This window comes from Oncorhynchus gorbuscha, linkage group LG23 (genome assembly GCF_021184085.1).
Source record: "Oncorhynchus gorbuscha isolate QuinsamMale2020 ecotype Even-year linkage group LG23, OgorEven_v1.0, whole genome shotgun sequence".
NCBI classification, from domain to species: Eukaryota; Metazoa; Chordata; class Actinopteri; order Salmoniformes; family Salmonidae; genus Oncorhynchus; species Oncorhynchus gorbuscha.
Window position 1 is genome coordinate 63,870,686 of NC_060195.1, and position 280,000 is coordinate 64,150,685.

Below are 280,000 nucleotides of genomic sequence, written 5' to 3' on the forward strand. Positions count from 1 at the left end.
CATGTGTGTGTGTGTGTGTGTGTGTGTGTGTGTGTGTGTGTGTGTGTGTGTGTGTGTGTGTGTGTGTGTGTGTGTGTGTGTGTGTGTGTGTGTGTGTGTGTGTGTGTGTGTCTGTGTCTGTGTCTGTGTCTGTGTCTGTGTGCGTGTCTGTGTGTGTGTGTGTAGCTGCTAGCAGCAGACGTGCTGAGTTCTGAGGCCATGCTCCTCACCTCTCTGTAATGAAATCATCCAGGTCAGTGAGGCCAGGCGAGCACGCGGCCCAGGCAGGTCACCCAACAGATCGGAACTAAGCTGCTTTGACCCAGCCTGGTACCGCATGCCACACACACACACACACACACACACACACACACACACACACACACACACACACACACACACACACATACTGCTCACAGCACAATGGGACCACTGTACAGGGGAGTGTGCTAGTAATTAAACACACACCGGGCACCAAAAGACGACACACACACTATCAATACACACAAACACACGTGGGCGAGCAAACACACACAGCACTCGGATCAACGAGGCCAATTTGAACGGTATCTATAAAAGGTGTCTTTTAATACCTAAAGTATCTGTCACTTTTCTGTCCCAGATGCTACGATATTTCCTCATAAATTCACATGCTCTTTCCACTTATATACACGGTAAACATATCAAATGATGTGCAGGGAAGGGAACAGCTAACTCAAAGTTAACTCCACTATTTGTATAGTGTTGTGAGTTGTTTAATCACCGCAGAGGCAAACCAATGAGAGTATTATTGTGATTATGAGAGAGAGAGAAAGCTTTAATCATTTGTCTTCTATTAACCAACCGCCTCATGTATTGCCCTGGGACTTCTATTAGAATTCAATCAAATAATGGACATTTTTATATTGACAACGTGTGCATAATTGTTTATCATGCAGGAAAACAATAATTCTATATTATGCCTCTGTGTGAATACATAACTACACGTACTTGTCTATTATGGAAATCACAATGTTATTATTGGGAAAATAGGGTATATTATGATTATTATTGTGTATTATCATTGTGTTGATTGTTAATAGTATTTTTTATCATTGACTGTTAATTCAAATTTAAATAATAATTACTATGTGAATTATCATTAATTTATTAATTGAATATATAATAACGCCACTTATATAATACATTTTTTATAATAATAATATTAAATACACCGTTTCTAGTAATGAAATACAGTGTAACGTGTTCAAATGACAAAATGAGATCTGTTAAAACGGTTCAACATGTATTGTAAGGTTAACGCTTGTAATGAATAGTTGGAACTACAGTGCACACATGATTAACCCCGTCTTGCCTGAGCTCCACTTCCATACGTCTCAAAGAGCCTATAGTATTTATACATTCTCTAACCCTGTATCCCTCTAAAAGGTCAAGAGTCAACAACAGCAACACCGCTGCCTTCTGGAATCGGTTCCTGTTTACCAGAGGCTAATCAATTATCAAGTGGCTCATTTCACGGACATCCCTGTTCCCTGATGTTCCTCCACGTCACATTTCCATTTGAGTCATTTAGCAGACGCTCATATCCAGAGCGACTTACAGTAAGTAGTGAGTGTTTACATTTTCGCACTGGTCCCCCTGTGGGAATCTAACCCATAATCCTAGCATTGCAAGCCTCATGCTCTAACAACTGAGCCAGACGGCCCCACATCACATCACTCCTCGGAGTCCCAGCTCTGTCCTGCGTAGCTGTTAATGGCATACAAGGTCACAAGTACAGAGTTAAGCATCTGATTAGGTGAAGAGCTGGAGCAGCCGTAGGACTGCTCCTTCACTGTCAGACTTTGAGAAGGCATGGCGGGGCAGGGGTGAGAGAGGAGGCCACACATGGACATATTACAAATGCAATTGTCTTTCCGAATGCGGGCGGTTGTTTGGAAATTGACTTTTTGATTATTCAGTTAGTACAATAATTAAATATTCAATGCCCTGGGTTTCTGGAGTCACTGAACCAGGGTGAGGATATTTAACAGGGCCTGACAGATGTTTTAAATAATGTTTATTTATCAATACTAATATCAAAGTGCCCTAAAGTGACACTCCCCTGTGACCCTGGTGGCTCTCCTCTCTAGGTCTACAGTTTCACATCGCTACAAGCGTTTACATTGTAGTCATTTAGTAGACGCTTTTTTTCCAGAGTGACTTACAACTAGTGCATGCATCTTAAGATACCTAGCTGAGACAACCAGATATCACAGCCGTAGCAAGTACATGTTCCCTCGATAAAGTACTAGAGACGTCTACTTTTAATTTAGTTTTATTTTCCTACATTTTTCTGGTGCTGAAAATCGCAAAAGAGAATGTGATCAGAAACGTCAAGAGAGAGAGATGGAGTGGTGATGTCACCTCGTTTGATGAGGAACAAATCCAATTCAAATACCATTCATTACAGGGTTTTCTGACACAGTCTAGACCCCGGATTTTGACAAGCTAGATAATTGTTCCAATTGTGTGGCATCATAGAGTCATCCTTTCACTGAAGTCTTGTTTGTCCAGATAAAATAACCATCCAAAATGTATAAATTAATTAATAAATACATGAGCATGCACAAATAAATACCTAGTCAGATGTATGAATTAATACGTGAATACATGAGCATATTTATTCCCAATCTCCATAGCAACACACTCACTGGCCCCAGACGACGTGAGAGAGAAAATATCATTCTATTTTAATTAGACTGCCGTTTTCCATCGCCCCTTTTAGAAAATATGAAATATTCTATGCATTAACATTTACAAATGTCAATCCCTTTCAATATCACAGAACAATTTGCAAGTCATACAAATGTAGGCAGCACATCAAGCGATGCAATATAAGACAAAAACCAAAAGAGTTTTGTGGTCTTTGGAATCCTTAACCCAGCAAGGGAGTACTGTGTACACGTTGTAGGAGAGCCAAAGTAGGAAAGTAGAGTGGAGAATCATTTCCCAAACTGCAGGACACTTCAGAGGACACAGACTATTGATTTCAACCCAACAGACTTGGCAAAGGCAGGAAGCAACAGGAGAGTTGCACTCTGAGGTTTTCTCCAGCATTCCTGGGTAAGTCTGTCTTCATCTCTCTCTGGGAGTTTGGTTTTAATATGTATCCAGATGATAATCAGTCCATCAGTATTCAACCTTACACACACATCTTCTTAACATATCGTAGGTCCGGTTTGAAGTTTGATCTGACCCTCGCCAGAGGAAGTTGTTCTGGGATAAATATTTGGCTGGCCATTTGAACTAGAAGAAAGACTAGTCTGTTGAAGAATCTGCTCGGGGTCAACAGAACAAAAGACGCATTGGAAATGTTTGACCAGTTCACATATTCAGATTCCAGTCATCATTGTTGTTTCACTAAACAATGTTTCATTTTGCTTCCCTGAAATAAAGAAGTGTGCTTTCCTCTCCAGTCTCAGATGTTTTCATCTTGATAGAAACTGTGAGCTGAAGCCGATCCGTTTGTTATTTTTGACCAAATACTCTAAATATCTTTACAGTGAGCTGGTTTGGGGTACATGGCTACACTGAACAAGCATATTAAAATGAGATCTTTCAACAAAATGCAACAACATAAAAAAAAATGCCTCCACTCAACGAACAAACACCAGCCAATGAGCCTTTAGGACCACAACTCAGAACAATAGTCTCCTTTAGACTTTTGAGTTTGAATCCGTTTACATGGCAACAGGTAGTGCTTTTCAATGGAGGGCCAATGTGTCTGCATGGGAGTTCATCTGCTCCTCTAGATCAGAGAGTTTCAGTGGGGCTCAAGGAGAACATTGGGATAAGAGAGGGAACGCTTTTGTTGATGCTCAGTAATAACTTATAGTGATCCTTCATCTGCCTGTGTGATGGATGTTCGAGGGCCACTTGTGAAAGTGTGTGAGTGTGGGGTGGGGGGGCAGAGTGAAGGGGGGGGGGGTCAACCATGACCGTTGGAGTGTGTTCCAAAGCACTGCATTAGAAAATAAACAAATCAAAAACAATTAAGAGTGATCTTCTGATCGAATATTCAACGGCGAGCGGAGCTGAGCAACCCTTCCGTGACAAGCCATCACGCCGCCTCCCGTCTATTTTACCATGTCCCGAACACGCGGAGATGTGTCTGCCACTTACATCAAATTAGTCATTAGCAAATTGAATCAACAATTAGAGCAAACGAGCTACATGGCATTATCATCAGTTCAGTCATTTTTGTCATCTCGTCACTAAAACAACTCCAAGAGTACTTTTGTTTCCCCCAGTCCTCTCCGAACCGCTCAGCTGAATGTCAAGGCTGCTGCTCAGGGCGTCAACCCAGTCCTACGCCTCGGTCATCTCCGACTACCAGCTGGGGTAAGCGTTGTTTTCGCCAAGCTAAATGTGTTTTGTTTACTCTGATGGCTCTGATGGTTGTCCCCCTCTCTCTCTCGCTCTACTTCATGTGTATTGACGGTTCTCACTCCATGCCTCTCAGTTGGGCATGTCAAAAACCATCGCTGGCGGAAACAGAAGTATCCAAATTATGCAAATGTGGGTTCCACTGATAGGAATGTTCTGTTTTAGAAATGACATCCCCTTGTCAGGAGTCAAATTATATTTGGGTAACGTCAGAGGAATTGTCACCAAGATTTAAATTATGGGTGCCTTTAAATGCCATTTTCGATTTAGTCACTGAGGTAAAAAATAGGCATGTTTATTTCTCTAAAGAGGGAGCATGATTGTGTTGCCATGAATGTTATTTAAGTCAACGGTGTTGCAGAAGCATTTCTTGCGTGAATTGTTTTAAATAATAAAATAATAGAATGTTTAACATCTGAATAAATACATTTCAATTTCATGGTTTTTAATAAATTATGATAAGCAGCAGCAGTTAGTGTATAGTCCTTAAGATTTTCCGCTTGCTAAGATATCAGTCACAAAGAAACATGACAGGTCTTCCTCCAAGGAGATATTAATAATCATGTTCAATTAAGTCACCAAGAAACACAATGCACAATTAACAAGTAAACTTCATAAGAATAATTGCCTTAAGTATGTCTGAAGGAAAAAGATAAGGTTTAGTCTTTTGAGGGACATAATAACCAACAACCCATTGATATATAGGAATAGTCAAATGTTACTTATTTCCTCTTCTAAATCATTTCTGCACTGAGTAAAAAGTACCTTTAAAAAATAAATATAAATGTATATTTTTCTGAGATGTCAAATTGTACTTACTTTTACTGCCAAAATTGTCAAAGAATACAGATGGACCTTCACTATACAACGGACCACATTGTTCTGACTCACAATGATTATGTGGTGTGATCAAATCATGTGTTCATGTGTTCATGTGTTCACCCTCTAAAAGGCCTCCAAACCAAAAGAGTATTATCTCTATCCCACTTTGCTGTCTTCAACAAGGTGGCCCCTTGAAACAATGCAATGCTTACAATGGAAACACCCATAGATCAAAGGGACAAGGAAAACTCCTTTCAATTCTGTCTGGATTGGTTACAAGTGGCTCCATAGCTCCACATCTTCCATCACTGTTACTGGAATAAAACCTGGAATAAAAACGTGGAGTGCCTCAAACCTCTGACAGTAACAAAAAAAAAATGGAGACAACAACCTCCCTGTGAAAAAGAAATAAGAGAAAACGAGATATATATTTTTTTTTTCAGGCTCATTTTAATATTCATGAATTTTTCTACAAGCTCAGTTCAGCAGTTTTGATTAAGCATTAATTAGCAGCCGGGGGGGAAACCAAACAAAAATAAAGGAGCTGAATCGCTAATTAAGGTGGTTGGCGGTTGGGATGTGGGGCAGACTGGGATGCCACTAATGGCTTGGTGTTGAGGAGCAGGAGCCCGGCCAGGCCTGCTGAAGGTGTGGGTGGAGGGATCACCTAGTACCAACTCAAAACCCCCACTGCTTGTAACATACCTCACACCCTCAACACCTCAGTAGTAATCAATCCAATACCACACTGATCATAGCCACATCAAAACCCAGCATAGGAACCTGAGCAATGGAGCAACTGCCCCCCCCCACTTTCAAAATAAGGGGTTTTGCACCCCCACTTTTTTTTGCCAGAAAATGATCATGATCTATTGGGTCATTTGTCATGTTCAATGATTAGTAAAGTGTTGAGCTAGTCTTTCTTCAAATTGATGTCCATTTTTCTATATGATATAATAATGAACAGATTGCATTTTGCACCCCCTCCCCATCACCTCAAGATAAATGGTTTTGACCACTGGAACGTTTTGCGTCCAGGTGCCACTGTTTTGGTTCAGTGCTGTTAGAAAACACTAGTTAAAATAAATAGGCACCTGTTTTATCCATTTTGTTGTGCCGTTGTTACATTTGTATAGTTGTTTCATGTCCGTTGCACTCAGGGTGTCGTTACATATCATTTTAGTGCCGTGCGCCACGAACAAATGCATTGTATCATTTGACTTCGCCTGTAGGAATCCTGATGATCGTGGTAGCCTGGCATGTCTGGTTAAGCTTCGTTGTTTAGCAGCCTCTTGACTCCGAGTAGCCTGCCCTCCCATCAGCCGAGCAAAAGCTGCACCTTAGCACAAAACTGCACGTCCGGTGGCTCAATGCTGTCAATGTGTAGCTCCGCAAGTAGATACTGAGAAATAATTAGTAGATATTACATGTTTAAATATGTGAAATAATTTTACAGGCATTACACACCATTCTGCATTTTGGCCATCTACAGTGTTTTCCCAGCATCAATCGGTTAAATCACATTGCTCAAATGTTTTCACTCAATACAAACGTTACAGTCCTTGCCTGGCCCCACATGCGAGTGCAATGTGGCCGCTTCGTGATTACAATGTAGCCAAGCTGGGTGTGGATGCACCTACGCACAAAATGCACTGGATATTTGAATCTCGATGAACCAGCTCTGCTCGGCAATGTAATTAATATCGAGCAAATAAGCCATTTCTACCCTCGTTGCATCCAATATGTATGCTGCTGAGACAAGTACATTTTAAACATGTTTGATGGTGACATTGATGTGACAGCGCTTCAAACAACGGCGACAAAACAAGTCAATGGAAAGGGAAAGCAGAACGGTCAAGTAATGTGCTTGCTGACTACACTTTTGTTATTCCTCATACTTTTCATGATTATTATGTGTCTTCACGATTTGTTGTGGAATGTGTAGCCTACTCACTGTGGTTGTTGCTCCAAATTACACTTTAAAGCAGAATGACAAATGACAAAGAATTGATTGTAGCCTAGTCCTGCAGACGACATATTTGACATATTTGTTCAAATGTAAAACCCTTTTATTTTCTCTCATCTTAAAAAGGCAAGATTCTCAAAGTAGGCAACTGTCAAATGATTTTGTTGTTCAAAATATGTGGTTTTAAGAACCAAAACGCAAATGACATTACGTTTGCAGTGTTCTTTGTTTCTATTAGTCGAATTAGGCCTACACAATAACAACATATACAGGCTGTGAATGACTATAAAGTAGCTCTTATGAAAGAAAAGGTTGTTAGACCCCTGCTCTAGCCCAAAAGTTCAAATACTACCAAGCTACATTTTATTATTTTCATTTATTTTATTTTTTATCTTTATTTAACCAGGCAAGTCAGTTAAGAACAAATTCTTATTTTCAATGACAGCCTAGGAACAGTGGGTTAACTGCCAGTTCGGGGGTAGAACAACAGATTTGTACCTTGTCAGCTCAGGGGTTTGAACTTGCAACCTCCAGGTTACTAGTCCAACGCTCTAACCACTAGGCTACCCTGCCGCCCCAATTGCAGATTTGGGGCAACAATTTATCTGCACCCCCCCCCCTGCGAGGTCCCCCAGAACCCATGCTGTGCTACAGTATAGTGAGGAGTGTTTCGGTTGAGGACAGAGTGATGTGTGTTGTGGAAATAAACTGGGGGATATAGCTACAGTCCCAGATAGACTCATTGTTTGGTGTAGGGGAACAAATACAGCTGTGGGGATGCAATGATATCTGGGCCATTCTGTCTAATGATGGACACATCTTCTAGTCACTAACTATTGAAGCATTGACACACATTTTAATCCTGGGAGCTTGACTAGACATTTCAGTGTCAGGCGAACATGTGTTTTCACTAGGGCTGTCAAACGATAAAACATTTAATCAAGTTAATCGCAGGATTTGCTGTGATTAATCGCAATTCATGTCAAATTCAGAACCAACCAAAATCAGGTAAATTGATAAAGTTTTTATAATTTTTTTAAATCACAAAAGCTGTGATGGAAACAGGAAGTTTTGGTACAATTTTATAAATGCTGACAGATATTTTGTCCGTTCAACATGGTGGGATCTTTTTGTGTTGGTAAAATGTATTATGCGAGAAATGGCAGTGGAAATGCCTCTATGTGCAAAAATGTATATAATAGCCATCATATCAAAGTCAACTTGAAGTCACGTGATGATAGGGTGTGTGGTCCTCCACTTGGATTCGAGAGACCATGCAGTTTATTAGGCTACAGATTAAATAAATTATGATGAACTTCACAGGGTGGTGAAAGTGCACGGTGATGAGCTTGACGTTTCAGTCCTTTCTAATAAATATCATGGGTCTTATTCTGGTGACAAGATGATAAATGCTTGACTGCCATTTTATAAATAACAAAAATTCTCCCTCTTCTCCAGAATAATGTCATCATGTAGACTAGCCGACCCACACTGACTCAGAGCTGTTAGCTAGAGTGCACGTCAAGACCAGAGTAGGCACATTGTCTACTTAACACAACCGTTTTTGTGACAAAACTATCAGTCGTTTAAAAAGCGATGGAAACATACTGAACTTTAGATTTTTATTCAGTACATGAAATCTAAAGCGGAAAAGTACATATTGTGCACTGCATCATCACACACTGATTTTTATGCGATTAGAGAAAAAAATGTGTACCAATTTTTCATAAGCTAACTTGAGTTAAGTGATTATCTCTGACAACCCTAGTTTTCACCAAAGCAGGTTTTAAAAGAACCCCACTTATGGTCATGGATAGGTTTGCAAAGGGAGGGTATATTACTGGAAACCTTTTACCAGAATTTTGGTAATTTTCAAGCTATTTTAGTAATTTTATCAGATGACATCTAGTGGCATTTTTGGGTACTTCAGGTTCTCACAGGTGTCTGTCATTATCTCTGGCCCTCTGTCTGGCCTTATCACATGTCAAATAAAAAAATAATCAAATATTATTTTTCAAATGTCATGACAAAGCTGTAAAACATCCTAAATATAAACCATCGATTTAGTGAATACCATTAGTGTTAAATATGAGGTTTTCAGTTGAAATATCCTTTATATATTTTTTACAAAATTGAATTTATTTAACTACGTCAATATGTCTTTGTTGTAAATGTGTTGTCGCCAAACTAGTGGTAGTTGTGAAAAAATACAATAGTTGGAAGAGTTGCAGAGTTAATTGAAAATAATGCCATTGTTGATTATGCTTTTCAAATGAATTCGGCTGTTTTCTCTTGAACCATATGGTCTATCCATTATATGAACAAACAAATTAACAATACAAACTATATGTGAATATATATATTTAAGTTATTCAAGTATAAATTACCAAAGTTACCATAGACTGTAATAGATTATGTTAATTACCAAAATGGTAACTTTAGTAAATTACCGGTAGCTTTGCAACCATAGTCATGGGAAAAAGTATTGGTCTGTAATTCAGACAGTGAAATCAGATGTAGAGATTAACAGAGCTGAGATCACTACATATAGTGACCCAATAAATGATTGCTTAAAATACTCCCTTTTTACCCTACTTGAGAGAAAGAGCTACCCAAGATGTACATGTTTGTCAATATAAAAAAGTTTTTATCACTATTGTATTCAACAACAAGTCAGAGACTCAAAATATATTACAGAATTATGTATAATTTATTCAAATAGATGTTGTATTTATAGTGTAGTTCTGTGTTCATAATGGTAATGTCATTTAAAAGACATTTGCCTAAAGGATTACACTAATATAGGTCATCATTAATAGGAAGCAAGAGCACAACATTATATATGTATGACTGTTCTAAAAATGAATATATTTGTCAAATCTAAATCAAATGAATGCTTATGAAAGTAGCAAACCATTTGAATTCATCACTGTCATTCCACAACATCTCAGAAGTAGAAGTTAAACCAGACGTAGGTCCATTATTCATTCACTCATTTCCTAAAACAATGACATGTAGCAAAACAAAACGACAACAAACCAATTCCCAAAAATGACATACATAATAAAAATCTAATTTTTCGCTTCACAAAAATAACTCTACACATTTGTAAAGAAAAGCTAGAACTGGACAGATAAACCCAGCTGGCAAACAGGGAAAACCACGAAGCAGCTTCTATTTGTTTTGTCTGTTTGGTGAAGGCTTTGTGGTCTCCTCTCCCAGTAAGACATGGATAAAGAGTACATGGAGAAAATAAATGATACTGTTACAGAGGCGTTATCCCTAAGCCCCGGTATCATATTTCAATTGTATTGGTGAATTGTAATCAGGTATTTTAACTTAGCAAAGCTGGGGCCCCACTGTTGAATGCCTGCCATCTGTTTGAAGCCGAGTCTGACAGACACTGGGGGCTTCCAGTGGGGTAGGAGGGGGGAGAGCAGCCGCCATTCTCTTTCTAGAAAGCCCCATGACTTGTTTCAGAATCACTAAATCTACACATTGTAATGTAAGTCCACAGACTGTAAAGCCAGAGCAAACAGTGTGTGTCCAGCTATAGGGATCCAGCCTCCCCAACGATAACAGTGTGTGTCCAGCTATAGGGATCCAGCATCCCCAATGATAACAGTGTGTGTCCAGCTATAGGGATCCAGCATCCCCAACGATAACAGTGTGTGTCCAGCTATAGGGATCCAGCCTCCCCAACGATAACAGTGTGTGTCCAGCCATAGGGATCCAGCATCCCCAACGATAACAGTGTGTGTCCAGCTATAGGGACCCAGCCTCCCCAACGATAACAGTGTGTGTCCAGCTATAGGGGTCCAGCCTCCCCAACGATAACAGTGTGTGTCCAGCTATAGGGATCCAGCCTCTCCAATCGATAACAGTGTGTGTCCAGCTATAGGGATCCAGCCTCTCCAACGATAACAGTGTGTGTCCAGCTATAGGGATCCAGCCTCTCCAACGATAACAGTGTGTGTCCAGCTATAGGGATCCAGCCTCTCCAACGATAACAGTATGTGTTCAGCTATAGGGATCCAGCCTCTCCAACGATAACAGTGTGTGTCCAGCTATAGGGATCCAGCATCCCCAACGATAACAGTGTGTGTCCAGCTATAGGGATCCAGCCTCTCCAACGATAACAGTATGTGTTCAGCTATAGGGATCCAGCCTCTCCAACGATAACAGTGTGTGTCCAGCTATAGGAATCCAGTCTCTCCAACGATAACAGTGGATGGATGGACCTGTATTGGGTGAGTCGAGATCCCCCCCCAAAATGTACGGTCATCTATAGTAAATAAGAATTTTAAAAATAATCATTATCCCACTAAGTACTAGCGCCCACTTACAATAAACAATGATATTAATCAATACTCCACAATAATGAACACCACCACTGTTAGTTGGTAACATTTATATTGTTGTTCTGTCCACTCTTTTCTCTCTGTAACAGACATGTATGTGCAGCAAGGGGCCACGGACTCATCAGAACCAGAGCTGACCCCTGACCTGCCCTGTCTGATGACACTCTTGTTTCCAATGACGGCCCTCCACAGCATTGAGTTCTGTCCTCATTCCCATCCCTCTCGGCTGAACTGAAGCACTTCTCTCTGTTGGAGCCGCAGCTCGAGTGCCCTCCACCTACTTCACTGACCGACCAACCGCTTTTCGAGTGACCGACTGCCACCGCTGTACGACCATTGCCTCCACAGAAGACCACAGGCTACAGTGGCCTTTCAGGCCAAACTGTTTGTTGTTTTTCTGTTCTGTTGTCTTCCATGTTCCCAGGAAAGAGCAGGAGGGATGAATCATAGTGTTGTTGTCCTATACTGATCTGAGGGTTTTCACTGGCTCAGAATTCTCTGGAAAAGTTTAGCTGCAAATCGATTATAAGTGTTTACAGAGATTTCACAATGAGCCAGTTCTCTACAATTGGTTGTCGGTTCACCCTGTTTCTTATTACATTTCCCTCTCTTTTGTTCTACGGGGGAATTATACACACAAATCGAGTCTTTGGTCAGTCTGGGTCTTATGGGTCAAACCGGGAGGCACAAAAGTCTACCAACAACAAGGATCTGACAATGGGTGTCGTGACAATTAACAAGGAAGAAGAATCTCTATTTCTTTTCCCCTCATCTACCGATCACAACCCATTAGCACAAGTCGGGGTTAAATCAAACTGCTATTCAGAGATAATTAGGAGCTGGTTGGCGAGGGTCGCGTGGGGGCGGGGGGGGGGGGGGGGGGGGGTCAGGCCAACACCAAGGGTCTGCAGCTGGGGCAAGTGAAGTGTGACACGGGGTACCCGAGCCGCCCGCTACCAAGCCCCCTCACCGCAACCACAACCCCCCCCCCAAACCCTCCTCAACCCCCATATCCCCATCATCACCTGCTGCGAGGGGAGCTGCTCCAAATTAAACAAATTATTTCAACCTTCTCTCTGCTCTATTCTCTCTTTCAGAGGGGCCTGTGCCACAGCAAACCTCTGCTCAATGATTCCACCTAAGGCTGAGGACTAACAAGGCTAGGAGGGAAGGAGGGAAGGAGGGAGGGAGGAGGAAAATGTGCACTAAATTGGCGAAGGTTTGTCTTTCATTAATCAACACGTTCCTGCTAGCTCAAGCTTCCTATCTTCACATTCAGAAAGGAGTGAAATATTTGCCGCGGTGACAGGATTTGCCTCTAAGCATTCATATTTAATTGAGAACAAACTTTTAGTTTCCTGCTATTTATTCTGTACTATTTCCTCAATTTGACTGGCCTTGGCCTTTAACATTGGGTCCCAGGTCTTCAATTTGGACATTTCAGAGGACAATTTTGACCAGAAACGTTTTGAAACGGCTCAAATTTGCTGGAACAATAAAAATATGTTAAGGTATCGATTTGACACTTCAAGCTTTGTAGACCACTTTATGTATAAATTACCTTCATAACTTAATCTGAATTGTTAATTTCATAATTAAAGAAGACAGAAATCAAGTAAAATATGATTTGTGACTAAACAAAATAATAAATATTATAATATCCAACTAGAGTAAATATTAACAGTGTACTTAAGCAATAAGAACAAGATAAAAGGTTCATGTTAAATATAATAATACAAACTAAAAAGGTGTGAATCTTCTTCACTTCATTAACAGATATCATTTCCAGTCACATATGATCCCTACTCGTTTAGTGGTGTTAAACACTGCGCATAACTAGAACTCTGTTGTCATTTCAAAAATATATTCTACGTAGGCTTGTCTCTCTCTCTCTCTCTCTCTCTCTCCCTCTCTTGCTTGCATTTCATTCTGTGATTCTGATGACAAGTTGTTTTGCACCTCTCTGCTGTTGTCTTTGTGGAGACGTATCTCCCTTTGTCCTGTCTCTCTCATTTGATGTTTTATGTATCCTTTATTTAACCAGAGGTCACATTGAGACAACATTTCTTTTTCACGTGAGTATTAACTTAAGGGGGCTTAACTTAATTTTTCAGTTTTTGATTTGTTAAAAACGTTTCAAATATACAATAAATGTCGTTCCACTTCATGATTGTGTCCCACTTGTTGTTGATTCTTCACCAAAAAATACAGTTTTATATCTTTATGTTTGAAGCCTGAAATGTGGCAAAAGGTCGCAAAGTTCAAGGGGGCCGAATACTTTCGCAAGACACTGTAGTTCCACACGGCACAGCATGAAGCAGAACAACGAGTAGAGGTCAAAACAGTGAAAAGTGACTGACTGAACATACAGAGCAGGTTGAGAAACGTGCAATCTGTGGACAGCAGCCCTCCAATCCGGGATTTAAAACAATCACTCAGAATACAATGATCGAGTCTTAAAATCCTTCTGCAAAGTGTTCCGATATGATGGGGCAGCCAAGCTAAAAGCACTCGTACCAAAGTCTGTTCTTGTGTTGGGAACATTCTATAAAATACAGTTGTGTGATCTCAGACAGTAATGTCCATGACTTAAATATGTTGGCATCTGCCTTAAAATGGCCTTCTAGACAAACATGTACCAGTGAGTCTGTCGCCTTCCAGTTAAGGATGTCCATCCTGTGTCCCCTCCTGTCCCCGGTTCTCTCAGGCCTGCCTGAGTCTGGCTCCAGCACAGCTCTACTGGAGGGCAGCTTGTGTGAAACGGTCACTTTGGTCACTCTGCATCAGTGTCCGAGTGGAATGCCGGCCCTGGCCGCACACAGACACCACTCTGGGGGATTGGGGGGTAGCTGGGCAGGTGCGCTGTCTGGAGGGAGGGGGGGGGGGTTCGAGGGCGATGCAGTGCGATGCTGGATGCCCCTCATTGTCACCGAGGGACAGGGACACCAAGGCCCCCTGGGTAGCCCCTCTCAGAGGTCAGTGTGGCAGGCAGATAGGGATCCCACTGTGTAGTGGGGCCCTTTAGTTATTAACTGGATCTATGTCCGCTCTGCCGGTTAGAGCCACAATGCTACAACCCAACCTGTTCTCCACACAAAGGCCCCGGTAAAGAGACACCACTGCTCCCATTGACTGAACCACTCCGCTGTGTGTCTTCCACTGCCTGCAACCAGCAACCAGCCGCTGTGAACAAATATAGCAAAATGATACCTGAGGTGTAGCGTTCCTTCCTTCTCCCCCTCCCACCATCCTCCTCTCTGAGAAAGAAGGCCGTTACACACCAAACAGCCTCTCTGATCAGCAATTATACACTTTAGAGGTATTTAATACAGCTGAAGGGGGCGAGGCGGCCCCTGGAGACCACCGGCAGTCCATGAATACACCACGGCTCTCTGCAAATGGAAGGGGAGACGTGCCATTTGTACACATTATTCATACATTAAACGCCAGCTCAAGTAAAACAGTTACGACTCAGGCATTACAGCGGTATTTCCACACGTCTGTCTTGTCTGCAGTGTTGTTTATGCTTTTGTACAAAGGATGACAACCCTCGTAAGTTATTCAGCCGTGTGTGTGTGTGTGAGTTAAAACTCTCTCTACACATCTTTTCCCCCTGTAACTATATTTACCACTAAAACAGGTCAGAGTTGGCTCATTTCAGAATCATGATCTGGCAAAGGAGATTACCATCAATTAATATTCCATATTACTGGTCCTCGTTCATATTCACAATATGCAGATCTCCATTTGTCTTTTAAAGTAATGTAGTTTGGCAATCCACCGCTCGTTTCTAATGTATGCTAATGTGAGTAAAAACACGTTGGAATGTCTCAGAGGAATAAAAGCCATATCACAATTCAACACAGGCCACACAAGCCAGTTTGGGGTGTCAAGAAAAGTTCAAAAGGCAGCACCTGTCAGAAACACTTTTTCTCTCTCAATAAGTTCTCACAATGAGCTGAACAAAGTGTGTGGGAGGCCAGAGGGTCTGTTAGTTGGACCAGGACTCATCAGAACAGCCCTGTGTTTATTCAGTTCCACTGAGACATTTACTTCATGTTGGTGTTCCTATCTCTTATTATCGATCCTCGTTGCGTTGTCCAGAAGGACCCTGCGGGTAAGCCTTTCTGCAAGTCAGCAGTTTGTTCCACGGTATATACCATGTGTATCCTGTACACACAGACTAATAAAACTTGAAAAGGATGAATGAAACTCGAATTAAAAACTTCAAACTAAAACTAAAGAAAACGACTAATTATACTTCAAACCAAATCAGGCCAAAAGAGCCGTACCTCGGCCCCCATGCCAGGTCAGGACTGTATAGAACGCAGGTCCTGTACTCTACCCCAATCAATAGTCCAGCCAGGTCTGCCTGACCACCCCTCTGACCCAGAGGACCACTTAACTAGGATCAGCTAATGTATATATATGAGCCTACTGGAAAACAGACACATTTCCTGTTTTGGCACAGTTCTATTTAACGAGAATATAGGATGGAGACATACCGCGTAACAATGTGTTCAGGGTGTCATCTATGAAGAAGAAAAATTGGAGAAAATGAACTGACACCGGAGGCCATTTCCTTTCACATATATTATCACTTAAACCATGATATATTTTCAACACTAGAGCGACTTCAAACATTTCACTGCTTTAGGTAGAGTTAGCCGTACTGTGTAGGAAGCCACAGCCAAAACCCCTAGCAGAGTAGAATAGAAAACTTTATTGTTCATACAGGATGGACATTTTTCTTTGGCATCACCTTACATTAAAATACTTTCTCATGTCATACACATGTATACCAGTCAGTCCATCATACAGTAGTGTATCTCTGAATGTCCCTCTCCATGCTGCTTTTGAACCTCATCCAAACCCATGTTAGCAGCATGCGGCCTTTCCATCTCCTAACAGTAAAGGACAACGGCATGTCAAATCCAGAAACACGTTGTACACTTACAGTAGATGGCAATGGGTGCAGCCTGCCTTCCTGCCTCTCCACCACAGACGGCCGGTGATAGGGTCGGGCACATAGTAATGGCTGGAATGGAATGAAATTGGTATTGCCACATCAAACTCCTTGTGTTATATGCACTATTCCATTCACTTAATTCCAGCTATCCTCCCCTCAGCAGCCTCCTGTGCCTGTTCATGCTAGTGCCACTGTATGCCCCTCAGAGAGGCCCTCTCTCTCACCCAGGAGACCTTGAAGGACAGGCCTCATGATTCCCTCCGCATTGGAAGAGGCAGCGAGAGGAGTTCAGTGACAGGAGACAGTGTCCCCGCATTACGTCAGGCAATAGTGTCACACCTGTCACCCATCAATCTGCTGCCACGGCGCGGAACCAAACACCTCGCTCACTCATATCAATAGCTAACTGCCAAACATGCCCTTAGTGGTGTCACCCCAGCCAAGTGCCTCGGTGTTACACCCCACCCGGCTCCTGTCATGGGGAACGAGAGAGAGGCATCGCCGGTGTATTTACATACGGAAAGGTCACAAATAGCCTCCAGGCGCTGTGCTAATTAGACTGTGCTAAAAAAACTCCAAAGATAAATTAAAAATACAAAAATTGAGTAACATCTAAGCATGTTTAGGTGTTGAAGGTGGAGGAAAAGACAGATGAAAGTGAATGAAAGTAGTACGGGACAGAGAGGATGGTGTTTGGCTTGAGACGTGGGCTATCAAATGCAGGATTGCAGACTGGGAGTTTGGATGGAGAGATAAGCCTCAGCTGGCCGAGTGAAGATCCCGTGACTTTCAGAAGGGTCGCTGTCCGTTTGGCTGAGGTTGGCCTAACTTCAGAGGAGCTTCCCCTGTAACTCTGGTTAGCCCAGTTAGCCTAGCTCTTCCCCTGTAACTCTGGTTAGCCCAGTTAGCCTAGCTCTTCCCCTGTAACTCTGGTTAGCCCAGTTAGCCTAGCTCTTCCCCTGTATAACTCTGGTTAGCTCAGTTAGCCTAGCTCTTCCCCTGTAACTCTGGTTAGCCCATTTAGCCTAGCTCTTCCCCTGTAACTCTAGTTAGCCCAGTTGGCCTAGCTCTTCCCCTGTAACTCTGGTTAGCCCAGTTAGCCTAGCTCTTTCACTGGAGACGTTGACCATATGATGATATTCAGATGACCGGGCCTGTGTGATCGCACTTAGCCAGATAAGCGAATCAACCTTTATAATTCAAAGTGACAAGCTGACAGGGAAAATGAGTGTAAAATGATATACTTATATGAATTTGTGTGTCACATCGCCGTCTGTGCACTTGTTTATCTCCGTGGCCATAGCCGAAGGCTCCTTTCTCCACGGTGCGAGAGCACTTTGTTCCCCCGGCCTTCAGACTGATCCCCCTTCGCCCTGGTGAATTTGCTGATTAATTTTGGATGCTCTCCTTAATTAACACCCCCAAAGGAAGAAGTGTAGATTTCCTAGCCGCGCGTAGCAACCACCCAAAACAAATGAGTCTGAGGGAAGGATGGGAGGGCCCTTAGGGAGACAGACGTGCTGATGTCCGAAATGACATTACAGGAGCAATCTAGAGTTCCCCTACCCGATGTGATGTAGGAGACCTGGACGAAGGCGATGCCTCGGGAGCTCCATAGACCTTTTAATCAGCGGCTGCCTGGAAACTAGCTTCCTATTAGTCTCATTAAATTTGCTTTACCGTTGATGAAGAGCCGGCCTCACAAGATGCCACCCGACGCTTGAAAAATGCTGCACCAGTGCCAGGGAGGGCAGGGCTGGTGGTGGGTGGTGCCGCCGCCGGACCCCGGCCATTAATTGGTGCACTCTTACTTCCAGTGAAATTGGCAGATGATGGACGCGGGCGAAATAAAAATGTGATTTGTTTTAGAAAATCTGAGAGGATTTGGCTAATTGGGGTGAATTGCGCCCATCTCGTCCGTTGACAGCCAAGTGGAAATGCATGAGGAGCTGCAGGCATGCAGCTTGTTGTGCTCTCACCCCTCGCATGACAACTTTTAAGACTCTGACAGGAGGGGGCTGAAATAACAAAAGGCCAACAGAAATAGCCAAAAGCACACAGAGACATGGCACAGAAGTCTATGAAGCCACGCGACCTTGAAAGGCCAAACCAGCGCTGCCTCACAGAGTCCAACTGGGTAAAAACTTGATTGGTCAAACATTATGCACCAAGAAAGTACACCAAACTTAGACCCTAAGAGACAGGTCTCAGCCTCGGCCCCAGTATGGTCACACCTCAGAGATGATATGGTCTAGATCACCATATCAGGAACTGAACAAAGTCAAGCCATGTGAAATGGACTAAACCTGATGACAGGACGCAATCTTGAAAAACATTGTGTCAAACACAATCATTTAGCAACTGCAAAGGACAAAGGTTGCCAAACAGTAGCAGTAATGTCAGCATAAACAAGATCCGGGAAGCTAAAGAATCCATGATGCCCAGATCAATAACATTGTACATGACCCACAGCAGCTGTAAAATGTCAGTTTACAGAACAGTGGCCTGATACAGTGTTCAATTGAGACCATTAAAAGCACATACAATCCTCTAACTTCCTGTCAAACAGACATGCCTGCTTGAGCACGTCGTCTGAACTACTCCACTGGACAACTGTGGACTTTGTGCTCTCGGGGTACAGAAAAAATACACAGGGAGAATTCCTGTTACAAAAGGACAAGAAGTGGTAGTGTAATTGGGATATTTGGGAGCGTCTCGTTTCAGGGCCAGGTGAACTAACGCTGGTGAAATTAAGCCGGTAAGGGTAGAGCCTGGTCTCACTGACTGGCTGGCTGGGGAGCTTGGCCTCCCTCTATCCTCTTTCCCCTTAGTCTCCCCCACCTCTCTACCCTCTCTCTCTCGTTCTCCCCTCTGACTGTGACACAGTAGCAGAGCCCGGCCGGGTCTAGGACTCTCTTTGGGACAGCCCAGCAATGATAGCAGCTTGATCGGAGAGGTATAAGTAACAAATTAGATCAATTAAAGTGTCCAAGAGGGGCACCTGCCCCAGAGTCCTGTTACACTAAACAATCCCCTCATCTTTGTTTCCTCCTGCAGGATTCCATTTGCAACCTCATCACTTCCAAAGGCTCCACAATGGTCCTGTTTGTTCGCTAATGGAGACGGCCAAGGAAACGACTGACCCTTTCCCCCTCGTTACTACCACTACCTCCACACTCGGGAACTAGGGGCAGAGGCAAGTTTGCAGAAACCAATCCCAGCCGCTTCCTCAGCCCCCCCCCCCCGTCTCGATTTTAGCAGGATCTCAACAAGCTTGATTTGTAACAAATTTGTAACTCCAACTATCTTTAATTGCCTGAAAGTGGCTCAAACAAGGAGCTGATTGAGATAAATAATGGTAGCGCTGAGGATATCAGAGCTGGGAGTTAGAGAGCCCTCTGGTCTGTCCTCAGCTCTTATTCACTACATAGTACTGCAGTGTGTTTATCACTACCTCCCAAATGACTGGACAGCAGACCAGAGGAGTTCAGAAGGACCAGATCACAGACTGTCAGGATTGTTTCTCAGACCAGAGGAGTTCAGAAGGACCAGATCACAGACTGTCAGGATTGTTTCTCAGACCAGATCACAGACTGTGTCAGGATTGTTTCTCAGACCAGAGGAGTTCAGAAGGACCAGATCACAGACTGTCAGGATTGTTTCTCAGACCAGAGGAGTTCAGAAGGACCAGATCACAGACTGTCAGGATTTTTTCTCAGACCAGAGGAGTTCAGAAGGACTAGATCACAGACTGTCAGGATTGTTTGTGAGCAGAACAGGCTCTAAGGAATCAATTCAATACAACCAGCACTGCAATGTTCATACTGTTGCATTTCATACACCTTTCCCCTGTGGTCAAATACAATTGATGAATGGTAAAAATAGCAGGTAGATCCCGTCCAGTTATCAGAATAAGACAAGTGTCAGTAGGCAGAAGAACAAAGATAGTGAAGCAGAAGCATTAGTAATGTAATGGGCACAGCAAGACCATACAGTGCAGTATAATCCCATGCCACCACGGTAAACCTGTTTGTGCACACCAGTGTCCATGCATTTCCAATACACCATAAGTCTGCACAGAGTGTTATAGGCATCATATGAATGAACCAAGGTGCACCTCAACATCATGATGAATGAGATGCTTCATATTGTTAATTGGTTATTAGGCTAAAATCCTCACAGGTTGTGTCTATAACCTGGCTATTTATTTGTATTAGGCTTACAACACTTCTCAAAATCAGCCTTTTCAAAAACTGCAGGACCATTTATCAGTCACTCTTCCAGCAGCTATTAAAGTACCTTCTCCAGTGATAAAGCAACTCGGCTTGATGGTTAGAAGCATGATAACTAGGTAGAGGGCTGCAAAAATCACACCAGAGTAGAATGGCCAATTATCAGGAGAGTTAGAGAAGCGACGGTGGCCCCAACTACTGCACCCAGCCAGCCAGGCAGCCAGGCGCCAAGCAGCCAGGCAGCCAGGCAGCCAGGCAGCCAGGCAAGCCAGGCAGCCAGGCAGCCAGGCAGACAGGCAGCCAGGCAGACAGGCAGCCAGGCAGACAGGCAGCCAGGCAGACAGGCAGCCAGGCAGACAGGCAGCGAGTCTGTTTGAATCTGCTTGATGAATGTGATGTGTGCTCCTCATTCTCCCCCCCCCCCCCCACTCCAATTCATCGGGAGTGAGCGCTTAGAGCCGATTGTTTACTATAACCTTGTAATCAACCTGGCTGACAGCACACTATTACCCATGATAACAGGCCTAGCTGCAATTTGGGGACTGAAAGAAAAGCCCACCTCCTAGATGGAGCCCTTCTGATGCTGTACTGACAGAGCGCTGCCCTGTTATCTTTCGCCCTAATTTGTTTTCAAGAACTGTGATTTACATTTCAGTTGGATGACACCTTTTAATGTTGCAGCACAGGGATGAGAAGTGGGCCGGAGCGTCGCCGGGGCTGAATATTATTCCACATCTCCGGCTGCAGTGTTTCAAATGACGGCAGCGGCGTTTCCACCGTCCTCAAGTGGAGAGGATTACAATTAAAAATCAAAAGGCGGCGTGTCCATCAAACGATGGCCCATAACCCTTTGTGTACCACTACATATAATGTGGGCTCAGCCAGTGGAGGGGCTGGCAGATGCTAAACGGTTTCCAGCTAATCATAATGTACTAGTGACTGAGGCCCGCTCTCATTTGAATATTACGCAATGAGTGTTATTTCGGAGAAAAGGGCAGATTGCTAAAGAGCATGCAAATGTAAGTCATTTGGCCAGCAGGTAAAAGAAAATCCATGCCCACCACTATGAAAACAATAGAGGGGAGGCTTATTGCTAAGTTCAATTATCCTCTGCGGCGGTCCCTTGAAGTAGGGTGGCAGGTTATAGGAGCATCTCCCTTCCATTTGGTGCACCCCTTCGTGTTGTTACCATAGATTTCAGTTGGTGAACAGGTTTTCTACACAGGTGTGTATTGAAGCATAACGGTCTGTTTTATTCAGAATTCCAGTTTGGAATCACAACAACATTACCGTTGAACCAGCGAGGGAAACTTGCACGGAGAAGAGATATTGTTACACTGCCTACAGTAATAGGCCGTAGTACACAAATAACACACAGTCGCCACAACTACTTCTTTACAGTGAGACATCAAGAGAGAGAGCGCGAGAGAGAGTGGAAGAGTGTGTGTGTGTTCTAAATATGTTGTAAATAAATCATTTATTTAATGTGTTTCTAAGGTATTAGATTCATATCATTGATGTGCAGCACATTTATCTTGAACGGCAAGGTAAGTGGATTTTTGTTGTAACTTCTTGTCATACATCATTGATTTATTTAAATTCAATAGCATTTGAACATACACAATGTAGGCTATATAAAGTAGTGTAACCTTCTACAGTGTTGACATGATAGCCGCCTTCATAGATCCTTAACGTGTCTTAATCATGTGCTCTTTCTTGCTATGCAATTTAGATTGTGGCATTTTACATAATCCATTGTTTATTCATTTTGTTTCAATCGTCAATGAAATTATGTAAAACAACCTCTCAAAGCATGCAGAGTGTAGTAAAATGCAGACTTCATGTTATTCAAATACCTTCAGTTACTCGAAGGCAAAGGATTCTCATTTAAATAAGAATTGCACTTAAATGTCACATGGGTTTATCTAAAATTATGAGATTATGTATTTATTTCATTAGACTGGATTCTAATGCATGTTTGGGGAAAGTAAAATGAGGAAATGTGCTCCTAGCAAAATTCAAAGACTAATGAAAATTTTAATTGTAATCGTTTTTTATTTTATTATTATTCTCCATTAGACAGACATTGCACCTGAAGATTTGGTACTTGAATAGAAACAGCCTATGAGACCGCAAGTTACAATGTACTTTTATTCAAGTGATTATATCAAACTATTAGCCGCAGTCAAAAACCTAAGGGTCCTTCAACGGTCTCCCAGATAATACAATCTCTACAATACCTCTTGATAACAAGTCATCATTATATTCCCTAATGAATTAGCTTGTAAGAAGATAATGCAACAACCGCTATTCGGGACGGAGTCATCGAGATATCACGCCTCGTGTGCCGTGCTGGGAGCAGGAAAGAGGAGAAGAGCCTCTTGTAGGTTGTGTTATTCCGGGGCAAACCGTGGCGACTGCAAGGAGAGGGGAGAACAATTCGTCTACCTCATCAGTCGCCTTTGTGGGAAGACAGCATTCGTGCAAATCAGCATTGCAAGGAGGTGCGAAAAGAAGTTGTTCAAACGCAATCAATGTGATATGTCTACCTGTCGAGACAGTCGAGTGTTTAGTTAGTTCAGCTTCTCACACACACACTGGGCAGCAAAGTGAATATGGCCATTAGCAGTTAACTCACTTGACCATCTTTTAATAACATTGCAAGTGTTTATATTGAACACGATCTGACACAACAGAAGAACTGTCTGTCACTTCCTGTATCAATAACGTTTGTACGTCAATAATGGAAAGGCCAATCACAAAACAGATCATTAGTTCCCAGGTAAATAGTAGTCTACAAAACACCTGTTTCCATACGCTCACAGAGCCCAGTAATGATGCACATACAATAATCTTACTGCAACATAAAGCAGAGCATGTTTATTAAAATGCTTTGTAAAAAGAAAAGCATAAACTGAGTCAAATAAAACCAGCAACAATAGATTCCGTTCTAATTTATATAGTCCTATGTTACAATATAATTAGATTGGTTATCGTCCCAGATGTTAGCCTCCTCCTCCCCAGCAGTTTGGTCCATATGTGTCTGCATTATGGAGATTAACAGAAGCATGTGCGTGTTGATGCTAAACAAGCATATGGGCACTTTACAAAAGGTTACCCCGAATAAATTGGATTGAATGACAATCTGTTTGGGAGATGTGATCTAGGACCTACTGTGGGATCTCACTGTAAGGATGATACAAGAAATAGTTAGGTGTTCCAACGTTATGATCACACAGGCTTGGATCCGTATCACAAGGGGCACCGCCAATCGAGTTGTTGAGTTATTTCCTGCAGTCAGCCACTCACTAAAAGTAATTGTGTGGTTGCACTCTCAAACAACATAAACAAGTAGCAATTCTAATCTGGAGAGAGAGAGAGAGGGAGACTTTGGTATGTGATTTGTCCTCCATCTTTCCTTCGTGATGACCGGGAGAGATGTAAAGCTGATCAGCGACTCATTTCAATGGACTTGATCATTTCGCTGAACTCCAGGGGTTTCTTATCAGTAGAACTAGGATAGATTGATGTATGCTGCTACAGCCCTGCCTCACTCCCCTTCTCTTCATCTCCACAATGTGCTATACCATCAGCCACTGTATATTGTTTATCTAAGCAGATCGTTGTGGATGTTCTTTTTTTATTGGCTAGTCAGATCATTGGCTATAGTTCAGTCTTTCTGGTTGATCCTTTGAAAATCTAACTTTTGTAAAGATTATGTTTACGTTTTATAGAGTGCATGTAGGATTCTCAGCATGTCTCGAAAGGATATTATTACGTGGCTTTTGTATGAGTCTCAGATAGAAGGAATGGGATTCTTAACTACAAGAGAGCAAGTGTTTTGATGAGTAGCTATTTGCTTCGCTTCATAAATATATTATAATGCCAAAAGAATAGATTTGAACACTACAATATTGGTAGACATGATATACCTCTGTTGTATAGATAGGCCTTTGCTCTGTCACTTGCACTCAGATAACGTTGATTATAATTTTTCCCCGTGTCTTATAGTGACATCTAGCGGCCAAATAGTGAACTTCCTTCAAAATGTCCAATCAGACGTTGCACCTCTACTTTGTATATTTTAGCATTAGTAGAAATGATGACAAAGTGAGGAAATGGCCAACATCATTATTATTATTATTATTTATTTCCTCCAGAAGAGGAATATGACACTTTTGACCCGTTCATCACCCTCATATTATCTTCTGGGGTCATGTGGACATATGGATGGACGTACTGCATGGATCTGTACATGGTCCTGGTGTCCCTAACCCTAGCCTCTGCCCCTCTTCATCATCTTTAACCACCATCTCACACACACACACATCTACCTCCAGCACTGATAACACTCCCTCTCTGATCCGCCTGTGTTTGCTCTCAACCAGAAGTTACCTTGATCATGATGCCCAGGGTTTTCAGTTGATTAGAAACAACAGCAGCTGACGATGTTGTAATAATTCACCCAAACAAAGCGGCAGCCTGATTCAAGAGGGTCTGTGATAGGGGGGATAGGACGTGGCTGATGTCGCCGCTGCGTGGAGTTCTGAAGTGGGGCTAATTGAGCCTTTGTGGGCCAGATAGGGAGGAGGGGGAGGTTCAAAGACAACGTTGGAGCAACAACATTGTGTTTCATTAGGAGGACGTGGGGGAGCTTTGATGTGAAGCCACTCGTGCAGCACCTGTAGCTTTGATAGTGGGGGTCACAGAGTAGGGTCGAGAGGGCTCCACGGACCACGGTGCAGTACAGCCTGATGGGATAGCAGGGAGGGATTAGGCCCAAGAACAAGCTACTGGACAGGCCTGAAGGGGGAAAATCCATATTCATCTCTCCCTTCTTCATCTCTAATGAACATTCGTTTTTGATTCCGGTTAATTCTGTGCCAATGTAATTGTTTCATTGGCCGTTGGTCCATCCTAGCAGTTGTACTTGTAATGTCAGATAACTGGCAAATGCGCCCTCCAATTTGGTGGTGGTTCTTGAGGACATGATAACTCTTTCCTCATGGTATTACAGGTGACGTGGTCAGTGATGAACTGAGGTTGAGGGATCCGTAAGGCACTTTTAACTGGAGATGAAGCACTGCTTAGATAAATGTCTTCACCTTAACAAGGTTCTCTTTTCTCTAAGACTGACACTTCTTCTTAGTGTAAATAACCAGTGACATTTACTCAAACCAGCCCTTTGGTTTTGTCTTTACCATCGATGGTCCCTAACTCACCCTGTCTCTGGCCTTTCACTGGTTACGCTTTTGTTCTGCAACATAAAAGGAGAGAAGAAGGGAGAGGAGCTACATGGGGGGAGGAGGGACATTTTGAATGAACCGCTGATCAATGTTATGCCCCATCTAGCAGTGAGATTGTGGGGAAGACGGATGCTTCATGGATCTGCAGAGCAGGTCATTGTGGTGTCAGAAGCAAACAACCCTGAACTACATGGGCAGTTTATGGTCTCTTTCTTTCAATTCAAGTTCTGTCCAGTTTCCCGTCCAACTGTTACAGTCTGAATCTACTGTCTAATGACAACGACCTCATGCAGACTTCTATCTGGCCTGGGGCCGGTTCAACCTCATGCTGTTCTATCTGGCCTGGGGCCGGTTCAACCTCATGCTGTTCTATCTGGCCTGGGGCCGGTTCAACCTCATGCTGTTCTATCTGGCCTGGGGCCGGTTCAACCTCATGCTGTTCTATCTGGCCTGGGGCCGGCTCAACCTCATACTGTTCTATCTGGCCTGGGGCCGGTTCAACCTCATACTGTTCTATCTGGCCTGGGGCCGGTTCAACCTCATGCTGTTCTATCTGGCCTGGGGCCTGTTCAGCCTCATACTGTTCTATTTGGCCTGAGGCCGGTTATACATCATACTGTTCTATCTGGCCTGGGGCCGGTTCAACCTCATACTGTTCTATCTGGCCTGGGGCCGTTTCAACCTCATGCTGTTCTATCTGGGCTGGGACTGGTTCTACCTCATACTGTTCTGTCTGGCCTGGGGCCGTTTCAACCTCATGCTGTTCTATCTGACCTGGGGCCGTTTCAACCTCATGCTGTTCTATCTGGCCTGGGGCCGGTTCAAACTCATACGGTTCTATCTGGCCTGGGGCCGTTTCAACCTCATGCTGTTCTATCTGGCCCGGGGCTGGTTCTACCTCATACTGTTCTGTTAGTCTGGGCTGGGGCTGGTTATACATCATACTGTTCTGTTAGTCTGGGCTGGGGCCGGTTCTACCTCATGCTGTTCTATCTGGGCTGGGTCCTGTTCTACCACATGCTGTTCTATTATTCTGTGTTGGTGCTGGTTCTACCTCATAGGCCTCTGGTAGTCTGGGCTGGGGCTGGCTCTACCTCATACTGTTCTGTTAGTCTGGGCTGGGGCTGGGGCTGGTCCTACCTCATACTGTTCTGTTAGTCTGGGCGGGGGCTGGTTCTACCTCATGCTGTTCTATCTGGGCTAAGGCCGGTTCTACCTCATGCTGTTCTGTTAGTCTGGTCTGGGGCAGGTTCTACCTCATACTGTTCTGTTAGTCTGGGCTGGGGCTGGTTATACATCATACTGTTCTGTTAGTCTGGGCTGGGGCTGGTTCTACCTCATGCTGTTCTTTAGTTTGGGCTGTAGCTTGTTCTACCTCATGCTGTTCTGTTAGTCTGGGTTGGGGCAGGTTCTACCTCATGCTGTTCTGTTAGTCTGTGCTGGGGCTGGTTCTACCTCATACTGTTCTGTTAGTCTGGGCTGGGGCTGGCTCTACCTCATACTGTTCTGTTAGTCTGGGCTGGGGCTGGTTCTACCTCATGGTGTTCTGTTAGTCTGGGCTGGGGCTGGTTCTACCTCATACTGTTCTGTTGTTTCTATCTCATGGTGTTCTGGTCTGGCTGGGGCTTGTTCTACCTCATACTGTTCTGTTAGTCTGTGCTGGGGCTGGTTCTATACTGTTCTGTTAGTCTGTGCTGGGGCTGGTTCTACCTCATGCTGTTCTGTTAGTCTGGGCTGGGGCTGGTTCTACATCATGCTGTTCTGTTATCTGGGCTGGGGCTGGTTCATACCTCATACTGTTCTGTTAGTCTGGCCTGGGGCTGGTTCAACCTCATGCTGTTCTATCTGGCCTGGTTATACATCATACTGTTCTGTTAGTCTGGCCTGGGGCTGGTTCAACCTCATGCTGTTCTGTTAGTCTGGCCTGGGGCTTCAACCTCATACTGTTCTATCTGGCCTGGGGCATCAACCTCATGCTGTTCTATCTGGCCTGGGCCGGTTCAACCTCATACTGTTCTGTTAGTCTGGGCTGGGGCTGGTTCACCTCATACTGTTCTATCTGGCCTGGGGCCGGTTCAACCTCATACTGTTCTATCTGGCCTGGGGCTGGCTGTTCTATCTGGGGCTGGCCTGGGGCTGGTTCTACCTCATTCTGTTCTGTTATCTGGCCTGGGGCTGTTCTGTTGTTCTATCTGGCTGGGTCATACTGTTCTATTTGGGCATCATACTGTTCTGTTGGCTGGGGCTGGTTCAACCTCATACTGTTCTATCTGGGCTGGGGCCGGTTCATCATACTGTTCTGTTAGTCTGGGCTGGGGCTGGTTCAATATGCTGTTCTACTGTTCTGTTAGTTCTGTCTGCTGGGGCTGGGGCCGTTTCAACCTCATGCTGTTCTATCTGGCTGGGGCTGGTTCAAACTCATACGGTTCTATCTGGCCTGGGGCCGTTTCAACCTCATGCTGTTCTGGCCTGGGCTGGTTCTACCTCATACTGTTCTGTTAGTCTGGGCTGGGGCTGGTTATACATTATACTGTTCTGTTAGTCTGTGCTGGGGCTGGTTATACATCATACTGTTCTATTATTCTGTGTTGGTGCTGGTTCTACCTCATAGTCCTCTGGTAGTCTGGGCTGGGGCTGGCTCTACCTCATACTGTTCTGTTAGTCTGGGCTGGGGCTGGTTCTACCTCATACTGTTCTGTTAGTCTGGGCTGGGGCTGGTTCTACCTCATGCTGTTCTATCTGGGCTGGGGCCGGTTCTACCTCATGCTGTTCTGTTAGTCTGGTCTGGGGCAGGTTCTACCTCATACTGTTCTGTTAGTCTGGGCTGGGGCTGGTTATACCTCATGCTGTTCTGTTAGTCTGGGCTGGGGCTGGTTCTACCTCATACTGTTCTGTTAGTCTGGGCTGGGGCTGGTTCTACCTTATACTGTTCTGTCTGGGTTGGTCTGGGTTCTGGGGTTGGTGCTGGTTCTACCTCATAGTCCTCTAGTCTGGGCTGGGGCTGGTTCTACCTCATACTGTTCTGTTATTCTGGGCTGGGCTGGTTATACATCATACTGTTCTGTTAGTCTGGGCTTGGGCTGGTTTTACCTCATGCTGTTTTATCTGGGCTGGGGCTTGTTCTACCTCATGGTGTTCTGTTAGTTTGGGCTGGGGTTGGTATTACCACATACTGTTCTGTTAGTCTGGGCTGGTTCTATCTCATGCTGTCCTATGAGTCTGGGCTGGGGCTTGTTCTACCTATTACTGTTCTGTTAGTCTGTGCTGGGGCTGGTTCTATCTCATGCTGTATTATCTGGGCTGGGGCCAGTTCTACCTCATGCTGTTCTGTAAGTCTGGGCTTGGAATGGTTCTACCTTATACTGTTCTGTTAGTCTGGGCTGGGGCTGGTTCTACGTTATACTGGTTCTACTACCTCATACTGTTCTGTTAGTCTGGGCTGGGGCTGGTTCTACCTCATACTGTTCTGTTAGTCTGGGCTGGGGCTGGTTTTACCTCATACTGTTCTGTTAGTCTGGGCTGGGCTGGTTCTACCTCATACTGTTCTGTTAGTCTGTTAGTCTGGGCTGGTTCTACCTCATGCTGTTCTGTTAGTCTGGGCTGGGGCTGGTTCTACCTCATGCTGTTCTATCTGGGCTTTCAGTTCTACTCATGCTGTTCTGTAACTCTGGGCTTGGAATGGTTCTACCTCATACTGTTCTGTTAGTCTGGGCTGGGGCTGGTTCTACCTCATACTGTTCTGTTAGTCTGGCTGGGGCTGGTTCTACCTACATCTTGGCTGTTCTGTTAGTCTGGGCTGGGCTGGTTCTACCTCATGCTGTTCTGTTAGTCTGGGCTGGGGCTGGTTCTACCTCATACTGTTCTGTTAGTCTGGCTGGGGCTGGTTCTACCTCATACTGTTCTGTTAGTCTGGGCTGTGGCTGGTTCTACCTCATACTTTTCCTTTAGTTTGGGCTGTAGCTGGTTCTACCTCATGCTGTTCTGTTAGTCTGGGCTGGGACTGGTTCTACCTCATACTGTTCTGTTAGTCTGGGCTGGGGCTGGTTCTACCTCATGCTGTTCTGTTAGTCTGGGCTGGGCTGGTTCTACCTCATGCTGTTCTGTTAGTCTGGGCTGGGGCTGGTTCTACATCATACTGTTCTGTTAGTCTGGGCTGGGGCTGGTTCTACCTCATACTGTTCTGTTAGTCTGGGCTGGGGCTGGTTCTACCTCATACTTTTCTTTAGTTTGGGCTGGGGCTGGTTCTACCTCATGCTGTTCTGTTAGTCTGGGCTGGGGCGGGTTCTACATAATGCTGTTCTGTTAGTCTGGGCTGTGGCTGGTTCTACCTCATACTGTTCTGTTAGTCTGGGCTGGGCTGGTTCTACCTCATACTGTTCTGTTAGTCTGGGCTGGGGCTGGTTCTACCTCATACTGTTCTGTTAGTCTGGCTGGGGCTGGTTCTACCTCATACTGTTCTGTTAGTCTGGGCTGGGGCTGGTTCTACCTTATTTTCTGTTAGTTTGGGCTGTAGCTGGTTCTACCTCATACTGTTCTGTTAGTCTGGGCTGGGGCTGGTTCTACCTCATACTGTTCTGTTAATTTGGGCTGTAGCTGGTTCTACCTCTGCTGTTCTGTTAGTCTGGGCTGGGGCTGGTTCTACATAATGGTTCTGTTAGTCTGGGCTGGGGCTGGTTCTACCTCATACTGTTCTGTTAGTCTGGGCTGGGCTGGTTCTACCTCATGCTGTTCTGTTAGTCTGGGCTGGGGCTGGTTCTACATAATGCTGTTCTGATATTCTGGGCTGGGCTGGTTCTACCTCATACTGTTCTGTTAGTCTGGGCTGGGGCTGGTTCTACCTCATGCTGTTCTGTTAGTCTGGGCTGGGGCTGGTTCTACCTCATACTGTTCTGTTAGTCTGGGGGTCTGGTTCTACCTCATACTGTTCTGTTAGTCTGGGCTGTGGCTGGTTCTACCTCATTCTTTTCATTTAGTTTGGGCTGTAGCTGGTTCTACCTCATACTGTTCTGTTAGTCTGGGCTGTGGCTGTTCTACCTCATACTTTTCCTTTAGTTTGGGCTGGTTCTACCTCATGCTGTTCTGTTAGTCTGGTCTGGGGCAGGTTCTACCTCATACTGTTCTGTTAGTCTTGGCTGGGGCTGGTTATACATCATACTGTTCTGTTAGTCTGGGCTGGGGCTGGTTATACATCATACTGTTCTGTTAGTCTGGGCTGGGGCTGGTTCTACCTCATACTGTTCTGTTAGTCTGGGCTGGGGCTGGTTATACATCATACTGTTCTGTTAGTCTGGGCTGGGGCTGGTTCTACCTCATGCTGTTCTGTTTGGGCTGTAGCTCTGCTGTTCTATCTGGGCTGGGTCTGGTTCTACCACATGCTGTTCTATTATTCTGTGTTGGTGCTGGTTCTACCTCATGCTGTTCTGTTAGTCTGTGCTGGGGCTGGTTCTACCTCATGCTGTTCTGTTAGTCTGGGATGGGGCTGGTTCTACCTCATACTGTTCTGTTAGTCTGGGCTGGGGCAGGTTCTACCTCATGCTGTTCTGTTAGTCTGGGATGGGGCCAGTTATACCTCATACTGTTCTGTTAGTCTGGGCTGGGGCTGGTTCTACATTATACTGTTCTGTTAGTCTGGGCTGGGGCTGGTCTGTTCTGTTAGTCTGGGCTGGGGCTGGTTCTGTTAGTCTAGGCTGGGGCTGGTTCTCATACTGTTCTGTTAGTCTGTGCTGGGGCTGGTTATACATCATACTGTTCTGTTAGTCTGGGCTGGGGCTGGTTCTACCTCATGCTGTTCTGTTAGTCTGGGCTGGGGCTGGTTATACATCATACTGTTCTGTTAGTCTGAGCTGGGGCCTGTTCTACCTCATGCTGTTCCTAGTCTGGGCTGTAGCTTGTTCTACCTCTGCTGTTCTATCTGGGCTGGGTCTGGTTCTACCATCATACTGTTCTATTATTCTGTGTTGGTGCTGGTTCTACCTCATAGTGTTCTGGTAGTCTGGGCTGGGGCTGGCTTATCTCATACTGTTCTGTTAGTCTGGGCTGGGGCTGGTTCTACCTCATACTGTTCTGTTAGTCTGGGCTGGGGCTGGTTCTACCTCATGCTGTTCTGTTAGTCTGGGCTGGGGCTGGTTCTACCTCATGCTGTTCTGTTAGTCTGGTCTGGGGCTGGTTCTACCTCATACTGTTCTGTTAGTCTGGGCTGGGGCTGGTTATACATCTCATACTGTTCTGTTAGTCTGGGCTGGGGCTGGTTCTACCTCATGCTGTTCTGTTAGTCTGGGCTGGGGCTGGTTCTACATCATACTGTTCTGTTAGTCTGGGCTGGGGCTGGTTATACCTCATACTGTTCTGTTAGTCTGGGCTGGGGCTGGTTCTACCTCATACTGTTCTGTTAGTCTGGGCTGGGGCTGGTTATACATCATACTGTTCTGTTCTTCTGGGCTGGGGCTGGTTCTACATCATACTGTTCTGTTAGTCTGGGCTGGGGCTGGTTCTACCTCATACTGTTCTGTTAGTCTGGGCTGGGGCTGGTTCTACCTCATACTGTTCTGTTAGTCTGGGCTGGGGCTGGTTATACATCATACTGTTCTGTTAGTCTGGGCTGGGGCTGGTTCTACCTCATGCTGTTCTGTTAGTCTGGGCTGGGGCTGGTTATACATCATACTGTTCTGTTAGTCTGGCTGGGCCTGTTCTACCTCATGCTGTTCTCTAGTCTGGGCTGTAGCTTGTTCTACTCATGCTGTTCTATCTGGGCTGGGTCCGGTTCTACCACATGCTTTCTACCTGGTTCTACTGTTCTGTTAGTCTGGGCTGGGGTTGGTTATCTCATACTGTTCTGTTAGTCTGGGCTGGGGCTGGTTCTACCTCATACTGTTCTGTTAGTCTGGGCTGGGGCTGGTTCTACCTCATGCTGTTCTGTTAGTCTGGGCTGGGGCTGGTTCTACCTCATACTGTTCTGTTAGTCTGGGCTGGGGCTGGTTCTACATCATACTGTTCTGTTAGTCTGGGCTGGGGCTGGTTCTACATCATACTGTTCTGTTAGTCTGGGCTGGGGCTGGTTCTACCATCATACTGTTCTGTTAGTCTTTGGGCTGGGTTAGTCTGGTTCTACCTCATACTGTTCTGTTAGTCTGGGCTGGGGCTGGTTATACATCATACTGTTCTGTTAGTCTGGGCTGGGGCTGGTTCTACCTCACTGTTCTGTTAGTCTGGGCTGGGGCTGGTTCTACCTCATGCTGTTCGTTAGTCTGGGCTGGGGCTGGTTATACATCATAGTCTGGGCTGGGCTGGGGCTGGTTCTACCTCATACTGTTCTGTTAGTCTGGGCTGGGGCTGGTTCTACCTCATACTGTTCTGTTAGTCTGGGCTGGGGCTGGTTCTACCTCATACTGTTCTGTTAGTCTGGGCTGGGGCTGGTTCTACCTCATACTGTTCTGTTAGTCTGGGCTGGGCTGGTTCTCATACTGTTCTGTTAGTCCTCATACTGTTCTGTTAGTCTGGGCTGGGGCTGGTTCTACCTCATATGTTCTGTCTGGGCTGGGGCTTAGTTCTGTTAGTCTGGGCTGGGGCTGGTTCTACCTCATACTGTTCTGTTAGTCTAGGCTGGGGCTGGTTCTACCTCATACTGTTCTGTTAGTCTGGGCTGGGGCTGGTTCTACCTCATACTGTTCTGTTAGTCTGGGCTGGGGCTGGTTCTACCTCATACTGTTCTGTTAGTCTAGGCTGGGGCTGGTTCTACCTCATACTGTTCTGTTAGTCTGGGCTGGGGCTGGTTCTACCTCATACTGTTCTGTTAGTCTGGGCTTGGTTCTGTTAGTCTGGGCTGGGGCTGGTTCTACCTCATACTGTTCTGTTAGTCTGGGCTGGGGCTGGTTCTACCTCATACTGTTTGTTAGTCTGGGCTGGGGCTGGTTCTACCTCATGCTGTTCTGTTAGTCTGGGCTGGGGCTGGTTCTACCTCATACTGTTCTGTTAGTCTGGGCTGGGGCTGGTTCTACCTCATACTGTTCTGTTAGTCTGGGCTGGGCTGGTTCTACCTCATAGTCTGGGCTGTTCTGTTAGTCTGGCTGGGGCTGGTTCTACCTCATACTGTTCTGTTAGTCTGGGCTGTGGCTGGGGGCTGGTGGTTCTACCTCATGCTGTTCTGTTAGTCTGGGCTGGGGCTGGTTCTACCTCATGCTGTTCTGTTAGTCTGGGCTGGGTTCTGTTAGTCTGGGCTGGGCTGGTTAGACTACCTCATGCTGTTCTGTTAGTCTGGGCTGGGGCTGGTTCTACCTCATACTGTTCTGTTAGTCTGGGCTGGGGCTGGTTCTAGTTTGGGCCTCTATATGCTGTTCTGTCTGGGCTGGGGCTGGTTCTACATCATGCTGTTCTGATATTCTGGGCTGGGGATGGTTCTACCTCATACTGTTCTGTTAGTCTGGGCTGGGGCTGGTTCTACCTCATACTGTTCTGTTAGTCTGGGCTGGGGTCTGGGATGGGGCCAGTTCTACCTCATACTGTTCTGTTAGTCTGGGCTGGGGCTGGTTCTACCTCATGCTGTTCTGTTAGTCTGGGCTGGGGCTGGTTCTACCTCATACTGTTCTGTTAGTCTGGGCTGGGGCTGGTTCTACCTCATGCTGTTCTGTTAGTCTGGGCTGGGGCTGGTTCTACCTCATACTGTTCTGTTAGTCTGGGCTGGGGCTGGTTCTACCTCATGCTGTTCTGTTAGTCTGGGCTGGGGCTGGTTCTACCTATACTGTTCTGTTAGTCTGGGCTGGGGCTGGTTCTACCTCATACTGTTCTGTTAGTCTGGGCTGGGCTGGTTCTACCTCATACTGTTCTGTTAGTCTGGGCTGGGCTGGTTCTACCTCATGCTGTTCTGTTAGTCTGGGCTGGGGCTGGTTCTACCTCATACTGTTCTGTTCTGGGCTGGGGCTGGTTCTATATTCTGGGTTCTGTTAGTCTGGGCTGGTTCTACTGTTCTGTTAGTCTGGGCTGGGCTGGTTCTACATACTGTTCTGTTAGTCTGGGCTGGGCTGGTTCTACTGGGCTCATGCTGTTCTGTTAGTCTGGGCTGGGGCTGGTTCTACCTCATACTGTTCTGTTAGTCTGGCTGGGGCTGGTTCTACCTCATACTGTTCTGTTAGTCTGGGCTGGGGCTGGTTCTACCTCATACTTTTCCTTTAGTTTGGGCTGTAGCTGGTTCTACCTCATGCTGTTCTGTTAGTCTGGGCTGGGGCTGGTTCTACATAATGCTGTTCTGATATTCTGGGCTGGGCTGGTTCTACCTCATACTGTTCTGTTAGTCTGGGCTGGGCTGGTTCTACCTCATGCTGTTCTGTTAGTCTGGGCTGGGGCTGGTTCTACCTCATACTGTTCTGTTAGTCTAGGCTGGGGCTGGTTCTACCTCATACTGTTCTGTTAGTCTGGGCTGGGGCTGGTTCTACCTCATACTTTTCCTTTAGTTTGGGCTGTAGCTGGTTCTACTGCTGTTCTGTTAGTCTGGGCTGGGGCTGGTTCTACATAATGCTGTTCTGATATTCTGGGCTGTGGCTGGTTCTACCTCATACTGTTCTGTTAGTCTGGGCTGGGCTGGTTATACATCATACTGTTCTGTTAGTCTGGGCTGGGGCTGGTTCTACCTCATACTGTTCTGTTAGTCTAGGCTGGGGCTGGTTCTACCTCATACTGTTTCTGTTAGTCTGGGCTGGGGCTGGTTCTACATCATGCTGTTCTGTTACTGGGCTGGGCTGGTTCTGTTCTGTTAGTCTGGGCTGGGGCTGGTTCTACCTCATACTGTTCTGTTAGTCTGGGCTGGGGCTGGTTCTACCTCATACTGTTCTGTTAGTCTGGGCTGGGGCTGGTTCTACCTCATACTGTTCTGTTAGTTTGGGCTGGGCTGGTTCTACCTCATGCTGTTCTGTTAGTCTGGGCTGGGGCTGTTCTACCTCATACTGTTCTGTTAGTCTGGGCTGGGGCTGGTTCTACCTCATGCTGTTGGTTCTGTTCTGTTAGTCTGGGCTGTGGCTGGTTCTACCTCATGCTGTTCCTTTAGTTTGGGCTGGGGCTGGTTATACCTCATACTGTTCTGTTAGTCTGGGCTGGGGCTGGTTATACCTGTTCTGTTCTGGGCTGTTCTGTTAGTCTGTTAGTCTGGGCTGGGCTGGTTCTATCTCATGCTGTTCTGTTAGTTATCTGGTTCCTTAGTCTGGGCTGGGGCCAGTTCTACCTCATGCTGTTCTGTAAGTCTGGGCTTGGAATGGTTCTACCTTATCTGTGTTGGTGCTGGTTCTGTTAGTTTTGGCTGGGGCTGGTTCTACGTCATACTGTTCTGTTAGTCTTGGCTGGGGCTGGTTCTACCTCATACTGTTCTGTTAGTCTGGGCTGGGGCTGGTTCTACCTCATACTGTTCTGTTAGTCTGGGCTGGGGCTGGTTCTACCTCATACTGTTCTGTTACTCTGGGCTAGTGCTGGTTTTACCTCATGCTGTTCCGTTAGTCTGGGCTGGGACAGGTTCTACCTCATACTGTTCTGTTAGTCTGGGCTGGGCTGGTTCTACCTCATGCTGTACTGTTAGTCTGTGCTGGGGCTGCTTCTACCTCATACTGTTCTATCTGGGCTGGGTTCAGTTCTACCTCATGCTGTTCTGTAACTCTGGGCTTGGAATGGTTCTACCTTATACTGTTCTGTTAGTCTTGGCTGGGGCTGGTTCTACCTCATACTGTTCTCTTAGTCTTGGCTGGGCTGGTTGTACCTCATGCTGTTCTGTTAGTCTGGGCTGGGCTGGTTCTACCTCATGCTGTTCTGTTAGTCTGGGCTGGGGCTGGTTCTACCTCATACTGTTCTGTTAGTCTAGGCTGGGGCTGGTTCTACCTCATACTGTTCTGTTAGTCTGGGCTGTGGCTGGTTCTACCTCATACTTTTCCTTTAGTTTGGGCTGTAGCTGGTTCTACCTCATGCTGTTCTGTTAGTCTGGGCTGGGACTGGTTCTACCTCATACTGTTCTGTTAGTCTGGGCTGGGCTGGTTCTACCTCATGCTGTTCTTTTAGTCTGGGCTGGGCTGGTTATACCTCATGCTGTTCTGTTAGTCTGGGCTGGGGCTGGTTCTACCTCATACTGTTCTGTTATTCTAGGCTGGGGCTGGTTCTACCTCATACTGTTCTGTTAGTCTGGGCTGGGGCTGGTTCTACCTCATACTTTTCCTTTAGTTTGGGCTGTAGCTGGTTCTACCTCATGCTGTTCTGTTAGTCTGGGCTGGGGCGGGTTCTACATAATGCTGTTCTGATATTCTGGGCTGTGGCTGGTTCTACCTCATACTGTTCTGTTAGTCTGGGCTGGGCTGGTTCTACCTCATGCTGTTCTGTTAGTCTGGGCTGGGGCTGTTTCTACCTCATACTGTTCTGTTAGTCTAGGCTGGGGCTGGTTCTACCTCATACTGTTCTGTTAGTCTGGGCTGTGGCTGGTTCTACCTCATACTTTTCCTTTAGTTTGGGCTGTAGCTGGTTCTACCTCATGCTGTTCTGTTAGTCTGGGCTGGGCTGGTTCTACCTCATGCTGTTCTGTTAGTCTGGGCTGGGGCTGGTTCTACCTCATACTGTTCTGTTAGTCTAGGCTGGGTCTGGTTCTACCTCATACTGTTCTGTTAGTCTGGGCTGTGGCTGGTTCTACCTCATTCTTTTCATTTAGTTTGGGCTGTAGCTGGTTCTACCTCATACTGTTCTGTTAGTCTGGGCTGTGGCTCGTTCTACCTCATACTTTTCCTTTAGTTTGGGCTGTAGCTGGTTCTACCTCATGCTGTTCTTTTAGTCTGGGCTGGGGCGGTTCTACATAATGCTGTTCTGATATTCTTGGCTGGGGCTGGTTATACATCATACTGTTCTGTTAGTCTGGGCTGGGGCTGGTTATACATCGTACTGTTCTGTTAGTCTGGGCTGGGGCTGGTTCTACCTCATGCTGTTCTGTTAGTCTGGGCTGGGGCTGGTTATACATCATACTGTTCTGTTAGTCTGGGCTGGGGCCGGTTCTACCTCATGCTGTTCCTCTAGTTTGGGCTGTAGCTTGTTCTACCTCATGCTGTTCTATCTGGGCTGGGTCCGGTTCTACCACATGCTGTTCTATTATTCTGTGTTGGTGCTGGTTCTACCTCATGCTGTTCTGTTAGTCTGTGCTGGGGCCAGTTCTACCTCATGCTGTTCTGTTAGTCTGGGATGGGGCTGGTTCTACCTCATACTGCCCTGTCAGTCTGGGCTGGGGTTGGTACTACCTCATGCTGTTCTATCTGGGATGGGGCCAGTTCTACCTCATACTGTTCTGTTACTCTGGGCTAGTGCTGGTTTTACCTCATGCTGTTCTGTTAGTCTGGTTTTCTACCTCATACTGTTCTGTTAGTCTGGGCTGGGGCTGGTTATACATCATACTGTTCTGTTAGTCTGGGCGGGGGCCGGTTCTACCTCATGCTGTTCTGTTAGTCTGGGCTGGGGCTGGTTATACATCATACTGTTCTGTTAGTCTGGGCTGGGCCTGTTCTACCTCATGCTGTTCCTCTAGTTTGGGCTGTAGCTTGTTCTACCTCATGCTGTTCTATCTGGGCTGGGTCCGGTTCTACCACATGCTGTTCTGTGTTGGTGCTGGTTCTGTCCTCTGGTAGTTTGGGCTGGGGCTGGCTCTATCTCATACTGTTCTGTTAGTCTGGGCTGGGGCTGGTTCTACCTCATACTGTTCTGTTAGTCTGGGCTGGGGCTGGTTCTACCTCATGCTGTTCTGTTAGTCTGGGCTGGGGCTGGTTCTACCTCATACTGTTCTGTTAGTCTGGGCTGGGGCTGGTTCTACCTCATACTGTTCTGTTCGTCTGGGCTGGGGCTGGTTATACATCATACTGTTCTGTTCTTCTGGGCTGGGGCTGGTTCTACCTCATATTATTACTGTTCTGTTAGTCTTGGCTGGGGCTGGTTCTACATCATACTGTTCTGTTAGTCTGGGCTGGGGCTGGTTATACATCATACTGCTCTGTTCGTCTGGGCTGGGGCTGGTTATACATCATACTGTTCTGTTAGTCTGGGCTGGGGCTGGTTATACATCATACTGCTCTGTTCGTCTGGGCTGGGGCTGGTTCTACCTCATGCTGTTCTGTGGGGCTGGTCTCATACTGTTCTGTTAGTCTGGGCTGAGGCTGGTTCTATGTCATACTGTTCTGTTAGTCTGGGCTGGGGCTGGTTCTACCTCAGTCTGTGCTGGGGCTGGTTATACATCATACTGTTCTGTTAGTCTGGGCTGGGCTGGTTCTACCTCATGCTGTTCTGTTAGTCTGGGCTGGGGCTGGTTCTACCTCATACTGTTCTGTTAGTCTAGGCTGGGGCTGGTTCTATCTCATACTGTTCTGTTAGTCTGTGCTGGGGCTGGTTATACATCATACTGTTCTGTTTGTCTAGGCTGGGGCTGGTTCTACCTCATACTTTTCCTTTAGTTTGGGCTGTAGCTGGTTCTACCTCATGCTGTTCTGTTAGTCTGGGCTGGGGCTGGTTCTACCTCATACTGTTCTGTTAGTCTGGGCTGGGCTGGTTCTACCTCATACTGTTCTGTTAGTCTGGGCTGGGCTGGTTCTACCTCATGCTTTTCTGTTAGTCTGGGCTGGGGCTGGTTCTACCTCATACTGTTCTGTTAGTCTAGGCTGGGGCTGGTTCTACCTCATACTGTTCTGTTAGTCTAGGCTGGGGCTGGTTCTACCTCATACTTTTCCTTTAGTTTGGGCTGGGGCTGGTTATACATCATACTGTTCTGTTCGTCTGGGCTGGGGCTGGTTATACATCATACTGTTCTGTTCTTCTGGGCTGGGGCTGGTTCTACCTCATACTGTTCTGTTAGTCTGGGCTGGGGCTGGTTCTACCTCATACTGTTCTGTTAGTCTAGGCTGGGGCTGGTTCTACCTCATACTGTTCTGTTCTGTTAGTCTGGGCTGTAGCTTGTTCTACCTCATGCTGTTCTGTTATCTGGGCTGGGTCTGGTTCTACCACATGCTGTTCTATTATTCTGTGTTGGTGCTGGTTCTACCTCATCCTTGGGTCTGGGCTGGGGCTGGTTCTATCTCATACTGTTCTGTTAGTCTGGGCTGGGGCTGGTTCTACCTCATACTGTTCTGTTAGTCTGGGCTGGGGCTGGTTCTACCTCATGCTGTTCTGTTAGTCTGGGCTGGGGCTGGTTCTACCTCATACTGTTCTGTTAGTCTGGGCTGGGGCTGGTTATACATCATACTGTTCTGTTCGTCTGGGCTGGGGCTGGTTCTACCTCATACTGTTCTGTTCTTCTGGGCTGGGGCTGGTTCTACCATTATTATTACTGTTCTGTTAGTCTTGGCTGGGGCTGGTTATACATCATACTGTTCTGTTAGTCTGGGCTGGGGCTGGTTATACATCATACTGCTCTGTTCGTCTGGGCTGGGGCTGGTTCTACCTCATGCTGTTTTATCTGGGCTGGGGCTGGTTATACATCATACTGTTCTGTTAGTTTGGGCTGGGGTTGGTATTATCACATACTGTTCTGTTAGTCTGGGCTGAGGCTGGTTCTACCTCATACTGTTCTGTTAGTCTGGGCTGGGGCTTGTTCTACCTCATTACTGTTCTGTTAGTCTGGGCTGGGGCTGGTTCTACCTCATACTGTTCTGTTAGTCTAGGCTGGGGCTGGTTCTACCTCATACTGTTCTGTTAGTCTGTGCTGGGGCTGGTTATACATCATACTGTTCTGTTAGTCTGGGCTGGGGCTGGTTCTACCTCATGCTGTTCTGTTAGTCTGGGCTGGGGCTGGTTCTACCTCATACTGTTCTGTTAGTCTAGGCTGGGGCTGGTTCTATCTCATACTGTTCTGTTAGTCTGTGCTGGGGCTGGTTATACATCATACTGTTCTGTTTGTCTGGGCTGGGGCTGGTTCTACCTCATGCTGTTCTGTTAGTCTAGGCTGGGGCTGGTTCTACCTCATACTTTTCCTTTAGTTTGGGCTGTAGCTGGTTCTACCTCATGCTGTTCTGTTAGTCTGGGCTGGGGCTGGTTCTACCTCATACTGTTCTGTTAGTCTGGGCTGGGCTGGTTCTACCTCATACTGTTCTGTTAGTCTGGGCTGGGCTGGTTCTACCTCATGCTGTTCTGTTAGTCTGGGCTGGGGCTGGTTCTACCTCATACTGTTCTGTTAGTCTGGGCTGGGGCTGGTTCTACCTCATACTGTTCTGTTAGTCTGGGCTGGGGCTGGTTCTACCTCATACTTTTCCTTTAGTTTGGGCTGTAGCTGGTTCTACCTCATGCTGTTCTGTTAGTCTGGGCTGGGCTGGTTCTACATAATGCTGTTCTGATATTCTGGGCTGGGGATGGTTCTACCTCATACTGTTCTGTTAGTCTGGGCTGGGGCTGGTTCTACATCATACTGTTCTGTTAGTCTGGGATGGGGCTGGTTCTACCTCATGCTGTTTATCTGGGCTGGGGCCAGTTCTGCTGTTCTGTAAGGGGCTTGGAATGGTTCTACCTCATACTGTTCTGTTAGTCTTGGCTGGGGCTGGTTCTACCTCATACTGTTCTGTTAGTCTTGGCTGGGGCTGGTTCTACCTCATGCTGTTCTGTTAGTCTGGGCTGGGCTGGTTCTACCTCATGCTGTTCTGTTAGTCTGGGCTGGGGCTGGTTCTACCTCATACTGTTCTGTTAGTCTGACCTCATACTGGTTAGTCTGGGCTGGCTGGTTCTACCTCATACTTTTCTGTTAGTTTGGGCTGTTGGTTCTACCTCATGCTGTTCTGTTAGTCTGGGCTGGGGCTGGTTCTACCTCATACTGTTCTATCTGGGCTGGGTTCAGTTCTACCTCATGCTGTTCTGTAACTCTGGGCTTGGAATGGTTCTACCTCATACTGTTCTGTTAGTTTTGGCTGGGGCTGGTTCTACCTCATACTGTTCTGTTAGTCTTGGCTGGGGCTGGTTCTACCTCATACTGTTCTGTTAGTCTGGGCTGGGCTGGTTCTACCTCATGCTGTTCTGTTAGTCTGGGCTGGGGCTGGTTCTACCTCATACTGTTCTGTTAGTCTAGGCTGGGGCTGGTTCTACCTCATACTGTTCTGTTAGTCTGGGCTGTGGCTGGTTCTACCTCATACTTTTCCTTTAGTTTGGGCTGTAGCTGGTTCTACCTCATGCTGTTCTGTTAGTCTGGGCTGGGACTGGTTCTACCTCATACTGTTCTGTTAGTCTGGGCTGGGCTGGTTCTACCTCATGCTGTTCTTTTAGTCTGGGCTGGGCTGGTTATACCTCATGCTGTTCTGTTAGTCTGGGCTGGGGCTGGTTCTACCTCATACTGTTCTGTTATTCTAGGCTGGGGCTGGTTCTACCTCATACTGTTCTGTTAGTCTGGGCTGGGGCTGGTTCTACCTCATACTTTTCCTTTAGTTTGGGCTGTAGCTGGTTCTACCTCATGCTGTTCTGTTAGTCTGGGCTGGGGCGGGTTCTACATAATGCTGTTCTGATATTCTGGGCTGTGGCTGGTTCTACCTCATACTGTTCTGTTAGTCTGGGCTGGGCTGGTTCTACCTCATGCTGTTCTGTTAGTCTGGGCTGGGGCTGTTTCTACCTCATACTGTTCTGTTAGTCTAGGCTGGGGCTGGTTCTACCTCATACTGTTCTGTTAGTCTGGGCTGTGGCTGGTTCTACCTCATACTTTTCCTTTAGTTTGGGCTGTAGCTGGTTCTACCTCATGCTGTTCTGTTAGTCTGGGCTGGGGCTGGTTCTACATAATGCTGTTCTGATATTCTGGGCTGTGGCTGGTTCTACCTCATACTGTTCTGTTAGTCTGGGCTGGGCTGGTTCTACCTCATGCTGTTCTGTTAGTCTGGGCTGGGGCTGGTTCTACCTCATACTGTTCTGTTAGTCTAGGCTGGGTCTGGTTCTACCTCATACTGTTCTGTTAGTCTGGGCTGTGGCTGGTTCTACCTCATTCTTTTCATTTAGTTTGGGCTGTAGCTGGTTCTACCTCATACTGTTCTGTTAGTCTGGGCTGTGGCTCGTTCTACCTCATACTTTTCCTTTAGTTTGGGCTGTAGCTGGTTCTACCTCATGCTGTTCTTTTAGTCTGGGCTGGGGCGGGTTCTACATAATGCTGTTCTGATATTCTTGGCTGGGGCTGGTTATACATCATACTGTTCTGTTAGTCTGGGCTGGGGCTGGTTATACATCGTACTGTTCTGTTAGTCTGGGCTGGGGCCGGTTCTACCTCATGCTGTTCTGTTAGTCTGGGCTGGGGCTGGTTATACATCATACTGTTCTGTTAGTCTGGGCTGGGGCCGGTTCTACCTCATGCTGTTCCTCTAGTTTGGGCTGTAGCTTGTTCTACCTCATGCTGTTCTATCTGGGCTGGGTCCGGTTCTACCACATGCTGTTCTATTATTCTGTGTTGGTGCTGGTTCTACCTCATGCTGTTCTGTTAGTCTGTGCTGGGGCCAGTTCTACCTCATGCTGTTCTGTTAGTCTGGGATGGGGCTGGTTCTACCTCATACTGCCCTGTCAGTCTGGGCTGGGGTTGGTACTACCTCATGCTGTTCTATCTGGGATGGGGCCAGTTCTACCTCATACTGTTCTGTTAGTCTGGGCTGGGGCTGGTTCTACCTCATACTGTTCTGTTAGTCTGGGCTGGGGCTGGTTCTACCTCATACTGTTCTGTTAGTCTGGGCTGGGGCTGGTTCTACCTCATACTGTTCTGTTAGTCTGTGCTGGGGCTGGTTCTACCTCATACTGTTCTGTTAGTCTGGGCTGGGGCTGGTTATACATCATACTGTTCTGTTAGTCTGGGCTGAGGCCTGTTCTACCTCATGCTGTTCCTCTGGGCTGTAGCTCTACCTCATGCTGTTCTATCTGGGCTGGGTCCGGTTCTACCACATGCTGTTCTATTATTCTGTGTTGGTGCTGGTTCTACCTCATAGTCTGTTCTGGTAGTCTGGGCTGGGGCTGGCTCTATCTCATACTGTTCTGTTAGTCTGGGCTGGGCTGGTTCTACCTCATACTGTTCTGTTAGTCTGGGCTGGGGCTGGTTCTACCTCATGCTGTTCTGTTAGTCTGGGCTGGGGCTGGTTCTACCTCATACTGTTCTGTTAGTCTGGGCTGGGGCTGGTTCTACATCATACTGTTCTGTTCGTCTGGGCTGGGGCTGGTTCTACCTCATACTGTTCTGTTCTTCTGGGCTGGGGCTGGTTCTACCTCATACTGTTCTGTTAGTCTGGGCTGGGGCTGGTTCTACATCATACTGTTCTGTTAGTCTGGGCTGGGGTTATACTGGTTCTACCTCATGCTGTTCTGTTCTGTTAGTCTGGGCTGGGGCTGGTTATACATCATACTGCTCTGTTCGTCTGGGCTGGGGCTGGTTCTACCTCATGCTGTTTTATCTGGCCTGGGGCTGGTTCACATCATACTGTTCTGTTAGTCTGGGCTGGGGCTGGTTCTACCTCATACTGTTCTGTTAGTCTGGGCTGGGGCTGTTCTACCTCATTACTGTTCTGTTAGTCTGGGCTGGGGCTGGTTATACATCATACTGTTCTGTTATCTGGGCTGGGGCTGGTTCTACCTCATGTTCTGTTAGTCTGGGCTGGGGCTGGTTCTACCTCATACTGTTCTGTTAGTCTGGGCTGGGGCTGGTTCTACCTCATACTGTTCTGTTAGTCTGGGCTGGGGCTGGTTCTACCTCATACTGTTCTGTTAGTCTGGGCTGGGGCTGGTTCTACCTCATACTGTTCTGTTAGTCTGGGCTGGGCTGGTTCTACCTCATACTGTTCTGTTAGTCTGGGCTGGGCTGGTTCTACCTCATGCTGTTCTGTTAGTCTGGGCTGGGGCTGGTTCTACCTCATACTGTTCTGTTAGTCTGGGCTGGGGCTGGTTCTACCTCATACTGTTCTGTTAGTCTGGGCTGGGGCTGGTTCTACCTCATACTGTTCCTTTAGTTTGGGCTGGGGCTGGTTCTACCTCATACTGTTCTGTTAGTCTGGGCTGGGCTGGTTCTACCTCATACTGTTCTGTTAGTCTGGGCTGGGGCTGGTTCTACCTCATACTGTTCTGTTAGTCTGGGCTGGGGCTGGTTCTACCTCATACTGTTCTGTTAGTCTGGGCTGGGGCTGGTTCTACCTCATACTGTTCTGTTAGTCTGAGCTGAGGCCTGTTCTACCTCATGCTGTTCCTCTAGTTTGGGCTGTAGCTTGTTCTACCTCATGCTGTTCTATCTGGGCTGGGTCCGGTTCTACCACATGCTGTTCTATTATTCTGTGTTGGTGCTGGTTCTACCTCATAGTCCTGGGTCTGGGCTGGGGCTGGTTCTACCTCATACTGTTCTGTTAGTCTGGGCTGGGGCTGGTTCTACCTCATGCTGTTCTGTTAGTCTGGGCTGGGGCTGGTTCTACCTCATGCTGTTCTGTTAGTCTGGGCTGGGTTCTGTTAGTCTGGGCTGGGGCTGGTTATACATCATACTGTTCTGTTAGTCTGGGCTGGGGCTGGTTCTACATCATACTGTTCTGTTAGTTTGGGCTGGGGCTGGTTCTACCATTATTATTACTGTTCTGTTAGTCTTGGCTGGGGCTGGTTATACATCATACTGTTCTGTTAGTCTGGGCTGGGGCTGGTTATACATCATACTGCTCTGTTCGTCTGGGCTGGGGCTGGTTCTACCTCATGCTGTTTTATCTGGGCTGGGGCTGGTTCTACATCATACTGTTCTGTTAGTTTGGGCTGGGGTTGGTTTATCACATACTGTTCTGTTAGTCTGGGCTGAGGCTGGTTCTATGTCATACTGTTCTGTTAGTCTGGGCTGGGGCTTGTTCTACCTATTACTGTTCTGTTAGTCTGCGCTTGGGCTGGTTCTACCTTATACTGTTCTGTTAGTCTGTGCTGGGGCTGGTTCTACCTCATACTGTTCTGTTAGTCTGGCTGGGGCTGGTTATACATCATACTGTTCTGTTAGTCTGGGCTGGGGCTGGTTCTACCTCATGCTGTTCTGTTAGTCTGGGCTGGGGCTGGTTCTACCTCATACTGTTCTGTTAGTCTGGCTGGGGCTGGTTCTACCTCATACTGTTCTGTTAGTTTGGGCTGGGGCTGGTTCTACATCATACTGTTCTGTTAGTCTGGGCTGGGGCTGGTTCTACCTCATGCTGTTCTGTTAGTCTGGGCTGGGGCTGGTTCTACCTCATACTGTTCTGTTAGTCTGGGCTGGGGCTGGTTCTACCTCATGCTGTTCTGTTAGTCTGGGCTGGGGCTGGTTCTACCTCATACTGTTCTGTTAGTCTGGGCTGGGCTGGTTCTACCTGTTAGTCTCATGCTGTTCTGTTGTTAGTCTGGGCTGGGGCTGGTTCTACCTCATACTGTTCTGTTAGTCTGGGCTGGGGCTGGTTCTACCTCATACTGTTCTGTTAGTCTGGGCTGGGGCTGGTTCTACCTCATACTGTTCTTTAGTCTTGGGCTGGGCTGGTTCTACCTCATGCTGTTCTGTTAGTCTGGGCTGGGGCTGGTTCTACCTAATACTGTTCTATCTGGGCTGGGGTTTTCCTCATGCTGTTCTGTTAGTCTGGGCTGGAATGGTTCTACCTCATACTGTTCTGTTAGTCTTGGCTGGGGCTGGTTCTACCTCATACTGTTCTCTTTAGTCTTGGCTGGGCTGGTTGTACCTCATGCTGTTCTGTTAGTCTGGGCTGGGCTGGTTCTACCTCATGCTGTTCTGTTAGTCTGGGCTGGGGCTGGTTCTACCTCATACTGTTCTGTTAGTCTAGGCTGGGGCTGGTTCTACCTCATACTGTTCTGTTAGTCTGGGCTGTGGCTGGTTCTACCTCATACTTTTCCTTTAGTTTGGGCTGTAGCTGGTTCTACCTCATGCTGTTCTGTTAGTCTGGGCTGGGACTGGTTCTACCTCATACTGTTCTGTTAGTCTGGGCTGGGCTGGTTCTACCTCATGCTGTTCTTTTAGTCTGGGCTGGGCTGGTTATACCTCATGCTGTTCTGTTAGTCTGGGCTGGGGCTGGTTCTACCTCATACTGTTCTGTTATTCTAGGCTGGGGCTGGTTCTACCTCATACTGTTCTGTTAGTCTGGGCTGGGGCTGGTTCTACCTCATACTTTTCCTTTAGTTTGGGCTGTAGCTGGTTCTACCTCATGCTGTTCTGTTAGTCTGGGCTGGGGCGGGTTCTACATAATGCTGTTCTGATATTCTGGGCTGTGACTGGTTCTACCTCATACTGTTCTGTTAGTCTGGGCTGGGCTGGTTCTACCTCATGCTGTTCTGTTAGTCTGGGCTGGGGCTGTTTCTACCTCATACTGTTCTGTTAGTCTAGGCTGGGGCTGGTTCTACCTCATACTGTTCTGTTAGTCTGGGCTGTGGCTGGTTCTACCTCATACTTTTCCTTTAGTTTGGGCTGTAGCTGGTTCTACCTCATACTGTTCTGTTAGTCTGGGCTGTGGCTCGTTCTACCTCATACTTTTCCTTTAATTTGGGCTGTAGCTGGTTCTACCTCATGCTGTTCTGTTAGTCTGGGCTGGGGAGGGTTCTACATAATGCTGTTCTGATATTCTGGGCTGTGGCTGGTTCTACCTCATACTGTTCTGTTAGTCTGGGCTGGGCTGGTTCTACCTCATGCTGTTCTGTTAGTCTGGGCTGGGGCTGGTTCTACATAATGCTGTTCTGATATTCTGGGCTGTGGCTGGTTCTACCTCATACTGTTCTGTTAGTCTGGGCTGGGCTGGTTCTACCTCATGCTGTTCTGTTAGTCTGGGCTGGGGCTGGTTCTACCTCATACTGTTCTGTTAGTCTAGGCTGGGTCTGGTTCTACCTCATACTGTTCTGTTAGTCTGGGCTGTGGCTGGTTCTACCTCATTCTTTTCATTTAGTTTGGGCTGTAGCTGGTTCTACCTCATACTGTTCTGTTAGTCTGGGCTGTGGCTCGTTCTACCTCATACTTTTCCTTTAGTTTGGGCTGTAGCTGGTTCTACCTCATGCTGTTCTTTTAGTCTGGGCTGGGGCGGGTTCTACATAATGCTGTTCTGATATTCTTGGCTGGGGCTGGTTATACACCATACTGTTCTGTTAGTCTGGGCTGGGGCTGGTTATACATCGTACTGTTCTGTTAGTCTGGGCTGGGGCCGGTTCTACCTCATGCTGTTCTGTTAGTCTGGGCTGGGGCTGGTTATACATCATACTGTTCTGTTAGTCTGGGCTGGGGCCGGTTCTACCTCATGCTGTTCCTCTAGTTTGGGCTGTAGCTTGTTCTACCTCATGCTGTTCTATCTGGGCTGGGTCCGGTTCTACCACATGCTGTTCTATTATTCTGTGTTGGTGCTGGTTCTACCTCATGCTGTTCTGTTAGTCTGTGCTGGGGCCAGTTCTACCTCATGCTGTTCTGTTAGTCTGGGATGGGGCTGGTTCTACCTCATACTGCCCTGTCAGTCTGGGCTGGGGTTGGTACTACCTCATGCTGTTCTATCTGGGATGGGGCCAGTTCTACCTCATACTGTTCTGTTAGTCTGGGCTGGGGCTGGTTCTACCTCATACTGTTCTGTTAGTCTGGGCTGGGGACGGTTCTACCTCATGCTGTTCTGTTAGTCTGGGCTGGGGCTGGTTATACATCATACTGTTCTGTTAGTCTGAGCTGAGGCTGTTCTACCTCATGCTGTTCCTCTAGTTTGGGCTGTAGCTTGTTCTACCTCATGCTGTTCTATCTGGGCTGGGTCCGGTTCTACCATCATGCTGTTCTATTATTCTGTGCTGGTTCTACCTCATAGTCCTCTGTTAGTCTGGGCTGGGGCTGGCTCTATCTCATACTGTTCTGTTAGTCTGGGCTGGGGCTGGTTCTACCTCATACTGTTCTGTTAGTCTGGGCTGGGGCTGGTTCTACCTCATGCTGTTCTGTTAGTCTGGGCTGGGGCTGGTTCTACCTCATACTGTTCTGTTAGTCTGGGCTGGGGCTGGTTATACATCATACTGTTCTGTTCGTCTGGCTGGGCCTGGTTCTACCTCATGCTGTTCTGTTAGTCTGGGCTGGGGCTGGTTCTACCACATGCTGTTCTATTATTCTGTGTTGGTGCTGGTTCTACCACATGCTGTTCTGTTAGTCTGCTGTTGGTGCTGTTAGTCTGGGATGGGGCTGGTTCTACCTCATACTGCCCTGTCAGTCTGGGCTGGGGTTGGTACTACCTCATGCTGTTCTATCTGGGATGGGGCCAGTTCTACCTCATACTGTTCTGTTAGTCTGGGCTGGGGCTGGTTCTACCTCATACTGTTCTGTTAGTCTGGGCTGGGGCTGGTTCTACCTCATGCTGTTCTGTTAGTCTGGGCTGGGGCTGGTTATACATCATACTGTTCTGTTAGTCTGAGCTGAGGCCTGTTCTATCATGCTGTTCCTCTAGTTTGGGCTGTAGCTTGTTCTACCTCATGCTGTTCTATCTGGGCTGGGTCCGGTTCTACCATATGCTGTTCTATTATTCTGGTTGGTGCTGGTTCTACCTCATACCTCTGTTAGTCTGGGCTGGGGCTGGCTCTACCTCATACTGTTCTGTTAGTCTGGGCTGGGGCTGGTTCTACCTCATACTGTTCTGTTAGTCTGGGCTGGGGCTGGTTCTACCTCATACTGTTCTGTTAGTCTGGGCTGGGGCTGGTTCTACCTCATACTGTTCTGTTAGTCTGGGCTGGGGCTGGTTATACATCATACTGTTCTGTTAGTCTGGGCTGGGGCTGGTTCTACCTCATACTGTTCTGTTAGTCTGGGCTGGGGCTGGTTATACATCATACTGTTCTGTTCGTCTGGGCTGGGGCTGGTTCTCATACTGTTCTGTTAGTCTGGGCTGGGGCTGGTTCTATTATCATACTGTTCTGTTAGTCTTGGCTGGGGCTGGTTATACATCATACTGTTCTGTTCGTCTGGGCTGGGGCTGGTTCTACCTCATGCTGTTTTATCTGGGCTCATCACTGTTCTGTTAGTTTGGGCTGGGGTTGGTTCTTATCACATACTGTTCTGTTAGTCTGGGCTGGGCTGGTTCTACATCATACTGTTCTGTTAGTCTGGGCTGGGGCTGGTTCTACCTCATACTGTTCTGTTAGTCTGGGCTGGGGCTGGTTCTACCTCATACTGTTCTGTTAGTCTGGGCTGGGGTTGGTACTACCTCATGCTGTTCTATCTGGGATGGGGCCAGTTCTACCTCATACTGTTCTGTTAGTCTGGGCTGGGGCTGGTTCTACCTCATACTGTTCTGTTAGTCTGGGCTGGGGCTGGTTCTACCTCATGCTGTTCTGTTAGTCTGGGCTGGGGCTGGTTATACATCATACTGTTCTGTTAGTCTGAGCTGAGGCCTGTTCTACCTCATGCTGTTCCTCTAGTTTGGGCTGTAGCTTGTTCTACCTCATGCTGTTCTATCTGGGCTGGGTCCGGTTCTACCATATGCTGTTCTATTATTCTGTGTTGGTGCTGGTTCTACCTCATAGTCCTCTGGTAGTCTGGGCTGGGGCTGGCTCTATCTCATACTGTTCTGTTAGTCTGGGCTGGGGCTGGTTCTACCTCATACTGTTCTGTTAGTCTGGGCTGGGGCTGGTTCTACCTCATGCTGTTCTTTTAGTCTGGGCTGGGGCTGGTTCTACCTCATACTGTTCTGTTAGTCTGGGCTGGGGCTGGTTATACATCATACTGTTCTGTTCGTCTGGGCTGGGGCTGGTTCTACCTCATGCTGTTCTGTTAGTCTGGGCTGGGGCTGGTTCTACCACATGCTGTTCTATTATTCTGTGTTGGTGCTGGTTCTACCTCATGCTGTTCTGTTAGTCTGTGCTGGGGCCAGTTCTACCTCATGCTGTTCTGTTAGTCTGGGATGGGGCTGGTTCTACCTCATACTGCCCTGTCAGTCTGGGCTGGGGTTGGTTACCTCATGCTGTTCTCTGGGATGGGGCCAGTTCTGTCATACTGTTCTGTTAGTCTGGGCTGGGGCTGGTTCTACCTCATACTGTTCTGTTAGTCTGGGCTGGGGACGGTTCTACCTCATGCTGTTCTGTTAGTCTGGGCTGGGGCTGGTTATACATCATACTGTTCTGTTAGTCTGAGCTGAGGCCTGTTCTACCTCATGCTGTTCCTCTAGTTTGGGCTGTAGCTTGTTCTACCTCATGCTGTTCTATCTGGGCTGGGTCCGGTTCTACCATATGCTGTTCTATTATTCTGTGTTGGTGCTGGTTCTACCTCATAGTCCTCTGGTAGTCTGGGCTGGGGCTGGCTCTATCTCATACTGTTCTGTTAGTCTGGGCTGGGGCTGGTTCTACCTCATACTGTTCTGTTAGTCTGGGCTGGGGCTGGTTCTACCTCATGCTGTTCTTTTAGTCTGGGCTGGGGCTGGTTCTACCTCATACTGTTCTGTTAGTCTGGGCTGGGGCTGGTTATACATCATACTGTTCTGTTCTGTTAGTCTGGGCTGGGGCTGGTTATACATCATACTGTTCTGTTCGTCTGGGCTGGGGCTGGTTATACATCATACTGTTCTGTTCTTCTGGGCTGGGGCTGGTTCTACCATTATTATTACTGTTCTGTTAGTCTTGGCTGGGGCTGGTTATACATCATACTGCTCTGTTCGTCTGGGCTGGGGCTGGTTCTACCTCATGCTGTTTTATCTGGGCTGGGGCTGGTTATACATCATACTGTTCTGTTAGTTTGGGCTGGGGTTGGTATTATCACATACTGTTCTGTTAGTCTGGGCTGAGGCTGGTTCTATGTCGTACTGTTCTGTTAGTCTGGGCTGGGGCTTGTTCTACCTATTACTGTTCTGTTAGTCTGCGCTTGGGCTGGTTCTACCTCATACTGTTCTGTTAGACTAGGCTGGGGCTGGTTCTACCTCATACTGTTCTGTTAGTCTGTGCTGGGGCTGGTTATACATCATACTGTTCTGTTCGTCTGGGCTGGGGCTGGTTCTACCTCATGCTGTTCTGTTAGTCTGGGCTGGGGCTGGTTCTACCTCATACTGTTCTGTTAGTCTAGGCTGGGGCTGGTTCTATCTCATACTGTTCTGTTAGTCTGTGCTGGGGCTGGTTATACATCATACTGTTCTGTTTGTCTGGGCTGGGGCTGGTTCTACCTCATGCTGTTCTGTTAGTCTAGGCTGGGGCTGGTTCTACCTCATACTTTTCCTTTAGTTTGGGCTGTAGCTGGTTCTACCTCATGCTGTTCTGTTAGTCTGGGCTGGGGCTGGTTCTACCTCATACTGTTCTGTTAGTCTGGGCTGGGCTGGTTCTACCTCATACTGTTCTGTTAGTCTGGGCTGGGCTGGTTCTACCTCATGCTTTTCTGTTAGTCTGGGCTGGGGCTGGTTCTACCTCATACTGTTCTGTTAGTCTAGGCTGGGGCTGGTTCTACCTCATACTGTTCTGTTATTCTGGGCTGTGGCTGGTTCTACCTCATACTTTTCCTTTAGTTTGGGCTGTAGCTAGTTCTACCTCATGCTGTTCTGTTAGTCTGGGCTGGGGCGGGTTCTACATAATGCTATTCTGATATTCTGGGCTGTGGCTGGTTCTACCTCATACTGTTCTGTTAGTCTGGGCTGGGCTGGTTAGACCTCAAGCTGTTCTGTTAGTCTGGGCTGGGGCTGGTTCTACCTCATACTGTTCTGTTAGTCTAGGCTGGGGCTGGTTCTACCTCATACTTTTCCTTTAGTTTGGGCTGTAGCTGGTTCTACCTCATGCTGTTCTGTTAGTCTGGGCAGGGGCGGGTTCTACATAATGCTGTTCTGATATTCTGGGCTGGGGATGGTTCTTCCTCATACTGTTCTGTTAGTCTGGGATGGGGCTGGTTCTACCTCATACTGCCCTGTTAGTCTGGGCTGGGGTTGGTACTACCTCATGCTGTTCTATCTGGGATGGGGCCAGTTCTACCTCATGCTGTTCTGTTAGTCTGGGCTGGGGCTGGTTCTACCTCATACTGTTCTGTTAGTCTGGGCTGGGGACGGTTCTACCTCATGCTGTTCTGTTAGTCTGGGCTGGGGCTGGTTATACATCATACTGTTCTGTTAGTCTGAGCTGAGGCCTGTTCTACCTCATGCTGTTCCTCTAGTTTGGGCTGTAGCTTGTTCTACCTCATGCTGTTCTATCTGGGCTGGGTCCGGTTCTACCATATGCTGTTCTATTATTCTGTGTTGGTGCTGGTTCTACCTCATAGTCCTCTGGTAGTCTGGGCTGGGGCTGGCTCTATCTCATACTGTTCTGTTAGTCTGGGCTGGGGCTGGTTCTACCTCATACTGTTCTGTTAGTCTGGGCTGGGGCTGGTTCTACCTCATGCTGTTCTTTTAGTCTGGGCTGGGGCTGGTTCTACCTCATACTGTTCTGTTAGTCTGGGCTGGGGCTGGTTATACATCATACTGTTCTGTTCGTCTGGGCTGGGGCTGGTTCTACCTCATACTGTTCTGTTAGTCTGGGCTGGGGCTGGTTATACATCATACTGTTCTGTTCGTCTGGGCTGGGGCTGGTTATACATCATACTGTTCTGTTCTTCTGGGCTGGGGCTGGTTCTACCATTATTATTACTGTTCTGTTAGTCTTGGCTGGGGCTGGTTATACATCATACTGCTCTGTTCGTCTGGGCTGGGGCTGGTTCTACCTCATGCTGTTTTATCTGGGCTGGGGCTGGTTATACATCATACTGTTCTGTTAGTTTGGGCTGGGGTTGGTATTATCACATACTGTTCTGTTAGTCTGGGCTGAGGCTGGTTCTATGTCGTACTGTTCTGTTAGTCTGGGCTGGGGCTTGTTCTACCTATTACTGTTCTGTTAGTCTGCGCTTGGGCTGGTTCTACCTCATACTGTTCTGTTAGACTAGGCTGGGGCTGGTTCTACCTCATACTGTTCTGTTAGTCTGTGCTGGGGCTGGTTATACATCATACTGTTCTGTTCGTCTGGGCTGGGGCTGGTTCTACCTCATGCTGTTCTGTTAGTCTGGGCTGGGGCTGGTTCTACCTCATACTGTTCTGTTAGTCTAGGCTGGGGCTGGTTCTATCTCATACTGTTCTGTTAGTCTGTGCTGGGGCTGGTTATACATCATACTGTTCTGTTTGTCTGGGCTGGGGCTGGTTCTACCTCATGCTGTTCTGTTAGTCTAGGCTGGGGCTGGTTCTACCTCATACTTTTCCTTTAGTTTGGGCTGTAGCTGGTTCTACCTCATGCTGTTCTGTTAGTCTGGGCTGGGGCTGGTTCTACCTCATACTGTTCTGTTAGTCTGGGCTGGGCTGGTTCTACCTCATACTGTTCTGTTAGTCTGGGCTGGGCTGGTTCTACCTCATGCTTTTCTGTTAGTCTGGGCTGGGGCTGGTTCTACCTCATACTGTTCTGTTAGTCTAGGCTGGGGCTGGTTCTACCTCATACTGTTCTGTTATTCTGGGCTGTGGCTGGTTCTACCTCATACTTTTCCTTTAGTTTGGGCTGTAGCTAGTTCTACCTCATGCTGTTCTGTTAGTCTGGGCTGGGGCGGGTTCTACATAATGCTATTCTGATATTCTGGGCTGTGGCTGGTTCTACCTCATACTGTTCTGTTAGTCTGGGCTGGGCTGGTTAGACCTCAAGCTGTTCTGTTAGTCTGGGCTGGGGCTGGTTCTACCTCATACTGTTCTGTTAGTCTAGGCTGGGGCTGGTTCTACCTCATACTTTTCCTTTAGTTTGGGCTGTAGCTGGTTCTACCTCATGCTGTTCTGTTAGTCTGGGCAGGGGCGGGTTCTACATAATGCTGTTCTGATATTCTGGGCTGGGGATGGTTCTTCCTCATACTGTTCTGTTAGTCTGGGATGGGGCTGGTTCTACCTCATACTGCCCTGTTAGTCTGGGCTGGGGTTGGTACTACCTCATGCTGTTCTATCTGGGATGGGGCCAGTTCTACCTCATGCTGTTCTGTTAGTCTGGGCTGGGGCTGGTTCTACCTCATACTGTTCTGTTAGTCTGGGCTGGGGACGGTTCTACCTCATGCTGTTCTGTTAGTCTGGGCTGGGGCTGGTTATACATCATACTGTTCTGTTAGTCTGAGCTGAGGCCTGTTCTACCTCATGCTGTTCCTCTAGTTTGGGCTGTAGCTTGTTCTACCTCATGCTGTTCTATCTGGGCTGGGTCCGGTTCTACCATATGCTGTTCTATTATTCTGTTTGGTGCTGGTTCTACCTCATAGTCCTCTGGTAGTCTGGGCTGGGGCTGGTCTATCTCATACTGTTCTGTTAGTCTGGGCTGGGGCTGGTTCTACCTCATACTGTTCTGTTAGTCTCTGGGCTGCTGTTCTTTTAGTCTGGGCTGGTTCTACCTCATACTGTTCTGTTAGTCTGGGCTGGGGCTGGTTATACATCATACTGTTCTGTTAGTCTGGGCTGGGGCTGGTTCTACCTCATACTGTTCTGTTAGTCTGGGCTGGGGCTGGTTATACATCATACTGTTCTGTTAGTCTGGGCTGGGGCTGGTTATACATCATACTGTTCTGTTCTTCTGGGCTGGGGCTGGTTCTACCATTATTATTACTGTTCTGTTAGTCTTGGCTGGGGCTGGTTATACATCATACTGTTCTGTTAGTCTGGGCTGGGGCTGGTTCTACCTCATGCTGTTTTATCTGGGCTGGGGCTGGTTATACATCATACTGTTCTGTTAGTTTGGGCTGGGGTTGGTATTATCACATACTGTTCTGTTAGTCTGGGCTGAGGCTGGTTCTATGTCGGTTCTGTTAGTCTGGGCTGGGGCTTGTTCTACCTATTACTGTTCTGTTAGTCTGCGCTGGGCTGGTTCTACCTCATACTGTTCTGTTAGTCTGGGCTGGGGCTGGTTCTACCTCATACTGTTCTGTTAGTCTGTGCTGGGGCTGGTTATACATCATACTGTTCTGTTCGTCTGGGCTGGGGCTGGTTCTACCTCATGCTGTTCTGTTAGTCTGGGCTGGGGCTGGTTCTACCTCATACTGTTCTGTTAGTCTAGGCTGGGGCTGGTTCTATCTCATACTGTTCTGTTAGTCTGTGCTGGGGCTGGTTATACATCATACTGTTCTGTTTGTCTGGGCTGGGGCTGGTTCTACCTCATGCTGTTCTGTTAGTCTAGGCTGGGGCTGGTTCTACCTCATACTTTTCCTTTAGTTTGGGCTGTAGCTGGTTCTACCTCATGCTGTTCTGTTAGTCTGGGCTGGGGCTGGTTCTACCTCATACTGTTCTGTTAGTCTGGGCTGGGCTGGTTCTACCTCATACTGTTCTGTTAGTCTGGGCTGGGCTGGTTCTACCTCATGCTTTTCTGTTAGTCTGGGCTGGGGCTGGTTCTACCTCATACTGTTCTGTTAGTCTAGGCTGGGGCTGGTTCTACCTCATACTGTTCTGTTATTCTGGGCTGTGGCTGGTTCTACCTCATACTTTTCCTTTAGTTTGGGCTGTAGCTAGTTCTACCTCATGCTGTTCTGTTAGTCTGGGCTGGGGCGGGTTCTACATAATGCTATTCTGATATTCTGGGCTGTGGCTGGTTCTACCTCATACTGTTCTGTTAGTCTGGGCTGGGCTGGTTAGACCTCAAGCTGTTCTGTTAGTCTGGGCTGGGGCTGGTTCTACCTCATACTGTTCTGTTAGTCTAGGCTGGGGCTGGTTCTACCTCATACTTTTCCTTTAGTTTGGGCTGTAGCTGGTTCTACCTCATGCTGTTCTGTTAGTCTGGGCAGGGGCGGGTTCTACATAATGCTGTTCTGATATTCTGGGCTGGGGATGGTTCTTCCTCATACTGTTCTGTTAGTCTGGGATGGGGCTGGTTCTACCTCATACTGCCCTGTTAGTCTGGGCTGGGGTTGGTACTACCTCATGCTGTTCTATCTGGGATGGGGCCAGTTCTACCTCATGCTGTTCTGTTAGTCTGGGCTGGGGCTGGTTCTACCTTATACTGCCCTGTTAATCTGGCCTGGGGCCGTTTCAACCTCATGCTGTTCTATCTGGCCTGGGGCTGGTTCTACCTCATACTGTTCTGTTAGTCTGGGCTGGGGCTGGTTATGCATCATACTGTTCTGTTAGTCTGGGCTGGGGCTGGTTCTACCTCATACTGTTCTGTTAGTCTGGGCTGTGGCTGGTTCTACCTCATACTTTTCCTTTAGTTTGGGCTGTAGCTGTTTCTACCTCATGCTGTTCTGTTAGTCTGGGCTGGGGCGGGTTCTACATAATGCTATTCTGATATTCTGGGCTGTGGCTGGTTCTACCTCATACTGTTCTGTTAGTCTGGGCTGGGCTGGTTCTACCTCAAGCTGTTCTGTTAGTCTGGGCTGGGGCTGGTTCTACCTCATACTGTTCTGTTAGTCTAGGCTGGGGCTGGTTCTACCTCATGCTGTTCTGTTAGTCTGGGCTGGGGCGGGTTCTACCTAATGCTGCTCTGTTAGTCTGGGCTGGGGTTGGTACTACCTCATGCTGTTCTATCTGGCCTGGGGCTGGTTCTACCTCATACTGTTCTGTTAGTCTGGGCTGGGGCTGGTTATACATCATACTGTTTTGTTAGTCTGGGCTGGGGCTGGTTATACATCATACTGTTCTGTTAGTCTGGGCTGGGGCTGGTTATACATCATACTGTTTTGTTAGTCTGGGCTGGGGCTGGTTATACATCATACTGTTCTGTTAGTCTGGGCTGGGGCTGGTTATACATCATACTGTTTTGTTAGTCTGGGCTGGGGCGGGTTCTACATAATGCTGTTCTGATATTCTTGGCTGGGGCTGGTTATACATCATACTGTTCTGTTAGTCTGGGCTGGGGCTGGTTATACATCGTACTGTTCTGTTAGTCTGGGCTGGGGCCGGTTCTACCTCATGCTGTTCTGTTAGTCTGGGCTGGGGCTGGTTATACATCATACTGTTCTGTTATTCTGGGCTGGGGCCGGTTCTACCTGATGCTGTTCCTCTAGTTTGGGCTGTAGCTTGTTCTACCTCATGCTGTTCTATCTGGGCTGGGTCCGGTTCTACCACATGCTGTTCTATTATTCTGTGTTGGTGCTGGTTCTACCTCATAGTCCTCTGGTAGTCTGGGCTGGGGCTGGCTCTACCTCATACTGTTCTGTTAGCCTGGACTGCCACTGGTTCTACCTCATACTGTTCTGTTAGTCTGGGCTGGGGCTGGTTCTACCTCATACTGTTCTGTTAGTCTTGGCTGGGGCTGGTTCTACCTCATACTGTTCTGTTAGTCTGGGCTGGGGCTGGTTCTACCTCATACTGTTCTGTTAGTCTGGGCTGGGGCTGGTTCTACCTCATACTGTTCTGTTAGTCTGGGCTCGGGCTGGTTATACATCATACTGTTCTGTTAGTCTGGGCTGGGGCTGGTTATACATCATACTGTTCTGTTCTTCTGGGCTGGGGCTGGTTCTACCTCATACTGTTCTGTTAGTCTGGGCTGGGGCTGGTTATACATCATACTGCTCTGTTCGTCTGGGCTAGGGCTGGTTCTACCTCATGCTGTTTTATCTGGGCTAGGGCTGGTTATACATCATACTGTTCTGTTAGTTTGGGCTGGGGTTGGTATTACCACATACTGTTTTGTTAGTCTGGGCTGAGGCTGGTTCTATGTCATACTGTTCTGTTAGTCTGGGCTGGGGCTTGTTCTACCTATTATTACTATTCTGTTTGTCTGCGCTTGGGTTGGTTCTACCTCATACTGTTCTGTTAGTCTGGGCTGTGGCTGGTTCTACCTCATATTTTCCTTTAGTTTGGGCTGTAGCTGTTTCTACCTCATGCTGTTCTGTTAGTCTGGGCTGGGGCGGGTTCTACATAATGCTGTTCTGATATTCTGGGCTGGGGCTGGTTCTTCCTCATACTGTTCTGTTAGTCTGGGATGGGGCTGGTTCTACCTCATACTGCCCTGTTAGTCTGTGCTGGGGTTGATACTACCTCATGCTGTTCTATCTGGGATGGGGCCAGTTCTACCTCATGCTGTTCTGTTAGTCTAGGCTGGGGCTGGTTCTACCTCATACTGTTCTGTTAGTCTGTGCTGGGGCTGGTTATACATCATACTGTTCTGTTCGTCTGGGCTGGGGCTGGTTCTACCTCATACTTTTCTGTTTCTCTGGGAGGGGGCTGGTTATACATCATACTTTTCTGTTTCTCTGGGAGGGGGCTGGTTATACATCATACTGTTCTGTTAGTCTGGGCTGGGGCTGGTTATACATCATACTGCTCTGTTCGTCTGGGCTGTGGCTGGTTCTACCTCATGCTGTTTTATCTGGGCTGGGGCCAGTTCTACCTCATGCTGTTCTGTAAGTCTGGGCTTGGAATGGTTCTACCTTATACTGTTCTGTTAGTTTTGGCTGGGGCTGGTTCTACGTCATACTGTTCTGTTAGTCTTGGCTGGGGCTGGTTCTACCTCATACTGTTCTGTTAGTCTGTGCTGGGGCTGGTTTTACCTCATACTGTTCTGTTAGTCTGGGCTGGGGCTGGAGCTGGTTTTACCTCATACTGTTCTGTTAGTCTGGGCTACTGCTGGTTTTACCTCATACTGTTCTGTTAGTCTGGGCTGGGCCTGGTTCTACCTCATACTGTTCTGTTGGTCTATGCTGTGGCTGGTTCTACCTCATACTTTTCTGTTAGTCTGGGCTGGGGCTGGTTCTACCCCATGCTGTTCTGTTAGTCTGGGTTTGGGTTGGTACTACCACATACTGTTCTGTTAGTCTGGGCTGGTTCTACCTCATGCTGTTCTGTTAGTCTGGGCTGGGGCTGGTTCTACCTCGTACTGTTCTGTTAGTCTGGGTTGTGACTGGTTCTACCCCATACTGTTCTGTTAGTCTGGGCTGGGATTGGTTCTACCTCATGCTGTTCTATGTCGGCTGGGGCCGGTTCTACCTCATGCTGTTCTGTTAGTCTTGGTTGCGGTTGGTCCTACCTCATGCTGTTCTGTTATTCTGGGCTGGGGTTGGTTCTACCTCATACTTTTCTGTTAGTCTGGGCTGGAGCTGGTTCTACATCATACTGTTCATTTAGTCTGGGCTGGGGCTGGTTCTACCTCATACTGTTCTGTTAGTCTGGGATGGGGCTGGTTCTACCTCATACTGCCCTGTTAGTCTGGGCTGGAGTTGGTACCAACTCATGCTGTTCTATCTGGGATGGGGCCAGTTCTACCTCATGCTGTTCTGTTAGTCTGGGCTGGGCTGGTTCTACCTTATACTGTCCTGTTAATCTGGGCTGGAGCTGGTTCTACCTCATACTATTCTGTTAATCTGGGCTGGGGCTGGTTCTACCCCACACTGTTCTGTTAGTCTTGGCTGGGATTGGTTCTATCTCACGCTGTTCTGTTTGTCTGGGCTTGGAATGGTTCTACCTCATACTATTCTGTTAGTCTTGGTTGGGGTTGGTAATACCACATACTGTTCTGTTAGTCTTGGCTTGTTCTACCTCATGTTGTTCTGTTAGTCTGGGCTGGTTCTACCTCATACTGTTATGTTAGTCTGGGATGGGGCTGGTTCTACATCATGCTCTTCTGTTATTCTGGGCTGGGGCTGGTTCTACCTCATACTGTTCTTTTAGCCTGGGCTGGGGCTGGTTCTACCTCATACTTTTCTGTTAGTCTGGCCTAGGGCTGGTTCTACCTCATACTGTTCTGTTAGTCTGGGCTTGAGCTGGTTCTATGTCATACTGTTCATTTATTCTGGGCTGGGGCTGGTTCTACCTCATACTGTTCCATTAGTTTGGGCTGTAGCTTGTTCTACCTCATGCTGTTCTATCTGGGCTGGGTCCATTTCTACCACATGCTGTTCTATTAGTCTGGGCTGGGGCTGGTTCTAACTCATATTGTTCTGTTAGTCTGGGCTGGGACTTGTTCTACCTCATGCTGTTCTGTTAGTCTGCGCTGAGGATGGTTCCACCTCATACTGTTCTGTTAGTCTGGGCTGGGGTGGGTTCTACGTCATACTGTTCTGTTAGTCTGGGCCGGGACTGGGTCTACCTCATGCTGTTCTGTTAGTCTGGGTTGGTTCTTCCTCATACTGTTCTTTTAGTCTGGGATGGGGCTGGTTCTACATCATGCTGTTCTGTTATTCTGGACTGGGGCTGTGGCTGGTTCTACCTCATGCTGTTCTATCTGGGCTGGGGCCGGTTCTACCTCATGCTGTTCTGTTTGTCTGGGCTGGTGCTGGTTCTACCTTATACTGTTCTGTTAGTCTGGGCTGGAGCTGGTTCTACGTCATCCGGTTCATTTCGTCTGGGCTGGGCTGGTTCTACCTCATACTGTTCTGTTAGTCTGGGATGGGGCTGGTTCTACCTCATACTGCCCTGTTAGTCTGGGCTGGAGTTGGTACCAACTCATGCTGTTCTATCTGGGATGGGGCCAGTTCTACCTCATGCTGTTCTGTTAGTCTGGGCTGGGCTGGTTCTACCTTATACTGTCCTGTTAATCTGGGCTGGAGCTGGTTCTACCTCATACTATTCTGTTAATCTGGGCTGGGGCTGGTTCTACCCCACACTGTTCTGTTAGTCTTGGCTGGGATTGGTTCTATCTCACGCTGTTCTGTTTGTCTGGGCTTGGAATGGTTCTACCTCATACTATTCTGTTAGTCTTGGTTGGGGTTGGTAATACCACATACTGTTCTGTTAGTCTTGGCTTGTTCTACCTCATGTTGTTCTGTTAGTCTGGGCTGGTTCTACCTCATACTGTTATGTTAGTCTGGGATGGGGCTGGTTCTACATCATGCTCTTCTGTTATTCTGGGCTGGGGCTGGTTCTACCTCATACTGTTCTTTTAGCCTGGGCTGGGGCTGGTTCTACCTCATACTTTTCTGTTAGTCTGGCCTAGGGCTGGTTCTACCTCATACTGTTCTGTTAGTCTGGGCTTGAGCTGGTTCTATGTCATACTGTTCATTTATTCTGGGCTGTAGCTTGTTCTACCTCATGCTGTTCTATCTGGGCTGGGTCCATTTCTACCACATGCTGTTCTATTAGTCTGGGCTGGGGCTGGTTCTAACTCATATTGTTCTGTTAGTCTGGGCTGGGACTTGTTCTACCTCATGCTGTTCTGTTAGTCTGCGCTGAGGATGGTTCCACCTCATACTGTTCTGTTAGTCTGGGCTGGGGTGGGTTCTACGTCATACTGTTCTGTTAGTCTGGGCCGGGACTGGGTCTACCTCATGCTGTTCTGTTAGTCTGGGTTGGTTCTTCCTCATACTGTTCTTTTAGTCTGGGATGGGGCTGGTTCTACATCATGCTGTTCTGTTATTCTGGACTGGGGCTGTGGCTGGTTCTACCTCATGCTGTTCTATCTGGGCTGGGGCCGGTTCTACCTCATGCTGTTCTGTTTGTCTGGGCTGGTGCTGGTTCTACCTTATACTGTTCTGTTAGTCTGGGCTGGAGCTGGTTCTACGTCATCCGGTTCATTTCGTCTGGGCTGGGGCTGGTTCTACCTCATACTGTTCTGTTAGTCTGGGCTGGAGCTGGTTCTACGTCGTACTCATCATTTAGTCTGGGCTGGGGCTGGTTCTACCTCATACTGTTCTTTTAATCTGGGTGGGAGCTGGTTCTAACTCATACTGTTCTGTTAGTCTGGGCTGGGATTGGTTCTACCTCATGCTGTTCTATCTGGGCTGGGGCCGGTTCTACCTCATACTGTTCTGTTAGTCTGGGCTGGTTCTACCTCATGCTGTTCTGTTAGTCTGGGCTTGTTCTACCTCATACTGTTCTGTTAGTCTGGGCTGGGCCTGGTTCTACCTCATGCTGTTCTGTTAGTCTGGGTTGGGGTTGGTACTACTACATACTGTTGTGTTAGTCTGGGCTGGTTCTACCTCATGCTGTTCTGTTAGTCTGGGCTGGTTCTACTTCATACATTTCTTTTAGTCTGGGCTGGGGCTGGTTCTACCTAGTACTGTTCTGTTAGTCTGGGCTGGGACTGGTTCTACCTCATGCTGTTCTGTTAGTCTGGGCTTGTTCTACCTCATGCTGTTCTGTTAGTCTGGGCTGGTTCTACTTCATACTTTTCTTTTAGTCTGGGCTGGGGCTGGTTCTACATCATACTGTTCTGTTCATCTGTGCTGGGGCTGGTTCTACCACATCCTGTTCTGTTAGTCTGGGCTGCGGCTGGTTCTACATTTACATTTACATTTAAGTCATTTAGCAGACGCTCTTATCCAGAGCGACTTACAAATTGGTTCTACCTCATACTGTTCTGTTAGTCTGTGCTGGGGCCGGTTCTACCTCATACTGTTCTGTTAGTCTGTGCTGGGGCTTACTGCTATTGAAATGGCCAAACACAAAGGTCATTGAACCCATGTTAGATCCTTCCATCTTCAGTTAGATTGTTCGTCTTTCCAAACCTGACCGTTAAGGAACAGCTGACATTCTTCCCCGATTCCTCTATTTAAACACTGTCTTGTCTGGAGTGACTGCAGTGAAGGTGTGTGTGGTGTGTGTATGTGTGTGTGTGTGGCAACATTAGCGAAATATCAGTGTTATCACCTGCTCCTTTCACTCCGTGTCTCCTGATGGCAGAGCAGTGTGTTGCCTTCTGCAGAGTCTGTTGTTGGCTAAATCCTCCCAACAGCAGTCTGTGTAATCACACACCCCAATTATCCCAACCCCTGCTCTCCCTTTCTCCTTTTCTTTCCCCTATTTCCTCTCCTCCACCAACACAGCGGCCTCTCCTCTTCTCCTCCTTGCTACACGGCGTAATTAGCTTTCATCAGGCGAAGCGTAGGACAGGAGAATGAAAAAGAGCACCTTAGCGATTGTGCAAGCCACTCTCCTTCCTCCTCTCCCTCTACCTCTCTCATAATCAGACACAATTTCAATCAGATGGATTTTTATCGCTAACACTAAGGAGAATTGGCCTTTATCCCAGGCAACCCCCTCTCAACCCTTCCTCCCTCCTCTGAGTGGTTGCCTGGTGAAGCCGTCACTTAGGGGAACTCCTCTGTGCCTGAAGGACACCTTGTCTTCGGAATGAAATGTATATTTTGTCACAGTGACTCACGGACCAACCAAGGTGTACAGTAAGAAGTCATGAATCTTCTCCGAGCGATAATTAGTCCCTTTTGGAGATAATTGGTGGACACATTTTATTGAACCCCCCTTTTTCTCTCATGGTGGCTCAATGTCATTAGTAGATCCAAATGTATGTGTTTAGAAATCCTGTCCGAGACGGCTCTGTTCTGTGCCTTCGTGCTCTCTGTCATCCCACCATATGGGGCAGAACAGAAGTGGCCTTATTCCTCAGAGATATCTAAGACATGTCATCTGCTTCCCCAGATGTTGGATAAGGGAAGAGCTGTACTGTGCTGTACACATGCACCTCCTCAACTGTATTTCTCAGGTGCTTAGTAAGACAGCAGATGCTACAGCAAATCAACCATGTGTTTAGCAGAGGAGATATTTTCTGATGAACAGTGGAGGCTCCTAGAGGAGGAAGGGAAGGATCATCCTTCTCAGTGAGTTTAATTAAAATAGTGAAACATTGAAAAATGTATCCTTTTTCGAATTGACTATAGTAAATGTATGTCACCAAAACTGATTTGCAATGAAGGTCTACAGTAGCCTCAACAGCACTCTTTAGGGTATCACCATGGTATAGCCGGAGGACAGCTAGCTTCCGTCCTCCTCTGGGTACATTGACTTCAATACATAACCTAGGAGGCTCATGGTTTTCACCCCCTTCCATAGACTTACACAGTAATTACTAAGACTTCCGGAGTACATCTTCCAATCTTTCAGAGCTCTTGCATCATGAACTGACATGTTGTCCATCCAATCAAAGGATCAGAGAATGAATAGTGCTGAAAGCAAAAGGTGCAGCTTCTGTAGCTTCCACTGCAGTGCATAAAATGTGGTAAGTTGTTGACTCAGAGAGAGAAAGATAATAGTTAAACAGTTTTGAACAAATTAATTTCTTCACAAATTAAGGAGAAACAGCAGAGAGAGAGAGCTATATATATTAAAAATTTAACTTTTCACTTACTTATCTACCTAATGCAGCTAGCTAATTTAGCCTACTCAACAACCTGACTCAAAAAGAGAGGAATGCTATTTATGATAGCTAACTAGCTAAGGCTATCCAACACAGGAACTCTTCCAAGTCAAGGTAAGCTTTCGGTTGTATTTATTTATTGCCACCGGGACCCACCAGTGTAACTGCTAAACTGCTTGCTGTACACTGCCCTTTGTGATTGTAGCAAGTTTACTAACGCGTTAGTTCTAGTAGCTATGTTGACTATAACGTTAGCTAATATGGTGACAATGATGTAACTGTTGGCGTTTATGGTATGAAGGTTTGGCTTGGATATTTTTTTCCCGCCTGGTCACAGACAGCTGCTGTGTTGTGGGCTGAAGTCCACAAGCAAAGGGAAAAGGTGAGAGGAGGAGAGGACGTAGATGCGAGGAGGAATTATACAAAGAGCAAAGTGATGATGTTGTTTGTATGTGGCTGCCATGAAAGTGAACTGTGGGTGTATTCCTTCCGATGATTCTATTGCAAAACGTTTCTTAAATGGAAGCAAACAGAACAAAATGGGGCTGGACCTACCAGAATTTGTCCAATAGAGACTATCGCTTGCAAGAGTGTGCAAGGCAGTATTGAATATGTCACTGTGTGTCACCTTGATTACTCCAATTTTCTCTCGACCTATGCTCCTACATTATAAATGTTCATTTGCAGGCTAAGTTGAAGCAACCTCATGATGGGTACAGGGCAAATTTGAGTATCATGTAGTAGCCTAAACCTAGCAATGTTACATTGAACTGGGTGAATTGAATATGAATGACAGTCATCCAATATGCTGTAATAGAAATAAGGCCATCCCCATACAAATAAAATTGTCCTCCTTAATCTTATACGGCACCGACTGCCACTGCTGGTGAGGTACTGTTCAATAGTGTGACTGTTCACACAGGTAATGTTAAATTAGCACCATACTGTATTTTGGCGTTGCACACTGTACAGCTCGTGGAGGATAAGGTAGCAGCTAATCATTGTTCACCCATGCATGTGGACTGATTCTTAATAGTACCACTCTCTGTATTTGGCCATGGTTGACATTTACTTGATAATGCGTGTTTAATCCTATTCTGTTTCTGAGGCGATTTGCAGGTGGAACGAACGGAGACCTTCCGTATATAACCATGGAGGAGAGGAGCGAAGAGAGAGGAGGGAAAAGACAGGAGAAGAGAGAGAAGAGAGAGGAGAGAAGAGAGAGGAGAAGAGAGAGAAGAGAAGAGAGAGGAGAGAAGAGAGAAGAGAGAGAGAAGAGAGAAGATAGAAGAGAAAGGATAGAGGAGAGAAGAGAGAGGAGAGAAGAGAGAGGAGAGAAGAGAGAGGAGAGAGGAGAGAGGAGAGAAGAGAGAAGAGAGAAGAGAGAGGAGAGAAGAGAGAGAGGAGAGAAGATAGAAGATAAAGGATAGAGGAGAGAAGAGAGAGGAGAGAAGAGAGAAGAGAGAAGAGAAAGCATAGAGGAGAGAAGAGAGAAGAGAGAGAGGAGAGAAGAGAGAAGAAAGAAGAGAAAGGATAGAGGAGAGAAGAGAGGAATGAGAGGAGAGAGGAGAGAAGACTGAATCTGGATCTCTCTCTATTCATCTCTCCTCTTCCTCCCTCTAATTATCTTTCTCTCGCTCTCTCGTCTCATTTTCTCTCTCTCCGCTCTTCTCTCCCTCTCAATTCAATTCAAGGGGCTTTGTTGGCATAGGAAACATACTGTATGTTTACATTGCCAAAGCAAGTTAAAATGATAAACAAAAGTGAAATAAACAATAAAAGTGAACAGTAAATATTACACTCACACAAGTTACAAAAGAATAGAGACATTTCAAATGTCATATTATGTCATCCAGCGATCATACACTGTTTACCAGGGGGCAGGGCTACCGACGTTAAGGCTAATCTGAAGATGGTGCTGGCTAAAGCTAAAACTGGCGAGTGTAGAGAGTATAGAGATATTGTTATCCACGTCGGCACCAACGATGTTAGGATGAAACAGTCAGAGATCACCAAGCGCAACATAGCTTCTGCGTGCATATCAGCTAGAAAGATGTGTCGGCATCGAGTAATTGTCTCTGGCCCCCTCCCAGTTAGGAGGAGTGATGAGCTCTACAGCAGAGTCTCACAACTCAATCGCTGGTTGAAAACTGTTTTCTGCCCCTTCCAAAAGATAGAATTTGTAGATAATTGGCCCTCTTTCTGGGACTCACCCACAAACAGGACCAAGCCTGGCCTGCTGAGGAGTGACGGACTCCATCCTAGCTGGAGGGGTGCTCTCATCTTATCAACCAACATAGACAGGGCTCTAACTCCTCTAGCTCCACAATGAAATAGGGTGCAGGCCAGGCAGCAGGCTGTTAGCCAGCCTGCCAGCATAGTGGAGTCTGCCACTAGCACAGTCAGTGTAGTCAGCTCAGCTATCACCATTGAGACCGTGTCTGTGCCTCGACCTAGGTTGGGCAAAACTAAACATGGCGGTGTTCGCCTTAGCAATCTCACTAGGATAAAGACCACCTCCATTCCAGTCATTACTGAAAGAGATCATGATACCTCACATCTCAAAATAGGGCTACTTAATGTTAGATCCCTTACTTCAAAGGCAATTATAGTCAATGAACTAATCACTGATCATAATATTGATGTGATTGGCCTAACTGAAACATGGCTTAAGCCTGATGAATTTACTGTTTTAAATTAGGCCTCACCTCCTGGCTACACTAGTGACCATATCCCCCTGTGCATCCCGCAAAGGCGGAGGTGTTGCTAACATTTACGATAGCAAATTTCAATTCACAAAAAAAAATGATGTTTTCGTCTTTTGAGCTTCTAGTCATGAAATCTATGCAGCCTACTCAATCACTTTTTATAGCTACTGTTTACAGGCCTCCTGGGCCATATACAGCGTTTCTCACTGAGTTCCCTGAATTCCTATCGGACCTTGTAGTCATAGCAGATAATATTCTAATCTTTGGTGACTTTAATATTCACATGGAAAAGTCCACAGACCCACTCCAAAAGGCTTTCGGAGCCATCATCGACTCAGTGTGTTTTGTCCAACATGTCTCTGGACCCACTCACTGTCACAGTCATACACTGGACCTAGTTTTGTCCCATGGAATAAATGTTGAGGTTCTTAATGTTTTTCCTCATAATCCTGGACTATCGGACCACCGTTTGATTACGTTTGCAATTGCAACAAATAATCTGCTCAGACCCCAACCAAGGACCATCAAAAGTCCTGCTATAAATTCACAGACAACACAAACACAAAGATTCCTTGATGCCTACCCAAGGACGCCAGAGGACAAAAATCAGTTAACCACCTAACTGAGGATCTCAATTTAATCTTGCGCAATACCCTAGATGCAGTTGCACCCCTAAAAACTAAAAACATTTCTCATAAGAAACTAGCTCCCTAGTACACAGAAAATACCCGAGCTCTGAAGCAAGCTTCCAGAAAATTGGAACGGAAATGGCGCCACACCAAACTGGAAGTCTTCCAAGCAAAGACGGTACCGTGCAGTACCGAAGAGCCCTTACAGCTGCTCGATCATCCTATTTTTCTAACTTAATTGAGGAAAATAAGAACAATCCAAAATTCCTTTTTGATACTGTCGCAAAGCTAACTAAAAAGCAGCATTCCCCAAGAGAGGATGACTTTCACTTTAGCAGTGATAAATTCATGAACTTCTTTGAGGAAAAGATTATGATTATTAGAAAGCAAATTACGGACTCCTCTTTAAACCTGCGTATTCCTCCAAACCTCAGTTGTCCTGAGTCTGCACAACTCTGCCAGGACCTAGGATCAAGAGAGACGCTCAAGTGTTTTAGTACTATATCTCTTGACACAATGATGAAAATAATCAGGGCCTCTAAACCTTCAAGCTGCATACTGGACCCTATTCCAACTAAACTACTGAAAGAGCTGCTTCCTGTGCTTGGCCCTCCTATGTTGAACATAATAAATGGCTCTCTATCCACTGGATGTGTACCAAACTCACTAAAAGTGGCAGTAATAAAGCCTCTCTTGAAAAAGCCAAACCTTGACCCAGAAAATATAAAAAACTATCGGCCTATATCGAATCTTCCATTCCTCTCAAAAATTTTAGAGAAGGCTGTTGCGCAGCAACTCACTGCTTTCCTGAAGACAAACAATGTATACGAAATGCTTCAGTCTGGTTTTAGACCCCATCATAGCACTGAGACGGCACTTGTGAAGGTGGTAAATGACATTTTAATGGCATCGGACCGAGGCTCTGCATCTGTCCTCGTGCTCCTAGACCTTAGTGCTGCTTTTGATACCATCGAACACCACATTATTTTGGAGAGATTGGAAACCCAAATTGGTCTACACACACATGTTCTGGCCTGGTTTAGATCTTATCTGTCGGAAAGATATCAGTTTGTCTCTGTGAATGGTTTGTCCTCTGACAAATCAACTGTAAATATCGGTGTTCCTCAAGGTTCTGTTTTAGGACCACTATTGTTTTCATTATACATTTTACCTCTTGGGGATGTTATTCTAAAACATAATGTTAACTTTCACTGCTATGCGGATGACACACAGCTGTACATTTCAATGAAACATGGTGAAGCCCCAAAATTGCCCTCGCTAGAAGCATGTGTTTTAAGGAAGTGGATGGCTGCAAACTTTCTACTATTAAACTCGGACAAAACAGAGATGCTTGTTCTAGGTCCCAAGAAACAAAGAGATCTTCTGTTGAATCTGACAATTAATCTTAATGGTTGTACAGTCGTCTCAAATAAAACTGTGAAGGACCTCGGCGTTACTCTGGACCCTGATCTCTCTTTTGAAGAACATATCAAGACCATTTCGAGGACAGCTTTTGTCCATCTATGTAATATAGTTTTAAGTTCCTCGGCATACACATCACAGACAAACTTAATTGGTCCACTCACACTGACAGCGTCGTGAAGAAGGCGCAGCAGCGCCTATTCAACCTCAGGAGGCTGAAGAAATTCGGCTTGTCACCAAAAGCACTCACAAACTTCTACAGATGCACAATCGAGAGCATCCTGGCGGGCTGTATCACCGCCTGGTACGGCAACTGCTCCGCCCTCAACCGTAAGGCTCTCCAGAGGGTAGTGAGGACTGCACAACGCATCACCGGGGGCAAACTACCTGCCCTCCAGGACACCTACACCACCCGTTGTTACAGGAAGGCCATAAAGATCATCAAGGACATCATCCACCCGAACCACTGCCTGTTCACCCCGCTATCATCCAGAAGGCGAGGTCAGTACAGGTGCATCAAAGCTGGGACCGAGAGACTGAAAAACAGCTTCTATCTCAAGGCCATCAGACTGTTAAACAGCCACCACTAACATTGAGTGGCTGCTGCCAACACACTGTCATTGTCACTGACCCAACTCCAGCCATTTTAATAATGGGAATTGATGGGAAATTATGTAAAAATATATCACTAGCCACTTTAAACAATGCTACCTAATATAATGTTTACATACCCTACATTATTCATCTCATATGCATATGTATATACTGTACTCTACATCATCGACTGCATCCTTATGTAATACATGTATCACTAGCCACTTTAACTATGCCACTTTGTTTACTTTGTCTACACACTCATCTCATATGTATATACTGTACTCGATACCATCTACTGTATGCTGCTCTGTACCATCACTCATTCATATATCCTTATGTACATATTCCTTATCCCCTTACACTGTGTATAAGAATTGTTAGTTAGATTACTTGTTGGTTATCACTGCATTGTCGGAACTAGAAGCACAAGCATTTCGCTACACTCGCATTAACATCTGCTAACCATGTGTATGTGACAAATAAAATTTGATTTGATTTGATTTGATTTATTGCAAAAATCAGAAACTTTCTGTCCAAAAATGATGCAGAAAAATTAATCCATGCTTTTGTCACTTCTAGGTTAGACTACTGCAATGCTCTACTTTCCGGCTACCCGGATAAAGCACTAAATAAACTTCAGTTAGTGCTAAATACGGCTGCTAGAATCCTGACTAGAACCAAAAAAATTGATCATATTACTCCAGTGCTAGCCTCTCTACACTGGCTTCCTGTCAAAGCAAGGGCTGATTTTAAGGTTTTACTGCTAACCTACAAAGCATTACATGGGCTTGCTCCTACCTATCTCTCTGATTTGGTCCTGCCGTACATACCTACACGTACGCTACGGTCACAAGACGCAGGCCTCCTAATTGTCCCTAGAATTTCTAAGCAAACAGCTGGAGGGAGGGCTTTCTCTTATAGAGCTCCATTTTTATGGAACGGTCTGCCTACCCATGTCAGAGAAGCAAACTCGGTCTCAACCTTTAAGTCTTTACTGAAGACTCATCTCTTCAGTGGGTCACATGATTAAGTGTAGTCTGGCCCAGGAGTGGGAAGGTGAACGGAAAGGCTCTGGAGCAATGAACCGCCCTTGCTGTCTCTGCCTGGCCGGTTCCCCTCTTTCCACTGGGATTCTCTGCCTCTAACCCTATTACAGGGGCTGAGTCACTGGCTTACTGAGGCTCTCTCATGCCGTCCCTGCAGGGGGTGCGTCACCTGAGTGGGTTGATTCACTGTTGTGGTCATCCTGTCTGGGTTGGCGCCCCCCCCCCCTCTCGGGCTGTGCCGTGGCGGAGATCTTTGTGGGCTATACTCAGCCTTGTCTCAGGATGGTAAGTTGGTGGTTGAAGATACCCCTCTAGTGGTGTGGGGGCTGTGCTTTGGCAAAGTGGGTGGGGTTATATCCTTCCTGTTTGGCCCTGTCCGGGGTGTCCTCGGATGGGGCCACAGTGTCTTCTGTCCCCTCCTGTCTCAACCTCTCAACCTATGTATGCTGCAGTAGTTTGTGTCGGGGGGCTAGGGTCAGTTTGTTATATCTGGAGTACTTCTCCTGTCCTATTCGGTGTCCTGTGTGAATCTAAGTGTGCGTTCTCTAATTCTCTCCTTTCTTTCTCTCTCTCGGAGGACCTGAGCGCTAGGACCATGCCCCAGGACTACCTGACATGATGACTCCTTGCTGTCCCCAGTCCACCTGGCCATGCTGCTGCTCCAGTTTCAACTGACCTGAGCCCTAGGACCATGCCCCAGGACTACCTGACATGATGACTCCTTGCTGTCCCCAGTCCACCTGGCCATGCTGCTGCTCCAGTTTCAACTGTTCTGCCTTACTATTATTCGACCATGCTGGTCATTTATGAACATTTGAACATCTTGGCCATGTTCTGTTATAATCTCCACCCGGCACAGCCAGAAGAGGACGGGCCACCCCACATATGCTCTCTCTAATTCTCTCTTTCTTTCTTTCTTTCTCTCTCTCGGAAGACCTGAGCCCTAGGACCGTGCCCCAGGACTACCTGACATGATGACTCCTTGCTGTCCCTGGTCCACCTGACTGTGCTTCTGCTCCAGTTTCAACTGTTCTGCCTTATTATTATTCGACCATGCTGGTCATTTATGAACATTTGAACATCTTGGCCATGTTCTGTTATAATCTCCACCCGGCACAGCCAGAAGAGGACTGGCCACCCCACATAGCCTGGTTCCTCTCTAAGTTTCTTCCTAGGTTTTGGCCTTTCTAGGGAGTTTTTCCTAGCCACCGTGCTTCTACACCTGCATTGCTTGCTGTTTGGGGTTTTAGGCTGGGTTTCTGTACAGCACTTTGAGATATCAGCTGATGTACGAAGGGCTATATAAATACATTTGATTTGATTTGATTTTGATTTGATGTCTTTAAACAGTATATGTGCAAATAGTTAAAGTACAAAACGTGAAAATAAATAACATAAATATGGGTTGTAATTTACAATGGTGTTTGTTCTTCACTGGTTCCCCTTTTCTCGTGGCAACAGGTCACAAATCTTGCTGCTGTGATGGCACCCTGTGGAATTTCACCCAGTAGATATGGGAGTTTATCAAAATAGGATTTGTTTTCAAATTCTCTGTGGATCTGTGTAATCTGAGGGACATATGTGTCTCTCATATGGTCATACACTTGGCAGTAGGTTAGGAAGTGCAGCTCAGTATCCAGCTCATTTTGTGGGCAGTGAGCACATAGCCTCTCTTCTCTTGAGAGCCATGTCTGCCTACGGTGGCCTTTCTCAATAGCAAGGCTATGCTCACTGAGTCTGTACACAGTCAAAGCTTTCCTTACTTGTGGGTCAGTCACAGTGGTCAGGTATTCTGCCACTGTGTACTCTCTGTTTAGGGCCAAATAGCATTCTATTTAGCTCTGTTTTTTTTTGTTAATTCTTTCCAATGTGTCAAGTAATCTTTTTGTTTTCTCATAATTTGGTTGGGTCTAATTGTGCTGCTGTCCTGGCACTCTTTAGGGTGTGTTTGTGTTTGTGAACAGATCCCCAGAACCAGCTTGCTTAGGGGACTCTTCTCCAGGTTCATCTCTCTGTAGGGTGTGTTTGTGTTTGTGAACAGATCCCCAGGACCAACTTGCTTAGGGGACTCTTCTCCAGGTTCATCTCTCTGTAGGGTGTGTTTGTGTTTGTGAACAGATCCCCAGAACCAGCTTGCTTAGGGGACTCTTCTCCAGGTTCATCTCTCTGTAGGGTGTGTTTGTGTTTGTGAACAGATCCCCAGGACCAACTTGCTTAGGGCACTCTTCTCCAGGTTCATCTCTCTGTAGGTGATGGCTCTGTGGGGTGTGTTTGTGAACAGATCCCCAGAACCAGCTTGCTTAGGGGACTCTTCTCCAGGTTCATCTCTCTGTAGGGTGTGTTTGTGTTTGTGAACAGATCCCCAGAACCAGCTTGCTTAGGGGACACTTCTCCAGGTTCATCTCTCTGTAGGTGATGGCTTTGTTATGGAAAGTCTGGGAATCACATCCTTTTAGGTGGTTGTTGAGTTTAACGGCTCTTTTCTGGATTTTGATAATTAGCGGGTATCGGCCTAATTCTGCTCTGCATGCATTATTTGGTGTTTTACGTTGTACACGGATGATATTTGATTTTTGATTTTTTTGTTGAATTTTACCCCTTTTTCTCCCCAATTTCGTGGTATCCAATTGTTTTTAGTAGCTACTATCTTGTCTCATTGCTACAACTCCTGTACAGGCTCGGGAGAGACGAATGTTGAAAGTCATGCGTCCTCCGATACACAACCCAACCAAGCCGCACTGTTTCTTAACACAGCGTATCCAACCCGGAAGCAAGCCGCAACAATGTGTCGGAGGAAACACCGTGCACCTGGCAACCTTGGTTAACGCGCACTGCGCCTGGTCCCCCACACAGGAGTCGCTGTTGCGCGATGAGACAAGGATATCCCTACCGGCCAAGCCCTCCCCTAACCCGGACAACACTAGGCCAATTGTGCGTCGCCTCGCGGCCGGTTACAAGAGAGCCTGGGCGTGAACCCAGAGTCTCTGGTGGCACAGCTGGCGCTGCAGTAGAGCGCCCTTAACCACTGCGTTACCCGGGAGTCCCCGCGGAGGATATTTTTGCAAAATTCTGCATGCAGACTCTCAATATGGTGTTTGTTTCATTTTGTGAATTCTTGAACAGGGAGGGAAATGACTGATGGAGAGGACAGGGGGGACAGAGAGAAAGGAGGGATGGGGAGGACAGGAGGGAAGATGGAATGGGGAGGACAGAGGGGACAGGGAAGGGGACAGGGGGACAGTGACAAAAAATGAAAATGCAGCTCTTCTATAACCTGCATGTCCCATGTCGACCTTGCAAGCTGAAACCAATAAGGTTGGAGGGCCACAATGCAGCCGTATCTTAGTTCTGTAAGACAAGTCAAAACGGAAAAACTAAATTAATTTTGACTAAAGAAGAATCAAACTTGTCATACAACATTAAGAATAATGTTATTACACTACTATGCAAATGAGCATTGCTTCAGGCTGGTGATCATGGTTGCTTATGCATGAACAAATCTAAGATGCCTCTGTGTGTCTACAGGAGGAAATGATGCAGGATCCATTTGGGCTTGTTTCAGACCATGAATATGTATTTGAAATCAAGGAAAATATTACTGTTTTCATAATGATTCGTTATTTACACAGAATTTCTATGGAATTATTAGCCTATTTTGAATAAGAAAGAGAAACGTCTTTGTCAACAAAAAAAAGTTTGTCAAAGTAAGGCAAAACATGTTTTTATAATAATGATTTCCTGCTGATGGTAATGGTGAAGAACAGACATGAATAGATAGACTGTTCAAATGTTCATGTCTTTGGACGGCATCGCCTTATAGCGGAACAGTGTTGGTAAAGAACCCCATAATGGGTTCAGAAACACATGAATAATGAAAGCTATTTGATGCATTTTAAATGATGATAGAACACATCTTGTGCTATTGGCATCCATCGTCTGTGTGGCGATTCAGAAGTGGGTATCTGGTATCTGTGAAACATCGTCCAGGTTTTCCGGGTCAACTCTTTTAAAGGGGTTACAGAAAGCAGGTATGTTTTATCAGTGGCCCTCCAGTGTACCCACCTCACATTAACCACACACCTGGCCCCTGCTCAGGTCGATGGAGACGAATTAGCCTGGGCCGGAAGCCAATGTCAGGACAGTGTGAGAGCTCTGAGAGAGTGTCGACCCCTTGCATGTGGGAACGGCTTCCGCCCTGCTTCAGAACCCTTTCTGGGCTGTCTACATAGAGCAGCTTATCCTCTTAATAAATAAACCTGGAACAGGGAATCGGAAAACACAGGGATCAGTGGTTGGATCCAGCTGGCATGCATCTAGCGCTCCTCTGTGGAACGAGGGAGGGATTATCCCTTTCACTTAGCGCCGCCGTTAATTTCTTCTGCCAGGTTGAACTCCCAGAATGCACCAGGGGGATTGGCTGTCGACTCGCTCCCTCTCTCCCGACTTTCTTAGAGGCAGCGAGAACAGAGCAGGAGATGTAGAGTTTGCCGCCCTCTTTGATGCTGTTTTATACATTCACCCCACCAAGCCTCGGAGAGAGCGTTCTGAGACAAGGTGTTCTCCAGTCTCAGCCCAACAATGTACTGTAAGTCTCTGTTTTCAGTCATCGTAAAAAAAACATTTAAAAACAACATCAATAGTGTTAGATCCCTGTTTTAACACATAAGGCATCTGTTGTTTTGTTCCCTCGAAGCCGAGATGTTTGTAATCGGTTTTAAACCTGTCGTTAACAGCATAACGACTTGTGTTATGTCTCTAACAACATACTGTAGTGTGGAGAAACTGTTGGAAACAGAGATGGCTTGGATGCCAATATACTCTCAATGGACTAATAAAAGCATCCATCTTGGATCCCATGCTAGAGTTTGTCTTCCAGCCCAGGATTGTATTCAGTCAGGAGAATTGTTCAAAACGTTGCAGGTTGAGAATCAGATGTGTTCTATACCATACAATACAGTTCTGTTTGAACACACTGTAACGTTGCACCATGCTGAACGGGGCCTCTTTTCTCTTCTTGTTTTGTTGACAGAGTGCCATCTTGGGCTCTACAATGGGCACAACCCGGCCTCAGGGCAATTCGTATGATTTAAGATGTACATTCCTGTCCCTCCATTTAGTATGATATGTTACGAACAGAATAGCGGTCACACAATATCATACGAATTGGATGACGTAACATATCATACATCTTGCAGGATGTCTGGTATTATGCGTCTTTCTTTGAGACCAGGCTGCTTGTTGCATCATAACAACAAAGGTTAGGAGAGATTACATTGCAGGTTAGGAGAACTAAGGACAAAGCAGTGGAGGCTCCTCAGAGGAGGAAGGGAAGGACCATCCTACTCAATGAATTTCATACAAATTAAAGTAGTGAAACATTGAAAAGTTATCATTTTTAGATAAAACTATAATAAATATATTCACGTCACCAAATGTAAGTCGCTCTGGATAAGAGCGTCTGCTAAATGACTTAAATGTAAATGTAAATGTAAATAACTGATTAAAATTAAGGTTTAAAGTAACCTCAAAATAAAAACAAATCAAATTGTATTAGTCACACACATTTGTGTTTCTAGCTCCAACAGTGCAGTACTATCTAACAAGCAATATCTAACAATTTCACAACAATACACACAATACACACAAATCTCAAGTAAATTAAAGAATTACGAATACATCAATATTAGGATGAGCAATGTCTGAGCGGCATAGACTAAAATACAGTAGAATAGAATACAGTATATACATATGAGATGAGTAAAACAAAATATGCAAACATTGTTAAAGTGACCAATGTTCCATTATTAAAGCGGCCAGTGATTTCAAGTCTATGTATACAGGGCAGCAGCCTCTAAGGTGCTAGTGTTGGCTATTTAACAGTCTTGGGATAGAATCTGTTTTTCAGTCTCTCGGTCCCAGCTTTGATGCATCTGTACTGACCTCACCTTCTGGATGATAACGGGGTGAACAGGCAGTGGCTCGGGTGGTTGTTGTCCTTGATGATCCTTTTGGCCTTCCTGTGACATCGGGTGATTTAGGTGTCCTGGGGTGCAGGTAGCCTAGGAGGCTCATGGTTCTCACCCCCTTCCATAGACTTACACAGTAATAAGTATGACGACTTCCGGAGGACGTCCTCCAACCTATCGGAGCTTTTACATCATGATCTGACATGTTGTCCATCCAATCAAAGGACCAGAGAATTAATCTAGAACTGAAAGAATAAGCTACAGCTAGCTAGCACTGCAGTGGAAATGAATTTATTCTCAAATTAAGGAGAAGCAGCAGAAGGTGTGAGAGATATTTTGTTGTATTTTTACTTTCTTAACTTTCACTTACGCTAGCCAATTTAGCCTACTCAACAATCTGACTCAAACAGACACGCAAGGGCCATCTTGTTTCTCTGTGAATAGATCAGACTAACTAGGGCAAACCAGGTGAGAGGGGAGAGGGGGAATAGGCTGGAGGATGTATAGACCACTGTGTTTCCCATCAACCCTAGGGCACGACAGGAAATTACATTACTGTTCAGAAAGGCAGAAACGTACTACATATAAAATATATAGCTATATTCTAAGGGCTATATGTATGATGAAAACCAGATTGTTTGTATCTTTTGCCCATGCTCATCCATAATATAGTCATACTACTGTAATAATGTGCAAAAAATCATATGTTGTCAATGATGATACTGTGTTTTCCTGTCTTCGTTTACTCGGCAGACTGTGGTTGTCTCTCAGTTCCCAGGGATTTCTCTCACCTTCCATATGAAGCTAATGAGACTCAGTACTTTGTACCAGGAAATGGATGAGTCAAATAATGAAGGTATCATGTTTATAATCCTATTCAGCAACTTTCAGAGCTATTCACCACTGTCATATGATTTTTGGCGAGTGTAAGTTGGAACCATAGAAAAAGAGTTTGGACATCTCAGTGGGACAGCCTGGTTTGGACATCTCAGTGGGACAGCCTGGTTTGGACATCTCAGTGGGACAGCCTGGTTTGGACATCTCAGTGGGACAGCCTGGTTTGGACATCTCAGTGGGACAGCCTGGTTTGGACATCTCAGTGGGACAGCCTGGTTTGGACATCTCAGTGGGACAGCCTGGTTTGGACATCTCAGTGGGACAGCCTGGTTTGGACATCTCAGTGGGACAGCCTGGTTTGGACATCTCAGTGGGACAGCCTGGTTTGGACATCTCAGTGGGACAGCCTGGTGGTTCTCAGGACATCTCAGTGGGACAGCCTGGTTTGGACATCTCAGTGGGACAGCCTGGTTTGGACATCTCAGTGGGACAGCCTGGTTTGGACATCTCAGTGGGACAGCCTGGTTTGGACATCTCAGTGGGACAGCCTGGTTTGAATAAAGGCTAAATATTTAAAACCAAGTGTCACAAAAATATCCCACTGCCAAGAATGTACAGTGCAAAATGCCTCAATGAATGCAAAAACGTTTTCTTTGATTTCTGGTTCTCTTCGTCTTTTTCCCTCCCGGTCTGACCCTGCATGCTGCCCAGTACTTCTGGAAACCTTTGGAAGTGTCTTCTCCTCTCTGTCAACCTTGGCACCTGAACGCAGCCAGCATCACAAGTGACACGCTCCTTCTGACTCCCGTCTCCCCCCTGCTCGCCACCGCTCCCTCGCTAGCTCGCTGCTGACTGTTTGTTTAGGAATCTGGGCTCGAACATTTTATTCCATCGACCATGCTCGCTATCAACACACAATTATCTGGGTTAATCATGTGGAACAGTGGCAAATTCACCTGGGGCTTAGGAACTAATGACATTCTCGTCTGGCCTGCTTTAGTGAAATGGCCTAGCACCTGCAGCAGAAACAGGGAGATTGCCAAAGAAAATGTGGTCTCATTTCGTCCTCCTTCCCCTCCACTCCTCACCACCAACCTCCCTCTCCCCCGGCCCCCAGCCCCCACCTTTCGATTCTCTTTCTCCTCTCTCTCTCTCTCTTGCTCTATCTTTCTCTATCTCTCTCTCTCTCTCTCTGTCTGTCTCTGTCTGTCTGTCTGTCTGTCTGTCTGTCTGTCTGTCTGTCTGTCTGTCTGTCTGTCTGTCTGTCTGTCTGTCTGTCTGTCTGTCTGTCTGTCTGTCTGTCTGTCTGTCTGTCTGTCTGTCTGTCTGTCTCTCTCTCTCTCTCTCTCTCTCTCTCTCTCTCTCTCTCTCTCTCTCTCTCTCTCTCTCTCTCTCTCTCTCTCTCTCTCTCTCTCTCTCTCTCTCTCTCTCTTTGTACATATTCATCTCTTTCAGGTTTCCCTCTATTGTTTTGTTTCTCTTGTCTCGCTTTTCATTCCACATCTACAGACACTCCACTGTTCATCTTCAAAGTCCAAATTAATAGAGCCAGTCATATCAAATCAAATGTTATTTGTGCTTCGTAAACATCAGGTGTAGACTAACAGCCCTTCCCAGCAATGCAGAGAGAAACATGTAGAAATAATAGAAAAATAATAACACAAGGAATAATTACACAATGAGTAAAAAATAACTTGGCTATATACACAGGGTACCAGTACCGAGTCGATGTGCAGGGGTACGATGTAATTAAGGTACATATGTACATATAGGCAGGGATAAAGTAACTAGGCAACAGGATAGATGATAGACAGTAAGCAGCAGCTTATCTGATGAGTCAAGAGAGAGTGCAAGAAGAGTCCATGCCGATATTAAGAATAGCTATTAGGTTACTATTTAACTAACCTTGTAGTGACTTGTGGCTTGGGGGTAGAAGGTTATCAGGGTCCTGTTGGTTTCAGACTTGGTGCATCGGTACCGCTTGCTGTGCCGTAGCAGACTGAACAGTCTATAACTTGGGTGGCTGGAGTCTTTGACAATTCTAAGGTCCTTCCTCTGACACCGCCTGGTATAGAGGTCCTGGATGGCAGGGAGCTCGGCCCCAGTGATGTACTAGTCCGTATGTACTACCCTCTGTAGTGCCTTGCAGTCTGATGCCAATTGCAGTTGCCATACTAAGCGGTGATGCAGCCAGTCAAGATGCCCTCAATGGTGCAGCTGTAGATCCCTTTGAGGATCTGAGGGCCCATTCCAAATCTTTTCAGCCTCCTGAGGGGGAAGAGGTGTTTTCGTGTTAGTATATGTGGACAATGATAATTCCGTAGTGATGTGGACACCGAGGAACTTGAAGCTCTCGACCTGCTCCACTACAGGCCCGTCGATGTGGATGGGGGTGTGCTCGGCCCTCCATTTCCTGTAGTCCACGATCAGCTCCTTTGTCATTCTGACAGACCGCACCACACTGCCAGGTCACTGACCTCCTTCATATATGCTGTCTCATCATCGTCAGTGATCAGGCCAACCACAATTGTGTCGTCAACAGCTTCAATGATGGTGTTGGAGTCGTGTTCACCCACGCAGTCGTGGGTGAACAGGGAGTAGTGGAGGGATATAGCACTCACCCTTGAGAGGCCCCCGTGTTGAGGGTCAGAGTGGCGGATGTGTTGTTGCCTACCCTCATCACCTGGGGCGGCCCATCAGGAAGTCCATGATCCAGTTGTAGAGGGAGGTGTTCAGTCCCAGGGTCCTGAGCTTAGTGATGAGCTTGGAGGTCACTATGGTGTTGAACGCTGGGCTGTAGTCAATGAACAGCACTCTCTTGTCCGTGTTCCTCTTGTCCATGTGGGAGAGGGCAGTGTGGAGTGTAATAGAGATTGTGTCATCTGTGGATCTGTATGCGAATTGGAGTGGGGCCAGGGTGTCTGGGATGATGGTGTTGATGTGAGCCACAACCAGCCTTTCAAAGCATTTCAAGGCTACAGATGTGACTGCTACAGGTGATACTCATTTAGACAGAACACCCTGGCGTTCTTGGGCACAGGGACTAGGGTGGTCTGCTTGAAACATGTAGGGATTACAGACTGGGTCAGGGAGAGGATGAAAATGTCAGTGAAGACACTTGCCAGCTGGTCGGCGCATGCTCTGAGTATGCATCCTCGTAATCCGTCTGCACCCACGGCCTTGTGAATGTTATGGAAACTGAGATCACACAGTCATCCGGAACAGCTGGTATTCTCATGCATGGTTCAGTCTATGCTAGGTAAAGCTCCGCCTTATCTCAGTTCACTGGTCACGATAACAACACCCACCCGTAGCACACGTTCCAGCAGGTATATCTGATCATCCCCAAAGCCAACATCTCATTTGGCCGACTTTCCTTCCAGTTCTCTGCTGCCAGTGACTGGAATGAATTGCAAAAATTGCTGAAGTTGGAGACTTATTTCCTTCACCAACTTTAAACATCAACTATCTGAGCAGCTAACCGATCGCTGCAGCTGTACATAGTCCATCTGTAAATAGCCCATCCAATCTACCTACCTCATCCACATACTGTTTTTATTTTATTTACTTTTCTTTTGCACACCAGTATCTCTACCTGCACATGTTCATCTGATCACTTATCACTCCAGTGTTAATCTGCTAAATTGTAATTATTCGCTACTATGGCCTATTTATTGTCTTATCTCCTCATGCCTTTTGCACACACTGTATATAAGACTTTCTTTTCTCTACTGTGTCATTGTCTAGTTTGTGTTATTGGCTTGTTTATTGTTTACTCCATGTGTAACTCTGTGTTGTTGTCTGTGTCACACTGCTTTTCTTTATCTTGGCCAGGTCGCAGTTGCAAATGAGGACTTGTTCTCAACTAGCTTACCTGGTTAAATAAAGGTGTTCTCAACTAGCCTACCTGGTTAAATAAAGGTGTTCTCAACTAGCCTACCTGGTTAAATAAAGGTGTTCTCAACTAGCCTACCTGGTTAAATAAAGGTGTTCTCAACTAGCCTACCTGGTTAAATAAAGGTGTTCTCAACTAGCCTACCTGGTTAAATAAAGGTGTTCTCAACTAGCCTACCTGGTTAAATAAAGGTGTTCTCAACTAGCCTACCTGGTTAAATAAAGGTGTTCTCAACTAGCCTACCTGGTTAAATAAAGGTGAAATAAAAAAATACAAATAAAAAAGTGTTGCTTGCCTCGAAGAGAGCATAGAAGGAATTGAGTTTGTCTGGCAGGCTCGCGTCATTGAGCAGTGGCTGGGTTTCTCTTTGTAATCTGTGGTAGTTTGCAGGCGCTTCCACATCTAATGAGCGTCAGAGCCGGCCTAGTAGTCCTGTATTGACATGTTGACTGTTTGATGGCTTGCCAGAGGTCGTTGCGAGATTTCTTATAAGCATCCAAATTAGTGTCCCGCTCCTTGAAAGCGGAAGCTCTAGCCTTTAGCTCAGTGCGGATGTAATCCATTACTCCTGGTTGGAATGCTTCTGGTAGGGCTCCCAAGTGGTGCAGCGGTCTAAGGCACTGCATCTCACTGCTAGAGGGGTCACTACAGACACCCTGGTTCAAATCCAGGCTGTATCACAACCGGCTGTGACGGGGAGTCCAATAGGGTGGCGCACAATTGGCCCAGTGTCGTCTGGGTTTGGCCGGTGTAGGCCATCATCGTAAATAAGAATTGAACTGCCTAGTTAAATAAAATATATATTTTTTAAATATGACGTCGTTGACGCACTTATTAATGAAGCTCGGAAAATATTCCAGTCTGTGCTAATGAAACAGTTCTGTAGCTTAGTATCTGCTTCATCAGACCACTTCCGTATTGAGCACATCACTGGTACTTCCTGTTTTGCTTGTAAGCTGGAATCGGGAGGATAGAGTTATGGTCAGATTAACTAAATGGAGGATGAGGTAGAGCTTTGTTTGCGTTTTTGTGTGTGGTGTAAAAGCTGTTCTATAATTTCTTCACCTCTAGTTGCACAGGTGACAAGCTGGTAAAAATGAGGTAAGATGGATTTTAGTTTCCCTGCATTAAAATGAACGGCCACTAGGAGCACCACCTCGAGATGTGCATTGTGTTGTTTGCTTATGTCCATATACAGCTCGTGGAGTGCGGTCTTATTGCCAGCCTCGGTTTGTGGTGGTAAACAGACAGCCCTGAAAAATATACCAGTCAAAAGTTTGGAGTCAGCTACAGTACTCATTCAGTACTTTATTTCAACTATTTTCTACATTGTAGAATAATAGTGAAGACTTCAAACTCTGAAATAACACATATGAAGTCACGTATAAATCAAAAAAGTGTTAAACAAATATATAGCTCATGGGAGAATGCCAAGAGTGTGCAAAGCTGTCATCAAGGCAGAAGGTGGCTACTTTGAAGAATCTCAAATATAAAATATATTTTGATTTGTTTAACACTTTTTTGGTTACTACCTGATTCCATATGTGTTATTTCATAGTTGTGATGTCTTCACTATTATTCTACAATGTAGAAAATAGTACAAATAAAGAAAAACCCTTGAATGAGTCGGTGTGTCCAAACCTTTGACTGGTACTATGTATATGAAAACTCTTGGTAAATATTATGGTCTGCAGCTGAGGTATTCTAGCTCAGACGAGCAAAATCTTGAGACTTACTGCATTTAACATTAGAGGTCGCGCACCAGCAGTTTTTAACTAAGAGTCACACACCTCCTCCCTTAACCTTACCTGAAGCTGCCGTTTGCCTTGACCATGCATAGAAAAATCTGTGGTTCTGCCCCTGAACAAGGCAGTTAACCCACTGTTCCCCGGTAGGCCTTCATTGTAAATAAGAATTTGTTCTTTACTGACTTGCCTAGTTAAACAAAGGTTAAATAAATGAATCAAATGTAAATGTAAATGCCGACGTAGTCTCGTCAGGGAGCCCGCTCGTCTGCCTCTCTTCTACCGGGGATTAGGGCCTGGTCTGGATTCACCACTACATCCACAGCTTCTGCCTTGTTGAAGTTGAAATCCTCATCCAGAAGTTGTCATTGGAAATGATGGCGGAAATATTATGTACAATAAAAGTTAAGATCAATGTAAAAAAAAAAAATACTAAGAAAAATGCAGAATTGGTAAGTCGGCAGCCGTCCACTGCAGCCTCGTGTTGTAGATTCCTCAACCCAATACCTTACAGTACCTATTATCTTCAGTACCATCACAGAACACATACACCACAGTACTGTCAGTCTGGAGAAACAGACAACAGAAAACGTGGAGGAGAAGAAGCGGAAGAGGAGGATGTGTTTGTGAGGAGAGGAAGATGAAGAAAATGCCTGTGTCTATCACACTCACTCACACACACACACACACACACACACACACACACACACACACACACACACACACACACACACACACACACACACACACACACACACACACACACACACACACACACACACACACACACACACACACACACACACACACACACGTTGCAGACGGACAATGAGTGAGCAGTGTGTTCTGTTCTCACTGCATAATCAGGTGCTGATTGAGTGCAGTCAGCAGATCTTTCTCTCCAACACCATCTTACAGCCTTCTATGATGTCATTTCATATGACTTACAGGAAGTAGAACTCGATGCTCATAATTATATATCAATACCAACATATGTTTCCCATCTCCGCTGCCATCCATGTGTGAAATGGGTGTCTGACTGTTGGGGGGCTCATTATACTGTGGAGGCATCTAGTGTAGCATGGTGGATGGTAGGATAGCTACATTGGTCACACTGACTAACATGGTTATTCTGATAGCTACACCTTAATAATCTCGGGGCGAGGCACTTGAGATGTCGTAGGATTTTGCGTACACCACAGATATTGGCTTTTGGTTGTATTTGAAAATGATTGTATTTGATGTTAGGTGAGAATGGAATCCTTCCTTCCATTTGGACTGTGGTAGGTCAATATGGTTTGATTACCCATTCACTGAAGTGGATGCGTATCTTCTTGTTTTCCTTCTTTTGGGCCTATTTAATGTCTTTGTCGTTAGATAAAGGACAATACTAGGCAACTGCGAAGACTTGAGCCGTCATGGATACTTGGCTTACTTCCTGGTTAATATCCTGCTATGTCCAAATAAGGGCAGAGGTCAATGGGGGTGACAGCCATTTGAGTGTTTAGCTCCGCTGGTGAGAGCCGGTCAATGGAGGGGACAGGGAAGCTTAACCTCACTTAGACAGCACGACACAACACAACACAACACAACACAAGACAACACAGCATACATACATACATACATACATACATACATACATACATACATACATACATACATACATACATACATACATACATACATACATACATACATACATACATACATACATACATACATACATACATACATACATACATACATACATACATACATACATACATACATACATACATACATACATACATACATACATACATACATACATACATACATACATACATACATACATACATACAACAGCATGATGCTCCGTTTAAATTAATGCATCTGCATTTAAGCTTCTGTTCACATACACACACACACACCCCCACACACACACACACACACACACACACACACACCAATACACTGTCAGAGAGAGACATAATAAGTGAATACCAAGTTTATACAGGGCCGTGTCATTCTTCAAGGTAATTGTAACAGGCACCCAAAATAATTGAATTTGGAGCTTAAGGATGTGTTTTAGTCCACATAAGGAGCATCTAGAGAACACTATAGGGAGCCCTGTCTTTTTGCTCCAAAGTCCATGACGTGGCTTAATAGTCTCACAGAATTCATAAGACGCCCCTGAAGGCTCCATAATCTCTGCTTTTTCCTGCTTAATAGGAGATAATACAAAAGTGTTGCGCCCGATGAATCAATATGCACCAGGCTTCAGTTTGATAATTAATACCCACGTTGGAAATAGATTTGTGATTTGGCAGGTCTCATAGTCTGATGCTGGAGCTCCTCTCTCTCTCTCCACCTCATCCTCTCTCTCCTCCTCCCCGTGCCTCTCTCTCTCCACCTCATGCCCTCTCTCCACCTCCCCGTGCCTCTCTCTCTCCACCTCATGCCCTCTCTCCACCTCCCCGTGCCTCTCCGCCCGCCAAGCCCTCGTTCCGCGGTTCCAGACCCGTATCCACATCCCATTGAACTAATCTCATTTTTTCAATAGCGTTAATGCTTTGACTAAAGCCTGTTATCTCATTATGGGGCCCACGATGGGATTTGATGGCATCCTGACATCTGTATTCATTTGCCTCGAAATTAGTCTTGACACACATTTAATGAAAAAACACTTGGAACAGTCGAGATTAGAAGTCAAGCCAAGTAGCTATCACAGGAGGGAAATATAATTTATTATTTTGGTTTTGGTTCCATTTTTGGGATTAATGATATTCTTTGGCATTAATGTTTTTATTTTGTCTTGTATTTTTTGTTTTAGTTCAATCATTTTCCATGTGAAAAAAGAGAAGACCTGCTGAGTGCCGACCTACGCCAGTGATCATGTACCCTGTGCCATTCTGTTTGTATTGTATCACAATTCTCTCTCAGTGTGAGAGAGAATTGATCAGCCTCTCAGCTCCAACATGGACCCTAACCAATACTGCGATGAGAAGTGCATTCCATTTCTGTATTGACAGCCACCTAATATACCACCACCTCTCCCCCCTCACCCCCTCCCTCCTCTCTTCTCCCTCCTCCCCCTCACCCCCTCGCTCCTCTCTTCTCCCTCCTCCCCCCTCACCCCCACTCGATCCTCTCTTCCCCCTAGTAGAGGTTGTATCAGTAGCACCACCTCCTCCTACCCCTCCCTCCTCTCTTCCCCCTAGTAGAGGTTGTATCAGTAGCACCACCTCCTCCCCCCTCCCTCCTCTCTTCCCCCTAGTAGAGGTTGTATCAGTAGCACCACCTCCTCCCCCTCCCTCCTCTCTTCCCCCTAGTAGAGGTTGTATCAGTAGCACCACCTCCTCCCCCTCCCTCCTCTCTTCCCCATGTAGAGATGGATCAGTAGCACCAACTCCTCCCCCTCCCTCCTCTCTTCCCCAAGTAGAGATGGATCAGTAGCACCACCTCCTCCCTCCTCTCTTCCCCTAGTAGAGGTTGTGTCAGTAGCACCACCTCCTCCCCCTCAACTCTTCCCCCTAGTAGAGGTTGTATCAGTAGCACCACCTCCTCACCCCCTCGCTCCTCTCTTCCCCTAGTAGAGGTTGTATCAGTAGCACCACCTCCTCCCCCTCTCCTCTCTCCCCCTAGTAGAGGTTGTATCAGTAGCACCACCTCCTCACCCCCCATCCCCCTCGCTCCTCTCTCCCCCTAGTAGAGGTTGTATCAGTAGCACCACCTCCTCACCCCCCTCACTCCTCTCTTCCCCTAGTAGAGGTTGTATCAGTAGCACCACCCCCTCTCTCCTCTCTCCCCCTAGTAGAGGTTGTATCAGTAGCACCACCTCCTCACCCCTCACCCTCCTCACTCCTCTCTTCCCCTAGTAGAGGTGGTATCAGTAGCACCACCTCCTCCCCCTCTCACCTCTCTTCCCCTAGTAGAGGTTGTATCAGTAGCACCACCTCCTTCCCCTCTCTCCTCTCTTCCCCTAGTAGAGTTGTATCAGTAGCACCACCTCCTCCCCCTCCCTCCTCTCTTCCCCAAGTAAAGGTTGTATCAGTAGCACCACCTCCTTCCCCTCTCTCCTCTCTTCCCCTAGTAGAGGTTGTATCAGTAGCACCACCTCCTTCCCCTCTCTCCTCTCTTCCCCTAGTAGAGGTTGTATCAGTAGCACCACCTCCTCCCCCTCTCTCCTCTCTCCCCCTAGTAGAGGTTGTATCAGTAGCACCACCTCCTCACCCCCATCCCCCTCACTCCTCTCTCCCCTAGTAGAGGTTGTATCAGTAGCACCACCTCCTCCCCTCTCACCTCTCTTCCCCTAGTAGAGGTTGTATCAGTAGCACCACCTCCTCCCCCTCTCTCCTCTCTTCCCCTAGTAGAGGTTGTATCAGCAGCACCACCTCCTTCCCCTCTCTCCTCTCACCCCCTCGTAGAGGTTGTATCAGTAGCACCACCTCCTCCCCCTCTCTCCTCTCTCCCCCTAGTAGAGGTTGTATCAGTAGCACCACCTCCTTCCCCTCTCTCCTCTCACCCCCTCGTAGAGGTTGTATCAGTAGCACCACCTCCTCCCCCTCTCTCCTCTCTCCCCCTAGTAGAGGTTGTATCAGTAGCACCACCTCCTCACCCCCATCCCCCTCACTCCTCTCTCCCCCTAGTAGAGGTTGTATCAGTAGCACCACCTCCTCCCCTCTCACCTCTCTTCCCCTAGTAGAGGTTGTATCAGTAGCACCACCTCCTCCCCCTCTCTCCTCTCTTCCCCTAGTAGAGGTTGTATCAGCAGCACCACCTCCTTCCCCTCTCTCCTCTCACCCCCTCGTAGAGGTTGTATCAGTAGCACCACCTCCTCCCCTCTCTCCTCTCTCCCCCTAGTAGAGGTTGTATCAGTAGCACCACCTCCTTCCCCTCTCTCCTCTCTTCCCCTAGTAGAGGTTGTATCAGTAGCACCACCTCCCCCTCTCTCCTCTCTTCCCCTAGTAGAGGTTGTATCAGTAGCACCACCTCCTCCCCCTCTCTCCTCTCTCCCCCTAGTAGAGGTTGTATCAGTAGCACCACCTCCTCACCCCCATCCCCCTCACTCCGCTCTTCCCCTAGTAGAGGTTGTATCAGTAGCACCACCTCCTCCCCCTCTCTCCTCTCTTCCCCTAGTAGAGGTTGTATCAGCAGCACCACCTCCTTCCCCTCTCTCCTCTCACCCCCTCGTAGAGGTTGTATCAGTAGCACCACCTCCTCCCCCTCTCTCCTCTCCCCCCTAGTAGAGGTTGTATCAGATGCACCACCTCCTTCCCCCTCTCTCCTCTCTTCCCCTAGTAGAGGTTGTATCAGCAGCACCACCTCCTTCCCCTCTCCTCTCACCCCCTCACCCCCCTCTCTCCTCTCTCCCCTAGTAGAGGTTGTATCCACCTCCTCCCCCTCCACCTCCTCCCCCAGTCCACCTCCTCCCCCCATCCCTCCCCCTAGTAGAGGTTGTATCAGATGCACACCACCTCCTTCCCCCTAGTAGAGGTTGTATCAGCAGCTCCTCTCTTCCCCTAGTAAAGGTTGTATCAGAGCACCACCTCCTTCCCCTCTCTCTCTCTTCCCCCTAGTAAAGGTTGTATCAGAGCACACCACTGAGTAATTCCATCAGTTTGAAAAAACCTCCTCACCCCCTCTCTCCTCTCTTCCCCCCCTAGAGATGTATCAGCGCTCCTTCCCCTCTCTCCTCTCTTCCCCTGTAGAGGTTGAAAGACCCCCTCCTTCCCCTCTCTCCTCTCACTTAGAGGTTGTATCAGAGCACCACCTCCTTCCCCTCTCTCCTCTCTTCCCCCTAGTAGATTTCATCACCACCTCCTCCCCCTCTCTCTCTCAGAGCACCACCTCCCCCTCTTCTCTCTCTCTAGTAGAGGTTCAGATGCACCACCTCTTCCCCTCAGAGGCACCACTGATAATTCCATCAGTTTGAAAAAAGAGATGAAAGCGCTCATGGATGAAAGAAACTTGGATTTCATCTCTCTCTCTCTCTCTTCACTCACTCACTCACTCACTCACTCCTCTCACTCACTCACTCACTCACTCACTCACTCACTCACTCACTCACTCACTCACTTGTTCTCTCTTCCAGTACACTATGTTGATAATTTTCTTTGGAAGAGGAGAAGGAGAGGGAGGAAAGAAGAGGAAAAAATAGAAAACGGGAATGAGAGAGAGAGAAAAAGAACAGGCTTATGCCCCTTTTGGTCTCCAAGGAGGAGGTGAGGTGAAGAAGGTGGCTAAATATAATTTGTTTACCTTCCCTGTACCTAATGTACACACTGACCTAATGTACACGCTGACCTGATGTACATGCTGACCTGATGTACATGCTGACCTGATGTACACGCTGACCTGATGTACACGCTGACCTAATGTACACACTGACCTGATGTACACACTGACCTGATGTACACGCTGACCTAATGTACACACTGACCTAATGTACACACTAACCTAATGTACACACTGACCTGATGTACACACTGACCTAATGCAAGGAGGAAGAGATGGAAGGAGGATGAGATTGGGGACGGATGAAGAGAATTCTTCATCTCTCCGCGGGCTCATCCTCCCCTCCTAATGATAAGTGCTCCACAGTCAGGTATTTGTGCTCACAAGTCAGTCTTCTCCTGGTGAGGTGAAAGGGACTGTCAAAGAAGATGATGATAAGGGACCCGTGAACACAGATGAGATAGAGAGGAGGGGGAGAAAGAAAAAAAGAGAAATGATAGCAATAGGATGAGAAGGTTAGAAAGGGAGGTTAGACAGAAGGAATGCAAAAGGAGACGTGGCAAGAGAAAATAGACACGAGAGAGAGAGAGATGATGAGAGAGAGATGGGGAGAGAGAGAGATGATGAGAGAGAGATGGGGAGAGAGAGATGGAGAGAGAGAGATGGGGAGAGATGGAGAGAGAGATGGGGAGAGAGAGATGATGAGAGAGAGATGGGGAGAGAGAGAGATGGTGTGAGAGAGATGGAGAGAGAGAGATGGGGAGAGAGAGAGATGGTGTGAGAGAGATGATGAGAGAGAGATGGGGAGAGAGAGAGATGGTGTGAGAGAGATGGAGAGAGAGAGATGGGGAGAGAGAGAGATGGTGTGAGAGAGATGATGAGAGAGAGATGGGGAGAGAGAGAGATGGTGTGAGAGAGATGGGGAGAGAGAGAGATGGTGTGAGAGAGATGGAGAGAGAGAGAGAGAGAGATGATGAGAGAGAGATGGGGAGAGAGAGAGATGGAGAGAGAGAGATGGGGAGAGAGAGAGATGGTGTGAGAGATGGAGGAGAGAGGGGAGAGAGAGAGATGGTGTGAGAGAGATGGAGAGAGAGAGATGGGGAGAGAGATAGAGATGATGAGAGAGAGATGGGGAGAGAGAGATGGAGAGAGATGGGGAGAGAGAGCCAATAAAGCCCCTTGAATTGAGATGGGGAGAGTGAGATGATGGAGAGATGGAGAGAGATGAGTGTGAGAGAGAGAGATGCCAATAAAGCCCCTTGAATTGAATTGAGAGTGAGAGATGGAGAGAGAGAGATGGTGTGAGAGAGAGAGATGCCAATAAAGCCCCTTGAATTGAATTGAGAGTGAGATGTGGAGAGAGAGAGATGGTGTGAGAGAGAGAGATGCCAATAAAGCCCCTTGAATTGAATTGAGAGTGAGAGATGGAGAGAGAGAGATGGTGTGAGAGAGAGAGATGCCAATAAAGCCCCTTGAATTGAATTGAGAGTGAGATGATGGAGAGAGAGAGATGGTGTGAGAGAGAGATGCCAATAAAGCCCCTTGAATTGAATTGAGAGTGAGAGATGGAGAGAGAGAGGGGGGTAGATGGGTAATAGGATTTACTGTAGATATTCAAATGGCAGGTCAGAGCAGGACAAAAAGGTTCCCATGCCCTTCTCTTTACCCTGCTCCTCTCTTCCCGCCTGGCACAATCCAGCCTGCAGCCCCACATCTCTGCCAGGGCCAGTGTCATTTCTAACAGCTGCTTTTTAATCCACAGGATCTTCATTAACCCCCAGGAAAGAAGCAGAGGACACATGAAGAAAGGAGGAGAGAGGAAGAGAGGAGAGAGCAGGGCAGATCGGGGGAGAGGGCCACAGAGCAATCACAGACCTCATTATGAACACTGAAAGACCTGGCCAGATGAGATAGAGAGGAGAAGAGGGAAGAGAGAGAGAGAGAGGGAGAGACAGAGAGCGAGAGGTGAGGGGAAAGGGGAGAGAGGGGGAGAGAAAGATCTCATGTTAGAAACAGGGAAATAGAGCTAAATAAGAGGATGTGAGCAGGATGAATAGAGAATGGTAATCTAACATACAAAGTGCCATGGAAGAAAAAGGACAGGACATGCTGTAGTCCAACGAGTTATTAACATCAGATCTATTCAGATACACTTATGGACATAAGGCTGAAATCCATGAAAGATTTCTGAAGAGTCTGACTCTCCTCCATTCTTCACATGTATCATCCATCAGTCCAATATACAGTATATCACAAAAGTGAGCACACCCCTCACATTTTTGTAAATATTTGAGTATATCTTTTCATGTGACAACACTGAAGAAATGACACTTTGCTACAATGTAAAGTAGTGAGTGTGCAGCTTGTATAACAGTGTAAATGTGCTGTCCCCTCAAAATAACTCAACACACAGCCATTAATGTCTAAACCACTGGCAACAAACGTGAGGACACCCCTAAGTGAAAATGTCCAAATTGGGCCCAATTAGCCATTTTCCCTCCCCGGTGTCATGTGTCTCGATAGTGTTACAAGATCTCAGGTGTGAATGGGGAGCAGCTGTGTTAAATTTGGAAGTTCAACATGGCACCTCGTGGCAAAGAACTTTCTGAGAATCTGAAAAAAAGAATTGTTGCTCTACAAAGATGGCCTGGGCTATAAGAAGATTGCCAAGACCCTGAAACTGAGCTGCAGCACGGTGGCCAAGACCATACAGCGGTTTAACTGGACAGGTTCCACTCAGAACAGGCCTCTCCATGGTCGACCAAAGAAGTTGAGTGCACGTGCTCAACGTCATATCCGGAGGTTGTCTTTGGGAAATAGACGTATGAGTGCTGCCAGCATTGCTGCAGAGGTTGAAGGGGTGGGGGGGTCAGCCGGTCAGTGCTCAGACCATATACCGTACACTGCATCAAATTGGTCTGCATGACTGTCATCCCAGAAGGAAGCCTCTTCTAAAGATGATGCACAAGAAAGCCTGCAAACAGGTTGCTGAAAACAAGCAGACTAAGTACATGGATTACTGGAACCATGTCCTGATGGTGTCAAGCGTGTGTGGCGGCAACCAGGTGAGGAGTACAAAGACAAGTGTGTCTTGCCTACAGTCAAGCATGGTGGTGGGAGTGTCATGGTCTGGGGCTGCATGAGTGCTGCCGGCACTTGGGAGCTACAGTTCATTGAGGGAACCATGAATGCCAACGTGTACTGTGACATACTGAAGCAGAGCATGATCCCCTCCCTTCGGAGACTGGGCCGCAGGGCAGTATTCCAACATGATAACGACCCCAAACACACCTCCAAGATGACCACTGCCTTGCTAAAGAAGCTGGGGGTAAAGGTGATGGACTGGCCAAGCATGTCTCCAGACCTAAACCCTATTGAGCATCTATGGGGCATCCTCAAACGGAAGGTGGAGGAGTGCAAGGTCTCTAACATCCACCAGCTCCGTGATGTTGTCATGGAGGAGTGGAAGAGGACTACAGTGGCAACCTGTGAAGCTCTGGTGAACTCCAGGCCCAAGAGGGTTAAGGCAGTGCTGGAAAAGTATGGTGGCCACACAAAATATTGACACTTTGGACCCAATTTGGACATTTTCACTTAGGGGTGTACTCACTTTTGTTGCCAGCGGTTTAGACATTAATGGCTGTGTGTTAAGTTATTTTGAGGGGACAGCAAATTTACACTGTTATACAAGCTGCACACTCACTACTTTACATTGTAGCAAAGTGTCATTTCTTCAGTGTGGTCACATGAAAAGATATACTCAAATATTTACAAAAATGTGAGGGGTGTACTCACTTTTGTGATATACTGTATGTGTCTCTTCAGCTCCTAAACACATCTATTTTTCCCTAGCCACCTGAGGGACAGTGAACACACACAGCCTGCAGGCTACAGCTCCACAGACCCACACCAGACAGAGTATGGGCTGTGTGAGTACAGTACAACAGGGTCCATCCACCCAACCTCATATTTATGGAAAACACTGGGTCTGGAGAGTGGAGGCACGGGGGGTCATAATTGTAGCCAAGGCAGGGGGCTTCAGCCTGGGGTTCTGATTCAGGTTAGAAGGTCCTGGATCTGGAGATAGGGTCATTTATTCTAGTTGGCTGAGCTAAGGGATGAATAATTGTGGCCCCTGGGTGGGCCCTGAGGCCCTGGACGGAGTGGACCAAACCAACTGGGAGTACACGGTGTGTTTAGGGAGGATGTGGAGGATAAGAAGGAGGGGAACTATGCCATGATTGTACCCAGTAATATGTGAGGGTGATTTACACTCACACACAAAAGCAAATCATGCAAGTACTGATTTGCTGATTGTACAGTGCCAACCAAAGAGCTAAGGAGTATTTGTAGAAAATAGATTTAACTTTTTGTCATCTGTAATTTTTGTATTCTGTCACGTGACATTTGATCCACCTTTTTTCATTTTGAATGGGAGGGGGAGAGAGAGAGAGAGAGAGAGAGAGAGAGAGAGAGAGAGAGAGAGAGAGAGAGAGAGAGAGCAAGACGAGAGAGAGAGAAAGAGAGAGAGAGAGAGAGAGAGAGAGAGAGAGAGAGAGAGAGAACAAGAGAGAGACCTTATTGCTCTTGTAGTAATTGTTGTGGACAGTCTCATTTCTCAGGGACAGAGACCCAGGTGACGAGGGGGATCAACAACAGTGTGTGAGCAACGCTGGGGTGACAGTGACACATAACACTAAATCTGGAGGATGTTGGATTGGGGAGGGGGGGGGCACATACTGGAAATGAATCTGCCAACAGAATCTCTTTTTCTAAAAAATACAAGATTGAAAGCAAGAGATGACTGAATCAGGCTATCATTAAAATCTCTCCCTTTTAAAACGGTGTAGGTAGGGGGTGGGTTTAACGCAGGCGGGTGGTGATGGGGGGGTGTAGGTAGGGGGTGGGTGCTAGTGCCAGAGATGTTTCAGGCGGTGTGAGGCCACAGAAGTGAATGTGACAAGCTCCTAGTGTAATTACGCTCACCTTGTTCACAGCTCAGACTAGGAAGAGGAGCAAAGACATTAAAAGAAAAGAAAAACACACTGATGAGACACTTCACCTCTTCTCCTCCCCTCCTTTCCTCCCCCAGTCAGCCTCATCTCATCGCTGTCTTACTGACTCAGGCCCTCGCCACTGAGAGAGAACTCATAATGTTTGCCTTTTCCAATTACTAAGGTGTGATGGTGGGCTTTCTGTATCAGTTACTTTAATATGGAGTTAACCTTCTGTACAGAAGACGGAAAAAAACTGAACATATATTATCTTTTGTTTGGTCCAAAAAAAAGGCAATTGAATAAATTATCTCACCATTTCCTCTTTCAACTTTTTAATCTCTCTGCTGTAATGAAATATGAATGATGCAACTTCACGTTGGCTGGGATACGTCTGTTCCCATCGAAACTATAGAAGCTCTCTGAGATGGCTTGAAGTATTTGGGTTAGGAATACTGTAAACGGTGTTGTATTTTTCCTACTTTACTACTGTTAAAGCAGCACTGCTCTCTAGTGGTGGTCGTGGAACCCAGCTGCATTTCCATTCAGATGTGTTGCAGTTGATTAGGAACCCGCTGTCCCGTCCGTCATGATTATCCCAATAGATAATGACAATCTAATTCATTACCCTCCATGACTGGACTGTCTGATAGAGTCCAGAACTGGTTGCAAATTATCAGTGGAATTAAATGTAGTCACAACTCCCAATGAGACTGTAGCCTTTTTATTCAAAGCTAATCACAGTTGATTATTCCAAATGTATTTAATATGGTCCATCTGTATTACTCTGTGAGAGCCAAAGACTTGACCATGGTGTCAGTCACTACTGGCTCTTGTTATAGACTGAACATGGAGGTCTGGGCCTTTATGGCACTGGAGTCACTGTTCATTCCCCACTTCCTCTCTGGCTGTTTCCCCCTCAGTCACTACGTTGGCACTTTGTGATGGCACCTCCGCACTGTTCGTCCAATCAGGATGAAGAGCAGTGCTGCCAGCAGGAAGAAGAAGACGGAGACGGGAGCAAACAGGAAGGAGAGGCCGTATTGGACGCTGAGGTGGTAGACTGTTGGACACTGGGAGGAGTGTTGTTGCTGGGCAGCGTAGTCCTCCAGAGTGTCCAGTACCTGGGTCCAGACTACGTACATCATTATTACACCCAGGAGACATAGACCTGGAGAGAGGAGAGGGAGAGAGGAGAGGGAGAGAGGAGAGGGAGAGGGGGAGGAAGAGGGAGAGGGGGAGGAAGAGGGAAACATTCAATACAAGTTAATAGAACATAAATGTGTCTCCTGGTTAGTGGCAGCCCGTCATTCAGGGCAGGTGGGGTTGCCTGTTTGACGTGTTATTTTTGCATTAATACGTGTCACATATCAGTTTGCAAACAATTTAAAAATATATATATAATAATGTTAATTAAGCTGCATACAAACTTGGTCCATTTTTTTGCTTTCTTGAGTAAGGCAGCTCCAAAATGCAGGTGTTTCAGCCTAACTCAGTGCTTTCTGTGGTGGTGGGGCAACCAGCGGAAAATATGGAGTGTATGGGTTGGTAATGTTCTCTAGTTGTGTTGTGATTGGCTCAGTGTTCTGTCACTCGTGGGGACACTACGTCACCGGCAAATCTAAGGGCAGAGCTAAAAAATTTAAGCCCCTTGGGTGCTGCCGTAGAGTTAAATTAGAAGTGCCCATCCAAGAAGGATCAAGGTCATTGGCCACAGATAAAATGACGTCAAATCACGTTATATCTACAGCAGCTTTGATTGGACTGATCATGTCAACATCATACTTTCAAGATCTTGGCTATCAAGCTAGCAGTCATCATCATGAATCATGTCAGAAATCTACTGGCACATGTTTTTAAATCGTTGTCATATGAAGAGAAATAATGAAGAGAAATGATAGATAAAATGTACCGGTGCTCATCGGCCATTGGACATTACACAACAAGTTGGAAATTGCAAATTCAACAATGAGTGGTTTGGAAGGAATCAGTGGCTAAGTGCAAGCATTGCAAAGCAACCACTAGCCTGCTATTCAGTGGAGTGGCTGTATGGTCCCAAGTCTGGGTTTAAGGGTCTCTTTTCCAAGCTGAAAAGGATATGTATGTTTTAGAGAAATGTTATCATTGAGTTTTAAAAGAGCTTTCATTGTCTGAATGTATGCCCCTTAGATTTATCCTATCATTTTCGACTTGGTGTACAGGGAGAATACTGTAAAAATGACCCATGTTTTGAATTCTGTTGTGCATTTGACTACGTCCGTCCTAGCTCGCGCATTCATGTCTTCGTCGAAATTACGGATTGCCTCATATCCCGTTATGCCATAGTTTGTACATCTCAATTGTCAGTAGAAACCGCTTTTGTTAAAACAAGTCAGCCATATCAGCTATGGTTTTTTGAAAGAAAGTAAATGCGTCTGAATGAACTGTTTCGCTGCCAGACAAGGCTCAGCTGATAGCCAGGTGTAGCAGTGGTAAAGTCTTGGGACTGCTGTTGGGACTCTGCTGTTTGGACAACTTTATGTAGGCACCCTGTGTGGGCAATGTTTGTCACTGTTATAGTGTAATTCATGTAAAAATAGATGGTAAAATCGCCACTGCTCCAAATTGAACTTTGAGCTTCATGTAAAGTTGAATGGACCCAACCATAGCTAGTAACTCATGATGATCGTGTTCCCCTGCTCTGATCAGACAATGCATGCATCAACCAATGGTTGCGCGCTACATCATCGACTATGCCTTCTGCCACCAGATTTCTATAACATATGATGTGGTTAGCTGATATGTAAAAGTACCTATCCAGGCATTGTAAGATTTGGCATGCGTCAGCAATGTCTGAGCAGAGGAACACAACCGATAACTCACCTCCAGTGAGCAAGAGTGCCCCGCCTACTTTGTAGAGCCTGTGGCTGGCCAATGGAGAGGCACAGATGATGACAAACCCACCAATCATAAGAGTGACCACGCCCACTAGAAGGAAGATGCTCCAGAAGGCCCTGTAGACTGCAGTGTCAAGTGCCTGGTAATCCGTGCTTTGCTCAGAAGCATAAAATGGGAAGAGGTAGGTAGGCACACAGACCTTTTGGTGTGGTTGATTGGCTTTGAAAAAAAAATGTATGTTGTATTTTTTTGTTTGTTCATTATATTACAGTTCAGGTCATCCTTGTCATTCATCAATGAATATATTGTCTGCTACAGTGTTTCTATTTCATAAATAGGTGAAAAGAACTCTCCTACTTACTGATCCAGAAGTGCCACATCATGTTCTCCTGTCTCCTCCCACTGAAAGAGCACCTCCAGAAGAAGCCCTGGTGGAAGAATGTCACAGTGTCCTGATCCTCCATCTCCCCCTCCCCAGGTCTGAGGGCCCCAGCCTCCCAGGTCTCTGATGCCTCCCCAGGGCCACAGGACTCCAAGGCCAGCAGCCAGTAGTCTGTCCCAAAGGAGAGCATCAGGGACAGGGCCCCCAAGCCCCCGAAGAACCCAGCTAGGAAGAGGAGCACACTCAGCCTCTCAGCAGGAGACATGACACTAGTGAGGCCTATCTGTCTTCAGTCGGTCAGTCAATTGTGAAGATTTGTCAGTCTATCATTTATCAGTCTAGCGGTGTGTTGGGTGGTTCGGTCTGTCCGTATGTCCGTCTGCCTTTATGCGTCACTGTTTCTCTGTTTGGATGTTTGTCTGTCCTCCAGTATGTCGATTTGTCTATCGGCTTCGTCCCCACCAATAGCAGGACAGGGAAGGAGCCAGATACTATCCTACGTATTGTAGAAGACCTATCCGCCTTGATTTCCATTAGTAAATCCTCAAATACTTTGTCATAGGGGTGTGTCCAGGGAAGAGCAAATATAACCGTCCGATGACCATCCAATAAGAAGTATCGTGTTTGACATGGAGGCTTCTAAGCAGGAGCTGGTTATTTATGCCTCATCTATTCCCAGCAACTCCCACTCACCAATCAGATGTTGTGGAGAGACCTGTGAGTGTGTGTGTGTGTGTGTGTGTGTGTGTGTGTGTGTGTGTGTGTGTGTGTGTGTGTGTGTGTGTGTGTGTGTGTGTGTGTGTGTGTGTGTGTGTGTGTGTGTGTGTGAGAGAGGTATAAAAAGAATCACTGTCGTCATGCGTGGGACACTTCCAGGGATACTGTTGCAATGTTTTTACACACATAAAAATAGAAGTTTGTGTGTTGTAGTGTACCGTCTGGTATTCAGACCTCTGATGGAATCCTCTATCTGAGTGTTTGCAGCCACTGCTTTTGTCCCCAAAATTCAACAAAATGAACAGATGTCTAATAAAGCGTTTATTTTTCAAAACAGGAAAAACAGCCTTCGGGAAGTATTCACACTCCCTTGATTTATTACACATTTTGTTGTGTTACAGCCTGAATTCAAAATTGATTATATAGATATTTTTTTCTCACAAACAAAGTAACATATTTTTAGAAATGATTTTAAATGTATTGAAAATGTATTACAGAAATATCTAATTTCCATAAGTATTCACACTCCTGAGTCAATACATGATAGAATCACCTTTGGCAGGGATTACAGCTTTCTTTCAGGTTAAGAATCTAAGAGCTTTGCAAACCTGGATTGTACAATATTTTGTCTTTTGAAAGTATTCAAGCTCTGTCAAGTTGGTTGTTGATTATTGCTACAGATTCATTAGCAAGTCATGTCATAGATTTTCAAGACGATTTAAGTCAAAACTGTATATAGGCCTCTCAGGAACATTCAATGTCATCTTGGTAAGCAACTCCAGTGTATATTTGGCTTTGTGTTTATATATTATTAAGGTTATTGTCCTGATGAAAGGTGAATTTGTCTCCCAGTGTCTGTTGGAAAGCAGCACACACAGGCTTCCTTCTTTTCACTCTGTCATTTAGTTTAGTATTGTGGAGTAACTACAATGTTGTTGATCCATCCTCAGTTGTATCCTATCACAGCCATTAAACTCTGTAACTGTTTTAAAGTCACCATTGGCCTCTGAGCGGTTTCCTTCGTCTCTGGCAACTGAGGTAGGAAAGACTCCTGGATCTTTGTAATGACAGCCATTAAACTCTGTAACTGTTTTAAAGTCACCATTGGCTTCTGAGCGGTTTCCTTCCTCTCCGGCAATTGAGTTAAGAAGGACTCCTGGATCTTTGTAATGACAGCCATTAAACTCTGTAACTGTTTTAAAGTCACCATTGGCTTCTGAGCGGTTTCCTTCCTCTCCGGCAACTGAGTTAAGAAGGACTCCTGGATCTTTGTAATGACAGCCATTAAACTCTGTAACTGTTTTAAAGTCACCATTGGCTTCTGAGCGGTTTCCTTCCTCTCCGGCAACTGAGTTAAGAAGGACTCCTGTATCTTTGTAATGACTGGTTGTATTGCTATACCATTCAAAGTGTAATTAATAACTTCCCCAGGGACTTGTAAGTAAGCATTTCACGGTAAGTTCTACACCTGTTGTATTCAGTACAAGTGACAAATAAAATTGGATTTGATATTCAATGACTGCTTTTAAAATGTTTTATCTACCAAAAGGTGCCCTTCTTTGCGAGACGTCTGTGTTTGAAATTCACTGCTCAACTGAGTGACCTTACAGATCATTGTATATGTGGGGTACAGAGATGAGGTAGTCATTCATGTTAAACACTATTAGTGAGTACATGCAACCTAATTCCACTTTGACAATATTGGTTATTACAGTGACACAAAATCTCAATATAATCCATTTTAAATTCAGGCAACAAAAACAACTAAATGTGGAAAAAGTCAAGGGGTGTGAATACTTTCTGAAGGCTCTGTATATCTTAAATATCCAATATTTGTTCATATTAACATACCCATTAGACAAAAAAAAACAAATATTAATACAAAGATATTTAGAGATGTTTTAATGTGGTTTTATAAATGAGAGGATGTTAGACTGTCATAGAGGTTCATAGTTTCTGACTCACTACGGTGCCTGATCTGTTCAGAGAGCATGTTCCTCCTGCACTATAACATGATATGTCTACACTGCAACACCCTGCCTGGCCTGCTCTTCCTTCTCCTGGCCCACATTGCCCCAGTCTTCCTCATCCGGTTCTTTGGTTCTCACGGGGTGGGTGGACTGTGAGAGCCCCTGGAAGCCTGCCTTAGGAGGGGGTTCTGTGTCGCTGCCCTTGTGGTGTCCTGATGCTCTGGGACCTAGCCTGGGACGTGGAAGCAGAGGAGGAGTATCCACAACCTCTTAACCAGGCTCCTGGTCCCTGAGACCAGGGTCATCCTTCTCAGTGAGGCAGGGTCTGGAGCTTTACTGGCTCTGGTGAACTGACGACCCTACCCCAGACGCCGACCTCCAGGCCCACCCTGCTCATCGATATAGTCCACCCCAGGGGCGGGGACTGTTCTCTGGAGAGTAGAGAGGACTTGGCCACATTCTGACAGAGAGAGAAATATTTATTTATCAATAAACATCCTCATTCCTTCTATAAATTGTTGATCATAAAGGAAAAAGTGCACTTTGTTTTAGCAAATCTGTATTTTGGAAGCAAATGGCATGTTATAGAAGAGTCCAGACGGGTCACTCTCACTACCTGAAAATGTTAGATTAGGATCTGTTTTATCTATTTCATAATTATTATTATTATGTTTATTGATCAGATGTTATGGATTTGACCATATTTTCCATAACTACCAACTGTCAACGCCCTGACCTTATAAAAATCTCTCTGTCTCTATTTTGGTTTGGTCAGGGTGTGATTTGGGTGGGCATTCTATGTTCCTTTTTTCTATGTTTTGTATTTCTTTGTTTTGGCTGAGTATGGTTCTCAATCAGGGACAGCTGACGATCGCCGTCTCTGATTGGAAACCATACTTAGGTAGCTTTTCCCCACCTATGCTTTGTGGGTAGTTATTTTCTGTTTAGTGTTTTCTGCACCTTACAGGACTGTTTCGGTTTAGTTCATTCTCTTTGTTATTTTGTTATTAGTGTTCAGTTTAAATAAAAAGCATGAATACGTACCACGCTGCGCTTTGGTCCGATTATTCCTCCTCTTCAGACGACGACACCCTTAACAGAACTACCCACCACCAACAGACCAAGCAGCGTGGTATGGAGAAGCAGAGGGTTCAGGACTCCTGGACATGGGAGGAGATATTGGACGGAAAGGGACCCTGGAGACAGACGGGAATATTGCCGCCCGAAAAAGGAGCTGGAGGCAGTTAAAGCTGAGAGGCAGCGATATGAGGCAAGGCAGCGCAGCAGAGAATCATAAGATACTAGAACTAGAACTCAGACAGGCATAAGATACAACAACTGGAACTGAGACATAAGAGACATAAGATACTAGAACTCAGAGAGATAAGATACTATACCTCAGAAAGACATAAGATACTAGTACTAGAAGTCAGAGAGAAATAAGAAACTAGAACTAGACATCAGAGAGACATAAGATACTAGAAATAGAAGTCAGAGAGACATAAGATACTAGAACTGGAATATAGAGAGACATACTGGACCTCAGAGAGACATAAGATACTAGACCTCAGAAAGACATAAGATACTAGAACTAGAACATTTAACATTTACATTTAAGTCATTTAGCAGACGCTCTTATCCAGAGCGACTTACAAATTGGTGCATTCACCTTATGACATCCAGTGGGACAGTCACTTACAATAGTGCATCTAAAACTTAGGGGGGGTGGGGTGAGAGGGATTACTTAACCTATCCTAGGTATTCCTTAAAGAGGTGGGGTTTCAGGTGTCTCCGGAAGGTGGTGATTGACTCCGCTGTCCTGGCGTCGTGAGGGAGTTTGTTCCACCATTGGGGGGCCAGGGCAGCGAACAGTTTTGACTGGGCTGAGCGGGAGCTGTACTTCCTCAGTGGTAGGGAGGCGAGCAGGCCAGAGGTGGATGAACGCAGTGCCCTTGTTTGGGTGTAGGGCCTGATCAGAGCCTGGAGGTACTGAGGTGCCGTTCCCCTCACAGCTCCGTAGGCAAGCACCATGGTCTTGTAGCGGATGCGAGCTTCAACTGGAAGCCAGTGGAGAGAACGGAGGAGCGGGGTGACGTGAGAGAACTTGGGAAGGTTGAACACCAGATGGGCTGCGGCGTTCTGGATGAGTTGAAGGGGTTTAATGGCACAGGCAGGGAGCCCAGCCAACAGCGAGTTGCAGTAATCCAGACGGGAGATGACAAGTGCCTGGATTAGGACCTGCGCCGCTTCCTGTGTGAGGCAGGGTCGTACTCTGCGGATGTTGTAGAGCATGAACCTACAGGAACGGGCCACCGCCTTGATGTTAGTTGAGAACGACAGGGTGTTGTCCAGGATCATGCCAAGGTTCTTGGCGCTCTGGGAGGAGGACACAATGGAGTTGTCAACCGTGATGGCGAGATCATGGAACGGGCAGTCCTTCCCCGGGAGGAAGAGCAGCTCCGTCTTGCCGAGGTTCAGCTTGAGGTGGTGATCCGTCATCCACACTGATATGTCTGCCAGACATGCAGAGATGCGATTCGCCACCTGGTCATCAGAAGGGGGAAAGGAGAAGATTAATTGTGTGTCGTCTGCATAGCAATGATAAGAGAGACCATGTGAGGTTATGACAGAGCCAAGTGACTTGGTGTATAGCGAGAATAGGAGAGGGCCAAGAACAGAGCCCTGGGGGACACCAGTGGTGAGAGCGCGTGGTGAGGAGACAGATTCTCGCCACGCCACCTGGTAGGAGCGACCTGTCAGGTAGGACGCAATCCAAGCGTGGGCCGCGCCGGAGATGCCCAACTCGGAGAGGGTGGAGAGGAGGATCAGAGTCAGAGAATCATAAGATACTAGAACTAGAACTCAGACAGACATAAGATAATGGGTCCTCAGAAAGACACAAGATACAAGAACTGGAATGTATAGAGACTTAAGATACTTAGACCTCAGAGATACATAATATTCTAGACCTCAGAGAGGCATAAGACACTGGAAAAAGAACTCAGAGAGACATAAGAAACTAAAACTAGACCTCAGAGAGACATAAAATACTAGAACTGGAATTTAGAGAGACATACTAGACCTAAGATAGATATAAGGTACAGGAAATACATTTCAGAGAGACATAAGGTACAAGGACTAGAACTCAGACAGACATAAGACACTAGAACTAGAACTCAGAGACACATAAGATACTTGACCTCAGCGGTCCCAGTCTGAATGGGCATGGAAGGGTAGAAGACAACAACGCCTTGGATTAACTATCTAAACAAAATGATTGATGGTTATCCAGCTAGCTAGCACTCTACCTTCCCTGATGTGAACCTTGACATTAATGGTGTTTATGTTGCGATTGGTCATTAGAATGTGCACTAATTCCATCAAGGGCCAGTAGCCGATATCCTGTGTGAAAGGTCAGAAGTCACACAACTGAAATCCTCTTCATATCATATTTGCATCAACTTGTTTTTGTGCACCGCAGTGTTCTGAATGGACTAGCATTATATATGCACGGTCTGCCATGATCAAATTCCATACCTGGACGAAGACAGTTAATATGATGGTGGCGATGGATGCAGTAACAAATCAATTATTTTGCTGGATGCTGTCTGGTAAGTTAAACACTATGGCAAAACAGATGGCCCATCGCAGGCCATGTTGAAGGGAACGGTACGGAAAGGGTTAACGATTTGAGTCAAGACTCGCACACCTGGAATACAGCGAGAACACAGAAGAAGGAGTGGAGCTGTGTGTAGAGTATATGAGCACACACACACACACATTAACAAGTGACATCAACAAGGTCTCATTGCGTTCACCTGGATTGACCTGGTCAGTCTATGTCATGGAAAGAGACAGGTGTTCATAATGTTTTGTACACTCAGTGTATATGTGTGTGTTAACACACTCCCACCATGATGCTGAAGATTTTTTTTTTCACCTTTATTTAACCAGGTAGGCTAGTTGAGAACAGGTTCTCATTTGCAACTGCAACCTGGCCAAGATAAAGAATAGCAGTGTGAACAGACAACACAGAGTTACACATGGAGTAAACAATTAACAGGTCAATAACACAGTAGAGAAAAAAAGGGGAGTCTATATACTATGTGTGCAAAAGGCATGAGGAGGTAGGCGAATAATTACAATATTGCAGATTAACACTGGAGTGATAAATGATCATATGATCATGTACAGGTAGAGATATTGGTGTGCAAAAGAGCAGAAAAGTAAATAAATAAAAACTGTGGGGATGAGGTAGGTGAAAATGGGTGGGCTATTTACCAATAGATTATGTACAGCTGCAGCGATCGGTTAGCTGCTCAGATAGCTGATGTTTGAAGTTGGTGAGGGAGATAAAAGTCTCCAACTTCAGCGATTTTTGCAATTCGTTCCAGTCACAGGCAGCAGAGTACTGGAACGAAAGGCGGCCGAATGAGGTGTTGGCTTTAGGGATGATCAATGAGATACACCTGCTGGGGCGCTTGCTACGGATGGGTGTTGCCATCGTGACCAGTGAGCTGAGATAAGGCGGAGCTTTACCTGGATATGGAGAACAGCTCAGCCACCAGGTAGTGTACATGAAGACAAAGAGCGGTTTGATCTTGAGGACGTTAGCCGTAAAGCGCATAGTGAACGCAGCCACAAAGCAAAACAGGAAGCCGACGGCCAGTCCGCCGATGCCCACCACGAAGACCCTCGTTGAAGCAGGTCAACTAATCATCAAGCCCTCAATGAGTTGAATGAGGTGTGCTGCTCCAGGGCTACAATAAAAATGTGTACTGTTGGGGGTACTTGAGGACCAGTGTTGGGAAACACTGCTCTAGATAGGACATTTCTTTTAAGAGAATAGAGACCACACAAATGTGAAAGCTGCGACTGCAAATTGTGGCCACATGATGGTAGTACAGCTTAATCTAACTGTGAACTGAAGAAGAAGAACGCATACTGGATAAATAAGGCCCGAGGGGGTGTGATATATGTCCAATATACCACAGCTAAGGGCTGTTCTTATGCACGGACACAAAGTGGAGTATACTGGTATATTGGCAATATATCACAAACCCGCGAGGTTCCTTATTGCTATTATAAACTGGTTAACAATGTAATTAGAGAAGTGAAAATAAATGTTTTGTCATACCGTGATATACCAAGGCTTTCAGCCAATCAGCATTCAGGGCTAAAACCACCCAGTTTGTAATGGTAATAACCTGTGATATGCTCAGAAAATGACATATGATAACATTTGAAATTGCTGTAATAATGACTGTCTATGCAGGGCAGGAACATAATGCTGGACCATGCCTTACTGGAGCCAAGATGTCGCAAAGATAGACTTTAAAAAAGGATTTAGCCTTCCTACAGGATTTAGCCAGGATTCATCACAGGCCTGACTGAGCTACTGTACAGCATCCCTCAACCACAAGAGTGAAGCCATTTTTATTTGAAACAGATCACTTTTATAATAATAATGATAATTATAATAATAATATATGCCATTTAACGGTGTATTTGTATCAGTTCAATCAAAGCACAGACTCATATCTTGATTATATTCTGTAGCCTGATTTTTCCAATGTCATTGACTTCTGTTTTGAATCTAAATATAGTTCTTCATCATGCCTTTTATTGGTCATTCCAAAATCGAATTCGATTTTTCCCAGGACACTGTACAAAGATGTAGCCTATCATGATTTACTGAAAATAGATTTTGTCTTCAATAAAGTTGTGTCCTTCTGAATGTGCCTCAGACTCAAGTAAGGGGAGGTTCCTTTGATGAAGTGGCAACGTCACATGATACAATGTAGCGGTGAGGCGAGATCACACTGCGGAGTGCAGACAGGCTGGAAACAAATGTAACAAGCGAGCGTCAACACCAACGGCTGTCTCTTTCCCACCAAATTAATTGTCATCAAACGTCGTAGAAAGGTTTGTGTCTTCATCTTGAAATGCAGTTATCTGGTTAGCTGGAGAGGCAGGAAAAGTCGCCATGAGAAGGTTAGCATAATAGCTAATTAGCTCATTAATGGTTTACACCTCCTTGCGAAAAAAAGCTTCAACTTCAAAGTTGTATTCTTCTCTGTATAGTCAGTTATCACCCGTATGCTTTTTATTTATTGTGGTCTAAGCTAGTTATTGCCTGTGATACGTTTAGGTATGAACACCACCTGCAACTTAGGCTAGTCGTCTTATTTTCACGCAATGTTCTCATATGGGAAGAGAGGAGCGAGCAGGTTCTTTTAATGTCGATGGACATTGTATTCGTTCCTAGGCATCTTATGTATTCGTTCCTAGGCATCCTATGTATTCGTCCCTAGGCATCCTATGTATTCGTCCCTAGGCATCCTATGTATTCGTCCCTAGGCATCCTATGTATTCGTCCCTAGGCATCCTATGTATTCGTCCCTAGGCATCCTATGTATTCGTCCCTAGGCATCCTATGTATTCCTATGTCCCTAGGCATCCTATGTATTCGTCCATCCTATGGGCATCCTATGTATTCCCTAGGCATCCCCCTAGGCATCCTATGTATTCGTCCCTAGGCATCCTATGTATTCGTCCCTAGGCATCCTATGTATTCGTCCCTAGGCATCCTATGTATTCGTCCCTAGGCATCCTATGTCCCTTCCTATGTATTCGTCCCCTAGGCATCCTATGTGTTATGTATTCGTCCCTAGGCATCCTATGTATTCGTCCCTAGGCATCCTATGTATTCGTCCCTAGGCATCCTATCCCTAGGCATCCTATGTATTTGTCCCTAGGCATCCTATGTATTTGGCATCCTATGTATTCTAGGCATCCTATGTATTTGTCCCATCCTAGGCATCCTATGTATCCTATGTGTTCGTCCCTAGGCATCCTATGTGTTCGTCCCTAGGCATCCTATGTGTTCGTCCCTAGGCATCCTATGTATTTGTCCCTAGGCATCCTATGTATTTGTCCCTAGGCATCCTATGTATTCGTCCCTAGGCATCCTATGTATTCGTCCCTAGGCATCCTATGTGTGCATCTGCTGTCAGGCTGTGAAATTATATCCGTAGCCCACTGAGTGCCTGTCTCTTTGTTCATCCACTTAAACACTCTTGGTCCATGATCAACCATATTCTAGTATTTTATTAAATACTCTATTACCATGAAATTCTCTCAGCTAACATTCATTGTCAACATGACGGGTTCTTGGCATTGCCAGGGCAGCATTGTACGTTCAAATCTATGATGACTGTGTTTTGTGTTGGCTGATCTTGAATGGTGGAGTCAAGGGGGTTCTAGTTACTGAAAGTGGAAGTGGTGGGTTATATAAGCCTGTTGGCAGAGTGGTGGTGCGGTTGACAGCCCTTTCCTACGAGCCTCGGTTAGTTCCACATTTCTAAAATGAAAACAAATGGTGCCATGTGTCAGCTATACAGACCAGATGGGTGCATTATTGAACACTCTCTTCTACCACCGCTTTAACTGGAACTCTGTTTTCTTCTAACTCTGTTTTCTGGTAAGATTACTATTGAATTTATTTTATGTGTGTGTGTGTGTGTGTGTGTGTGTGTGTGTGTGTGTGTGTGTGTGTGTGTGTGTGTGAGTTATCAGTATCAACACAGTTATTGTATTCTAAATCATCCCGCTGTGACACAGGCGGAAGTGGACAGTGAGTGTCCTGAAGAGTTCGTTATGAACCGGTGAAACCTCATCAATGTGATTTATCACCATTCATCCTCAGCAGTGTTTTCTCTGACCTGGATCTGAGAGTGTAAATTGTGTATATACATACATGTCTCTCTTGTAAAAGAGACCTCGGTCTCAATGGGACTCCGCAACAGGCCTACCTACACAGGCTCTTATCACACAGCTTGTTGAAATCCCTGAGAATACCAGGAGGCTGGTGGCACCTTAATTGGGGAAGATGGGCTCATAGTAATGGCTGGAACATGATCAATGGAAGGGTATCAAATTCATCACGTGAATGGTTGCCATGTGTTTGATACCACTCCATGTACTCCATTCCAGCCATTATTATGAGCCGTCCTCCTATCAGTAGCCTCCTGTGCTGAGAACCCAGTGTGTCTGTCCCATCACAGCACTCAACTGTTTGTCTACATTCAAATTGGCACCATATACCCTAGTATATTTTGCACAACTCTTGACCAGAGCCCATAGTACACTATATAGGGAATAGGGTGCATTTCGGTTCACTAGGGAATAGGGTGTCGTTTTGGACACAGCCTTTGTACTGCTGGATCAGCTCTGTCTCACATGGACCAAAGTGGAGATAATGTGTTAGTGGCGATATGATAAGAACAACTGATGAACAAGAACATGACCAAGTGAAAAATGACATCAGTTTGAGAGACCTACTTCAGTGCATGGCCAGAGGTGATGGCCCTTAGCTGCCTTTGCTGTGTGCTAGTTTGCGTACATAATCACATTAGCATGATTTACTAATAATTCGTTCAACATTTGTAGCGCTATTTATTCCATACTGATTCTCAAAGAGCTTTAAAGAAAGAAAAAAAAGACACCAGTCATGAGATGGACAATCATTAGAGGGTTGGGAAAGTCCATGGCTTGAGTGGTTATCTGAATTGATGACTACTACAAATCCCTATCTGATTTGTAGTGAAGACTAGAGTGGCGTGAGGTCGTAAAGGCAGACTCAGTCAGTGGTTTCCTGGTAGGAGCCATCAGAGCCAAGGTCAAGGGGAGGGGACATGCTTATTGATTGAGAGGAAGCTTACGAGTTACGACCAGGCATCTGGAAAGACCAGGAACCGTTTGTGAGACTTCTCCCAGTTGGCTTGACTAGGCTATTACTCACAAGATTCTACAGTGATTTGTAAACAACTACAGTACTACATTGTACTAAGTTGGGCACTGTAGTTTTGCAATTCTATATAGTAGCTAGCTACCTCTTGCGCGCATACAGACTCTGAGATCACTGTGTATGTACTGTATGTAACTATGTATGGGGGAGTGCTGTGACTCAGCGATGGGATTTTTCTCCCACTGGGCTCAGAGGGCAACCAGGAGCCTGTTGATTCATCCTACACTCTCTCTCTCTCAACGAACAACACTCACTCTATAAACAAAACGCTCAGAGAAGACAATCTTAAGATCCATATCAGTATTGAACACAGTGAATCTGACACACACACACACACACACACACACACACACACACACACACACACACACACACACACACACACAGCCAGTTGAATGCTCTGCCTACTCTGTTGCTCTTACAAGCCAATAATAGCTTCCCACATAAACACACACTCAACCCTGCAACACACTACACTCAACTCCTCTGCACTCTCATGTCGTCATACACTCTTCTCCAACACACACACACACATTGACACACTTCATATGGTTGCTATCTTACTTATTACTTTGCTATAATAATCATGTATATTTTTTCTCCAGAGCCTTTGTCATAAAAGTCTGCTAGTTAAACTCTCCTTTTTCATTAATTTACTTATGAGCGACATTGTAAATTATTCTACTTGGTGGATAGCTGGTGCCTCAGACAGCAATAGCTACTCTGCCTCGCTGCATTGCTTTGCCTGTCTTTGCTGTTTTACACTGAAATCCATTAGACCTGAGCCAAAGTTGTTGTTTTGGGGATCTGCTCTGAAACGTCTGTAGTCAAGTAGTGGCGGGTGCTATCCCAAGTCCACTGTCTCTGGCTGTGTCTCAAATGACACCCTGTACCCTAAGATGTGCACTACTTTTGACCAGTGCCCATAATGCACTGGTCAAAAGTAGTACACTTTATGGGAATAGGGTGCCTTTTGGGACATAAACCTCTGTTTCCCTCTTATGCAACAGACTGAATTATTGATGATGGCAGGCTAAATGGAGACCATAAATCCACATGTGGAGAAAAGTGTAACCTGCCGTTGGTCAGTCGGCTTGGCCCTATACTAAACGATACTAAGGATGGGACCCATGGAGAGCGGGAGAGCGTGACTGCAAACATGACACAGTGCAGGGAAATGTTCTCCAGCCACCACAGTTGATTATTTATTGGTCTGGGAATCAACATGTGACAGGCCTACAGCATACAGCTCTTTCACAGTTTCTTCCTGGAAGTTTCCCAAGTCACTGAGGAGGTTCTGGAGCAGGGTTTAGGATAGGAACAGTGACACCTCTCCCCTTCCCAGTCTGGACAACGCCTGTCTGGGTCCTGTCAGCCCAGTTTGTCACGAAGCATCCATAGTCCCATCTCTCGCTGTCCCTCTCTGTCCTTCCTGTCTCTCTCCCTGTCCCTCTCTGTCCCTTCCTGTCTCTCTCCCTGTCCCTCTCTGTCCCTTCCTGTCTCTCTCCCTGTGTATTTTTGCTGGAGAGCAGTGTCAGCGAGAGAAGACATTATCTTATCAGCCTGCTTCTCTTAGCTACTGCAGGAATAAGGAGGGAGAGAAATGGAGAGGGACAGACGGGGAGAGGGAGGGCAAAGGAGGCAGGCAGAGAGACGAGAGGAAGGGATGAAGAAAGTGGGAGGGAGAGAGATGGGGGAGAGTGTAAGCAGTGATGACGACTCTGCTGCGTGTGGGTTTGTTTATATGCTGCTCTGCTGTAAGGAGACTTGCGTCCACAGCCGGGCCCTTCACTCGCCACGCAGACTGTCATCTTACCCTATAGACGAGGAACCAAGCTCAGCTGTTAGGAGCAGAGATGTACTAGTCTGTCTGTACAGCTGTAGCATGCAGCCGGATATGGATTAGCCCTTCTACATGCCTGCACTGTGCTGTGTCACTCGCCACCATGCTGCTTTTACATTTACTAGCTGCTATGCTAATGCTACTATCTACAGGCTTGCCTGTAGCATTCACTGGATAAAAGTAGGGATTTTTGGGGAGATTTTAAATATTGTCTATGTATTGTATCTGATTTATGTGCTGACTGGACTGTAGCCATTTTGCGAAGACCACTATTTAGCATCCCTTCTTATGCTCTGTCTGTAGAATTGGGCACTACTCTAACCCCCTATGGTGGTTTTGGCTGGGGTGATGCGCTCAGATGGGCGGTTGACAGGGAATAAATAATACCCAGAGGCCTCTGCATGCTGTTCTAAACGGCCTTCGTCGGCTGTAATGAGTGAGTCCTCTTCAGACTGCCTATGAAAGAGGAATCTAATGGCAGAAACATGCATTTATCATAGTGTGGGTTTATCTATTGATTTAAATAGGAAAGCAGCTCCTTGCTGCTCTGTGGCAATGTTTATCTCGTCTTTGTTGCCGTGTTCAGTGTTTGTCTGTTAACTCCCACTGGTGAGATTCTAGGCCTAGCTTCTCAGCTATGCCAACATTGGGTTGAATCGGATGGGTTAGCGCTGAACAGTAACAAAAGCCTACACTCACTGGGTCCCCACGACCAGGCTTGAAGAACACTTCGTATCTTCCAATGTGCACAGGTTTGCTTCACGCTGTGAACCGTGTGGTAGCCAGGGGAACCAAAACAGTGGAGGAGTTGAGCCTCGCACTTCAATGCTCTAAGTTTTTGCAGAAATGTACCCACTATGCTGTACACTTTCTGCATATACAGTTGCAAGAAAAAGTATGTGAACCCTGTGGAATTACCTGGATTTCTGCATAAATTGGTCAAAAAATGTGATCTGATCTTCCTCTTTCACAACAATAGACAGTGTGCTTAAATTAATAACAAACCAATTATTGTATTTTTCTAGTCTATATTGAGGCATAATTTAAACATTCACTGTGTAGGTTGGGGAACGTATGTGAACCCCTAGGCTAATGACTTCTCCAAAAGATCATTGGAGTCAGGGATCCAATCAATGAGACGAGATTGGAGATGTTGGTTAGAGCTGCCCTGCAATATAAAATTAAAAAACTCACAAAATGTGAGTTTGCTACTTACATGAAGCATTTCCTGACTTGAACCAATTGTTGACTTGCATAAAGCTGGAAAGGGTTACAAAAGTATCTCTAAAAGCCTTTGATGTTCATCAGTCAGTCCACAGTAAGACAAATTGTCTATAAATGGAGAAAGTTCAACACTGTTGCTACTGTCCCTATGAGTGGCCGTACTGCAAAGATGACTACAAGAGCACAGCACAGACTGCTCAATGAGGTTAAGAAGAATGCTAGAGTCAGCTAAAAACTTACAGAAATCTCTGGAACATGCTAACATCTCTGACGAGTCTACAATAGGTAAAACACTAAACAAGAATGATGTTCATGGGAGGACACCACGGCAGAAGCCGCTGCTGTCCAAAAATACATTGCTGCATGTCTGAAGTTCGCAAAAATGCACCTGGATGTTCCACAGCTATTCTGTGGATAGATTCAACTGAAGTTGAGTTGTTTGGAAGGAACACCCAACACCATGTGTGTAGAAAAAAGGCACAGTACACCAACATCAAAACCTCATCCCAACTGCAAAGTATGGTGGCGGTAGCATTATGGTTTGGGCTGCTTTTCTGCCTCAGGGCCTGGACAGCTTGCTATCATCGACAGAAAAATGAATTCCCATTTTGCTGTAGAATGTAAGGCTATCTGCCAATTGAAGCTCAACAGAAGTTGGGAGATGCAGCAGGACAACAAAGTAAATCAACAACGGAATGGCTTGAACAGAAGAAAATACATCTTCTGGGGGTGGCCCAGTCAGAGTCCTGACCTTCTGGGGGTGGCCCAGTCAGAGTCCTGACCTTCTGGGGGTGGCCCAGGCCTGACCTTCTGGGGGTGGCCCAGTCAGAGTCCTGACCTTCTGGGGGTGGCCCAGTCAGTCCTGAGGGGGTCCTGAGTCCTGATCTTCTGGGGGTGGCCCAGTCAGAGTCCTGACCTTCTGGGGTGGGTCAGAGTCCTGACCTTCTGGGGTGGCCCAGTCAGAGTCCTGACCTTCTGGGGTGGCCCAGTCAGAGTCCTGATCTTCTGGGGGTGGCCCAGTCAGAGTCCTGACCTTCTGGGGGTGGCCCAGTCAGAGTCCTGACCTTCTGGGGGTGGCCCAGTCAGAGTCCTGACCTTCTGGGGGTGGCCCAGTCAGAGTCCTGACCTTCTGGGGGTGGCCCAGTCAGAGTCCTGACCTTCTGGGGGTGGCCCAGTCAGTCCTGACCTCAACCCAATTGTGATGCTGTGGCATGATCTTGAGTGGTTCACACCAGACATCCTCAAGAATATTGCTGAACTGAAACAGTTTTGTAAAGAGGAATGGTCCAAAATTCCTCCTGACCATTGTGCAGGTCTGATCCGCAACTACAGAACACGTTTGGTTGAGGTTTATTGCTGCTAAAGGATGATCAACCAGTTGTTAAATCCTAGATACTCCTACATACATTTCTCACACTGTGTTAAATAAAGACATAAAAATGTATAATTGTTTGTGTTATTAGATTAAGCAGACTGTTTGTCTATTGTTGTGACTTAGATGAAGATCAGATCAAATTTTATGACCAGTTTATGCAGAAATCCAGGTAATTCCAAAGGGTTCACATACTTTTTCTTGCCATTTTGTTACGTTACAGCCTTATTCTAAAATGGATTAAAGGTTTTTTTTGTACTGGGCTCTGTAACGCCATTCGAACGATCAGATGCCGAGCAGTTGCCATACCAGGCTGTGATGCAACTGGTCAGGATGCTCTCGATGGTGCAGCTGTAGAACTTTTTGAGGATCTGGGGACCCATGCATAATCTTTTCAGTCTCCTGAGGGGGAAAAGGTGTTGTCGTGGCCTCTTCACAACTGTCTTGGTGTGTTTGGACCATAATAGTTCCTTGGTGAAGTGGACACCAAGGAACTTAACTCTCGACCCCGCTCCACTTCAGCCCCATTGATGTTAATGAGGCCTGTACGGCCCGTCTTTTCCTGTAGTCCACGATCAGCTCCTTTGTCTAGCTCACATTGAGGGAGAGGTTGTTGTTGTCCTGGCACCACACTGCCAGGTCTCTGACCAGGTCTTGTCGATGATCAGGCCTACCGCTGTTGTGTCAGCAAACTTAATGACGATGATGATGGTGTCGTGCTTGGCCACACAGTCGTGAATGAACATGGAGTACAGGAGGGGGTATAAAATATATATATATATACACACACACACACACACACACAACTGGAAAGAAATCCTGCTCCCACTAAGTGCGCAGTAACTAAGTGCTTTCCATTCCTGCTCCCTTCAGAGGCAGCAGGTGCTTTTAAGCCTCCCTGTCCTACAGTCTTTTCTCTTGTCACACAGATGTCCCCAACCTCTCCCCGTATCCCCTGGGGGGGGCCCCAGTGTTGAGGATCAGCGCGCCAAATGTGTTGTTGCCTGCCCTTACCACCTGGGGCGGCCCGTCAGGAAGTCCAGGATCCAGTTGCAGAGGGAGGTGTTTAGTCCCAGGGTTCTTAGCTTAGTGATGAGCTTTGTGGGCACTATGGTGTTGAATGTTGAGCTGTAGTCAATGAACAGCATTCTCGCATACAGTTGAAGTCTGAAATTTACATACACCTTAGCCAAATACATTTAAACTCAGTTTTTCACAATTCCTGACATTTAATCCTAATAAAAAGTCCCTATCTCAGGTCAGTTAGGATCACCACTTTATTTTAAGAATGTGAAATGTCAGAATAATAGTAGCGAGTGATTTATTTCAGCGTTTATTTATTTCATCACATTCCCAGTGGGTTAGAAGTTTACATACACTCAATTAGTATTTGGTAGCATTGCCTTTAAATTGTTTCACTTGGGTCAAACATTTCGGGTAGCCTTCCACAAGCTTCCCACAATAAGTTGGGTGAATTTTGGTCCATTCTTCCTGACAGAGCTTGTGTAACTGAGTCAGATTTGTAGGCCTCCTTGCTTGCACGCACTTTTTCAGTTCTGCCCAGAAATGTTCTATAGGATTGAGGTCAGGACTTTGATCGCCACTCCAATACCTTGACTTTGTTGTCCTTAAGCCATTTTTCCACAACTTTGGAAGTATGCTTGGGGTCATTGTCCATTTGGAAGATCCATTTGCGACTAAGCTTTAACTTACTGACTGATGTCTTGATGTTGCTTCAATATATTCACATAATTTTCCTTCTATATGCCATCTATTTTGTGAAGTGCACCAGTCCGTCCTCCAGCAAAGCACCCCCACAACATGATCCTGCCACCCGCGTGCTTCATGGTTGGGATGGTGTTCTTTGGCTTGCAAGCCTCCCCCTTTTTCCTCCAAACATAACGATGGTCATTATGGCCAAACAGTTCTATTTTTGTTTCATCAGACCAGAGGACATTTCTCCAAAAAGTACGATAGTGTGGTCTAAAGCTTATCATGAGATATTCAACCTCAGGCGAGCAATACCTCGAGGGAAGTGGTGGTTTACCTACTCGTCTGCTAATTCTTACAAGCCACTCTGCCTCCTTCCCCCTGTTCCTCCATATTTTCTTCACACTGATGACGGGGATTTGGGCCTTGTCCTTCGCATTGGACTCATTGAAGAAAAATCTTTGTCCAGTTCAAGGTGAGTAATCACTATTCTGATGTCCAGAAGTAATTTTTGTTCATAAGAGACACTATCAGCAAAATTATGTACAAAATGAGTTACAAACCATGTGAAAAAATGAACAAAATAGCAGTTGGTTAGGAGCCATTATATTACTCTACCTTAAAGGCCTGATTGGTGATGTGCTACAGAGATTGTCCTTTTGGAAGGTTCTCCCATCTCCACAGAGGAACTCTGGGGCTCCATCGGGTTCTTGGTCACCCCCTGACCACGGCCCTTCTCCCTCGATTGCTCTGTTTGGCCGGGAGTCCAGCTCTAGGAAGAGTCTTGGTGGTTCCTAACTTCTTCCATTTTAAGAATGATGGAGGCCACTGTTCTTGGGGCCCTTAAATGCTGCAGACATTTTTTGGTACCTTTCCACCGATCTGTGCCTGGACAGAATCCTCTCTCTGAGCTCTATGGATAATCCCTTTCGACCTGGTTTGGTTTTTGCTCTGACCTGCACTGTCAACTGTGGGACCTTTGTTTATTTAGACAAATGTGTCTTTCCAATTCATGTCCAATCAACTGAATTTACTGCAGGTGGACTCCAAGTTGTAGAAACATCTCAAGGATGATGCATGGAAACAGGATGTACCAGAACTCAATTTTGAGTCTCATGGCAAAGGGTACGAATACTTACATAAATAAAATATTTATATTTATTTATTCTAAAAACCTGTTTTGACTTTGTCATTATAGGGTATTGCCTGTAGATCGAGGGGGGAAACAATTTTATCAATTTTAGAATAAGGCTATAATGTAACATGTGGAAAAAGTCGAGGTCCTGAATACTTTCCGAACTGTAACATTCACTGAGCTCCCATCCGTATACAGTAACGGTTATTCTTGTGTTTCAGTTAATCTTACCCCATTGAGTTAGGCATTTAGGATAAAATCAAGAGACAGACGTTTAATCATAATAGTTCAGAGCATTTCCATAGTAATGGATTTAAGCTGAATTTATTTTAAATTTTTATACCAAACAAAAACCATTGATTTCAACATTTAACAAACATTAGAATTGTTTGCACAACGACTACTTTTAACAATTTAACACAGAACATTTTACAACACATTTACAGAATGAACTGTGCTGGTACGAAACTTGGTAACAGAATAAAACTGAGGGAGATTTTACCCTAATTCTGTTACCCAAACCTTGCATCTGCTGTTTTCAATCATTTTATTCATTTACTGTGTAAATTGTTAAAAGTAGTCATTGTGCATAGATTTGTGTGGTTTTGTTAAACTTTGAAATCAATGTTTTTTTTCTTTGGCCTACATTTTAAAGTGAAAAATTGGGGTCCCTACCTGGCCTGAGCCCAAATGTAGGCATATAAAATGTGTCCATTTGCGGATCTGATTGGCTTAATGCACCACAACTAATGAACTGTTGTGCTTCTCAGAGTGATGTTTACACCACCTCAAACTGAAAGCAAACAAAGTCTGTTTTTACATCCATTGAGAATTACAATCGTTCCTCAATGTATTTGAATAATATTTTCCATCTCTCTCCCTTTTGGTAACCGCTCAGCGTGAAAGGGAAACATGTCATGCTCTGATCCAGTGGAAACGTCATGAAATAGACCTGATTACTTCTTATCAGTGCATAACTTGGACTGAGATACATTCAGTAACTCATTTTGGGTTCTGGTACTGTTCATATTTAGGTGCAGGAGCTTCACAATACTTTTTAGATAATATTATATAAGAGGAGCAGGGGCTCAAGCAGTAGACCATTTGAGGTGCCGGTGCTCAGTTTAGGCAATGTGATTTATAGAATATTTATTTTTATCAGGATATTTTCTACCTGCAGGCTGCAATGTTTTTTTTTTTTTTTTTTTTTTGGCTTAATGAGGCTGTTCTTACGTAGTTGGCAATGGCTTTTCATTTGGATTTAATTTAGATTTTCATTTAGATTTGGATAGAATTTGGATTAATCACATGACAATGATTGAGATATGAAGACATTATTCAATTGGTTGAAAGAACAGACTGCTTTCGGTCGACCAAGATATTTTCTCCCCACCCCGGGGACTCCTATTGTGTGTGTGTGTGTGGACAGGGTGGTCCGGCGGCGCCAGTCCATTGATCAGTGTCTCTAACTGATGATGCAGGGACCATCTGGACTGAGCAATGCAAGACTGCTTCTGAAATGGAAGGAAGCACACACTGCTCTGCCTCAGTAGAGCTTCAAACTAACACACACACACATACGTGCACACTGGCAGGCACACACACATCTTCAAAAGGCGAGTTATATCTTTGAAGAGTGGTGTTTGGGCCATGGCCATGGCAGAGACAGAATGTCAGATGTGAAGGTTAAATTGTGAAAATGTCTCCTCTTCTGGTTGCCATCATGTGTTGTTGCACGCCTCACTACCTCTGACTGACTTGGCAGTCCTGTAGCCTCGGTCACTGTCAAACCCAATGCACAGATACAGATCATAGCTACTCTGCTGTATACTCTGCTATATACAGCTAGGGGAAGTGGAGCAAATACTGAAATATCTTTTTTAGTTTTTCTGACATGTTGTCTAATGCTCTGGTCAGATCCAGTCTGTTGCTCCTCTCTGACTGGATCAGCTGGGTTCCCCTCCCTCTGGGAAAGGAAAGGGAATACCTAGTCAGTTGCACAACTGAATGCATTCAACCCAAATATTAATTCCGCATTTAATCCAACCTCTGACTCTGAGAGGTATGGGGGGGGCTGCCTTAATCGAGTTGCCCGGGGAGAAGTTGTTGTTTAACTGCCTTGCTCGAGAGCAGAACAGAAAATGTTTCTACTTTGCCAGCTCAGGGACTCAAACCAGCAACCTGTCGGTTACTGGCCCAATGCTCTTAACCACAACGCTACCTGCCACTCTCTGCCTTCCCCACTGACAGTAAGTACACCTGAACACATCTCAGGCACGTTGCATGGTGTATATGAGGATGCTGTTGGGATGTGGCATCCTAACATGACCCTGAGAGAAGGCTGGTGAGCGAGAGAGATGGGGGGGGGCAGGCACACCATGAGCTGTTGAACGCCAGGTCACGTTCACGTCAGTCCCTCCCTCTCCCTGACATGAACAGGGCCTTGATTTGTAAGTAAGGCAGACAGACCCTACTGTAGGAACTAGGCAGCTAGTCTGCAGGGCTGCACTCACTACTGTAGGAACTAGGCAACCAGTCTAGTCTGGAGTAGATTGATTTTTCAACTCTGATACTGATTTATTGGAGGAACCCCCCCCCCAAAAAAAACATACTGATTAATTGTCCGATTTTAAAAAATACAATGTTTTTATTCGTTTGATTTTTTTGTATATATATATATATAAACAAACACACACAGTGCCTTGTGAAAGTATTCGGCCCCCTTGAACTTTGCGACCTTTTGCCACATTTCAGGCTTCAAACATGAAGATATAAAACTGTACTGGATATTTCAAACTTTTTTAACAAATCAAAAACTGAAAAATTGGGCATGCAAAATTATTCAGCCCCCTTAAGTTAATACTTTGTAGCGACACCTTTTGCTGCGATTACAGCTGTAAGTCACTTGGGGTATGTCTCTATCAGTTTTGCACATCGAGAGACTGAATTTTTTTCCCATTCCTCCTTGCAAAACAGCTCGAGCTCAGTGAGGTTGGATGGAGAGCATTTGTGAACAGCAGATTTCAGTTCTTTCCACAGATTGTCGATTGGATTCAGGTCTGGACTTTGACTTGGCCATTCTAACACCTGGATATGTTTATTTTTGAACCATTCCATTGTAGATTTTGCTTTATGTTTTGGATCATTGTCTTGTTGGAAGACCTCTCCGTCCCAGTCTCAGGTCTTTTGCAGACTCCATCAGGTTTTCTTCTAGACTGATCCTGTATTTGGCTCCATCCATCTTCCCATCAATTTTAACTATCTTCCCTGTCCCTGCTGAATAAAGGCAGGCCCAAACCATGATGCTGCCACCACCATGTTTGACAGTGGGGATGGTAGGTTCAGGGTGTTGCTTTTACGCCAAACATAACGTTTTGCATTGTTGCCAAAAAGTTCAATTTTGGTTTCATCTGACCATTCTTCCACATGTTTGGTGTGTCTCCCAGGTGGCTTGTGGCAAACTTTAAACAACACTTTTTATGGATATCTTTAAGAAATAGCTTTCTTCTTGCCACTCTTCCATAAAGGCCAGATTTGTGCAATATACGACTGATTGTTGTCCTATGGACAGAGTCTCCCACTTCAGCTGTAGATCTCTGCAGTTCATCCAGAGTGATCATGGGCCTCTTGGCTGCATCTCTGATCAGTCTTCTCCTTCTATGAGCTGAAAGTTTAGAAGGACGGCCAGTTCTTGGTAGATTTGCAGTGGTCTGATACTCCTTCCATTTCAATATTATCGCTTGCACAGTGCTCCTTGGGATGTTTAAAGCTTGGGAAATATTTTTTGTATCCAAATCCGGCTTTAAACTTCTTCACAACAGTATCTCAGACCTGCCTGGTGTGTTCCTTGTTCTTCATGATGCGCTCTGCGCTTTTAACGGACCTCTGAGACTCACAGTGCAGGTGCATTTATACGCAGACTTGATTACACACAGGTGGATTGTATTTATCATCATTAGTCATTTAGGTCAACATTGGATTTTCAGAGATCCTCACTGAACTTCTGGAGAGAGTTTGCTGCACTGAAAGTAAAGGGGCTGAATAATTTTGCACTCCCAATTTTTCCGTTCCACTTCATGATTGTGTCCCACTTGTTGTTGATTCTTCACAAAAAATATACAGTTTTATATCTTTATGTTTGAAGCCTGAAATGTGGCAAAAGGTCGCAAAGTTCAAGGGGGCCGAATACTTTCGCAAGGCACTATATATATATATATATATATATGTTAAAATAAAAGTGTTAATTCAGTAGCTGTAATGGTGATTATTCCAAATATTTGGAATAATCACCATTACAGCTACTGAATTAACACTTTTATTTTAACATAATATAATAAAACCAATTTAGTCTCAAATAAATCATAGTGTTCAATTTGGTTTAAATAATGCAAAAACAGTGTTGAGAAGAAAGTAAAAGTGCAATATGTGCCATGTAAAAAGCTAACGTTTAAGTTCCTTGCTCAGAACATGAGAACATATGAAAGCTGGTGGTTCCTTTTAACACGAGTCTCAATATTCCCAGGTAAGAAGTTTTAGGTTGTAGTTATTATAGGACTATTTCTCTCCATACCATTTGTTTTCCATGGACCTTTGACTATTGGATGTTCTTATAGGTACTATAGTATTGCCAGCCTAATCTCATGAGTTGATAGACTTGAAGTCATAAACAGCGCAATGCTTGAAGCACAGCGAAGAGCTGCTGGCAAATGCAGAAAAGTGCTGTTTGAATGAGTGCTTACGAGCCTGCTGCTGCCTACCACCGCTCAGTCAGACTGCTCTATCAAATCATAGACTTAATTATAATAAACACACAGAAATATGAGCCTTAGTTTCTGCATTTGACCATATTAATGACCTATTATTTCAATTTTCATTCCGTATTTTATCTAACGGGTGGCATCCTTAAGTGAAAACATTGCTGTTACATTGCACAACCTTCAATGTTATGTCATAATTATGTACAATTCTGTGTTTGTTAGGAAGAAATGGTCTTCACACAGTTCGCAATGAGCCGGGCGGCCCAAACTGCTGCATATACCCTGACTCGCAATATTAACTAAATATGCAGGTTTAAAAAATATATACTTGTGTATTGATTTTAAGAAAGGCATTGATGATTATGGTTAGGTACACATTGGTGCAACGACAGTGCTTTTTTCGAGAATGAGCTTGGTAAATCATCACCCATTTGGTGAAGTATGTAGTGATTCGATGATAAATTAACGGGCACCGCATCAATTCTATTCAACGCAAGACAAGCTAGTTAACCTAGTAATATCCTCAACCATGTGTAGTTAACTAGTGATTATGTTAAGATTGATTTTTTTTTATATAAGATAAGTTTAATGCTAGCTAGCAACTTACCTTGGCTCCTTGCTGCGCTCGCGTAACAGGTAGTTGGCCTGCCACGTAGTCTCCTCGTGGAGTGCAATGTAATCAGCCATAATCAGCGTCCAAAAATGCCGATTACAGATTGTTATGAAAACTTGAAATCGGCCCTAATTAATCGGTCAACCTCTAGTCTGGAGGGCAATATTAACTACTGTAGGAACTAGGTAGCCAGTCTAGTCTGGAGGGCAATATTAACTACTGTAGGAACTAGGTAGCCAGTCTAGTCAGGAGGGCAATATTAACTACTGTAGGAACTAGGTAGCCAGTCTAGTCAGGAGGGCAATATTAACTACTGTAGGAACTAGGTAGCCAGTCTAGTCTGGAGGGCAATATTAACTACTGTAGGAACTAGGTAGCCAGTCTAGTCAGGAGGGCAGCTCTAACTACTCTACAAATGAAGGTGAAGAATATGTAAGACTTTTTGCACCTACAAATTCATCTGGATATTTATTCAGGAAATGAAAATGTCAGGGAAGTCTAAGATTTTGGAGATATTATTTTGATAGGGACTATTAAATGATATGATGAATCCAGTGCTATTTGACCCTGATACAGGGCTTACTCACAGCACCTCATTTAGACAGATAAAATAGGCACTGTTAATGTCAAGAGATTTTTATTTTTTTAATGAATGTACTCTGTTTGCTCTCCAGCAGTGTTTACCTTCTCCGTAGTCATTATGACACAGATACTGGTGTGGTGCAGAGATTAAGTCTGTTTAGACAAGGCCGTGCTATAAAAATAACTAATGTGGGCTGGGAGTGCAGGAGGACGACAGTAAGATGGAAACTAGTGACATGGAGGGAGAGCTGTTATCCTGCCTTCTGTATAGGTGTGTTTGATAAGGCAGAGATGGGAAGTCCAGATCTGAGGAAACTCTCAGACTGTATGCTTTTAGCTCGTCGTGTGTGTGTGTGTGTGTGTGTGTGTGTGTGTGTGTGTGTGTGTGTGTGTGTGAGATGCCTGGCCTGGACAGTCAGAACCTTGGCAGTCAGTCAACACAGAAACCGTTTTTTGCCTTTTAAGGGCAACAGGACTGAGCTCTCCTCCACACTGCCCTTCTCAGGCTTGGAGACTGTCTGAGACTGAGAGCAGAGAAACCCTTGATACAAACACATCCTAATTTCCAGGTGTGGTTGGACAAGACCCCTCCGTGTGATAGTGTCAATCCCACTCAGAGGAGTTCCGGGGGGAGGTTCCTGAAACCAGCACAGAGTGGGAAGAAACACGGAGCCTTGAGGTGCTTTCACAACCACGGCAAGCTGAGGTTTTTAAGATTCAAGACAAATTAAAGAATGATCTTGTCGCTTGGCTGGTAATCCTGATGGAGTCAGTCACACGGCTATATTAGACTCATTAACGGTAGAATTAGCAGGAGTGTAGTCTGCTGGGTAGGAGTAAACAGGGAGAGAAAGGAGAAATCTTTCAGGCAGTACCGTGGACGCCTCACAATGTCCTCAATGTTACAAACTCACTCACCCGGTTCCGTCATAGAGAGCTTTCCAGTTGTGTGCAGCATTAGACTTAACATAACAGCAGAAGTGAAATCCACTAAACCCTGCCAGTCAGATCGGGACGCCAGTAAGACTAGCTGTTGGTGTCACTTCCCTCCCTTTTAAGTTAAATCGGGTAGAAACATATGCATCGCATTGTAAGTCCTTCTCTGGTGAGGACAATGTCACAAGTGTCAATGTCTCTGTTTACTCATCTGGTTAACCTACACTACCAGGTGACCAGGGTAAAACGAAGACACTGAAAATTCATCAAATCCGTATTCGCAAAAAAAAAAAAAAAAAAACGGTTTGAACCGAGTCTGGTCCCAGTCTGTGCGGTATTCTCCAGTCGTTACTGGGTGTGAGAAACTACGTCAGAAACCCAGCAAGGATTTGTTAACCTAGCCGTGGAAGCTCCAAAAGCACGTGTCCCAGTTCATGTGAGTTACTAATCATCAGGGTCTCCTCACTCTGGCGCTATGAATCAAATGTTATTTGTCACATGCTTCATAAACAACAGGTGTAGACTAACAGTGCAATGCTTGCTTACTTACAGGCCCTTCCCAACAATGCAGAGAGAAAAATATAGAAAAAAATGGTAAAACAAGGAATACACCATGAGTAACAATAACATGGTACTGGTACCCTGTGTATATAGCCGAGTCAATGTGCAGCGGTACATTGTAATTGAGGTAGATATGTACATATCGGTAGGGGTAAAGTGACTAGGCAACAGTATAGATAATAAACGGTAGCAGAAATGTATGTGATGCGTGAAAAGATTTTGAGCAGGGGGGTCATTGCAGATAGTCAAGATAGCTATTTGGTTAACTATTTAGTAGTCTTCTAGCTTGGGGGTAGAAGCTAATTTAGGGTCCTATTGGTTCCAGACTTGGTGCATCGCTACTGCTTGTCGTGCAGTAGCAGAGAGAACAGTCTATGACTTGGGTGGCTGGAGTCTTTGACAATTTTTAGGGCCTTCCTCTTACACAGCCTGGTATAGAGGTCCTGGATGGCAGGAAGCTTGGCCCCAGTGATGTACTGGGTCGTACGCACTACCCTCTAGCGCCTTACGGTCGGATGCCAAGCAGTTGCCATAAGCTGTGATGCAGCCAGTCAAGATGCTCTCAATGGTGCAGCTGTAGAACTTTTTGAGGATCTGAGGGCCCATGTCAAATCTTTTCAGCCTCCTGAGGGTGAAGTGGTGTTGTTGTGCCTTGACTGTGTTCGTGTGTGAGGACCATGTTACTTCCTTGGTGATGTGGACACAGAGGAACTTGACTCTCAACCCGCTCCATTACAGCCCTGTCGATGTGGATGGGGGGTGTGCTTGGCCCTCCCTTTCCTGTAGTCCACGATCCTGGCACCATTGTCATCGATGATCAGGCCTACCACCATCTGCTACCATTTGGCTCTTACCAATGTGGCCCATATTCCCAGGCAATTACAGAACAGTTGCAGATAGTAGCCAAAGAACCTGACAATGAATTCAATCAATGTTGATCCATTGTACAGAGAGCACATACAAGACATTTGGATTCATTCCCTGAAGTTCACCCTATTGCCTATATAGTGCACTTTATTTGACCAGAGCCACATGTGCTCTGGCAGGGCAGAAGAGGATCTGTGATGAGTGTGCTAACCAGACCTGTATCTGCTGAGCTTTTCACCACCAGCAGCATCCGCTAGCTATCGATGGGCTCTCCTCCAGCATTTCTGCCTGATTAGACAAGGCCTCCGGCACCTGGTACTGCTAGGAAAGCCCCCAGCTCAGCCTCTGTGGAATGATGCCCAACTGACGGCACTCTGGGGATGTGTGTCCCCCCTTCCCTAACTCTGTTGCACACCCCTGCCTAAATTTAGACCAAAATATTTGAGGCTATGCAGTCCGGGTATTTAGTTCCCTTCCTTTCTTTTGATGCAACCTAGGAGAAACACTGGCCTGCAGGGGAAGTTTACCTACTTGATCAGAGCAGACATCATTAAGCTAGCAGGATGTCCTTGATGTAACCTAGGAGAAACACTGGCCTGCAGGGGAAGTTTACCTACTTGATCAGAGCAGACATCATTAAGCTAGCAAGTCCTCATCCTTCTGCTTCTTACTCATCATCATCATAACACACAGTAATGTGCCTTCCAGTCAAGCTGATGACTGACCCTTCTGCCATGTCTATGTCCTTACAGTCCAACTACATAAGTAAACCTTTTTCTTCAGGAAACCTGGTCAATGTGTTTCATTGAGCAAGGCCCAGAGTGATACTTTGAAGAGCGCACTGTTGTTACCATGGAGACAATAGGGGGCAGATGAAGGAGTGGTTCCAGCAGAATCCTGAGAAAAAGATCCTGCTGTTTATATTATCTCGCCACAGCTGAATCTCTGGGAAAGTCCACATGAACGCTAGAAACGCTCTCTGCATAAAGGATTTCCTACATATCAGCCCAACACGTGTCATTTAACCCAGCAGTGGACCTGTGGTGTCACAGAGGAACAAAGCGTTCAACGGAACCTTGATAAGTGGTTTTGTTTATACGGTACATCCAGGCAATGTTGATCATCTTGACTAAGCTGGGTATTGTCAATAGACGTATGTGAAAGCAAGCAGCTCTGACCTTTTCCTCCTTGCCTGACCTAGTCTCTCTGAGGTGTTCTAGCCCTGGTGCTGTGGGCTGTTGCTAGCTACTATACTCCAGCTGTTAGCAGTGACAGAAATAGTGTGGATCTCTATTGAAGCTGTTAAGTAGACCAGGGCTGGTCTATTACCCACAGCCTCCAGCCTCAGTGTAAATGGGCTAATTGTTCCTGTTTGAGGAGAGGCCTGGTTCCTGGGCTAACTGGCCAATGGCTGAGGGCCTTCCCTGGACGAACTATGTCCCCTGAGGGGGAGGTGTGGGGAGAGGATGATGAGTGGGAGGGACATTGGATGGTTTTGTGATGAAGAGTGAGAGCAGAAATGTGCTCTATTTGGAATACGCATCACTGATATGAAAGTGTCAGTTCAACATTGAGAAAAACGTCTGTCACCACTCATTGTTATTTTGCGTAAAGGGCACAAGTTGCTCCATTTATGCCTATTCAGACCCTTCTTCAGTTGATGCCAGCTTATACAGTTCATTCGCTGCACAGCTATTCTCAGGTCTTTCCAGGGATGTTCGATCGGGTTCAAGTCCGGGATCTGGCTGGGCCACTCAAGGACATTCAGAGCCACTCCTGCGTTGTCTTGACTGTGTGCTTAGGGTCGTTGTCCTGTTGGAAGGTGAACCTTAGCCCCAGTCTGAGGTCAGGTTTTCATCAAGGATATCTCAGTACTTTTGCTCCATTCATCTTCCCCTTGGTCCTGACTAGTCTCCCAGTCCCTGCCGCTGAAGAACATCCCCACAGCATGATGCTGCCACCATGCTTCACCGTAGGGATGGTGCCAGGTTTCTTCCAGACTTGATGCTTGGCATTCAGGCCAAGTAGTTCAATCTTGGTTTCATCAGACCAGAGACTCTTGTTTCTCATGGTCTGAGAGTCCTTTTGGTGCCTTTTGGCAAACTCCAAGCGGGCTGTCATGTTCCTATTACTCAGGATTGGCTTACGTCTGGCCACTCTACCATAAAGGCCTGATTTGGAGGAGTGCTGCAGAGATGGTTGTCCTTCTGGAAGGTTCTCCCATCTCCACAGAGGAACTGTGGAGCTCTGTAAGTGTGACGACATAGGGTTCTTGGTCACCTCCCTGACCAAGGCCCTTCTCCCCCGATTGCTCAGTTTGGCCCGGGGGCCTGCTCTAGGAAGAGTCTTGGCGTTTCCAAACTTCTTCCATTTAAGAATGATGAGGCCACTGGGTTCTTTGGGACCTTAAATGTTACAGAAATGTTTTGGTACCCTTCCCCAGATTTGTGCCTGGACACAATCCTGTCTCAGATCTATGGACAATTCCTTCAACCTCTTGGCTTGGTTTTTGCTCTGACATGCACTGTCAACTGTGGGACCTTTTATATAGATAGGTGTGTGCCTTTCCAAATATATATATATATATATATTTTTTTTTTTTTTTTTGAAAAATCAAAACCTTTTCACTTTGTCATTATGTGGTGTTGTGTGTGTGTGTAGATTGATGGGACTAATATATTGTATACATTTTAGAATAAGGCTGTTGCGTAACAATGTAGGAAAAGTCTAGGGGTCTGAATACTTTGAGGGCACTGTATGCCGCCATTATTTAAGATGATACGTTTTATAACTCTCAGTTCCTCTTTTCTATCAATTAACTGATGACTTGAGGGTTGAAATATGTGCAATTTGACACCTACTCCATTGCGGCTTCTCTCTGAATCAATGTGATAAAGTGCCCCTTGAAATTGTACGCAAAGGTTTTGAAATGACAGGAGACCATTGTGTAAACAGGACGAATAACATTATCGTATTCAGAGCTGGTTCCTGTCTGCTGGCAGGCTAAAGGACAGTCTGTGTTTACTTCATGTTGTACACTTTGTGCCCAAACAAAGACCATGCATCCACTGTATCAAAACTCTGAATGTAGGATTCCATGGACGAAAGCCTTGCTAGACAGTCAGACCCGAGTATCCACATAGACACACACTGAGGAACAGTACACACACACACACACACACACACACACACACACACACACACACACACACACACACACACACACACACACACACACACACACACACACACAATCTAATTTGTCAGATGTGGTTGAGAGCAGATTGTGCAGCAGAGAGATGGATGCAGTGCCCTGGGGATGCTGCTGAAGCAGAGTAATGATGTCTAACTGCATGTTCACAGACACGTGCTGCTCTCTCTGTCGATGCCCCTCCATCCCTGTCTCTCTCTCTATGTGGACTAGCCTCTCCTCTGGGAGTCCAGCCACCTCCACAGCCTGCAGTGCTCCTGCACCAAAAGCTAAATGTGAGCGGAGAAGATGAAGGGGGGGGTACAGAGAGGGAAAAGAGAGAGAGAAACAATGGTCAGAGTGGAGATGTGACTGGACGTATAGTTGGTGTGGTCCTTTATGTTTATCATTGTCTCTCTTTCTCCCCATCTCTCCCTCCTTCTCTCAGCTCGTAGAGGAAGGCCCAGGCGGGGCCGTGGAGTGGCTCAGTACAAGGGTGTGTGTTATCACCACCACCACCCGTGCCTCTCCTCCCCCCTGGAGAAGGGCAGCAGGATCAGGATGTCGGAGGCTAGAGAGCGTAGCCCCCGCCACCAGAGACCCTGGTCAGTGTACCGGGCCAACACCTTTGACCTCTCCTCTGAGATGATCGGCCTGGCACTCGCAGGTGAGAATGGGAAAGGGTTGTGTGTTGGACACAGACTATATCAAGGAAACAAACAATATGAGAGACCATGTGATGAACAATTGGTAATGGAATTACTTCCTGCCTTGTACACATCCTGTTGAACCAGTCTGTATATCAAGGTACACCAACATGTTTTTATCAATGTTGTCCTTTCATTTATGCCAACTGAATTAGTGGAAAATGACTTGTATGAGTTAATGCTACTTTGCTGTTTTGTAGGGAACAGCCAGGATCCAGATGAGCCTGTTCTAGAGTTCAGTGTGGGTGAGTACAGTAAATGAACTTCTAAAGGAAATGTCTTTCATTTCTTGTTCCATGTGTTCCAACGTGCTGTGTCCCTCCCTCCCCAGCCTGTAATGAGTTGGTGACTCCAGCTCTGGAGCGGAAACCCAACAGCTTTGTGGCAGTGAGCTGCACCACCCCTCCCCAGGCCTTCTGGACCAAACACGCCCAGACGGAGATCATCGAGGTGAGACAGACCATCATCCGTCGTCCCTCTGCTCTGTTATGTCCCTCTGCCCCCTGTGGCCGTCGTCCCTCTGCCCCCTGTGGCCGTCGTCCCTCTGCCCCCTGGGGCCGTCGTCCCTCTGCCCCCTACTGCCGTCGTCCCTCTGCCCCTGGGGCCGTCGTCCCTCTGCCCCCTGGGGCCGTCGTCCCTCTGCCCCCTGGGGCCGTCGTCCCTCTGCCCCCTGGGGCCGTCGTCCCTCTGCCCCCTGGGGCCGTCGTCCCTCTGCCCCCTACTGCCGTCGTCCCTCTGCCCCCTGGGGCCGTCGTCCCTCTGCCCCCTGGGGCCGTCGTCCCTCTGCCCCCTGGGGCCGTCGTCCCTCTGCCCCCTGGGGCCGTCGTCCCTCTGCCCCCTACTGCCGTCGTCCCTCTGCCCCCTACTGCCGTCGTCCCTCTGCCCCCTGGGGCCGTCGTCCCTCTGCCCCCTACTGCCGTCGTCCCTCTGCCCCCTGGGGCCGTCGTCCCTCTGCCCCCTGGGGCCGTCGTCCCTCTGCCCCCTACTGCCGTCGTCCCTCTGCCCCCTGGGGCCGTCGTCCCTCTGCCCCCTACTGCCGTCGCCCCTCTGCCCCCTGGGGCCGTCGTCCCTCTGCACTGCTCTGTTGTGTTCCTATATGATTGTAGGATGTTGTTATCCGGCAGGTAGCCTAGCGGTTCAAAGTTTGAACCAGGAACTGAAAGGTCGTTGGTTTGAATACCCGAGCCGACAAGGTGATGAATCTGTCCATGTTCCTTTGAGCAAGGAACTTAACCCCAATTTTCTCCAGGGACGCCATACTACTATGGCTGGCCCTGTAAAACAACACAATCTACTGCACCAATCTGGTGTATGTGACGATAAAACATGATTTTAGAATGTTGTTAACTAATATCTTTCTGTATGTGTACAGTTTAGATGAAGCAACAATGAGAGCTTCATTGATTGATTGCTTCCCCCTACAGGGCACCAATAACCCTATATTCCTGAGCAGCATAGCCTTCTTCCAGGACTCTCTGATCAACCAGCAGACGCAGGTCAAGCTGTCTGTGTACGATGTCAAGGACCGCTCTCAGGGCACGGTGGGTAAAATGATATTGGGTAAGATGACATTAAAACACCAAGTAATATGTCCTGCTCCCATCAGATAAACTACTAGATCAGTCCTATTACTCTCATCACCTCCCTTCCCTCACCAGCCACCTTGGGAGTGTTGTTTTCTTAGATGTCTGTCTCTGTATCCTTTCTCTCTCGCTCACTCTCTCCCTCGCTTTCTCTCTTTTTATTCTCTCGCTTTCTCTCTTTCTCCTGACCTAGATGTATTTATTAGGCTCAGCTCTGTTTCCTGTGAAGGAGTTGCTGCAAGAGAAGAACCACAGGTTACACCTGACCCTGAGGTAGGAGAGACACAGGTTACACCTGACCCTGAGGTAGGAGAGACACAGGTTACACCTGACCCTGAGGTAGGAGAGACGCAGGTTACACCTGACCCTGAGGTAGGAGAGACGCAGGTTACACCTGACCCTGAGGTAGGAGAGACGCAGGTTACACCTGACCCCGAGGTAGGGGAGACGCAGGTTACACCTGACCCCGAGGTAGGGGAGACGCAGGTTACACCTGACCCCGAGGTAGGGGGGACGCAGGTTACACCTGACCCCGAGGTGGGGGAGAGGTTACACCTGACCCCGGTGGGGGGACGCAGGTACACCTGACCCCGAGGTGGGGGGACGCAGGTTACACCTGACCCCGAGGTGGGGGGGACGCAGGTTACACCTGACCCCGAGGTGGGGGGACGCAGGTTGACACCTGACCCCGAGGTGGGGGGACGACCCCGAGGTGGGGGGACGCAGGTACACCTGACCCCGAGGTGGGGGGACGCAGGTTACACCTGACCCCGAGGTGGGGGGGACGCAGGTTACACCTGACCCCGAGGTGGGGGGACGCAGGTTACACCTGACCCCGAGGTGGGGGGACGCAGGTTACACCTGACCCCGAGGTGGGGGGGACGCAGGTTACACCTGACCCCGAGGTGGGGGGACGCAGGTTACACCTGACCCCGAGGTGGGGGGACGCAGGTTACACCTGACCCCGAGGTGGGGGGAGACGCAGGTTACACCTGACCCCGAGGTGGGGGGACGCAGGTTACACCTGACCCCGAGGTGGGGGAGACGCAGGTTACACCTGACCCCGAGGTAGGGGGAGACGCAGGTTACATGACTTTACAGTCATGTGTCTACCATAAACACCTCTCTGATCAGACAGGATTCGTATGTGATTATAATTATCTTCATATTACTCCCGAGTGGCGCGGTGTTCTGCATCTCAGTGCTAGGTGTGTCACTACAGACACCCTGGTTCGAATCCAGGCTCTATCACAGTAGGCCGTGATTGGGAGTCCCATAGGGTGGCGCACAATTGGCCCGGCGTCGCCGGGTTAGGCCGTTGTTGTAAAATAAAAATTTGTTCTTAACTGACTTGCCTAGTTAAATAAAGGTCAAATAAAAAATAAAATGTGCCATACCTTTGGTAAGGCGGCAGGTAGCCTAGTGGTTGGAGCGCTGTGCCAGTAACCCGAGCCGGCAAGGTAAAACAAAATCTATGTGCCCTTGAGCAAGGCACTTAACCCTAATTGTTCCAGGGTTGCTGTTGTATCAGGTGTGTCCTTCTTGCTGCCAACGCTCACTAATCCTGTTTTATTCTTTAGTTATCAATGGCTGACCCTGGCTGTGACCCCACTCTGTGAGGGGGTCTCAGAGGTAGAAAAAAAATCTAATTCACACATGTATAATATATTCTTGTACATTTGTGAAATGGGACAAATGTAAACACCCAAATGATTATTGTCTTATAACAGACGAGGATGCTTAAATGTATGGCTCCATAGTAATGTAAATATGAAGCCTATACATTTTTCAGCTAGATTGTTTTGGGTCTGTCATAGTTTTCTGCTGTTTGATCGTTGCTGACTGTAGACTGTATTCCTGGGGGATGCCGTTGACAGCCCTACTGGTGTGTGTTACTGATGAACAGATCTGCAGAGAACAAGCACGTGGGGAACATCACCATCATTGCCTGGCAGATAGAGGAGAAGAGGGATCAGAGGACTCTGCCTGTTGCCAGGTTACCAGACGCCATCAACGGCAGGGTGAGCTTCCGAGACTCTCGCCGGATCCCTACCGCTGACACCAAATGTCAGACGCGGTGACCTGCGAGACCGTGTGTGTGTGTGTGTGTGTGTGTGTGTGTGTGTGTGTGTGTGTGTGTGTGTGTGTGTGTGTGTGTGTGTGTGTGTGTGTGTGTGACTCTTCTATCCCTGTGTGCCACAGACCGTGCTTCCAGTGGACGAGAGCCTGACAGAATCCATGGGTGTCAGAGCCAAATATGCATCTTTATGCAAAGACACCCTGCTGACATCAGGTAGGAGGGACAGCTGGGTCTGTCCCATTATCTCTGCCCACTGGCACCACCTCTACCAAAGCCCACTAGAAGAGCCTGTCTCCCCACTGAGACGCTTTGTCAGCAGGCGCCAATATTTCATAAGTGTCACCTGAGACGACTGCAGTTCGGTGTTCGTCTTCCGTAACATTTCACCTAATGTCATTGTCTGTTCTAAAAAATGATTTATGCGACTCTAAATGATTTGATTGGACATCCATCCGATCCGCCCCTCATGGCTGGATGTTAGCAGGTTTCACTGAGAAATGTCATTACCCGTACGCTCAGTGAGAGATTGTTGCTTTTCTTAGTCACCACTCTCAGATGTGTGTGTGTCTGGACAGACATTTTTTATTTATTTATTTATTTTAGCTTTATTTAACCAGGCAAGTCAGTTAAGAACAAATTCTTATTTTCAATGACGGCCTAGGAACAGTGGGTTAACTGCCTGTTCAGGGGCAGAACGACAGATTTGTACATTGTCAGCTCGGGGGTTTGAACTTGCAACCTTCCGGTCACTAGTCCAACGCTCTAACCACTAGGCTACCCTGCCGCCCCGTATACAGTGGAATGGCTTATTGTCCTCTGGGAAGGAAATACTTTTTCACATGCTCCTCTTACACTTTAAATCATCACAGAGACTAAATATGACCTTTATCATTTATTACTTGACCCGTGGAGCAAAATAAATTATTCAGAGATTGTGTTAGATGATGTTGAGCATGTTCCGTGTGTGTGTGTCTCTCAGTGTTTGGAGGCACCATGTCCAGAATGTACCGTTTCCCCACCACGGACGGTCACCACCTGCGGGTGCTAGAACAGATGGCTGAAAGTGTGTTGTCTCTCAACATCCCCAGACAGTATGTCAAACTACTGCTGGAGGAGGACGCTGTCAGGTACACTACTACACATTGTCACACACACAGAGACATATACACACACCGACATGCACATTTGTGACCGTGTCCAGGGATTTGTTAATTGAGTGTGCATTAACAAAATCTCATTTAATGCCTAAGTTGCCAAAGTGTGTGTGTTTGACGTGTTTTCAGGGTTTGTGAGCTGGAGGAGCTGGGGGAGTTGTCACCATGCTGGGAGAACCTACGACGACAGATAGTCACTCAGTACCAGAACATCATCCTCGCGTACCAGGAGACTCTCTCTGACCTCACCAACTACAAGGGTTGGTACAGTACACACACACACACACACACGTAACACACTAACTTATTTCAGCCTCAGATAACTATGTTTAACGTGGTTTGTTGTGGTTTAACATGAGAGTCCCACTCTGTCTATTCCACCCCTCTCTTTTGACTGGTCCTTCCTCCAGGTCCGTCGTTCAAGGCCAGTAACCTGAAGGCAGAGAGGAAGCTGGAGTTCATACCCACCAACCTTCATGTCCAGAGGATGAGGGTGCAGGATGAGTCTGGCTTTGGTGAGCTGAGCCCCATACCCTGTTCCCCCCTGGATGTTCATGCAGCTCTCCACTTTGGCCTTAATAGTTATGTTCCCCCCAGACCACACGTATGACGTGGTGACTATCGGGGCTCCCGCCGCCCACTACCAGGGCTTCAAGAACAGCGGCCTGCGCAAGCAAATCACCAAGTTCGAGGAGGCCAAGAAACAGTGAGTACAGAACCTCACAAAGAGGTGGAACCGGGGTAGAACCTTGGTTAGACCTTTGTATTAGGTGTGTCCTTCTTGCTGCCAATGCAACACATTTTTTTCAGCTAACAACCCTACTGACAGACTATCTGGCTGTGTTTGGACTTGGCTTTTTAAGTCTCGTTTTTAACGGACACGTTTCTAATCAAGTGAATCCGAAGTGTGTGTTTGGTAGAGAAACACCCTTGTATCTCTCCCCATCCCCTTTTAAAATGGTATTGGAACGTTGGACTGCATCGAAACATGTTTACGGTCTTTTAAAAGGTTTTAACCATTAGGCTGAATGAATACCTGCATTAAACACAAACCACTGCTTTTGTCTAAACATTAACGTCATTATACAGTTGAGAATCACATCCTGAGAATTATATTATGTATGTGGTTAATGAAGGATACCCCACAACATACTGTCAAATGCAATGCTTCATTTATCAAATCCATGTACGTCTGTTTATCCCTTGTTCTTGTGCTACTGCATGATCCGCATTTTGACGGCCGACTTCCTGTCTGTTTTCTCATTATACACTACATGCTATGCTGCTTTTAGCCTTGGCATTTCCCCTTAATTATATTTCAAAGACGATTTTCAGTTTTCTGGCTTTTTAATTTTTTCCAATTGCATCTTTATTTTCTAATCAGCGTTTATGAGGAAGAATGGTGAGTTCCTATGTTCTCTGATTCTGTTCTTTAGTCATTTTATCCTCCCCACTGTTTGTTTGGTTCTTTCTGCACGGAAATAATTGTCTGTTTGCCGTCACTGAGTTTGTTGTTTTAGCTGTAAGGCTGTGAGTCACTCAGTCACCTACCTGTGTTTCACCACTGTAAGTGTGAATCCACAATGGCTGCCTGTGAGTACCATCGTAAGCTACTGTATATCGACAGAGGGTGATCTTCAGTAGAGCGCTTGCTATGGGGTTTGAGGCATAGAACTACAGAGACCGACAGATCCATAACAATAGCATTGTACATTCTACATCTTCAACAGTCTGCCTCACTCTGAACATCTGTGGTTCTATGTCTAGATAGTGTTGTCTGTGTTCCAGGTGAGGAACAGGCTTGTGCATGCAGATATGGATGCTCACCTCAGTCCCAGACCTGCAGAGTAGAATATTCTAGCAGAGTTTAATTGTTCAGATATGTATTGTATGCAGCCAGGTGTGTAATCTGTCAAGCAGTGTGAGAGAATGTTGCAGAAATACAATCTCCTTCAGTTCCCAGAATGCAGTGTACATTCCGTCTCAAGTTCCTGTGTGTGCTCTTACCATCTTTGTCTACACATCTGCGTCTACTGTCTCTGTCTGTCTACTGTCGGTGACTACTGTGTGACTGTCTACTGTCGGTGACTACTGTGTCTGTGACTACTGTCTACTGTCTCGGTGACTACTGTGTCTGTGACTGTCTACTGTCTCTGTGACTACTGTGTCTGTGACTACTGTCTACGTCTCTGTGACTACTGTGTCTGTGACTACTGTCTCTGTGTCTGTGACTACTGTCTCTGTGACTGTGACTACTGTGTCTGTGACTACTGTCTCTGTGACTGTGACTACTGTCTCTGTGACTGTGACTACTGTCTCTGTGACTGTGACTACTGTCTCTGTGACTGGGACTACTGTCTCTGTGACTGTGGACTACTGTCTCTGTGACTGTGACTACTGTCTCTGTGACTGTGACTACTGTCTCTGTGACTGGGACTACTGTCTCTGTGACTGTGACTACTGTCTCTGTGACTGTGACTACTGTCTCTGTGACTGTGACTACTGTCTCTGTGACTGTGACTACGGTGTCTGTGACTGTGACTGTGTCTCTGTGTCTGACTGTGTCTCTGTGACTGTGACTGCTGTCTCTGTGTCTGTGACTGTCTCTGTGACTGCTGTCTCTGTGACTGTGACTACTGTCTCTGTGACTGTGACTACTGTCTCTGTGACTGTGACTGTGACTACTGTCTCTGTGACTACTACTGTGTCTGTGACTGTGTCTGTGACTACTGTGTCTGTGACTATTGTGTCTGTGACTATTGTGTCTGTGACTATTGTGTCTGTGACTATTGTGTCTGTGACTATTGTGTCTGTGACTACTGTGTCTGTGACTGCTGTGTCTGTGTCTGTGTCTGTGACTACTGTCTCTGTGTCTGTGGCTACTGTCTCTGTGTCTGTGTCTCTGTGTCTGTGACTACTGTCTCTGTGTCTGTGACTGCTGTGTCTGTGTCTGTGACTGCTGTCTCTGTGTCTGTGACTGCTGTCTCTGTGTCTGTGACTGCTGTCTCTGTGTCTGTGACTGCTGTGTCTGTGTCTGTGACTGCTGTGTCTGTGACTGATGTGTCTGTGACTGCTGTGTCTGTGACTGTCTGTGTCTGTACTGTCTCTGTGTCTGTGACTACTGTCTCTGTGTCTGTGACTACTGTCTCTGTGTCTGTGACTACTGTCTCTGTGACTGTGACTACTGTCTCTGTGACTGACTACTGTCTCTGTGACTGTGACTACTGTCTCTGTGACTGTGACTACTGTCTCTGTGACTGTGACTACTACTGTCTCTGTGACTGTGACTACTGTCTCTGTGTCTGTGACTGTGACTACTACTGTGTCTGACTGTGACTACTACTGTGTCTGACTGTGACTACTACTGTGTCTGACTGTGACTACTACTGTGTCTGACTGTCTCTGTGTCTGTGACTACTGTCTCTGTGTCTGTGACTACTACTGTGTCTGACTGTGACTACTACTGTGTCTGACTGTGACTACTACTGTGTCTGACTGTGACTACTACTGTGTCTGTCACTACTGTGTCTGTGACTACTGTGTCTGTGACTACTGTGTCTGTGTCTGTGACTACTGTGTCTGTGACTGCTGTGTCTGTGTCTGTGACTGCTGTGTCTGTGTCTGTGACTACTGTCTCTGTGTCTGGGACTACTGTGACTACTGTCTCTGTGTCTGGGACTACTGTCTACTGTGTCTGTGACTACTGTCTCTGTGACTACTGTCTCTGTGTCTGTGACTACTGTCTCTGTGACTGTGACTACTGTCTCTGTGTCTGTGACTACTGTCTCTGTGTCTGGGACTACTGTCTCTGTGTCTGGGACTACTATCTCTGTGTCTGGGACTACTGTGACTACTACTGTGTCTGACTGTGACTACTACTGTCTCTGTGTCTGGGACTACTGTCTCTGTGTCTGGGACTACTGTCTCTGTGTCTGGGACTACTGTCTCTGTGTCTGGGACTACTGTGTCTGTGTCTGGGACTACTGTGTCTGTGACTACTGTGTCTGTGTCTGTGACTGTGACTACTGTGTCTGTGACTACTGTGTCTGTGACTGTGACTACTGTCTCTGTGTCTGGGACTACTGTCTCTGTGTCTGGGACTACTGTCTCTGTGTCTGGGACTACTGTCTCTGTGTCTGGGACTACTGTCTCTGTGTCTGGGACTACTGGGACTACTGTGACTGTGTCTGGGACTACTGTCTCTGTGGTCTGTGACTACTGTCTCTGTGTCTGTGACTACTGTGTCTGTGTCTGTGACTACTGTCTCTGTGTCTGGGACTACTGTCTCTGTGTCTGGGACTACTGTCTCTGTGTCTGGGACTACTGTCTCTGTGTCTGGGACTACTGTCTCTGTGTCTGGGACTACTGTCTCTGTGTCTGGGACTACTGTCTCTGTGTCTGTGACTACTGTGTCTGGGACTACTGTCTGACTACTGTCCTGTGACTACTGTCTCTGTGTCTGTGACTACTGTCTCTGTGACTGTGACTACTGTCTCTGTGTCTGTGACTACTGTCTCTGTGTCTGACTACTGTGACTGTGTCTGTGACTACTGTGTCTGTGACTGTGACTACTACTGTGTCTGTGACTGTGACTACTACTGTGACTGTGACTACTGTGTCTGACTACTACTGTCTCTGTCTGTGACTACTACTGTGACTGTGACTACTGTGTCTGTGACTACTACTGTCTCTGTGTCTGTGACTACTGTGTCTGTGACTACTGTGTCTGTGACTACTGTGTCTGTGACTACTGTGTCTGTGACTCTGTGTCTGTGACTACTGTGTCTGTGTCTGTGACTACTGTCTCTGTGTCTGTGACTACTGTCTCTGTGTCTGTGACTACTGTGTCTGTGACTACTGTGTCTGTGTCTGTGTCTACTGTCTCTGTGTCTGTGACTACTGTCTCTGTGTCTGTGACTACTGTCTCTGTGTCTGTGACTGTGTCTGTGACTACTACTGTGTCTGTGACTACTGTCTGTGTCTGTGACTACTGTGACTGTTACTACTGTGACTGTTACTACTGTGACTGTTACTACTGTGACTGTGACTACTGTGACTGTGACTACTACCGTATCTGTTACTACTGTGTCTGTGACTACTGCTGTCTGTGACTACTACTGTCTCTGTGACTACTGTCTCTGTGTCTGTGACTGTCTCTGTGACTACTACTGTCTCTGACTACTACTACTGTGTGTCTGTGACTACTGTCTCTGTGTCTGTGACTACTGTGTCTGTGACTACTGTCTCTGTGTCTGTGACTACTGTCTCTGTGACTGTGACTACTGTGTGTCTGTGACTACTGTGACTGTGACTACTGTGTCTGTGACTACTGTGTCTGTGACTGTGACTACTCTCTGTGACTGTGACTACTACTGTCTGTGACTACTACTGTCTCTGTGACTACTACTGTGTCTGTGACTGTGACTACTACTGTGACTGTGACTACTACTGTGACTGTGACTACGGTCTCTGTCTGTGACTCTAGGGTCTGTGAATCTCTGCTGTGACTTCTGTGAGTACTGTAACTCACTGTGTTCTCTTAACACCCCACCCTGTCCGTCCCTGCAGCAGTGCCCTGTCCAGCTGTCAGTCTATAGTGTACATCCCCCAGGACATTGTTCGGGCCAAGGAGATCATCTCCCACATCAACACCCTGAAGACCCAGGTCAGCTACTATGCTGAGAGGCTGTCCCGCGCTGCCAAGGACCGCTCTGCCAACGGTCTGGAGAGGACCCTTGCCATCCTGGCTGATAAGGTGAGTGAAGGAGAGCCCCTGGCCTGGTACCAGGTCTGTTGGTGAAGGAGAGCCCCTGGCCTGGTACCAGGTCTGTTGGGGAAGGAGAGCCCCTGGCCTGGTACCAGGTCTGTTGGGGAAGGAGAGCCCCTGGCCTGGTACCAGGTCTGTTGGGGAAGGAGAGCCCCTGGCCTGGTACCAGGTCTGTTGGGGAAGGAGAGCCCCTGGCCTGGTACCAGGTCTGTTGGGGAAGGAGAGCCCCTGGCCCCTGGCCTTGGCTCAATTCCCGCTGTGTGGTTCGTATGACCTTTACCCTCAGACTCGCCAGCTGGTGACTGAGTGCGACTGCAAACTGCTGGCCTCGGCCATCCAGGCGCTGAACGCGGCACGTCCTGAGTACATCGCCTCCAAGGCGTCACCCTCCGCCGACGCCACCGATCAAGTAGTCCTGCGCAACGACCAGGACACACTGCTGGCCAAGTGGAGCGGATGCAACAGCCGGTCCTCGCTGCACGTCGACTGGCACGAGGAGGAGTGGGTAAGGCAAGGGGTCACCAGGGCTCAGGGTTTCACAGGTCAACTCCAGTTTAGCCTTCATGGTTTAGGAGCACTAAAATCCAGTTCCAGTATGTAAGGAAGAAAGCAGTGTGTTTACTGGGGGATTTGTTGTGTTTTTGTTTGGTTTGTTGGTCCATCAGATGTCTAGACTGGAACACTACATTTGATTGGCTTTTGTTTATTCTCTTCTCTTGTCTCCTCCCTTCCCCTCTCTTCCACCCTTGTCTCCCTTCCCCTACACTTCACTTCTCTTTTGTGTTCCTCCTCCCCTCTTCATTCCCTCCTCCCAGGAGAAGGTGTGGGTAAATGTAGACAAGAGTCTGGAGTGTATCATCAAGCGGGTGGACAAACTCCTTCAGAAGGACCGTCTGCCTGGCAACAGCAGCCAGGGGGACACTACCCCAGGCCACCAGCAGGGCGGCAGCAGTAAGAAAGGTAACCAGAGTACCAGGGCGTTCTGGATCAACCCCGACTGCATGACCCAGGAGGAGCCTTCATCATCACTACCTTCCTCACCATCATCATCCTCCCTCCTGCCTGCTCTCACCCTGAATCTGACTCATGCATGCCCATCCAGCCCTGACAAAACCCCATGTAGGTTTCTTTCCTTTCCTACTTCACTTCACTTGCTTTTTTTGCTTTGTCATGCACATTTGTCCTCTCATCATACTGCTATCATATTCATCATATCTCAACCTATTAGAATTGGTCTACATTGTTTTTGTGCAGTCTTTTGTTCTTAAACATTCCAAAGATGTACATTTCCTGTGTGTGAATGGTTAATTTTTCTCTGTTAGGTAGGTCTGTCAGTGCTTGTTGTATTCTGGAGGCCAGCCAAAGTCCCGTTGCTGTGGCCTCCTATGTGCCAGCTCAGCCTACGTACTGTAGCCATCTAGCTTATTATGTGCTTACTGTACTGTGTGCTGTCTGCCATGTTACTGGTGGTGCTCCCTAACTATGCATGTGGCACCTCCACTCCTTCCAGATGGCAGCCCCAGTGGCGAGGAGGCTTTCCCAGGTAAGAGCTCTGTCCTCTCCCCAGCTTCTGTCCCCCTGTCTCTCTGACTGCTTCTAACTGCAGCCCAGCTCAGTGCCACTGCTTCGTCTAGCTCTATATATCACACCGTCTGTATGACCTCTGTTTCTAGTACCTTATCAGAGATGAAGGACTTAAAGGCCAATGTGTTGTCACATGTTATTGTCTCACATTCTATGAAGGAGTTGCAGCAGCAGTTTAAGGGTCTCTCAGGATTCTTTCAATGCAGAAGAGTGCATAGTGTGTGTGTGTGTTACTGTTTTTGTTACTGTGTGTCTGGCCCAGGGGAGTGGAGCGAGGCCCTGTACCCTCTCCTCACCACGCTGACAGAGTGTGTGGCTATGATGAGTGACAAGGCTAAGAGCTCCATGGTGTTCCTGTTGATGCAGGACAGTGCTCCTACCATCGCCATGGACCTCTCCCTGCAGTACAGACGAGACGTGGTCTTCTGCCAGACGGTCAGCACAGGACACATCCACACATACTGACGTGCGCACACACGCAGATGCATGTGCACCCATTAGCAAACACACATGTGCGCATACAGACAGACACACAAGCAGTGAGGTAGAATGTGTGTGAATAAATAATGTATGTGACGTTGAAATGAATGTTGATTGTTAATAACTGAGTATACCAAAATTAGGAACAATTCCTAATATTGAGTTGCGCCCCCCCCCCCCTTTGCCCTCATAAGTCTCAATTCTTCAGGGCATGGACTACAAGGTGTTCGAAAGCGTTCCACAGGGATGCTGGCCCATGTTGACTCCAACACTTCCCACAGTTGTCAAGTTGGCTGGATGTCCTCTGGGTGGTGGACCATTCTTGAAAAACACTGTTGAGCGTGAAAAACCCAGCAGCGTTGCAGTTCTTGACACACTCAAACCGATATGCCTGACACCTACTACCTTACCCCGTTCAAAGGCACTTCAGTGTTTTGTCTCGCCCATCCACCCTCTGAATGGCACACATACACAATCCATGTCCCAATGCTTAAAAATCCTTCTTTAAACTGTCTCCTCACCTTTATCTACACTGATTAATGAGGATTTAACAAGTGACATCAATAAAGAATCATAGTTTTCACCTGGCCAGTGTCATGGAAAGAGCAGGTGTTCCTAATGTTTTGTATACTCCGTGTTAATGTCTGTCTCCAGCTCACTGCCCTCATCTGTGGCTTCATCATCAAGCTGAGGAACTGTCTCCGTGACGATGGCTTCCTGAGGCAGCTCTACACCATCGGCCTGCTGGCCCAGTTTGAGTCTCTGCTCAGCACCTACGGTAAAGTACACTCTCCTCTCTCATTCTCTCTCTCTCTGTTTAATGATTGTTCACTCTCTCACATACCTCCCATCTCCCAGGCGAGGAGCTGTCCATGTTGGAGGACATGTCGGTTGGCATCATGGACCTACGGAACGTTACCTTCAAGGTGACCCAGGCAACCTCCAGCTCCTCCCCCGACATGCTGCCAGTCATCACTGGCAACCGGGACGGCTTCAACGTCCGCATCCCGTTACCGGAGACCATGTTTGACGCGTTGCCGCGGGAGATCCAGAACGGCATGCTACTGCGCGTCCAGCCGGTGCTCTTCAACGTGGGAATCAACGAACAGCAGACGCTGGCAGAGAAGTGAGCGGGGGGAGGCATGATGGAGGGATGAAGAGTGGTGATGTCCCTGTATTGTTGACATGTCTCCTGTTTGTGACAGGTTTGGAGACACGTCTCTGCAGGAGATCATTAACCTAGAGAGTCTGGCCAGACTCAACTCCTACTATCAACAGTTCAAGGAGGTCCTACCTGAGGACTGTAAGTCACCATGAAGTAAATGGCTCTATATGGAGAATATTGTTAAGATGTAGCCTATAACCCCCCCCCCCCTCCTGGTCTCAGGCCTGCCCAGGTCCCGTTCCCAGACGTGTCTACCAGAGCTGCTGAGGTTCCTGGGACAGAACGTCCACGCCAGGAAGAACAAGAATGTAGACATCCTGTGGCAGGCAGCAGAGGTAGGGCCATTTTTCGCTGCAGGGCCATGAATGAATTATTGGAGATGATCCTTTCGAGTCCAGTCCATTTCCTTCTGTATGGATGTTACTAATGAGGGTCCAGTCCATTTCCTTCTGTATGGATGTTACTAATGAGAGTCCAGTCCATTTCCTTCTGTATGGATGTTACTAATGAGGGTCCAGTCTATTTCCTTCTGTATGGATGTTACTAATGAGGGTCCAGTCCATTTCCTTCTGTATGGATGTTACTAATGAGGGTCTAGTCCATTTCCTTCTGTATGGATGTTACTAATGAGGGTCTAGTCCATTTCCTTCTGTATGGATGTTACTAATGAGGGTCCAGTCCATTTCCTTCTGTATGGATGTTACTAATGAGGGTCCAGTCCATTTCCTTCTGTATGGATGTTACTAATGAGGGTCCAGAGCAGGCCTGAATAATAATTCTGTAGTGAGCAGCCTGCTGTCTATTATTTCCTGGTATCTCTCCTCCCCAGATCTGTCGTCGTCTGAACGGTGTGCGTTTCACCAGCTGTAAGAGTGCTAAGGACCGCACGGCCATGTCCGTCACCCTGGAGCAGTGTCTGATCCTACAGCACGAACATGGCATGGCCCCACAGGTCTTCTCCCAGGCCCTCGACTGCATGCGCAGGTAGGTGTCCAGCCCACTGCCTGAACTAAAATGAAACACACATATTTCTTGCTCCATATGCTGGGATAGTGCCAACTACAAGGTCTCCTCTCCCCCATTTAAAAATAATAAAATATATAAAAGTTATATTTTAATTCTCTGTAATTTAGCATTGGTTCCTCACGCAGCATCTGCTTGCCAGTCTGTCCAGCCAGTTTGTGGAGAATGCTCCCCCATGATAACAGAGCTCGCTTTCCATACCCCCCCATCATCCCCCTATCCAGCTCTCCTCCAACCCCATCCCCCTGTTCTCTGACACTGCTTGCTGAGAAGATGAAGGGCTAGATGAAGTGGAGGAGGGTAGAAGGAGCAGAAACCTTGTGTAAGGATGTGACTACTCCCAGAACAGGAGCCCTGTAGGGTACAGTAGGTTATGTGAAAGATCTGTTGGGTAGTAATGCCATGCTGTCCTGCAGCTCCCTGCATGGTCTCTCGCTCCTCTCTTCACCTGCCCACTTCCTGTTCCTATTTGGTACGGGCAATTTTAAGTGCATGGCTTGGGGCTGGCATACCCCCCCCACCTGCTATTCAGGAAGTGAATCCAAATTCAATGACTTGACTGAAATGAAATGGGTTGGAGCACAACCCCCCCCCCCCCCCCCATGTCTGTGGTATGAACATGGAGAATCATCACTGTCTTCTCTTCTTACCTCTTGATTGTTTCTTTCCTAAAGATGCAGAACATTTCTCTTAATTTTCTCCTTTCTCTCTCTCTCTTCCTCTTTTATGACAATGTATTTGTCTAACATTTCCCTTTTTTTTTGGAATGATTTCCTTTTATCCATTTTTAATTTGGGGTGTTTCTTGTTTGGGATTTGTTTTCTGGCTGAATGGGTCTTTTCACGTTCCATTCCACTGGCTGTGGCCCTAACCTTAATGTTATCACACCCCACCTGCACCATCACTGGTATCTCTTTGTTATCCATGGCTGATCATGGCCACCACATATCATTCATATTGTGTATTACCATCTCCTCCACTCTTATTGGCCACTTCATCCCTGTCCCAATGCACGTGTCCATCTATCTATCTCTATCTATCCATCCGTCCATCCATCCATGCCACCTGTACTTTTTGGCCCCGGCTTCTCCTCCCTCCCTCCCCCTCTCCGCAGCATTGGGACCAGGGAGGGGGTCACCCAGAAGAACCTGAGTGGCCTGTTGCCTGTGCGGGATTTCAGGCTGGACCCCAGCCTGCTGTACTCCCTGCCCCTGCTGGCCCTCAGCCCCAACCTGCTGGTCGTCTGGCTGTTCCTCAGCGTCGCCTACTTCCTGGCCAAGCTCCGCTGCAGCTGAAGGCACAGCCCCTCTGCCACCCAGCCCCACCTACTCTCGACCTCTACTCACCTCTTCTCTCTGCCCGTTCCCCCCAGTGTGTCCATCAGTCAGTCAGTCGGTCAGGAAGAAAGGCAAAACGTTAGTTTGTCAGTCGAGGAAGACAGGGAGTCAGTCAGTCACTCTGTCAGTCTGTCTGGAGCTCAGCCGGGAGAAAACTCTGATTGGCCGAGGGCAGACCGTGTGTACCTGACTGGACTTTATGTGCGTCACTCGGCTAAACTGCCAGCTGTTCCACCTAATGGGCAGCCAGCACTCCTCCCGCCCTGCTCTCTGTCCTAACCAATCCAGTCAGCGCAGGAGGCTGGTCTAAAGGTCTATGTGCAGTACAGTATGAGACTGTTACTGTCAATGTCCTGACATATTTCTCAGTTTAACAACCATTGTTTTACAACAATCAAAAACAGAGTATGGAGAGAAACTTTGTGAAATCTAGCCGGTAAGAAGTTTTAGCTGAATTTAATGGAAGTTTTGTCCCAGTTGTCCTTGAGTATTTATAATGGCGCTTCCCAACTCATGACATGATTATAACCATGCTATTATGATAATATGATGCCATGGATCCTTTGGTTTTGCACAGAGCTTATTTTCAGTCATGCAAATGTTCTGGCTTGCTTGACGTTTACGTCTTCCATAAGGTTTGCATACAGCATAAGCCAAGGGACGGCTTGGCCATGCAATATCAAGCTGATGTTGTTTTGATCTGGTGGCCATTTTGTTGTTGTTCCTCGGGCCTTCCTACTCTTACAGCAGGAGAGACTTGTGTCCGCTTTCACTTTAAACCAATGCACTTTTGTATCAACGTTGTCATCTTAATGAAGGTTATTCGCTTGTCTTGCCAATTGACACAGTTTCATCTTGGTCGGAGCAATTTGAATTGGCTAAATCTGGGAATGTATGATATTTCAGGGGAGCTTTGTTGGCTTGTTGGATTATGCCGTGTAGTTTTTCCAAAGTGTTTATTTTTTAGTTGATATAAGATTTCATGCCTCTACCAAGTTTCCTATTTACTATAGAGTTTGTATATATGAATTAGTTCTTTGTTTGAGAACCTATAAGGGTTGCAGTTCTATGGAAATGACAGAGAAGATGAAGAGAATGTACATGGGCGAACCTCATGGCTCCCTACCACCAAATGATGCACTACCTCTGACCAGGGATGATTTGAGACACAGCCCATGCTTGTTGTGCCAAATGTTTTAGCCAGGTCTCAGATGGTAGATGCAGGTCTTGGATCTTTATTCCAGGTCAGAGTATTACTTCCAGATCTCCCAGCAGCCCAAATCCACCCCGCTTCCACAGAGAAGTGCCCTAGAAAGGGATATTTGAGATCAGTCTCTTTGGGTTACTTCCAAGCCTTGCACTCTGGACTTCCTGGTGTCTGCCGAGAGAGTCCACACACCATTATCATTACAGTAGTTGCTATCTAGTCCCATAAAAACATGATTTTTATCTAATGGTATATGCACTCATTAATATGTAGACTAGTGGTATTCTCGTTTTCCAGCCCCGTAGCCTCTCTCCATTTGAATCAGTATAATACCTGTCTTCAGTGTTACGTCCCAAGACGGCCACACTCAATCCAATCTAAAGTGACCTACTAAAGAAATGGACCATCCGTCCCAAAATATCCTCCTCTGTGAGATTGTCACGCTTGTCTTACATCCCCTCCACCCCTCATTTCCAACTCCTCGACCCCCACAATGGAAAACTGGAGGGATTCTTTTGTCCTTGTTGGTTGAGCTTTATGCAAGCTTTTTATAGGCCTCTCACCTGTGTGACTGGTATGAGAGCTAGGCTGGGTTTAATGGTGTATTTAGGTTAGTTCATTGGTTTGGTTTTGAATATTCAGAGGTTTATTATTTTTACTGATTTTGTGCAATGTTACTGTTTTACATTATCGACAAATACGTACATGCAGTATTTATTTCTCAGTATTCTACAGTATTTACTTTTTCAATCTTGTAAATCCATATTGTAAATAATAGAAATGTATAAAATCATATCATCTATTGATAAGTATGCCGGTGTAGAACTACCTCTATTGTCCCATGAAAACACCATCTGACTGTCAGCCAGGGGAGAGGGCCGAGGGACAGCCAGGGGAGAGGGCCGAGGGACAGCCAGGGGAGAGGGCCGAGGGACAGCCAGGGGAGAGGGCCGAGGGACAGCCAGGGGAGAGGGCCGAGGGACAGCCAGGGGAGAGGGCCGAGGGACAGCCCGGGGAGAGGGCCGAGGGACAGCCAGGGGAGAGGGCCGAGGGACAGCCCGGGGAGAGGGCCGAGGGACAGCCCGGGGAGAGGGCCGAGGGACAGCCCGGGGAGAGGGCCGAGGGACAGCCCGGGGAGAGGGCCGAGGGACAGCCCGGGGAAAATGTGCTCCATGAGAGCAGCACCCAAGTTCTGTCCCAAATGGCACACTATTCCCTATGTAGTGCCCTATAGGTCCTGGTCAAAGTAGTGTACTATATAGGAAATAGGGCTCTGTTTAAGACGCAACCCCAGCATGTACAATGTTAGGATGGCGTTTGCCTCAACCAAATGTGAAATAGCTCCTCCTGCTGGTTGGTAATGATGCTACAGACGCTTGTCACCCAGTAAGTCCTATGAAAAGATTTGGATTGCTCCGTTCTGGGGATACATGCAATTAGGAGCCCATTCTAAAGTTGTAGAGAATTGCAGAATGTGCTGGTGGCAGTTGGTTCTGCTGGTGTATTTAATTCCGGTGAAGAAACCCACTGTGTTAAAACATGTTGTAACCATAGTGATGCTAAATCCAGGAATATTCCAACTAAAACCAAGTTCTTGACTCAATTCTCAAGTTTTATTTTTCTGTTTCTCTTGAATTCCTTAGTGCTTTTGACTATAGAGAATATATTTATATTGCGTTGCATTGTATTTTCATGCTTGTATGTCTAAATGCTCACGTTTGCTAAATATATGTAGTCTTATGGAAAGTTTGATGTGATTACATCATTGTCATGCAGGTGTCACTTTATAATGAGAGGGAGAAATTCTAGTTGCTGTTCCAGATATCTTTGTATTAACCCTTGTCTGGTACGTTGCCAAGTTCCAACCCAATATCAGGGTTGCTTGGATAACCGTTTATGAGTATGCTCTGAAATACTATCCTTTCTCCCTTTCTCTCTGAAGTGGTATGCGTTTCTCCCTTTCTCTCTGCTTCTCTCTGAAATAGTTTGCCTTTCTCTCTTTCTCTCTGAAATGGTATGCGTTTCTCCTTTTCTCTCTGAAATAGTTTGTATTTCTCCCTTTCTCTGAAATGGTATGAGTTTCTCTCTGAAATGGTATGCGTTTCTCCTTTTCTCTCTGAAATGGTATGCGTTTCTCCTTTTCTCTCTGAAATGGTATGCGTTTCTCCTTTTCTCTCTGAAATGGTATGCGTTTCTCCTTTTCTCTCTGAAATGGTATGCGTTTCTCCTTTTCTCTCTGAAATAGTTTGCGTTTCTCCTTTTCTCTCTGAAATGGTTTGCGTTTCTCCTTTTCTCTCTGAAATGGTTTGCGTTTCTCCTTTTCTCTCTGAAATAGTATGCGTTTCTCCTTTTCTCTCTGAAATAGTTTGCGTTTCTCCATTTCTCTCTGAAATAGTTTGCGTTTCTCCCTTTCTCTCTGAAATAGTATGCGTTTCTCCCTTTCTCTCTGAAATAGTATGCGTTTCTCCCTTTCTCTCTGAAATAGTATGCGTTTCTCCCTTTCTCTCTGAAATAGTATGCGTTTCTCCCTTTCTCTCTGAAATAGTATGCGTTTCTCCCTTTCTCTCTGAAATAGTATGCGTTTCTCCCTTTCTCTCTGAAATAGTATGCGTTTCTCCCTTTCTCTCTGAAATAGTTTGCGTTTCTCCCCTTCTCTCTGAAATAGTAGACTTTTCTCCCCTTCTCTCTGAAATAGTAGACTTTTCTCCCCTTCTCTCTGAAATAGTAGACTTTTCTCCCCTTCTCTCTGTAATAGTAGACTTTTCTCCCCTTCTCTCTAATGCTTCTCTCTGGAAAGTGCAATAGTAGTCAATTAGTCAGCAGCCCAAAGAATCAGCTTTAATGTTATATAATAATCGTCATGCAATAAACCAAATGTATCATAGAAGGTGTATACTTCACTATAGAGTATTTGAATAGTTCTGTTTGTTTTCCCTGGAATGGAACTGTTGCATTGAAATTAGAATGTAGAACATTTCAGTCTGTGCGTTTTGCTATTGCTCTTGTTTCACTTTATCTGTGGTGCTCGTAACTCTATCTAGAAAGCAGGTCTTCTGTACACAGTATTAGTGTTCTGTACCGCTCCCTCCAACAACATCCCCATATTCCCCGGGACAATCCGTCCGTTCGCTTTAGCTTTGCCCACATGTTTCTTGGACAGTGGCGTCAATGTGTTGGTTGGTTTTTGGGTTTCTCATTGTCTTTTAACACGAGCCCTTGTTTTGTTTTCTTCACTTTGCTGTCATCCTCTCTATCTGTGCTTGCCCTCCCTCCTCCTCCTTTTTCCCAGTGAGGGCTGCAGACGGGAGAATACCATGAAGAACGTGGGATGTCGCAAGTATGCTTTTAACTGTCTGCAGCTCAAGGCCTTCCCCAAACATTACAGGCCCCCCGACGGAACGTTTGGGAAGGTTGACACTTGATTTGGATCATATTCTATTGTAATAGGGACAGCAGCAACAACAATGGCAGCATTAAAAAAATGAATCAATGGTTAGATGGTCTTCAACCTACGGTAGTTGCGGATGTCCTGTGGTAAATGCCTGTGCACTGAATCGATGCATATTTTCCATTTCAAAGACGAATATCAAAACCTATGGAATGGGGAAAATGCCCAACCACTACTGGTTGAGAAACGATATACCATTTTATTCAGACCTCGCATGCATACCTTTCTAGATTGTTCTGAAGTTGTAGATGAGTCAGGTGGGACTAGTGACAACACTGTCTGGTTACATCGCATTTTTAGAGTAGTCAAGATACAGCAAGGAGGTCATTTTCCTGAAAAGACGGTCACTGATTCTTTACCATTATACACAGTGATGACTTTTGGTTCTTTTCAGAGCCTCAGGCCATCTATAGGTCACCAAACGTTCATCCTGGGACGATGCTACTTCATGCTGACTATGTTCAAAGTCGTGTCTCTCAACCCAGAGTTAACGTGTAAACTGGGATTCGTACATTTGGTTGGCGTCATTGGCCAGAGCCTATGCATTTCAGAGTTCTTATTTAGGGAGTGTTTTACGTATGGGACTACACATTGTGGAAGTCGAGCTAGTCTGACGGACTTGATGAAGGTTCCTTCCCCACGTGGATTTAGCAGTACTCTAATCCTGTAGAGCAGGGGATCTTTCAATGGTTTCAGCTCCAGAACTAAATAAGAAATTGACCATCCTCCTGTGACCCAAATGGTTCACCAGTGACCCAAATGAAGACGAAATAGTGTGTGATTAGAGATGTATTCTCATAACTCACGACCCACCTCTTGCATGCCCAGGGCCCACTTTGGAACCCGACCCATAGTTTAAGAAACCCTGTAGAGAGACGTCCCACCGACTGCAGTGGCAACCCAAGACCAACCAGAGCTTTCAGTGTCTGACGCCTACCTCACCGATGTCCTGTTTCCCTTTTCATATCTGTAAAGCCTGCGTTTAACTTCTTTGCCAAATGAAGGGTTGTGATTGTGAATGGGTTTAGCTGTGTGGCATTATCTGGCAGCTCACTGTGAAGACTTAGCACTGTCTTAAAGGGATAGTTTGGGATTTTGGCACGAGTTCACCTGGGAGTCGGGGGGAAGTTAGCTTTAGTTTCGCGAGCCAATGCTAACTAGCTTAGCACAAAGAGGGCCTCATTGCCAAAATCCTGAACTATTCCTTTAGACTTAAAGAGGAATATGGAAAAAGCTATGAATGTTCTAGAAAGATCCGATTTATGGAAAAAGTTTGGTTTGAGGGTAATAAATGAAACGTAACACATTATAAGATTGACTTGTAAAGGAAATGGAGTAGATTATTTTATGTTCTAATGTTGAACCAAGTAAAGGCCAGTAGGAAACCATTTAAACACCCAAGTAGTACTTTTCTTTAAGGGCATTTTCTGCATTTGTTGCACTGTTATTTTAGGATTGTCTTGTTGGCAGGCGTTGTTGACCAGGGTAAAATAGTCAGTAGAATGTTATCGGTATGGGAGTTACATTGTACGTTAATCTGGAAACTGTGCTGCTCAACAACAACATATTTGTCATGTCTATTTTCACCACCAAGCGGCAATGACGACTTTCTGTTTTGCAACATTTAATGAGATTGCAATTTGATACACAATTGAGCCAGAGGAGACTTGACCCTACAAATGATTTATGTGTGTGTGTGTGTATGTAGCAAAGCTTCACATATGTTTGCTTTTCAACAGCCACTTCTGTACGACACACGACACATAAACTCAACTGAGATGCAGTTTGTGTACATTTAGTGTATTGTTTACTCTAGTGTCTTTCATGCTCATAAATATTTTTAGTATTATTGGAAACATATTTTACTATCTGCAGACTTTATTTTGCATTTCTGTACTATACTATAGGGTATAATTCAATAAGCGTTGGGATTGGATTTGTATTTCTTTCTATCGTAATGAGCATATCTTGAATCCTGCGCAAAGAGGATATCTGTATAGGTCTGACTGTTGCTTTAGGTGAAGCTTTCATCAATATCTGACGCTAATAAAAGAATGTTCAACGTCTTTGTTTTGTCTTTGTAATGGGAGACTTGAAAGTTTACATCAAGATGTTGCGTGTTGGAATGTTCCGTTCTTCTCATTGCAATTCATTGTATTCCAGAATCTTCTCTGGGTGACTCCAGCTAGAGTGAAATGTCATCCAGCCAGGTCACAGCCACAGTAAAACAAAAGACTTTGTGTCTGTTTACTAGGATTTTTTTTTTTGTTCTCTGCAAGATGCCACTTGTTATACAATAGCAAAGCTGTAGAGATATGAAGCCAGTTATGTCTGGTGATGTACTCATAGTCACAACTAGAAAGAAACAAGGTTCAACACATTTTGATTCCTAAAATACAGTGCTGCTTGAAGACAATGGCAGCCCCATTGGCATATGACACACTATGGAGATCAGTGTCTCGTTTCCAGAGGTGGAGGTAAATTGGGTTTATTTTTCACTTCTCTTTTTACAAAGGAGTGCCGGGTCCGTAGTGGTCACGCAGAGTGAATGCAAATCTACTCAGCTTTTAGCTCCATTTGTAATCCTGTATTATTTTGATTTAATCATTAATATTGGAAACACTTTATTTTGACTAAAACATCTCTGGAATATATAGATCATATTTTATTCCACTGTTCAGGATACCTCCAAAGATTTGGTGTTTTAATACGTTTGACTGAGTTAAGAACATGTTTTGGATAACTACACAGTCTGCTATGAATACAGCCTTGGCAGACATAAGCAGACCACCACTGTGGTCTATTACTCTCGATCAGACTCCAGTCCAGACGGTGGCAGTAATGCACTCAACATCTGGTTTGCACACTGAAGAACGAACAAAAAGGGGGGAATAAGAAGAATTCTTAGTAGTGGCTGCTGTTCCGTGAAAGGACGTCTTTATTTCGCGCAGAGGAATGGCTTCTCTTAATGTTGGGTCGACATACTCAAATTATACAGACTTTAATAATGCGCTCACCGCATTCGAAAATTAGAATTTTGTCCAGTTTTACCGCCGCGACGCAAGAACAATTGAAAAAGTCAAACGATTAAATCCAAGGCACCATTACAATCCTGAATTGAAGTATGTGCCCATACATCTGACTTGTATACACGGTGGCAGAAATGTCTTATCACATTATAAAGGAGTGCGTCCGAAAACGAGGTAGCTCGCTTCCATTTCAAGATTACTTTTTTTAAATTGTATCCGTGGTCATGTAGCCTACATATCTGCTGACTGTTTTGCAGCGTCCGTCATAATAAGAGTTTTTTTCTTCAATGTAATGTTTTCCAGGACAAGAGAGCATATTTTTTGTTGTAGCAGTGGTGACAGTATAAAAAAAACTGTTTTTAATTAGAAATGTATTTCGTTTTTACATTGTTCGAACAATGTTAAAGGAGGCTCGTTGTCTCTACAGTACCTGCAGGGTTGGATGCCCGGCTTTAATCAAAGTCAAAACTACAGAGGATGGAGAGAGATTAGTTGGAAAGGAAATGGTTAACATACACAACCAGGAAGTCAGTGAGGTGAGTGGTCAACATAATGGGTTCAATTCAGGAAGTCAGTGAGGTGAGTGGTCAACATAATGGGTTCAATTCAGGAAGGAAGTCAGTGGGTTCAATTCAGGAAGTCAGTGAGGTGGTCAACATAATGGTCAGTTGAGTGGTCAACAATAATGGGTTCAATTCAGGAAGTCAGTGAGGTGAGTGGTCAACATAATGGGTTCAATTCAGGAAGTCAGTGAGGTGAGTGGTCAACAATAATGGGTTCAATTCAGGAAGTCAGTGAGGTGAGTGGTCAACAATAATGGGTTCAATTCAGGAAGTCAGTGAGGTGAGTGGTCAACAATAATGGGTTCAATTCCAGATGGCGATACCATGATACATTTTATAGTCTTAGTGTTATGATAAAATACACTAGGACAATCACATAACAATTACTGGTTGATGGTTGTTCACACATAAATAAATTAATGTTCTTGTACAGGCTGCATTCAAGCACTACCCCAAGAGGAGACAACTATAGTCGCTCTGGATAAGAGCGTCTGCTAAATGACTTAAATGTAAACTATGTCCGGCTGAATGCACCAAATGTTCCCGAATTGCTGACAAAGTACAATGGCAACAAAAGATTGGTGATCGGAGAGCTCAAAGTAACTGGAAAAGTCATCCTACTGAAGGACATTCGCAACATTGCAGCGACAATGAACTGTCCTCCAAAATGTGAGCGAAAAGAAACAAGAGGTGAGCAAAGGGATTCGAATGGTGATGGACACTGACACAAAGCTAAGAGAACATGTTAAAGACGGCACATTGCCATTACGTTGCCACAACGTTGGGGACGTTACACCCTCACATACAGTGGCGTAGTGGTGGTGGTTTTATTTTTTTACCTGACCTCAAACAACCGCCCGGAAGTCTCGTGGGCTTACAATCCGGTTCGCTACATGGACTCCAGTGCTAATCAGCTTGGTAATATCAGGCTACAGTTTACCAACCTTTTGACCTGTGAATCCACCTACGTGTGCAGGACATTGTCCGTGGGTTTTGTGTAACACAGAACCATTAGAAATATAATTATATTTCTATGCGCAGAACGTTGGCCCAGTCAATTTGAAAAAATGCATTGAGAAGCCAGTTCCAACACACATGTATAGCTGGCAGGGTTACACACGTATAGCTGGCAGGGTTACACACGTATAGCTGGCAGGGTTACACACGTATAGCTGGCAGGGTTACACACGTATAGCTGGCAGGGTTACACACATGTATAGCTGGCAGGGTTACACACATGTATAGCTGGCAGGGTCACACACGTATAGCTGGCAGGGTCACACACGTATAGCTGGCAGGGTCACACACGTATAGCTGGCAGGGTCACACACGTATAGCTGGCAGGGTCACACACGTATAGCTGGCAGGGTCACACACGTATAGCTGGCAGGGTCACACACGTATAGCTGGCAGGGTCACACACGTATAGCTGGCAGGGTCACACACGTATAGCTGGCAGGGTCACACACGTAAAGCTGGCAGGGTTACACACGTAAAGCTGGCAGGGTTACACGTAAAGCTGGCAGGGTTACACATGTATAGCTGGCAGGGTTACACATGGGGTTTCCATATAGGCAATATCAGATTCTTTACGGCTGCTCTACTCGGCCTGATTACTTATGATTCAATTCCTATACTGTGTGTCTTCTCCATTCATTCCGATATAAAGGTGCATGACGAGGTATAGCAGACATGCTTTAGTCTTTCAAAGACGCGTCGGCAATGACAGTCAAACTATCGTCAAGCACAATTTTGCCAGTAAAGAAATTGTTGACTAACTCATATTTTGGAGTGTAATGTCCCATTTTAATGATACTGCTGTTCTGACTGTCGTTGAATGCACCTCTAAGCGTTCAAGGAGGTTCGAGAAGAAACTGGTGCTTGAGGCTCAGGCCATCATGATGGCTCTCGCAGCCCCCAACGTGGAGGTCCTGGGGATCACCTGCGTAAGCGGCAACACCTCCCTGGAAAACTCCTGCAGGAACACACTGCGAGTCCTCAAGGTCTGCCAGAGACTTGAGGTAGGCCTGGTGGAAAGACTGCTCACTTCATTAAACAACCATTTGATTTGTAATGATCTTACCATTTTCGTGGTAAGCTTATGCTTTATTATAGACTAATATCAGTGTGTATTATATCGACTGTGTTGCGTTAGATCCCAGTGTTCGGTGGCACTGCGGAGCCTCTGATGGGCCACCCCCTGTCGGCAGGCTCCTTCCATGGGCAGGATGGGCTGGGGGACGCCCCTGACCCAGATGCCCCGGGCCTGGAGCTGCTGCAGACCAAAGGGGCTGTGGAAGCCATCATCAGGCTGGTCAATGAGAACCCTGGAGAGGTCGGTAACAGAAGGGTTCGGTTCCTAGGCTAAAACCAAACCCCAGCACCCCTAGATCTATGAGAAATGTCTTTGCATTGGGGAATCCAAACAAGAAGGTATTTTACTAGGATCCCCATTAGCTATTGCAAAAACAGCGGCTACTCTTCCTGGGGTCCACATGAAACATAATACAGAACATTAATAGACAAGAACAGCTCAAGAACAGAACTACATACATTTTTTAAAAGGCACACGTAGCCTACATATCAATGCATACACACAAACTATCTAGGTTAAATGGGGGAGAGGCGTTGTGTTGTGGGGTGTTGCTTTGGTTTTTGAAACCAGGTTTGCTGTCTATCTGAGCAATATGAGATTCAAGGAAGTTCCATGCAATAAGGGCTCAATATAATACTGTACGTTTTCTTGAATTCGTTCTGGATTTGGGGACTATGAAAAGACCTGTGGTGGCATGTCTGGTGGGATAAGTGTGTGTCAGAGCTGTGTGTAAGTTGACTATGCAAAAAAAAAAAAATGGGATTTTCAACACATTGTCAGAATCACTTCTTTTTAAGAAACAGTCTCAACTCTTAGCAAAGAGAGACTGGCATGCATAGTATTTATATCAGCCCTCTGATTACAATGAAGAGCAAAACGTGCCGCTCCATGCTAGGCCAGCTGCAGCTTACCTAGGTCTTTCCTTGTAGCACTGGACCACACGGCTGGACGATAATTAAGACTAGACGAAACTAGAGCCTGCAGAAATAGCATTTTGGAGTGGTGTCAAAAAGCAGAGCATCTCTTTATTGCGGCTAGACCTCTCCCCATCTTTATTGTTTGCATAGTCAACTTACACAGCATCTTTATAACCATTTAATCTATATTTTTGACCATGACAGTTTACAATCTAAGGTAACGCCAAGTAATTTAGTCTCAACTTGTTCAACAGCCACACCATTCATTACCAGATTCAGCTGAGGTCTAGCACTTAATGAATGGTTTGTACCAAATACAATGCTCATAGTTTGAGATATTCAGGACCAGTTTATAATGAGGTCTAGTGCTTTGTTGCCAAGGTGTTAAGGGCATTTTTTGTCCCTTCATAGTAGATGTCTGGATTGACTCGGTGTTGTTTCTCTGTCGAGGTGTGCCTGGTAGCTATGGCCCCGTTGACCAACCTGGCCCTTGCAGTGAAGATTGACCCCACCCTCCCATAGAAACTCAAAGGTCTCTTCATCATGGGAGGCAACACTGACTGTGAGGGCTTTGTGTCTATAATGCAATTTACATAGGCCTAGGGACTTGTTATCAACATACTTTGTCATACAGTCAATTGACCTGGTAGGATGTTACGTTATTATTTCTATAATTTCATGTTTCTTGGATATTGTTGTGTTTGCAGCTAGCGGGAACACCACCGTGTGTGCAGAGTTCAACTTTACTGCCGACCCGGAGGCTGCTTACATCGTCCTGAACTGCTTCTTCTGTCCAACCTACCTGGGAGTTCTGCTGTGAGAACAATGGGTAAGACCACAGGTTCTGGTCATCTACCTATACAGACTAAATAAAGGCTCACCCACTACCAGGCTTATTGTAAGCACTGGTCCAGCTCTCACATCAGAGCAGATGGGAGGGAATGAGACAAGGAGAGGTGCCACTTTCAATTATTGAGATGCATCCACTGGCTTACTTAGTAATGAATTGTCTATCGAAATATCACTTGCAGCCTTTTTGCAAAGATATTACATACATTTTGTTTGAGCAAATTGATTAGTCTTTTCTCCAAACCCAATTCTCTAATCTGCACCCTGCAGTCATTCTGTGACAACTGGCTGGCCCAGGACTCGGACAAGGCCCGCTTCATGAAGAGCATCTTCAAACACACAATGGACACCGTGGCCACTTGTGCTCGCTACCAACGGGAGATGACGGCTGGCCCGGGTTTTGTGTCGTGCAGACAAGGCCCGCCATGGCGGCTTCGTGTGGGTGTCTGAGCCGGTGGCGGTTAACGTGGAGCTTCAGGGGACCTACACCCGGGGCATGATGGTCCTGGAGAAGGAGCACCAAGTTGTCGTCATGAGGACAGTGGACCTGGAGATGTTGATGGACTCACTGAAGTAATAAGGGAACTACACCTATACCGCTGTCCCATATTGCTTTCAATTGTTTATTTTTACAAAATGTATAGGGGAGGGCTCAAATTCCACTCTTCGTAATGAGTTTTGTACAGGGAGACAGTTTGAGGTGGTGGATGTGTCTGTTTTGAATCACCATTTTACTTTAACTGTATTTGATTTATTTCCTGATGTCTTACTATATATATTATGAGGTCAACAGCAAATGTCCATGAGTGATGTTATCAGTTGTTTTAGATTGCATTTCTTTCCTGTTAATGAAAAGGGGGTTGAAGTAAAGCCTCTTTATTGAAAGTGCCCAGGAATGTACTCAGAGAAACGCCCCTTAGTCCAATTGACATACAAATTCACCACTTTTCATTACGTCATGTTTAAAATAAAAAATAAAAACAAACCACAATTTGTATCTTACAGCCAAAGTATTATTTACAAAGTATACAAAACTGCATCACCCCATCCAATCACATTCCAGAATGAAAACATTGTCCATGAGTCCTCAGAGCCACCTGACTGTCTGTGGGCTCTGGTCCTGGCTAGTGTCTACTGGACGCGGTACTTGTAGAACCAGCAGAGGCCCTTGGTGAAGTTCCATCCCAGGGAGAGAGAGAGGATGTAGAGGAGAACTAGCAGGGCGAAGGGGTAGAGCAGAACCACTGTGTTCTGCAGTTGGGGCAAGGCTGAGGGACAGCGAGAGAGGAACTGGAGTAAATATACAGTTGGTAGACGTAACCATTGTTAGAGGGTCTGATGGTTTCACCCCCTTAAAGGTGAATAAAACCACAGAACAAATGTGTAGTATCCGCTTGTCATTTCCACTCACTACCAAATATGGCAGTGAGAGGAAGCGGCAGGTACCCTCTAGTGGTTAAGAGCATTGGGACAGTAACCGAAAGGGCCCTGGTTTGAATCCCTGAGCAAATTAGGTGGGGGAAATCTGTCTGTGCCCTTGAGCAAGGCACTTAACCCTAATTGCCCGGAATATAAAATAAAGCCCAGTGGCCAGCAGAGGAAGGATGACCGAAATTCTGCAAGTTTTGAAACATTTGATCTCAATACAGTTGTCTGTTCCCAAAAGTAGAATCTTATGAACAGAGTGGACTAAGTCTTATAGACTTTACCCTTTGCCAAAGTCGTTAAAAAACACATTGTTTAGAAGGAGTGCAAAGGCGAATTGAGTTATAGCACATGGACACTTAAGAGTAGGTTTGCAAGAACGGGCCAATATGATCTCGCTAGCTCGTGCTTGGATATGCCCACCTCCTTGCTTGTTCTGCCCACTATGACTCATTTGTTCCCATTGGAAAAGACAGGCTGTGGTCTATCTTGGTTTAGTTATAAAAAAATCTTTGATAAAACTGTTATAGGGGGCCTCACCGTTGTATCCCAGGAATGTAATGTATAGATAGTAGCTGATGGCTGTCAACCACAGACTGTTCCCTACAAAGTACCCCAGGAACCAGTCTGAGTTTATCACTACGATATCTGAAACAAACAGCAGAGATCAGACACCGTTACAACACATAACAGCGTAACATGTTAGAAATATGTAATAACAAGTCTGCACTCACGGTTTATAAAGAAGAGCTGTAGGAAGTGCAGGATGACAAGCAGAGGGTAGAAGGCATTGAGATGCACATCGAAGGCGTAGCCCCACTCTACATCATAGTCCTTACTGGGCGGCTTCAGCAGGTACTTATTGGTGATGAACCTGGGGATACAGCACGGACAGGAAAGGGCCTTTAGAAGAGCCTGGGGAAGGACCAACATTTAAACAGCCCGAAGACAACCTCTACTCGGTATCTGAAGGGACCAGATAGACATACACACAATATGATGCTTCTGGCTCCATCTGGCCTCAAGCTTCCAGCCATTCCATCTAGCTCTTTCTGTAAATCTCTACTCACCACATGAGTGTGGAGATGAGCAGGCCCACGCCGATGCAGTCTATGAACACCACCCACAGCAGCAGCTTCAGAGTCTCCACAAAGCCCATGTCCAGCACCAGCCCAAAGCCCACTGTGGACACTACGCACAGAGGACGAGAGACCGGTGTCAACCACAGCCACAGGACAAAAGCAGAAAGATGATAATTTTGTAATATGTTATTTATTAGGATCCCAATGAGCTGCTGGAAAAGCATCAGCTCCTCTTCCTGGGGTCCACATAAAACATGACATAATGCATAGTTAAGGACTGAAATACATGCATTTAAAATGACACAGCGTACATATCAGTACATACAATATCTAGGTCTAATACATAGTACATTGCAATACAAGATATATAAAATGGCTGTCTCTCTTCACAGTCCCCTTGTGCAGTAAGGTGTGCTATTATCTGGTTTTTTAAACTGGTTTTATTTCTATCTTGAGTTACCTGGGGTGGCAGAGAGTTCCATGTCGTCATGGCTCTATTTAATACTGTGTGTTTCCCAGCCTCTGTTCTGGGACTGTGAAGAGACCTCTGTTTGCATGTCTTGTGTTGTACCGGTTAGTGTCCGAACTGTGTACCAACTGCTTGAACAGACAGTTTGGTACCTTCAACACATCAATATCTCACACAAAGACCAATAGTGATGCAGTCAATCTCTCCTCAACTTTGAGAAAGGAGAGACTGACATGCATGATACTGACACTTTCCCTCCAAGTGAGATACGGGCTGCTTTGTTCTGGGCCAACTGCAATTTACCCATGTCCTTCTTTGCCACAACTGGGCAGTAGTCCAGGTGCTCCAAAACTAGAGCCTGTAGGACCAGTCTGGACGACAGATGTCAAAAGGCTGAGCAACGCCCTATTGCGGACAGACCTCTTCCCATTTAAGCAACCATCTAGTCTATATGTTTTGACCATGACAGCTTGCTATCTAGGGTTACCCCCGGCAGTTTAATCTCCTCAGCTTGCTCAATAGCCACATCATTCAATAATAGATCTAAACAAGGTTTAGCATTGAGCGAGTGATTTGTCCCAAAAATGATGCTTTTCGTTTGAGATATTTAGCACCAGCCTATTGCTAGTTACCCGTTGTAAAACTGTCTGGAGCTCTGTGTTAAGTGTCTTATTTATTTTACTGTGTAAGTGTAACAAAAACAGCTCCCAATCGTCTTACTATCTATTTCTTTCAGTCATCATTTTTTAAAAATATATTACCTTTATTTAACTAGGCAAGTCGGTTAAGAACAAATTCTTATTTTCAATGACGGCCTAGGAACAGTGGGTTAACTGCCTTGTTCAGGGGCAGAACGACAGATTTTTACCTCGTCAGCTCGGGGATTTGATCTTGCAACCTTCCGGTTACTAGTCCAACGCTCTAACCACTAGGCTACCTGCCGAGCATGTGGAGTAACTGATCATCAAAACATTTCCTTGAGACTACACAGTCTCATCACAAACTCTTTATGTCTCTGATCTGTTTTAATCACATGTAAGATGAGACCAAGTCAATGGAAAGAGGGTCCCATAACCAGACATGAATACTCCAAATAATACATTGATTCCTGTCTGATTGGTGGTTACATCCTATACAAGAAAGCCTTATTGCATCCTATTTTGAGTTTGTTAATGAGCTCTGTTGCTGCTTCTAGTCAAAGCTTTAATATGATGCTTTAAAGGTGCTTTGCTTTTTGTTGGGTTGTGCATATTTATACTTTCTCTAAATTGCAAAAAGTTATTTTAGTTATTTTCAAACTATTGCTACACAGTTCTTCCCACTCCTTGTTTTTATAAAGCACACTGGTTCAGAAAGGGCAGGTGATTGTTAAAGATTGACTGCTGTGAAAAACACCCAAGATACTGACCACAGAGCCAGATGCTGAGTAACACCAGGAAGGCAGGGTCGTCTCTGGCCCACTGGTCCTTGGTCTGCTTCCTGTAGTGGAAGTTACGATACACTCTCTGTGGGGAGGTGAACAGGTAGAGCATCTGCCACACAGCAAACTCAAAGTCCATGGCTTTGAAGTGCAGCAGCCTCCTCAGGTATTTGTAGCGCTTGGCGCCCGCTGTGTGGCGTGCCGCATCGCGGGCACTCAGGCTTCCGTTCTGCGGCGAGGTGGTCGGTAACATAGTGCTGGGAAACACAGGAAGCATCACGATGCCCAAATCAGAGCCATAGATATACAGAATTTGATTTACAGTGGAGGTGCAGTCTTCCCTTTCTCCCTGCATAGGGCTCACCTGGTGACACAGTACTGTCAGCTTATGTCAACATCCAAGAACCTGTACAATATTGACTTTTACCATGCAATTACATTAAGTCATTGCAACAGTCACATTGATTATTTCCTAAATTACCTCGTCCATCCTGTCAGTCTGTCTGCGGTAGTTTAGTTTAGACATCTTACTAGCTATCTGATATGTCTGTAACACACTCCAGCAGTCACGACAGATAGTGTGATATACTGTGCTTTTTGTTGACATGCCAGGCTAACAGACTAGTAGTAGCTAGCTAGATGGCTCTTGAAAGCTAACGTCAGCTGGCAAACGGTGGTTTTCCCTGCCAACAATATTGTTTAAACTAAAGTAATTTGTGCCAGCGAGTATCAAAACGTAAGACTAAACAAAGTAGCTAGCTGACGTTAGGTCGGTGGCATAGACCCTTTGATGGACATGGAATTGTCTGGCCTTAGTAGCACGTTAGACAAGACTACAACATAATGTATGGTTTAGTTGCAAACAGAGATAAGAATGTTGGAATAAACGTACCTACTGAACCTCCTATTTTTAGAAGAATGTTCCTTTTCCTCAGTAAAAAATAGCTCTTCCGGACAACTAACATGTAGAAACTTCCGGTAAGTGACCAAGAGGCGCTTAGACATTGCATCTTGGGAATTGTAGTCAAAACGTAATTAAACTAGCTTTGTTGTAGTACAATCTATCATAACATAACACCACTCCCCTCTGACATAGCCAAAATAAAAGAATAGAAATTTATTTTTGCATGTGTTTTTAAATTAAACGGACAGTATAATGAATATGCGTGTGAAAGCAGTATAGCATAGGTGATTCAGAGTGTTTATTAGTCACATGTACAGGGTTGCAGGTGTGAGTGAAAATCTTTGGCTTTGAGCTCCAACATACAGAAAATGTCGATGGGTGGAGTACTGGGGGGTGGGGCGAATGTCCATAGGTGGAGTAGCAGGGGGGAGCGGGGTGCAGGTAGCTGACTAGTGGTGGCTATTCAGGTAGTCTGATGGTCTGAGGGTAGAAACTATTGGCCAGTCTTTCAGTTTTTGCCATGATGCTCCTGTGCTGCCCACTTCTGAGTGATTGAAGCAGGGAGAACAGGGCATGGCTTGGGTGGCTGGGCTCCCTGATGATCTTCTTGGCATTTCTGCGACACCTGGTCTTGTAAACTCAGCAAAAAAAGAAACTTCCCTTTTTCAGGACCCTGTCTTTCAAAGATAATTTGTATATAACTAACTTCACAGATCTTCATTGTAAAGGGTTTAAACACTGTTTTTCATGCTTGTTCAATTAACCATGAAAAATTAATGAACATGCCTCTGTGGAACGGTCGTTAAGACACTAACAGCTTACAGACGGTAGGCAATTAAGGTCACACTTATGAAAACTTAGAACGCTAAAGAGGCCTTTCTACTGACTCTGAAAAACACCAAAAGAAAGATGCCCTGGGTCCCTGCTCATCTGTGTGAATGTGCCTTAGGCATGCTGCAAGGAGGCATGAGGACTGCAGATGTGGCCAGGGCAATAAATTGCTATGTCCGTACTGTGAGACACCTAAGACAGCACTACAGGGAGACAGGACAGACAGCAGATCGTCCTCGCAGAGGCAGACCCGAACATCACACCTGTGGGACAGGTACAGGATGGCAAACTGCCAGAGTTACACCAGGAACACACAATCCTTCCATCAGTGCTCAGACTGTCCGCAATAGGCTGAGAGAGGCTGGACTGAGGGCTTGTAGGCCTGTTGTAAGGCAGATCCTCACAAGACATCACGGCAACAACATCGCCTATGGGCACAAACCCACCATCGCTGGACCAGACATGACTGGCAAAAAGTGCTCTTCACTGATGAGTCGCGGTTTTGGCTCACCAGGGGTGATGATCGGATTCGCGTTTATCGTTGAAGGAATGAGCGTTACTCCGAGGCCTGTAGTCTGGAGCGGGATCAATTTGGAGGTGGAGGGTCCGTCATCCGTTTTTTCACCAAAGCCGCATATACTACCCACCACTGCGACCTGTACACTCTCGTTGGCTGGCCCTCACTTCATACTCGTCGCCAAACCCACTGGCTCCAGGTCATCTATAAGACCCTGCTAGGTAAAGTCCCCCCTTATCTCAGCTCGATGGTCACCATAGCAGCACCCACCTGTAGCACACGCTCCAGCAGGTATATCTCTTTAGTCACCCCCAAAACCAATTCTTCCTTTTGCCGCCTCCTTCCAGTTCTCTGCTGCCAATGACTGGAACGAACTACAAAAATCTCTGAAACTGGAAACACTTATCTCCCTCACTAGCTTTAAGCACCAGCTGTCGTCGCAGCTCACAGATTACTGCACCTGTACATAGCCCATCTATAATTTAGCCCAGACAACTACCTCTTTCCCTACTGTATTTATTTATTTATTTTGCTCCTTTGCACCCCATTATTTATATCTCTACTTTGCACATTCTTCCACTGCAAATCAACCATTCCAGTGTTTTACTTGCTATATTGTATTTATTTTGCCACCATGGTCTTTTTTGCCTTTACCTCCCTTACCTCACCTCATTTGCTCACATTGTATATAGACTTATTTTTCTACTGTATTATTGACTGTTTGTTTTACTCCATGTGTAACTCTGTGTTGTTGAATGTGTCAAACTGCTTTGCTTTATCTTGGCCAGGTCGCAATTGTAAAATGAGAACTTGCCTACCTGGTTAAATAAAGGTGAAAAAAATGGTCTGGGGGAGTGTGTCACAGCATCATCAGACTGAGCTTGTTGTCATTGCAGGCAATCTCAACGCTGTGCATTACGGGGAAGACATCCTCCTCCCTCATGTGGTACCCTTCCTGCAGGCTCATCCTGACATGACAATGCCACCACCAGAGTGTGATTTCCTGCAAGACAGGAATGTCAGTGTTCTGCCATGCCCAGCGAAGAGCGCGGATCTCAATCCCATTGAGCACATCTGGGACCTGTTGGATCGGAAGGTGAGGACTAGGGCCATTCCCCCCAGAAATCAGTCAACTTGCAGGTGCCTTGGTGGAAGAGTGGGGTAACATCTCACAGCAAGAACTGGCAAATCTGGTGCAGTCCATGAGGAGGAGATGTGCTGCAGTACTTAATGCTGCTGGTGGCCACACCAGATACTGACTGTTACTTTTGATTTTGACCACCCCTTTGTTCAGGAACACATTATTCCATTTCTGTTAGTCACATGTCTGTGGAACTTATTCAGTTTATGTCTCAGTTGTTGAATCTTGTTATGTTCATACAAATATTTGCACATGTTAAGTTTGCTGAAAATAAACGGGGTGCAAGTAGTGCAGGGGTCTCAGCCCAGTTGACAGTGAGAGGACGTTTCTTTTTTGCTGAGTTTAGGTGCTCTGTAGAGCATACACTGTGCACCCAATGGTGCGTTCGGCTGCACGTATCAACCTATGAAGGATCTTGCAGTCCGCGGCGGTGGAGTTGCCGTACCAGGCTGTGATGCAGCCTGACAGTATGCTCTCGATGGTGCTCCTGTAGAACACTGTGAGGGCCCTCGGGGACAGGGCGAATTTCTTCAGCATACTGAAGTTGAAGAATCTCTGTCGTGCCTTCTTCACTATGGTGTTCGTGTGGTTAGACCATTTCAGATTCTCTGAGATGTGTACGTCAAGGAATTTGCAGTTATTGACCCTTTCCACGGTGGCTCCATTGATGAGGCAGCCCCATTGTGGTTTATAATACCTTATTGATGGTTGATTGAGCCCACACAATTCAAACTAGTCAGAATACAATTGACAGTATATTTATTCCAGACAACAGGGATCAAGCATGGAGTGATATGTCAAAAGCAGTGAAAAAACTGAATCGGAGTTTGAACCAGCAACAAACAAGAGTATGCCCTCTTGCCATAAAAGTCCAGACCTCTTGGTTTAGTGTTGTTATACGCAGTAGTTTAGCATCAGTCTGGCCGATGTGAAATATAAGTAATTTAAAAAATGTAATGGTTAGAAGAGTAAGGCACAGTAAAGGGAAAGAGGTTTTAAACTCTGAAGCCAGTAGGTTCAAATAATACAGTCAGCAACAAATCGTTATTTTATTTCAGTCTTCTTCTTACTCTCTTTAGGAACCTCTTTACCTCCCTCAAACACACAGACGCACGCGTGTACATTTCTCTTAGTCCATAGTCTTGTCACTCCAGGCCAGAGATTTCCTCTTGGCAAGTTCCATCCAGGTTGGCTGACCCCGGTGTGACAATGAGGATGATGATGATGAAGAAGAAGGTATCTCAGGATTTGCGATGTGAATCTCAATTTGACCATTGCTAGATTCCTCCTAAGATAAAATACAGAGATGACATATTACTAAGTAAACTGGCCACATTACGTCTTAGTTACAAAATGAAGATTTACTCTGATTGAGTATGTTGTTTTTCCTCACCACGTGAACTGACCAGGAAAAACATCTGACGCTAGTGGGGGGGGGGGGGGCACAGTCAAATATTTACCATAGTCCCAGTTGGGAGCGCTCTTTCTGTCCATTTCTCCACAGGCATCTTCTCAGCTCTCTTCAGAGACGTGGAGGATCTCTCAGACGCTCCTCGTAGAGTTGGTCTGGTTGGCGTGTGAGGTTGGGAGGACGGTTGTGTCAGCTGTTGCGCTGTTCCTTGTGGTGTCGGTTGTGATGCTGTTTGTGTGTTAGGCTGATCTGAAGGCAATGTTTTGAGTTTAGCTGTCAGATGCATTTCCCGTAGGATTGGTCTACCGCTTGGTATTGGTTGAGATGGTGATTGTGTGTTAGGCTGATCTGAAGGCAATGTTTTGAGTTTAGCTGTCAGATGCATTTCCTGTAGGATTGGTCTACGGCTTGGTATTGGTTGAGATGGTGATTGTGTGTTAGGCTGATCTGAAGGCAATGTTTTGAGTTTAGCTGTCAGATGCATTTCCTGTAGGATTGGTCTACGGCTTGGTATTGGTTGAGATGGTGATTGTACCACTGGGGGTGATGTTTGTTTTTGCGAGGCTGTTTTTGTGCTTGGCTGTGATTGTGATGGAGGTTGTGTTGATGGCTGAGCTGTTGGTTGTAATCTCGGCTGTGGGGCTGGGGTTGGAGCTGGCCGTGGTGATGGGGTGTACTGGGGCGTTGTTGTCCCCCCCATCCCAGCATCTGTCTCTGGACTGAGATGCTTTTGGAGACTCCTGGTCTTTTCCCGGGCCATGGACATCCAGACAGGCTCCGATCCAGCTGACCCATTAGACCCAGGGGTCTCAGTCCATCTTGGGAGCCCCAGAGCAGGTCTGGAGGATGGGCCTTTGTCTGAGGAACAATGGGTGACAGTTTTGAAATCAAGTCAAACTTTATTTAAAGTGTATTTAAAAGATACTGTGGTGTTTGATGACTGGAGTTGTGAATCCAATATTTAATCAGATCATCTTCATTTATTCTGTGGTTCATTTGGTTTGGTCGATATTGGCAATATTATGATTGAGGTGAAACAGAGATCTTGTAATTATTTGGACAGTGAAGCATGTTTTCTTCTTTTGGTTCTATACTCCACATGTTGGATATGAAATTAAACAATGACTCTGAGGTTAAAGTACAGACTGTCAGCTTTAATTGGAGGGTATTTTCATCCATATCAGGTGAACCGTTTAGAAATGACAGCAGTTTTTGTTCATAGTCCCCCCATTTTAGGTGAGCGAAAGTATTGGGACAAATTCACTTATGAGTATTAAAGTAGCAAAAAGTTAAGTATTTGGTCCCATATTCATAGCACGCAATGACTACATCAAGCTTGTGACTGCACATTTGTACATTTGCTGTTTGTTTTGATAGTGTTTCAGATTATTTTGTGCCAAAATAGAAATGAATGGTAAAAAATGTATTGAGTCACGTTTATTGAAAATAAGAATAGAATATGTTTCTAAACACTTCTACATTGAATGTGGATGCTACCATGATATATGGATAATGCTAAATGAATCATCAATAATGATGAGTGAGAAAGTTACAGATACACAAATATTATACCCCCCAAAAATGTAATGGTGAGAGGTTAGCATGTCTTGGGGGTAGGATATTTGTGCATCTGGAATTTTCTTACTTATTCACGATTCATTCAGGATTATCAGTAATCATGGTAGCATCCACTTTAATATAGAAGTGTTTAGAAACATATTCTATTCTTATATACAATAAAAGTGACTCAAGAATGACACAATACATTATTTACCATTCAATTCTATTGGGCACAAAATGCTTCACCGTCCCAATAATTACAGAGGGCACATATTATTATACAGATCTGGATCCAGTATTGATTGGAGGGGAAATTGCCCACTGATTCAGAAGTGCTCATTATACTGTAACTACTATTGTATGATTATTAGAGAAGTGTTCAGTGGTTCAGTGGATATATATATGTTACCTGGGTCTGAAAAGGCATCTACTACCAGGTCAGTATCATCATCATCTAAGGATAGAACCAAGACGGTGCCTAGAGGTGAGTACATGCTATTGAAACAGGGCCCTCAGTAGACTGACATAGCTGCAACCGTGTGAGCTAGAACACCTTGTTAGCGCAAAGTCAGTTAGTGCATAGTCCAAGTTAATAGTTATTCAATATGGACTCAGCGATATGACGTCGATTCAGAAAGTAAACAGCGTAGTGGGTCAATTTCCTCAACAACTCAGAGCGTTGAACGCGAGGCTCAATTTCTCTGCTGAACTATCGACGACGTTCTAGAGGACACACGTACCTTGGTTCTCGTTGAGTCTGTTTCTGTCAGGGGTGTATGGGGGGGGGCAATCAGACACTTGTGACGGGCCCTTCCTCGATGCCTTATTTGCCAAGTCACCCCTGACCTTTGAACTTGTGCCAATTTCGCCTTTGACTGGTTCTGCAGTTGTTGAGACAATATGACACTTAACCCTGAATTCTTGGTCCCTCTCCAAGCGATACTTCAGAGACTGAGAAGTGGTGCGCAGCTTCACTCCGAAAGCACTCCTCCTCTCCTGCTCCTCCTCCTCATTTCCCTCACTCTGCCCATCCCTTTTCTCTCCTCCCTTCAGTCCTGTCTCCTCCACGACTTCTACCTCTGTTTGTACTTTTCTCTCCTGAGGTGAGGGTTGTGGTTGGTTTTCCTTCAGGCCTTTAAATGTGGCCTGCTCTGGTTTTACCTCTTGCCTTCTGACAGACTCCTGATGAGGGTTCTTGGCCACCAAACCCTCCCCTCCTTTTCCTTCTGCATTCATCTCCTCGTTTCTCGTCCCTGTGTGGGCTCTGCCAGTGGCACTCTTGGAACGCTGTCTCAAGGAGGAGGTGGAGAAACTGTTTGCTCTAGGCAGTGTGTCTTCATGGCCAGTAGGTGGCCCTGTTGTCCTCTGCACCAGGTCCAATTTGGAGGTTTCTTCATTAATGCCCGACAGTGGGACTGCTGTAGTCTCTCTGACAGACTCGCTCTCATAAGCAGGTGTCTGTGTTTGTCTTATAACGCGAGAGGCATGGGTAGGTAGAGCAGAGTGGTGTGTAGAGCTGCTGGTGTCTGCTATGCTCACACCCTGTGTGTTTCTGCTCAACCTGTCTCCCTTGTTAGAGGTGGCTGGGGTCATATTCTCCTCTGGCTTCTCTTTTGAGGGCAGTTGATTTGTGATGGAAGTGATATTATCTGATCCATAGACAGGACTGAGAGGCCTGAAGAGGGTCTTTTCAGATGTAGACCCAGACCGACTTCCCTGGTCTGAATTATCCTGGATGAGAGTTCTTGGGCGTTTGACCCGGATAGGTTCCGGGGGCTTCTGTGGCTCCTCCACTGCTGCTGAAGGGGGAGTGGACAGGCTCGGGGTCTCCAGGATGGAGGTCTTGGTCATGGGTTCTGATAGAGGAGAGGTCATAGCCTGGAGGTAGAGAGGGTTGGTGGTGACGCGTCCCTCTGTCTCAGAGGACTCTTGTATCTGTAATACCTCTTTCTGACCACCAGGGGGTACTGACTGCCAGGGCTTCTCCTCAGAGTCTTTTGGAGATGAAGAGAACGGTCGCTCCCTCTCCTCCTCTTCCTCTCTGTCCTCGTCCTCCGTTCCATCCTGCTCTTCCTCCCTCTCAGACAGGGGCTGGTCTGGGTCCAGGTCACTCAGGCTCTCTGAGCCAAGTCTGCTTGCTCTCTAGTAATGACACAGAGAAGAAAAACAGCCCGTTAAACCATGGTCTTATATTTACACTGTAATGAAGGTATTAGAGATTGAAATGCTGCCCAGTACCCACTATGTGGTGTTTTGATGTTACACTACACTGTGAGATCTTACCAGGGGACCTTTCCGTCCCTTGGCGCTGGCCCTCTGGTTCCTGGGTTTAACAGACATGCGGTGACGGGCGGCAGAGCTGTCCAGGCTAGGAGTGTACTGGGCTGGGCTGGTGAAGTCCACTGCAGGGGAGGGCTCTGGATCACAGGGGGAAGCAGGATTCGGGGAGAGAGGACGGGAGGAGGGCTGGGAGAGGCACTGAGGAGAAAGTAGAAAAGCACATTAACAACTGAAATGGATCCAACAAACATGTTTTCGGTGAATGTTGTTAGGATGATCAGTATGTGGATGTGGGATGTGGTGAAACGCAGACAGGAAGTTGCATCACCTGCTCCTCCTCCTCACTTCCTGTCCCTGCTAAACTCAGAGAGCTATGGTGCCTGTGAGTGTCAGGGAACTGGGGATGGAATGGAGGAAGAGGTGTCAATCAGTCAGTCACACAAGGTGGTGGAAGAGTAATGAGGAATGATGATGATAATGGTGATGATTACATTGTGTTTTGTTTGCAAGTTTACCAACAGACTCTACTGACTACAGCAAGGTTTATTCTCTAAAAATAGATGTTATCTCAATGAGACTATCCAGGATAAATACAAGTTAGATCAATTGTATCTCTGTGTGTGCAGTAAATGTGATCAGCCCCATTCACCTTGTAGGAAGGCCCCTGTGCTGTTCGGTCATGGAACAAGATCTCTGGAGGGCTCTGGGGTAAACCATCATCCTCAGAGGTGGCTCCAGAATCTTCCATTCTCTTTCCAGTGATCAGCAAGGGGGGAGGGCCCAGACACATGTTCTGTCGCTGCAGTTTCAGCTGCCCAATCAGAAACAGTGCATGTGTGATGAGCACACTCCGGGACCAATCACAACAGTAGATTAGACTATAAGGACCCTCCCACCTACGGATTCACCTGCAGTTCTCGTATCCTGCTGTGTACGTTCTCCTGAGACAGAACCCTCGTCGGCTCAGAGGAGCTCTGTGATTGGTCAGCCAGGAAGATGCTGTCATGTGACAGAGCTCTGGACCCCAGTGTATTTGGACCGCCCCTGTAAGTGACACAGTTCAAAAATATGTTTACTACATACATACAGTATTTCCCAGTGGACGTGCTACTTCAACTTGATAACTTGATCAACTTGACATGCTACTATTTCCAGTGAGTGAAAGAGGTCAGATGCTTACAAACAGTCATCCTCTGAGTCGTCGTCCCTCGGAGCTATGACATCAGCAGTGACATCACTGGCAGACTGGCTCTGCTTCATCAGTCCTTCAGTCTCCTTCCTCTTCAGACGGCCAAACAGACGACTCTTCAGCAGCTTGAACCGAGACTTCTTCCTCCCTGAAACCACCACAAAGTTACTGTCCTACATTTGGTTTGTTTGCAGAGTCAGACATGAGACTTTTGCTGTGAAGTTCATTCCTGTTTGCATTGCATAATGCACTGTATATGAATGGTGCATTGGGAGTGAATGATTTGCCAGCTACGTATGTCTGTTTACATTGGTTTAGGCATGGCAATCATTTAAAGAGAAAGTAGACGTATTCTACCTGTAAGCTCTTCTCCTGAGTCCTCCACTTCCCCAGCGTTGCTATCCATGACAGGAGACTGGAGTTAGCTGCTCTTACCTAGGAAGAGAGACAGGGCAAGACAAAAACCAGTATTTGGCAACGCCTGAGGGTTCTGTTTGAACAATGGCTCTCCCTGTGAACCATTCAGGAGCCAGTAGACTGCAGGTTACAGCTCACCTCTATCACACCACTCCCTCCCTGGATAAAGTGTGCTTTCAGGACTGGTCTCAGACTTACTGCCTGAGTATTGGTTCTGTGCACACACTGCCAAATATACCTCTCTATACCTCCCTGGTGATGTGGGTTGGAGTCCTGTCTCAGCCCCCTCTGTCTATACCTCCCTGGTGATGTGGGTTGGAGCCCTGTCTCAGCCACCCTCTGTCTATACCTCCCTGGTGATGTGGGTTGGAGCCCTGTCTCAGCCCCCTCTGTCTATACATCCCTGGTGATGTGGGTTGGAGCCCTGTCTCAGCCCCCTCTGTCTATACCACCCTGGTGATGTGGGTTGGAGCCCTGTCTCAGCCCCCTCTGTCTATGCCTCCCTGGTGATGTGGGTTGGAGCCCTGTCTCAGCCACCCTCTGTCTATACCTCCCTGGTGATGTGGGTTGGAGCCCTGTCTCAGCCAACCTCTGTCTATACCTCCCTGGTGATGTGGGTTGGAGCCCTGTCTCAGCCCCCTCTGTCTCCTCCCTGGTGATGTGGGTTGGAGCCCTGTCTCAGCCCCCTCTGTCTATACCTCCCTGGTGATGTGGGTTGGAGCCCTGTCTCAGCCAACCTCTGTCTATACCTCCCTGGTGATGTGGGTTGGAGCCCTGTCTCAGCCCCCTCTGTCTATGCCTCCCTGGTGATGTGGGTTGGAGCCCTGTCTCAGCCCCCTCTGTCTATACCTCCCTGGTGATGTGGGTTGGAGCCCTGTCTCAGCCCCCTCTGTCTATAACCCCTGGTGATGTGAGTTGGAGCCCTGTCTCAGCCCCCTCTGTCTATAACCCCTGGTGATGTGAGTTGGAGCCCTGTCTCAGCCCCCTCTGTCTATACCCCCTGGTGATGTGGGTTGGAGCCTTGTCTCAGCCACCCTCTGTCTATACCTCCCTGGTGATGTGGGTTGGAGCCCTGTCTCAGCCACCCTCTGTCTATACCACCTGGTGATGTGGGTTGGAGCCCTGTCTCAGCCCCCTCTGTCTATACCACCTGGTGATGTGGGTTGGAGCCCTGTCTCAGCCACCCTCTGTCTATACCTCCCTGGTGATGTGGGTTGGAGCCCTGTCTCAGCCACCCTCTGTCTATACTTCCCTGGTGATGTGGGTTGGAGCCCTGTCTCAGCCACCCTCTGTCTATACCTCCCTGGTGATGTGGGTTGGAGCCCTGTCTCAGCCCCCTCTGTCTATACCCCCTGGTGATGTGGGTTGGAGCCCTGTCTCAACCCCCTCTGTCTATACCCCCTGGTCATGTGGGTTGGAGCCCTGTCTCAGCCCCCTCTGTCTATACCTCCCTGGTGATGTGGGTTGGAGCCCTGTCTCAGCCCCCTCTGTCTATACCTCCCTGGTGATGTGGGTTGGAGCCCTGTCTCAGCCCCCTCTGTCTATGCCTCCCTGGTGATGTGGGTTGGAGCCCTGTCTCAGCCCCCTCTGTCTATAACCCCTGGTGATGTGAGTTGGAGCCCTGTCTCAGCCCCCTCTGTCTATAACCCCTGGTGATGTGAGTTGGAGCCCTGTCTCAGCCCCCTCTGTCTATACCCCCTGGTGATGTGGGTTGGAGCCTTGTCTCAGCCACCCTCTGTCTATACCTCCCTGGTGATGTGGGTTGGAGCCCTGTCTCAGCCACCCTCTGTCTATACCACCTGGTGATGTGGGTTGGAGCCCTGTCTCAGCCACCCTCTGTCTATACCACCTGGTGATGTGGGTTGGAGCCCTGTCTCAGCCACCCTCTGTCTATAACCCCTGGTGATGTAGGTTGGAGCCCTGTCTCAGCCACCCTCTGTCTATAACCCCTGGTGATGTAGGTTGGAGCCCTGTCTCAGCCACCCTCTGTCTATACCTCCCTGGTGATGTAGGTTGGAGCCCTGTCTCAGCCACCCTCTGTCTATACCTCCCTGGTGATGTAGGTTGGAGCCCTGTCTCAGCCCCCTCTGTCTATACCACCTGGTGATGTAGGTTGGAGCCCTGTCTCAGCCCCCTCTGTCTATACCACCTGGTGATGTGGGTTGGAGCCCTGTCTCAGCCACCCTCTGTCTATACCTTCCTGGTGATGTGGGTTGGAGCCCTGTCTCAGCCACCCTCTGTCTATACTTCCCTGGTGATGTGGGTTGGAGCCCTGTCTCAGCCACCCTCTGTCTATACCTCCCTGGTGATGTGGGTTGGAGCCCTGTCTCAGCCCCCTCTGTCTATACCCCCTGGTGATGTGGGTTGGAGCCCTGTCTCAACTCCCTCTGTCTATACCCCCTGGTCATGTGGGTTGGAGCCCTGTCTCAGCCCCCTCTGTCTATACCTCTCTGGTGATGTGGGTTGGAGCCCTGTCTCAGCCCCCTCTGTCTATACCTCCCTGGTGATGTGGGTTGGAGCCCTGTCTCAGCCCCCTCTGTCTATACCTCCCTGGTGATGTGGGTTGGAGCCCTGTCTCAGCCCCCTCTGTCTATACCTCCCTGGTGATGTGGGTTGGAGCCCTGTCTCAGCCAACCTCTGTCTATACCTCCCTGGTGATGTGGGTTGGAGCCCTGTCTCAGCCCCCTCTGTCTATACCTCCCTGGTGATGTGGGTTGGAGCCCTGTCTCAGCCCCCTCTGTCTATACCTCCCTGGTGATGTGGGTTGGAGCCCTGTCTCAGCCCCCTCTGTCTATACCTCCCTGGTGATGTGGGTTGGAGCCCTGTCTCAGCCCCCTCTGTCTATACCTCCCTGGTGATGTGGGTTGGAGCCCTGTCTCAGCCCCCTCTGTCTATACCTCCCTGGTGATGTGGGTTGGAGCCCTGTCTCAGCCCCCTCTGTCTATACCTCCCTGGTGATGTGGGTTGGAGCCCTGTCTCAGCCCCCTCTGTCTATACCTCCCTGGTGATGTGGGTTGGAGCCCTGTCTCAGCCCCCTCTGTCTATGCCTCCCTGGTGATGTGGGTTTGAGCCCTGTCTCAGCCACCCTCTGTCTATGCTCTTACTTGCTGTCTCCCTTTACATTTCCTGCACTACTGTCAAAAATACTAAAAACCATTTTACAAAAATATATACATATATTTTAATACATTGTCTCAACAGATTTTGGAGTTGTCGTATTTTAATAACATGTATTTATTTATTTAATATTTAATTATAGCACATTTGATTATCCAGCCGACATACCAGTAAATTACCCTTCATTGATAACAAATAGTTTCACACCCTCTTTTCCTTGAATGAGCTGATAACACCTCTAAACTAAGGCAACGTTTATGAAACCTAACAAACCTGATAAATGGTCTACTTTTTGTCAGGCGTTAGATATTAGCTTTGCTATTGTCATTGTTCTAGTTATTTATAGTTAATAAATAAGCGCTTTTCATTTGAACATTTTCTCAAGTCAAGTTTGCCAGTTCAGTGATTATTGTGTCAGCAGTTCCAATTAGTTTCAACAGTATTTCTCTTTCAGCAGATATCATGGAGCGTTTGATTAGAGCAAACGGACCAGACAAGAGGCTTTCAGCTCCTGTGTTGACTTTGTGCCTGGTCCTGAATAGGAGTTGCCTAGCAGTCCACTGGTGACGTGATGTGACATTAAATAACAAGGAGACAAATTAAACACGACCTGAGTTCAACCTTTCCCAGACTCATAATGCTTACACACACACACACACACACACACACACACACACACACACACACACACACACACACACACACACACACACACACACACACACACGCACACGCACACGCACACGCACACGCACACGCACACGCACACACATGCACAGACATACACACACACACACACGCACACACATGCACAGACATACACACACACACACACGCACACACATGCACAGACACAGACACACACACACACGGACAGCTCCTTCACACAATGTCTGAAAGAAGACAACAAAAACCAGAGGTTCACCAACGTTCTAAACACAACCAAACTCCCCCAATCCATCTTTTTCCAAGACGTATCCAAGCAGGAAGAACTCAGGGAGAAGACTGGGTTAGTGCACTGAACCCAGCCAGCAAACCACATGCAGCAATCCTGTCTAATACAGCAACCCTGTTTAATACAGAAACCCAATCTAATACAGAAACCCAGTCTAAACAGCAACCCTGTCTAATACATAAACCCTGTTTAATACAGCAACCCAATCTAATACAGCAACCCTGTCTAATACAACAACCCTGTTTAATACAGCAACCCAATCTAATACAGAAACCCTGTCTAATACAGGAACCCTGTCTAATACAGCAACCCTGTTTAATACAGCAACCCAGTCTAATACAGCAACCCAATCTAATACAACAACCCTGTCTAATACAGCAACCCTGTTTAATACAGCAACCCAATCTAATACAACAACCCTGTCTAATACAACAACCCTGTCTAATACAACAACCCTGTTTAATACAGCAACCCTGTTTAATACAGTAACCCAATCTAATACAACAACCCTGTCTAATACAGAAACCCAGTCTAATACAGCAACCCAGTCTAATACAGCAACCCAGTCTAATACAGCAACCCAGTCTAATACAGCAACCCGGTTTAATACAGAAACCCAGTCTAATACAGAAACCCAGTCTAATACAGCAACCCAGTCTAAACAGCAACCCAGTCTAAACAGCAACCCTGTCTAATACAGAAACCCAGTCTAATACAGCAACCCAGTCTAATACAGCAACCCAGTCTAATACAGCAACCCAGTCTAATACAGCAACCCTGTTTAATACAGAAACCCAGTCTAATACAGAAACCCAGTCTAATACAGCAACCCAGTCTAAACAGCAACCCTGTCTAATACAGAAACCCAGTCTAATACAGCAACCCAGTCTAATACAGCAACCCAATCTAATACAACAACCCTGTCTAATACAGCAACCCTGTTTAATACAGCAACCCAATCTAATACAGAAACCCTGTCTAATACAGCAACCCTGTCTAATACAGCAACCCTGTTTAATACAGCAACCCAATCTAATACAGCAACCCAATCTAATACAACAACCCTGTCTAATACAGCAACCCTGTTTAATACAGCAACCCAATCTAATACAACAACCCTGTCTAATACAACAACCCTGTCTAATACAACAACCCTGTTTAATACAGCAACCCTGTTTAATACAGTAACCCTGTCTAATACAACAACCCTGTCTAATACAACAACCCAGTCTAATACAGCAACCCAATCTAATACAAAAACCCTGTTTAATACAGAAACCCAGTCTAATACAGCAACCCAGTCTAATACAGCAACCCAGTCTAATACAGCAACCCTGTTTACTACAGAAACCCAGTCTAATACAGAAACCCAGTCTAATACAGCAACCCAGTCTAAACAGCAACCCAGTCTAAACAGCAACCCTGTCTAATACAGAAACCCAGTCTAATACAGCAACCCAGTCTAATACAGCAACCCAGTCTAAACAGCAACCCTGTCTAAACAGCAATCCTGTCTAATACAGAAACCCTGTTTAATACAGCAACCCAATCTAATACAGAAACCCTGTTTAATACAGCAACCCAATCTAATACAGTAACCCTGTCTAATACAGTAACCCTGTCTAATACAACAACCCTGTTTAATACAGCAACCCAATCTAATACAGCAACCCAATCTAATACAACAACCCTGTCTAATACAGCAACCCTGTTTAATACAGCAACCCAAACTAATACAACAACCCAATCTAATACAACAACCCTGTCTAATACAACAACCCTGTCTAATACAGCAACCCAGTCTAATACAGCAACCCAATCTAATACAACAACCCTGTCTAATACAGAAACCCTGTTTAATACAGCAACCCAATCTAATACAACAACCCTGTCTAATACAACAACCCTGTCTAATACAGCAACCCTGTTTAATACAGCAACCCTGTTTAATACAACAACCCTGTCTAATACAGCAACCCTGTTTAATACAGCAACCCAATCTAATACAACAACCCTGTCTAATACAACAACCCTGTTTAATACAGCAACCCTGTTTAATACAGCAACCCTGTTTAATACAGCAACCCAATCTAATACAACAACCCTGTCTAATACAACAACCCTGTCTAATACAGCAACCCAGTCTAATACAACAACCCTGTCTAATACAGCAACCCTGTCTAATACAGCAACCCTGCTCTGCATCCAGCTGTCAACTGGAACATAATCTCCCAGCAGAGTAGAAGACTAAAGGTCGGTGCAGCTCACTGAGCAACCCAACTACTGAACCACACACAGCAACCAGGCTTTGAACCCTGGTGCCCAGCAGAATGGATATCTGCAGAGAACAAGCCCAACAATAGGGAACAGCAGGGGTACTGTCTCTGGTGAAATCCTATCCTGCAGCTACAGGATATTACTGAAGTTGGCTGGCCAGTCCTGATCCAGCTGGCTACAAACAGCACAGTACAGATGCCCTATCTTAATTTGATCATCATGTTGTTGAAGGAATTGTAATTTCCACTTTAAAATGTCAGACTCGACCCCTACAAAACAACCCCTACAAAACATGTTCATTAATTATAATCCACATAACAATTCACATTTCCTGTTGCTGCAGGATTATATTCATGCTGTTTTAACTGGCTCAAATTAAGATACGGCATCTGTATACTACGAATGCACTCTGTGGTAGAAGAGCCTTTAAGCTAACTATCCTCCTTGTTGGCACCAAACGTTCCATGATTAAAACATTCTAATTTGCATTGTAACTAGAAGTGTCAATGTCTCAGGTGTAACTTTTAGTGTCAACATGGTGTCTATTGAGACTCTAAATCAAGCCAAGAGACTGTATATGATGGCTAGCTCTCCATGGCTCTGTCTATCTGTGGATCTGGCGAGGATAAGCCTGTATATTACTGTTTAATGAGATGATGAACTTGTGTAACCTTTAAGACCTCACACACACACACCTGCGGCTGCGACACCTCAGGTCCTCGAGTGCCTGTAGTGACGTCCGCATGGCCGGTTGTTCCCCCAAGGATATAATGGAACCCCACAGCTGAGCTACTGTATAGATAAGAGGAAACCATCTACTTTTTACAGTGCCACGCATACAATACAATAATCCGATTAAATGTTTCCGGAGTGTAATTGAATCCATTTGAATAGAAATAGATTTCAGCTGTAGGCAATGAGTGAATAATTAACTGGAAATGAACAATAAACAAAGAATAAACAAAGAAATACATTGTTCAAAGTATAGAAGGTCTATTTGTTTTATTTTTTACACCCCTTTTTCGTGGTATCCAATTGTTTAGTAGCTAGTCTCTTGTCTCATCGCTACAACTCCCGTACGGCTCGGGAGAGACAAAGGTTGAAAGTCATGACTCCTCCGACACACAACCCAACCAAGCCGCACTGCTTCTTAACACAGCGCGCATCCAACCCGGAAGCCAGCCGCACCAATGTGTGTTGGAATAAAAACCGTGCACCTGACGACCTTGGTTAGCGTGCACTGCGCCCGGCCCGCCACAGGAGTTGCTGGTGTGTGATGAGTCAAGGATATCCCTACCGGCCAAGCCCTCCCTAACCCAGATGTGCGTCACCCCACGGACCTCCCGGTCGCAGCCGGTTGCGACAGAGCCTGGGAGCGAGTCTCAGAGTCTCTGGTGGCACAGTTGGCGCTGCAGTACAGCGCCCTTAACCACTGCGCCACCCGGGAGGCCCAAAAGTATAGAAGATCTTAACATCGTTTGACCTGCTTACCACAGGAGGCTGGTGGCACCTTACCTGGGGAGGACGAGATTGTGGTAATGGCTGGAGTGGAAGGGGTGGAATGCTATCAAATACACCAAACACATGGTTTCTATGTGTTGGATAACATTCCATTCGCTCCGTTCCAGCCATTATTATGAGCCGTCCTCCCCTCAGCAGTCCCCACTGCTGCTTACTTACCATGGAAGTAAATAGAAACCAGGTACCAACATGGTCCCTCCCTGGAAAAAGCCTCTAAAAAGGAAGTGTGACTGATAAGTCCTACGTAACAGCACTGCACAATGAGAGCCAAGGGACTCCTCAGCGAGCCAAACAACACAAGCCCAGGGGACCTGACACTTTCAGCAAGTCTCCACACATCACAGCAGTGCAGTGAACACATGGAATATTACCTGTTGATAATGGAGGGACTGAGGTAGAGAGCTACCCCCGATAATCTATCTCTGGGTGTCAGACTAAAGAAATATGAACCGGAAGACAATGGTTTTAAGGTATTTTAACCAAACAACCGTTATGAAATCTGATTGTCCAGTGAATGATCAGCGATTACTCTGGTCCTGTTCACAACCAGCATTATGCTTTATATACAGAGCAGTGTTGTTTACCAAAGGAAGTTTTATTAGATGACAATGAAGGATATCTTAGGAAAGACAAACACTGTAATGGCAATCATCCTTCTTGCTGGATGAGTGCATAGTGTTGTTTTTACAGAAACAGCCTTATCTGTAGGCTTCTGGTTTGGCAGTGGAATAATCACACAGAATCTGGAGTTTTCAAAACCCTAGCACGTCCTCTTTTACCTGGAAACAAAACTCCAGAGATCATAACAGTTGTTATTGTTTAGGTCGTCAGACACGATTTGATTCTTATCAGTTAATCTCATTTCGGAATGCAGAACTCGTGCACAACACACTGTAGTTAAAAGTTCAAAGGTTATGGAACAAGAAACAGTTGAAATACTGTACAACACCCTGGAAGATCATATGTTGCAAATGATCTTATCAATTATCATTTTTATCAACAGATACAACTGTTTGTGGGTCGTTTCTAGTTCATTTACAGTAAGAGTCAAGTTCAGTCGGGTGGAATTGTCTTACCCTGTTACTGGAGAGCAGCTGTTTCTTCTTCCTCTCTCTCTCTTTCTCTGATTTCTCTTTCTCTACAAGGGGAGGATGTGTCCTTCCACGCACTCACACACATACTAGTCCTCAGCCACCTCACTTCACCGCCATCTGCAAATGAAGGGAATGAGAGAAGGAGAGGTGATAGGACAGAAAGGGAGAAAGGGAGGGGAGTGGAGAGAGGGAGAGAGGGAGAGAGAGAGAGAGAGAGAGAGAGAGGAGAGAGGCACTGCAAGGGTAGGGTTCATAGGATCAGTGACAGGAGTGGAAAGCTGTCTTAAATGAACTGTGTACAGAGAACAAATGTGTTGTGTTGTCCTGCATCATTTATCCCCTCTATAACTTTTAGGGACTTCGGCAAATGTCAACATTTAAAGACATTTCCTAAGTACTCCGATTCAAAAGTATTTAAATGTCTGAATGCAGTTACGTATCTCAGTATGTGTTCATAAAGAGTTAATAATCAGAGTGAATAAGTCACTTTTCTCATAAGTTGTAATTAGTGACCCGTCCTGGGTCTACCTGGCACAGCCTCCTGGGTCTACCTGACAGCCTCCTGGGTCTACCTGACAGCCTCCTGGGTCTACCTGACAGCCTCCTGGGTCTACCTGACAGCCTCCTGGGTCTACCTGACAGCCTCCTGGGTCTACCTGACAGCCTCCTGGGTCTACCTGACAGCCTCCTGGGTCTACCTGACAGCCTCCTGGGTCTACCTGACAGCCTCCTGGGTCTACCTGACAGCCTCATGGGTCTACCTGACAGCCTCCTGGGTCTACCTGACAGCCTCCTGGGTCTACCTGACAGCCTCCTGGGTCTACCTGACAGCCTCCTGGGTCTACCTGACAGCCTCCTGGGTCTACCTGACAGCCTCCTGGGTCTACCTGACAGCCTCCTGGGTCTACCTGACAGCCTCCTGGGTCTACCTGACAACCTCCTGGGTCTACCTGATAGCCTCCTGGGTCTACCTGACAGCCTCCTGGGTCTACCTGATAGCCTCCTGGGTCTACGTGACAGCAACCTGGGTCTACCTGACAGCCACCTGGGTCTACCTGACAGCCACCTGGGTCTACCTGACAGCCTCCTGGGTCTACCTGATAGCCTCCTGGGTCTACCTGTAGCCTCCTGGGTCTACCTGACATCCACCTGGGTCTACCTGACAGCCACCTGGGCTTACCAGGTTTCTACAGGCTTGAAAGACAAGACCCTACAAACATGGATGTTTTTCCCCCTCTGTGTACTTCACTGTTTGATCCTGTGTCCTGTGTGTTATCTAACATTATGCTGACTACTCCAATTCAAGTACACTGTTACCTGAGTGAAACATTAGCCCCGGTCCTTACAAAAGCAGCCCAGGCAGTCCCACCCACCCAATCAACGGTTAGGCGTCAGACAGCTCACCTTTCTGACACCACTACCTCCACTCCCTCCCTGGACAAAGTGTGCTTTCAGGACTGGCCTTCTGAAAATCATTGTGAAATACAAACATGTAATAATACTACCTCTAAGAGTGTGGCCTTATGTTGCCTGTACAGGCAAAGGAGGAACCTGCACACCTCAGCCCAGAAAACATTGACTATCAGAGTTAGAAATGTCCAATGTCTTGTGTGTTGCTCCCCAACAAAGAAGGCTTGTGTAAACATTAACCTCGCTGTCATGGTTTCCAGAGGAATGGTGTGGCAAGGGAGAGGCGAGCTAGCATCTGTTCGATTATTAACTATCCTTACTGAGACCCACTTCTTTCTCTCATATTTATGAAGAACATGGGGTGAATTCCAAATGAATGTATTGCAAGGTACAATATCTTCCCATTTCAAAGCTTTTCACATTCATCTCTCAGAGTTCGGTGCATTTCTCAGTGTTCTTCACATACGTGGAACAAGACCCTACAAACATTGATGTCTTCACCCCTCTGTGTACTTGACTGTTTAAAGTACATGGCAACTTCTGTTGATCCACTATAATGGGAACACCACTGTCATTTTTACATGTTACACTTGAATCATTTAGCAGATGCTCTTATCCAGAGCGACTTGCAGGTAGTGCATTCATCTTAAGACAGCTAGGTGGGACAACCACACATCACAGTCATAGTATGTACATTTTCCCTCAATAAAGTAGCTATCAGCAAAGTCAGAGCTAGTAAGGGGGAAAAAGTAAAGTGTGAGTGTTAGTTCACGATGGGGTGTGATTATTTAAGATCTTCCGAAAACACCTCTTCAAGGAGTATGGGCAGGGACTCTGCTGCCTTGGCTTCAGGGGGAAGCTGGTTCCACCATTGCTGTGCCAGGACAGAGAAGAGCATGGACTGGGCTGAGCGGGAGCTGCCCTCCTGTTGGGCTGGCAGAACGGAGTGCTTAGGTTGGGGTGTAGGGTGTTGAGCATAGCCTGACGGTAGGGAGGGGCATTTCCTCTTGCTGCTCGGTAGGCCAGTACCATGGTGGAAAAATCCCAGTACCATGGTGAAAAAATCCCATTGATATCCATTCTACTCTTTCTATTTCTATGTAGATGATTTCTGCCATTCTAGAGACCCGCTAGAACAGACTTAATCAACCAGATTCGGCCTCGGGACGATTGTTTCTTGAGCGGATGGTCAGGGGGCCAGAACATAATTACAAATAATTTGTAGACTGCAGATTGACTGCAAGAAGCACAAACAGATCTAATATTTGACTAAAATGTAATCATTTTAACCCTTGTTTACATGTATAAAGGATCACATACAATGTGTATCTCTATCATGCATAGGAATGTTTTGTAACAGATTTCCAAATTAACAATAAAATGAAACACAGAAAACTTGGGGGGACTAGAAATTCTGCTCTCCTGCATCCTGTAGTCAGGCAGCACCCTGCCATCAACCTGGTAGCAACCTGGTAGCACCCTGCCATCAACCTGGTAGCAACCTGGTAGCACCCTGCCATCAACCTGGTAGCACCCTGCCATCAACGTGGTGGCACCTTGCCATCAACCTGGTGGCACCCTGCCATCAACCTGGTGGCACCCTGCCATCAACCTGGTAGCACCCTGCCATCAACCTGGTGGCACCCTGCCATCAACCTGGTAGCACCCTGCCATCAACCTGACGGCACCCCGCCATCAACCTGGTGGCACCCTGCCATCAACCTGGTAGCACCCTGCCATCAACCTGGTGGCACCCTGCCATCAACCTGGTAGCACCCTGCCATCAACCTGGTGGCACCCTGCCATCAACCTGGTAGCACCCTGCCATCAACCTGGTAGCACCCTGCCATCAACCTGGTGGCACCCTGCCATCAACCTGGAGGCACCCTGGCACCCTGCCATCAACCTGGCCAGCACCCTGCCATCAACCTGGCGGCACCCTGCCATCAACCTGGCGGCACCCTGCCATCAACCTGGTAGCACCCTGCCATCAACCTGGTGGCACCCTGCCATCAACCTGGTAGCACCCTGCCATCAACCTGGTAGCACCCTGCCATCAACCTGGTAGCACCCTGCCATCAACCTGGTAGCACCCTGCCATCAACCTGGTGGCACCCTGCCAGCACCCTGCCATCAACCTGGTGGCACCCTGCCAGCACCCTGCCATCAACCTGGCAGCAACCTTTGGATAGTCATTACCTTGGGCAGGACGCAGACATTCAGCCTACCCAATCTACTTCTGAGACAGAACAGGAGTGTTATGACACACCTGGCACACTGCTAGTCACACCATGAAACTACACCCCTCCCCCCATACTAATTTCTACAGAACACCCTCCACAGGTATAACTAGCTGGTACCCCTCCCCCCATACTAATTTCTACAGAACACCCTCCACAGGTATAACTAGCTGGTACCCCTCCCCCCATACTAATTTCTACAGAACACCCTCCACAGGTATAACTAGCTGGTACCCCTCCCCCATACTAATTTCTAAAGAACACCCTCCACAGGTATAACTAGCTGGTACCCCTCCCCCATACTAATTTCTACAGAACGCCCTCCACAAGAATAACTAGCTGGTACCCACCCCCCCCATACTAATTTCTACAGAACGCCCTCCACAAGAATAACTAGCTGGTACCCACCCCCCATACTAATTTCTACAGAACGCCCTCCACAGGTATAACTAGCTGGTACACCCCCATACTAATTTCTACAGAACGCCCTCCACAGGTATAACTAGCTGGTACCACCCCCCATACTAATTTCTACAGAACGCCCTCCACAAGAATAACTAGCTGGTACCCCCCCCCATACTAATTTCTACGGAACGCCCTCCACAGGTATAACTAGCTGGTACCCCCCATACTAATTTCTACAGAACGCCCTCCACAGGTATAACTAGCTGGTACACCCCCATACTAATTTCTACAGAACGCCCTCCACAGGTATAACTAGCTGGTACCACCCCCCCCCATACTAATTTCTACAGAACGCCCTCCACAAGAATAACTAGCTGGTACCCCCCATACTAATTTCTACGGAACGCCCTCCACAGGTATAACTAGCTGGTACCCCCCCATACTAATTTCTACAGAACGCCCTCAACAAGATTAACTAGCTGGTACCCACCCCCCATACTAATTTCTACAGAATGCCCTCCACAGGTATAACTAGCTGGTACCCCTCCCCATACTAATTTCTACAGAACGCCCTCCACAGATATAACTAGCTGGTACCCCTCCCCCATACTAATTTCTACAGAACACCCTCCACAGGTATAACTAGCTGGTACCCCTCCCCCATACTAATTTCTAAAGAACGCCCTCCCCCATACTAATTTCTACAGAACGCCCTCCACAGGTATAACTAGCTGGTACCCCTCCCCCATACTAATTTCTACAGAACGCCCTCCACAGGTATAACTAGCTGGTACCCCTCCCCCATACTAATTTCTACAGAACGCCCTCCACAGGTATAACTAGCTGGTACCCCTCCCCCATACTAATTTCTACAGAACGCCCTCCACAGGTAAAACTAGCTGGTACCCCTCCCCCCATACTAATTTCTACAGAACGCCCTCCACAGGTATAACTAGCTGGTACCCCCCACTGTGTCTTCACTACTCTCTCTCTCTTTCCGTTCTCCTTCCCTCTTCCTATTTAAATGCTGAAGGTGACCTTGTTCTCACATCTTTCCTGGTTATTAGTCTTATTATTGGTCTTACTTCATCTCTCTGAAGCACGTCTTTCCACACCCAATGAACCATATTACACAATGTCATAAAATAATGCTGGATAGAAACAGTGCTAGCTTCTTTTTTTATTGTTGATTGATGTGTGATGTGAGAGTATCTGTTCATCCCGTAGATACGGTATATTCAAATAGATTGCCGCTTGTGTTTCACAAACCCCTGTGACATTATCTTTGCTAATGATTGTAAATGCTGTTTGTGATGTTGGGTGTACTGTGCCTGTCCAATCTGTTTAGTTTATTGCAGGATTATCATGTGTCTGTCTAGTCATACAGTAAACATGGTGATTGGTCATAGCACGTATAACCTACTGTACCTGCCTTCTGTTGAGTTAGAGTAGGGAAGGGCGACTTTGATCGGGGTGGGGCCCGGGGAAAAAACTGAACTCATCATGTAGCTAGCAGGTCTGCATACCGAACACATGCAGTCAGAGTCGGCCATAGCACTTTGGGGGCCCTTGTGAGCAAAACATTTTAGTGGTAGCAGAGAGAAAACATTTATGTTTCAGTTCATTTCCTGCAGTTTTCCACATTTTGCCTTTGGGCGTAGAGAAAATGTTGCAGTTTTAAAGCAAGATCGAGGCAATTATAAACATTTTGCCATTGGGCTGAGAGAAGACTTAGAAATGGTATATTTTATGTAAAAAATGTATTTAACTTTTGTTTAACTAAGCAAGTCAGTTAAGAACAAATTCTTATTTACAATGAAGGCCTACCGGGGAACAGTGGGTTAACTGCCTTGTTTACCTTGTCAGCTCGGGGATTCGATCCAGCAACCATTTACATTTACATTTAAGTCATTTAGCAGACGCTCTTATCCAGAGCGACTTACAAATTGGTGCATTCACCTTATGACATCCAGTGGAACAGCCACTTTACAATAGTGCATCTAAATCTTTTAAGGGGGGTGAGAAGGATTACTTTATCCTATCCTAGGTATTCCTTAAAGAGGTGGGGTTTCAGGTGTCTCCGGAAGGTGGTGATTGACTCCGCTGTCCTGGCGTCGTGAGGGAGTTTGTTCCACCATTGGGGAGCCAGAGGGGCGAACAGTTTTGACTGGGCTGAGCGGGAACTGTACTTCCCTAGTGGTAGGGAGGCGAGCAGGCCAGAGGTGGATGAACGCAGTGCCCTTATTTGGGTGTAGGGCCTGATCAGAGCCTGGAGGTACTGAGGTGCCGTTCCCCTCACAGCTCCGTAGGCAAGCACCATGGTCTTGCAACCTTTCGGTTACTGGCCCAACGCTCTAACCACTAGGCTAATTTCATGCAATTCTGCTCTTATGCAATGGGGCAGAGAAAAATGAGCAGTGTTATAGCTAATTTCCTGCAATTCTATTAATTTTGCCATAGATTGGAGAGAAATAATTGCAGTTTTTAATATATCTGAGAGTGAATAACATTATCAATGTGGGCCCCCAGTCGGTAATTTGACTAAGATTAATATACATTTAGATGGCTCGACTAACTTACCAATCCTAACTCAAATTTGCTGACTGGCTAATTGAGTCACCGTCAGTGACTGACATCACAAGAGAAAAACTGATGATGCACAATTGCACCTTTACTATTCTAACGCTCAACAGAAAGTTGAGACCCCAGCAACAATAAATCTAAATAACACATTTTGTAAATTGATCCGCGGGCCTACAAAAGGGGGGCTGTGCAGACCACCAGTTTCCCACCTATGATTTAGAGAACAAAGCAACCCAGGAGAGACAGAGACTGAGTGGCCAGTTGAACATGTAGCCTACAGTACCATTCTGCAAGGTTCAACTGACTTATGACTGAAAAGTAAACCAGAACAAAAAATAGAATACATTAATGAAATAACATCATTCCCTCTTTTAGCTGTAGTTCATTTGAATCAAATCTTCATCAAAAATATACTGAATGGTCCCTCATTTTACAGATCAATACACACAACCAAACACAGTGATGTCAGTTCATTTGTACAATTTAATAAAAAATACATTTGAAATAACACTTGTTGAAACTATTTCCGGTCTAGGAGGGTTGTTCTGAACCTGAGGTCCTGATCATGACATCACAGGTGTGAGTTGAAGAATGACATCATAGCACAGTGAGGACTAGAGAGAAGGTTGGGTTATCTTTCCTCCAGAGAGAGAGATCTGTTCAGTCGTAGAGGTCCTTGAACCCCAGGCTCCTGTCACCACACACACACACACACACACACACACACACACACACACACACACACACACACACACACACACACACACACACACACACACACACACACACACACACACACACACACACACACACACACACACACACACACACACACACACACACACACACACACACACTGAGATGTAGAAATATATGTGTGCTGTATTCAGTGTGAGGTGTTCAGGGAGTGGGCCCACCTCTCTGGGGATCTCTCTCTGGCCAGGTGGTCTGGGGTGGACCACAGGGGCCTGCTGGGGCTGAGGGAGCGACGCAGGTGAGGGGAGGAGGGATGCAGGCCAGAGGACGATGACGACAGACCCTGACGACGCAGCTCCTGCACTGCCCTCTCCCTACGAGAGAGAGAGAGAGAGAGAGAGAGAGAGAGAGAGAGAGAGAGAGAGAGAGAGAGAGAGAGAGAGAGAGAGAGAGAGAGAGAGAGAGAGTACAATACAAGCCAAGCCTTTACAACAAGCAAGGAGAGACAGACTGACGGGCGGACGGACCTCTCAAACCGCTCAGTAGATAGCTGTCTTTTGGTCATGTCCAGGTCAGCCTCTAGCTGTGCCGAACGAGTACTCAATGTAGCCACCTCTCTACGCTGAGAGCTCCTGAGAGAGAGAGAGAGAGAGAGAGAGAGAGAGAGAGAGAGAGAGAGAGAGAGAGGGAGAGAGAATTGAGTTGGAGGTGGATAGATGAAAAAAAGAGAAACAAAGAGGGAAGATGTCAAAACAGGCAACCGAACAAATCAGAAACCCTTCCAACAGCGACCAAGTGTCTGCTCACGCCTTGCTGTCGGCCGCGGTGAGTTTGTCCCTGAGCAGCTGGATCTCGGTGTGTCTCTCCTGGGAGCTGAGCTGTCGGTGTAGCTCCTTCTCCCTGGTGGACACCAGCATGGATTCCAGGCTCTTCATGCTCAGACGCTCACTGGACAGCTGCTTCCTGAGCAGCTCCAGCTCACACTGCACCTACAAGCACACACACAGTGTACTGTTAACACACACACACACACACACGAACATGTTGACATACACTACCGATTAAAAGTTTTAGAACACCTACGCATTCCAGGGTTTTTCTTTATTTTTAAATTAGTAGAATGTAGAACAATAATGAAGACATCAAAGCTATGAAAAAACACATATGGAATCATGTAGTGACAAAAACAGTGTTAAACAAATCCAAATATATTTTAGATTCTTCAAATAGCCACCCATTGCCTTGATGACAGCTTTGCACACTCTTGGCATTCTCTCAACCAGCTTCACCTGGAATGCTTTTCCAACAGTCTTGAAGGAGTTCCCTACATATGCTGAGCACTTTTTGGCTGCTTTTCCTTCAATCTGCGGTCCGACTCATTCCAAACAATCTCAATTTGGTTGAGGTCGGTGGATTGTGGAGGTCAGCTCTCCTTCTTGGTAAAATAGCCCTTACACAGCCTGGAGGTGTGTTGGGTCATTGTCCTGTTGAAAAACAACTGATAGTCCCACTAAGCTCAAACCAGATGGGATGGCGTATCGCTGTAGAATGCTGCGGTAGCCATGCTGGTTAAGTGTGCCTTGAATTCTAAATAAATCACAGACAGTGTCACCAGAAAATCACTCCCACACCATAACACCTCCTCCTCCATGCTTTATGGTGGGAAATACATATTCGAAGATCATCCATTCACCCACACTGCGTCTCACAAAGACACGGCGGTTGAAACCAAAAATCTCCAATTTGGAATCATCAGACCAAAGGACAGATTTCCACCGGTCTAATGTCCATTGCTCATGTTTCTGGGTCCAACCAAGTCTCTTCTTCTTAATGGTGTCCTTTAGTCATGGTTTCTTGGCAGAAATTTGACCATGAAGGTCACACAGTCTCCTCTTAACAGTTGATGTTGAGATGTGTCTGTTACTTGAACTCTGGGAAGCATTTACTTGGGCTGCAATTTCTGAGGCTGGTATCTCTAATGAACTTCTCCTCTGCAGCAGAGGTAACTCAGGGTCTTCCTTTCCTGTGGCGGTCCTCATGAGAGCCAGATTCATCATAGGGCTTGATGGTTGATGGTTTTTGCGACTGCACTTGAAGAAACTTTCAATGTTCTTGACATTATCCGGATTGACTGATCCTTCATGTCTTAAAGTAATGATGGACTGTCGTTTCTCTTTGTTTATTTGAACTGTTCTTGCCATAATATGGACTTGGTCTTTTACCAAATAGGGCTCTCTTCTGTATACCACCCCTACCTTGTCACAACACAACTGATTGGCTCAAATGCATTAAGGAGGAAATAAATTCCACAAATTAGGCATACCTGTTAATTGAAACACATTCCAGGTGATTCCAGGTGACTATCTCATGAAGCTGGTTGAGAGAATGCCAAGAGTGTGCAAAGCTGTCATCAAGGCAAAGGGTGGCTATTTGAAGAATCTCAAAGATATGTCACGTTCTGACCTTAGTTCCTTTATTAATCCTTTGTGTTAGGTTGGTCAGAGCGTGAGTGGTGGTGGGTAGTCTGTTTCTTTTTCTATGTTGGTATATTTCTATGTGTTTGGCCTAGTATGGTTCTCAATCAGAGGCAGGTGTCGTTCATTGTCTCTGATTGAGAATCATACTTAGGTAGCCTGTTTTCCCCATTTTGTTGTGGGTGTTTGTTGTCTGTTTAGTGTATGTCATCTTACAGAACTGTTTCATTCTTCCATATCACTTTGTTATTTTGTTTTGTGCGTTCAGTCAAATAAATTATGACGAACACTTACCACGCTGAATATCGATCCGATCCTTCTTACTCTTCCTCAGACGAGGAGGAGATTCAATACAGAAATACCCACCAAAAAAGGACCAAGCAGCGTGGTAACCTGGAGCAGAGGACTCCTGGACTTGGGAGAAGATTTTAGACGGCAAGGGATCCTGGGCACTGGCTGGGGAATATCGCCGCCCCAAGGAAGAACTGGAGGCAGTGAAAGCTGAGCGGCGGCGATATAAGGAGGTAGCATCGCAGCGCGACAGGCACGAGAGGCAGCTCAATTTTTTGGGGGGTTGCACACGGGGAGTGTCAGGTTGGAGACCTGAGCCCACTCCTCGTGCTTACCGAAAGCAGCGGTGTACTGGTCAGGCACCGTGTTATGCAGTGGAGCGCACGGTGTCGCCAGTACGCACTCATAGCCCAGAGCGCTATAGGCCAGCCCCCCGCAAGTGCCATGCGAGAGTGGCATCCAGCCAGGGCATGTTGTGCAGGCTCAGTGTGTCTGGTCTCCGGTACGCCATTTCGGCCCAGGGTATCCTGCGCCGGCGTGTCTCCGGGGTGCTGGGAGGGTGCAGTGCGTCCTATGCCTGCGCTCCGCCCATGCCGGGTGAATGTGGGCATTGAGTCTAAGGGAGAGGTGCGAGTAGTATGCACCAGATCTCCAGTGCTCACCCACAGCTCGGTTCAACCTGTACCTGCACTACGGATGGTCTGGGCTAAAGTGGTCATCCAGCCTGGAGGAGTGGTGCCAAGGCTGTGCACCAGAGCGCCAGTGTTCCCCCACAGACCGGTCCATCCGGTGCCTCCTCCACGCACCAGGCCTCCTGTAGGTCTCCCCAGCCTGGTGGGTCCTGTGGCAGCCCCACGCACCAGGCTGTCTTGCCATCTCCTCCCTCCAGGTTCTCTCTACAGGCCAGAGCCGCCCGTCTGTCCTGAGCTGCCTGAGCCGCTCGTCATTCAGGAGCTGCCAGAGCCTCCCGTCAGTCCGGAGTCGCCAGAGCCTCCCGTCAGTCCGGAGCCGCCAGAGCCTCCCGTCAGTCCAGAGCCGCCTGTCAGTCAGTAACTGCCGGAGCCGCCCGTCAGTCAGGATCTGTCAGAGTCACCCTTCACTACGTCGCTGCTGGAGTCTCCCGCCTGTCCGGTGCTGCCGGAGTCTCCCTTCACTACGTCGCTGCCGGAGTCTCCCTTCACTACGTCGCTGCCTGAGTCTCACTTCACTACGTCGCTGCCGGAGTCTCCCGCCTGTCCGGTGCTGCCGGAGTCTCCCGCCTGTCTGGTGCTGCCGGAGTCTCCCTTCACTACGTCCCTGCCGGAGTCTCCCGCCTGTCCGGTGCTGCCGGAGTCTCTCTTCACTACGTCGCTGCCGGAGTCTCCCTTCACTACGTCCCTGTTGGAGTCTCCCGCCTGTCCGGTGCTGCCGGAGTCTCCCTTCACTACATCGCTGCCGGACTCTCCCTTCACTACGTCGCTGCCGGACTCTCCCTTCACTACGTCGCTGCCGGAGTCTCCTGCCTGTCCGGTGCTGCCGGAGTCTCCCGCCTGTCCGGTGCTGCCGGAGTCTCCCTTCACTACGTCCCTGCCGGAGTCTCCCGCCTGTCCGGTGCTGCCGGAGTCTCCCGCCTGTTCGGTGCTGCCGGAGTGGGGCCTGCTGCAAGGGTCCCCAGTCCGAGGTCGGCGGCGAGGGTCGCCGCTCCAAAGGCGCCACTTAAGCTAGCAAAGACTATGGTGGAGTGGGGTCCACGTCCCGCGCCAGAGCCGCCACCGCGGACAGAACCCACCCAGACCCTCCCCTATAGGTTCATGTTTTGCGTCCGGAGCTCGCACCTTTGGGGGGGGGGGGGGGGGGGGGGGGTACTGTCACGTTCTGACCTTAGTTCCTGTCTTTGTGTTAGTTTGGTCAGGGCGTGAGTTGGGGTGGGTAGTCTGTTCCTTTTTCTATGTTGTTATATTTCTATGTGTTTGGCCTGGTATGGTTCTCAATCAGAGGCAGGTGTCGTTCGTTGTCTCTGATTGAGAATCATACTTAGGTAGCCTGTTTTCCCCATTTTGTTGTGGGTGTTTGTTGTCTGTTTAGTGTATGTCATCTTACATAACTGTTTCATTCTTCCATTTCACTTTGTTATTTTGTTTTGTGCGTTCAGTCAAATAAATTATGACGAACACTTACCACGCTGAATATCGATCCGATCCTTCTTACTCTTCCTCAGACGAGGAGGAGATTCATTACAATATAAAATATATTTAGATTTGTTTAACACTGTTTTGGTTACTACATGATTCCATATGTGTTATTTCATAGTTTTGATGTCTGCACTATTATTCTACAATGTAGAAAATAGTGAAAATAAAGAAAAACCCTTGAAGGAGTAGGTGTTCTAAAAATTGGACCGGTACTGTATGTGCGCGCACACACACACACCATCCCCTCCATGACTCACAGCCTCCTTGCTGGAGTCCAGTTTGACACAGAGCTCCCTGGTCTTCTCCAGGTCAGTCTGAGTGGTGGTGTGTTCCCCCTGGGTCTGTCTCAACTGCTCCTCAGTGTGCAGCAGACTCCTGTTGAGCTGAGACACCTGGCTGCTGCAGCTCTGCTCTGCAGACAACGCCTAGGATACACACAACTATAGGAGTCCAGGGTCATCTTCATTATGCACAACATGGTAAAACGTCGCAAAACCTTTTACAACAGAAAACTAAAATGAGCTTTTGTTATTGGACAACTTCAGGTAGTCCCACCCTGTTTCAGTCCGTTTGGTGTCTAATGAATATGACCCCGTGTGTAACCAGTGATAATCCCTAATGATAGAGACAGTGAGGTTAGACAGACCTCCTGCAGACTGGCCTCCAGAGCCTCCACCTTCTCCTTGAGTCTGCGTCTCTCCATGTCTGAGGACATCAGCTCCAGCCTCAGCTCGCTGATGCTCCCCTCCGCCTGCCGCGCCTGCCCCTCCCGGCTCTCGGCCTGGGCCGACGCACGCCGCCGAGCCTCCTGGTGCTCCCTGCACTCCCGCTCCTGGTGGACACACACACACACACACACACACACACACACACACACACACACACACACACACACACACACACACACACACACACACACACACACACACACACACACACACACACACACACACACACACACACACACACACACATTTGGATTATTTGTTCAGCTCCACAATGAATCAGTGCAAGTGAAAAGGTCTTGGCCATCAATCCCTACCCAACTCCAGTCTGAAAACGTTGATTGCCGCTTATAAAGCACAAGGAGGAAAGGAAAAAAACACATTTTCAAAAAGGAATTGATCTGGAACTCAAAGGCTGCGTTGACACAGAACCCCAATTCTGATTATTGTTCCACTAATAGGTATTTTGACCAATCAGATCAGCTCTTTTGACAATGTTTGGCCTAAATATCAGAATTGGGCTGCCTGTGTAATCGCAGCCATAGCTACTCTGGATGAGTGATCATTTGTTTGACAAGACATAACTAACAGATCACAGATTGAGATATCATCCATTCAATTACAGCAGAGGGTACCTTGGTGGACAGCAGGTTCTCGATGCGGGAGATGTCAGCCACATAGTCCTGTACCTTCCTCTGCAGCTCATTCACCTCCCGGGCAGAGTCCTCAGAATTCAGCTCCAGGGCCTGGACAGCAAAACAAACTAGACCTTACAAAGTGTTTGTGAGATTCTAAAGAGATGATGGCCATGAGGTTTGGTATATCATGAATAATATGGCGTCCTAGTGTTTTCTACCACTGTTTGCCCTAACCAATCACCTGGGATGAAAAACTATTCTGGACCATGAGCCCATGGCATCTAGTCAAGTTCCAGTCTTTTTAGCTAACATTCCAATCCTTGCCACTCCTGTCACTTGGCAAATGACACAGAGTACAATAGCTGAACAGAGACAATAGCTGAGTACAATAGCTGAACAGAGACAGATACCAGACTACATACCATCCTCCCTAAATAATATGAACCCTAAAAGGTTGATCATTTCAAAGTAAAAAAATAAATAATTGTGCTCTGGTTTGGTCAGAAAGTGCTGTATCTGACCTGGTTGTTGAGGCGGCTCATGTCCAGTTTCTCTTGGAGTTGAGCATTCTCCCTCAGGGTGGAATCCTTCACCTTGGCCAAAGCCCCCAGCTCCTCCTCCGCATCCCCCAGCCTCCTCCTCAAAGCCTCCAGCTCCCTCTCCCGCCCTGCCAGCTCCTCACGAACGCTCCTGGGGAACAGAAAGGTCACAGCCAGGGGTCAGAGTTTCGAGGTTAACTTACACAGGTGGTGCAATCCGTATGCATTTCTGAGTGAGCCTTAGTATGGTGACCTGGCATCTGATGCTGCTGTGTGAAGCTTTGTGGTACTGGACAACTCAGACTCACTCTGCTGATGTCTCCAGATCCTCAATGGACAACCTGAGATTCCTGATGGTTTTCTCCTGATGAAAAACACATGGAAACCAAAGAGACCATCACTCAATCACTGATATTAGACCAATGTGTCACATCTCATGAGGTGATATCCAAGTGGGCATTTCAACTTCCTAAAGTGGCTGGCAGGTAGGCTGGCAGGTAGGTAGGCTGGCAGGTAGGCTGGCAGGCAGTTAGGCTGGCAGGCAGGTAGGCAGGTAGGTAGGCTGGCAGGCAGGTAGGCTGGCAGGTACAATTGGCTGTGTGTGTAGTTAGTGTTCAGTTGATTACTTTGTCGTCCAGCTGGTTGTGGGCTGAGTTAAGGAGGTCAGTCTTGTTCTCCAGATGCTCCTGCAGGGAGTCTCTCCTCTGGTCCAGGTCAGTGATGGTGGACTGTAGACTGCTCACCTCCTCTCTTAGACCAGACATCTGCCTCAGTAGAGAGTCTGACACAACAGATAAGGCTCAGTTTGGTAAGGTTATCTGAAATAGCGTTATTACACACACACACACACACAGAGAGGCAGACCTTGTCTCCTCACCGTTCTTCTCGTCCAGCAGTTTGTTCCTCTCCTGGGAGTTCTGTAGTTCTCCGATGCGGGAGGTCAGTCTGCGCTGGCTGTCACTCAGGGCGTTCTGTGTCTCACTGTTGGACAGTCTGAACACACACGTGTGAGCACACACTTAAAAGGATGATATTAAAGGAATTAAATGGACGCTATAGAAGTAACAGTTTCCACACATGTCCAGTATGTGGCTGATGCAGGAAGTGAATCCCCAACCACATGACTTCATACATCAGTGCTGGTTCCTTGCTTACCTCAGCATGACACACTCGTTCCTGGTCCTGCTGTGTTCGTCCTCAGCAGCGGTCAGCTTCCTGCCCAGGGTGTGGACCTCCTCCTCCAGCCCCATCATGGACTCCCTCATCAGGGCAAGACGGCTCTTCTGGTCCCCCCGCTCATGCTCCAGCTACAGCAAGGAGAATCACCATGAAATGCAATTAGCAGAACAAACATTTCATTCCAAACTTGGGACATTTAAAGAGTGTGTCTGTTCTAGTCATTGTGTTTTCTCCTCCTCACTCACAGTGAGAATGGCTGCCTGCAGGTCCTCCACCCTCTGCTCCAGATGAGCCCTCTCACTGATGGCTGTCTCCTGAGAGATCTGACAACACGCAACACACACATAGACACTTTCTCTCAGCAGGATACACACACACACACATTAATTGGTAGTCAATAGATGGCCATGCTGGAACACTCAGAAGTAGATTGTCCAATCTGATTAATATATTGACCTTGAGTCTCTCCCTCAGACTGTCCCTCTCTGTGCTCATACGGTGGAGGTCGACCTTTGCCTCGTCTCTCTCCGCCTCCACACGCTTCAGGATGCTCTGAGCCGACACAGTGACACTGCTCTTAGCTGCGCGCGACGACTTGGATTTCAATACCTCGCGACGCAGCGACGCTACCTCCTGCTGGGCCTGATGAAGAATGGGATTGTTACCAGCAAAATTATTTCCCATTCATTTGGAACTGAGCAAAGAAAAAGTCGGACAAAACGTGATGTTGGAGTTAACTGTTCCTTTAAGAATGGTACTGGCCTGCTGGTAGTGCATGCTGGTCTTGTCTCTGTCGGCAGTCAGAACTCTCACGTTGGCCTGGATCTCTGACAGGTGGCGCTCATACTTATCCACCATGTTCTGCATCTCGTCCCGCTCTCTCAAGACCCTGATCAGCTCAGAATCATAGCTGCCCCCCTGCCCAAAACAGGGGAACAAGACATGATGTCAGATTTCAAAAGAGTACATTAGCTGTTACATTAGTATTATGACAAAGTGCTCACAGTCCAGGAGACATTGGTCAGAAATTAGATTTTTGTCTGATTAATATGGAAAAAGTCATATTTGAAGAGTTTATTTACAAAATGCTATGTCCACCAATTTTTTACATTTGTATTTTTTCATCAGAAATTATTGCTTATGGGTACCTTCATGTGTGTGTAAAATATTACTGTTCTCAGATGTTTATTAATATATTTAAGTGTGTATGAAAATGTGTTTCTTTTGCTAAACGCTATATTGTTTTGCTGGAATGCAATGTTGGTATCCTGTATATTTGACCTTGATATGTGGTTGTCTCACCTAGCTACCTCAAGATGAATGCACTTACTTTAAGTCGCTCTGGATGAGAGCGTCTGCTAAACGACTAAAATGTCAAATGTAAATGTTTCACAGGTCTTATATTACTCAATGAATTTTTATTTAATTGTTTTATTTTATTGATGTCAAAAATGTATCATTTCTGATGCCTCCCGGGTGGCACAGTGGTCTAAGGCACTGCATCGCAGTGCTAGCTAATTTACCAACATTTCTGAAAATTGATATATAGCCTCATTTATACATTTATAACACTGAAGATGGTGTAACAAATCCCTATTTACATTTCTAGTTAATATTAGACAGACATTCCTTTACCTTGACAGGGGACTGGCGGGTGGGGCTGCGGCTCTGGAGGTGCCCCCGACAGGGGCTACAGGAGCACCTGCCCCTCAGCATCCTCCTCAGGCTGTCTGCTTCCTGTCTGTAGTAGTCCCTCTCCTCCTCCACGCTCCGCAAGAAGCTGTCCAGACGAGAGCCACGTTTCCCCCTGCTGCCTGGCTCTGTGAACAGGCCCTGCTCTCTCTCTGTAGGATAGCCAACAATGTTACATCACATTCTGGCATCTCGTTCTCCACTACACTCTCTCCTCTCAGTCCAGCCCCAGAGTAACTCACCTGTGAGGCTGAGCTTCTGCACCAGTCTGTTCAGACTGTCTCTCTCCTGGTGCAACTGGTCCAGTAAGGCCTGCAGGTCCTGCTCCTGATTCTGCTCTACTGTGGGGTTCAGCTGGGTCTCAAGTTCTATTGGTTCAGTGTCTGCTGACTCGCTATCCTGAGACATAGCCCAGAACCCAGAAGCCAGGGTGGATGGTAAATGTAGGCTATTGATTATACTATTTTCTTTATGCCTGTTGAACTAGAATGCAATATAGTGGTATCAGTCGTGGTCTTACAGGTGTCACTTTGGTGATAGCGCCCTCTAGTGACGTGATCTTCCTCTGCAGGTTTTCGATGATGCTCTACAAAACCAGACCCGAAGAAATCTTGCATTGATTCAATCAGACATTCACTCATCCATTGTGTTCAGTATACACATCGCATCCCCTCTTAGGCACACAGTAAGTCTACCTCTGCATGCTGTGTGTGGTCCTCTGTTGTCTCCAGTGTGGGGCCCTGCTGGTCCTGCTCTTCCTGCAGCTGAGCTGGTGTACTGATATGGCCTGGCTCCTAGTGGTTCTCCAAAGACAGCTCCTCCACCTCCTCCTCCTCCCCCTCTCCTCCCCTCACCCCCTGCTGAAGCTGCACCTCCTCAGCCTGCACACGAGCCACACTAACCTCTGCAGCCTGACACAGGAAGGGCAATGGGGATTAGGTGAAAATAATTCACATAAGAAAATGTGTCTGTATCAAGCTGATAGATAAAAATAAAAAAACTAACAAGAGTGCCTGATTTATGACACACTGTTCTAAACAATTTACGTTGTCATGGTAACCAAGCATATTCAAACTTGACCTTGCAAACCAAAACATTGTATTAAAGTTCCTTATTTGGCTAACAGGTGCTTTTAATCGAGCTACTGATTATGAATGTATTATAAACTGCACAGTATTGGTGTTCAAAAGGTTGCTAGTTTGCAAAGTAGTGTCTTCCAAATCACAGCAATCTTGCTAACGACGCTAGCCTTGAAATGTCGAAAGCGATATTGATTTGATTATGGCAAGATTGCTCGCTAAACACTTAAATAGAATCAGGCTACATCTACTCTGCTTGTCTAAGTAAAACATTACATGTAAACAAAAAAATCATGGTTGAGAGAGAGAGATCTTCAACTTACTTTATGGAAGAAATAGTTATAGCTGTAGCTAGCAAATAGTTACGTGAGGTTATCTGGATAAATCACTGGGGGTTGCTGTTGTAAACCCTGAATGGCTCCTAAACCGCTTTTCATACGGATAAACAATCTGACCAATCAGATGTCAGGATTCGATCGGAATTCGAGATGTCGCAAGCTTGCAAACCAATCAGCAAAGGCTCTTTCTTCACAGTGTGCGTCCATTACCTTGACAACGCAGTGACCCGGTACTCCACCACACACACTGACAACACGTGCAGAAAATGTTAGCAGAAGATAATGTTAGCCTAGTGTAATTCCAAATCTAAATGCAGAAGTATTATGCATCAGAATGACTGATTTGACTGCATTGCTAAATGCATTGCAGTGTTCTATGCAATTTATGCTACCATTTTAAAATAAAAGGAATACACCCCAGGCTTCAAATAGATCTAAATTATTTTGCCTTCCTCAGGATTAAAAAGTAGGCTACTATAATAAATTTCACTGTCAATCTGTTTTGTGCGAGCCTAGCTGTTGTCCCCTTGCAGTACATGATACTTCCATATAGTGAGCATTTTGTGGCTGCTTTTGCAGAGGGGCAAGTGTTACCCTGTTACTTTGTTTATTTTGAAAAAAAGCCCAAAATAATATTTTAAATCCAACCCAGCCAGCCCCTCAGGAACTAGTAATCCTTTTTGACTCAACATGCCACTGGGTGGCGTGGAAAAAGCAGCATCGAAAATCATTTGAGCAACATGGAGTCGATATCCCTCCAGCACAGCAGATGGCAGTGTTACAACAAGGGTAAATAAACCGTGCCTTTAAGAAACTAAGAGGAAGAACAACGGAAGTATGTGTGTAAAACGAATTGGATCTGAAAACGTATTCACTCTGAACGTTTCCATTCATGTATTTTGAAAAGTTTCTTTCCACAAAAGTGACCTATTTTCAGATGCACAGAAGAAACGACAGATAGAGGCGCGATGATTTTAAGAACATTCTCGAATTTGTGCGCACAATCCCAAGCCTGTTTTCGATCGGCTCGAGCCAAGAGCACATTGTCAGCTGTCATTGACGAGACTGGTAAGTCAGGACTTATCCTCAAATCTTTGTCAACAGACATATTTGAAAACTTAGCATTGGAGGACTGGATACACAATAATGTTGACCTCCAAAACCGGAATATGCTCTTCTTATGGAGTAATGCCCCAGCGGTGGTGATAGGGAGACATCAGAACCCGTGGCAAGAATGCAACCTTCAGGTCATGAGACAGAAAGGGATACCGCTCGCCAGGCGACGCAGTGGGGGCGGGACTGTATTCCACGATTTAGGAAATGTCAATTTGACTTTCTTCACCTCCAAGAAAAACTATGACCGTCACAGGAATCTCCAAGTTGTGACAAGTGCTCTGAAAGGACTCAGGCCAGACATGGATGTACGTGCAACAGATAGGTTTGACATCTTGCTGAATGGCCAACACAAGATTTCAGGAACCGCTGCTAAATTGGGAAGGACAGCAGCTTACCATCACTGCACCCTGCTGTGTTCGGCTGACAGGGCACTGCTGTCCGCAGTGCTGAAACCGACCTGCCAGGGTATCAAGAGCAATGCAACGCAAAGCGTGCCATCCCCTGTGAAAAACCTGCTGGATGAGGACCCGACGTTGGACTGTGACACTATCATGGATTCAGTGGCATCCCAGTACAACACAGAGTTTGGTTTCAGCAGCCCTGTAACACTTGTGGACCCAAGTGATGAGCTGTCCTTGCCTGGTATCCAAAGAATGGCCCGTGAACTGTTGGCATGGGAGTGGACATTTGGAAGGACTCCTAAGTTCAGTATCTGTACGACTTTTGAGTTGAAAAATGACACATCTATCTGCAATGCAACTCTAAACATGGACATCAAAAATGGCATTATAGAAACTTGTGACATTGAGGTTCCCTCGGACTGGCTACCTGTGGAGTTGTCTCGAGAGTTCTCCTTACACCTGAAGGGTGGGAAATTATGTCCCTATGAGACATCAGTAATCGCAGCAGAATTGCTGAGGACAATCCCACAAAATAAAGAACTTGAAAGAAAGATGTATAATCTGTGCCGAAGAGTTGTCTTCATGATGTGAATAAAGCACTGCTGCATGACATATTGAGTTGTCCAGGGTTTTGTTATTGGGATTGTTTAATCACCAGTTTCTCTGGACCAAGGGAAGGGGTGCTCTCTGAAGAGCTGTTCTAGAAAGTTATCTATAGACCCTGGCTTTATATGTACACAAAGTATTTCCATAGCACAAATTCTGCATAAACATCTAATTACGCTGGTAACCAGTTTATAATAGCAATAAGGCACCTTGGGGGTTTGTGATATATGGCCAATATACCATGACTAAGGACTGTATCTAGGCACTCAGCATTGCCTTGTGCATAAGAACAGCCCGTAGCCGTGGTATATTGGCCTTATTTCTTAAATATACCCTTTAGAAAATAGGTTACATCCTTTTCCAGAGTGCAATACATGCTCCCTCTGTAATGGGGGTCAGTGTGCTGCTAACAACTTAGCTTCCCCCACATCCTTCAACCAGTGCTTCAACTATCCTCTGCTTTGAAAAACAAGTGATGAGAAGAAGCCCAGTGGGGGAAGATGGAGCGATATGGATTTTGGCTGACATTCTGCACATTTTTGTAATCGATGAAACATTAGATCCCAATACAGTTTTCTGTTCCCAAAACTAAAATCTGTTATGAACAGAGTGGACTAAGTTTTTATAGATTTTACCCTTTGTCAAAGTTGTAAAAATAGCTTTGTTTAGAAGGAGTGTAAGGGCAAAATGCCAATTGATTTATTTCACAAGCACACTTCACAGAGTGGCGTTCCCTAACTGAAATAAGCAAATACATGCTAGAAGGTGCCAATAGGATCTCGCTAGCTCGAACACAGTGCCCACTATGATTAATTTGCTCTCATTGAAAATGACATGACGCTGTTTATCTTGGGTTGATTATAAAACTCTTTGGCCTAGCGGTTAGTGTTGGACCAGTAACTGAAATGTTATTAGTTTGAATACCTGAGCCGATAAGGTGAAAAATCTGTCGATGTACCCTTGAGCAAGGTACTTAACCCTAATTTGCCCCTGGGATGCCGTAAAACTGTCTGACCCTGTAAAACAACACATTTCTTTGCACCTGTCACAATAGCAATACTATTAATAATGTGTTACTCCATTATACCTGCGCAATTTGCGCAGTGAAGATGCCCTTCACTTCAGTACAGGCAATAGAAAACGCTCTGCAACTGCGCAGGATGTGTGACCAACCCCCATTGGACCAACCATATGTGCTGTATCGGCGAACAACGAGGCTGAACATTGTGGATAAAATTAAAAACAAGGAGAATGGGGAAGAAACAGAAAAAGTCAGGCGATGACAGGTACACGATAGTGTGGCCCGTGTGTCATACGATTTGAGAAAGTTGTGATGTATGCAACAGACTTCTATGACTATAACGGTTAGCTAGCTAACGCTAGTCGTACAGGCTGAGCTGGCTAGCATTAGCATGATACTGAAGCCATGAGTTTCATGTGGCGGCAGATTGCCTTGGCTAGGCCTCCCGTCTCGGCTTATTCATAAGCTAACGTTATCCTCGCGCACTTGTTTTCTACCTTTCATATTGACAATGAATTAACCAATTTATATCTCGTATAAACATACTTGATGCTGAACAACAGAGACACGAAACCTATTATTCTCGCTATTAGCTAGCATATGTTATGCTGCTACATTGGCGTCCTACTACCAGCTAGCTAGCCAGGCTCCATGCAGTCACATAATGAAGTTAATTTCCATTAGCTCGTGAGCTATCTAACTTCGCTACCTTGCTCACCCAATAATAGGGAAACGCAGATAACTATGTTGCAATTCTAGGAGGACATTGTCAGCGAACTATTGCTGAATCTTTGAGTCACTGACAACACAAGTGAGGACCTCCAGCCTGGCTATGCCCCATGCCTGCAACATCATCCCTTTTCATTGTGCTGTCAGAAAGGGCCCTCATTCATTGTCCCAACTGTCGCCTCTATGGCTTGAGTATCCATTCAGTGGCTGTGACCCCGTGTGAGTAAACATGGTCATTTGCGATTGATACCCCAGAGATGTGTTGTTGTCCTCAGTTTGGTGGTGCTTCAGAATAAAGCAGTATACTGATCTCAACGGTTAGAATATATATACTATTTCCATTGCCAAGTATGATGCTTTACGACCAAAAGTCTTAACCAATGTTGTTGTTCATAAATTGATACATTCCTGAATAGAGATGTCAATTGACACTGTCTCATTACGACATAGCCCTACAATGGCTGCTTGTCTGCCAAGTGCACAAATCTACACTAGCTCCTTGTAGTAGGCACTCTTATCCACCCTTTGTAAGTCATGACCAGGTGTCTGCTTTTGACTGTGGGAATGAGCCTTGACAGATAATAGACAGAGCGACAGTAGGCTCAGTGTCGTGCTGGCTTGGTGGCGGCGGCTGCCATTTTAAGTTGATAATTGAGGGATATATATTGACTGACCTGCCGTGATGGTGAGCTCTCACCCCCTGTACTGTATACTGCTGATCTGCAGCCTGCTCTTGTTCCAGTCAACTCTGCTGTGAGGTCAAGATGATACCAGGCCAGGGCTAAAGATGGCGCTGAACAGCAATGGCGGAAGGATATTAAAGCTTGATTAACTATGGTCCTCTCTGTTCCCCATAACCAACAACTGTTATAGGTCTGGTCCAGAAACAACCACTAGCCCCTAACCCTAAAGGCACTTGTATTTAAGCAATATTCATAGTAGTTGTTACAGGTAAATAAGTGAAAGGAATAACATTGATAGAACAGGATAATTCCATCAACATCCTGTCTATCAGCTGCTTCTTCATGATTTTATTACCCAGAGGCAAGAGTGTCTGCACTGTCCACCCTGTGTGTTTTACCCGGGGTTGGGCCCTGTTCATTCTAACATAGAGGTGCTTTCCACTGCTGATGCAACAGGCATGCAAGGAGGCTAGCCTCACCCTCTGTATAAAGTCTGAGGCTGAGCAGACGTAGGGCTTTTAGTCTCAAAGATCCATGTGCTGCTGCAGGTAAGGTTGTTGTGGTTGGATTGTGGATGGTTAGTAGTTGAGATTATCATAATGGTCATTACAGGTTAGGGACTGAAGTTGTTTGTCTTTCATGTTTGGTTTTCATCTTCACCCGTCTGACATAAGACTGAAGGTCTAGAATTAGTTATTGCATTTTTTGGACTGAAGGCGTAACAGTGTCAAGTGTGCAGCTGCCATTCAGGTGGTGGTGTTGTTCTTGTTGGATGCACACTTCCCACTGTCAGAGTTGATTTGTGGCCACCAGCAAGTCATTTTAGGACCGCAGTAAAACCTTCAAATCTGTCAACATTTTCTGTTGACAAGACTTTTTTAGTGTCCTGTGACTGACTGGGTCTTACTGACTGACTGGGTCTGTCTTTGTCGGAATGACTGACTGGTTTTGTCTTTGTCAGACTGACTGACTGGGTCTGTCTTTTGTCGGACTGACTGACTGACTGGGTCTGTCTTTTGACTGACTGACTGACTGGGTCTGTCTTTTGTCGGAATGACTGACTGACTGGGTCTGTCTTTTGTCGGACTGACTGACTGACTGGGTCTGTCTTTTTGTCGGACTGGATATGAAAAATCATATTTGCGTGAAATGTGCTAATTTGATCAAGGCTGCAAATATTTGAAATCCCACACATTCGTTGCTAGATTGTATCATTTTGCTGCTAACACGGAACCCAAACCGGCTACGCGCGTGCATAAATGTATTTTGTCCCCCCACACCAAATGCGATCACGACACAAATGTTAACATATCAAAACAAACTCTCAACCAATTATATTAATTTGGGGACAGGTCGAAAGCGTTAAACATTTATGGCAATTTAGCTAGCTAGCTTGCACTTGCTATCTAATTTGTCCTTTTTAGCTAGCTTGCTGTTGCTAGCTAATTTTTCCTGGGATGAAAACATTGAGTTGTTATTTTACCTGAAATGCACAAGGTTCTCTACTCCGCCAATTAATCCACACATAAAACGGTCAACCGAATCGTTTCTAGTCATCTTTCCTCCTTCCAGGCCTTTTCTTCTCTTGACTTTATATTGCGATTGGCAACTTTCATAAATTAGGTGCATTACCGCCACTGACCTCGTTCGTCTTTCAGTCACCCACGTGGGTATAACCAATGAGGAGATGGCACGTGGGTATCTGCTTCTGTAAACCAATGAGGAGATGGGAGAGGCAGGAGTTGCGGCGCAATCTGCGTCACAAATAGAACTGACTTCTATTTTATCCCTTGACATCGCAGATGCTTGTTGGCGCCGTGTGAGCAGTGTTGGTGCAATAATTGAATAACATAGATTTCTACATTTATTTTGCATGCTCGCTCACGTGACACGAGCAGTGTAGTCAGCCTGTAAGCCTGCATTTTTTGTAACATAGCATATGGCAGAAATCTGCATGGAGAAGATATGCTTGGTAATGCTGTCTTTTACCATGTGTAATGTGTAATGTGCATCATATGTGATTTGCATAACTTTGTTTCAGTGCCAAAGACGGTGGCATCGACCTTGACGCCCTAGCAGCAGAAATCGAAGGAGCGGGAGCCTCCAAGGAGCAAGGTAAAGGAAAGGCCAAGAAGAAGAAAGACAAAAAGAAAGACGATTTTGAGTAAGTCTTTATTTCTCTCTCTTCGACAGTAATGAACGCTCCATTTTAAAATAACTAAGGAAGTAAGAACCAACTGTTGGAGGGAAATATTTCTACACTTGCCTTGGACTTTGCAGCCTACTGTGTATTGATCATAATGATTTGATCTTTAACAGTGAAGACGACATCCTGAAGGAGCTGGAGGAACTGTCTCTTGAAACCACAGGAGCTAAAGGCAGCAAGGTGAAGTGTAGCCATATGCTAATCTTCAAATGTAATGACCCTATACCAGGCTATAGCTCAATGCTAATCTGCATATGTAATGATCCTATACCAGGTTATTTCCCAGTGCTAATCTGCATATATAATGACCCTATAGTGGGCTATAACAGGGTTTCCGTTAGCCAGTAACAGCCGGCTTTAAAAAATAAATTAGAAAAGCTGATAACGCGTTTTAGCCTATTGACGGAAATACCAATTGATGTAAATATATTTGACCGTTCATGCTTATTCTTTCTATGGGTTAATTAGCATCATTTAGTGTAATTAAATTGCCGCTTGTGTATATTCGTTATGCATCTTTTTAATCACATGTGCACAGCATACAGATACTGAGCTTTAAACCAGGAAAAATTGTCAGATAGAGCTTTTATAAGCCCAAGCACAACAATTGTAAATGCAATCATGGGTTGAAAACATTTTTGTGGCCACGATTAAAAATACCTGCAATTTTTTAATTTCTCTACTGGTAATTGAAGCGTGCTTCCAATTCGTCATTAAAATACACAGGCAACGGAAGGCAGGCTTCATCAGGCTTCACACACCACTTTGAAATGAGCTTGGAGGCAGTAAGCCTCTTGAAAACGTATAGCTACTTAATTGTTTGAACCCTCAACGTTTTACGACATATTATGGGCCGTGTTTTACCTTGCTTCAAAGTAGACTAGGCAGAATCCCACCATATCCATTTAACATACATTTACATTTATATTTAAGTCATTTAGCAGACGCTCTTATCCATGTTGCAGTTTTAAAGCAAGATCGAGGCAATTATAAACATTTTGCCATTGGGCTGAGAGAAGACTTAGAAATGGTATATTTTATGTAAAAAAATGTATTTAACTTTTGTTTAACTAAGCAAGTCAGTTAAGAACAAATTCTTATTTACAATGAAGGCCTACCGGGGAACAGTGGGTTAACTGCCTTGTTTACCTTGTCAGCTCGGGGATTCGATCCAGCAACCATTTACATTTACATTTAAGTCATTTAGCAGACGCTCTTATCCAGAGCGACTTACAAATTGGTGCATTCACCTTATGACATCCAGTGGAACAGCCACTTTACAATAGTGCATCTAAATCTTTTAAGGGGGGTGAGAAGGATTACTTTATCCTATCCTAGGTATTCCTTAAAGAGGTGGGGTTTCAGGTGTCTCCGGAAGGTGGTGATTGACTCCGCTGTCCTGGCGTCGTGAGGGAGTTTGTTCCACCATTGGGGAGCCAGAGCAGCGAACAGTTTTGACTGGGCTGAGCGGGAACTGTACTTCCTCAGTGGTAGGGAAGCGAGCAGGCCAGAGGTGGATGAACGCAGTGCCCTTATTTGGGTGTAGGGCCTGATCAGAGCCTGGAGGTACTGAGGTGCCGTTCCCCTCACAGCTCCGTAGGCAAGCACCATGGTCTTGTAGCGGATGCGAGCTTCAACTGGAAGCCGTGGAGGAAAATATTTTATACAGATTATAGACTATTTCTCTTCTTTTCTATTGGTTATCAACTTTCTTTCATTGTCCGGTAGCCAAATGCACATTCCCGCCTAGCCTACTGCATTGTGCACATGGCTGACTTAATAATCTTAAAATATAATATTTTTTAAACATTTAAGCTAAATGTTCTGATCTGTTGCGCCCGACTCGTTGCTTTTTAAAGTATGTTTTATGTATCCGAGGCATACTAGTTGTATGAATTTGGGATCTATCGTCCTACAACTGTCCCAGAGTCTGTTTGGGCTCTTTCCATCTCAACAAACGGACCAATAGAATAGGTCAACTTTTCTACTATGGGGGATAGTAGATTGACAGGCACATGCACAGCGATAAAAGGCTAGGGAATGCTAAGGTTTTCCTAAGTAAATGTTATTAAATTGCCAAAATGATATAGCCTGATTAGCCTACTCCTGTCTATACAGAAATAAATCAAATCATTTAAAATAGGCTGTTAAGCATGATTTGGCCACCTCCGCCTCCTCCAGCCTTAAAAATGTTTAATACGTTGTGGATTGTTTTAAATACCATTGCCTACAGTTGGAAGGAAAGGCAGCACGCGGGATTTGGGCAGCACACGTGGAAAATGCCAAATAGATTATTGTTGAGTTATGACTGTCAATGAAAAGAGGCCCAGCCAGGCATATTGGAATATTTCCAAATTCAATCATGGGAAAACGTAGTTTGGAAAGAAGCATGGCTATTGCTGTAAAGAGAAGACAATGAAAACACTCTAATCTGTAAATTGTCAACTCAATTGAGCGTACAACAGTAGGCCTATAGCCTATCTTATTGGCACCAGCAGAGACATCGGCCATATCCCCGTTTGAGCTTTGCTCAAATTCACTCTTTATCATTGTCGTGTCAGTGTCACTTAAAAGTTTGTTTTTGGACTATAATTTTCCTCCTCCAGTTTAGATGGACGTCATATTCTGTCACCCTTTCCGGTAGACCTATTATATTGTGAGTGTCAGCAGAGTAGGCTACCCTGTAATTTGTCATTTAAAAAAAAGATTCTGCTAATGTCTGCAGTCATATAAAGTGTAGTAGAATTGCATGAAATGTGTTTTTATAAAAGGCCATATTTGTTTTATGTGCACAGAAAGAAAACCCGTATCTGATATAGCCGAGGCCTCTACTCTATACGAGCTCCGCAAACAGTGATTGAGTTATATTATTAATCAAAATGTTGACTGTCCGATTTACTCCTTAAGAATAGTAGGTTATCTTACATAAGTCTGCTAATGCGATGATTCATGGAATGCTTTATTATGAAGGGGCATTTTTCCTGGGAACAAACTTGAAACTCGCTGCCTATTTTTGCTGTTCGTCACTCGTCTTGTTGGCTGAGGAAAAGTTCATGTGGACAGATATTCTAACATCTTCAAAGTGCGCGGTAAGAAGGACACAGGTCACTGCATCCTTGACTTGCATGTTCTGTTCAAATGAATTACCATAATCTAAATGTGATGACTGTTATTCTGGGCACGTGGGTTGGACGCCTAGTCAGGGTATGCACCCAATGCATAGTCCTATGGGTCCAGGCATGTCTGGCGCCACAGTTTCTAACCGGAAATCCTGGGCCAATAGCCCAATGCTAATATGCATATGTAATGACCCTGTCTGGCAAAGCACATGCTTCTATGGAGCACTCATCACTTCCGCAATCCACAGAAACCAGACGCCACAGACGAGCCGGAGAGTGCCGCCGAGCCCCCGCCGCCCACCAAAGCAGAGAAGAAGAAGACACGGAAGGGCAAGCGAGCCAGCCTGGAGGATGACGACAGGGACGACGAAGAGGTTTCGGGTACGGGTGACGTGGAAGACGAAGACAAGCAGAAGGACAAGAAGACTTCTGCTTCCCCGGCTGCTGCTGCTGCTGCTGGCTCAGACTCGGAGGACGACACCTCACGGACCCGGAGGAAACCCAAGGCAGGGAAGAAGGGAGGCCGCAAGGAGGCCTCGGACGAGGAAGAGGAGGATGACGATGGAGGTGCGAGGAAAGGAGAGGGGGGAGGGGAGGATGATTCAGATGATGACGACTCGGTGGACGCATCGCAGGCTGGAAAGAAAGGCAAGAAGAAGAAGGGCAAAGCCAAGGCAGACAGTGAAGAAGAGGAAGAGGAGGAGGGAACCTTCAAGATGAAGACGGCAGCTCAGAAGAAGGCAGAGAAGAAGGAGAGAGACCGCAAGAAGAAAGAGGAGGACAGGGCTAAGCTGAAGAAGCAGAAGGAGAAGGAGGAGGAGAAAGAGGGGAGTATTGAGGTTGCAGCAGTGCCTAAGAAAGAGAAAGAGGTAGTGAAGAAGAGTGAGCCAGCGGTGGCCCCAGCAGCAGCCCCAACCCCAGCAGCAGAGACGGAGGCAGCAGCAGAGATTGAAGATCAGGAAGGGGCTGATCCTCAAGGAGAAGGTGAGATTTACAATGAGTTGTCCATATGCCATGTAGGAACTACTTTCGTTTTAATGTGTAAATGCTTATCTGTACCCATTAGCTGCCGATGAGGTGCTTGAAGCAATTAATGGTAAGAGAAGGAAAAAACAGATTTCTGCTTCAAGGTAGCTTGTTAGATGCCTTAATTTTGCTGGACCCCAGGATGAGCAGCATAATACATACAAATACACGTGTTAATGTGTAGTTGCATGCAGTTACAATAGTAGAAGTCTACTGATCTTAATTCTGTACCCATTAGCTGCCGATGCGGTGGTGGAAACAATGAATGAACCCAATGGTGATGTTTTCAAAGTAGTTAAAAGTGGCGTTACTGTGTAGTTACATGCAATTAGTCCAAAATGTAGAAATGGCTTGCATAGTTACTGTGCTGTGACTGATTTCTGTCGGGGGTTTTGTGCTACTTCAGAAGAGGAAGGGGGAGACAAGAAGGGCAAGAAAGACAAGAAGAAGAAGAAGGGGGACAAGGAGAAGGAGAAAGAGGAGAAGAAGAAGGGACCCAGCAAGGCCACAGTGAAGGCCATGCAGGAGGCTCTGGCTCACATGAAGGAGGAAGAGGAGCGCGCCAAGAAGGAGGAAGAGGAGAACCTGCGTCGCCTGGAAGAGCAGGAGGCTCAGAGACTGGAGCAGGTTAAACACACACACACACACACACACACACACACACACACACACACACACACACACACACACACACACACACACACACACACACACACACACACACACACACACACACACACACACACACACACACACACACACACACACACACACACACACACACACACACACACACACACACACACACACACTGACCTCTTACCAACTGACCTCTTCACTGTAACACCTACAGGAGCGTCTGGAACAGGAGCGCAAGGAGAAGAAGAAACAGAAAGAGAAAGAGAGGAAGGAGAGGCTGAAGAAGGAGGGCAAACTGCTGACCAAAGCCCAGAAAGAGGCCCGGGCCAGGGCAGAGGCCACACTTGAACTCCTGAAGGCCCAGGGTATTGAAGTGCCATCCAAAGATGACTCGGTGCCAAAGAAGAAGCCAGTGTACGGAGACAAGAGGAAAAAGAAGCCCCAACAAGCACAGACCCCTGAAGGTAACAGCCTCTTCCAATCCACGTCCAATACAAAGTCATCTATCTATTTGTTTGTGCCTCGTCCCTCATTCCTCCTCTTCCCCGGTCAGAGGTCTCAGAGGTCATGTCACCCACGTCGGAGACGGCAGAGCCAATCATCTCACCGATGGCAGTGGAAACTCCCGAAGTACCAGCAGGTAAAATGGACCATAGATCTTGGAGACGGAGCCTGCCTTAACGTCCTCCGCTTGTTGTCCAGATCTGGGTGTAACGCCAGACAACTTTCATTGCCCCAGTCACATTTTGTGTCGTATCTTCCTGTCCCTCCCCCCAGAGGTAGAGCAGAAAGCTGAGTCTGCAGTTGATGACTGGGAGGCTATTGCTGAGACCATCGATCAGGACAAAGGTAAGACAGGACAGACTAGGTTTTTAGCGATATGGCAATATCTCCCAAAGGCTTGGTGGCTTACCCCTCACATAACGTCTCTTCTCCCTCTACAGAGCTGAAGACGGTCCACATTGAGGTGAAGCCAGAGACGCCAAAGCAGCCCCAACAGAAACCCTTGTCACAGCCGGAGGAAGAGGACGAGGACGAGGAGGAAGAGGATGATGAAGAGGAGGAAAGTGAGGAGGAGGAGGAGAGTCAGCCTCACACAACGCAGCAGGCCCCAGCCACTAAGAGGAAGGGAGGGAAGGAGAGCTCAGAGTCCAGTAGTGACAGCGACTCCGATGACGATCGCACTAAAGAGGAGCGGATCTACGACAAGGCCAAGAAGCGTATTGAGGTAGTCTTTCACAAACGTCAAACATCTTATCAACATTGTTAAACGGTAGGGAAGTGTAATGTTGTTCTCTGTGCTCCTCCTCTGTAGAAACGGCGAGCAGAGAACATAAAGAACATAAACCTGGACAAGCTCCGCTCCCCCGTCGTCTGTGTACTGGGCCACGTAGACACAGGCAAGACCAAGATCCTGGACAAGCTGAGGCATACACACGTACAGGACGGAGAGGCAGGAGGGATCACCCAACAGATCGGAGCCACTAACGTACCGCTGGAGGCCATCGTAGAGCAGACCAAGATGGTGAAGAACGTGAGTACTGCTGCTCCTCTCCCTTCAGCTCAGACCCAGTCATACACTGAACAGTGACCGTACACTGAGTGTACAAAACATTAGAAACACCTTCTGTTTTGCCCTCAGAACAGTCTCAATTCGTCGTGGCATGGACTCTACAAGGTGTCAGAAGCGTTCCACAGGGTTGCTGGCCCATGTTGACTCCTATGCTTCACAGTTGTCAAATTGGCTGTATGGCTTTTGGGTGGTGGACCATTCTTGATACACACGGAAAACTGTTGAATGTGAAAAACACAGCAGCGTTGCAGTTCTTGACACACTCAAACCGATATGCCCGACACCTACTACCTTACCCCGTTCAAAGGCACTTCAGTGTTTTGTCTCGCCCATCCACCCTCTGAATGGCACACATACACAATCCATGTCCCAATGCTTAAAAATCCTTCTTTAAACTGTCTCCTCCCCTTCATCTACACTGATTGAATTGGATTCAACAAGTGACATCGATAAGGGATCATAGTTGTCACTTGGCTTCATCTGGTCTGTCTGTCATGGAGCAGGTGTTCCTAATATTTTGTACACTCAGTGTGTGTATGGCATTGGAGTTGAATAGATAGTTGGTGTCTAATGGCTCTTTAATCATTTCATTGTTTCCTCTTCAGTTCAACAACGAGGCCATTAAAATCCCAGGAATGCTGATCATCGACACCCCAGGCCACGAGTCTTTCAGGTAAACCCTCATTCAGAAAAATGTGTGTCCACTGCCCTAAATGTGTTTGTCCTGACTGCGTCTCGCTCCGTCTGTCTGTGTGTCCAGTAACCTGAGGAACCGGGGCAGCTCTCTGTGTGACATAGCCATCCTGGTGGTGGACATCATGCACGGCCTGGAGCCTCAGACCCTGGAGTCCATCAACCTGCTCAAGGAGAAGAAGTGTCCCTTCATTGTAGCACTTAACAAGGTCAGTCTGTCTGGTCAGACATGCTCATAGCTTACCTCTGGGATGGATGGATAGATGTCTAGTAGAGGACTTGCATGTATTAAAGGCACTCAATAGCCCACAATTCACTGGGATTAAAGCTACCAGGATACAATAGCTTGCGGAAGTCTTTTTTTTTCTCACTAATAGTTAATTGGTTGCTCATCCATGTGACGTGTATTTTTGTCCCTTCTATTCGTTCCATTTCTATGTCTACTCCAGATTGACCGTCTGTACGACTGGAAGAAGAGTCCGGACACAGACGTGGTGGCCACACTGAAGAAGCAGAAGAAGAACACCAAGGATGAGTTTGACGAGAGGGCCAAAGCTGTCATCGTGGAGTTCGCCCAGCAGGTCACTAACTATATGAACAACGGAGGGGGAAAGAGTTTTAGCGTTGACAGCACTTTTCACAACTATGACAGACAAAATGAGAAAGAAAATCCAGAAAATCACATTGTAGGATTTTTAATACATTTATTTGCAAATTATGGTGGAAAATAAGTATTTGGTCACCTACAAACAAGCAAGATTTCTGGCTCTCACAGACCTGTAACTTCTTCTTTAAGAGGCTCCTCTGTCCTCCACTCGTGACCTGTACTAATGGCACCTGTTTGAACTTGTTATCAGTATAAAAGACACCTGTCCACAACCTCAAACAGTCACACTCCAAACTCCACTATGGCCAAGACCAAAGAGCTGTCAAAGGACACCAGAAACAAAATTGTAGACCTGCACCAGGCTGGGAAGACTGAATCTGCAATAGGTAAGCAGCTTGGTTTGAAGAAATCAACTGTGGGAGCAATTATTAGGAAATGGAAGACATACAAGACCACTGATAATCTCCCTCGATCTGGGGCTCCACGCAAGATCTCACCCCGTGGGTCAAAATGATCACAAGAACGGTGAGCAAAAATCCCAGAACCACACGGGGGGACCTAATGAATGACCTGCAGAGAGCTGGGACCAAAGTAACAAAGCCTACCATCAGTAACACACTACGCCGCCAGGGACTCAAATCCTGCAGTGCCAGACGTGTCCCCCTGCTTAAGCCAGTACATGTCCAGGCCCGTCTGATATTATATTATTATATTAAGTTTGCTAGAGAGCATTTGGATGATCCAGAAGAAGATTGGGAGAATGTCATATGGTCAGATGAAACCAAAATATAACTTTTTGGTAAAAACTCAACTCGTCGTGTTTGGAGGACAAAGAATGCTGAGTTGCATCCAAAGAACACCATACCTACTGTGAAGCATGGGGGTGGAAACATCATGCTTTGGGCCTGTTTTTCTGCAAAGGGACCAGGACGACTGATCCGTGTAAAGGAAAGAATGAATGGGGCCATGTATCGTGAGATTTTGAGTGAAAACCTCCTTCCATCAGCAAGGGCATTGAAGATGAAACGTGGCTGGGTCTTTCAGCATGACAGTGATCCCAAACACACCGCCCGGGCAACGAAGGAGTGGCTTCGTAAGAAGCATTTCAAGGTCATGGAGTTGCCTAGCCAGTCTCCAGATCTCAACCCCATAGAAAATCTTTGGAGGGAGTTGAAAGTCCGTGTTGCCCAGCAACAGCCCCAAATCATCACTGCTCTAGAGGAGATCTGTATGGAGGAATGGGCCAAAATACCAGCAACAGTGTGTGAAAACCTTGTGAAGACTTACAGAAAACGTTTGACCTCTGTCACTGCCAACAAAGGGTATACAAGAAAGTATTGAGATAAACTTTGGTTATTGACCAAATACTTATTTTCCACCATATAATTTGCAAATAAATTTATTAAAAATCCTACAATGTGATTTTCTGGATTTGTTTTTCTTATTTTGTCTGTCATAGTTGAAGTGTACCTATGATGAAAATTACAGGCCTCTCTCATCTTTTTAAGTGGGAGAACTTGCACAATTGGTGGCTGACTAAATACTTTTTTGCCCCACTGTATATATTTATATTCTGGTCTCTGACATTGCTCGTTCTGATATTTCTTCATTTAATTCGTATGTTGTTATTGTGTTAGACAGTACTTCACTGGTAGAGCTAGAAAGATAAGCATTTCACTGCACCTTTAACATCTACAGATCTGCGTATGCGACCAATGAACTTTGATTTGATTGTGTATTCGTACAGGGTCTGAACGCAGCCCTCTTCCATGAGAACAAGGACCCGAGGACCTTTGTGTCTCTGGTGCCCACCTCGGCCCACTCCGGGGACGGCATGGGCAACCTGATCGCTCTGCTGGTGGAGCTCACCCAGACCATGCTGGCACGACGCCTGGCACACTGCGACGAGCTCAGGGCTCAGGTCATGGAGGTGAGGGACAATTACTACATTACTGTCACAGTTTATGGGGACGAGGAAGAATGATCCTCCCTGTTGTTGTCACGCTTAGATTGCTGTTATTTTAGGGTCGTTTCCGTTACACCAGTCGCACTACCGTTACGCCAGTGTCATTACCGTTGTGTCATCTAACACTTAATGTTGTATTAAACTCAACATGTGTCCCTGTCCATCGTCAGGTGAAAGCCCTGCCTGGTATGGGCACCACTATAGACGTGATCCTGATCAACGGGGTTCTCCGGGAGGGCATGACCGTCATCGTCCCGGGGGTGGAGGGACCCATCGTCACCCAGATCAGGGGGCTGCTGCTGCCTCCACCCATGAAGGAGCTCAGGGTCAAGGTATGGAGGAAATGTTTGTTTATTTTAAAGAGCAGTTGTAGGAGCAGCAGACAGTTCTGACCTGATTTCAACAGGAATGTCATGCTGTCCATGACTTGGCGAGGGGTTAATCCTAACTTCCACGTCTCATTTTCACTAAATAATTGACTGATGTCAATGGCAGACTAAGCGATAATTTGACGGTGGAAGTTAGAATTAGCAGCAGGTAGTCTAGCGGTTAGAGCATTGGGCCAGTAACCGGAAAGTCGCTGGTTCAAATACCCGAACCGACAACGTGTAAAATCTGTCTGTGCCTTTGAGCAAGAGGCGCCGTACTACTATGGCTGACCCTGTAAAACAACACATTTCACTGCACCTAGACCCCATAATGATGATCTGTGTGTAGTATTAATGAAAGATCTGACCCCCTGTCCTCTTCAGAACCAGTAGGTAGTATTAATTAATGATCTGAACCCCTGTCCTCTTTAGAACCAGTAGGTAGTATTAATGAATTATCTGACCCCCTGTCCTCTTCATAACCAGTAGGTATAATGAATGATCTGACCCCCTGTCCTCTTTAGAACTAGTAGGTAGTATTGATGAATGATCTAACCCCCTGTCCTCTTCAGAACCAGTAGGTATAATGAATGACCTGACCCCCTGTCCTCTTTAGAACCAGTAGGTAGTATTAATGAATGATCTGACCCCTGTCCTGTTTAGAACCAGTAGGTAGTATTAATGAATGATCTGACCCCTGTCCTGTTTAGAACCAGTAGGTAGTATTAATGAATGATCTGACCCCTGTCCTCTTTAGAACCAGTAGGTAGTATTAAAGAATGATCTGACCCCTGTCCTGTGTAGAACCAGTAGGTAGTATTAATGAATGATCTGACCCCTGTCCTGTTTAGAACCAGTAGGTAGTATTAATGAATGATCTGACCCCTGTCCTGTTTAGAACCAGTAGGTAGTATTAATGAATGATCTGACCCCTGTCCTGTTTAGAACCAGTAGGTAGTATTAATGAATGATCTGACCCCTGTCCTGTTTAGAACCAGTAGGTAGTATTAATGAATGATCTGACCCCCTGTCCTCTTTAGAACCAGTAGGTAGTATTAATGAATGATCTGACCGGTAGTATTAAAGAATGATCTGACCCCCTGTCCTCTTTAGAACCAGTAGGTAGTATTAAAGAATGATCTGACCCCCTGTCCTCTTTAGAATCAGTAGGTATAATGAATGATCTGACCCCCGTCCTCTTCAGAACCAGTATGAGAAGCATAAGGAGGTGTGTACGGCCCAGGGAGTGAAGATCCTGGGGAAAGACCTGGAAAAGACCCTGGCAGGGCTCCCCCTGCTGGTGGCCCACAAGGAGGACGAGGTGGCCGTGCTCAGGGTGAGACTGGCACATTTAAGCAATAAGGCCCGGGGGAGTGTGGTGTATATGACAAATGTACCACGGCTAAGGGCTATTCTTAAGCACGACGAAACGCAGAGTGCCTGGATATAGCCCTTAGCTGTGGTATATTGGCAATATACTACAAACCCTTCAGGTGCCTTATTGCTATTATAAACTGGTTACCAACGTAATTAGAACAGTAAAAATAAATGTTTTGTCATACCCTGGGTATATGGTCTGATATATCACAGTTTTGGGCCAATCAGCATTCAGGGCTCGAACCACCCAGTTTATGTACTGTGTATCAGAGGTTCTTAAAAATGTTCAGCTCGAGACCCAAATGAGAAATTGACCCTGTGGCCCAAATCATCCTCCAACCACCCAAATTAAGAAGAAATAGTGTGGGATTATAGATGTATTCTCATTATTCGCAACCCACTTGGAATGAAAACAGGGCTGTGTCTCAATAGTGTTAGACTGGATCCCTCTGCCACCTACGGCTACATGTCAATAGTTATGAATGGCTCCCTGCTTCCTCTCCTTGTCTTTTTTTCCATCTCTGAGTTAGTTACTAGTACACACACACACACACACACACACACACACACACACACACACACACACACACACACACACACACACACACACACACACACACACACACACACACACACACACACACACACACACACACACACACACACACACACACAGTGTATTGAGATCCTCTGCGTTATGATCCCCCTGCAGGATGAGCTGGTGCGGGAGCTGAAACAGACTCTGAACTCCATCAAGCTGGAGGAGAAGGGTGTGTACGTCCAGGCCTCCACTCTCGGATCCCTGGAAGCCTTGCTCGAGTTCCTACGAGTGTCCAAAGTGCCTGTGAGTATCACCCACATACACACACACACACACACACACACACACACACACACACACACACACACACACACCGTATCAAACTACAATATAGTATTGAGATACTGTGCTGTAATGTTCATGTTTTTCCGTCTCCTCCAACAGTACGCTGGCATCAACATCGGTCCAGTCCACAAGAAAGACGTGATGAAAGCTTCCACTATGCTGGAGCATGACCCACAGTGTGTGACCTCTTCTCTCCTTTCTATACCCTGTCATACATTTGTTTGATAGGTTAATTACGCTGAGACAGTAACCAATCTGTGTAAATTGGACAATAAAAATCCATGCTGTCCTGTTCTAGGTATGCAACCATCCTGGCGTTTGATGTGAAGGTAGAGAGGGACTCTCAGGAGATGGCTGATAGTCTGGGGGTCAGGGTGTTCAGCGCTGAGATCATCTACCACCTGTTTGATGCCTTCACCAAGTACAGAGAGGACTACAAGAAGGCCAAGCAGGATGAGTTCAAGTATGTGAACACACGCACACACGATACGTGATACCAACCATAACTTTGTTTTGCTGTCAAAGGCCTTAGCACAATTGATCCACACTCAGCCCATTGGAAGGCTACACCTGTCCTGCCTAGGCTAGGTTTCCAGACAGGACAGTAGGCATGGGGTATGCCTGGGCTAGGTCACCAGACAGGACAGTAGGCATACCTGGGCTAGGTTTCCAGACAGGACAGTAGGCATGGGGTATGCCTGGGCTAGGTTTCCAGACAGGACAGTAGGCATACCTGGGCTAGGTTTCCAGACAGGACAGTAGGCATACCTGGGCTAGGTTTCCAGACAGGACAGTAGGCATGGGGTATGCCTGGGCTAGGTTTCCAGACAGGACAGTACGCATACCTGGGCTAGGTTTCCAGACAGGACAGTAGGCATACCTGGGCTAGGTTTCCAGACAGGACAGTAGGCATGGGGTATGCCTGGGCTAGGTTTCCAGACAGGACAGTAGCTATAACTGGGCTAGGTTTCCAGACAGGAAAGTAGGCATGGGGTATGCCTAGGCTAGGTTTCCAGACAGGGCGGTAGGTGTGGGGTATGCCTGGGCTAGGTTTCCAGACAGGCCAGTAGGCATACCTGGGCTAGGTTTTCAGACAGGACAGTAGGCATAACTGGGCTAGGTTTCCAGACAGGGCGGTAGGTGTGGGGTATGCCTGGGCTAGGTTTCCAGACAGGACAGTAGGCATACCTGGGCTAGATTTTCAGACAGGACAGTAGGCATACATGGGCTAGGTTTCCAGACAGGGCGGTAGGAGTGGGTTATGCCTGGGCTAGGTTTCCAGACAGGGCGGTAGGCATGGGGTATGCCTGGGCTAGGTTACCAGACAGGACAGTAGGCATGGGGTATGCCTAGGCTAGGTTTCCAGACAGGACAGTAGGCATACCTGGGCTAGGTTTCCAGACAGGGCGGTAGATGTGGGTTATGCCTGGGCTAGGTTTCCAGACAGGGCGGTAGGCATGGGGTATGCCTGGGCTAGGTTTCCAGACAGGACAGTAGGCATGGGGTATGCCTAGGCTAGGTTTCCAGACAGGACAGTAGGCATACCTGGGCTAGGTTTTCAGACAGGACAGTAGGCATACCTGGGCTAGGTTTCCAGGCAGGGCGGTAGGTGTGGGGTATGCCTGGGCTAGGTTTCTAGACAGGACAGTAGGCATACCTGGGCTAGGTTTCCAGACAGGGCGGTAGGTGTGGGTTATGCCTGGGCTAGGTTTCCAGACAGGGCGGTAGGTGTGGGTTATGCCTGGGCTACGTTTCCAGACAGGGCAGTAGGTGTGGGTTATGCCTGGGCTAGGTTTCCAGACAGGGCGGTAGTTGTGGGTTATGCCTGGGCTACGTTTCTAGACAGGGCGGTAGGTGTGGGTTATGCCTGGGCTAGGTTTCTAGACAGGGCGGTAGGTGTGGGTTATGCCTGGGCTACGTTTCTAGACAGGGCGGTAGGTGTGGGTTATGCCTGGGCTACGTTTCTAGACAGGGCGGTAGGTGTGGGTTATGCCTGGGCTAGGTTTCCAGACAGGGCGGTAGGTGTGGGTTATGCCTGGGCTACGTTTCTAGACAGGGCGGTAGGTGTGGGTTATGCATGGGCTACGTTTCTAGACAGGGCGGTAGGTGTGGGTTATGCCTGGGCTAGGTTTCTAGACAGGGCGGTAGGTGTGGGTTATGCCTGGGCTACGTTTCTAGACAGGGCGGTAGGTGTGGGTTATGCCTGGGCTAGGTTTCCAGACAGGGCGGTAGGTGTGGGTTATGCCTGGGCTACGTTTCTAGACAGGGCGGTAGGTGTGGGTTATGCCTGGGCTAGGTTTCTAGACAGGACAGTAGGTTTGTGGTGTACTAACAGTCGTTTTCTTTGTCATTCTCCACAGACACATTGCTGTGTTCCCCACTAAGCTGAAGATCCTGCCTCAGTTCATCTTCAACTCTAGAGACCCCATAGTCATGGGAGTCAACGTGGAGGCTGGGGTCCTCAGACAGGGAACCCCACTCTGTGTGCCCAGCAAGGGGGTGAGTGTGTGTATATGTAGAGTGCAGTGTGTGTTTGTGGGACCTGTTTGTGGGACCTGTTTCTATCTTTGTAGGACGTAGGAACAGGTGTAATAATATTATCTGACTGACTTCCTCCCTGTCAGTTTGTGGACATTGGCATCGTGACCAGCATTGAGATCAACCACAAGATGGTGGACAGTGCCAAGAAGGGCCAGGAGATCTGTATAAAGATCGAACCGATCCCCGGAGAGGCACCCAAGATGTTCGGCCGACACTTTGAGGCCACCGACATCCTCGTCAGCAAGGTACAGTCACAGAGAGGAGAAAGGCAACACTTTTCTTTTCAATGTTCAAATTACCGTGTGGTGGGTTTTCAGGTCAATATGGTGTATCAGATGTTGTAAGTACTCACTGTTACATTGTACCTACAGCAGGTACCCAAACTCTTAACAACACTGGGTTCTGTACTAGAAGTAGTGGACCATAATGAGAATGGGGAGACTTCGGAGTTCTGAATGTGGTCTTTTGTTTGTTCTCCAGATCACCAGAGCGTCCATCGATGCCCTGAAGAACTGGTTCAGAGACGAGATGGGCAAATCTGACTGGCAGCTCATCATGGAGCTCAAGAAGACTTTTGAAATCATCTGAACGGAGGAACGGGCACACACCTTCATGTCTTCAGGCGGCCGCAGCACACCTACACACAAACACACACACCACTGATCATGTGACACCTGATCAAAGACACACACACACACTTGTTCATCACACCCACGTATGCATACATCCATAAATGGTGGGAGCAGTGCAGTGTCCCACTTTCCCCCTCTCCCCCATCCCCTCCCCTCTGGTGGGTGGGGGAGTGTATTTTTAGAGGGGAAACAGTGTTTTTCTGTGAGAAACCAAACTATTTCCTGCTGTTGTTAACAGTGACAGTTTAGACAGCATCGACACACACTATTCCAACGTGCCTGTTGTTTGGAATCATCTTGAGTTTTGTTTTTCATTTTGCCGTTCTCTCTCTCACCCTCCACATCCGTCTGCTGCTGGAGTCCTGCCCTCTGTAATCACTCTGGTGTTCAGGCTGGGGTGAGACTGGAGAGGGGGCGAGTGGGAGTGAAGAAAGCTGGGTCAGGCGTCACCGGAACCACAGATCTACAGAATTCAGCAAACTGGGTTTGACAAGTTTCCGCGGGTGCCATGTTGGCACCGGAAGTCGCAAGGAGAATGACATTCCACCGAGAATGCAAATGAGAACCTTATTGTTATGACACGTTGGTTGCCAACATGGAGGCTAGTTTGCTGAACTCTTTATATCTATCACGGATCAAGGGGAGCTGTGCGCCAAAGGCCTGAATTAGAAGAGGGGAGAGGGGAGGCATTCAGAAGTTTTAGACGTCTGAATAATACGACCTTGTCAGTGTTTTCTCTTTTCTTGAATGCAGTTATTTTATGGTCCTTTTAAAAAGCCCTCCCTCTCTGACATCACCACCACCCATCACCAGCCCCCCCTGTCAGCGCAGTTCGACTGGTGCCTACGGACTTTTTTTTTTTTTTACCATGAATGAACTAGGTGACAAAATAGGTGGTCCCTCTCCTCTCTACTTGAGTTCAAAATGTAAAAGATAATAAAAAATCTACATCAATAAAGACATATTTATAGAAGTTGCAAACTCTGCCCCCTCTGCCTTGTTGTATATTTTGGATAATGGTATGAATGGAATATGCATTGAATTCAATTCTATAAAAAATAAATATGAAGTGCTACTTTCCCTGGTTTCATATGCTGTTATTAGTGAGGTCGAGTTCCCCTGGTTTCATATGCTGTTATTAGTGAGGTCGAGTTCCCCTGGTTTCATATGCTGTTATTAGTGAGGTCGAGTTCCCCTGGTTTCATATGCTGTTATTAGTGAGGTCGAGTTCCCCTGGTTTCATATGCTGTTATTAGTGAGGTCGAGTTCCCCTGGTTTCATATGCTGTTATTAGTGAGGTCGAGTTCCCTGGTTTCATATGCTGTTATTAGTGAGGTCGAGTTCCCCTGGTTTCATATGCTGTTATTAGTGAGGTCGAGTTCCCCTGGTTTCATATGCTGTTATTAGTGAGGTCGAGTTCCCCTGGTTTCATATGCTGTTATTAGTGAGGTAGAGTTCCCCTGGTTTCATATGCTGTTATTAGTGAGGTCGAGTTCTGCAGAATGGGTGGATGGCTGTTTTTTGTTACCCTGTTAAGTAGTTTTTCTTTCATGCAAATCTATACAGTTATAGTGCACATAAAATGTAGGTTGTGTTGTACAAATAGCTATTTGAATATATATATATATTTTTTTATCACCCTCAAAGTAGTGGAGATGTTAAATTCCTGCAGGCAGGGGGCGCTACAGTTCATTCTAACGTGGGATTCGGGAGTCCTATAAATTAAATATTGTAGTCCTTGTAATAAACGGTGTATTATGCAAAGCTTTATATGTATACACATTAACACACAGTTTAATACCGATAGAATAAGTAAATACAATCATTTGAGGGTTAAAATGCAGTAGCCCACTCTGAAATCTAATATCATGGATTGTATTATAAGGAGCTATTATTACAGCAACCTTTAATAGTTGATGTAGACCCAGCTACCTCATACAAACTTATGCAAATAATTACGAGTAAAATATTAAACCGTCAACAGGGGGACAGTCTCTAAAAGCAGTTATAGTTTTACATCTTTGTGATGTCATTCTCTGTTGGAGCATTTCGCGGCAGCAGGCGACACAGGTTGGGGGAATAACGAGAGAGAGGGGGGCAGTTGACAGTTTACCAGGCGTAAAAGACAGGGAAACGAAGCCGATAGACTAGCTACAATTTATAGGAAGAAAGCAGCTGTCCGTCAACCTCTCCAAAACGCAGTCATGTTATCTTTATCCATTAGGATATGTTTTTATTCTGAATAGGCTATTATTCTCCAATCACACCGTCTCTTCTCCCAAAACATCCCAGGATAGGATAGAGTGGATGTTATTGTAATAATAGCCATGAATTCGGCGGAACAGACGGTAACGTGGCTGATAACGTTGGGGGTCTTGGAGTCACCGAAAAAGACCATTTCTGACCCTGAAGGATTCCTGCAGTCTTCTCTCAAAGATGGGGTTGTCCTGTGCAAGCTGGTGGAGCGATTGCGCCCTGGTTCTGTTGAGAAAGTAAGGTCATATCTTATTGCCTGGATGTCCCACCTCTGCCTTAGACAACTATTATGTGGAACTTGAAGAATTAAACATTGTATTAGTATGTCTTTGTTGTTGTAGATCTCAAACTGATCCTAGTTTAGATCATTAACAGAGGGGTTATTGTACGGAGTAGAGTGGAATTTCCGGACAGATGTCCGTGTGTCTCACTTCAGCACTAGTTTGCATTGACAATGAGATAGATACCTATTCCCAATATAACCTATTCTTAAGTGAGTAATAACGTAATTGTATTCACATTGGCTACACATGGCATTGAAGTCACATGATTTTTTTTCTAGATTGAAAACAGACGCTTTTTAAAAAAAGAACATGTTCGATTTTCGGATAACGTATGCACATTTGTATTTTTGTTCCACCCAAAAATGTTGCTATAATAAACGGGTGCTTTTGGTTCGGATCAACTGCTATAATGGGGTACACTACAAATAGATTAACATGAGTGGGCCGCCATTGACTGCAATTTCAATTTCACTCAGAGGAAGACCCCTCCCACCTCACCCTCTCTTTTAAAGGAATAGTGTGTTTAAACATATGTATCCATCAAGAGTAGACCACTCACATAGGCTTACATTGTAACATTGGGAAACGCATTAGCCTAGTGATGGGACTCTCCTAATTATTCAGTGAAACTCTCTCATTTAAAGGTTATGGAAACACCATTGTATTATGGATACTTTTTATTTTTTGTATTTAATTAGGCAAGTCAGTTAAACAAATTCTTATGTACAATGACTGCCTACCCCGGCCAAACCGTAACCCGGACGACGCTGGGACAATTGTGCGCCGCCATATGGGACTCCTAATCATGGCCGGATGTGATACTGCCTCTAGCATTGAGTGCTTTAGACCGCTGCGCCACTCGGGAGACCCTATGGGCTTGACTTTTTTGTATTTTTGTTGTAAAGCAATTCAAAATATACAATATAGAAAAACAGAGTATATAACGGAGTATACAAACATTACCAACAACATTCAGGGGGATACAGAGAATACATTATATAAAGACAGTGGTGGGAAATGTACCCAATTTTCATACTTGAGTAAAAGTAAAGTTACGTTAATAGAAAATTACTCAAAAGTGAAAGTCACCCAGTAAAATACAACTTGAGTAAAAGTTTTTGAAAAATCTTTGTTTTTAAATATATTTAATTATCTAAAGTAAATGTGATTGCTAAAATATACATAAGTATCAAAAGTACAATTATAAATGATTTAAAATTCCTTACATTAAGCAAACGACAGCACGATATTTTTACAGATAGCCAGGGGCACACTCCAACAGTCATACATAATTTACAAACGAAGCATTTGTGTTCCGATGCAGTAGGGATGACCAGGGATTTTCTCTTGATGAGTGTGTGAATTGAACCAGTTTCCTGTCCTGCTAAGCATTTCAAATGTAACGAGTACTTTTGGGTGTTAGGGAACATGTATGGAGTAAAAAAGTACATGATTTTCTTTAGGAATATAGAGTGGTAAAAGTTGTCCAAAATATAAATAGTAAAGTACAGATACCCCCCAAAATTACTAAATAGTACATTAAAGTATTTTTTACTTAAGTACTTTACACCACTGTATAAAGACTACTTAATTACAAACAAACGTTTTGATAGCTTCGTTTTTGTCACGAGAAGAAGAAATCGTGTTTTTGTTGCCTTGACTTTTTAACTGAGGGGGTAAAAAACGTAATTTCTGTCACACACCGACAGAGCAAGAATGTACCTGACCTTGTGCACTTGCAATTTATGCACAATTGGGAAAAGTTAACAGCATAACTACAACATCAACAGTTCGGGGACTTCTAAATAATAGCCAATTGACGATAGGCCTAATAAGGAGAGCAATGGTTGGGTTATTAAAGGTTATGAAGCATGTGATTGCCACTACTGATATAGTCGCGGAGGGTTCTGTTTGCACAGGTAGGCACCAAAAGGTGTAGCCGCAGGGTTCTGGTTTTCACCGTGGAATATACATACCACGTCATTTCCTCTCCTACTAATCCAATTTCCCAATGGGAGATTGAGGGGTCTTTTAGAAACACCGATTGGAGATTTTAGTTTCACACTGAAATCGTGAATCTGTACCGTCTTTTGCAAAACCGAGAACGAAACAGGTTACCTACGGACGGCGGTATGCGTGCATGTACGGCTCGGGGATTTACTTCAAAAAACGTTTAACTCCCTTTCACACAGATCTTCCAAGAACCAAGGAATGATAGTGAGTTCCAGAGCAATATAAAGGAGTTTCTGAAAGGCTGCGGGTCCTTCCGAGTGGAGGTGAGTAATTTAACCTGCCAGCTGCTCTGTAACTTTGTTGTAAATATCGGCAATACAACGCGCTCTAAACATGACTGAAAACACTTATCAACATTTACATTTGTACAAGCAGGAATACTACAGTTGCAGCCCGTCGCCCTTTGGATACTAAATCTGGGTTTTCATTTGTATTTCTAACGTAGTGTAAACATTCCCAACGAATACTACCCTACGCAATGTGTAGTGTTAGGGTAGAATGATTTGGTCACCATGATTTGGCCGTTTAACTGAGAAGTTCACCATTTTACAACTTGATGTTAGATGGTTCCTCATCCTGAAAATAATCTATGGTCCCGGAGAAACTGCAATCCATGCTTCAGTTCTTTACACAGCCATTACAAACTTAAGCTGACATTAGCCACCGTTAGCTAAAAAGCAATGGAAGCGATGGGGGCAAACCAACTCCATATTTGGTTTAATGTTACTTAAAGGCGATTTGGCCATAACAATCTAATAAAAACATGCTCACAAATTAGCTGAAGTTTGTAATGGCCGTGTAAAGAATTGAACCATGGCTTCTAGTTTCTCCTGGCCTATAGACTATTTTCAGGGTGAAGAACCATCTAACATCAAGTTGTAAATGAGTGATCCTGTCCTTTAATTCAAGAACAAATTGTTATTCTGCATATTGAGCTGTTCTGGTCAATATGCAGAACAAGGGAATGTAACTGTGGGCACATCTACTGTAATGAGTAGCCAAGGCCAAGAGCCATATTTCAGTCTGTCAATACCATGAACCCTATTTCAACATTACAAAACACTTTCAAATTCTACTGTGTGAAACCTGAGTTGTTGGAGTTCTTTTTTAAAGCACAAATGGCATCTCTTGGAATACTGTGCAGCTATCACATAATTTTCTATTTGTCATGGAAACAAGATTTGCCTCAAACTTCTGAGAGATTGTGTGATATGGCAGGTGCCAGGTAAACATGTAAACAAAGGTGTGATCTGAACAGCCTCCTGATTTTAAAATCTGTCTGGGAACGTAGACAGTCCACTTCTCCTGAAAAATATACATTTGTACACCTTGTAGTAAACTACTTGCCTTACCGTGGCCTAGTTCTTGTGAATGCCTTGTCTCATCTCGACCCTGTTACTGACTGCTTCAAGACCAGGCCTTATGGAAAGACTGTGAGCGCTCTGTTCCAGTGTTCACACGATACCACTGAGAATGAAGCAGTGTATTGGCATGCATCCAAGTGCTATGCTAGTGTGGATATTGGCCTGTGACTCATACCTACCAGGAGTGAGAGCTGCTGGACAGTTATATCTCATGGCTGCTCACTGCAGTGTTGAGGCTGGGCTGCAGCAATAGTAACTAGCAGGGCCTTTAGCACCCGACTCAGGTCTGTCTGTCTGGTCCTGTTGTCAGTCATGCCTAACTGAATAAATACAGTTTATGCAAGAGGTGGTGCTGGGGGGGTGGTCATGAGAATGTCAACCCAACCAATGGATTTTCCAATGAGGTTGATTAGGTCGCAAGGCTAAATTCCAAAATGACCAGACATGGACATACACTGTAGTGTGAAGGAGCAATAAGCTGTCATGATGGCCATGGTAGATTATTGTCCCAAAACAACCCCTGCCTCATAGACATTCATTCCTAATAGATCTCTTCACTCTAGAGACCACATTGAGTCCATCCACCATATTGCTTAATACATCCATGTAGTTCTCTGTCAGATCAAGAAGAGGTCATTCAGAAGTGTGTGTATAGGATTAGGGAGTAAGGGGTGGCTAGGACTGGGTTAGGGGTGTGTGTGTGTGTGTGTGTGTGTGTTGGTTAGACAACATGATGAGGCAGAGATTAGAGAGACGGCTCAGACTGCTGCTAATCCCCCAGATTGGCCCTGGATGTTTAAAGGGTAGGAGTGAGGGTGTGTGTGTCCAGACTAAGGGGGCAGGGGTGGGTAGAGGGTGGGACTGTGTGGGTGCTTGGCCATAAGTGTGCCACAGTGAGTGCTGGACCAGACTGGGTGAAAACTGCACTCAGAGCAGAAGCAACATGTAGGGCTGAGGAAACCAATGACACTGCTGAATTACCACTCGGATATGAAAATGACCTTAATACTCTGACAGGGAAGTAGACCTCGTAGAGCTACTACACTTACTGCCATGCCAAATGGTGCTGAACACAATAGAATAGCAGTAAGTAAAGTGGGGTGTTGGCCTGGTTGTGCAACAGAGTTAGTACATTCTCCTGCTGTGGCCCAGTCACCTGGTACACTTAGTCACCTTAGGAAGCCTGATGAAATCCTGTATTTGTACTACAGAATTAGGTAGTAATCTGATAAATACGGTCACACCATATCCTGCCAGGCCAGGGCACTCATAGCGTTTCATGTGGGCTATATCTATCTAACAGTCATTTAATGAACTCTGACAACATATAGTTTAAAGAGACACCCATGCCAAATGAGACTCCTGTCCTAAAGGTCAAAGTTCAAATATGAAACGCCCAACATTGCAGGTAGCAATTATTTTGAGAATAATACAGCATGAAGTGTCCTGAGTGTATTAGTGGTTGACCCCCAGTTAGACAGAGGGTGGATCTCAACGTGACACTCACATTCCTGACCTGTCTGGACTGAGAACAAAGAGAAGGAGAGCAGGATGTCCTTAGCCCTGTGGCTTCCTTCCTGTGGTTGTCTGTGTGTCTGTGGTACGATGCACTGCGCTGTCTAGATCCCAGCGTCTGTACACAGTCTCGGTAATGCTTGGGTAGATTATGGCTGAGTTCTGCTGCCTGTGTCAATCAGTAGTTGTTTTAACTCTGTGGTATTCTCCAGGCCTCAAACCTAGGCCTCCTTACTGTGAGAAATATCTTTACCGACATTACACAAATGACTGTACTATGGGAATGTCTGGAAGTTCCGGTGTCAGGTTTTCATCACCAGAACCAGAGGAAATATGACAAGACCTTTACGCCGTTGCAATGTTATGAAACAGTTTTGTTTGTTTTCAGTCAGTTCTATAGATGTTTAGAATAAAATAAGTATTGAAAAGCTAAAGGATATCTCTCCTCTCCCTCCTCTTCTCAGCCATTTGAGGTCAATGACCTCCTCCAGGGACTGAACTTCACCAAGGTGCTCAACTCTCTGGTGGCACTGGCCAAAGCCACCGAGGGTAAGTGGACCAAGACAGAAGTGTGTCTGGGGTGATTCATGACAGGTTTCCTGTTTTCTATGCAAATCCATTCCTGTGAAGTCCCAGATGTTACCTCTAGTCTCTATCAGAGTGGGCGTTGTGTGTTATTATGCCTGTGTGTGTGTCTGTGTAGAATGATGGGTGCACGTTGCAGCATGTTGTGTTCTTCACTCACATTCATGTGTGTTGAACCTAAAGTAGCAGGCGTAAAATAAACTCCTGAAACTAGACCCCCACATTCTGTCAGGGGCGGGGAGTTATCTTCTGCTCTCTTCAACCAATCCAGTAAATGTGGGGGAGGAGTTAAGTTGGAGTGACGCCTTGTTAATGTCTGAAAGCGGAAGTCGCGTCGCAGGCTCTCTTCCATTTCCCCTGAAAACCGGATCATCCGGTTGTTGACGGCCCCGCCGAGGCTAATGTGTGTCCTCATCCCTCTCTCCTCCACAGACATAGGAGTGGACAGTGACTCTGTGTCCTCATCCCTCTCTCTCTCTCCTCCACAGACATGGGAATGGGCAGTGACTCTGTGTGTGTCCTCATCCCTCTCTCTCTCCTCCACAGACATAGGAGTGGGCAGTGACTCTGTGTGTGTGTGTGTGTGTGTCCTCATCCCTCTCGCTCTCCTCCACAGACATAGGAGTGGGCAGTGACTCTGTGTGTGTCCTCATCCCTCTCTCTCTCCTCCACAGACATAGGAGTGGGCAGTGACTCTGTGTGTGTGTGTGTGTGTGTCCTCATCCCTCTCCCTCTCCTCCACAGATATAGGAGTGGGCAGTGACTCTGTGTGTGTGTGTGTCCTCATCCCTCTCCCTCTCCTCCACAGACATAGGAGTGGGCAGTGACTCTGTGTGTGCGCATCACTCGTCCTCATTACGGATCAAGTCGTTTGACTCTCTGAACACTCAGTCTCCCCGCGGACGCTCCTCCAAGCTCCTCCACAACCAGTACCGTAGCCTGGTGAGTCACACAACCACATTAGAACCCAACAGAACCACAGCAACCAACAGAACTAGACGGAACCATTTGAGGTGGTTCTCACTTGCAGCTTGGGTTTGTTTTCGGTCTCCATTTGTTTTTGCTCCATCCTTACTTTCTCAATCTTCTTTTTTTCTCTCACTCTTAATTTCTGACCTCCTCTCCTGCTCCTGTTCCCTTCCTCCGTCGCTCCCTCTTTCCTCCCCACTAGGACATGTCGGAGAGCGGTGGGCAGCGGTTACTGGTGAGGGCCAAGTTCACCTTCCAGCAGACCAATGAAGACGAGCTGTCCTTCAACAAGGGTGACATGATCAGTGTGTCGCGCCAGGAAGACGGCGGCTGGTGGGAGGGCTCGTTCAATGGCAACAAGGGCTGGTTCCCTAGCAACTATGTCAAGGAGGTCAAAGGCAGCGGTGGGTGTCAGTGATTGGGCGGCTTGGATTGAATATTAAGTAGGGATCATAGTTTGTATTGGCGAGTTTAAACGTTAGGCTTATGCATCTCTATAACAACTTTATAATCATCTATAGCAGCTCTATTACAACTGTACATTGTATAACTCTCAGATAAATATCTCCTGTATTGATGATATCTGATAGTGGTCCCCCTGTAGCTGACTGTACCTCTGAATCACGCAGCTGAACCAGGCTGTTGATAGCTCATATTTAATGTGTGTCTCTAGGGAATATCCTCTGCTGTTTTTAATGGCGATACATCAAATACCCATTTCATGCAGTCAGCATTTCCCCCGGCTACTAGAGCTGTAATAACATGATTTATTTATTTTACCAGGTAAGCTGACTGAGAACACCTACGCATTCACAGCAATATAGGGTGGTATGTTGCTGGCCAAAGAGAATGATCATGAAGAGAATCATTTAAAACGGCAATATGGAACTTTTTGTGTGTCCATAGATCAGTCATTCGCACTGAAGTGGTAGATATGTTCTATGTGCGCTATTTCTATGCTTCTTGATCTTAAGTTCAGTTTTTGCGTCTTCTACTTTAGTTTTTGTACACCAGCTTCAAAGAGCCGAAAATACAATATTGATTCTCTACACTATACATGCTTGTTTTGTCGCATAAACTGAAATTAGGAGAACTACTAGAATTTGAGAAACCCGGAAATAGCGGAGCAATTTCTGCATAGTGCGTCTTTTAAAAGAGGAATTACAGAGTGAAGGAATGTGTTGCCAATACTAAGCTCACCAAGACATGGCTCTACTCCAGCTTATTCAATGGACTGCAATGTGCAAAGCATTACAGATAGAAATGTAATGCAGAGTAGAGCTGTGAGTTTGTTCTATACACTATATTTCTATCTGCAGCACTAAGTGTTCTACCAGATCATATACAGAAATGTATAGTAGATGTATAAACTCTTTGTGCACAGTGATTGCACTATTAATGTAGCTATTGTGCATTATAACGGAGAGGAAGGAAACTGCGTGGTTAAACAAAGACAGGACATTCCTTATCTTAGCCTGTGGGTGGGACTTCCCCAAACACACCAAACAGCTCCCAGTGCTTCCCTCTGTTGGCCTACTACCTACCTACACATGATGAACTATGTATCAAACTAATTGGCATTTCTCTATAAGCTCACGGTGGTAACCCACTCCCTTTCTGTTTCCAATCAGTCACACGTGAACATGCCCTCTGTCTCTGGCTGCAGAGAGCGAGCCACAATTTGTGTTCCTTTGCTGTGTGTCATGTTGTTCTCTCTCCATTCTGTATGCCATCTCTGCCCCGAGGGTTAGCTACGAAAACACAGCAACATGAATGTGTCCCCATTTCTCTGTAGTGCATAGAAAGCCTCTGGTCTGGTCCTTAGCTAAATGAAGTCAGCCTCTTTCCCTGCCGGATAACATTTCTTTAAACTCTATTATAAAATTTAATGACTTCATGTTTCTGTCCTACTTCTACTCTACACTTTCTTCTCCTCTCTCTCTCTCTCTCTCTCTCTTCCTCTCTCTCTACTACACAGACAACCCAGTGTCTCCTAAGTCTGGCACCCTCAAAAACCCTGTGAAAGGCTTTGACACACCAGCTGTCAGCAAGACCTACTATAACCTGGTGAGAACCTACACGACCTACTGCACTGAGATCTGAAATACCACCAGGGTTTTAGAATTGAGGCTTTTGCCTTCCGTGTGTTCGTGTGCAGTAATGTAGGTTGTTTCTTCCGTCTGACTGGCTGCTGGGCCAGCTGTGCCTCAAGGCCCTGAGACTGGCTGCTCCGTTTCTATCTAGTGGTAGCACACTGTCACTATGGTGTGTGTGTGTGTGTGTGTGTGTTTTGGCGTCTGGGTCAGTGATAGTTCACAGGGACTGTCCTGCTGCCGTCACGGTGATGGAGCACATTGCAAAGCATCCTGGGAGGCCCTCTGTTTATTCTGGTGCTGAGAGAAGAGAAGCTGAGGGCGGGAGTTATCAACTATTCAGGACAAGAAACTTTCAGGAGAGGATATCTGAGGAGAGGATATCTGAGGAGAGGATATCTGAGGAGAGGATATCTGAGGAGAGGATATCTGAGGAGAGGATATCTGAGGAGAGGAGAGGATATCTGAGGAGAGGAGAGGATATCTGAGGAGAGGAGAGGATATCTGAGGAGAGGAGAGGATATCTGAGGAGAGGAGAGGATATCTGAGGAGAGGAGAGGAGAGGATATCTGAGGAGAGGAGAGGAGAGGAGATCTGAGGAGAGGAGAGGAGAGGATATCTGAGGAGAGGAGAGGAGAGGAGATCTGAGGAGAGGAGATCTGAGGAGAGGAGATCTGAGGAGAGGAGATCTGAGGAGAGATCTGAGGAGAGGAGATCTGAGGAGAGGAGATCTGAGGAGAGGAGATCTGAGGAGAGGAGATCTGAGGAGAGGAGATCTGAGGAGAGGAGATCTGAGGAGAGGAGACCTCCAGATCTGAGGAGAGGAGTAGGAGAGGAGATCTGAGGAGAGGAGAGGAGGAGGAGATCTGAGGATGAGTGACTGAGGAGATCTGAGGAGAGGAGAGGAGATCTGAGGAGAGGAGAGGAGATCTGAGGAGAGGAGAGGAGATCTGAGGAGAGGAGAGGAAATCTGAGGAGAGGAGAGGAGATCTGAGGAGAGGAGAGGAGATCTGAGGAGAGGAGAGGAGATCTGAGGAGAGGAGAGGAGATCTGAGGAAATGGCAGGATATCTGAGGAGAGGATACTCGCTGTTGACTGGGCTCCCTGCCTGTGCCATTAAACCCCTTCAACTCATCCAGAACGCTGCAGCCCGTCTGGTGTTCAACCTTCCCAAGTTCTCTCACGTCACCCCGCTCCTCCGTTCTCTCCACTGGCTTCCAGTTGAAGCTTGCATCCGCTACAAGACCATGGTGCTTGCCTACGGAGCTGTGAGTGGAACGGCACCTCAGTACCTCCAGGCTCTGATCAGGCCCTACACCCAAACAAGGGCACTGCGTTCATCCACCTCTGGCCTGCTCGCCTCCCTACCACTGAGGAAGTACAGCTCCCGCTCAGCCCAGTCAAAACTGTTCGCTGCTCTGGCCCCCCAATGGTGGAACAAACTCCCTCACGAGTCAATCACCACCTTCCAGAGACACCTGAAACCCCACCTCTTTAAGGAATACCTAGGATAGGATATCTGAGTAATCCCTCTCACCCCCCCTTTAAGATTTAGATGCACTATTGTAAAGTGACTGTTCCACTGGATGTCATAAGGTGAATGCACCAATTTGTAAGTCGCTCTGGATAAGAGCGTCTGCTAAATGACTTAAATGTAAATGTATATCTGAGGAAATGGCGGGAGATGAGAGGAGAGGATATCTGAGGAGAGGAGAGGATATCTGAGGAAATGGAGGGAGATGAGAGGAGAGGATATCTGAGGAGAGGATATCTGAGGAAATGGTGGGAGATGAGAGGAGAGGATATCTGAGGAGAGGAGATCTGAGGAGAGGAGATCTGAGGAGAGGAGATGAGAGGAGATCTGAGGAGAGGAGATCTGAGGAGAGGAGATCTGAGGAGAGGAGATCTGAGGAGATCTGAGGAGAGGAGATCTGAGGAGAGGAGATCTGAGGAGAGGAGATCTGAGGAGAGGAGATCTGAGGAGAGGAGATCTGAGGAGAGGAGATCTGAGGAGAGGAGAGGAGATCTGAGGAGAGGAGATCTGAGGAGAGGAGAGGATATCTAAGGAGAGGAGAGGATATCTGAGGAGAGGATATCTGAGGAGAGGATATCTGAGGAGAGGAGAGGATATCTGAAGAAATGGCGGGATATCTGAGGAGAGGAGAGGAGATCTGAGGAGAGGAGAGGATGGGAGAGGAGATCTGAGGAGAGGAGAGGATATCTGAGGAAATGGCGGGAGATGAGAGGAGAGGAGATCTGAGGAGAGTATCTGTTGTCCCAGTGGACAAGAATATGTTAAGATCCACATGGAGCAATCTGATAGAAATCAATACATTATGATTTGGGGAAAGAAGTGAATAGTTCAGTACTAGTCTTTATCAAGACTTGAAGGTAACCTCATCACAATGTGAAGTTATCCTGTGTTACAAGATCCAAATGAGTTTGAGAGTTGAAATAGGAGCCCCACAACATCGGGAGTTAAGTTACCTGGCTGTCCGCCATTAGTGGATGTTAGATGGGTTAAAGCCAACTTAAACCCTTCATCCATCCGTCTCTGCATCCTTCCTAAAGCCTGCTCTGAACCTAGCCAGTAATGACATGGACTGAAGAGGTCAGTATTTGATGAGAAAAGGATAGCAGTTTATTTCTGTCCTCTGGTTTCTCTGTCTAATGGGTTCCTCATATGAAACATAAAGACAAAAGAAAAGAAAAGAAAATACTTCAAAAAAATGAAGTGAAGAGGACAGGCTTCAGGAAGCAGAATGGACGGTCCCCTGGCCCCATTCTGTCAACGAGGGGGAGGTTAGGAGGAGAGAGGGTGGATCTCCTCAGTGGGGGTGTCTGAGTTCAGTGTCTGTCTGTCCGCCTGCCTGCCTGTCTGTCTATCCGTCAACATCCTCTCCTAACCCCCCTGTTCTGTCTCTCTCCATCCAGGTGCTCCAGAACATTCTAGAGACCGAGACCGAGTATTCCAAGGAGCTCCAAAGCCTACTGACCTCATACCTGCACTCACTGCAACCCACAGACAAGTGAGTGTGTGTGTGTGTGTGTGTGTGTGTGTGTGTGTGTGTGTGTGTGTGTGTGTGTGTGTGTGTGTGTGTGTGTGTGTGTGTGTGTGTGTGTGTGTGTGTGTGTGTGTGTGTGTGTCAGGGTCTGATTTGAGCATACTATGAACCTTACTGTACCCCAACCAGATCACTCCAGCTTTCCCCACACCGTCTCCCTCTGTCTCCAGGTTGAGCAGTGCAGACGTCAGTCACATCCTGGGGAATCTGGAGGACATCTCTACCTTCCAGCTGATGTTAGTTCAGTCCTACGAGGAATGTACCAGGTGAGTCCCCGAACACACACACACACACACACACACACACACACACACACACACACACACACACACACACACACACACACACACACACACACACACACATCATATGATCAGTCCAGCATTGACCAAATGTATCTCATCAATACATGGATGTACCAAATGGGTGCCCGCAAACTTAAAATATGAATCAACTCTGAAATAGACCACGTCCTGTCTGCCGATAGGATCTAAAGCCACACCTTAAAACCTGCCGTGTGGGTGGGAGCACTATTCCTCATATATAATAATACATCAACATGCTGTTTATACAGGTCACACTGACACCTACTGGTAGACTCTGGTAGTGCTGTGGTGATGAGCACATTGTGTGTGTGTAGGCTTCCAGAGAGCCAGCAGAGAGTAGGGGGCTTCTTCCTCAACCTGCTGCCCGAGATGAAGGCTCTCTACATGGCCTACTGCTCCAACCACCCCTCGGCTGTCAACGTCCTCACAGAACACAGGTAAGTGTGTGTGTGTAACCAAATCCATCGTGTGATTTTTATGTCACCGCATTGACTGTCAAAATAATAGCGGACTATTTTCAGTTACAATATCTGCAAAGGGACTGGGGAGTTTAGTATATCGCTGTGTGTTTCAGTGAGGAGCTGGGGGAGTTTAGTATGTCGCTGTGTGTTTCAGTGAGGAGCTGGGGGAGTTTAGTATGTCGTTGTGTGTTTTATTTAACCTTTGTGTGTGTCAGTTAAAGAACAAATTCTTATTTTCAATGACTGCCTAGGAACAGTGGGTTTAACTGCCTGTTCATGGGCAGAATGACCTTGTCAGCTTGGGGGTTTGAACTTGCAACCTTCCGGTTACTAGTCCAACGCTCTAACCACTAGGCTACCCTGCCGCCCCACTGGGGGAGCTTAGTATGTTGCTGTGTGTTTCAGTGAGGAACTGGGGGAGTTTATGGAGGGGAAGGGAGCCAGTAGTCCAGGTATCCTGACCCTCACCACTGGTCTCAGTAAACCCTTCATGAGGCTGGACAAATACCCTACACTGCTGAAGGAACTGGAGAGACACATGGAGGTGAGAGGAGACTGTCTGGTTATTTAGTATTTATTTTTTTAGGGTCTAGAACAGCTTTAATATCACAGACAGATTGTAGCTTCCATCAATGGAATTGTCTGCATCATTTCCAATCTCCCATATATATTATACAGTACAAGTCAAACGTTTGGAAACACTCATTCCAGGGTTTTTATTTTTTTACTATTTTCTACAATGTAGAATAATAGTGAGGACATCAAAACTATTAAATAACCCATATGTAGTCATGTAGTAACCAAAACAGTGTTAAACATATTAAAATATAGTTGAGATTCTTCAAAGTAGCCACCCTTTGACATAATGACCACTTTGCACACTGTTGGGATTCTCTCAACCAGCTTCATGAAAGTCACCTGGAATGCTTTTCCCACAGACTTGAAAAAGTTGCCACATATGCTGAGCATTTATTGGAGCACAGGGCGCCTTCACTCAACGGTCCAACACATCCCAAACAGTCCCAATTGTGTTGAGGTCAGGTGATTGTGGAGGCCAGGTTATCTGATGCAGCACTACATCACTCTCCTTCTTGGTCAAATAGCCCTTACACAGTGCGGAGGTGTTTCGGGTTATTGTTGAAAGACAAATGAGAGTCCCACTAAGCGAAAGACCAGATGGGATGGCGTATCGCTGCAGAATCCTGTGGTAGCCATGCTGGTTAAGTGTGCCTTGAATTCTAAATATATCAGACAGTGTCACCAGCAACGCACCATCACACCACCACCTCCTACGTGCAGAGATCATCCGCTCACCTACTCTGCATCTCACAAAGACACGGCAGTTGCAACCAGAATTTGGACTCATCAGACCAAAGCACAAATTTCCACTGGTCTAATGTCCATTGCTCGTGTTTCTTGTCCCAAGCAAGGCTCCTTTTTATCGGTGTCCTTAAGTAGTGGATTCTTTGCAGCAATTTGACCATGAAGGCCTGATTAACGCAGCGTCCTCGTAACTGTTGATGTGTCTGTTACTTGAACTCTGAAGCATTTATTTAGGCTGCAATTTCTGATGCTGGTAACTAATGAACTTATCCTCTGCAGCAGACGTAGCTCAGGGTCTTCCATTCCTGTGGCGGTCCTCATGAGAGCCAGTTTCATCACAGCGCTTGATGATTTTTGTGACTACACTTGAAGAAACTTTCAAAGTTCTTGAAATGTTCTGGATTGACTGACCTTCATGTCTGCAAGTAATGGTGGACTGTTTCTCTTTTCTTATTTAAGCTGTTCTTGCCATAATATGGACTTGGTCTTTTACCAAATAGGGCTATCTTCTGTATACCACCCCTACCTTGTTACAACACAACTGATTGGCTCAAACACATTAAGAAGGAAATTCCACAAATTAACCTTTAACAAGGCACACCTGTTAATTGAAATGCATTCCAGGTGACTACCTCATGAAGCTGGTTGAGAGAATACCAAGAGCGCAAAGCTGTCATCAAGGCACTAGGTGGCTACTTTGAAGAATCTCAAATATATTTAAATGTAACACTTTTTATTGTGGTTACTACAGGATTCCATATGTGTTATTTCATACTTTTGAGGTCTTCACTATTATTCTACACTGTCGAAAATAGTAAAAATAAAGAATTCCTGGAATAAGTTGGTGTCCAAACTTTTGACTGGTACTGTGTGTGTGTTTATATATTATACTGCTCAAAAAAATTAAGGGAACACTAAAATAACACATCCTAGATCTGAATGAATGAAATATTATTATTAAATACTTTTTTTATTTTCATAGTTGAATGTGCTGACAACAAAATCACACAAATTATCAATGGAAATCAAATTTATCAACCCATGAAGATTTGGAGGCGCTCAGAATTAAAGTGGAAAACCACACTATAGGCTGATCCAACTTTGATGTCCTTAAAACAAGTCAAAAGGAGGCTCAGTAGTGTGTGTGGCAGCAGAACGTTCTCCACGGCGTCTCCAGACTCTGTCACGTCTGTCACGTGCTCAGTGTGAACCTGCTTTCATCTGTGAAGAGCACAGGGCGCCAGTGGCGAATTTGCCAATCTTGGTCTTCTCTGGCAAATGAAAAACGTCCTGCACGGTGTTGGGCTGTAAGCACAACCCCCACCTGTGGACGTCGGGCCCTCATACAACCCTCATGGAGTCTATTTCTGACTGTTTGAGCAGACACGTGCACATTTGTGGCCTGCTGGAGGTCATTTTACAGGGCTCTGGCAGTGCTCCTCCTGCTCCTCCTTGCACAAAGGCAGAGGTAGCGGTCCTGCTGCTGGGTTGTTGCCCTCTTACGGCCTCCTCCACGTCTCCTAATGTACTGGCCTGTCTCCTGGTAGCGCCTCCATGCTCTGGACGCTACGCTGACAGACACAGCAAACCTTCTTGCCACAGCTCGCATTGATGTGCCATCCTGGATGAGCTGCACTACCTGAGCCACTTGTGTGGGTTGTAGTGGGTTGTAGATTCCATCTCATGCTACCACTAGAGTGAAAGCACCGCCAGCATTCAAAAGTGACCAAAACATCAGCCAGGAAGCATAGGAACTGAGAAGTGGTCTGTGGTCCCCACCTGCAGAACCACTCCTTTATTGGGGGTGTCTTGCTAATTGCCTATAATTTCCACCTGTTGTCTATTCCATTTGCACAACAGCATGTGAAATTTATTGTCAATCAGTGTTGCTTCCTAAGTGAACAGTTGGATTTCACAGAAGTGTGATTGACTTGGAGTTACATTGTGTCGTTTAAGTGTTCCCTATATATTTTTACATATTCCTTTATTATTTTCCACTAACCCTACCACCCCTCCCCCAATTGGAGTAAACTAATGAACAACAACACTTAGGCGTCTACTTCCAACTTATACATACTACAAAAATTTCACGAACAGTATATTTTACGTTAGTTATCTTTTTGTTTTTTAGTCCCATCGATCTGTGTTTTTTTGTCTATGTAGTACAGATAAAGGTCATTTGCTTGTGAATGGTCGCTTTTTGTTGTGTAGGTGTAGACTATATTGACTGTGTTAGACCTGTGATCTGCTGATGAATCAAACATCCCCATCTTCTTCATCAGGAGCATCATGCTGATCGACCAGACATCCAGAAGTGTTTGACCTCCTTCAAAGGCCTCTCTGTAAGTCAGACATACACCGTCCCTGTCTCCGTTTAATGACTTATGCCGTGTTGAAGGGTCACATTGACATGTCTCTTGTTGATGATGTACCCTACCGTTCAAAAGTGTTGAAGGGTCACATTGACATGTCTCTTGTTGATGATGTACCCTACCGTTCAAAAGTGTTGAAGGGTCACATTGACATGTCTCTTGTTGATGATGTACCCTACCGTTCAAAAGTGTTGAAGGGTCACATTGACATGTCTCTTGTTGATGATTTACCCTACCGTTCAAAAGTGTTGAAGGGTCACATTGACATGTCTCTTGTTGATGATGTACCCTACCGTTCAAAAGTGTTGAAGGGTCACATTGACATGTCTCTTGTTGATGATGTACCCTACCGTTCAAAAGTGTTGAAGGGTCACATTGACATGTCTCTTGTTGATGATGTACCCTACCGTTCAAAAGTTTGGGGTCAATTATTTTTTTCCATTTTAAAATGACATCAAATTGATCAGAAATGCAGTGTAGACATTGTTAATGTTGTAAATGACTGTTGTAGCTGGAATTTTAATTATTTTTATCGATACATACATTTTGCCCATCTTAATCTTTTGTTTTTATTAGCTAGTCTGAGATATGGATTTTTCTTTGCAACTCTGCCTAGAAGACCAACATCCCAAAGTCGCCTCTTCACTGTTGACGCTGAGACTACTGTTTTGCGGATACTGTTTAATGAAGCTGCCAGAATAGACTGACTAGTTTCAGTAGAGTTATTTGTTTCTGGACATTTTGAGCCTGTAATCGAACCCACAAATGCTGATGCTCCAGATACTCGACTAGTCTAAAGAAGGCCAGTTTTATTGCTTCTTTAATCAAAACCGTTCTCAGCTGTGCTATCATAATTGCAAAAGGGTTTTCTAATGATCAATTAGCCTTTTTAAAATGATAAACTTGGATTAGCTAACACAATGTGCCATTGGAACACAGGAGTGATGGTTGCTGATAATGGGCCTCTGTACGCCGAAAATCAGCTGTTTCCAGCCACAATAGTCATTTACAACATTAACAATGTCTACACTATTTATGATCAATTTTGTTATTTTTGTGGACAAAAAAATGATTTTCTTTCAAAAACAAGGACATTTCTAAGTGACTCCAATCTTTTGAGCACTAGTGTATATGGAATCCAATATTATTCAGGGTTAAATTTACATATTAAATAGTCTCTGACTTGTTGTGTGCACTGTTGCTAATCCTGGACTGGGGGAAAGCTTTAGCCTGCCTCTGGGCTCCACAGTTTGGCTCTGCTGTTCTGTGGCTTGGTGCCCTGATTTGGGCTTCTATGCAGCCTGGATCTTGTGTGTGTGTGTGTGTGTGTGTGTGTGTGTGTGTGTGTGTGTGTGTGTGTGCACATGCATACATTTGTCTGTTTTTCTCTCTCTCTCTGTCTCGCTGTCTCTCACATTGACTGGGATTCAATACTTTAAAACAGCTTCCTTTTTTATTTGTGTGTGTTTGTGTCTCCATGGCTTCAGGCTCAGTGTCAGGAGGTGAGGAAACGTAAGGAGTTGGAGCTGCAGATTCTAACTGAGACGATCAGACGCTGGGAGGGAGATGACATCAGAACCCTGGGCCCTGTCCTGTACATGTCACACACACTCTGCCACACACACGGATCAGAGGTAAGACGCGCATCTATAATCTACACCCAGGAACGTCTTAACAGTGTGTGTTTGTCTTCTTTAGGAGAAGCGTGAACGCTACCTCCTGCTGTTCCCAAATGTTCTCCTACTGCTGTCTGCCAGCTCCAGAATGAGTGGATTCATCTACCAGGTCAGGATCTCGCTCTGTCCTTTGTTAGTATTTAAGGCCCTATAGAATCGGCTTTGTGGAGAACATGACGGAATCCTGGAAACTCGACATTAAAACGTAATTCAACAATATTCAAAAATGTATTGATCTTATTAGAAATCAACTAAATGGTTTGAACTTATTAGAAAAGTCATTAATTCGCCCAAAATTATCATGACATAAATAAAATGCATCAGTGATTCATATTTTCCTTCAACTTTCTGAAGAGGCAACGGCACAGAAATTCCTGTCTGTGTGTTTGTCTACCACTTCTTGTAGTCGTTAGCGATTATGCTAATGTGTTACATTTACATTTAAGTCATTTAGCAGACGCTCTTATCCAGAGCGACTTACTGTCTTCTGGTATAGATGGTAAAGCTTTCCCAAAAACCTTCTCAATTAAATATTAACATTTACATTTACATTTAAGTCATTTAAAGCTGCAATATGTGACTTTTTGCGTGATCCAACCAAATTCGCATGGACAGATCTATAACTCACATTTCTATCTCATTGGAAGGTTGTCTAAGAAGCGGTGTATCTCTTCTATGTGCACAATTTCTATTCCAGTAAAGTTTTGTTTTTTCTTTTACTTCCAGTTTTGTACACCAGCTTCAAACAGCTGAAAATACAATATTTTTGGTTATTGAAAATATATTTCACAGCGGTTTAGATGGTACAATGATTCTCTACACATTGCTTGTTTTGTCACACAAACTGAAATTAAGCAAACTATTGGAGTTTTAGCAACCAGAGAAAATATTTTTTCCTATTGTACCATTTAACTACAAAGTAGCATACTGGCAGAATGATATCATGACTATTTGCATCAATCCAGTGGCCATTTGTTTTGCAAACTTTGCAATCACATGAGTGCTACCAAACAGCTGTCTCTGGCTAGTGAGCAGTTAAAGGGTAATTACACCCCAAAATCTAAATTTCTTAGATTTCTTTTCCCCCAAAACTCAAGTGGTCTCCTGATGTGGTTTAAGCATTGTTATGGACTTAGAACATCAAATGTTTTTTTTTTCAACAAAATGGGAAAAACTGAAGAAACAAAATCAGGCAAAAATCGAATGGATTTTATAGTGCCCTTAAGTGTATAAACACTAAAGGTTTGTGTCGTTGATTTGCTTTAAAGGGTAAGCTGCCATTGACAGGAATGCTTATCTCAAGGATAGAAGATTGTGAGATGGTCAAAAACGCTTTTGAAATATCAGGTATGTTTACAGTTTGTTTTACTAGTGGAGTTTAAACAGCTCAAAATAAGGGTCATTATGTGTGTGCGTGTATGGACATGTTTAACTATACTTGTGGGGACCCGAAGGAAAAATGCTAGGAGGTTAAGGTTGGTGTTAGGCAAAATACAATTTTGAATGGGAATAAATTTTGTCCCCACAAGGTTAGTTAAACAAGACTTTGTGTGTGTGTTACAGGCAGTACGTGTGAGCGGATGCAGGTGGTGTGTAACAACCAGCAGGATTTGCAGGAGTGGGTGGAGCATCTGTCGAGACACACTCAGATCAGAAACGCCCCCTCCGTGATCATGACCACACCCACCGCCAAGCCCCAGTCTGTCCCCTGCCACACGGTAACACCCTCAACCTCTCCAGTCTGACTGTCAGTTAAAGGGAAGGGTATCGACGTTTGTCTGACATTTTTCTCGTGTAGATCCAGGTACATGGATGAGGATATTTGCAGGTTTAAATCCCAAATGAATGGGAAAGATAATGCTGCGTTCATAACATGTTGTACATTTGTAAATCTGACCACTGGGAAAGATCCATCTGAATGCCCCTCCAACTGGTATTACTAGTGGGAAACTCGTCTACCATCAGACTTCTCCCACATGTTCAACTTAGTTGTCACATACTGAGGAAATACCTCTATAACAGTATTTTCGGCAGTTAAATGCAACAATAAAAGCAATCTATTAATATAGTTTTTGAACACGATAATTTGTTTACAAGCTAGCTAGCTGTTCTTTTAATTTATGGTTGAAGCAGATTGTTTGCCCGTTAGCCAGGCAGCGATTCTCAACGAGCTCAAAGCGCTTGAATGCATCCAACTCGTATTTACAACTGGTTATTACCAGAGGTCGACCGATTATGGTTTTTCAACGCCGATACCGATTGTTGGAGGACCAAAAACGCCGATACCGATTTTTATATATATATATATATATGACAATTACATTACTGAACACTTATTGTAACTTAATATAATACAAAATCTATTTAGTCTCAAATAAATAATGAAACATGTTCAATTTGGTTTAAATAATGCAAAAAGAGTGTTGGAGAAGAAAGTAAAAGTGCAATATGTGCCATATAAAAAAGCTAACTTTTTTTTAAAGTTCCTTGCCCAGAACATGAGAACATATGAAAGCTGGTGGTTTAATATTCCCAGTTCTTTAATATTCCCAGTTAAGAAGTTTTAGGTTGTAGTTATAGTAATTATGGCGCGTCGACTATTTCTCTCTACCATTTTGTATTTCATATACCTCTGACTATTGGATGTTCTAATAGGTACTTTGGTATTGCCAGCTTAATCTTGGGATTTGATAGGCTTGAAGTCATGAACAGCGCTGTGCTTCAAACATTGTGATGAGCTGCTCGCAAATGCAGGAAAGTGCTGTTTGAATGAATGCTTACGAGCCTGCTGCTGCCTACCACCGCTCAGTCAGACTGCTCTATGAAATCATAGACTTAATTATAATAAACACACAGAAATACGAGCCTTAGACATTAATAATGGTCAAATCCGGAAACTATCATTTCGAAAACAAAACCTTTATTCTTGCAGTGAAATACGGAACCATTCCTTATTTTATCGAATGGGTGGCAACCCTAAGTCTAAATATTGCTGTTACATTGCACAAACCTCAATGTTATGTTATAATTATGTAAAATTCTGGCAAATTAATTACGGTCTTTATTAGGAAGAAACACAGTTCCCTATGACCCTGACTGCTTGCACTGAACGCAAATGAAGTGACACAGTTTCCCTAGTTAATATTGCCTGCTAACATGCATTTATTTTAACTAAATATGCAGGTTTAAAAAAATCTATACTTCTGTGTATTGATTTTAAGAAAGGCATTGATGTTTATGGTTGGGTACATTTGTGCAATGAATGTGCTTTTTTCGCAAATGCACTTTTTTCGCAAATGCGCTTTGTTAAATCATCACCTGTTTGGCGAAGTTGAAGTAGCCTGTGATTCGATAATAAATTAACAGGCACCGCATTGATTATATGCAACGGAGGACAAGCTAGTTAACCTAGTAATATCATCAACCATGTGTAGTTAACTAGTGATTATGTGAAGATCGATTTTTTTGTGAGTTAAGTTTAATTCTAGCTAGCAACTTACCGTGGCTACTTTTGACGCTGCACTTGTGTAACAGGTGGTCAGGCTGCCACGCAGTTTCCTCCTGGTTTGCAATGGAATCGGCGTCCAAAAAGGCCAATAACCGAAAACTTGAAATTGGCCCTAATTAATCTGCCATTACGATCTAATTGGTCCACCTCCTTCCCACTAGTTAGTAGTTATTACCACCTTCCCACTTGGTTATGAACTCAGCAAGCACCATTAATTCCAAGAGATGCTACTGTATATATGATATACTCTCTTTTTTTGTACCAGTCTGAAACTTCTCCCCTCTGTTCTCTCTCCCCCAGCTCCCGTCCCATCCCCTGACCCCCTCCAGACACTCAGAGAGTAGGGGTGTATCTGGGGGCCCTGCCTACCACACCCTACCTCACCCCTCCTCCCACGGGGCCCCTCAAACCCCCCCCATGTGGGGTCCCCTGGAGCCCCCCAGCACCCCCAAACCCTGGAGCCTCAGCTGCCTCCGCCCCGCACCCCCACTCAAGCCCTCGGCAGCACTCTGCTATAAAGAGGTATGGTCTTGGGCCTTTCGTGTAAGAGGGAATAGGTTCCAAACAGTAATAGTCAGCACAGGTTCTAGAGATGATGCCTTTATCAATAAAATAGCCCACCTCTAGGATTCTAAGAGAGCCTCTCTCTTCCTCTTTTTATCTCCCTCTAGGATCTGAGTAAAAGTCCTAAGAGTATGAAGAAGCTGCTGCCTAAACGTAAGCCTGAGAGGAAACCTTCAGATGAGGACTTTGCTTCCAGGAAGAGTACTGCAGCTCTGGAGGAGGATGCCCAGATCCTGAAAGTGATCGAGGCCTACTGCACCAGCGCCAAAACACGACAGACACTCAACTCAAGTAAGACTACGCCGCAAACACACAACCTGTCAGAGACCCAATACTTCAACCAATACCAACTAATCTTTGGTGTCTTTTATTTCTGTACTAACATGAACCATGTCCAGATTAGTTGTAAGACTTCACAGGTTCTGGATAAATGCTCTTTAGAGTATAGCTGTTTAGATTCAACTGTCACAGTGTCTAGTCTATTGCTACTCATCGTTCAGTGTTGTCTCCTCTCTCTCTAACTATGTTCTCTCCTGTTTCTTTTCTCTCCCCTCATCCCCTTTGCATTCTGTTATTCTCTGCTCTGTTCCTCCTCCTTTTGGTTTGTCTATTTTGTGTCCTCTCCCTTTAAAAAAAAAAATATATATATATATATATTTTTGTCCTCATTCATAACCCCACCATCCCTGCTTGTTTTAAATATACCTGTATATTATTTATCCTATTATTATGGATCCCTCCACAACCTACCTCAACAATTATTTGCCCCCCCCACACTGCTTTATTATGGTTTGATCCACTCCCCCTCGTTCCGTATGGTTTGATCCACTCCCCCAGCATGGCAGGGTACTGATTTGATGCATAACCACGTGCTGGCCGAGCCAGTTGACCGGTCCAGTGTGGACAATATAGGTTGCCGTAGCAGCCTGTCCAGAGGGACCGAGCCCTGGTCTGACCTATCAGAGGACTCGGATTATGACAGTATTTGGACCGCCAGTAGTTACAGGACCTCCTCCGTTTCTCGTAAGAGCTACAGTCGCTCCTCCCATATATCCCGCTCCCTCACAACTTTTGTAATAAACTATATTATTTTGAAAGAGAAATATGATTTTCTTTCATCGTAGTTTTTGAATCCCATTTCTGGCTAGGCCACATTCAGTACGCAAATGTTGCAGATAGAAATGCAGTGAATAGAGCTGACATAATTCCTTAATATTTTACATGTTTGTTTAACATAATACATTTCTATCTGAATGTCGACCAACGTTGTGTCCTGCTGAATGCGGCCCTTCAGCCACCGTTTGTAGTTTCTCCCCCTCCCTTAGTCATGGTTGGTTGTGTGTGGTTTACAGTAGCTTTGTCTGGTGTTTCTGTGAAATGTCTGACATGCCAACCTCTCAGAAACTGAAGATGGTGAGGAACCTAACATGACCTCTCTCCCTTATGTATGTATGCACAGTGCCTTGCAAAAGTATCCACCCCCCTTGTCATTTTTCCTATTTTGTTTCATTACAACCTGTAATTTAAATGGATTTTTATTTGGATTTCGTGTAATGGACATACACAAAATAGTCAAAATTAGTGAAGTGAAATGAAAAAAATAGCTTGTTTAAAAAATAAATTTGAAATAACTAAGTGGTGTGTGCATATGTATACACCCCCTTTTTGCTATGAAGCCCCTAAAGATCTGGTGCCACCAATTACTTTCAGAAGTCACATAATTAGTTCAATAAAGTCCACCTATATGCAATCTAAGGGTCACATGATCTGTCACATGAGCTCCTTATATATACACCTGTTCTGAAAGGTCCCAGAGTCTGTAACACCACTAGGCAAGGGGCACCACCAAACAAGTGGAACTATGAAGACCAAGGAGCTCTCCAAACAGGTCAGGGACAAAGGTGTGGAGAAGTACAGATCAGGGATGGGTTTTGAACATCCCACGGAGCACCATTAAATCCATTATTAAAAAATGGAAAGAATATGGCACCACAGCCAACCTGCCAAGAGAGGGCCACCCACCAAAACTCCCAGACCAGGCAAGGAGGGCATTAATCAGAGAGGCAACAACTATAACCCTGAAGGAGCTGAAAAGCTCCACAGTGGAGATTGGAGTATCTGTCCATTGGACCACTTTAAGCCGTACACGCCACAGAGTTGGGCTTTACAGAGTGGATAGAAAAAGAAAAAGATATTACGTTCACCAAAAGGCATGTGGGAGACTCTCCAAACATATGGAAGAAGGTACTCTGGTCAGTTGACACTAAATGGAGCTTTTTGGCTATCAAGGAATACGCTATGTCTAGCGCAAACCCAACACTTCTCATCACCTTGAGAACACCATCCCCACAGTGAAGCATGGTGGCGGCAGCATCATGCTGTGGGGATGTTTTTCATCGGCAGGGACTGGGAAATAAAAATCTGTTTAATTCCAGGTTGTAAGGCAACAAAATGCTTTCGCAAGGCACTGTGTGTATTCATGCATGCACTACTGGTTAGAGCCAGTTTGCACTGTTCTGTGAAGGGAGTAGTACACAGCGCTGTACGAGATCTTCAGTTTCTTGGCAATTTCTCACATGGAATAGCCTTCATTTCTCAGAACAAGAATAGACTGACGAGTTTCAGAAGAAAGTCATTTGTTTCTGGCTATAATCAAACCCAAATGCTGATGCTCCAGATACTCAACTAGCCTAAAGAAGGCCAGTTTTATTGCTTCTTTAATCAGAACATCAGTTTTCAGCTGTGCTAACATAATTGCAAAAGGGTTTTCTAATGATCAGTTAGCCTTTTTAAAATGATAAACTTGGATTAGCTAACACAACGTGCCATTGGAACACAGGAGTGATGGTTGCTGATAACGGGCCTCTGTAGATATTCCATAAAAAATCAGCCGTTTCCTGCTACAGTAGTCATTTACAACATTAACAATGTCTACACTGTATTTCTGATCAATTTGATGTTATTTTAATTGGCAAAAATTGCTTTTCTTTTAAAAACAAGGACATTTCTAAGTGACCCCAAACTTTTGAACAGTAGTATACACACACACACACACACACACACACACACACACCCTTCTCCCCTCAAAAGACCTCGGTGGACAAAGGGAATAACTGCTCCTCAGCCTCCCTTCTGTTCTCAACTATTAACGGCTTCAAAGGACCTGGTGTCATGTTACAATCATTAAAATGATGAGTTAATATGCTGCTGTCATAGCTTAGATCTCCCTTGGAGAACAGAGATATTGAATCTCCTGTATGGCTAAAGGACAAATGGTAGATGAGGGAGACTTGATTTGCCAGGTCAAGTTCTCCTCCTCTACCCACACCTGTCCTGATCCCTCCACAGGCCCCCTTTGACAGGCCACTTATCTGAATCTGGTTTGGGATGTATCCTAGTACTCTAAAATGGCCTCCTTGTCTTCTTTCCTTCATTGCCGCTGATAAATGAAAGGGCCCCTATAAAGGACTGTGATCAGGGGGGACAGCACACAAGGAGAAGAGGCTAGTTTGAACTTTTGAGCTACAGCCTTAGTGTGTCAAACTAAGGTCACTCTCCCCTCAATCAGTCAATAAGTCATCTCGTCCATTGACCAATGTGCTCTGCTGACGGTCTTGTTTAACCAATCAGGATCCAGGGAGAAGTCAGGTGTGCACATGCTCTTCCCTGAGGAGGAGAAGATCATCGTGGAGGAGACCAAGAGCAACGGACAGACTGTCATCGAGGAGAAGTAAGCACTACATTCCTCCCTGAACTACCAGTGCGTTAGATTGGGACAACTCTTTACTTCACATGTTCAGAAGTTTATATGTTCCCTAATGGGGTTTATTGATAATGGTGAGCTGTGGTTGGGTTGGTTAACTAACGTGTCTGTCTGCCTTAGGACTCTAGTAGACACGGTGTATGGGCTGAAGGATGAAGTGCAGGAGCTGAAACAGGTGAGCGTTCAGGAGAGTTCGCCAAACCGTCACATCAAATGGCATGTCAGTCGTACAGCATCAGCATCATAATGAATCAATTAGAGGCTCTCTATGACAAAACTCTAAGCATATACATCCCAGAACCAGAGCACTGTTCATTCCAGGCATGTGCGATTTAGAGCATTTGCTAAGATCCAGCGGCCGTCTTTCTCCCCTCCCCCCAACAGGACAACAAGAAGATGAGGAGAACCCTGGATGAAGAGCAGAAAGCCAGGAAGGAGCTGGAGAAGATCCTGAGGAGAGTCCTGAAGAACATGAATGACCCCACCTGGGACGAGACCAACCTGTGAGTGCTCAGGTGACATCGCATCAACATGGTTGGGTTCGGGTTCCACCGTGACTGGACCAAAATTGTTAACCACAAAGCTATCTGACGTAACACTGTGGAACACTGATCTGTCACTGTTGTAAGAGACTGGGTGTGGTCCAAAGTCAAAACAGCCCAATAGCGTCCCTGAATAACTCTGGAAGACTATTGGCTGCGGCATGGACCTCCGACCTCTGTGTTGATCTGGGATTGGAAAGAGGCTGGAACAATCACACCAGTGGAGATGCATCTGACGTCACTGACTCCGTCTCCTTCCGGGTGCTTCTCGGAGGGTGATTCCTCTCTACCTATCCCCTTCTGCACTGATCTGAAAGCAGGTGAAAACAACGTGGGAATTTTCTGTCACTTGTACAGTACTTTTAACATTCGTGATGAGGAAAGGAAGTAAGTTCAGACTATTGAGATCCATCCCCTGCATGTAGAGGAATAGTCTCAGGGAATAATTTCTAGAGACAGTGGCTGCATCTCAATAGTGGTTTGCTCTTCTCATCTTTGCTGATCTGCACTGGTATGTGCAGTAGGTCCCTAGTGCCTACAAAGGGATTTCCTTCCACCTGTCCAGTTGTTTGCAGATGAAAGACAGCAACGGTAGACTATTGAGATGCAACTCAGACAATTTTGACAGATGTTGATTTTGTCACTGCCTGCATTACCCTGCTGCCAAGCTCCTCAACACCCCCACCCTCTTACCCCACTCTGGAGCATCTCCCTGCCCATTCCTCTGAGCCTTGTAGGAACCTATGGCCAACACACAGAACAGCATAACCTCTAGCTCATTCTGCATGTTTCCATGGAAACCTTAGCAATCCGATACTGGAACGTTTTCAGGTGATTTTTCTAGCTTTCTGATGATGATGTTTTGAAGTATTCTGGATGACCTATTTCTTGTTTGTTACTGTTATTTTACTGGATAATGGACTTTCTATTTTAATGCTTTCCTGAAAACACTGTTTCTACTTTTGCTTTTCTACTTCTTTGTCACCTATGATTTGTACAGAAACTAACCGTAGCGTCTCAAATTAATATCATGAAATGTGCCTTGGGGAAATTATTCCAGGATATTAGCTTACATTTCTGGCAGGCTCTTCAGTTGAAAATAAGTCAAATATTCCAATGCAATATTGATTCCAATGATGAACACTAATGTAAACTACTTATCTAACTATTTCAGATTCTATATTATGTCTGTAATTGATGTATTTAAATGAAATTGACTGAGGAATGTATTATGCACTCAAGTCTATTGTTCAGTGAACCTCCCTCCTCAAGTCTATTGTTCAGTGAAAACCTCCCTCCTCAAGTCTATTGTTCAGTGAAAACCTCCCTCCCCAAGTCTATTGTTCAGTGAAAACCTCCCTCCTCAAGTCTATTGTTCAGTGAAAACCTCCCTCCTCAAGTCTATTGTTCAGTGAACCTCCCTCCTCAAGTCTATTGTTCAGTGAACCTCCCTCCTCAAGTCTATTGTTCAGTGAACCTCCCTCCTCAAGTCTATTGTTCAGTGAAAACCTCCCTCCTCAAGTCTATTGTTCAGTGAAAACCTCCCTCCTCAATCCTATTGTTCAGTGAAAACCTCCCTCCCATATCCTATTGTTCAGTGAAAACCTCCCTCCTCAAGTCTATTGTTCAGTGAAAACCTCCCTCCTCAAGTCTATTGTTCAGTGAAAACCTCCCTCCTCAAGTCTATTGTTCAGTGAAAACCTCCCTCCTCAAGTCTATTGTTCAGTGAAAACCTCCCTCCTCAAGTCTATTGTTCAGTGAAAACCTCCCTCCTCAAGTCTATTGTTCAGTGAAAACCTCCCTCCTCAAGTCTATTGTTCAGTGAAAACCTCCCTCCCATATCCTCTATTTATTACCTCTTCGTCTCTCTCACTCTTCTCAACTCGTCTCTGAATTAAACCAGTAAACTGAATCTCCTGTGTATCTGAATACTTGCGATGACTGACGTGTTGTAACCGTCTTAGTTGAAAGCACTGGCTGAAAGTTGCCTCTGAATAACAGCGTCTGCTTTAAGGACCTAAATGTGATGTAGCCTTTGACCTGCAAAGTGCTGTCACTTTTCACTTCAAATGTATCAGACAGTTATCATTGGATACCTGTCAGTGGTAGATTCAGGTGGAAATATACTATAAACAGTCCAGGAATGGTGACGGTCACCACGTTTCCATGCGCACAGTATTCCGGACAGTAGCTCATATCCCGCTTAAGGTCTTATTTGGGATAAGCAGTTTACCTTTTGGTATCTCGCTCACAAGTATCCCTGTATCCATGAATAAACAGAATAGTTAACATTGAAGTTATGTGGGTAAAATGGAATAGTAACTGGACTCTGGACACTGACTGTAGGCCCTCTGACCTGTACAGTAATATAATAACTCCGGAATTATACATTTCTTGCAGTGAAATGCAACAGTTTTTTTTCTCGGGAACAGAAGTGGAGAAATATGAATTCTTTCGGCATCTCTTGAGAAAATGTGAATGTGAGTGTAACATGTTACCTTTGACACTGTTATGCCAGCAGACAGTATTTCGACCACAAAATATAATAATAATAATAATATATGCCATTTAGCAGACGCTTTTATCCAAAGCGACTTACAGTCATGTGTGCATACATTCTACGTATGGGTGGTCCCGGGGATCGAAATATGCACCCAAGATCAACTGAAGTCTAATCAGAAACGTGTTTCATTGTTTTCTCAGCTTTTCATTTTCTTAAAACCGGTCAAACCGATGACATTTGGACATTTCGTATGGGAACAAACCTTCTGTTATTGTGCATTTTTCTAAACAGATAAGACAACTTCACCGATGTTAGAATGAATGCATTAGTCATCTAGTTAAGACATTATTCTGGTCATCACAACTTTATTTAGTCTTCTGGGGCAACAAGTTAAGACCGAAGAGGAGCTGTGCCTTTGGAAAGTATTCAGACACCTTTTTGTTACATTATAGCCTTATTAAAAAAATATTAAATTGTTTTTATTCCCCTCATCAATCTACACACACAATACCCCATAATGACAAGCCAAAAACATTTTTTGTTGTTGTGATTGTTACTAATATACTGAAAATAAAAAACGATCACATTTAGTATTCAGACCCTTTACTCAGTACTTTGTTGATGCACCGTTGGCAGTGATTTCAGCCTCAGGTCTTGTGTATGATGCTACAAGCTTGGCACACCTGTATTTGGGGAGTTTCTCCCATTCTTCTCTGCAGATTCTCTCAAGCTGTGTCCGGTAGGTTGGGGAGCAATGCTGCACATCTATTTTCATGTCTCTCCAAAGATGTTAGATCGGGTTCAAGTCCGGGCTCTGGCTGGGCCACTCAAGCCAAGCCATTCCTACGTTGTCTTGGCTGTGTGCTTAGGGCCGTTGTCCTGCTCGAAGGTGAACCTTCGCCCCCGTCTGAGGTCCTGAAAGCTCTGGAGCAGGTTTTTGACAATGATCTCTGTACTTTGCTCCGTTCTTCTTTGCCTTGATCCTGCTGCTGAAAAACATCCCCACAGCAAGATGCTGCCAAGCTTGTAGAGTCATACCCAAGAAGGCTTGAGACTGTAATTGCTGCCAAAGGTGCTTTGACAAAGTACTGACAAGAGTCTGAATACTTAAGTAAATGTGATATTTAAGGATATTGTGTGTGTGTGTGTGTGTGTGTGTGTGTGTGTGTGTGTGTGTGTGTGTGTATATTACAGATTTATTCAAAAAAATATTTCAATGTAACGTGGAAAAAGTCAAGAGGTCTGAGAACTATCCGAATGCACTGTATATGAAAATAACCATTGCCATTATTTGGATCTGTGCCATTCACTTTGAACTGGACTGTGTTTACATCATGAGCAGTCACGAGTAGATGCATTTATTTATTTTAGATCAAAGCGAGAGCTGCATGTATCCACCTGTGCACATCAACACATTTTCAGTCACCTTGTCTGAAGGACAAGTGAATAAACAATGTCAAGCCCTGCATGTTTTTTTTTTCAAAAGTCTCATGGAACACCACACATTGGCAGCTTACTGTAGGTTGAATAATATAACGGCTATTTCCATGTTAAAATGTTATGGGATGCATTTCTCTTTTTGTTTTTGATGGTAGGCCACTGGTAGGCCTGTAGTTGTGGCCAAAAGTTGAATAACACAAATATTAATTTTCACAAAGTCTGCTGCCTCAGTTTGTATGATGGCAATTTGTACATACTCCAGAATTTTATGAAGAGTGATCAGATGAATTGCAATTAATTGCAAAATCCCTCTTTGCCATGCAAATGAACTGAATCCCCCAAAAACATTTCCACTGCATTTCAGCCCTGCCACAAAAGGACCAGCTGACATGTCAGTGATTCTCTCGTTAACACAGGTGTGAATGTTAACTGGGACAAGGCTGGAGATCGCTCTGTCATGCTGCTTGAGTTTGAATAACAGACTGGAAGCTTCAAATCATTGTTCTTCCTTTTGTGCATTGCACAAAAAGAGCTTCACAGGCAAGGATATTGCTGCCAGTAAGATTGCACCTAAATCAACCATTTATCGGATCATCAAGAAGAGGAGAGCGGTTCAATTGCTGTGAAGAAGGCTTCAGGGCACCAAAGAAAGTCCAGCAAGTGCCAGGACAGTCTCCTAAAGTTGATTCAGCTGCGGGATCGGGGCACCACCAGTACAGAGCTTGCTCAAGAATGGCAGCAGGCAGGTGTGAGTACATCTGCACACACAGTGAGGTGAAGACTTTTGGAGGATGGCCTGGTGTCAAGAAGGGCAGCAAAGAAGCCACTTCTCTCCAGGAAAAACATCAGGGACAGACTGATATTCTGCAAAAGGTACAAGGATTGGACTGCTGAGGACTGGGGAAAAGTCATTTTCTCTGATGAACTCCCTTTCCGATTGTTTGGGGCATCCGAAAAACAGCTTGTCTGGACAAACAATGCCTTTTCCAGCATGATGGAGCTCGGGGAACAAAACATCGATATTTTGGGTCCATGGCCAGGAAACTCCCCAGACCTTAATCCCATTGAGAACTTGTGGTCAATCCTCAAGTGGCGGGTGGACAAACAAAAACCCACAAATTCTGACAAACTCCAAGCATTGATTATGCAAGAATGGGCTGCCATCAGTCAGGATGTGGCCCAGAAGTTAATTGACACCATGCCAGGGCGGATTGCAGAGGTCTTGATAAAGAAGGGTCAACACTGCAAATATTGACTCTTTGCATCAACTTCTTGTAATTGTCAATAAAAGCCTTTGACACTTATGAAATACTTGTAATTATACTTCAGTATTCCATAGTAATATCTGACAAAAATATATAAAGACACTGAAGCAGCAAACTGTGGAAATTAATATTTGTCATTAACTTTTGGCCATGACTGTACACTATGATCAAATAGTCACAGTAGCCTACTTGACCACTGTTAAAAGTGTAACTTAAAGCGTGTATTGCTTCAGTGTTCACAGTAAAAGCGCCGGAAGTTGCACAGAATTTTCACAACGTTCAAGTTTGCGCTCAGCAGACCTTAAATTTGCTTAGTGCCGAAATGTCTTTGAAGGAACATTGCCTACAGTATAACCCCTCAGTCATTGCACCTCTCAACACAGCTACCAACTGTAGGTACAACTGGCCCTGTTGTTCCACAGGTTTCAGCACTGTACCATCAGGTGAGGTTGCGTGCCAGTGTTGCATGACTTCTGTTGGCAATGTGGCGTATCTGGCCTGAGCGAAGCCCATTCTATTGTGGAGGGTCCATGTGACAAAGCTTCCTTTATGTGGAGTGAGGGATGGGATGGGTGGGGGGAGGGGGTATTCAAACGGCTGGAAACCTTTGACGACTGTGCCCACCTTTTGTCTTGGCATAAGCCGGCGGTAAGTCCCCCCACGTTAATTCCACCATTGTGACTGTCGTCCTGCCCACAGCCTCATTGTTTCACAGTAATCCAGGTTTGGGCTGAAGGGAGAGAATAAAGGTTCTGGCTGTGATTGAAGCCATCGTGGAGGAGTACAGTATTTGTCGATGACGAATGGGAGCATCATTTAACTCTTTGATTGTTTGATTCTCAGTTGGGATAGTTTTGTTCCAACCCTGCACTGACTGGCACACTTGATTTCAAATCTATCATCTCCTCATGGTTGCCAGTTTAGACCAGGTTTGGTCAGGTGCATTAGAGCTGGGCTGGAATAAAAACCTGCACACACTGTGTCCATCCAAGACTGGAGTTGCCTGTCCCTGTAAGTGAAATCTATTCCATCATCTCTCTGTATCATAAAGAGAAGATGCCATTTTAAGAGCAGTGAAAACAGAAAAACGGATACAATGAATCTATTCTGCTCACAGAGTCTAGTTCTACTGTTTCCCCAACAACACACCACCACAGCAGCCTCCACTCCCAACACCATTATAACAAACAAAGCGGTCTGAATCATAAAGCCTCACAGGTCCACAGAGACAACGGAATTGTGGGAGATTTAATCGCCGGGCGGACACCCCGTCGGAGCAGAGCGCGGGGATACGTAGTCGGACGGATGGGGCTGAACGCTTCCTCCTTCCTTCCTTTTGTTTGTGCAGAAGCGAGGGATGACATTTGGAGAGAGAATGACATCTAGTAGACATTTACATGAGGACAAAGCTCAGGAGCAGCCAGTGGTGGTGGCCTGCCCACTAGACAGAGACAGCAGAGGCTAAATGTTACCTGTCTGCCCCTGATTAGAATAGCACTGGATCTCCAGGCTGTCTGTGGTGCTGTTCTGTGGTGCATAAAGAACTGATGAGGATCTTAACTAGTAGTCTGTCTCTACGGTTTCACTAAAGCAGAGACTGTGGCCGGGGTTCAATGGTGGTTGTTTCTGCGTGACAGTTCCTCACTGTGCTGTTCTCCTGGCTGGTGCTCAATCCAGACAGGCTCTGTTTTCAATGCATGGGAGGTGAATAATACCCCACGTCTTGAACTGACAGATTATGCTGATTTCCAGACATGTTTTCACCTCCGCAAGGAGTGATAGCAGAGTTGTCTGGGAATTAGACTAAGTTTCAGTTCTTCAGGAAGTAGCCAAATGAAACTCCCAATGTTGGCTTCCTGGTTCCTCTGTCTAGTCCTTATTTCTATCATTCTAAAGGACATGCATATGCCAGCCGTAGAAAGACAAAAGCAGTGAACTGAAAAGCGATAGTGCTGCACATTCAGTCCCTTCATAGCAGCAGGCAGTGGAGAGAGTGAAGGTTGTATAAAGATGGCCTTATTAAAGTGACAAGGCAATTTACTGCCTTTTATGGGGCGATGACTCTACTTCATTGACTTACAATGGAAAGGATATAATTTTGCAGATGTTGGTGGAAAGTCTGAAATGTCAGTTCCTTTCAGAATGCCAGCCTGGGCCTTGATGGTGAATGAATAATTGATAAGTCACCTTTTGTCTACCGTTAAATATTCTTACACAAACACAAAAGCGCTGCAGAAAAATGGAAAAGAGCATCTAATGTATCTTTTTTTAGAGTGCAGATCAAACGCGGTGATTGCTTGGATGTGCCAGGAGGGGTTCATAATGAGTATGGGAACAAGGGGATTGAGTGTAGACCAGCCTACTGTACCTGGTACCTTTTAGAGTTAGGAAACAACTGGATGATCTTAAGTAGGCTGAAGCCTGTTTTTGTTTAAGCCTTGGGCGAAGATTATGACAAAGATCACAGAGAGACAAGATCTCTGACCTAAGGTGTGCAATAGTCTAAAGTGGCTGCCTCTCCTTGTCTCCTTTCATATTTTATGTGAAAACAAAGAATAGCTGAAAGCACTATCCTGGAAGATTACCAGGAAGTAGCTTTCACCTGGCATCCAGTTTGTTTCAGTGCAGATGGAGAGGATGAGACATTTGGGAGCTATTATAGACTATTGGATTTGGGACACAGTCCTACACTCAACTGAAGGGCAGGGGGTGAAGCAGGTGAGGTAGCTGGCAAAAAGGGAAAGTGTATCTCTCACATGCATTCAACACTCATATGGCAAAGATCAGTAATTGTTCCTGCTGCGATCCGTCCCTTTTCAGCCCAGTCTGAGTTCTGCCCACCACAGAGCTGATGTAACATCCAACACCTGTGTAAAATAAAGATAGTCAATGAACTGTTATTATACAGGCATTATGGAAACTGCTAGGTGAGGTAGTTAATGTTCTACACATCTGTTATATCATCCTCATGATAGCTTAGGCCTTTGGGTCAAGTCAAGTGTTCAAGTCTTACAGTATGCCCATAGTGTAGCTCCCTCCATCCACCTACACAGCCCTATAGTCCTACGGCAATAGGGGGTATTGTCTAGGTTGAGAGCAGCAGATTGTCTGCCATCAATAGTTCTGTACAGAATGAAAGTGACAGCAAGTCACTGCAGCCATCTTACAATGGGCCTCAGCCAATTGGGCAGCTCTGAAACCATCAAGGTGTCTTTATTTTTAGAGGCCTGAATCAATCAGCTGGGTACACCCTCCATGTGCATATACACACACACACACACACACACACACACACACACACACACACACACACACACACACACACACACACACACACACACACACACACACACACACACACACACACACACACACACACACACACACACACACACACACACACAGACACACACACACACACACACACACACACACACACACACACACACACACACACACACACACACACACACACACACACACACACACACACACACACACACACACACACACACACACACACACACACACACACACACACACTCCTCGACTTGTTCCTGGCTTCTTTACACTGGCTCTGTTCAATGACTAGTGATCATTTAGATTTGACATGTATTGTAGAAGCCAGAGCTAGTCTCTCTCTCTCTCTCTCTCTCTCTCTCTTATCTCTCTCTCTCTCTCTCTCCTCTCTCTCTCTCTCTCTCTCTCTCTCTCTCTCTCTCTCTCTCTCTCTCTCTCTCTCTCTCTCTCTCTCTCTCTCTCTCTCTCTCTCTCTCTCTCTCTCTCTCTCTCTCTCTCTCTCTCTCTCTCTCTCTCTCTCTCTCTCTCTCTCTCTCTCTCTCTCTCTCTCTCTCTCTCTCTCTCTCTCTCTCTCTCTCTCTCTCTCTCTCTCTCTCTCTCTCTCTCTCTCTCTCTCTCTCTCTCTCTCTCTCTCCATCCACAGCCCTGTCATTAATTTCCAGCCTTTGCAATTTTCAACAAAAAAAGAGAGAAAAGGAGGAAAAAACGACAAAGGCCGGGCGAAGACTGGATGCTCTTCTCTTAGACTCTGTTATTGTACAAAATAGCAGAGCAATAATTTTTAGTCAATGGTTTACTCTAAAAGCTTTCCACGTCAGCTCTGTAAAGAAAAGCAATAAAGCCCAATTCAATGGGCATGAATAAAAAAGAAGAATCCTTTGGGGGTTCGACCAAAGGGCTCCTTTTCTTTCACTGGTAATCAAATTGGAGCTGAAATGAAATGGAGTTTTCTTATGAAAATAGCCTTTGTTGCCAGGAAGGCTGGTAATTCATAAACAATAAGCAGGCCTTTGTGTTGATAATAATATATTCATGCTGGTGCTCCCGGGGAAGGGAAGGGTAAAAGCCAGAGCGTCAGGACTGTATGAGGAACAGGATATAAAAGGCAACAGAGGCTTGAGGAGACACACAGTCCTGCTGCCACAACTCTCAGAGATGGTTGTTGCTGCTGAAGCTGCTGCTACTGGGCTCGCTCTCTCACTCTCTTTCGATCTCTGTGATCTCTGATCTGCTCTCTCTTTCTCTCTACCTCCCCTCACTCACCATCTCTCTTTTCTGCTCTCTCTCCACTCTCCTGTCTGTCTCTCTCTCTCCACTCTCCTGTCTCTCTCTTGCCACTCTCCTGTCTCTCTCTCTCCACTCTCCTGTCTCTCTCTCTCCACTCTCCTGTCTCTCTCTCTCTCCACTCTCCTGTCTGTCGCTCTTATTCACTCTCCTGTCTCTCTTTCACCACACTCCTGTCTCTCTCTCTCCACTCTCCTGTCTCTCTCTCTCTCCAATCTCCTGTCTGTCGCTCTTATTCACTCTCCTGCCTCTCTCTCGCCACTCTCCTGTCTCTCTCTCCACTCTCCTGTCTTTCTCTCTCTCCACTCTCCTGTCTCTCTCTCTCCACTCTCCTGTCTCTCTCTCTCTCTCTCCACTCTCCTGTCTGTCACTCTTATTCACTCTCCTGTCTTTCTCTCTCTCCACTCTACTGTCTGTCGCTCTTATTCACTCTCCTGTCTCTCTCTCACCACGCTCCTGTCTCTCTCTCTCCACTCTCCTGTCTCTCTCTCTCTCTCTCTCTCCAATCTCCTGTCTGTCGCTCTTATTCACTCTCCTGTCTCTCTCTCTCCACTCTCCTGTCTCTCTCTCTCCACTCTACTGTCTGTCGCTCTTATTCACTCTCCTGTCTGTCTCTCTCGCGCCACTCTTCTTTTTCTCTCTCTCGCCACTCTCCTCTCTCTCTCTTTCACCACTCTCCTGTCTCTCTCTCTCTCCACTCTCCTGTCTGTCGCTCTTATTCACTCTCATGTCTGTCTCTCTCTCTCTCCACTCTCCTGTCTCTCTCTCTCCACTCTCCTGTCTCTCTCTCTCCACTCTCCTGTCTCTCTCTCTCCACTCTCCTGTCTCTCTCTCTCCTCTCCACTCTCATGTCTCTCTTTCTCCACTCTCTTGTCTGTCTCTCTTTCTCCACTCTCTTGTCTGTCTCTCTCTCTCCCCTCTCTTGTCTGTCTCTCTCTCCACTCTCTTGTCTGTCTCTCTCTCCACTCTCATGTCTGTCTCTCTCTCCACTCTTGTCTGTCTGTCTCTCTCTCCACTCTCTTGTCTGTCTCTCTCTCTCTCCACTCTCTTGTCTGTCTCTCCTCTCCCCTGTCTGTCTCTCTCTCTCCACTCTCTTGTCTGTCTCTCCTCTCCCCTGTCTGTCTCTCTCTCCACTCTCTTGTCTGTCTCTCTCTCTCCACTCTCTTGTCTGTCTCTCCTCTCCCCTGTCTGTCTCTCTCTCCACTCGCATGTCTGTCTCTCTCTCCACTCTCTTGTCTGTCTCTCTCTCCACTCTCTTGTCTGTCTCTCTCTCTCCACTCTCTTGTCTGTCTCTCTCTCCACTCTGTGTCTCACTCTCCTCTCTCTCCACTCTCCTGTCTGTCTCTCTCTCCACTCTCCTGTCTCTCACTCTCTCCAATCTCTTGTCTGTCTCTCTCGCAATTCTCCTGTCTGTCTCTTTTTCACAACTCTCCTGTCTCACTCTCCACTCTCTTATCTGTCTCTCTCTCCACTTTCCTGTCTGTCTCTCTCTCCACTCTCCTGTCTGTATCTCTTATTCACTCTCATGTTTGTCTCTCTCTCCACTCTCCTGTCTTTCTCTTTCTTTGTCCACTCTCCTGTTTGTATCTCTCTCCACTCTCTTGTCTGTCTCTCTCTCTCTCCACTCTCCTGTCTGTATTTCTTATTCACTCTCTTGTCTGTCTCTCTCTCCACTCTCCCGTTTGTCTCTCTCTCCACTCTCCTGTCTGTCTCTTTCTTTGTCCTCTCCTTTCCCCTGGCACTTGTCTATCTTGTTCCTTCTTCACCAGCTGCAGCAGAAGAAGAGATTTACTCCAACAGGGGGGGGTTATAGATAACAACAGGTGTGTCTGAATTACCTGTGGAGCGACCAAACAGACGTGGAACACTTGTGTGGATGGTGGGAGGGGCCCCACCGGAGTGTGTGTGTTCCTGGAAGCTGCAGGTATATGTTACTGGAAGACTGAGAAGCACCTGCTGACAATTCTTGGAATTGTGGACATGTAAAGAATAGATGGTCTGGGTTGGAAGGGACATGCTGTTACAGCATCAGGACCAGGAGGAGTCTAGAAGACGTGGTGGAGGGACTAGTGGATTTAAACACACCTTCCCGGGAGAAAGGAGATAGGACTGACAGGATGTGAGTGTTCATTTTAACCTTTGCTTCATCGTGTTGCTGGTTTGACATATTTGTTATCAGAAAGTTTTCTTCTTGTGGTGCTTCTACGAGGGTTAGGGGGATTTGTAACCTCATTTTCCAGAATCCAAGATGAATGTGTGTGTGGAGGTGTGTTGAGGGATGCTGTTGAGTTCAGGTGCGTTCAAAGTTCCGCACCTTTTTGGATTTATCATTTGTGATGCATTGAATATAATCACTTCAGGATGGACAAAGCTACACAATGATTTGAAAGCTTGTGTTTCTAAATTGCGTATGCTTTCTACGTGGACTTGAGTCTTATGATCTAGAGCAGTGATTCTCAACTGGGGGGTCAAATTTGGGTCGCGGAAGGATTCCATTGAAAACATACTCCAGTCTGAACCTAAACTACTAGCTTCAGACCGGTAGAAAGTGTGTCGAAATAATAATGAACCTACGTTTTTTTATCATTTTAGTGTCGGAAAAAAATAAATATTAAATTAGTATTTTGAATATAGAGCTATTAGCAGCACTATTTAGCAGATTGGGTTGATTCTGTGGTCTCAAACCAGTGCGCTTACTAACATTCTTCATCAACATAGCATTAAAAATGGCTTTCCGGATGGTATTTTGAAGATTGTTTTTTCACAGTTTCAATATTGGCTCGCGAATGAGACAACCTGGTCCAACTTGGGTCCAGAGGCAAAACCAGTTGAGAACCACCGATCTAGAGGACATGTCATATAGACGGTAGTGGTGAAGAATAGTGATGACACTATAGGATCAAATAGCAGAGGAGGACAGGGACAATCTGTTCATTTGGAGATTGCTTCTGATCAAATCAGACACTTTTAATGATTGTTGTCTTGACAACCAAACAGCCTTTCAGGAAGTTGATGTGAAGCTCTAGGATACAGTACTTTAGTCCTGTATATTATACTATTGATATGAACAGGTGAAGCTTCCATCATACAGCACTTTATTTCAGTATATTATACTATTGTTTACAATATCATAAAGGACTGGCAACCAGGAAGTGTTTTACAACAACATCAACGACAGTTTCCTAAACCTCAGTGTGTTGTCAATGGCAAATTATACACCTTGTCTTGGCTGTGTAACTCTACGAGGTGTCTTTAACTCACTCTAGGGTGTCCGTGTGTGACTAAACTAAGTTGAGCAGTTCGGAAATCTCTTGCTGCTGCTAAGTTGTCAAACAGCACAATAAATAAAAACAGACACATCAGTACTGCAGTAGCTACAGTTAGTAGCTAATTAGAAACACAACTATATTTTCACAGATATACGCAAACAGACTTGCACGTGAATTGACAGTTTGTGTGTTCCCTTCTATAAAAGTCTACTAACCTGTGTTCCCTTTACTAAAGCGTTTCTGATATCCTGCAGGACTATGTCTCACAGTGAGTTCTTGCGACCATAAGCTCTTGGTTGCCATCAGCTGGCGAGACAGAGTACTGCCTGCATGTCAGTACTGGGAAGCCTACTGTCAACTCATGCAATGGCTTCAGAAATTCCCAGTGGGTGTCCACCATATTGTTTTAACACCCTGATCCATGAGCGTACAAATCCCTAATCAACTAGGCTCTTTGATTTGTCTCACTTGGTATTTTTTCGAGTTGAAATCTGAGTTGATAATGATGTCACACAGCTTCTCGTCAGTAGATGGCAGTGTTGCCTAACGAATTGCAGCTTCCTTTGCATCCTGCTGAATGCTACACATCCAGCAGTTTTAAATCCAAAGATTCCAGGATTGTGGAATGAAAAGGTGCACCTGTGACTAGTGGCCTCTAGATGTCACCTGAGCTCTATGAGAAAACAGCACACATCATCCTTCCATTGGTGGGCATGCATAGGCTTCACTGTTGTTCACAGATGAAGGCCCAATGTTGACGAAAATACACTGTTAGTAGCCTAGACAGTAGTTCAGTGTATTTTAAAAGAGGTATAATTTGATGGAAAATCGTAAAATTCTGGCTACCCCATAATGAACTTTGAATATATGTTATATGTTATAACAAAGGATTGTAAACAAATGATTTATTTGAAATGTAGCAAACAGGCCAGAGTTAGGTTAAATTCCAATTCAATTCCAGCCAATTCAGAAAGTAAACCAAATTCCAATTCCAAATGTTCATCATTGAATAGCATTGAAGAGAATTGGAATTGGACTTTCTGAATTGACTGGAATTGAAATGGAATTGACCCCTACTATGAAACAAGCCTTAAATCCAATTCTAATTGTCACATGCACTGAATTCAACAGGTGTAAGTAGACCTTACTGTGAAATGTGTACTTAGAAGCCCTTAACTCTTTGTTGAACTGCATTGTTGGTTAAGAAAATATTTACTAAATAAAGTAAAGTAAAAAAGTAACACAAATAACAATTAAGAAGGTAGATACAAGGGGTGCCGGTATATCAGCAAAATAGGAAAAAATACCATTGTAAAAAAGGAACTATGTGTTTTAAATTCTAAGGGCTAGTTCCTTTTAGCCTTGCCAATATCTTCAGAAATACTGTTACTTCTCTCTCTGGAATGAATAAGATGGCTATTAAAGATGACCCTTCCCTCTCTGTCTCTAAGGATTTAACTGATTGGACCATTAAAGAGCTTCAGCGCTTGTTCTAAATACAGAGAAACAATGTTTCCGTGTCAGATATGGCAGGGTCAACGTCTCAGCCATACAGCATCCTACAATGTTTTACATTCTATCATTACATTCCCTTCAATGGCCTGAGTATCAAGCTCAGAGTAGGTTTGGGTTTTTCTTCAGAATTAAATACACTGATTTTCCAATGTGACAAGTCCTTCAATATCAGCAGCAACTTAAAAAACACAAGCAATATGGTGCCTTTAGTATCGAAGTGCTTCTCATGCTAACAGTGTGAACAAAAATCTCTTCTCAGAATTCACCCAGAATTGCGTGCTGTCAATGCAGGTTAGCGATGTTTGTGGCCATCGAGTTCGACATTCATTCATTGTGCATAATTGTATGACTGGGCTGGGTGATTACAGGCAACAAGGTTCACAGCAGGTTCTGGGTGCTTTTTGCAGCCACAAGCTGTACACAAAGATCCAGCATTTTTCTCCACTTCCATTTAACCCGGACCCCAAGACACGCGGGGTGCTCGGAGTCCACCGTTGTATTTTTGAACAGGCATTCTGTGACGCATTCACCAAACCACTGGCTCTCTAATGGTGGACCCCAGCGGGAATAAATAGTGCATTTCTTTTAGTGCAATTTTCCCTGTGGATTTGCCTCCTACTCCTCTCCTCTCCTCCGGGTCCACGCAGGCGTGTTCTCCACTCCTCTCCTCCACTCCTCCTCACACAATCAGCTGGTCCTGGGGCCTGCAGGCAGCCTGGGATTTTTATGTACAGTCCCTACTGTTGACCCCTACTTCCTCTAGGTCTGTCAAAAAGTCACCAAAACAATGATGCACTGTCTTGAAGCTTGAGTGCGGTTCCTCTGCCACTTGGGAGTTTTCTGACCCGATGTCCCCCCCTAGGCTTTCTGTCTTGGCCTGGTTGTTGAGTGCCCTGGCTAAACCTGGCAGCTACAAAGAAGGGGAGAAACAGAGAAATATGTGGAAGTCAAAAAGTTGTGTCCAACCGCAGGGCAGTTCTGACTTCTTGTCACTCAGGGAGACTGACAGCGACTCAGCAGGGTTAGAGCCCAATGCCTGTTGCCATGGCAGCCATGGTCATGAATGAACTGAGGGGCAGGCAGGTGCCCAATGTCAATGACTTACTTACTCACTCTAGAAGACTGGCAAACAGGGAGTATTGGATTGTTTGTATTTTGGGAAGACATTGCGTAGTCTTGTACACAGTCTTGTGTACACTTTGTTAAGTTATTTTAAACTACAAAATTTAATTTCTGTAATTATATGCTCTTTAAAAAAAATCTGATAATCCTTATACTTTTATACAGGTGGAGTATAGCGAGAATGTCCATCACGAAGATTGACTGTAATTCCAAACCATCAACATTAATTTGGATATTTAGTCTTACTTAAGCTCCTCTGTATGAGGAAACTAAGTAGCTAGGTCTTGGGATGTAAGTGCATTACAGTAGATATTTAATCAGGGTAATGGTCAGCCCTATTATATTGATTTGGAGGAAACGTATATTGTTTGCATTAGCGAAGGAAAATTGAGTGCCATTTCCTAGTCGCCACAATCTATTTGACATTGAGAATTGAGCCGTGTAGGTAATGGGCAGAATGTAAATGACGTATGGGAATAGTAGCACCGATTACCACTGACATGAATCCATACGCTTGTCTGTCTTGCACTTAATATGAATCAAGTCAGATTGGGGCTGGTTTGGAGCAAAGTTTAGCTGTTGGGGTTGTTTATGGGAAACCACTTGACTTAATATGCTGCTATTTTTAACTTTTACATTATTACTTCTGGACCTAGAAATATGAACATTTGAATGTTTAAAAAAAAAACATTTTATTATTAACTTTGTTGCCTAAATATCATATACACAACTAACAATTTTGCTATTAACCAAGTACAATTTTGACAATCTACCCCACGCTGTGGTCTCTCTCTCTCGCACACACACACACACGCACGCACACACACGCACGCACGCACGCACACACGCACGCACACACACACACACACACACACACACACACACACACACACACACACACACACACACACACACACACACACACACACACACACACACACACACACAGCAAAGGCTGGGGGGAAAAACACAGAAATGAAAAAGGAATGGACTGTTTACTGGCCCTACTGTAGTTATTATTATCAACATGTCAACAGAGCGCTTTCTTACCATTTCTCTCCTCACTGTGATTAGACATTGTGACAGGGAATTTGTTAATCCATTAATTGGGATGTAAAAGCATTTTCAACATCTAAGTTCTGCACCATAGATATTGTAAAAGATGCATGTAAATCGTGTAAAGTAAACCCTTGTGTTTGCCATTGATGGCAGGGCTTTCACTATACACCCGCTAAAGCCTGTCTGGAGCAGCCCATGGCGTACGGCTGTATCATTATCCTTGAAGAGTGTTATTTCTCTGTCATGCCCTGATGGCAACTTGCCAACAAATGTGACAGAGTAAGATTGTCCTCCAGCACTGGGTTGTCTGAGAGGGAGCCGGGAGAAGCCGGGAGAAGCCGGGGTTCTACAATCAACACTCAAGTGATATTCTATCGACATCCACTCACGGAGACACAACCAAAAACCATCTGAAATGTTACTGTGTAATACCACAGTATTTTATCATGTGTTTGTCTTTTTAGGTATTCATATGTAGTTTTATATATGATGTATTGTGTATGTTTGGCAGTGACTTGGGGCCAGATTTAACACGTTTATACCCAAGCAACTTATTTAGCTTATATTGTCCAGAGCCCATGAAACATGGTACGGGAGTCATATATAGGATGAGACAACTAAATGAGATGTTAATATGAGAAATGATTATTATGAGTAGGCCTGTGTTTAATCTTTTGTCTTTGGATCAAATGAACACTTGTATGAATGGCATGGTTAGTGAATCTGTCCCTTCTGGTGTTAAAATTGAGTCCTGTAATATCTTAAATGACTCCTAGCAGAAAGAAACCAAACGTAAAACCAGCCATCGTGTGCTTGGTTTTGAAGCAGTAAAATTCTCCAATGACTTCTTCCTTCAAATTTGAGATGTTGGTCATGGGGAGAGTGCAGCATTGAGATGCAGGTTTAATTAACATAAACATCTAACAAATGAAACACAAAGTCCTCCGCTCTAAATTACCTGTCCTTTAACTTGGTGCCGCACAACAAGAAAGAAAGCCAACACTTCTTTGTGGAATTCAGGGCGCTATAAATTCTTTGTGTCCACAGAATGGCCTGATAACCAGTTCACAACAACCACTAAGGCATTTGATAGGCTAATGGGAAATAGTGTTCGCTGCACACCTTTGTAATTGGACGTCATAAATCCTGAGAAGGTGAAGGGACAAAACAAAAGCCTGTCTTTGTCTGTGTGTCTCAGCCACTGCTCTCCTCGTATATCCTGTTGCCTTTGAATAGGGGCTATCTGAATGGGCCATATATATGTTACAATGTGAGATGCATGGTCATTGGCCCCTGGGCATTGATCGTCGCCTTCCTCGCTGCCCTGGCTCTTGACCAGGAAATAGGCAAAGCAATCGCCGTGGCGATACCATAAGGCTCTGGTCTTATCAAGATCCTTCATGTAGGTTATGCTGTCAGCAACCATTAACCTTGCCTTTGTTATCTGCACACTGGTGATTAGCTCAAAGCCCTTAAAGATCCATTGATGGGGTGGGGCCCATAGAAATATAATGGCTAGAGAGGACAATAACTAGAATATCCATGTGATTTTTCACAATGTAACTCAATGTGGAGGAACGATTGAATTTGTCACTGGAGTCTCATTCTGCAAAATGCCAATTGGGGAAAAAAATAATTGAGAATCCCTCTCTTTTGTTTTGCTTGTCTTCCACCAGTCTTATTGCTATGAACAATGTTAGCAGATGGCCAGACCCTTTAATAGTAGCATATTGCGTTGAATTGGACTGTCTTTTCTAGGGTTACACAATTCTGATTACGTTCCCAGGTTTTCCAGAAATTCTGGTTGGAGGATTCCGGACATCCTGATTATTCCCTTCTGATTCTGGGAATGTTTCAAACGGGATCTCTGGGAATCCTGGGAGTTTGGGGAAAGTCCACAGTAAAACGAGTCCTATAACGACATAACCTGAAAGGCCGCTCAGCAAGGAAGAAGCCACTGCTCCAAAACCTCCACACAAAAGCCAGACTACGGTTTGCAACTGCACATGGGGACAAAGATCGTACTTTTTGGAGAAATGTCCTCTGGTCTGATGAAACAAAAATAGAACTGTTTGGCGATAATGACCATCGTTATGTTTGGAGGAAAAAGGAGGAGGCTTGCAAGCCAAAGAATACCCTCCCAACCGTGAGGCACGGGGGTGGCAGCATCACGTTGTGGGGGTGCTTTGCTGCAGGAGGGACTGGTGCACTTCACAAAATAGATGACATCATGAGGAAGGGAAATGATGTGGATATATTGGAGAAACATCTCAAGACATCAGTCAGGAAGTTCAAGCTTGGTCGCAAATGGGTCTTCCAAATGGACAATGACCCCAAGCATACTTCCAAAGTTGTGGCAAAATGGCATAAGGACAACAAAGTCAAGGTATTGGAGTGGCCATCACAAAGCCCTGACCTCAATCCTATAGAACATTTGTGGGCAGAACTGAAAAACCGTGTGCGAGCAAGGAGGCCAACAAACCTGATTCAGTTACACCAGCTCTGTCAAGAGGAATGGGCCAACATTCACCCAACTTATTGTGGGAAGCTTGTGGAAGGCTACCCGAAGCGTTTGACCCAAGTTAAACAATTTAAAGGCAATGCTACCAAATACTAGTTGAGTGTATGTAAACTTCTGACCCACTGGGAATGTGATGAAAGAAATCAAAGCTGAAATAAATCATTCTCTCTACTATTATTCTGACATTTCACATTCTTAAAATAAAGTGGTGATCCTAACTGACCTAAGAGTTTTACAAGGATTAAATGTCAGGAATGGTGAAACACTGAGTTTAAATGTATTTGGCTAAGGTGTATGTAAACCTCTGGCTTAAACTGTACACTCTTAGAAAAAAGGATTCCAAAAGAGTTCTTTGGCGGTCCCCATTGCAGAACCATTTTTGGTTCCAGGTAGAAGCCTTTTTGGTTCAAGGGTTTATTCAAAGGGTTATTCTATGGGGACAGCCAAAGTACTCTTTATGGTTCTACCTGGAACCAATAATAATATAATATATGCCATTTAGCAGACGCTTTTATCCAAAGCGACTTACAGTCATGTGTGCATACATTCTACGTATGGGTGGTCCCGGGGATCGAACCCACTACCCTGGCGTTACAAGCGCCATGCTCTACCAACCAAAAAAGGTTTATTCAAGGGTTCTCCTATGGGGACAGCCAAATAACCCTTTTTGGTTCTAGATAGCACTTTCTTTTTTTTAAGAGTGTAGACCTACACACACACACACACACACACACACACACACACACACACACACACACACACACACACACACACACACACACACACACACACACACTCCCGCTCGATCGCCATGCCAGGCAGAAAAAGTCATCCACAGCAACCTCATACACTCTCACTCTAACTCTAACTCTGTACCAATATTTGCGTAGCGCTCATCAGGTATTTGAGCAAGTCCTTCTGGTCCTCTCCACAGATGGATAAGCACTCACTGTGAACAGCTCTCGTAGTAAGTGGGAAATGCCCTGTTATCACCTGACCTGAGAGGGGATCAATAGTAGTTAGTGTGGGTTTGATAATTGCAGCTGTTAGACACAAGTGCTAGTCTACCTCTCCATCGAGTGACTCCTATCACCTTGTGGCTAGTCATTAGTGAATGGACCACGCCTGGGGCTTTGGGGGAGAGGGTTGTGGTTTGGGCAGTGCTAGTCTACCTCGAGTGACTCCTATCACCTTGTGGCTAGTCATTAGTGAATGGACCACGCCTGGGGCTTTGGGGGAGAGGGTTGTGGTTTGGGTAGTGGTGGAAAAAGTGCCCAATATTCGTACTTGTGTAAAAGTAAAGATACCTTGATAGAAAATGACTCAAGTGAAATTCACTCAGTAAAATACTACTTTAGTAAAAGTATCAAAAGTAAATGTAATTGCAAAAATAAACATAAGTATTGTAAGTATAAATATTTTTTAATTGCTTATATTAAGCAAGCCAGACAGCACCATTTTCCTGTTTTTAAAATGTATTTACAGATAGCCATGGTCACAATCCTACATTCAGAAATAATTTACAAATGAAGCACTTGTGTTTAGTGAGTGTTCCAGATCCGAGGCAGTAGGGATGACCAGGGATGATTTGTGAATTGGACCATTTCCCGTCCCGCTAAAAGCATTCCAAATGTAATGAGTACTTTTGAATGTCAGGGAAGATGTATGGAGTAAAAAGTACATTCTTTTCTTTAGGAATGTAGTGAAGTAGAAGTTGTCCAAAATATAAATAGAAAGTAACTACTTAAGTAGTACTTTAAAGTATTTTTACTAAAGTACTTTACAACATTGGGTTTGGGATGTGAAAACTCACTCTGTATTAAACTGATGAACTCGATATACCTGTCCTCAATGGACAAATGTATATCTGGGGTTTCAGAAGTGATACAGTCTAACCAGGGCAGGGAGTTTGTCTCCCCCAGAATCTCATGCTTCAAGATACTTTAATACATCCAGCTCAGGGAGTTGAGAAAATCCACCATTCCTTTTAGAAACAGCTAGCTGTAAAACCGTGTGTGTGTGTGTGTGTGTGTGTGTGTGTGTGTGTGTGTGTGTGTGTGTGTGTGTGTGTGTGTGTGTGTGTGTGTGTGTGTGTGTGTGTGTGTGTGTGTGTGTGTGTGTGTGTGTGTGTGTGTGTGTGTGTGTGTGTGTGTGTGGTTGAGGTGATTTGGTGATGATTGTGAGAGGAGTTGTCAGACAGAAGAAGATCACAGCGTTTGACGGAGGGATTAAACATCTGAAAAGACCTGTTTTAATAGTATCTCACCCATGGAAGGTTTTCTTTTAATGCGGATGAATTTGGATTAACGTTGGATGAGGAAGAGATTGTGTGTGTGTGTGCGTGTGTGGCCTGGGAGAAGCTTTATAATGAAACAGTTCATCTGAATGCTTATCGGTAGTGCTTCAGTAATGCCCTCAATAATATGTCAAACGTTTCCTACTGGGCTATAATTCCTATTTATTCATTGTTGTACTATCCTACACAGTATATGGAAGTAGCCATGTGTTTTACTTCATAGGAATCCCTGCTTGTCACTACTCAGTCTCCTTGCTGGTGTATTGATGTGAGTGTGTGTGCGCGCATGGGAGTGTGCAGTATGTGCGTATTTGTTTTTGTGTGTGTGCAAGTTGTCGCACGTGCAGATGTAGAGGAAGACAAATTTGTGTTAAAATTGGGTAAATTATGCTTCCTTGTGTGTTTTCTTCAAGTCAGGAAACAGGATGAATATGGCTTTGATTGGCAGGATCTGGTAAGGCAACATGTCACACACCATAGTGTCAGCTGTCTTTCCAAGATCACGGCAGGGGGCAAAGTGTGTGTGTGTGTGCGTGCGTGTGCATACGTGTGTGTGTGTGTGTTAGATTAATCTCAACCCTGTGATGGTTCTTCCGTCCTCTGAAAGGCTTTTGGGTTCACTCTGCAAATGATTCTGAAGAGTGACATTACCAACGTATCATGTCCCATGATAATCAGACAGGATATCACAAACGCTGAAATGTTTGCACGTCTTCTCCAGCAGCTCTCTCAGGTGAAATGCCAAATCTCTCTCTCTCTCTCATACACACGCACACACCAGATTTTGTCTGGTTTTCTCACTGAATCCCCCCCCCCCCGTCTCTCTCCTCTCTCTCCTCTCTCTCCTCCTCTCCTCCTCTACCTCCATTCACACTCGGCAATTAAAAAGGGAAAGAAAAACAACTCTGCCTGCCTTGCAAGTGTTACTTATCATATTCATTAAAATCTGGTGACACAATACCGCGAGCAGCTGTGGAGGAAAGCGAGGGAAATTAACAAACGTTTGATATGTTGTGTTGCTAATGTGACACGCATTATACAGGTCAGAGAAAAACAAAGAGCAACCCCCAATATGCTAATGCTGCTGAGGGGACCCAGACAGTTGGAGAGAGGGGACGAGGAGGAGAGAAGTGGAGAGAGAGAGGAGGAGAGACAGACAGACAGACAGACGGACAGACGGACAGACAGACAGACAGACAGACGGACAGACAGGACAGACAGACAGACAGACAGACAGACAGACAGACAGACAGACAGACAGACAGACAGACAGACAGACAGACAGACAGACAGACAGACAGACAGACAGACAGACAGACAGACAGACAGACAGACAGACAGACAGACAGACAGACAGACAGACAGACAGACAGACAGACAGACAGGAAGAGAGGCTTCCTGCTCGATAGCAAGGAGAGATTCCCTCAAATGGCCCTGCATCATGTGACCTCTAATGACAGACTGGGTTGGATGAAGTCAAGCGTTGGTTTGACAGACTGACAGGCAGGCCATTAATGTAGATATCCTGACCTAGCGAGACATCAGGATTTAGGATTGAGAGGAACGGGGTCAGGGTAAACGGTGAATGCACGGCTCCCACTCTCACCCTGACACAAGAGGTAAAGGCCAGAAGACAAAGAGAGGAGGAGAGAGGAGAGAGGAGAGGGCCTTGGATATGAGGCTTGGCTCAGAGGTCAGAACAGAGGTGATTCAATTCCATTATTTCCCTTCAGGAAGATTGTGTTCCAGGCCTTGTTTTGCCACATCAATCCTGAAGTCAGGGAGACGCAGGAGGAAATAGCACAATGCACACTAGTGGATATGAGCAGTGTGTGAGTGACTGCACACCTTTGCTTGTCTGTTGTGAAAGGTTTGTTTTTGTGTATACGTATAAAACTACACATAGCAATAAATAGTCATCTTTGTGGATATTAAACGTGTTTTTATGTTAGGCTTTCTTATTGTGATTTCTCTCCTCACACATGTTTTTCATATTATTTTTTTATATTTGTCAGTAAACCATCCCTGCTGGCACATGCCTGAGTAGTTTAACAAATGGGCTACCAGGAAGTCTCATCTGATCACATGTGATGTCAGATCCTGTACCCCCAGCCTGAAAAAGTTGAGTTGAAATGTTTTAGGTGCTGCTTTCCAAATGCAAGTGTAGGATTATTTTATGAAAGATACCATTATTTCTTAAGTCTCAGCTGTGTGGTTCTAAAATATGAGGAATCAGTTGAATTGTAACGCTAATTGATTACCTACCTAGCAACTACCTGCTCTATTCAGATTGGTCAAATATTTGTTAATAGTTGAGTTGATGTATGGCTGTAAGTGTCGTCAGTTAAATCTGCTATAGAATAATCTGTCTCCATCCAGTGTTGGTCTACATAGAGAGTATTCCATCCATCAGCTAAACAACCCCTAAACTACACAAGTAAAGGCAATCTGTTTTTCTGATGTTTCACTGTCTGTTTGAGGTGAGTACACTACATCATTCCGGTAAATGTATACGTTTAACTGCAAGGTTTCTCCACAGTGGATGTTGCATTGATGTCAGTCCTGAACCATGATAGGCTAACAGTCCCTCTGAGTGAGTTGGCTGGCCAACCTCAAACCCCCTCCAAGGGTTTGATAAGTCTCTGTGATGTAATAATGTACTAATGATGATGGGAGGAGGTGGAGGAGTGAGAGAAGAGGGAGGTGAGAGGAGTAGAAGAGGGGGATGAGAGGACGGAGAGCAGGGGTGAGTGGCAGTGAGTGACACAGACTATGATTACAGGTCTATTAGGAGGAGTGTGTGTGTGTGTGTGTGTGTGTGTGTGTGTGTGTGTGTGTGTGTGTGTGTGTGTGTGTGTGTGTGTGTGTGTGTGTGTGTGTGTGTGTGTGTGTGTGTGTGTGTGTGTGTGTGTGTGTGTGTGTGTGTGTGTGTGTGTGTGTGTGTGTGTGTGTGTGCATGCGGGTGTGTGTGTGTGTGTGCATGCGGGTGTGTGTGTGTGTGTGCATGCGGGTGTGTGTGTGTGTGTGCATGCGGGTGTGTGTGTGTGTGTGCATGCGGGTGTGTGTGTGTGTGTGTGTGCATGCGGGTGTGTGTGTGTGTGTGCATGCGGGTGTGTGTGTGTGTGTGTGTGTGCATGCGGGTGTGTGTGTGTGTGTGTGCATGCGGGTGTGTGTGTGTGTGTGTGTGTGTGTGTGTGTGTGTGTGTGTGTGTGTGTGTGTGTGTGTGTGTGTGTGTGTGTGTGTGTGTGTGTGTGTGTGTGTGGTGTGTGTGTGTGTGTGCGGGTGTGTGTGTGTGTGCGGGTGTGTGTGTGTGTGTGTGTGTGTGTGTGCGGGTGTGTGTGTGTGTGTGTGTGTGTGTGTGTGTGTGTGTGCGCGGGTGTGTGTGTGTGTGTGCATGGGGTGTGTGTGTGTGTGTGCATGCGGGTGTGTGTGTGTGTGTGCATGCGGGTGTGTGTGTGTGTGTGCATGCGGGTGTGTGTGTGTGTGTGCATGCGGGTGTGTGTGTGTGTGTGCATGCGGGTGTGTGTGTGTGTGTGTGTGCATGCGGGTGTGTGTGTGTGTGTGCATGCGGGTGTGTGTGTGTGTGTGTGTGCGGGTGTGTGTGTGTGTGTGTGTGTGTGTGTGTGTGTGTGTGTGCGGGTGTGTGTGTGTGTGTGTGCGGGTGTGTGTGTGTGTGTGCATGCGGGTGTGTGCATGGTGTGTGTGTGTGTGCATGCGGGTGTGTGTGTGTGTGTGTGCATGCGGGTGTGTGTGTGTGTGTGCATGCGGGTGTGTGTGTGTGTGTGCATGCGGGTGTGTGTGTGTGTGTGTGTGCATGCGGGTGTGTGTGTGTGTGTGCATGCGGGTGTGTGTGTGTGTGTGTGTGTGTGTGCATGCGGGTGTGTGTGTGTGTGTGTGTGTGCATGCGGGTGTGTGTGTGTGTGTGTGTGCATGCGGGTGTGTGTGTGTGTGTGTGTGCATGCGGGTGTGTGTGTGTGTGTGTGTGTGTGCATGCGGGTGTGTGTGTGTGTGTGTGTGTGCATGCGGGTGTGTGTGTGTGTGTGCATGCGGGTGTGTGTGTGTGTGTGCATGCAGGTGTGTGTGTGTGTGTGTGTGCATGCGGGTGTGTGTGTGTGTGTGCATGCGGGTGTGTGTGTGTGTGTGTGTGCATGCGGGTGTGTGTGTGTGTGTGTGTGCATGCGGGTGTGTGTGTGTGTGTGTGTGTGCATGCGGGTGTGTGTGTGTGTGTGTGTGCATGCGGGTGTGTGTGTGTGTGTGTGTGCATGCGGGTGTGTGTGTGTGTGTGTGTGTGTGTGCGGGTGTGTGTGTGTGTGTGTGCATGCGGGTGTGTGTGTGTGTGTGTGTGCATGCGGGTGTGTGTGTAAATGCATGAATGTGGATACAAAATGACTGTGTGAATGTGATAGATAAATGTTAAATGTCATCCTGGTATTTCAACTATTTCAAATCAAATCAAATCAAATCAAATTTATTTATATAGCCCTGTGCTGATATCTCAAAGTGTGTACAGAAACCCAGCCTAAAACCCCAAACAGCAAACAATGCAGGGTAAAAGTGGCTGTGTGTGTGTGGGGTGGCATCCTCTTCTGGCTGTGTGAGATTATAACAGTGACCAAGATGTTCAAATGTTCATAAATGACCAGCATGGTCAAATAATAATAAGGCAGAACAGTTGAAACTGGAGCAGCAGCACAGTCAGATGGACTGTGGACAGCAAGGAGCCATCATGTCAGGTGTGCATGCGGGTGTCCTCCGTGAGAGAGAAAGAAAGAGTGTGTGCATGTGGGTGTGTCCTCTTCTGGCTGTGCCAGGTGGAGATGAACGTGTGTTCAAATGTTCATGACCAGGGTGAATAATGTAAGTGAACAGTTGAAACTGTGCAGGAGCATGGCCAGGTGGACTGGGGACAGCAAGGAGTCCTCATGTCAGGTGTCCTGGGACATGGTCCTAGTGAAACTGGAGCAGCAGCATGGCCAGGTGGACTGGGGACAGTGTGTCATCATGTCAGGTGTCCTGGGGCATGGTTCTAGGGCTCAGGTCCTCCGAGAGAGAGAAAGAAAGAGAGAAGGAGAGAATTAGAGAACGCACACTGATTTACACAGGACATGGACGGAGAAGTACTCCAGATAAACAAACTGACCCTAGCCCCCGACACATAAACTACTGCAGCATAAATACTGGAGGCTGAGACAGGAGGGTGGAGTGTGGCCCCATCCGTGTGGGCCAAACAGGAAGGATATAACCCCACCCACTTTGCCAAAGCACAGCCCCCACACCACTGTCTACAACCACCAACTTACCATCCTGAGACAAGGCCGAGTATAGCCCACAAAGATCTCCGTGTGGGGGGGGGGGGAACCCAGACAGGCCGACCACAACAGTGAATCAACCCACCCAGGTGTGACTCAGCCCCCGTAACAGGGTTAGAGGCAGAGAATCCCAGTGGAAAAAGGGGCAGAGACAGCAAGGCCAGGCAGTGAGAATCCCAGTGGAAAAAGGGGAACCGGCCAGTGTGTGTGTGTGTGTGTGTGTGTGTGTGAAGAGATGAGTCTTTAAAGACTGTTGGACTGTGTATGAATAAATGCATGAATAAAAGGAGGATACAAAATGACTGTAATAATGAATCTGAATCCGATAGATAGATAAATGTTAAATGTCATCCTGGTATTTCAACTATTTCAACTGGAGAGGAGCTCTTCTACACAGAACTCATCATGTTGCTGTCAAAACCCAGCACTTGTTGTTGTTGTTTGTCTTCTGTTGTGGAGGTGTTATAATGTATACTAATTAAAAACAGAGAGAGAGAGAGACTACTGTCGACCTGCTCGCTGATTCTAGGTCTCCAAGAGCTCCAGGTTTGCATTCTTCTGGTTTCTCCTTCTTCTTCCTTCTGGAAGGCTTGTATCATACAGACAATGATATATCATCCGGACTGTTTGTTGTTGTCAGTATGTATGAAGCTGAGTCTGTTCTAGGAAGGCCTATGCATGTGTAAAGGAAGTCACACTGCTTGCTTAGCGAGTACCACTTCCTCTTGATTTCGGCTCATCCAGGACCCAGGACCTCTGCTTTGCTTGCACACATTACCGCCCTCCTGAAGCCTCTTACCAGTAGCGCCATGTGAAAAGCTGGCTATTTGGTGGTGAAAGTTCAGGCTGAGGAATAAGTTTCACATATCCCCATGCTACACATGCAGGGAAATACACAAAGTGGATGGAGGTGGGTTTTTGCAATACCTACTACTATCAGTCATGTCCAAACTCAAAGCTTTTTAAAGTATGGTGGCCACCCGAAACATTTAGTCTTTTCACCTAATAAAATGAAAACAGGTTTGAAGCTGCACAGCCCCAACCTAAATCGGTGGCCGGGGCCTGGGGCTGCTTAGCAACGACAGCCTGAGACTGAGGAGATGATAAATGACTTTAGGATGGATCATATTCATTAAGCTCTAAGTGAGTCACATTTAACCTGCCTTACAGGAATCAATTATCCTGCTATCAGCAGGCCAGGAGCCTGGGGGGGGAGACAGGGGAAGGCTGGGGAGGAGACAAGGGGAGGGGGACAGGACAGGGGGAGACAGAGGAAGGCTGGGGGGAGACAGGGGGATGGGGATGAGACAGGGGGAGACAGGGGAAGGCTGGGGGAGACAAGGGGAGGGGGACAGGACAGGGGGAGACAGAGGAAGGCTGGGGAGGAGACAAGGGGAGGGGGACGAGACAGGGGGAGACAGGGGAAGGCTGGGGGGGAGACAAGGGGAGGGGACAAGACAGGGGAGACAGGGGAAGGCTGGGGGGGAAGACAAGGGGAGGGGGAGGAGACGGTGGAAGGGCGACAGGACAGGGGGAGACAGAGGAAGGCTGGGGGAGACAGGGGGAGGGGACGAGACAGGGGGAGACAGGGGAAGGCTGGGGGGAGACAAGGGGAGGGGGACAGGACAGGGGGAGACAGAGGAAGGCTGGGGAGGAGACAAGGGGAGGGGGACGAGACAGGGGAAGGCTGGGGGAGACAAGGGGAGGGGAGGAGACGGTGGAAGGGCGACAGGACAGGGGGAGACAGAGGAAGGCTGTCGGGGGAGACAGGGGGAGGGGACGAGACAGGGGGAGACAGGGGAAGGCTGGGGGGAGACAAGGGGAGGGGGACAGGACAGGGGGAGACAGAGGAAGGCTGGGGGAGACAGCGGAAGGGGAGGCTGGGGGGTCTGGGAGAGACGCAGGTGGGAAGGACGCCCCACCCTCCTCCATCAGGGAACAAGGGAAGGAGGGCTTTTCAATTAGGAGGTAAATAACTGGAGAGGAGCAATCCATCCCCGAGGGCCTTCCTGCCTCTCTCTCTCTCTCTCTCTCTCTCTCTCTCTCTCTCTCTCTCTCTCTCTCTCTCTCTCTCTCTCTCTCTCTCTCTCTCTCTCTCTCTCTCTCTCTCTCTCTCTCTCTCTCTCTCTCTCTCTCTCTCTCTCTCTCTCTCTCTCTCTCTCTCTCTCTCTCTCTCTCTCTCTCTCCTCTCCCTCTCTCTCAATCTCTTGTTCTCTCTCAATCTCTTGTTCTGTCTCTGCTATTTGTTTGGCTGAAGCCAGTGTTAATGGAGCAGTCCTAGGCCATCTGGTGCTTGCACCTTGTTTACTCGATCCCAGCTCAATATTTACCCAGGCTCCCAGCATCCCCTTGGGGCCAGTCACAGTGATGGCACTGTGCCAGGGCGTGGGGGTGATTGGAGGAGGAGTCTGGCAGGAGGGGGAAGGGAGGACGTTGGGGGAGTCGTTCGTTTTAAAGGTGCATTTCATCAGGATAATTAATTTACAAGCACCTGTTTAATCACTGGAGGCAGTGTGTGTGTTTGTTTGTTTACCCCCTTTCCTGCCACACACACACTCACACACTCACACACTCACACACTCACACACTCACACACTCACACAGCACACGAGCACACGAGCACACGAGCACACGAGCACACGAGCACAGAGGAGGGGATTTGAACACTGTCACTGGCCCTGGTAGTAGGGAATGACAGTGTTTCATCCTC

The 280,000-nt window shown here is 45.9% G+C and overlaps 8 protein-coding genes, 1 long non-coding RNA gene and 1 pseudogene across 35 annotated transcripts; 5 read left to right on the forward strand and 5 right to left on the reverse strand.

Annotated features, from left to right (window-relative positions):
- Positions 1 to 95,861: 95,861 nt before the first annotated feature.
- LOC124010399 (transmembrane protein 182-like) lies at positions 95,862 to 98,760 on the reverse strand. Its single transcript, XM_046322802.1, has 3 exons — positions 98,174 to 98,760; positions 97,798 to 98,031; positions 95,862 to 96,106 (listed from the first exon to the last, which is right to left on the reverse strand). The coding sequence occupies exons 1-3, from the start codon at positions 98,457 to 98,459 to the stop codon at positions 95,862 to 95,864; spliced, it is 765 nt and encodes a 254-aa protein (XP_046178758.1). The 5' UTR covers positions 98,460 to 98,760.
- Positions 98,761 to 100,798: 2,038 nt separating this feature from the next.
- LOC124010588 lies at positions 100,799 to 102,096 on the reverse strand. The gene is made up of 2 exons (XR_006834478.1): positions 101,926 to 102,096; positions 100,799 to 101,341 (listed from the first exon to the last, which is right to left on the reverse strand). It is a non-coding gene; the product is annotated as an uncharacterized LOC124010588 (long non-coding RNA).
- A 4,556-nt stretch (positions 102,097 to 106,652) lies between these two features.
- Positions 106,653 to 152,081, forward strand: LOC124010484 (inositol polyphosphate-4-phosphatase type I A-like). Of its 18 annotated transcripts, none has more exons than XM_046322960.1 (24): positions 106,653 to 106,806; positions 128,929 to 129,147; positions 129,388 to 129,432; positions 129,519 to 129,637; positions 130,612 to 130,728; positions 130,964 to 131,043; positions 132,677 to 132,791; positions 132,973 to 133,063; positions 133,830 to 133,977; positions 134,134 to 134,264; positions 134,415 to 134,519; positions 134,602 to 134,710; positions 135,389 to 135,406; positions 139,573 to 139,759; positions 140,058 to 140,276; positions 140,587 to 140,731; positions 141,282 to 141,314; positions 141,618 to 141,790; positions 142,490 to 142,613; positions 142,694 to 142,961; positions 143,041 to 143,138; positions 143,223 to 143,335; positions 143,830 to 143,984; positions 145,138 to 147,494. In XM_046322960.1, exons 2-24 carry the CDS (start codon positions 129,042 to 129,044, stop codon positions 145,316 to 145,318), a joined length of 2,880 nt encoding a protein of 959 aa, XP_046178916.1. In that variant the 5' UTR covers positions 106,653 to 106,806; positions 128,929 to 129,041; the 3' UTR covers positions 145,319 to 147,494. The 18 variants fall into 18 exon arrangements, with proteins under 18 accessions (XP_046178916.1, XP_046178917.1, XP_046178905.1 ...); XM_046322961.1 differs by having other exon boundaries at positions 139,576 to 139,759; XM_046322949.1 differs by having other exon boundaries at positions 140,587 to 140,890; positions 145,138 to 147,493.
- An 826-nt stretch (positions 152,082 to 152,907) lies between these two features.
- Positions 152,908 to 158,470, forward strand: LOC124010989 (annotated as a pseudogene).
- LOC124010990 (protein unc-50 homolog) lies at positions 158,329 to 162,866 on the reverse strand. Its single transcript, XM_046323868.1, has 6 exons — positions 162,757 to 162,866; positions 161,853 to 162,121; positions 159,964 to 160,084; positions 159,628 to 159,767; positions 159,434 to 159,541; positions 158,329 to 158,736 (listed from the first exon to the last, which is right to left on the reverse strand). Exons 2-6 carry the CDS (start codon positions 162,115 to 162,117, stop codon positions 158,600 to 158,602), a joined length of 771 nt encoding a protein of 256 aa, XP_046179824.1. The 5' UTR covers positions 162,118 to 162,121; positions 162,757 to 162,866; the 3' UTR covers positions 158,329 to 158,599.
- Positions 162,867 to 165,999: 3,133 nt separating this feature from the next.
- LOC124011150 (capping protein-inhibiting regulator of actin dynamics-like) lies at positions 166,000 to 181,239 on the reverse strand. Of its 4 annotated transcripts, none has more exons than XM_046324222.1 (12): positions 181,061 to 181,239; positions 172,055 to 172,132; positions 171,689 to 171,845; positions 171,417 to 171,552; positions 171,158 to 171,319; positions 170,837 to 170,905; positions 170,512 to 170,706; positions 168,969 to 170,370; positions 168,638 to 168,682; positions 167,116 to 167,526; positions 166,718 to 167,016; positions 166,000 to 166,545 (listed from the first exon to the last, which is right to left on the reverse strand). In XM_046324222.1, the coding sequence occupies exons 2-12, from the start codon at positions 172,101 to 172,103 to the stop codon at positions 166,387 to 166,389; spliced, it is 3,084 nt and encodes a 1,027-aa protein (XP_046180178.1). In that variant the 5' UTR covers positions 172,104 to 172,132; positions 181,061 to 181,239; the 3' UTR covers positions 166,000 to 166,386. The 4 variants fall into 4 exon arrangements, with proteins under 4 accessions (XP_046180178.1, XP_046180176.1, XP_046180175.1 ...); XM_046324220.1 differs by adding an exon at positions 179,159 to 179,255 and having other exon boundaries at positions 166,718 to 167,526; positions 181,061 to 181,236; XM_046324219.1 differs by having other exon boundaries at positions 166,718 to 167,526; positions 181,061 to 181,236.
- A 6,855-nt stretch (positions 181,240 to 188,094) lies between these two features.
- On the reverse strand, positions 188,095 to 199,652 carry tsga10 (testis specific, 10). 4 transcript variants are annotated; one of them, XM_046324392.1, is made up of 20 exons: positions 199,524 to 199,652; positions 198,817 to 199,032; positions 198,364 to 198,707; positions 198,065 to 198,273; positions 197,192 to 197,347; positions 196,886 to 197,071; positions 196,675 to 196,752; positions 196,406 to 196,557; positions 196,128 to 196,243; positions 195,877 to 196,031; positions 195,559 to 195,614; positions 195,233 to 195,401; positions 194,709 to 194,819; positions 194,391 to 194,420; positions 193,995 to 194,180; positions 193,606 to 193,773; positions 189,220 to 189,401; positions 188,940 to 189,044; positions 188,634 to 188,786; positions 188,095 to 188,407 (listed from the first exon to the last, which is right to left on the reverse strand). In XM_046324392.1, the coding sequence occupies exons 3-20, from the start codon at positions 198,527 to 198,529 to the stop codon at positions 188,377 to 188,379; spliced, it is 2,409 nt and encodes an 802-aa protein (XP_046180348.1). In that variant the 5' UTR covers positions 198,530 to 198,707; positions 198,817 to 199,032; positions 199,524 to 199,652; the 3' UTR covers positions 188,095 to 188,376. The 4 variants fall into 4 exon arrangements, with proteins under 4 accessions (XP_046180348.1, XP_046180349.1, XP_046180346.1 ...); XM_046324393.1 differs by lacking the exon at positions 199,524 to 199,652 and having other exon boundaries at positions 198,364 to 198,520; positions 198,642 to 198,707; positions 198,817 to 198,887; XM_046324390.1 differs by lacking the exon at positions 194,391 to 194,420 and having other exon boundaries at positions 198,364 to 198,596.
- A 679-nt stretch (positions 199,653 to 200,331) lies between these two features.
- On the forward strand, positions 200,332 to 201,660 carry LOC124011361 (lipoyltransferase 1, mitochondrial-like). The gene has a single exon (XM_046324659.1). The coding sequence runs from the start codon at positions 200,507 to 200,509 to the stop codon at positions 201,644 to 201,646; it is 1,140 nt and encodes a 379-aa protein (XP_046180615.1). The 5' UTR covers positions 200,332 to 200,506; the 3' UTR covers positions 201,647 to 201,660.
- Positions 201,661 to 202,793: 1,133 nt separating this feature from the next.
- Positions 202,794 to 222,807, forward strand: LOC124010883 (eukaryotic translation initiation factor 5B-like). 3 transcript variants are annotated; one of them, XM_046323634.1, is made up of 24 exons: positions 202,794 to 202,947; positions 206,136 to 206,258; positions 206,414 to 206,480; positions 209,668 to 210,403; positions 210,486 to 210,515; positions 210,684 to 210,722; positions 210,852 to 211,072; positions 211,299 to 211,548; positions 211,638 to 211,724; positions 211,862 to 211,933; positions 212,029 to 212,312; positions 212,400 to 212,618; positions 213,263 to 213,330; positions 213,418 to 213,559; positions 213,800 to 213,931; positions 215,705 to 215,887; positions 216,094 to 216,255; positions 217,496 to 217,627; positions 218,381 to 218,512; positions 218,654 to 218,730; positions 218,853 to 219,017; positions 220,915 to 221,053; positions 221,179 to 221,340; positions 221,576 to 222,807. In XM_046323634.1, the coding sequence occupies exons 1-24, from the start codon at positions 202,913 to 202,915 to the stop codon at positions 221,681 to 221,683; spliced, it is 3,765 nt and encodes a 1,254-aa protein (XP_046179590.1). In that variant the 5' UTR covers positions 202,794 to 202,912; the 3' UTR covers positions 221,684 to 222,807. The 3 variants fall into 3 exon arrangements, with proteins under 3 accessions (XP_046179590.1, XP_046179591.1, XP_046179592.1); XM_046323635.1 differs by lacking the exon at positions 210,684 to 210,722; XM_046323636.1 differs by lacking the exons at positions 210,486 to 210,515; positions 210,684 to 210,722.
- Positions 222,808 to 223,753: 946 nt separating this feature from the next.
- LOC124010789 (rho guanine nucleotide exchange factor 7-like) lies at positions 223,754 to 252,318 on the forward strand. Of its 2 annotated transcripts, XM_046323451.1 has the most exons (21): positions 223,754 to 224,219; positions 226,460 to 226,543; positions 229,624 to 229,708; positions 230,553 to 230,686; positions 230,916 to 231,117; positions 232,692 to 232,780; positions 235,741 to 235,835; positions 236,042 to 236,137; positions 236,512 to 236,634; positions 237,064 to 237,202; positions 240,264 to 240,323; positions 241,841 to 241,987; positions 242,052 to 242,138; positions 243,298 to 243,376; positions 243,593 to 243,747; positions 245,838 to 246,059; positions 246,209 to 246,392; positions 246,939 to 247,124; positions 249,732 to 249,831; positions 249,985 to 250,039; positions 250,249 to 252,318. In XM_046323451.1, the coding sequence occupies exons 1-21, from the start codon at positions 224,055 to 224,057 to the stop codon at positions 250,369 to 250,371; spliced, it is 2,610 nt and encodes an 869-aa protein (XP_046179407.1). In that variant the 5' UTR covers positions 223,754 to 224,054; the 3' UTR covers positions 250,372 to 252,318. The 2 variants fall into 2 exon arrangements, with proteins under 2 accessions (XP_046179407.1, XP_046179406.1); XM_046323450.1 differs by lacking the exon at positions 246,939 to 247,124 and having other exon boundaries at positions 223,757 to 224,219.
- Positions 252,319 to 280,000: the final 27,682 nt, after the last annotated feature.

Excerpts from the sequence above, each read along its gene's own strand:
- LOC124010399 (XM_046322802.1), bottom strand. The coding sequence starts at position 98,459 with ATGTCTCCTGCTGAGAGGCTGAGTGTGCTCCTCTTCCTAGCTGGGTTC. Across the intron at positions 98,032-98,173 it reads GATGTGGCACTTCTGGATCA|CCAATCAACCACACCAAAAG; the intron begins GTAAGTAGGAGA and ends TTTTTTTCAAAG. Across the intron at positions 96,107-97,797 it reads GGCACTCTTGCTCACTGGAG|GTCTATGTCTCCTGGGTGTA; the intron begins GTGAGTTATCGG and ends TCCTCTCTCCAG.
- LOC124010484 (XM_046322949.1), top strand. The coding sequence starts at position 129,042 with ATGTCGGAGGCTAGAGAGCGTAGCCCCCGCCACCAGAGACCCTGGTCA. Across the intron at positions 132,792-132,972 it reads CAGACGCCATCAACGGCAGG|ACCGTGCTTCCAGTGGACGA; the intron begins GTGAGCTTCCGA and ends TGTGTGCCACAG. Across the intron at positions 142,962-143,040 it reads CAGCAGACGCTGGCAGAGAA|GTTTGGAGACACGTCTCTGC; the intron begins GTGAGCGGGGGG and ends TGTTTGTGACAG.
- LOC124010990 (XM_046323868.1), bottom strand. The coding sequence starts at position 162,117 with ATGTTACCGACCACCTCGCCGCAGAACGGAAGCCTGAGTGCCCGCGAT. Across the intron at positions 159,542-159,627 it reads ACAGCTCTTCTTTATAAACC|ATATCGTAGTGATAAACTCA; the intron begins GTGAGTGCAGAC and ends TGTTTGTTTCAG. Across the intron at positions 158,737-159,433 it reads TACATTCCTGGGATACAACG|CCTTGCCCCAACTGCAGAAC; the intron begins GTGAGGCCCCCT and ends GCTGTCCCTCAG.
- LOC124011150 (XM_046324219.1), bottom strand. The coding sequence starts at position 172,103 with ATGGATAGCAACGCTGGGGAAGTGGAGGACTCAGGAGAAGAGCTTACA. Across the intron at positions 170,707-170,836 it reads GAAGTGAGGAGGAGGAGCAG|TGCCTCTCCCAGCCCTCCTC; the intron begins GTGATGCAACTT and ends CTTTCTCCTCAG. Across the intron at positions 168,683-168,968 it reads CAGACTCAACGAGAACCAAG|ATGATGATGATACTGACCTG; the intron begins GTACGTGTGTCC and ends TTCTATCCTTAG.
- tsga10 (XM_046324390.1), bottom strand. Across the intron at positions 197,348-198,064 it reads CCCGCCAGTCCCCTGTCAAG|GGGGGCAGCTATGATTCTGA; the intron begins GTAAAGGAATGT and ends TGTTTTGGGCAG. Across the intron at positions 196,753-196,885 it reads GTCTGAGGGAGAGACTCAAG|ATCTCTCAGGAGACAGCCAT; the intron begins GTCAATATATTA and ends GCGTGTTGTCAG.
- LOC124011361 (XM_046324659.1), top strand. The coding sequence starts at position 200,507 with ATGATTTTAAGAACATTCTCGAATTTGTGCGCACAATCCCAAGCCTGT.
- LOC124010883 (XM_046323634.1), top strand. The coding sequence starts at position 202,913 with ATGGGGAAGAAACAGAAAAAGTCAGGCGATGACAG. Across the intron at positions 212,313-212,399 it reads AGGCCAAGAAGCGTATTGAG|AAACGGCGAGCAGAGAACAT; the intron begins GTAGTCTTTCAC and ends CCTCCTCTGTAG. Across the intron at positions 213,932-215,704 it reads TCGTGGAGTTCGCCCAGCAG|GGTCTGAACGCAGCCCTCTT; the intron begins GTCACTAACTAT and ends GTATTCGTACAG.
- LOC124010789 (XM_046323451.1), top strand. The coding sequence starts at position 224,055 with ATGAATTCGGCGGAACAGACGGTAACGTGGCTGATAACGTTGGGGGTC. Across the intron at positions 226,544-229,623 it reads GCGGGTCCTTCCGAGTGGAG|CCATTTGAGGTCAATGACCT; the intron begins GTGAGTAATTTA and ends TCCTCTTCTCAG. Across the intron at positions 232,781-235,740 it reads GCAAGACCTACTATAACCTG|GTGCTCCAGAACATTCTAGA; the intron begins GTGAGAACCTAC and ends CTCTCCATCCAG.